The sequence below is a fragment of the Rhinatrema bivittatum genome, chromosome 4 (genome assembly GCF_901001135.1).
Source record: "Rhinatrema bivittatum chromosome 4, aRhiBiv1.1, whole genome shotgun sequence".
Classification (NCBI taxonomy): domain Eukaryota; kingdom Metazoa; phylum Chordata; class Amphibia; order Gymnophiona; family Rhinatrematidae; genus Rhinatrema; species Rhinatrema bivittatum.
In genome coordinates, this window is record NC_042618.1 from 445560774 (window position 1) to 445849131 (window position 288358).

The 288358-nt window shown below is 44.9% G+C and overlaps 1 long non-coding RNA gene across 6 annotated transcripts; it reads left to right on the forward strand.

The window, feature by feature from the left end:
* The first annotated feature begins 25857 nt into the window (after positions 1-25857).
* On the forward strand, positions 25858-241737 carry LOC115091363. Of its 6 annotated transcripts, none has more exons than XR_003856686.1 (5): positions 25858-26616; positions 129857-130059; positions 130872-131026; positions 215122-215271; positions 241289-241737. It is a non-coding gene; the product is annotated as an uncharacterized LOC115091363 (long non-coding RNA). The 6 variants fall into 6 exon arrangements; XR_003856684.1 differs by lacking the exons at positions 215122-215271; positions 241289-241737 and adding exons at positions 135918-135992; positions 147394-147654; XR_003856685.1 differs by lacking the exons at positions 215122-215271; positions 241289-241737 and adding exons at positions 135832-135992; positions 137832-138216.
* Positions 241738-288358: the final 46621 nt, after the last annotated feature.

The window sequence follows — 288358 nt, forward strand, 5'->3', positions numbered from 1 at the left end:
GTTGTAGAGAAACCTGTTCCCGAGGCTCTAGCACTGGTCTCACAGAAGCCTTCTTGGCCAGGTAAGTCCTGGGTTTTTCTACCCTCAAACTGCCAGCAAAAATGTCTGTTTTAGTTGAGCCAGAAACAGAATACTGGTTAGGAGAGCTGATAGCCTTTTCTAATTGCACAGCTGGTCCTAGAGCAGAACAACAGGGGCAGGGTTTGCCTGGAGGTAACAAACACGGGAGACAGGAGCATTTCCACCACCCTGGTTTAGGAGCCAGACAGTTTCAAACACTCCTGATAGACAGAGACATTTTTCTTGTTGCAGTTATTGCATGACCAGTGTTCCTGACCAACAAGTTCACAGGCTAGACAGTTCTGATAGCTAGGATAATTCAAAGTTTGACAGGAACTGCAGGTATAAAACTTTAAAGAAGGAGGCATCTTGAATTAGTGAAAAGTTGACTCACCGGCAGGACACAGACTTATCTCTTCCCCTGGAAAATGTGATGGCTTCGGCATACTGTTACGCTTGGGCTCCGGACAGGAGTCGTGCACACCACCCAGCAGGGTGGCTCCAGGTGGAGAGAGACAGGAAGCTCGAACAGAGTCAGGTACCAGGCTGGGTCAGGGCAGGCAGCAATAATCAGAGTCTGGGTTCAGGCTGGGTCAGGGCAGGCAGCAATAATCAGAGACTGGGTTCAGGCTGGGTCAGGGCAGGCGGCAAGTGGCAGTGTCTAGTACAGGCTGGGTCAGGGCAGGCGGCAAGTGGCAGTGTCAAGTACAGGCTGGGTCAGGGCACAGTAAGCAGGACAAGGCAGGTCAGAAGGCCCGTAGGCCACACACACATACACGGAAGGCCCGTAGGCCACACACCAATAGACGGGGCAAGGCAGGTCAGAAGGCCCGTAGGCCACACACACACACACGGAAGGCCCGTAGGCCACACACCATAGACGGGGCAAGGCAGGTCAGAAGGCCCGTAGGCCACACACACACACACGGAAGGCCCGTAGGCCACACACCATAGACGGGGCAAGGCAGGTCAGAAGGCCCGTAGGCCACACACACACACACGGAAGGCCCGTAGGCCACACACCATAGACGGGGCAAGGCAGGTCAGAAGGCCCGTAGGCCACACACACACACACTGAAGGCCCGTAGGCCAGGTATGGAAATCAAGGAAGAAGGCCCAAAGGCCACGCAAGGCAAGGATAGGCCCGAAGGCCGCACAAGGCAAGGCAAGGATAGGATAGGCCCGAAGGCCGCGCAAGGCAAGGCAAGGCAAGGATAGGCCCGAAGGCCACGCAAGGCAAGGCAAGGATAGGCCCGAAGGCCGCGCAAGGCAAGGCAAGGCAAGGATAGGCCCGAAGGCCACGCAAGGCAAGGCAAGGCAAGGATAGGCCCGAAGGCCGCGCAAGGCAAGGCAAGGCAAGGATAGGCCCGAAGGCCACGCAAGGCAAGGCAAGGATAGGCCCGAAGGCCACGCAAGGCAAGGCAAGGCAAGGATAGGCCCGAAGGCCGCGCAAGGCAGGCTAGAGCAGGGAGCCCAGGTGAGCTCGATGCCGAAGCACCGAGGCAACTGTCAGGCAGGGTTAAGAGGGCACACCCAGAGCATAGAGTGGACATAGGAGATGGACTGGGCCTGTCAGGAAAGCCAGCACTAGAGGGGCCCCTGGTGGTGAGGCGGTAGCACAGCAGCCACAGCCGTAACACCTTTATTGCTTTTAGGCAGATGCGCCCTGATAAAAATGGTAATTCTTCCTAAATTCCTTTATTGCCTACAGATGCTCCCAATCTGGGTAAAAAGTAGAGATGCCAAAATATTTCGCTCATTGATGGGTGCTTTTATATGGAATAATAGAAGGGCATGAATTAGCTTTGATGTACTGTGGTTGGAAACATTTCAAGGGGGATTGACGATACCCGATCTCCACCTATGTAATATCTCCTGCCTGTTGTGTTGTATACAGGATTGGGTCTCAAACAATAGGAAATCTGATATGGAGGGGTTGATGGCAGATTGGACTTACACATGTAGCTCTGGTAATTTACTTCACAGGCCCAGAAACAGGCTTTCCCGTGTGGAAAGAGAGCGTGGATTTGGTGGAGGAAAATGATGGGATGGGAGCACACGAGTTCTCCCTCTCTAGCCCTAACTAGCAATGCGGACTTTCCGCCTCAGCTAAGTAATTCCATTTTTCATGAACGAACACGTAAGGGTTCCTGGCAGTTTGAATCGATGGATGACCCGAGTCTTTCTGCCTTTATTCGTTTGACCAGTTGAGAGACACTTGGGATCTGTCCGGACTACACTTTTATGCCTCCTTACAGGTCAGACACTATTTCTTACAGATGACGAAAGGAAATTTAGGCCTGGTGAGAGTAACAGAGTCAGAGGAGACTTTTTTTAAAAGACGGTTCCCAGACAAAATAAAACAGCTTATCTGGTCTATGTGTGTTAAATCCTGCCTGTCCTCCACATTAACAAATTGGCAGCCCAATGGAGTGGGAAACTTAGGGGAGGAAATATCTGAGAATATCATGCTGCAAACTTTCATATTACTGCACAGATACTATCAGTCTGCTAGCATGAGGGAAATGCAATTTAAACGTCTTCATAGAGTTTATATCACCAGAGCACTTGGATTCAAAATGAATCTTTGGAAGTCAGACCTCTGTTTGAAATGTAATGCTCAGGCAGGTAACTTTGGGTGACGTTTACTGGATGCCACAAGCTGCGAGCTTTCTGGGATTCACTTTCTGCCTTTCTTGATCGCACTTTGGGTAGACTGGTGAATGGGACAGGGTCTCTGTTTTATGTAAATGTTGTTGATAGGAATCTGAAATGGCCTCAGAGAGGGAAACAGTTTATTGCTGTTGCACTTTGATAGCAAAAAAAAAGTAATCTTGACATCATGGAAAAGTGATGATCGCCCCACCCATGATCGCTGCAGAGAATTAATGGTACAGATGGAGGTAATGCAGAGGAAAAACTTACTGCATCCAAAGTCATTGGTTACCCTGCGGGGATATTTTTGTTTGGGGGAAGATGTAAACAAGGCATTTAAGAATTGTGTAATACTACTGTAACATACTGCTGTCTCCTCTTAGCAATGTCAGTAGGCTCTGTACCAGGCCAGAGCTGTTTGTTTTATGTGTGAATGAGAAGTGTGATTGGGTGGACTGAATGTTGGGGGGGGACAACGACGTTCATGACTTGGTAGGCTTGGAATATATAGAAAAAGTATGAGTTACCTTGGAATTTCGTTTGTGTTTTGTGAAAAAAAAACTTTTATAGTTATATTATTGTACAATCATTCTTATACTTTTTTGAGATGTTATAGATGTAATCCTGGGATGTTCTAATAAAGGGCCGATGCAAAGAAATCAGAGCGGAAAACGGGCGCTCAGTGTTGAGCGCCTGCTTTCCTAACGCGCTGCCGGCCACCTCTCCTGGGCCTGAGACTGAATAGTTAAACGAGGGGTCGCGCTGCCAAGGAGGCGCTAGGGAGAAATGTGCATCCCTAGCGCCTCCTTGGCACCAAGCGCCCAGGAGACATGGCTGTCAGTGGGTTAGGAAAAGGGACGCGCAATTTTACGAGCGTCTGTTTTCCTAACCTGTGCACAGCCATCTTTAAAAATGGCGCGGGCCATCCAGTGCTCCCTCCATGTGACAGGGGCCGGCAAATGGCATGGATACCCTGTCACATGGTAAGGGCAAAGGCCATCGGCGCCATTTTTATTAGTGGCAGCCGACGGCCCGAGAACGGGAGATCGCTCCCGGGACCCCCACTGGACCACCAGGTACCTGTAAAAGGTTTTTAGGGGGTTGGGAGGGTGGGGGAAGCTAAGGGATTAGTTTTAAAGGGTCGGGTGGGTTTTTTGTTTATCGGCTCGGGCGCAGCCAATAAACAAAACTGCGATCGGGCCGGACGAAAAAAAAAAACACGATGTGAATCGGAACTGGAATCAGAACCTATTCCGGTTCCGATTCACATCTCTACTAGCTGACCCTCCTATAGTGGAATAAAGAATTGACTATTATGAGAGCCTTATAAAGAGGCTCTCTCTCTCCCCCAAAAGTGAGAAATGCCTGTCTGGGCAGTTTGCAACTTGCAAAGTACAAATATTGCAGGCTGCAAAGCACTAATATAGCACACAGTCAGTAACTCTTAAATTATCATATCCACCACCCCTTTTTCTTATCACATGCATTATTCATGCGACAATTATTGCATTTTGATGAATCTAGACCTTAATGACCAATAAACTAAGCAGCAAAGATGTTTTGCAAAATGGGATATTGCATACAAAATAGTGCAAAAACGCTAACATTTCAGCATTTTGCTCTATTTTTTTTCTGCAAAGCCCCCATTTGGTGAAACAATTTTGCAGAAATGAACTTTGCAATAATAAATTTTTGCGCATAGTCTGCTAGATAGCAACAGCTCCAGAAAAGGCACACCTTAACATTTTATCCCATTTTCCAAGTTGTTACTTATTTTAAATATGCTTATCTACTCGAGGTAGCCTCTTTTTTTTTTGGCTGACCTCCAACTGTAGGGATTGAGCTATGAGCTAAGGATGGTCCATTCTTGACCTTCTGCCGAGTTTGAGAACCTGTACAGGTTAGTGTTCTGCCACCTGACCCCCATTGGTGAGTAGATTACATTACAACCAGTGCAAAACCAGGAGTACTAAACCTTGAAAAAGAAAATCAACCATGAGAGGCAACTGATCATGTAAAGTTTGTGAGTTTAACGACAACACCACCAAGCAAGTGCGGTGGAGGCTAGAGCTCTGACATGTTCACAATGACTTTCATCACCAGAAGGCGATTGAAGAAAGATGAACAATCAAGTAGGTGAATGCATTGTTAACCAGTCTAATTGCTGTCAATCAATAGAGGTGCTCAGAGATCTTTTTTAAATTTTATTTTTGCTTTTGTTGCAGGTTTTTTTTTTGTTTTTTTTTGTGAGTGCTATTTTCCAACAGCAGGCGCTGAAACGTTTTCATATGGCTCCGGCAGGGTAGGAGCAACTGGGGATCATGCCTGCTCCATTTGGCCCCAGGGATCTGGAAAGCTTAAGTGGGAGGAGGCGTGAAACTGGGTGGAATGGAAGGGAAGCCTGGGGTGGGTGCTTTTAATAAAAGGTTTTCATGGGGGTTGAATTAGCAGGGTTGGGGAGAGGAGTCCAGTTGTAAAAAAAAACCCGAAAAGAATGAAATTTTGTTTGTGTTTCTTTCATTTTGTTTTTAAAGCTAAACAAAACAACATATGAAATGTCATTTTAAGTGAAAGTATTTCCCTTACCAGTCAAGCCGAACATTCTATCCATTTTATGATCGGTTCAAGTCGATAGTAAAATATATGATTGCATGCATTGCAAACACTGGTGCAACATTTCACTTCATGCAAAAATCTGCACTAGAGCTCATCTAATCACACAAAACACATATTTCACTACTTGTACAACAGTAATGCTAAACATATTGCACCATAGCCATTATCCCTACCCACATTGTAGCATATATTTCTGACTCTAATTCCTGGTATGGCCCTAGTCTGAATATAATGCCTGCAGCCTCTATTCTGTTCAGTGAGGAGGTGTTGAAAATGATGTCGAAGAGCCAAATATCCACAGAATCAGCCTGGATATCTTTTTTTCAGCACATGAAAAAACTTAACAATAACCCAGTGCAGTTTGTCCAGGCCTTCAGCCATGCTTGTGGCTCAGGAATTTTGAAGAATGGAAGCAGATAGCCTTTGTCAATGTAATCTGCAGAATTCATGTGCTTTGGTTAGAAAATGCTAGGGATGCGCACGAACATTTTTTTTTCTCATTCGGTTTGGTTTTCCGTTTCATTTTGTTAATGTGAATGAAACAAAATAAACATAAAGGAATGAAAAACAAAACGAAAATAAGGAGCCGGTGTCCTGTCTTCCCCTGTGAAAAATCTGTACCAGCACTGCAAATAATTTAAAAATAAAATCCCTCCCCCCCACCCTCCCCAGGACCCTTCCGGGTCCAATTCAGAATGGCACTGGCTGTACAGAGGTCCCTTCCTACAAGAAGATGGTGCTGACCTCAGGACCAGCTGGCGCCAGTTTGAATAAGGACTTAGTGGACCAGGAGTAATGGGGGATCGCTCCTGTCCCCTTTGGATTTCTAAAGATCCACGGATGGGTAAATTGGGTCAGGGGATGGTGATTGGGGGTGGGAGGGAGGGTGAGGCCTAGCTGGGTGCTTTAACATTCTTTTTATGTTGCGCCAATGCTGGGTTGTTTTTTTTTTGTCAAGGGGGAGGGGCAGAGGGAGGGGACTAAGGCTGGTGGCTGTTTTGGAAAACAAAAGGCAAGTAAAACAAACACAATTATTGTTTTTCTTTGGTTTTTAAAACGATATGAAAGAAAAAGGAAATTTTGTTCCAAACGAAAGCACATCCCTAGAAAATGCTTAATGTAGAAATACATAAATAAAAATGTAGATTTAAGTTTGCTTTGACTGCTGGGTTTTGATTTTTTTATTCATGAATATATATGAATGCAATCTGCCTGGACCTCAAGATGTAATGCCCCTTAAATTCTTGAAAACAAAACAAAACTGAAGAACTATAAATATTGCCAGTACCAGTGTTTCACCAGAAAGTCAAATATCCCGGGGCTGGGAAAAGGCCACTGCAGTACTTATTACCCTCTCAAAATTTATAGTCAGTTTATTCAGTTAGTGGGGGTTTTTTTTTTTCAGTTCTGAGTTGTATTTATAGATGTAGGGAGAGACGAGACGAGACTGCTCGCTAGCCCCCTTTGTATATGAGAGAGCAGAAAATGCGGCTGGTTGTGTAGGAAGGGTTGCTTGGTTCCCAAATTCTGCATAGAAAAGAGCAAAGTGGAAGAAGAAGCGCTCTTTAGATTAATCACTAAGGTCACAGTGTCCTTATCAGGATCCAACATCCAAGAAAGAAAGCCCTATTCCTACTCTTCAGAAGGAAACAGCCGATGAGTGCAAAAGCCCTCGCTGGTTATTGTAATGGTGGCTTTCATCCAGTTAGCTGTTGGGTTCTACTTCCTGCAGCAAGTTCTTGTACCTTCGTAGTAACTTAGTAAGTGGCAGCAGAAAAAGATCAGAAAGGCCTGTCTAGTCTGCCCAACGGTGATTTTATGTGCATCTTCCCAAAGTAGACCAAACTGCCACCTGGAGCCCACCCTCAGTCTAGACTTGCCACTGCTGCTCTGTGCAGGTTACCCCCTGCCTTCCAGGAAGCACAGTGCAGCCATACAGGGCCGGCGGAACCACTAGGCAAACTAAGGCCTGAGCCTGCGGGGCGCTGACCATTAGGGGGTGCAAGCCTTGTGAGGCCGCCGACCATGAGCAGCGGCGAGGAGGAGGAGCAGAGTTTCAGCTGCTCGCAGACCAGCACAATTGGGGCTGAAATCGGGTTGGTGGCGCGACGGGGGGGGGGGGGGGGGGGGGAGTGCGGCCAGAAGTGCCCCCGGGGGGGGCAGCAGGCGCAAGGCAGAAGTTGCCTAGGGCACCTAATCCCCTTGCCATCGGTCTTGCAACCATATCACTCCTGCCCTGGGCTGAAAGTGTTAAAAGCTGGCGATACATTCAAGCCTTTCCTTTCCCTTACTATGAACTGGCAAAACATCTGACAATGCCACTGTCCTTGCCTGGTGCTTGAGCCCAGTCCCTAAAGTCTAGTTGATTTTGCAAGCAGCACAATGGTTTTTTTTTTAAGATCTAGCTGTATATTAAAGTACACTCAGTATACTAATGCTATTTAAAAGCAGTATCTACTGCACATGACTTCTCATATTTCTTTTTGTTCATGCATAGATATTTTGTAAGACTTGTTAAATGTTTACATATCCTACCCAATTAAAGTGAATCTCAAAAGAAAAACATCTTTCTTCCACCTTCTTTTCTAGATTTTAGTTTGTTTTCACTTTTCTAGCACTTTTAAAATAAATCAACATTTTAAATGTAAGATTAGATCTAAGTCCAAATTCAAATCTAGGTTTACCTTCCACAGATAATTTCAGTGGCCATGTCCTGCCATCATTGACTTTATCTAAGTCCCCCAGGGATTAGACACTCTGAGGTTGATTTTCAAAGGCTTTTCTTTGGGCAATGTTTCCAGTTACCCAGACAGAAACTGGAGATTTCAAAATGATCCCCTGCTCCCCGGCTAAACTTTGTCTGGGTAACTCATTAACCACAAAAAGCTGGGAAAAAAGAGGCGATGATGGAGGCAATCCAGGGTCTTAGTTAAATTTTAGCTAGTGAATGATGATATTTAGTGTTACCTAGCTAATGTTAGCCAGGGAAGTCTGGTCAGAAAAAATACCAGTGCTAATATTATCTGGATAACTTTATGTGGGTAGATTCACCGGAACATTTATTCAGGTAAAGGTTTCTGGGTAACTTTATCTGGGTGATTTTCCCGCTCACCGACCTACTGAATATCAACTTCCCTCTTTCCGTTTAGTTCTACACCTTGCCTTTATGGTCAAAAAAAGACTGCTCACAGCAGTTTAAAATGGATCCAAAATGAACTAAACATATTTCAATGTATCAGTATAAATAAGGCTTCTGATTTTCAGTTATAATCCAAAAAATACCAATAAGACTCCCGATGAGGAAATTTGCATTTTTCGGTTATAACTAAACAGCATGGGAAACTGACCCTCTTCTCTCCTTGTCCCTCTCCCATGACCACCAGATACCCCCTGTGATTACCATCCTCATGCAGGTAAAAGAAAACAAACCTCCCACACAATCCTGTAAAAAAATCCCATAGTACTTGATGCTACTTAAGGTGAATTTTTTAAAGAGATGCATGAACCAAAACGAGGCGGATTGTGCACATCCAGCACACGCGTGTGTGTTCGACCTGTTTTGTAAACCTCACCCACACACGCACAAGTATCAATGCACAAATATCTCGCATCAACTAAAAAAGGAGCAGAACGGGAACGGGGCCAAGAGATACATGCGTGTACAGTGACGCCAATGCGGCGCGCATCTGATTCATTTCTGCACAAATTTGCTTCTGCTGCAGATCAGGTGTAAGTCTGAATAAAACTATTTTTAGCCACATAAGAAGTGCTCGAGGGGTCTGGGTTAACTGGGAGGAATGCAGGCTAAAGAACCTAGATATAGACTGGGAAAACTGGTGGGCAGACTGGTTAAACTGGTCATTTCCTTCACGCGCGCATGTTATAAAATTCCCTCACTTGTGTGTGTAAATGACAGCAATTCCTAGCTGTGCATGAAAATGCTTAAAATTAGCACGCATATACGTGCTAAGCCCATTTTATAACGTGTGTGCATACTTGCGCGCAGGGCACACGATTTTACCATATGTAACCGCGTGACCATTTACATGTATATATGGGTGAGCGCGCATGCTTTTTAAAGTTACCATCACTGCATGTCAGTACATAAGAACATAAGACTTGCCATATGAGTCAGACCAAAGATCCATCAAGCCCAGTATCCTGTTTCCAACAGTAGCCAATCAGGGTCACGAGCACCTGGCAGGATCCCAAAGGGTAGATAGATTCCTTGTTGCTTATTCCAGGGATAAAAAGTGGATTTTTGCAACTCCCCCTTAATAATGATTTATGGAATTTTTTCTCCAGCTTTTATAATCACAGCGACACTAATAGCTTTCACCACATCCTCTGGCATTTATTCCAGAGCTTAAATACGCATGAAGTAAAAAAATAGTACCTAGTAACTTCATTGTGTGTGCCCTAGTCTTTGTACTCTTTGAAAGAGTAAACAACTGATTGTTTACTCTTTCTCTTCCATTCATTATTTTATAGACCTCAGCCATATCTCCCCCTCAGCCTTCTCTTCTCCATGCTGAAGAGTCCTAACCTCTTTAGCCTTTCTTCATAGGGGACTTGTTCTGCTCATTCTGCTATATATACATACATATATATATATATATATATATATATGCCATTTTTAAAGATGGCACCGGCCATCCAGTGCTCCCTCCATGTGACAGGGGCCGGCCAATGGCACGGATACCCTGTCACATGTTAAGGGCAAAGGCCATTGGTGCCATTTTGATTAGTGGCAGCCGACGGCCCGAGAGCGGGAGATCGCTCCCGGGACCCCCACTGGACCACCAGGTACCTGTAAAATGTTTTTGGGGGGTCGGGAGGGTGGGGGAAGCAAAGGGATTAGTTTTAAAGGGTCGGGGTGGGTTTTTTGTTTATCGGCTCGGGGGCAGCCGATAAACAAAACCGCGATCGGGCCCGATGAAAAAATCCCCACATGTGAATTGGAACCAGAATCCGAACTGATTTCGGTTCTGATTCACATCTCTAACAGGAACTATAAACTAGATTCTGATGGATGGGGGGGGGGGGGGGGTGTCTTTTCTCACCCCTATACTGCAGATGTTAAGTTAGTTCCTTTCCTAGTACTGCATCAGTACTTCATCCTGCTTTATCCCCCTTTAACACCTAACTGGTCTATGTCTCCAGAAGTACATGCAAAGACAACAGCAGGATACAGGAGCACTCAAAGTGGTATTCAAAGGGGGAAACCCCTTGAACGTCTTCTTATCCAATTGCATTCTAATCTGCCCATCTATGCAGAATAGCGTCCTCTCAACTTTATAACAAAACTACTCTACTGCTACCTTTGAGGTTCCTCGTCCCAGTCTTGTCAGTTTTCAGTCATCGCCTGTACATCACCAAAGCCCTGTAAACTTCTGCCTGGGGTTCTCCTGTCACTTCGGCACCATCTTCCAGGTAGTCAGTGCCATTTTTTAAATCCCAGGTGCCAGGGCCAGAGAGAGCGGGCTTTACCCTTCTTTTATCTGGATCAGCTCTAAAGGTTCCCAATCCCAGCATTTGTTTACAGGGATGGGGGAGACCTAGGGAGGACCCATCTGGGCCCAGTTCAGCCCAGCCAGGCAGGCCAGGGCTCCAGGTTGAATTTTATAGGGCGGGGAGGCTGGTTGGAGACCTTGAAGAGGCCTTTTTTTTTTTTTTTTCCAGTATTGCAACAAATACAAAAATACCCCAAAGGTTTTGGGTATTTTCATGGGAGGCCAATTTCCATTCATTCCATTCCGAATGATCAAAAAATGGCCTCATTTGTTTCATTTTTAGCATTCGTTTTAAATGAATCATATCCCTACTTTATATTCCATAACAATGCTACATAAGCATCTTAAATGAAGTAACTGTTCAACAGGCATGTTATCCCTCAAGACCGTAGATTAATGGGTGAATTTTAAATCGCCTGTGAGCGTAAAATATGGGGGTTATGTGTGCGGCCGGGCTTTGCGCGCACCGCGACCATTTTAGAAGGGGTCCAGTCGCGCACCTAACCCTCGTTACGTGCACAAGAGCCGGGCTGAAGAAAAGGGGCGGTCCAGGGGGAGGGGAGGGGCGGGGCTTGAGGTGCCGGCACAGTGGCCATTTGCCGCTGTGCCAGGGGATTGTGCGCTGGCAGCCTGCTGGGGTAAGTTCTGAAACAAAGAAAAAAAAAGGTAGGCGGATTTCAGGGGTCGGGGAGGACAGGGGAAGAGGGAAGGAGTACGGGCAGGGGGGTAGGGAAGTTCCTTCCCAGTCCTTAATTGGAACGGCCTGGGAGAGAACTGGGGAAGGCCGTGATGCATTGCCGCAAAACTTTTGCAGTATTCCACCCCCCCACTTGCATGCGCCGGCCCAGATTTTATAATGTGTGCGCCGGCAAGTGCATGTTATAAAGTCACGTGACCATGTGCACGCGCCTGGTAGCACGCACACATGGACGTGCGCGCGTATGTTTAAAAATCTACCCCTAAGAGCATAAAATGTGTCATGCTGGGTCTGACCAAGGGTTTATCAAGCACACCATTCTATCACTGACAGTGGCCTACCTGAGTCATTAGGAAGTACCCAGCAGATCCCAAGAGTAGATCCAGTTCCTTGTTGCTCACTGCCAGGGATAAATGATAGCTTTCCCCACGTCGACCTAGCTAATAATTTTTATGGACTTTTTCTCCAGGAGCTTGTCCAAACCTCTTTTAAACCCATTTATCCTAGATTCCTTGACCACTTCCTCCAGCAATAAATTCTCTATCACATCCCCTCTCAATTGTCTCTTCTCCAAGCTGAACATTTATAACCTAGTTAGCCTTTTGTTCATAAGGGAGCAGTTCCATCCTCTATCATTTTTGTGGCCCTTCTCTGACCATTTTCTAGTTCCACTATATCGTTCTTGGAGATGGGACGATCAGAGCTGTCCACAGTAGTCAAGATGCGGTTGCACTATAGATCTGTGCTGAGAAATGATTTGTACAGTTTTTATTCTCCATTCCTTTCTGAATAATTCCTAATATTCTATTTGCTTTTATGGCTGCTGCCTCACAGTGAGCTGAGGATTTCAACATACTGTGGACAGCAACTCCAAGGTCCTTTTCCTGGGTGGTGACTCCCAATACAGAATCCAGCATTGCATATCTGTAATTTGGATTATTTTTCCCTATGTTCATCCACCTTGCATTAACCAGTGAGCATACATATAAACATTAGAATGCTGTGAATAAAAACTCTGTACAATAGTGAGTGAGCATCTATAACAATTTGATCATTTGATCAACAAGGAGGAAATCAGATACCAGGAAGAAGACAAGTAAAACAAGTTTTTAAATGCTTTTTTTATTTGCATATTAAAAAAAATAAAAAAAAAATAAAAAAGGATTAGTCATTTGCTGGTTAAACTATAAATTCTTGACCAAAAGTAGATGAGGTGGGACTGGTAAATGATTAAAATTTACTGTGCAGCCAGAGTGATGGCCATTGCTGTAAAGGTATGATACCAGTTCCTGAAATAATTCTTTTTTCAATATTCGCAGAAGATTACAATAAGAAATGATCAATATTTTGAACAAGTTCTTTTGAGTTGATGGTTGCGTTAAACTATGCCAAAATAATAGTTTAAAGTGAGGGCACAGGAGAAAGAGTGGTAAATACACACACCACAAAATGCAATCAAATAAGTCCAAGATGTTTAGTGCATACATTTAAATAGTCTTTATTCCCTTCCCTGCTTCCTCGCGGAGCAGGAACTGCAGCCTCTCCAAAGCAAGATGTTTGCTTTTGTCTGGAGCAGGCAACCTCCCCGTGTCTCTCATTAGACACTTTATCGGCTGCGGCAGGTGGGAGGCCTCAGTTTCCCCTCCCTTATCCATTATTATGCGGCTTCTCAACTGAAATATATTGTAGATAGTCATAATTTGAGCACCCCCAAGCAATGGGTTTTGATAGAGCAGGCTTGGACAGGAGTGATCCCACTATATTGGCCGATGTCCTTTTCCTCAAGGGAACAAACGTTATTTCCCCCAAGCTTTCGTGCCACCCTTAAGGTTTGGAAACAATGGAAATCTAAATTGCTGGGACAAAAGCACTATTCGGCCCTTTCCTATATTCGATATCTCAGGGACTTTCCTCTGGGGTGAGACAACCCGGTCTATCGAAATTGGGAGGTTAGAGGCTTGGCCAATTTAGGTCAACTATGGTGTCGGGGCATGGTCTCTTTTCAAGCCCTACAAACTACTTATCATTTACCTGTCCATGATTTTTTGGCTTATGCACAGCTACATCATTTTATATTAACCAAGGGTCCCCAACAGGATCTGCAGCTCCCTCGCTCTATTTTTGAAGGCTATTGTGTCTTGGCTGGACGGGTGCAAAAGGGAATATCTAAGCTCCTTCAGATATTAATCAATCATAATGCAGGAGGAAGGCGGCCCACTTGGTCGCATGGGAAAGGGACTTAGGGACCCAATGGGGAGACGAAAAATGGGAGGAGTGTTTTAAGTCCATGGGACAGTCCTCGATGTCTGCGTCCATGATGGAAAATAGGTACAAGCTTCTTTATCGATGGCACTATACACTAGTGAGGGTGGCATCATGGTCCTCGGGTAGCTCCCCTCTTTGCTGGAGACAGTGCTCCCAAATTGGAACGTATTGGCATATGTGGTGGCAATGTCCTAGGCTACATCAATTTTGGAGCCACTGTCAAAAGTTGGCTGAAATCGTTTTGGGGGTGCTGGTTTCGCTGAAGGTGGACTACTGGCTTTTAGGGATACATTATTTGGCTTTGAATGATGAACAACAGAAATTGTTTATCTATATTACCACAGCCGCTCGTTTATTGATTGCTGCTATGTGGAAATCTTCAGAACCCCCAAGTATGACCCAACTCTATATAAAATTAAGACAGATTGGGTATATGGAGAAATGTACAGCTCTTAGGCGAGACTCCCTGTCTAAGTATTACAGGTGATGGTCGGTTCTCATGACCCATATTGCCAGGATGGAAAGGAGGGCTTGAGAAGATTTGTTTGAATGAAGATCCACTGATAAAGAGTGTCTCTCTTTTGACATGGTAATAGCAGTATCCCGAAATTTTTTTGTCTCATCTCTGAGCAACGCCATCGATTTAAATACTGGATCTTCTCTTTCAGCACTTATTTTATGGTTATTTGGACCTGGCAGTGAATTCTGCTTCAGTTATCCTGATCAGCTGCCAGGCCTTTCCCTCAAGCTTAAATCTGAGCAACATTTCTTGAGAAACAGGTCTTACTCTTATCCAGTCTGTCTGCAGCCACACATGTCCATTCTTTGCCTTCTAAATGATTATCACTGTCCTATGAACATAAAACTCATAGTAGGTATGAAAATTCTTGTTTTCTGATTGGACACAGGATAACAGCCTTAGCCACCTTCCTTTCCATCTGAATTGTCTAGAGTTAAAACTGCACCTCGTTTAAATGCTAAACTGAATACTTAATTTCTTTCTTTGTTTTTTTACAATTAAGTCTTTAAATCTTTTGCTTTTGTTACAAAGCAAACAGATCCACAGGAGGTCCATTTGAGATCAGGAATAGCTCAGCTTGACCTCAATGTCTGTGTGTGCAGGGAATGTTTATTCCCTTATATCAGGGGTGGCTAATTTCAGTCCTTGAGAGCCGTAAACAGGCCAGGTTTTCAGGATATCCACAATGAATATGCACGAGATAGATTTGCATTGCATATAGTGGAGGCCGTGCATGCAAATCTATCTCATGCAAATTCATTGTGGATATCCTGAAAACCTGGCCTGTTTGTGGCTTTTGAGGACTCCAGTTGGCCACCCTTGCCTTATATGCTAAAAGTGGACACTTGTCAGCATCACTTAAAAAACATTTTTCCTGTAAGTGTGTTGTGAATGCTTTCTCTCTTCAATAAGTCTAAAGCTGGGGGGGGGGGGGGGGGGCTGCATCCACCCTGATGCCATTAACATGGTAGCGGGGTGGACATAGCCCCTTGAGCTGGGGCTGGTGGTAGGAAGGTGAGGGAGGGGTTAGGAGGAGTAGCTAGGGAATTGGGTTTTCAAAGAAGATGGACCATTTTGTTTGGGCACTGCCCACTAGGTGCTGGAAGGCGGGAAAAAGAGTTGGCAGATAGGGGACCGTTAGCAGTGGTTTTATTCAGTCCTTCATGTGGTAGTGGCCTGAATGTTTTGTGGTTAGTTTTGATCCAGGAGGCAGTAGTTGGGTCAGCCAGTGAGGCGGCTGCAGAAGAGTTAGAAGTCAGATAGGCTTATTCGATTGGCCTTTTGAGGTGGCTCTGGTGCATTCATTTTCAGCTAGGAGCCAGGGTTTTGCCTGGGAAGTGAGGTTGGGCTGTATCTAATGCTGGAATACAACGGGGGGAGCAGTGTCGGTCATTGGTGAGTATGTCGGTGCATGGTGGTCCTTCCTCAATAATATCTACATTGACTAGGTTGGTGCAGGCAGAAGGAGGTATCATGGTGCACAGCAAAACCAGCATGGTGTCACATGTAGGCTCGAGCAGCATGTTCGCTGGAGTCAGCAGTGCATTGGCAGGATCAAGCCTCAATACATTGGGCGGTCCTGAGGTCCCAGTGGGCAGTGAGAATAGTGAGGTAGGAGCTCTTAGCGTGGCCACTACAGCAGAGCCTCAAGGGGTCAGGACAGTGTGGGCAGAGGCTCATTTTAGTGCTGTGACCAGCAGGGCCCTTCGAGAAATGAGCACAATAGGAGAGGGCAACACGGCATCAGGATAATGTGGGGGGAGCTCTTGATGAGGGAGATGGGGTGATTGTAGTGTTGGGAATACGAGATCAGAGCGAAGGAAAGGCATAGGGTAAGGGAGTTAAGGGCTTTTGGAGCAGCAGTAAATGTGAGGGGTGCTGGGGAAGTCATGGTACCCATGGTTAGAAGAGGTAGAAAGGGGGTAGTGGCATGCATGATGGTTGGTGCAGTAGGGAAAGGAGGAGTGGTTGGTTGTCTGCAGGGTCTGCTGGCAGGGGGCAGGAAGCGCTAAGCTTATTGGTATCAAATGCTGGGGCTGTACCATCTGACCAGGGAGCGAAAGGCGAAGGGCAGAACCTGGCTCAGGGGCCTGCAGTTGGTGAGGACAAGATGGAGCACTTGCACAGATTTCCAGGAGTATGGGGCATGATAGGGTTGAGAGGATCCGAGGATATTAATTCTCCAGGGTGGTATGGAAGTGGGTGGGGATCTCTCCAGGCTGGCAGGGTTACCCTGATGATGCAGTAATACACTTGTCCCCGTTAGTGGTGGTCCCAAAGAAGGAAGTGGGTAAATTTGGGTCAAGCTTGAACCTGTGGGGTCCACTGTGATTGACTTTATATCAGAAAATGGTGCTCGGTATGCAATGCTTCTTTGATGAGGCAGTAGCATTAGTTAGGAGAGCTGGGTGGGGGAGCTTTGTTGGCTAAACCAGATATCGAATTCGCGTTTCAATTATTGTCAATGCACCTAAGCAGTTTCCATTGTTGAGATTTGTTTTCTAGAACAAATACTTTGTAGATCGTTGTCTTCCCATGGGTTGTGCTATTTCTTGCGCTTATTTTGAGGCACTCAGTTCTTTTATTCATTGGGTTTGGGTGATAGGGGAGGATACCATGTTGCATTATTGGATGACTTCCTATTTATGAGTCCAACCAGGGGGAGTGCTTGTAAGGAGCTTTTGCAGGGTTTTGTGGAGGTAGCTCAGCAGCTGGGGTTTCATCTCGCCCATAGTAAGACAGGGACCACTATCAAGGCTCACATTTTTGGGCATTGGATTGGACTTTGAAGATATGGCATCCCGTCTGCTTGAGGAGAAAGTGTCCAAATTCAGGGGTTTGGTTAAATTGTTGAAGACGGCTAGGAAGGTAATGTTGAATCAGATACAATCAGTTCTGTGAATTGTGCATGCTGGGTTATTCCCATAGGGTGGGCGTTTATTCACAGTCTGTCGTCAGCAACTGTTGGAGTCAAGTTGGTGCATCATTTCATTTGGGTGACCAGAAGGATCAGGGATGAGTTGGATGTTTGGGATAGATTTTTGGAGGGGTTTAACGGTGTATTAATGCTGCAGGAGGAACAGGTGTCTAATTTTGAGACTGAACTGTATTCTGACACTGCAGGGGCAACTAGTTTTGGGCTTTTTTGGAAGGGTGCTTGGTGTGCAAATAGGTGGACAGAATTGTGGGATGTAGCAGGAGTCACCAAAAACATCAGCATCTTTAAATTGTTTCCCATTGTTGTGGCTTTGGCGCTGTGGGGCTAGGGATTGAGAGGTAGGAGGGTGGTGTTTTGGTTCGATAAAAACCGTAGAAGTGATAAACAGGCAGTCCACTAGATGCGAGCTGGTATATACACTATTACAGAAATTTGTTTTATTGTGTTTGAAATGGAATTTCACCATTTAAGCTAGGCATGCTCGGGGGTGGAGAACTTAATAGCTGAAGCCCTTTCTCGTTGCACGTGGGACACGTTCTGGCTGTTGGCTCCTCATGCAGATGAGGAGAGAGTTTTGGTCCCAGAATAACTTTGATTACTTGGCCAGAAGATGAATGAGCGATAATAAAGGCCTTTTTGGCTCCTACAATCTGGGCATCAAATGTAAAAGGAAGAGGTGCAGTTGTGGGCTTTCTGCAGGTGCTCGGTTGGATCAAAGGACTGTTCTTGGATGAGGTTATGTTGCAGTACAAACTCTGGACCAAACAGACAGGCTATTCTTTGGGTTTGATGCAGGCGCATATTGCTGGTTTCTCCTTTTTTCAGAAGGTGGCAGAGTGGGATAATCAAGCAGTCAATTTCACAGTCAAAAGGGCTCTTGGAGGTTGGGAGAGATTGCACGGTCCAGTTGCAGATAAAAGTCGGCCCACTCAGTATGTGGAGTTGGTAGTAATCCTGCAGAGATTGCCAGACATTTGTCGGTCTCATTATGAGATAATTCTTTTCTGAACAGATTTGTTTTTGCTTTTTTTCGGGGCTTTGAGGGTGGGTGAAATGGTGGCGGAGTCGTTGGCTCAGCCTGGGAGGGTTGGGGTTACTGAAAGGAAATGTCTGGGTCTCTGACGAAGCAGTGTGTTTATTTATTCACAGGTCTAAAGTTGACCAGAAGGGGAAGAGGCAGACTGTGACGTTGTTTTGGTCAAATTATGAATTGGCCTGTCCGGTGCGAAGTGCCCAGGACTTTGTGCGCCTAAGACCCATGGTGGAAGGGCATTTTTTAGTTCATGAGAATGGTTCCCCTCTGGCGTGTTTTCAGTTGTCCAGGGTTCTCACGTTGGTGATTGAGAGTCTGGGATGGAATGCAGGATTGTACAAAACACATTCATTTTGTTTCAGTGCAGCCACTAGCGCTGCTGAGCGTGGCCTGAATGTGGACAAGATTCGACAGATTGGGAGGTGGTCTTCGGGAATGTTTTTGTCACACATTTGGCAGGACATGTAGGGGAGGGGTTGGGGTTGGGGGAGTTTTAATGAATGTCATGCTTTGGCTTTCAGGAGGGCAAGGTTAAGAAAGGGCGTGCCTGGATCGTGGGCCACTCTTTTGCACACTGGGCCCATAGGCAGGGAATGTCACAATCATATGGCCAACATTTATTTTTGAATCACCTGTGTTCAAACAAGCAGTTAGACTTGAACTATAATGCAGATACTAGAGCATGAAAATGTTTCCAAACAACAGATTCTCAGCCTTCACGTTTTAATCTGACCAGACAGCTGCCTGACAAGCAAGAACAGCAGGAGCACAGAAGTGCAGTTGTTAATAAGGATCTTGTATAACTCACTTGTGGCTTCCCCAATCATCAGTAACACAACAATGAGAAACAATTATTTTTTTTTTTAAAAGCTGATGCAAGCCTTTCCTTGTAGCCTTGGAGACAATAGTCGTGGTTAGGCAAATTGAATATCATTGGGTTAAGCATAAGAATTAATGGAGGAGACAAATGTTAAGAACATAAGAACATGCCATACTGGGTCAGACCAAGGGTCCATCAAGCCCAGCATCCTGTTTCCAACAGTGGCCAATCCATACCATAAGAACCTGGCAAATACCCAAAAACTAAGTCTATTCCATGTTACTGTTGCTAGTAATAGCAGTGGCTATTTTCTAAGTCAACATAATTAATAGCAGGTAATGGTCTTCTCCTCCAAGAACTTATCCAATCCTTTTTTAAACACAGCTACACTAACTGCACTAACCACATCCTCTGGCAACAAATTCCAGAGTTTAATTGTGCGTTGAGTGAAAAAGAACTTTCTCCGATTAGTTTTAAATGTGCCACATGCTAACTTCATGGAGTGCACCCTAGTCTTTCTTTTATCCGAAAGAGTAAATAACTGATTCACATCTACCTGTTCTAGACCTCTTCAGTACATACTTTGTGAAAGTCTGAATTCCTCAGTTTCCCAGATGTAAAAGTTCAATGGCACAAGAGAGCTTTGGAAAACTACATTTTTTTTTTTGTTGTTAATGAATAACTCGATTCCAGATAAGCTTTGGTCTGAAGATGCAGAGGTAGCCTGGATCCCAGGTAGGACTTAATCCTGCCATAGGAGGTGGCAGGTTCTCCCGAAGGAATCTGGTGAAGGCAAGCTCTTCATTTATCGGCGAATGCCAAAACATTTCTTCTGGCTGTGCTCAATGAAATATTGTATGTTTTGGGTTAAGCATCTCTTGGCGCCAAAAGTTTGGCTTGTGTGGGCTTTTTCTTCTTTTTTTTAAATAGTTTATTTTTCCACGCTGTTTGTTGCTTTCCTTACCATAATGATCGAGTTTCAGGTTTGGTGACTCAAGCTGTGTTAAGCGAGAGCGTGAGTAATAGAAGCTTTCCAGTCCACAAACTGATCCTAGGGATTTGCCAACCTACTCCTTTTCCCACCCCCTAAAGGCTGGGTGAAAAAAAAAGAAAGAAACTATCAAGGGAGTTTTACTATGGCAGCAGAAGAAAGAACATGCATCTTTCAACGATAAATGAGATGATGTGTGTTTCCAACACCATTAGGGTCGATTTAAAGATTTCCTTCACGTAACTGCGTGGTGTAAAAATGTGACTGTTGTATGAAATTGGGTATCGCAGGCGGGGCTCAGGCTTCTACTGCCGTGTACAGTTTTCCAAATCTGCCACTCTCCCCCGCTCTAGCAGACAGCCTCAGACATTATGGCATATATATATATATATATATATATAAATAAACATTATTACTTAGCGATATTATTAGTACCATGTGTTCCATGACCTCTGTGATGTCCCTAGGGGATTTCTAGCTGCATAGGGTCTTCATCTTTTGCCAAATAAACAATCTGAAAATTACCATTGCTTGCAAGAGTGGTTTAGAAGATTGTTTTTTCTTTTAACTGCACCTGAATTCTTCAAACACAAATAAGAGTGACTATACTTTGATTTTATTCCATAAACAGTCTAATTAAACAGGGAATTCCTAAACTTGGCCTGACATACCAGCAACACAAACCCATGTCCTCCAGTTCTGGGCTAGCTCAGACTTGTTTTATGAGCAACAGAAACCAGTTTCACCTATTAAATTACAGTTTAAAAAAAACTCCCTCTGCCCCAGATGTTATAGTTAAATGTTACTTGTACTCTTAGTACTTCCCTGCATTCAGAAATGTTGTAACTCAGACTTGTAATAAGTATTGTCTTGGTTCTGTGAAATTTAAGTGGTTGCAAAAAAAACACAGGACATAGCAGTAACTTCCAGCAGGACAAGAATTAACATCCCCTAGGCTGGCCAGAATAAGGAAAATGCAGCAGCTGATTAAGGCCATTATTAAGATCGACTCCAGCCTCTGAAAGCCCTACTGGATTATTCTGAATTCCTCTCTGTTGTACAGTACAGGCCATGATTTTACCAAGTATTGATGATTATTGCAATTCATTGCACCTTGGTTTAACAGCTGCTGCTCTCCGGGCAATTCAGCTCTTGCAAAACTCAACAGCATGGCTTATTTCTGGCCGGAGTAAGAGATCTCATAACACTCTCTGTGCTGCCTGAGTTGCATTGGCTTCCAGTTGCCTGGCGTGTTCAGTATAAGGCTGCCCTCCTTATTCATAAGCTGACAGGGAGTGATCTTCCAGTCTGGGCAAACTCGATGCTTCACATACTTAACCCTGAGTGGGTGCTAAGGTCCTCTCACAGTGGTCCTACTCGAGATTCCCTCCGTACGGAATGCGAGGCTGACCGAGACTCAATTGAGCGCCCCTTCTCAGCTGCTGGACAAACGTTATGGAACTCTGCTTGGGGCCATGATTTTGCTTATCATTTGTGTATGGTATCGCCATCGTTATGTTTATGTGCAGATCTTATTATGTTTGGTTTTATCCTGTAAGCCGCTTAGGGCTATAATAAGGGGCATATAAGACATTTTAAATAAATAAATGTTTGACAGTAAGAAAAAACCCCCCAAAGCATGTAGAAGAAATGTTCACAGATTCTTGAATCCAAACTTTAAGAGGATAATTTTTTAAAAGCCATTTCCTTGCATAAAGCAGTGCCATGTCACGGAAACTGGCTTTTAGCAAATTTCCCGCCCTATATGCAGGTAAAAGTACGCACTCAGGTCCACTACGCACCTACCCACCCAGGGCAATGGGACGTGTTCCCGGGGGAGGGGCTTGCGATTATGCTCATACTTTTGAATTTGCAAAAGTCTGCGCTACAAATTAGCAGGTATAAATGTGCGCTGGCAGATTTTCTGGGGTAATTTTCAAAGTCTGCGCGCACTTTCCCTTTGAAAATTGGTGCAAAGTCTGTGGGTAAGAAGTACCCGCAGGCGTTCACTTATACAGCCAGTATTAAAGTTACTCCCAGAACGCCGGCACAGCTGCAGAATCTGTAGGAGCTCGTGGCTCTTTTTCAAAGTGAAGCCGCGCACCCACTTTTTGCTTTGAAAATTGCCCATGCCTACAAAGTACCAGCAGACTCTGCGCCTGCTCTTACCTCGGCACAGAAAAATTGCCTGGAAATGTAGATGTTTGTATTCCAAAGCAAACCTACGAGCACTTTTCTGTCTCGCTCCTCTCTTCAGGGACGCTGCGTGACTTTGGAAGCCCACACAGGCACTCTTAGCCCAACAGAAGGCGGATTTACGTTTACCTCATTAAATTTATTACGGACCGGGGCAAATGGCTTTTAAAAATCGTTGACACACACTGGACACCTGGGAAGCCTCCCAATTCGCGAAGGAGCTGGTTCTGAGAACGTGGCTGAAAAATCGCCACAGCTCCTCTTTCTGCCTGTGCAAGAAATGAAGGTCGGTAGCCATTGTTTTCTTTGACCTCCAGAGTATTTCTCTGCGTTCAAATGCATTCGTGCGGTGGCCGCATTTCTTCTTGCTACTCCGTTTCACCCCTGATTTCTCTTCCTTTCTGGGTGATCCTTGTGTCTCCTTCCTGCTTAGTTGATCCATGCTTCCCCCATTGCTTTTTTTATTTTTTTTATTTTTTCCTTTCGAAGCAAAGAGGGATCAATTCTGGAAGAAGACAGGCTTAAATCACCGCTTCAGCACCTGACACCGAGGTTGCCATAGTAGCAAAAGCAATGCACTACTGTAATACATTTCCAACAGAGGAACAATAGTACAGTTAATTTCCAGTAAGGCACCAAACAACAAAAGTACATCTGTGCTTTTCAGCTCACACAAACCAACCTGATTGTCGAACATAAAACTGACCACCCAGTTTGTGCTTAAAGATTGGACAAAATTTACAGGCCTACTTCGAGCCATTCCGAATGAAGGTGTAAAGTGCATTCGTTAGGAACGCACATCAGCAATGTGCATACATCTTCGGGTGGGGGGGGAGAGTGCTAATGCACCAATTATGATTCCAGGAATTCATTTCTTTTATCCACTGCTGCAGGACTGGCTGGGCAAGCAAAAAGAAGGATGGACTTAGTGGAGCCCTGGTCTTCCTTCAGCCTAATTAACTTTGTAATTATGCACGACAGTGATACCTAGGGGTGGGATTTAAGGGGAATCAAAAGGATCCAGGGTTTGTGAACTCCTGCTGAGCACTGTCCCTGTGAATGCTGGTTTAGGGGAAAGGACAGATTTACCAATAGGCAGAGGAAGCATGGGCCGGCGGGAGTCACTTGTTTTACATCAGCAGCTGTGGCGGGATGGAAAAGGGATAGACGGACGGCAGGCCACATGCCTAAGGGCAACTGGGGTATACACATCTCTTGCTGGTTATAGCGGGACGAGAGTGGGGATGAACGGGGAGGGGGGGGGGCTCCTGCTCCTGCTCCTGCTGTCTCAGCTTCAGATTTTCTCCATGCCCCATTATAAATAGCAATAACTATGATTGGTTTATCAGAATCAAGTTGAATCCGAATAAAAGGATAAAACTATTGTGCAATGGCAAACAGGTGGAAAAAGAAATCTGGGGAACTCCAGAACTACACCACAATTAAAAAAAAATAAAAAAAAACCAACTCACCAAGAAACAAAAAAATGATTATGATTTTTGTTGGTTATGAGGGGGGGGGGGGGAGAGGGTCTCAACATAGTAGCGCTTTGTGATGACAGCCCCCTCCTCCCCAAATAGGCTAGACATACTCAAAGTATTTTGTTTCTTGGTGATTGTTTGAATTGTGAGAATTCTGTAGTTCTACATACTTTTTCTTGCAGGGTAGGACGGGTTCCAGCTGTGCACCAAGCTGGGGTTTGGAGGGAGGGGAGTCAGGACAATTCCCTCCCACAAGAACATAAAAAAAACCCCCAATTATTCTTAGAGGGTAATTTTCAAAGGGGCTTCTGCAGGTAAAAAGAAACAAAACAGTGTTTTATGCGCAGAAATGGTCTTTTACAAAATTTCCCACCTGATATGCATGTTAGCGTTCAAGCGGAGTGCTAGTCAGTTAGTGGACCCTTGGGCCGGTCTGCCAGGGTAGACAGACTGGCAGGCCGGGAGGCGGAGTCTGAGGCCAGGTATGACTTCACCCGGGACCCAGAATCCCCCCGGGAGGAGCCCGTAGGGACCCAGGCCCTTGGGACTTAGTCTGCGAGGAGAAGTTCGATACTGAGCAGGGACAAGGCCAAATGTCCGTGGACAAGGTCAGGGCAGGAGTCCAAGGAGAGAGTCCAGTAGCAAGGGGGGTCTAGGCCGGCAGCTGGCAATCAAGCCGGGAACTGGGGCAAGGCGTAACTGGGGCTGACGGCCGACAGGCGGGTAGGGTGCTGAAGCAACCCCGGGTCAAGGCAGGCTGCAGGTAAGCAGGCAGAGTACTGAAGCAAACCGGGATCGAGGCAGGCGGCAGGCAGGCAGAGTGCTGAAGCAAACCGGGATCGAGGCAGGCGGCAGGCAGGCAGAGTGCTGAAGCAAACCGGGATCGAGGCAGGCGGCAGGCAGGCAGGTAGAGTGCTGAAGCAAACCGGAGTTGGAAACCAGGAAGACAAACGAGAACGTCACTGAAGCAGGTACAGGAACAGAAGGCAACTAGTATTCAGAGAACCTCGTTGAAAGGCGTTTAGTCGGAGACTGGACGCCGGTTAAATGCGGTCCGGGGCGTGACGTCAGAGAAAGGGGCCGTCCTGAACTTCCGGGTGCTGGGCGCACATAAGGGCCCTCCTCGCGCGCGCGCGAGGCAACCCGGGGGGGGCGGAGCTTCTGGCGGCCTGGACGGTGTTCTCCACGTGGCGAGGCAGTGGCCTACGGGACCGGAGCCCCGGCGCGGTCCTCCGTGGACCAGGACTAAGGTAAGCGGACCCGACCCCGAACATGGGGGAGGCGGTCGGGACCGCAACATGCATGTACATTTGTGTGCCTATGTCCACTTCACGCATAGGTTTACCCGGAATGAGTGCAAATATTCTTGGGGGGGGGGGGGGGCGCAGAGGAATTAGTATTTATGCGCATATTTTTGCATTTTCAAAAGCTCGCGTGTGAGATTTCCCTAAAAATCCCTGCGTGCGGTTTAGCGGGCGTAATTGTGTGTGGGTAGTTTTGGTGGGATCAATTCCCAAAGGGAAGTTATTCGTGTATGTGTGTGTATGCATACCCACAGACTCTTCCTTTGGAAAGTGGTGCAACTTTAAGCACGACCTGTATTTGCCACCAAAGTTATGTGGACTGTTTCAAAATGACCCCCTTTAAACGCAAAGAACAAGCATAGCCAGGAAAAGAACCCTCTCAGTGCTGACCCCCACCATAATAAAACTGAGGTGTCTTTATGGGCCTGATTTTCAAAATGACTTTATGTTCACAAAACCCTAATTTGTGTGCATAAGTTGCCCTTTGAAAATCAACTAGGGGGGCCGATGCGTGTGAACATTTTCACCTAACCAGGTTTCGGGAGTTTTTTTTACAGGCACTGGGAGCAGGCGTTCCAGAGGGTGGAGTTGGATTGGGGAATATGACTTTCATATTCTCAAAAGCATGCATATAAATCATCAATCACAAGTTGGAGCAGCTGCAATATTGAGTACGGACACGTCTGCTCAATCTCCACCAATTATGGAAAGGATTTCTGAAGCAAACCTATGAGCACTCTGAAAATCCTTGGTCAGAGCCAAGACGGCAGCAAGCTGAGAGGACGCAGCGCTTAGAGAGCTCCGATCCTGTTAGGTTCTTCAATGGCCTTTACTTTTGTTTGTACTCAAGCCTTGTTCTGAACATAAAGCAGAGTTAAAGGGGCAGCCTTTGTGACCTCCCGGGTCTTCACCTACGCAGCAGAGGGAAATCTCGGAGTTTCTTACTGCACGATTCTGAAGAGTCGCCCGGGAACAGTCACTGCGGTGAGAGGAGGATGTTTCCCTCGGCCTGGGTTCGCTGGCAAATCTTCTCCCTCCCACAGGGGAAGCGAGGGTGCTGCAAGCAAGTACCATCCAGAGCCGTGTTGGGAGCAGTAGCATCCCAGGATGGGTCCCCTTCAGTGCTGCTAGTTTGGGGCAGGAGGCGCCATTGGCACAGGCTGGATCCCTGGGGAGATCAAGTGATGTCGCTGGGGGGACACAGCTAAAGCAGGAGCTGAAGATATATCTTTTCCTCATATTTTGAGAGATTTTGGGTTCGGTAGGCATTGGTTTCCACAAGCCCTATTTCTGCAGCCCTTGTAGGGCTTTCCAACAAGGCTTTCCCGGTCAAGGTCCTCCCCACCCCCCACTATAACTTTCAATTCTGTTTGGTCTGCTTTAGTTTTTCTGAAGCAGGCTGCTTCTTAATTTGTTATTTTGACTTCTAACACATATTTGCAGAAGAAGCCCGACGAGTGAGAAGGAGCAGAGGCACTGGAACAGCGTATAACCCATGTAACAAATATTCATGCTGGGCTGGTTCAAGTGAGTACGGTGCAGGCTAGGAAAATTGAACATTTGAAACATTTTTCCAGGCATTTGAATATTTGTGTTCTGAATTTTCTTAAGCTTTGCACTAGCTCACCCTCGGAGATGTTTAGTAAATATTTGATCGATGCTCCTAAAATACCAACTAAGGCACTGCCGCCTATCAACAAAGCCTATGTTTTTTTTTTGCCATTGGGAGGGAGACAGGGGGTTCCCGAGACAGCTGGTCAACTTTTTGGAAAGGGCCTGCTGAAGAAGACGAGACTGGTAGAGGAACATTGTTGGTCACTTTTATAATCTTACAGGGCCAGGGCTCCATTTTGAGGTTGTTCTTCCGTTATAGATCAATTTCCTGTTTTGGCCAAAAGGTGTAGTTGCTTCCTGATGCTTCTAGATCACTCAGGAGTCTAGGAAATCATTTCCTATGAATGCTATAAGAAACTCTTGCTCTTGGAACATAATTTATACTCTGTTTTCCTTGGAAATGTATTTTTGATATCTCCAGGATGTTAGGAATATTGTTTTGGGCCTTCACAGTTAAGATTTCTTGGATTCTATAAAAGTAATTAAATGCTAAGGACCTGATATTGAAAGCACGTTTAGCGCTGGATAGCCAGAAAAGTAGGCATAGCTATGCTGCTGAATATCCCTTGTAACTTAGCCAAGAGAGTAATATCCGGCTAATAGGGTCATTCATCAAAATGCGTTATGGCATTAACACACGCAATAACGCGTTAACGTCATAAAGCATGCCATAATCGTTCGATTGCACAGTGTGAATGCAAATATTTGGAAGGGGAGGGATTAGGGAGGGTTTTGGTGGGATTAATGAAAATGAGGGGCATGCTATTGAATGGTTTTATGCCAGGAAATAACTACAACCTTTTTCCTGTGAGACAGAGCACCTCTGAGGAGGCCTTCACAGTATTCAGTTATTTATATGACTATAGGAGGGCCAGCTAAAAGCTCGAGGTGAGGTGTGGGTGGTGGTTGTTACGGATTTAGGGGCTAGTTTTACATGCAGAGTGAGATGTACAAACAGCACAGCACACCTCGGTGAAGATTTTAAGTCATTTGGAGTGAGGAAAGTCTCACAAAGATGACATTTCTACTATGTTATCTCGGCCTAGCTTGATGGTACCCTGTTATAGAGTCCATCAAGCTAGGGTGAGAGAACTCCCTATCATTCAGTCCTCGTTGTGTTTGATAACTTGTAATGTGGCCCCAGAAGAAAAAAATGTTTGCCCCCCTTGCTCTTTATACAAGTGCAAGAGAAGGGAGAATTTAAAATGATGAGGGACAGCCGGCTCTATTCGTTACCTTGGCTTCCAGATGACCTCTACTACCAACACTCCCAGAATGAGCCACATCCAGTGCTCAGTGCAGGCTTTTCCTGTCTTGCTCAGCCTGGGGATAAGACAGAGGCTGGAAGGGCTCAAAGGAGGAAGCTCTGGAGAGGGAAGATGAGGCAGCGCTGTGTGCACTGTTTATGCTGCACAAAACAAGGCCCGACTATCCACGCCCTGCATGCTGCCCATTAATTCCTACCCTCCAGGACTCATGCTGTGGTTAGGAAGAAGACACACGCACGATTACATGCATTCTCAGAAGAGAGCACCTATATGTTTAAGAACCACTGCCGGACCTGGTGTCTCTTATTGTTCCAAGGAGCTGAGGGCAGAATTCAGGTACTGGTCTGGATCAGAGCATCAGGCAGTGGTGACTTTTCCATAGCACACCCGAGCAGGTCTGAAGGCACACTGATTGGGAAACACTGACTTATGGTAATTTATTAGCAAATCTGTTTGGCTATTTAAATGTATGGAAGTCCCTGCTCAGGAGATAATCTGATGATATGTGCTATTATGATGCATAAACTTTGGATCTAACTTTTAGGACCTCTGTGGATCACGTAGTAAATCAGATTTTTTTTTGCATTTTGCATTTTGCTATCTCAATAATCTCATCAGTGAACATTGCAAAGATCTCTTTTGGCACAAGAGTTCAGCATCCATGCATTGTGGTTGTGCTGCTGTGTAATGGTTTTGGGACATTACGAAATGTATTCTCCGGAGACAATAATGACGGAAAGTCATCGCCGGCCCTCCAGAAAGCCTCGGGTGTCAATCTACGCAGTAAATCTGTGGAACTCTAGGAAACGTCCTAAACCCGTGTGAAGTGTGAAGCAGGTAATGCAGCCGCCTTGATGCAGCTTCGTTGTAACGCAGGCGGGCAGCAAGAACTCTTGCTTATGCCCACCTGCATGAACCAGAAGTAAAAGGCTCTTGTACCTTGCACATGTGTGGCAGTTTTTCCGGCAAAATATTTTAGCCTTTCTGGGCTGCAAAAGCAATATGTTGATCTGCGATGCAGCGTACGATATGATAGATATTGAACTAGCGGGCTGGTTGCTGAAGCATTTGCGAGTGGAGAAGGCTTTTTTTTTTTTTTCACTTTTCAGAAAGATGACTGCTTGAGTGGTATAGAGCTTGCAGTTTGCCGATGATCTAATCCATTTGTTTTCTGTGGTGTCAGACCATGTGATCTCTTTACTATGGAAGCATAGTAATGGCACCTTAGGGGACGAGAAGCAGAAATAGTTTGTTGTGTCATTTAATGAAGGAAGACTAAAAAAAGCATAATTGGAGCTTCTCAGTGTATATAAAACGTGCCTTAGCATAGCAAGTGCAGTGGAGCTGCTGTACATCTAAAAAATGCAGCATAATTTTTAAATGATTGCTGGAAATGGTTGTGATATATGTGTATATAACATCCATAAATATATCTATTTATCTAGCTAGATAGATGCAGATATAACTGGAGCCCCCACCTTTAGACTTGGAGGATTATAGTCCCTATACGAAATGATAAAATGCTGGAGATTAGAGCTTGGCCCGTTGCGTTTCCATTTCCCACTAAAGTTTCTGATTTGTTCCATGTAAACAAATTTCTGATTTGTTCCATGTAAACTGCTACACGGCAGTAGTTATTACTGTTTAACTGTGAACCGGAGTGATATGTATTGTATACAGGAACTCCCGATATATAAAATCCATAAATAAATAAATAAATAAATAAATAAATAAAATTTCAGACTCTCTGCAGTTCCCAACATGATCAGCCCAGTCCAATTTGGAGCAAGGGTCAGCAGGGCAATTTGGACTGAACATGTCCTTTTGTGCAGGGAGACAGGTGGAGAGGGAACAAAAAGGGTTAGGCGAGAAGGAAAGTGAGGAAAAGGGTAAAAAGTGACCTTGAGAAAGGGCAATGCAGAGGCATCCTAAGCATTTTGATTAAAAAAAAATAATAATAATAATAATTGTAGGAAAAGAGAGCCTAAGACAGATACTGGAGCTGGGCAAGCCAGCCACACTCTCTCTCTCACACACACACACTTTATAGTGTGCTGGGCTGGCTGCCTGCTCAGAGCAATGGTTGTCCCGATTCCAGTCCAGCTTTCAGTCTCTGAGAGCAGACAGCCCCAGCAGCTGCTTAGTGACTCAGGGTGCTGCCATCCGTCACGCAGACACAGCTAGCACGGAGGCACTCTGTGCTGGCGAGCGACGTTAGCACAAACCTTTCATTTCAGCAGTGGACTTGAACGTGCGTTGTAAAGTACAGGGGGCCTCTCCTTTGAGCGACGGCTTGTTTGGCTCAAGTGCCATTTTCAAATGGTTTAATGTCAGAGCTGCACAGTTTCGAGCAGAGGGAGTGTACACCCATATTACTTTAAAATAATGTTACAAAGGGGCCGATATTCAAAGCAATGTGGCCGCCTACCTTTGGAGCGAGGCAACGCCAAGCCCGGGCGCTAGCGGGTGTGCACTTGCCCACCTATGGGGGCAGCAGCAGACTGCAGAGCATAGGCATCGCTACAGGGTGGCAAGTGCCAGTCCCCCCCAAAATGGCTTGCTACCCCAATTATGTACATTGGATTGGGCAGGGAGGTAAACCAAACCCCTGCCCTAGCCAATCAGTGGCAATACATTTCCCTACTCCCCCCCCCACCCCAGCCGGCAGCTGGTGTCGTGTTTAAGCAAATATCGTCTCCTGCTGCCAGTGGGGGGGGGGGGGGGGGGGGTGTCAGTCTTGCAGCAGTAGGAGATGGACGTTTGATTAAACGTAACTCCTGCTGCCGCCCATGCCACGACCTGACAGGCTGTCACGGAGCCCATTCCAGTGCACTGAAGAAGAGGCCCAGGCCCTACAGGCAGCTAAAGAAGAGGCCCAGGCCCTAAGAGTGTGTGTGTGTGTGTGTGTGTGTGTGTGAGAATGTGTGTATGTGTGTGTGTATGTGTGTGTATGTGGTGTGTGTGTGTGTGTGTGTGAGATGTGTGTGTATGTGTGTGTGTGTTGTGGGGTGTGAGAGTGTTGTGTGTGTGTGTGTTGTGTGTGTGTGTGTGTTGTGTGTGTATGTGTGTGTGTGTGTGTGTGTGAGAGTGTGTGTGTGTGTGTGTGTGTGAGAGTGTGTATGTGTGTGTGTGAGAGTGTGTGTGTGTGTGTGCGTGTGAGAGCCTGGCTGAGATGCTGGTGGTGCTCTCAGTGCTTCTCTATTTCTCTTTCTGGTCATACGAGTCCTTTCTGTGTTCGCACTGCCTGCTCAGTGGAGGTTGGTGGGCCGTACAATATTTTTGTTAATATGAGTAGGCGTGCCTTGTGTTTGAAAAGGTTGGGAAACACAGATATACTTGTTGTAAGTGATATTTTTTTTTTTACTTCAGAAGGCTACTTTGAATGTTGTTGTTCTGGTCAAATCTGTTATTATAAATGAATAATTCTTAATTGTGTTTGTGGAGAGGGCCGGCAGAGGTGGGAAGGCTGTAAGGTTTACCCAGGGCACGTACTATCCTTGTACTCGCCTTGGGCTCCAGGGGACAGGGGTTAAGATTTGGGGAGGGGGGAAGGGTCAGTTTTAAAAGTTTAGATCGCTGAGGGGAGCTGGGCCAATATGTGGCAGGCCCAGGAGACAGACTGGAATGAACGGGGGAGGGGGGGCAGGGTAGCGCAATAATTGTTCACACACTGTGCAGCAAAAAGACTAGCACTGGTCCTGGGCAATTAGATGAGAGTGTTGGAAAATTTGCTGCCACTAGGCCATTAAATCTAGTCTCAGAGTTTCACTGGGCCACTAGGATTAGCCACTCAATTCGTGGGCAGTCCTGGGGGCAAGGCTGGGTCTGGGGGAAGATTTAACCTGGCGAGCTCTGAAATTTCAGTGCTGGCCAGCTAAGGGGCCCATGTATCAAAACACACTGATGCGTGTTAATGTGTGTTGTAAATGGGACCTATTCACTAGCAACATATGTTAATGCAGTTTGGTAAATAGGCCCCTCACTTAGGCAGTTATCTCTGTGCATGTTATGCTCTGTGGATTGGTGGACCCTTGGCCCGAGGCACGAGTTGCTACAGCCTGTGGGGAGGAGCCCCACAGGTCCGCGCCGTCAGGAGGCGGGATACCAGCACAGCGAGAGGCTCTTGGTGCAATGTTGGAGAGGTCCCAAGGAACTGTAGCCAACCTCCGCAGGGTGGAATGCTGTAGGAGGTTCTCTGGAAGGTCGGCCCCAAGGGGGCGCAGCTGCAGTGTGAAGGAAGAGGCTAGGGACGTAGGCCACCCACGGGGTGAGGTAGTCCAGTCCTGGTCCAGGCAGCTGATGGTGGTAGAACCCCGGAGAGCGGAGGTGTAGCCTGAGAGGAAGCTGGAGCTGACCCGAGGATCGGGACAGGAGACAAACAGGTACAAGCTGGGATCCAACCCCGAGGAGCGGGGGCAGGACTGGGTTGAGCGTCAGAGTAAGCGCAGCCCGAGGAGCGAGGAGGCCCGATGAGGGACTCACAGAACGAATCCAGAGGAGACTCAAGTACCTGGAGCCAGGGCAGGATGGAACCCAAGAGGTGCAGAGCCAGCCCGAGGAGCGGGGTAGGCCAGGGGAGCAAGTCCTCTGGTAGCGCACACTGACCCCCCCCGAGGAGCGGGTGCCAGACAGGGTCCACGGAAGGCAGCAGACGACGACTGAGGATCCGCAGGAGTTGAGTCCAAGGATGGAACTTGTTGCCAAGTCCGTTTCTTGGGGGCGACAGCAGAGCTTATAACCGGAAGGCCGATGACGTCATCACAGCGGGACCTCCCCGAGGTTCCTGCCGAAGAGGCTTCATAGGTGGGGCCTGTGATGCGCACGCGCCTAGGAGGGCCCAGCGGAACGCGGCGTTGCAGACAAGCCCGCGCAGCGAGCAGCCCCGGGGAGGGCAGGAGAGCAGTGCAGGAGGCGAGCCCTCGTGGTCGCAGCCGTTTGTGACCGACAGGCGTAACAGTGCGCAGGGATGTCGTCCTAAATCTAGCTGACTGTGTTTTAGCCGGCTTGATTTAGCTGAATTTCTATCAGAAACATAGGCGACTCGATTGCAGGTGAAAATATCCTTACATTTAGCTGGTTAGCTTACCCTTCGGTGGCATATTGAAAATGTGCTATGAATTACTCAGAATGTTTTATGCTATAGCTTCCCCTCCCCACAACCACCACCAAATTTAAAACCAACCAGTAGGACCGGAGTGAGTCAGTTGTTAGAGGGCCATCTAAGTGTAGTTCAGCATGACACTCAGCCAACCCAGTCTTCAGATTGTCTGAACCTTTAATAACTTAAGCTATAACCCCATTTTCCTCTCCAAGGAATGGGCGTACATATTATGAACCAACATAAACTTTCAGAGCTGTGAAACTGATTTCTTTTCTAGTCCCAAAAGTAACTGGGGTTACAGTCTGCTTCTCTTTATTTAGATTTACCATACATTAGGGAAAAACATGTGATGCATGCCAAGATCAGGATTTGCAAATGATAAATAAGTATCTACAAAACGCAATGTGAAAAATACCAGTCACGGTTGCATGGCAATGAAGATACCATTATCTGAAGCACAAATCAGAAAACTATCCAAAAGGTCCATTGTCTCTGAGATTTTATTTCTCATAAGCAAGAATGTACCTAATGCAGAACTCTGGAACAGTTTGAGAAGACGACTTCAACAGTCCTGGCCATTATTTTTGGACCACCTGCATTCTTGACCCTAGTGTAAGAGGCTTACTCTACATAACAGGTCAGTTGAAAACATGACTCATTAAGCCAAGTTTCCACTTAGAGATTAGACTGGCGTGAGTTAATCTGCCTGGCAATGCGACAAATGTTTGTTCTTGATCTGTGTAGCTCCAGCAGCCGTTTATTGCAGAAATGAGATGCATTCTTGAGCAACCCAACTGATTAAGTTAATCAGTAGAAGAAAACCGAGAGATAATTACTTCTGTTCTTATCAACAGCAGGTGTTCCTATGGTAGAAGCCTGGGAAAATAACAGGGTCCTACAAAATGTGAAGCAAATAATATACGATATAGCTGGGAAAATCCCTGTGGTAATGAACTTTGCTCCAAAGCCTTTGCAAGATAACATGCCCTGCAAAATTAGGAAAAGAAGTAAGAGATGGTAATGACAATGAAAGGGCACTGATAATAAGATGAGTTAAATATTCCCCAACGGTATTTTGAGATGCTGGCTAATTCAATCTTCCCATGTTGTCTGCATGCTTGTAGACTTGTTAAAAATTAATTATTTTTCTCTTGACTGCCCAGCAGCTTCCTACCTCTCAGTGCTGGCACCATGAGCCATCATTCATAGCTTTCCCTCTCTCCCCCTTAGCCTGGCTGTTGTAGCTTGGTACTTGGGGAAGGAGCACTAACGGAGGATGCCTCTGGAGCCTGCTAGAGTGCACTCTGTACTGGCCAGTAGATGTCGCAGTACACAGCCAGATTCCCGCCTTCCTCAGGGTTTGTGGATGCAACCTCGGCATTGTCCCCAGCCCTGGCCAGCTCAAGGACTGGGAGATGAGTCTAGAATCATCTGCACGAAAACGATTGTTCCAGCCCACATAGATATTGTTTTGAAAGCAAGTTCATATTAAGTGAATGGAGTGGTTCATTTCTCCTGCCTATAGGGAACATGAACTGCACAAAAAAACAAAAGCAGAGGCCCCTATTGTCAATAAAAATGACACTTGTGGTGATTTACCATAAAATTGTTAGTCACTGATTTGGCATCCAGTATTTTAACTTGCTATGAAGTGCAAACTTATTGTGCTGAAGTTCAAGTAATGGTAACACTTGTGACAGAAGCATTTACTCTACCTGTAACGGACATACCATCAGAAAGTGTACCAAAGACAACATTCATTTGAAATATTTGGCAAATCCATCAAATGTTTCTTTACATCACTTCATAAAAGTAGAAACATTTTATATATGGGTAGTATTACAACAGGCATCATTTTTAAAATCATCCATTGAAACCTAAGAATATTTATCTGTTAAATGTCTTTTAAATTCTTAAAAATGGACAGGAGTAATAGAGCTCTCTGCTTAGTTAAAGGCACTTTCTGGCCAAATGTATACATTTTTACAACTATACAGTTTGGACCTAGCTTTCACTTATCATCTGTTGCGCACCTCGTCCGGGCCTGCTCACCTCTCCAACTCTCCTGCAGGTCCCGGGTCGGCCTCTCCAGAAGCAGCCGCAAGCTCCTCCAGGCCTCGGCATCCCGCAGCGGCATCGCCGCACCTTCCTCAGCGCACCAGGCCTCACGGCGGGGCTCGGCGTCCTCCGTGCCTGCTTGCACTTCCTTGCCTTGGCAATTGAGTTGACACCGTGTATGTAGTAGTTTGCTTCCGTGTCTCATCGTTGTTCCAGCCTTGTTCCAGTCCTGTTCCAGTCCTGTTCCGGTGTCCTTCTGTTCCAGCGTCCTTCTGTTCCAGCATCCCTCTGTTCCAGTGTCCGTCTGTTCTACGTTCCCCCAGGTAGTACCTCTTAGACTGACTCTCTGGTACTGACCTCTGCCTGCTCTTGACTACGTTTGATCGCTGCCTGGATACTGACCCTGCCTGTCTACTTGACCATGCCTGACCTCTGGAACCTGACCTCTGCTTTGGCTGACTACCCTCAGACTGATCTTTGGAACTTGACCTCTGCAACTACTGACCTTGCTTCCTCAATTCTGACCTTGCACCTAGCCTTGTCATCTCAGACTCTGTTCTGGCCTTCTCTGATTCCACAGACCTCCGCCTTTGACGTTGACCGTGCACCCTTGATCCTGGTGGGCACACCATTGAACTTCCTTTCAGAGAGACCCACCTAAGTCCAAGCGGCCCGGGTCCCCAAGGGCTCCACCTGGGGGGACCGCGGGCTTCTAGTGGTGAAGCTTCAGCTAGCCTCTGTCTCCTCCAGTGCTCCGCCTCCTGGTGGCAGGAGCTTCTTGGGTCCGAGAAGGGAGCCTTCGGACACTGCTTCAGGACAAGGGCTCACCTCCAAACACAACATCATCTCTCACTCAGAACCAATAGGTTTTGATGTGAGACCTGATAAGTGAAGGCTAGATCAAATCAAAATGGCCAACATTTCACCAGGGAACTTTCATCAGCCATTTTGGAAAAATACTTGTCTGAAGGGGAAAAATATTCCTCTCCCTTCTTTCTTTCCTTTGTTTCCATTATTTCTTTATGTATTTTCAGTTTTCTTTCGGATAGGTTCAGGATACCTGGAGAGCAGCTCAAAGCTTCCTAATCTGCTCCTATTTCAAACTTCCATTCTATACCATATTTAAGCTACTGAAACGAATAAGGAAATCAAACAAAAAATGGCATTTTTGGTTCAGTTCATGTCAAATGAAATGAATCCCTGCTGGGTCCAAAAGCCCCCCAAACATTTTGGGGGTGTTTGTTTCAGCAAATAGTGCATGCTGTTAGCAAACTGTAAGCACTATTTGCTGAGAAATCATAACAAAATAAGCTCAGCTCCCGTCAACCCCTGCCACCTTCTTCCACTCCCTGCTTCTATCTTACACCTTCCATAATGATGCTAAAGGGGCAAGAGCAATCCCCAGTCACTTCTTTTCCATTGGCATCCTTCAAAAATGGCAATGGCCGGCCTGAGGCACTAGCCTGCCCTGAGACTGACACCATTGTGATGTCACACTTGAAGCTGACCTCAGAACCGGCTGGTGCCATTTTTAATGAGACACCAGTGGGGCAGGAGTAACTGGGGATCACTCCTGCTTCTTTCTTGGTGGAAGACCCCATGAAAGGAGTAAGTAGGGGCCAACGAGGTCCCAGGCTCTAGCTTATTTGTAGGTAACGTGAGAGAGTAGAAAGAGGAGCTCAGGGAGGTTATGGCTGGGATTGGCTTAGCTTAGTTGGGCAGGTCCCAGTCCCGGCTTATTGGCAGGGGTGGGCAGGGTCGGAGGACCCAGAAAGACCACGGAACTGGAGGTGGGTGCCCAGAGAGGCCTCCCTTTGGGTTTTATTTGAGGTTGGGGTTTTGTTTTTTAAATATTTATTTCAGTATGGCAAACTAACCTAACCAAAATGAAGATTAAAGCAAACTGAAAACCAATTAAAGAAAAAAATAAAATGAAAAAAATAAAATGAGATGTGTCAGGAATAGTTTGTTACTCAAGCCAGTAATTTAGTTACCTCAGCAAAGCTGAGACTCATAACCTTTGAATGCTATTAAGACATTGTGTTTGTATGATGAATGAGCTCAAATGATTCTTCACTTAAATCACTGTGATGAGTAGTGTGATAAGTAGTGACACGGCCAGGATAGACAGGGCTTTTTTGGCGTTTTGCCCCTCCCCCTTCCCAGCTCCGCCCCTTTGAAAAAGTTCACTCCCCCTGGTCTCCAAAGCCTCCCCTCCACCCCCAGACTCACCCCTTGGCCTCTGGATCCTCCAGAAGCCCTCTCCAGATATACCTGTCAATCCCTGGTGGCTAGTGTGGCCCAGAGCACCCCCTAAGCTCAGGGCTATGGGCCTTGTTAAAAAAAGAAAAGGCACCAGCCAGCCTCTTGTCTGCTTATGCCCCTTTGTCTACCTGTTTTTATTTCCAAATTGGGGGCCCTTGTTTTGTATTAGGCAAGGGATTGTCTCTGTCCGGCGTGAATGACTGAGGTGAGGGATTCTGCTAGTACGTAGGATCTCTGTGGGGATCTCCCGCAGTTTGGCTTGTTCTGGTTTTCCCAATATGAGATATATTGGTGTTCTAGGGCCCAGTGTAATTTGTGTAATGCTGCCTTTTCTATGGGGTGGTGGTTATTGCTGTGCGAGTCCTGAGGTTAATGCTGCTTATGTATGGCAGGTTTGCTACATTTTTCTGAGTGTCTTTTTGTGCAGGGCTTTGTGTGGCTTCACAATGTGTCTGTCTACTGAGGTGGCACCACAACTTTTAATATGTATATTTTTTTTTGAATGATGAGCTGTAAGGAGAAATGTTTTAGGTCCATTGTAGGGGAATTCCTGTGGATGCAACGAAACTGCTACAGAACTGGAGATACCGGGTTATTATTCAGATTCTGTCCGATCCTGTTTCACTCCCATATCCATATAGTAGAATTGGTTAAAACATGCCATCAAATAATTTTTTTCAAGTTTTTTTTTTATTGTGAATTCAAAAGAGCAACAATTGCAAATGATTAGCATTGATGCACAGAAGGTTACAATAATTTGAAAAGGGCATGAAAGAAGGAGCACTGGGGGAGTTACCTCCAATAGTTTCACAAGATGTTCGGAGAATGCTATTCAGCATCTCCACCTGTTAGTAAGTAGAACATTAAATAAGTGAGCCTCTGTTTAGTTGGGAAGAAATTAGGCTACTGATACGCTAAGATTAGGGAGAAACCTTCTGTGGCCAAGTCCAAAAGCAATCAACGTTCAAGCAGAATTTTCTGAATTATCAGGAAGACTGCTCATTCCGTAAAGTAATTTTGTTATGACTTTGACAGTTGCTTGATTTTGCTTGTAACTATTACTATCTTTAACATAAGGCATGGGGTAATCTGTACAGAGCAGCAGTTACTACCCTGAACATAAGGCATGGAGGGAACCTGCACGGAGTGGCAGTTCAGTTACTACTCTTAACAGAAACATGGGGGTAACCTGCACGGAGTGGCAGTTACTACTCTTAACAGAAACATGGGGGTAACCTGCATGGAGAGGCAGTTACTACCCTTAACAGAAACGAGGGGTAATCTGCACAGAGCAGCAGTTACTACTCTTAACAGAAACATGGGGGTAACCTGCATGGAGAGGCAGTTACTACCCTTAACAGAAACGAGGGGGTAACTTCACGGAGTGGCAGTTACTACCCTTAACAGACACATAGGGGTAACCTGCACGGAGCAGCAGTTGGTGCCATGGGAAGCTTTCTGGGCAGATGGGATGGACCATTTGATCTTTTTCTGTGTTAGGCTAACATTCCAGTCTACAGCGTAAACCACATTCAATGATTGTCCATGTACCACATTCCAGAATAGCATCTGCAATATATATAAATTCAATTCAAACCAAGGACCTGATTTACGAAGGATTTTCTCCCCCTTTTTATGTCTATGGGAAAAATATGCTTTTTAAATGGCACCCTGGGTTGTTAACAAAGGGCCCACTTTACTTAAGAAGGGTTCGCATATCTTAGGGACATTTGGATAAAAATCCCACAGTTGAAAGGTGATAAATTCCATTATAGAAACTCTCCAGAGCAATCAAAGGGGAGAAGATGTTCTGCATAAAAGATCCTTAAAAGCAGAGGGCAATACTGTGAGGATGGGCATGATGTCTGTAAATATCCATACTTTGCTTGCCCCCCCCCCCCCCATCGGCCCTTCCTCAAACGTTTCTGTCTAGAGGCACCACTGATCCACTTCCAGCTCACTTCGCCCTGCCATTGCAAGGATGGCCCTCAGACGAGAGCTCCTTTTGAGGGCCTTGCGGTTGTGATTCCTGAGTCTGGCCATTAGATGTCAGTGTTCTGCGATAACTGGGACCCTCTCCCTCTCCAGGGACTGCGAGCACCCTCTCTGCAGCCCTGGGCTGGCCTGGAATTCAAACCCAGGTCTTCTGCAAGGCTGCCACCGAGTCACCATAGGCCAACCCTGGGTTTTACAGTTTAAGATTTCCGAGTTACGAATGCCTGAACTTACTCTAGAATTCTGCCACTTTCAGCAAAGCCTGCGCAGATGCGAATAGGTATCACTTCCCACTCTCTGTGCCTAACTTGGAGTTATTTGGGTCTAAAGCCTCAACGACTAAGGGCCTTAATCAAAAAGGACTTTCCCCTCCTCTTCCCTCCATTCTGAGCCCATGGAAAAATGTTAATTGCAGCAGTCCCTAAGTGGTACTTTCCCTGCAGCCTGTTCATTAGGGCTCTTTGAGTCAGCGTACAGTACATCAATGTCATCTGAAAGGCCACAACAAACCCAGGTCCACCCCAGAAAACAAAGCCATCCACCACAGCCAAGATTTCTACGGTGCTTAACTGTCAAATCCCAGAGCAAATAAGTACATTTTACCACAGGTTCAATGACCTGCTATGGCAGAAGTGGTACGATCGTCAGCTGCCTGCAGCACTTTCACTAGAGATCTAATTTCACATCACACATTACTGATAAATGGGAACTGCAAACATAAAGAACAAATATCTCACAGATACATGAGAAAGTGGGCTTGATCTCCATGGTTTGCTGACTTTGCACTGCTTGATTCCCAGTGGTGATTATTTTATTAAAAAAAAAAAAAAAATTAAAAGGATTCTTTTACAAGTTCTTGTCCCAAGTATTCCAGGTCAGTATTTCTAAGGGGAGAAAGGAATATAAAACTGTATCAGATACCTGATGCCGGTTGTTGGAAATTAAAGCAATCTTTCTTTGTAATGAATGCTCATCTGATGAACACTTTTGCTGTGCAGTGTATAAGAACATAAGAACATAAGAAATTGCCTTGCTGGGTCAAACCAAGGGTCCATCAAGCCCAGCATCCTGTTTCCAACAGAGGCCAAACCAGGCCACAAGAACCTAGCAATTACCCAAACACTAAGAAGATCCCATGCTACTGATGCAATTAATAGCAGTGGCTATTCCCTAAGTAAACTTGATTAATAGCCGTTAATGGACTTCTCCTCCAAGAACTTATCCAAACCTTTTTTGAATCCAGCTACACTAACCACATCCTCTGGCAACAAATTCCAGAGCTTAATTGTGCGTTGAGTGAAAAATAATTTTCTCCGATTAGTCTTAAATGTGCTGCTTGCTAACTTCATGGAATGCCCCCTAGTCCTTCTATTATTCGAAAGTGTAAATAACTGATTCACATCTACTCGTTCAAGACCTCTCATGATCTTAAAGACCTCTATCATATCCCCCCTCAGCCATCTCTTCTTCAAGCTGAACAGCCCTAACCTCTTCAGCCTTTCATCATAGGAGAGCTGTTCCATTCCTTTTATCATTTTGGTTGCCCTTCTCTGTACCTTCTCCATCACAACTATATCTTTTTTGAGATGCGGCGACCAGAATTGTACACAGTATTCAAGGTGTGGTCTCTCACCATGGAGCGATATAGAGGCATTATGACATTTTCCATTTTATTAACCATTCCCTTCCTAATAATTCCTAACATTCTGTTTGCTTTTTTGACTGCGGCAGCACACTGAGCCGATGATTTTAAAGTATTATCCACTATGATGCCTAGATCTTTTTCCTGGGTGGTAGTTCCTACACCACTAAAACTAAGAAAATATATTCTCTTACTTCCTTTATGGCTCCCACCTTTTTTTCTTTTTCTTTTTAAGTTGGTTTCCTTTAATAGTTTTTTATTTCAGTTTATGAGCAGACAAATTCTAATGAGCTTGTGCTAGTTTGCAAAGCTGATGAGACCCTACCAACACTGGTCTGGGAGATCCCAGATGTGTTAGACCTGGAAAGATAAGCAAGATCTAGTCTGGTTCGTAGCTGGCTGGGAGAGTCACCAGGAAAGACCAGGCACTGTGGGCTGACAGTAATGGCACTCCTCTGCTGCATGTTGTGGTGGGGCTGCGGTCACCCAACCTTCAACACCCAGAAATGGGTAGAAAGAGGACAGGGAAAACAAATATCATCTCAGCAATCTGGCATTCTCCCTTAGCCAAGGGGGCAAGGTTACTGTCTTCCCAAATTCAGATCACTACATCTAATACTGGCCTGGTTTTGCTTTTATCTTACAGATTGGACTCAGCAAGTCAGATTTACCTCCCAGACTTCACACTGGTTCCCTCTTGGCACCGGAGTACCACAAGGATCTGCTCTTTCTGCTATCCTTTTAAATACTTATCTAAGACCCTATCTGTAAATTACAGACGGGTCTTGGAGTTAAATATAGGATATACTCTGATGACATTCGCGGGGGGGGGGGGGGGGGGGTTCCCCTATTGAATCAGATCTGAAAACCACTCTTGAGCTGGTAACCATTTATTTAAAAAAAAAAAAAAATACAGATTTGGTTATTAAGTAATAAAAAAAAAACCAAACAACTGTTGTTCAATCAGTGCTTAAAAAGGGTAAATTATCCATTAATGCTAATTATAGACAATTTCAAATCTTTCTATGTTAGCCAAACTTTTAGAAAAAAGTGTTTTGAACCAACTAATTGAATTTCTTGACAATCATGAGGTACTGCATCCCCACACAGGACAGAGACAGTGTTAATTTCAGTTTTAGATTTTTTTTTTTACAAGAACTAGATCAGGGTCATATAGTAATTGCTGTTTTTTAGGACCTGTCTTCAGCATTTGACCTGATTATTCAGAAGATCCTATTGGCCAGACTTGCATTACTTGGAGATGCTGTATTCAATTGGTTTGAATCCTATCTGCTAGAGAGAAAGCAGCAGGTTTCAATACAGGCTGGGGCTCCACAGGGCTTTGCCCTGCGTTCGTCTTTATTTAATATCTTCTTATAGCCGCATTGTCAGCTTTTGGACAGTTCCAGTATCTTTTATGAGATATACAAGCCGTTAAGCCCGTTAAAACGGGCGAGATTCCCTCAGTCAGACCAGCACGTCGGTCAGAGCCGCTCTCTTCTCCACAACTTCTTACCCTTCCCAGTTACTCACTCATATCCTCTTCCCTTTTCCTTCCATCCCCTCTCATCTTCCCTTTCCTTTCCTTCCCCTCTCACATCATCCACAGCCCCTTCCCTCTCCCTTAGCCCTCCTCCTCTCCCTCTTGTTCTCTTCTACAGGGCCGGCTGTACCCTGCTGAACCTGTGAGATGCAGAGGGCGAGGGGGCGCCACTACGGGGACCTGCCTCTCTCCGTACCTCCCTCCCTGTGTTCTGTGGCTTCTCACTGCTGTCCCTTTGCGTGCTGGTCTGTCCGTCCCTACTCCCTACCCTCTTCCCCGGCGGTGGAGGGGCAGACTCAGGCTGTTGTTGGTCGACCTCCTCGCCCCCCCTGCACCACGAAGGGCCTGGAGGCGGTGGTGGTAGTGGTGGCAGGAGCTGCAGCGGTGGCTGAGGGGGATGTCACGAGTCTTTTCACTGCTGTCCCTATGCGTGACAGCCGGCCATCCCAGCTCCCTCCCCCCTTCCCTGGCGTCGGAGGGATGGGCTCAGGCTGTTGTCGGCCCAACTTTTCACTGCTGTCCCTGTGCGAGACGGCCGGCCATCCCAGCTCCCTCCTCCCTTCCCCGGCATCAGAGGGACGGGCTCAGGCTGTTGTCGGCCAACGTGTTCTCTCACCTGCAGTAGAGAACAGCTCTGACTGACATGCTCTCTCGCCCGCGCATGTACAGCATGTCAGGCAGAGCTTTCTGTTCCACGCATGTGCAGTAGAGCTGCTCTCTAGTGCGCATTTGCGGGCCGTCAGTCAGAGCCCATTTATATTGAGATACAGATGACATACAGATGTTTTTTTCTGTATATGCTGACCCAAAGACTTCTCTTGTATGGGTTGAAAGATGTTTGTTGGATATTTGGGCCTGGCTTAGAGAAAATCTGGTCCCGGTAGCCGAGACCAGGTCCTGGTTACTGAAGCCCAGGCCTAGGCCCAAGACTGGGTCCTGGTCACTCAGCCCTAGCCTAGGGCCTAGGCCTAGAACCAAGGCCAGAACCCAGTATCCAATATCTATGCTTGGCCTAGTCCAAGACCTGACGCCAGGTCCTAGTTCCCGAGGCCTAGACCTCAGGCCCTACACCTGAGCCTGGCCGAGGCCAGATTCTGATCATGGAGGCCCAGGCCTAGGGCCAAAGATTAGGCCTGGGACCAGGCCTTGAAATATCTTCTTTGCTTGATTGATGGCAACAAATGACGTACTCTGCCCAGAGGACACATTACAGTGATGTTTCTGTGGCACCTTCCTCTGAGTCAGCTGGTGCGATTTTGTTGTTTGGCCATACAACAAAATGGTGCCATCCGCTCCGGAGGAAGGTGCAGCAGCTACATTACTGTGGTGCATCCTCCAGCTGGAGGACATAATTTTAATCCACCGGATCAAGATAAGGAGATGTTGGAAGGCCTGCTCCCGGGCCTTGACATGGGCTCCTGTAATGGGATCCAGCCTTGCCTGGTCCTTGGCAACTGAGACCTGGCCGCAGACTGGACTCCAGCATTGGGCCTAGGCCCAGGCATGGGCCTTGATGACTGGGACCTGGCTTTGGGCTAAGCCCTAGCATTGGATCTAGACATCGATCTATGCCTGGGCCTTGGCAACCGAGACCTGGCGTTGGGCTAAACCTTGGTATCAGGTCTAGTCCCAGACCCAGGCCTGAGCCATGGCAACCAGGATCCAGCCTTGGTTGGATCCCATCCTCAGACCCTGGCCTAGGCTTGGGTTAGTCCAGGCCCAGACCTTGGCCACCTGGAGTTGGCATTGGCTGGGCCCCGGCATTGGACCCAGGCTTAGGCCATGGGTATAAACCTGGGCTTTGGTTACTGGGACCCAGCCTCAGACTAGCACCCAGTCTCAGACCAGGCCCTGCTATCAGGCTTAGACCTAGGCCGAAGCTCAGGTTTCAGTGACCCAGACCTGGCTTTGGTCTGGTCCCAGTCAGACCATCATCTAGGCCTCGGGCTTAGACCTGGGCCTAGGGAACCTGAACCCAGCTTTTGGCTGGGCCCCAGCATCAGACCTAGGCCTCAGCCTAGGGACAGGAAAAGGCTGATGCCTGGTCCCATTAAAGGGCTTTTTTTTTCATGGAACAAATTTGAATAGGCACAAAATTTTTCATTCCTATTCATCCGAGGCCTTTTTTCATTTTGTACGATTCGTTTGAACCAAAAATGGCCTCATTCATTGTGTTTTTTGCATTTGTTCAAAACAAGTGCACGTTCCTACTGCTAGGAATTCTGGTAAATTTTTGGTACACAGAAAATGTTCTTAGGAGTTTATGTTGCGTTGGAGGTGGACCCTTGGCCTGTTGCAGGATTGGTAGGCCCTCCGGTCGGACCCAGAGAGTGCCTGCCACCAGGAGGTGGAGCACAGGAGGAGACAGAGGCTAGCTGGAGCTTCACCAATAGCAACCCGGGGTTCCCTCAGGTTCAGCCCTTGGTTACCCAGGCTGCCTGGTCTTAGCTGGGCCTCGCAGGGTCTCCTAGAGGGGAAGTGCAAGGGCGTGCACGGTCGATGTCCAAGCAAGAATGTCCAGAGGTCGCAGGAGGCCAGAAGAGAGTGTCCAATTGGATAGCGAGGATCAAGGCCAGAGTATCAGTCCAGAAAGGTCAGCCAAAGCAGGGGTCAGAACCTGTAGTCAATCTGGGAATAGTCAGGTCAGGCAAAGGTCAAATTCCAGGCAGCGATCAGGAGTAATCAGTGGACAGGCAGAGGTCGGTTCCAGGCAACAAATAGGAGTAGTCAGTGAACAGGCAGAGGTCGGATCCAGGCAGCAGTCAGACGAGGTCAAGAGCAAAGCAAAGGTCAATACTGTGAGATCAGTCCGAAGGAGTGGAGAGACGAAAGAACAGGAGATGATGGAACAGGAGACGCTGGAACAGGAGACACTGGAACAGGCAAATTAGAGAACACTGGAGTGTACGACCCGATTGCCAAGGCAGGGATCATGGGTTTGAGCCCTGCCTTATATATGGAACCTCGGTGATGTCATCAGCGTGCGCCTCTCGGGGTTTTCCCGCGCTAGGCTCTTTAAAGGGTTGCAGGTTGGCCGCACCCGCGCCTAGGGGCGGGGCCGAGGACGCTGAGGACAGGGAGCCCCGACAGGAGCTCCACTGTGAGGCCTGCACAAGAGATTGAGAGCAGAGGAGCCAGGGATGCCGCGAACTGGCTGCAGCTGCAGAGGAGGAGAGCCCAGAGCTCGTGGACGGAAGAGCGAGGTGAGCAGGGCCGGCCGCGGAGCGGACGTGGCTGAGACGCGCAACAGTTTAGCAACATATATCATAAAAGCAAGGCTTTTATGATATAACTTCCACCTGCTCACATTCCTGTTGTTGGATGCTGTAAAGCAAAAACATTCAGTTGTAATATTCCTTTTTACTACACATATTGTATAGTATTGTATTTTATTTCAATTCTGTTGAATAATGAAGGGAATTTTATATGTACCATTTGAATAGCAGAACCAAAAGTTACTTTCAGTTAACCTATGGCCATTTTTTTTACTGGAACTTTAACCAAGTGGTAACAAGGCCATGTCCTGCCTGTAGCAAAACCAAAAGTGCTACAGATCATGCTGGAGTTTCCCCTTAGTATAGGAAACAAGGTTACCAGCCTGTTGCTTCAGCTGTTTGCCTTGCTTTTTGGAATTTCCCTGAAACTGAATAACTGTACACCTTAAATAGATATGAAACCTCTAATTTCAGAGGGTTTGTCAACAGAAAGGCAAACAGCAGGTTGTCAGCAGACACCATGCCACCGGAGGGCAATTTGCAAAGCCATCTACGTGGGTAAATAGAGGTTTACTTGGGTTAAAATAGCCTGGCTGAAAATTTCCCCTCTTCAAAGTGTCTGAAAGTAAATGCAGGGCTCCCACATCATGCATTCTTTCTGCTGAGGGACAAAAGAGGCGTTTCTGTGGGTGTCTTTTTGTCGGGGAGATAAAAAAAAAAACAAAAACCACATTCTCAAATGTGCCTGTGCTATTTCGCCAGTGCTTGGCTGCCTGTGCAAATAACGGTAAATTTTAAAAGCTCAGCATGCACATTAATTAGGGGATGCGTGAATAAGTCGGGCTTGCGCGTGCACATCTCGAAAGCTTACAAAAAGGGGCAGGGTGTGGGCGTGATCTGGCGGGGCATGGAGTGTGAACCTGAGATGCGCGTGTAAATACTTACATGATCCCTGCCACGTAATTTTATTTCTGCTATGGATGCCGTGTAAGTTATGAAGTAAACAAAGCTAGGCAGATCTGCAGGCTTTTAAGGATTGTAGCTAACTGAGGGGGGGGGGGGGGTGTGAAGGCTATTAAACTAGGGAGGGTTTGGAGGTCCTATCTTTTAAATTGGAGAACTGGGGGCGAATTGGTAAAACTCAGAATAATGTCGGCGTGCGCCCCTTTTAAAATCCCCCGATTCATGTGGTAGAAGTGGCATTTGCACACCAGTTAAAATCTGATGCACACGTGCATGTGGCCAGGCTATTTATAACATGCACACATATACACGAGCAAGTTATAAAATAGCCGCATCCCTGGGTGCGGGCTGACGCCTGCGTGGACATGTGTGCTCATGCGCCAGTTTGAAAGTTACCATCATAGTGAGTGCAAAAAGCATGCGGGTGCTTTTAGCTTGAATCTTCTGCCCCTGCTAATTTTCTAAAGATAAATAATGTGGGCAGCTTCTCTGTGCAAAATTTGTGTAAGGTATGTTGCGGTTCTGGCTGCGAGCACCGCGGCCAGGCCCTTATCTCCGGGTTCCCGGACCTGCTCCCGCTTCCAGAGGCCTGGGTTGCGGCCTGGTTGGTGGCGTCCCCGCTGGGGCTGTGCCGCTGCAAGCCCTCCCATGGACGCCCGGCTCCTAGGCATGCGCGCGCCCCACTTGGGTGCTTTTCTAGGCCGTTTCCCGCCAGTGGTGACTTCGCCCAACTTCTGACGTCAGACGCCGCGGCCATTCAGTCTTTGCCTTGCAACGGGTTAGCTTCCTGGTTTCCTGTTGCGCTGTGCTCCGGAGTGACTCGCCTTGCTTCGTCGCTCCGTTCCTGCTACAGTACCTGCCTGGTTCCTGCTTGCTTGCTACAGGACCTGCTACAGTCCCAGTCTGCCTGCTACAGTCCCAGCCTGCCTGCTACTGTTCCTGCCTGGTTCCAGTACCCGAATCCTGCTACAGTTCCTGTCTGGTTCCAGAACCCGAACCCAGTTACAGTATTGCTACTGTCTTAGTCTGGTTCCAGTTACCTGTCCTGATCCACTACCCACCTAAGTCCCAGCGGCCGGGTCCCTACGGGCTCCTCCCGGGGGGGATTCGGCTTCCAAGGGTGAAGCCACCTAAGTCCTAGCAATTGGGCTCCTACGGGCTCCTCCCAGGGGAGCACCAGCTTCCAGGGTGAAGAGCATCTACGTCCTGCCTGAACATCTGCCTCCTGGCCTGCTATTTACTAGAGACATTGACCACCTTTCCCTGTCTCCAGCAGGTCGGCCCAAGGGTCCACTAAACAGAGACTCCCATAACAAGGTACACGCATTAAAAGAGCTTGCCTAGTCAGCAACTGTGCAGGCTATTTGAAAATTTCCCCCTGAGATGGTTAAATTTATTCCTCTCCAGCCAAAATTATTTTCAGAAATATATGTATTGTCAAAATAAGACATGACAAATATTGCAAAACGTTTTATTAAATCTGTTTTGAATAATAGCACTATAATCCATTGATAACTCTTTAGCCAGACAATATAAGAAGTCCTTGACTTAAGGTAGTTTGAATTACAATGATCCAATGTAATAACATTTTAAAATTGACACCCATGGTTCAATTTACTTTTGTTTGACTCCTACCTGCTCCTACCGCCACATTATGCCCTACACGTATCATATGCGTCTATCTCGACAACCATCTGCTCAGGACTTCTATTGCGACCGCTGCGGCAGACGTGGAAGTGGCTCATGCAAAAGACTTCTTTGCCGGCTGGTGCTTCACCGTTCCTCCTGATCTGCGGCAACCCAGCATTTCCTGCGGGCTCCGGCGCCTCCAAATTCTGTATCTGGGAGCAATTAAAACGTACTTGTATTGGCCAAATGATACATGCAGATGAGACCTTCCTTGACTTTCCTGGGCTCTGCACCTGTTATGGTATCTCGTCCAGAGACTTTTTCCAATATTTTCAAGCTCGGCATTATGTGAGATCGCTTGGTCATTCCAACATTTCGGACCCTAAATGGCAATTTTTGCGAACATGGTTTGATCCAGATAATCCGCAGAAACACTCTATTTCATATTTCTACAGACAGCTGGAAAACACTTACAAACGCTGGTCTCTGGAGGGGGTGAGACTTAAATAGCAATTGGAGCTCGCGAAACCCATATCTGTCGCAGCATTGAAGTCTGCCTTCACCACGACGAAAAGGATAACTAGCAATACGCTCCTGAGAGAGACCCGATATAAAATTATTTACAGGATGTTTATTTCTTCACACCAAGCGTACCGAGCGGGGATTGCCACTACTGACACATGTCTAAAGTGTGACACGGAGGGAGCGCATCTGGGTCATTCTTTTTGGAGTTGTCCAGTATTACAAACCTTCTGGAAGAAAGTCTTTCATTCCACAAATGAAATCTTGGGCCTTACGATACCTTTCTCCCCACTGGTGGCGTTCTTCGGGATCTTCCCTCGATCCTTCACAGGGAAAAAGGGTCACATCCTTTGGATTACAAATGTTTGTTCATTAGCCTGTAAAGTCATCCTCATGGCATGGAGGAAACCAGAGAGGCCATCCCTGACACACTGGCATTCGTCTATCATACAACTGCTAACGATGGAAACCTTGGCTTGCAGTCACTTATTGATACAGACTAGGAGGGCTATCAATGCAGTCTGGATGCCGTTTATCTTAACCTTGCCGCAAGACTCGAAAAGTCTGTTTCTTAATCGTAGAGACGTCTGAGATGTGGATGATGGTGATACTACCAGTATGGTAGTATGGTAGTATGGTGATACTACCAAAAGTTATATTTCTGACTTATTGTTATGACTTTTTATTGGGTCCCTTTCGGTGCATGGGGGCTGGGAAGGCTAGGGGTGGCCGGGGGTGGGGGGTGGGGGGGATATGTAGGGGTTCCTGAGGGAGACATGTACGTTTATAGAAGTTTACGGTTGTATGATATGTAACAGATCACATTATGTATCATATGTCACCTTTTACATGTTGTTCGCTGCTGTTCAAAAATAAAAACAGATTTACCATAAAATGTGCATATACTTTTTACACTATCATATACAACTAAATTTTGGTGAAAACAGAGTATCGGGCCTTGGTGCTGGAACTATTCCCCCATTTATAACATAGTTCTTATGGGAGGGTTCTGCCATACAACATAATGGTGCTAGGCTCAAGCTGACTGGTGGCCATTTTGAAAAATCAGAGCTGTGGGGCAGGAGCGACTGGGGATATCTCCTTCCCCTAGAAGACATATCAATGGCATAAGAACTGGATTGGAGAGGTGGAAGGAGGCTGGAGGGTCCTGAGAGCCAGAGGGGGGCTTTTATTTGAGCTGATTTGATAGGGGAAGTAGAGATTTTTCTTTCATTTTGTTTTTCTGTTTGCTTTCAGTTTATTTCATTTTGGATAAAGAAAACAAAAATAAGTAGCAAAACAAAAAAATGAAGTGAAAAACAAAATGAAACAAGTTTTTCAAGTGCCATTCCAGCATGTTGCTCCCCCTGGAGAAAGTTTTTCAGGCCCTTTTAGATATTGAAGAGATGCCTTTTAGGTCAAATAGAGGCAATATTACTGTTGTCCATAAACCAGGTAGAGACCCCACTGCTCCGGGGGCATATCATCCAATATCATTGTTGAAATATAAAATAAAACTTTGCTAAAATTATGGCAGATTGACTGGCACCTCTTTTAGAGGGCCTCATGATGGCTGAACAAGTAGACTTCGTGGAAAGGAGAATCCCAGTAATGACTGTGAGAAAGATCTTGTTGACCATTGAACAGGTGTCGAGACAGAAATTACGGTCATTACTTATTAGTTGTGATGCCAAAAAGGCCTTCGATAGGGTGGACTGGACACTTTAATTTGAATCCCTGATGTCCCGTGCCCACTATCCCCATTGCTGTTTGACTATCTTTGGATCCTTTACTGCGTAACATTATCCGTAACCCGCGTATACAGAGTATAGCAGGTGCTATGCAACAATTTAAACTTTCAGCATTTACAGATGATTCTTTACTTATGTATCAGAGCCAGAGTTCTCTATGGGGGAATTAATTGGGGGAATTTCAGCATTATGGAGAGCTAGCAGGATTCAAACTGAAATTTGATAAATCTGAAGCTCTCACAATAGGAGATTGGCAAACACATAGATGGTGGGAGAGTTCCCTCTTAAATGGGCTGACGGGCAAATAACATATTTGTGAATTCTACTACCAAGGGATTTGGAATTTAAGCACACATGTAACATACAGTGACCATTAGAAAATACTAAACATATGTTGAGAGCATGGACCCTTCTGAATCTTGCATTAATTGGTAGAGTATATTTATTTAAAATGGTAGTATTACCCAAATGGTTATATGTTTGGCATATTTCCTCTATACTTGATGTTAATTGTAAAAGAAATCTGGAAACACTTATGGAGAAGGAAAAAGCCCTGCATCTCCATTCTCCTGGGTAATTGCCAGGTTCTTGGGTAATTGCCAGGTTCTTGTGACCTGGTTTGGGTCTCTGTTGAAAACAGGATGCTGGGCTTGATGGACCCATGGTCTGACCCAGCATGGCAATTTCTTATGTTCTTACAACTTATGAAACCTTGGCATAAGAAAGGTCTGGGGTTACCTAATTTGAAACTTATAACATATTGGCAAATGTACAACATATAGAAGACTGGTTTTTCAGGACAAATTACTAATAGGGGTGGGAAGGGGGAAAATTTAATTTCACATTTTGTTTCATTTTGCGGGGCTTTTCCCCAGAAATTTCATTTCGTGTAATGTTTATTTTGTTTTAATTTAAAAAAAACCCAAAATAATCATTGAACTCCCCCAAAAACAAAAAAAAATAATGGGGGCCTCCCAGGGTCTTCCATGGCCCCCACTCATCTTACCCACCCGGAAAAATGCTGGGGCCAGGATCCACCCCAGTCCCCACTTACCCTGGGGGGATTTGCAGATGAGGTCTAGGCCCCGGCACAAGTCGGAATCTTGCATGTGACCTAGGCCAATGTCACGGTGTCTACCATGGCCTAAGCCTATGCAAGGCTGAGGCTTCGACCTGGGCCTAAGTGTCGGGGCCAGCTGGTCTCGTGGCCTTGCATAGGCCTAGGTGGTGTTAGATAGTTGCAATCTTGGCCTAGGCAAGATTGGAGTCCCAGCCTGGCCCATAGGTTGGGTCCTGGCACCTGGCCCTTGGCATAGGCCAGGTTCTAGACCCAGGCCCCATGTCACGGCTTGGCCTGGAGGCCAGATCCCGATGTTAGGCCTTTGGCCTGGACTCAGGCCAGGCCTAGAGGAGGGATCTCGACATTGGGACCTCAGCCCAGGCCCAGGCCTCATGTCAAGGCTGCCCAATTCCACCAAAATGTCATCAGAATCTCGTTTTGTTTTGAAAATCTATTTAAGAAAAAAAACGTCACCACTTGGGCCTAGGCCTAAGCCTGAAGCCTGGGCCTCGCCTAGGAATAGGCCATGACCTAACGAAAGGGCCGCGGCCTATACCTGAGTGCAACGCTAGGGTCTCGGTGTAGGCCCTGGTCCGATGATGGGGCCTAAGCCTTGACCCAAGCAAAGGCCCAAGTCTGGGAAATTTCCCTATGACCCTCCCCCCCCCCCATACTTACTAAATCCAACACTGGACCCAGACATCGTTGGTGCTGTGGTCTGGCCTTGAGGCTGGGTCCTGAAGCAACAGTTAAGAGTTTAGCTCAGGCATGGTTTTTGTTTAAAAATACCATCTTAGAAGCCTAGACCAGATGTATTTTACGCATTAGAAAAGGTGGAAGGAAGGCCAAATGACTACTGGTATGGTGAAAAGGTGAGGTGATCCAAATAAAGAAAACAGGAAACAACATAAGCACTGGCAAGTCAGATGCAAAGCATTAATAAGGAAGGCAAAGAGAAAATTTGAAAATAAGCTTGCCGTGGAAGTAAAAACTCATAATTCAATTTTTTTCAGGTCCATTGGAGGTAAAAAGCCCATGAGGGAGTCAGTTGGACCATTTGATGATTAAGGGGTAAAAGGGGCACTTAGGGATGACAAAGCCATAGCAGAGAGACTAAATGAATTATTTGCTTCAGTATTCAATGAGGAAGATGTAAGAGGTATACCCATGCCAGAAATGATATTCAAAGGTGATAATTTAGAAGAACTGAAGCAAATCTCAGTGAATCTGGAAGATATATTAGGGCAAATTGACAAACTAAAGAGTAGCAAATCACTTGGAATAGATGGTATACATCCCAGAATGCTGAAAGAACTGAGAAATGAAATTTGTAAGCTATCAGTAACATCATCTTTGGTACCTGAAGACTGGAGGGTTGCCAATGTAATGCCAATTTTTAAAAAGGGATCAAAGGGTGATTCAGGAAACTACAGACCAGTGAGTGTGAAGTCTGTGCCAGGCAAAGTGTTAGAAACTATCGTAAAGAACAAAATTGCTGAACATATAGATAGTTTAATGGGACAATACCAACATAGATTTAGCCAAGGGAAGTCTTGCCTCACAAATTTGCTACATTTTTTTGAGGGCATAAATGAACATGTGGATAAAGGTGAGCTAGTTGATATAGTGTATTTGGATTTCCAGAAAGCGTTTAACAAAGTTCCTTATGAGAGTCTTCTTAGGAAATTAAAAAAGTCAAAAGATAGGGGGCAGTATCCTATTGTGGTTTGCCAACTGGTTAAAAGATAGAAAACTGAGAGTAGGCTAAATGGTAAATTTTCCCAATGGAGAAAGGTGAATAGTGGAATGCCTCAAAGATCTTTTCTGGGACCAAAGTTCTTTAATATATTTATAAATGACCTGGAAATGGGAGCAACAAGTGAGATGATTGAATTTGCCGATGTTAGGTTCGGTGTGTCTTTGAACGAGAAGTGGGCCCTGGGTTGTGGAGAGTGGAGACTCAGCCCACAGGGAGGAGCCCTGTTGGCCCTTACCACAACAGGCAAGGTCTCAGCAGTAAAGGCAACAGAGGAATAACTTTATTATACAGCTAATGGTGATCCGAGGAGCGGATCAATGGAGTCAGTCCAGATAGTAGTCCGCAGTGCAGAGTGGTCCGGTGAATACCTTCTCTAGGCATAGCTTGTGCTGGAAATTCCGGTAGTGGTCCACAGCGCGGGGTAAGCCAGAAGCTGATGGCATTCACAAGACAAAGGGGATCCAGTAGTGGCCTGCAAGCGGGGTAACCCAAGAATCCGTGCCACAAAGGTAGTAGAGCAGGTTCTGTACTCACACCGGTACTGTAGACGTAGATGGAAGATCAGGCACTGAGGAGGTCCAGTTGAGAAACAACGAGGGTTGTTCAGGAATGATGCAGGACTCACTGGAATGAGAGAGAGAGAATGGCTCTCTGAGGAGCGGATAGCCCTGATTGCGGTAAGGCCCCCGAGGAGCGGGTACCTAGGACACTCAGAGAGCCAAAGTCCCAGCGTTGCTGAAATAGAAGGAAGGAATCCTTGCTAACTCGTATAGCAAAAGGTCAGCTGAGTTTAAGTATGGTAGGCGGGTGACATCATGCGGTGGGGACGCCCCCGAGATTCCTACCATGACATGGTTAAGAAGAGGGCAGGTACACGCGCGCGCGTGCCTTAGGTGAACCCAGATGTAAGATGGCTGCCAGGAGTGCCCATGCCGTCCTGAGCACGCCATGAGGGTTGGAGTGTGGAAGCGGAGGCCGCCATTCTCCCCAGACTCGGAGTTGCATATAGAAAGGAGGTGAGCAGCAAAGGTCACAGCTGCCTGTGACTGACGGGTGTAACAGTGCCCCCCTTCTTAGGGCCCCTCCCAGGGGGTTTCGACTTCCTAGGATGAGCAAGATGGAAGTGATGTAGTATCTCTTTGTCTAGTATGTTGGCAGCTGGTTCCCAGCTGTTTTCCTCTGGTCCCTATCCTTCCCAAGAAATGAGGTACTCCCAGTGCTTTTCTCTTTTATGGACCTCCAGTATGTCATCCACCTTGTACACGGGTTGTGAATCAGGAGTCTTCTGAGAGAACTCCGAAAGGATAAATGGTTTCAGGAGTGAAATGTGGAAGGCGTTGTATATTTCATTGAGGGTGGCAACCTCAAGCTGTAAGTCAAAGGTCCCAAACGTCGGAGGACAGTGAAGGGTCCAATGTATTGCGGAGCAAATCGAACTGAAGGTAGCTTGAGCCGGATATATTTGGTTCTGAGCCATACCTTATCTCCTGGCTTAAACTGGGGAGCCACTTGATGATGAGCATCATAGAATCTTTTAGCCCATTGCTCAGCCTTCTGTAGAAGCTCCTTGGTCTGAGTCCAGAGATGATGAATCTTGTCAGCAGTAGCTTGAGCAGCAGGCGATGTACCAGTCAATGGTATGGGAAGTGGTGGAAGCGGCTGACGGCCATACACAATTTGAAATGGCATGGATCCTGTGGCAGATGCCGGATGCAAATTCAAGGCAAACTCAGCCCAGGGTATAAGTTCTGCCCAATCATTCTGCCTAGAGTTGACATAGGCGCGGATGAACTGCTTAAGGGTTCTGTTCATTCTCTCCGTTTGTCCATTAGATTGGGAATGATATGCAGAAGTCAAATCCAAAGAGATATCAAATTTTCGACACAGTGCCCTCCAGAACTTGGTGGAGAACTGGACACCTCTGTCTGATACGATGTGTTTTGGCATCCCATGTAAATGAAAAATATGCCACACAAATAGTTTGAATAGTTCTGAGGAAGATGGCAGTCCCGGAAGAGCAACGAAGTGCACCATTTTCGAGAACTGGTCCACGGTAACCCATATCGTATTGTTCCCACCAGAAGGAGGTAGATCGACCACAAAGTCGGTTCCTATGTGTGTCAAAGTTTCATCAGGAATGGGCAAAGTTTGGAGCAGACCCCAAGGACAACCAGCTGGAGGCTTTTGCCTGGTGCAAGAGGTGCAGGATTCCATGTACACTTGCATGTCTTTTCTCATAGACGGCCACCAATAAAATCGCTGTAGGGTAGCAAGGGTATGGGCTTGTCATGGGTGGCCTGCTAACTTAGAGTCATGGGCCCAATTCAGCAGCTTCTTCCTTAGAGACAGTGGAACCACCATTTTGCCTGTGGGAACTGAATGGGTAGCGGCCATCATTATCTTCTCAGGGTCAATGATGTGACGTGGTTCGTCTGGAACATCATCAGGCATACAGGATCAGGAAAGAGCATCTGCCCGAACATTCTTCTCAGCGGGGGATATTTGAGTAGAAAGTTGAACCTGTTAAAGAACAGAGACCATCTGGCTTGACGATGATTAAGTTTCTGAGCATAGCAAAGATATTTCAGGTGCTTGTGGTCAGTGAACATAGTTATCTGATGCTGGGCACCTTCTAACCAGGGATGCTACTGTTATGAGCACAACCTCCAGCAGCTGTTACGAACCGAGGGCTTGGAGGCCTTCGGCTATTGTTACGGGCGTGGAGGTGCAGTCATCTCTAAAGCAGGTGATGTGAGCCCTTGGGCCACAGCATAACTCAGGGAGGAGCCCCAAGACACACCGCGGGAGGTGAGCTGGTGTGAGCACGGGTAACGAAGAGCAGAACAAGGCTGAACCGGAGACAAGGATACAAGGTCTAACCTTCTACCAGACCTGCACGCCCAGGATGACCAATAACGCAATGTTGATCGATGAACAGTCTTCCGACCATTCCAAACCCTTTCGGACCTGCCGCTGGGTACGGCAAGAGGTGGCAGGCTGGACAGAGGATGAGGGCAGACGGAGTCCTTAGAACACAGAAGACTTAGACGAGGACTGAAGCGAGGACACTGTAAACGAGGACTGAAGCGAGGACACTGTAGACAAAGGCAAGGATCAAGGCACTGTAGACAAAGTGAAGGAGGTCAAAGCACTGGGTCAAGACTGCAACGCAGCGCGCCCTACACAGTCCACCCATGGGACTGGTCGCGGACCACGCTGGGCTCATAGCAGACTCTAGGAGAGATAATGGAAGCTGATACCGGAACATGATGAAGATACTGAAGAGGCCTGCACCGGGGCGTGCCCTACACAGTCCCCCGCGGGACTGATCGTGGACCACGCTGGCGCGGAGCAGGGTCGAACAGAGTCTTGACATGGATGGACGTGAATTGCAATAGGCTCTGAAGACCGGGACAAAACTGAAGCAGGATTCGATTCTCAAGGATTAACAACGGACTGAAGCAGAAGTCTTCCGGAGGGTTGCAGTGCGGAGATGAGGATGGCCTATATACTGTGAGGCGCCATACACAGCCCACCCGTGAGACTGGTCACAGACCACGACAACGGCACACCAGGAAAGTGGACATCAAGGAACCAAGGCATGGAAGCAGAGGCAAAGACAAAGGCATCAGGAAGGACATCGAACATCAGAAGGAACAAACGAAGAACATCAGGAACATGAAGACACTTGAAGACACAGACGAAGGACATCAGGAACCTGGAGACATTTGGAGGCCCAAACGAAGGACATCAGGAACATGAAGACGACTGAAGACCTGGACGAAGGACATCAGGAACATGAAGATGACTGAAAACCAGGACGAGGAACATCAGGAACATGAAGACGAATGAAGACCTGGACGAGGAACATCAGGAACATGAAGATGAAGCCGTCAAAGCAGAAGGAGACCACGGAGGACCTGGACCGGTCAGAAGACACAGACAACTGTGGAACCCGACCCGAAGGCCAGGAGTGACTGAAGAGGAACCCCTTTTATAGGGCTAAAGCAGGAAGACGTCATCAGGTGGGGCCCGGGGCATATCCAGCCGCGGGCCCTTTAAATGCAGAGAAGAGGCACACGCGGGCACCTAAGAGGGAGCAGGAAGAAACAGGAAGCACCATGGACAGTGGCGCCCAGCCGCACGAAGGAGAAACAGAGCAGGGAGAGGCAGGCAGGCTTCAGGACGGCCTCCTGCCGTCCGACAAGGACCCCAGCGATGACGTTGTGGCTCCCTGCCGCAGAGGCAGGCCGGCGGCAACTCCAGACTACACAAGGGGCTGAAGGGCATCGGAAGCAGTGGCCCTAGGCTGCGAAGAGCAGAAAAGTTTGCGGCTTCCCTGTCGCAAGAAGAGCTGGCTTGTGCGGCCTCCAGGCCGCATGAAGATGACGGCAGCAGCGGCCCTGCCGCGGAGGTCCCGGCATTATGAAAGATGAGAGGCCTGCTCGCGGAGAGTAGCTCCGCGGGCAGGAATCCTAACAGCTACTCTTCAATCGCAAGCTTAATGGCAAGCAGTTCCTTATCGCCAATGCCGTAATTTATCTCTGCTGGTGAGAAGCGCCTTGAGAAGAATGAGCAGGGATGGAGAATGAGAATATTGCTGTCCTGGCTAAGTACGGCCCCGACGCCGACATCTGAGGCATCTTCCTCGACAATGAATGGATTGTGAGGATCAGGGTAGCGTAAGCAGGGTTTCTGAAGGAAAGCCTTTTTGAGCACTTGGAATGCAGAGATGGCTTCTGGAGACCATTGTGAAGGGTTAGACCCTTTTTTCATCATAGCGGTGAGGGGAGCAGTCAAGGTTGAGTAGTCCTTGATAAAAGTGCGATAATAATTTGTAAAGCCAAGGAAGCAGCGTAGAGCCTTGATGCCAGTGGGTTGAGTCCAATCTTGTATGCTTCGTGACTTCTGGGGATCCATCTGAAAACCTTTACTGGACACGATGTACCCAAGGAATTGAACAGACTCTTGATGGAAGGCACACTTCTCGAGCTTGGCGTACAAGCGGTTATCCTGAGTCCGCTGTAAGACAGTAATAACATCAGTTTGGTGGGTTCGCACATCACGGGAAAAGATGAGGATGTCATCTAGTTAAATGACCACACTCTGATACAGTAGGTCACGTAAAATGTCGTTCATCATATTTTGAAATATGGCCGGGGCATTGCAGAGACCAAAAGGCATTACCAAATATTCGAAGTGGCCATCGCGAGTATTAAAGGCTGTTTTCCACTCATCCCCATGTTGGATACGAATGAGATTGTAGGCGCCTTTTAGATCCAATTTTATGAAAATCTTTGCCCCCAGGAGCCGATCAAATGGATCTGAAATTAACGGTATGGGGTACCAGTCTTTGATGGTAATCTCGTTCAGACCTCTGTAGTCAATGCAAAGGCGAAGGGATCCATCCTTCTTGCCTACAAAAAAGAATCCGGCTCCTACCGGAGATTTGCAGGGTCGGATAAACCCTTTCTGCAGTTTCTCTTGGATATAAGCCGACATGGCCTCAGTTTCAGATAAGGAGAGTGGATAAACTCTTCCTCTGGGTGGCATCTGTTATGGCAGTCAGGGCCCCATTGCAATAGTTCCATAGATGACCAATTAAATTGTGGAGAATGATCTTGTAGCCAGGGGATGCCAAGCACAATGGGGTGTTTGGCCTTTTCAGAACGTGATGGGCTCTGTATGCAAGGAACCCGTTCGGAGGCAAATAGGCTGTGTGGTGATCATAACCTCTCCAGGCAAGGGCTCACCATGGATGGACGAGAGGAGCATCGGTGTGGGCATTGGCTCAGTAGGAAGTCGTAGGTGTTCTACTAATCTTTTGAGAATAAAGTTCCCACCTGCTTCCGAGTCGACCAAGGCTTGAGTGACGAATTCAAGAGGCCCAGAGATGATGGAGACAGGAAGAATCAGTGGAGGAGAAGGAGCAGTTAGACCTAGGAAGAGTCCTCCAGCGGATCCTAGGTCTGCGTGTTTCCTGGATAGATAGGGCAGGTTTGAATTGCATGACCGGTCTTCCCGCAATACATGCACAGGTCCATCTTTTTACAAAAGTGCCTTTCCTTGGCGGTCAGATGACTGCGGCCTAATTGCATAGGTTCATCTTCCTCTTCAGGGCTAGGTTCAACCTGGACTGAAGTGAGCGGTAAATTCCGTGAACGGGTGCTACTGGATACATGCTTCTTCAGAGGTTTAACCTTGGCCGAGCATTCACATATACGGTGGTCAATTCACCCAGCAAGATCCATCAATGAGCTTAAGGTATCAGGTAACTCCCGAGTGGCAAGCTCATCTTTAATGCCGGAGTTGAGTCCTCATAGAAATATAGCTCATAGGCAACCTGATTCCCAAAGGAGTTCAGAAGAGAAGGTCATGAATTCAATCACTTAGTCCGGGAGTGGTTTAGTTCCCTGTTGTAGATCCAGGAGTGCTGAACCGGCAATGGACTGGTGAGCGGGGTCATCAAAAACTGACTTAAAGAGAGCCAGAAACCCAGGCAAGTCATTTAGGATTGGATCATTGCGTTCCCACAAGGGTTAAGCCCAGGCCAGGGCTTTCCCATCCAACAGGGACAAAATGTAGGTAACCTTAGTAGTAGCAGTAGGAAAGTAAGCTGGTTGAAAAGCGAAGTGCATACAGGATTGATTGAGGAAGCACCTACACAACAGGGAGTCTCCTGTGAAACGCGTGGGGGCTGGTAGAGGAACTGTAGTTCGCTCGGTAGCCACTGGGGGTGATGCCTTCTCACTGGAAGTAGAAGAATCCTTCAGTCTGGAATTCAGCTGATTAAAGGCGGTAGCCAAAGTGTCGAGAGATCTCTGTTGCTCGGTGATCCATTGGGCCAGGCCAGGAATGGCCTGCAAGGCTGAGAGCTGAGCCGGGTCCATGGAGTTAGCAATCTGTTATGTTCGGTGTGTCTTTGAACGAGAAGTGGGCCCTTGGGTTGTGGAGAGTGGAGACTCCACCCACAGGGAGGAGCCCTGTGGGCCCTTACCACAACAGGCAAGGCTCAGCAGTAAAGGACAACAGAGGAATAACTTTATTATACAGCTGATGGTGATCCAAGGCAAGGAGTGGATCAATGGAGTCAGTCCAGATAGTAGACCACAGTGCAGAGTGGTCTGGTGAATACCTTCTCTAGGCGTAGCTTGTGCTGGCAATTCCGGTAGTGGTCCGTAGCATGGGGTAAGCTGGAAGCTGATGGCGTGCACAAGACAGAGGGGATCCAGCAGTGGCCCACAAGTGGGGTAACCCGAGAATCCATGCCACAAAGGTAGTAGAGCAGGTTCTGTACTCACACCAGTACTGTAGACAGACATAGATGGAAGATCAGGCACCGAGGAGGTCCAGTTGAGGAACAATGAGGGTCATTCAGGAACAATGCAGGACTCACTGAAATGAGAGAGAGAGAGAGAAATGGCTCCCCGAGGAGCGGATAGCCCTGAGTGCGGCAAGTCCCCCGAGGAGTGGGTACCTAGGACACTCAGAGAGACGAAGTCCCAGCATGGCGGAAATAGCAGGAAGGAATCCTAGCTAACTCATATAGCAAGAGGTCAGCTGAGTTTAAATATGGTAGGCGGGTGATGTCATGTGGTGGGGATGCCCCCGAGGTTCCCACCATGATGTGGTTAAGAAGAGGACAGGCACAAGTGCACTGTGCCTTAGGTGATCCTGGATGTAGGATGGCTGCCAGGAGTGCCCACGCCATCCCGAGCACGCCTTGAGGGTCGGAGTGTGGAAGCGGAGGCCACCATTCTCCCCAGACTCAGAGCTGCATATAGAAAGGAGGTGAGCAGCAAAGGTCGCAGCCACCTGTGACTGACGGGCGCAACAGCCGATGACACAAAATTATTCAAAATTGTTAATCACAAGAGGATTCTGAGAAATTTCAAGAGGACATTGCAAAACTGGGAGACTGGGCATGCAAATGGCAAAAGAAATTAAATGTGGACAAGTGCAAAGTGATGCACTTAGGGAAGAGTTACCCAAATTATGGCTATGCAAATGCACTGGGATACCATTGAGGAAAATGATCTAGATGTCATCATTGATGATACATTGAAATCTTCTGCTTAGTGTGCAGCAGCAGCCAAGAAAGCAAATAGAATGCTAGCAATTATTAGGAAGAGAGTGGAGAGTAAAACAGGGAATACTATAATGCCTCTGAATCGCTCCATGGCGCAACCTCAACTTGAGCATTGTGTGCAGTTCTGATCACCACATCTTAAGAAAGATATAGCAGAATTAGATAAGGTACAGAGAAGGGTGACTAAAATGATAAAGGAGATAGAATTATTCCCTTTTGAAGAAAGGCTTAAGAAGTTAGGACTCTTCTGCTTTGAGAAGAGATGGCTGAGGGGAGATATGATAGAGGTATGTAAAATAATGAGTGGAATGGAAGTACAAAGATCAAGGGACACGCAATGAAGTTACTAAGTAATACATTTAAAACAAATAGAAAATATTTTTTTATTCAACACATAATTAAGCTCTGGAATTCATTGCCAGAGGATGTGATGAAAGCTATTAGGGTATCTGTGATTAAAAAAGTTTTGGACAAGTTCCTAGAGGAAAAGTCCATTAACTATTATTAAGGTAGAGTTGCTGAAATCCACTGCTTATTCTTGGGATAACCAGCTTGGAATTTATCTACCCCTTGGGATCCTGCCAGGTACTTGTGACTTGGATTGGCCACTGCTAGAAACAGGATACCGAGCTTGATGGACCTTTGTTCTGACCCAGTATAGCAAGTCTTATGTTCTTATATAGATTTTCTCTTTGAATCAAGGCTATTTACTAGTTATGGAACAGATGTCTTGTAAGTCAATCAATCCCAGAAAGAAGAAAGTAAACTTGAATATATGGCTTCCCTATATTTCAAAACGCCTACACAAAACTCATAGTCAAATTCTGAATTACTTAAGAACATAAGAAATTGCCATGCTGGGTCAGACCAAGGGTCCATCAAGCCCAGCATCCTGTTTCCAACAGAGGCCAGAACCAGGCCACAAGAACTTGGCAATTTCCCAAACACTAAGAAGAACCCATGCTACTGATGCAATTAATAGCAGTGGCTATTCCCTAAGTATAATTGATTAATAGCCATTAATGGACTTCTCCTCCAAGAACTTATCCAAACCTTTTTGAACCCAGCTACACTAACTGCACTAACCACATCCTCTGGCAACAAATTCCAGAGCTTTATTGTGCGTTGAGTGAAAAAGAATTTTCTCTGATTAGTCTTAAATGTGCTACTTGCTAACTTCATGGAATGCCCCCTAGTCCTTCTATTATTCCAAAGTTGGGGAAACTGTATATTGGCTTTATTTACTGATCTTTGACTGTGGAAGCTAACCTTCTTGGCAAGAGTATATAATACATGCTATGGGGGACGAGAGGAGACTGGGAAATTGAGGCTGGGTTCAAGGGGGGATTTTAGGGATTTGGACAGTTCTGTATGTTGCGCTTGGAGTTGGACCCTTGTCCTGGAGCAGTGGATAATGGCTCCCTGGTAGGGACCAGGAAGCACCTGCCCCCAGGGGTGAGCACAGGAGGAGACAGAGGCTAGGATGAGCTTCACCACTGGAAGCCTGCAGTCTCCCCGGGTAGAGCCCGTAGGGACCCGGGCCACTTGGACGTAGGTAGATCTCGCAGGGTCTCCTGGAGAGGTAGTAGAGAGGCGTGCCCATGGACTGCAAGGGAGCGCAGTTGGACTCGAGACTGTAGGTCTGATGGAGCAAGGAAGACCAGAACAGCGTAGGCAATGACAAGGCAAGGGACAGAGCCAGAATCAGGAGACGTGGTCAATGGCAGCCGAGGTCAGAATCCGAGGATCAATCCGAGGAGTAGCCAATGAGGCAGGGATCAGGTTCCAGAGGTCAGATGAGGTCACAAGGCAGGCAGAGATCAGGATCCAGGCAGCGGACAGAATGGTCAAGGAGCAGGCTGAGGTCAGTACCAGAGAGACAGTCTGAGGGTACTACCTGGGGAGACAGGGCAGACAGACAGTGGAACAGAAGGACGCTAGACAAGGCTGGAACAATAGGATGCTGGAACAGTAGGACGCTGGAACAAGACTGGAACAAGACTGAACGCGGAGGCAAACTAGTACACATGCAGTGCCGACCCGATTGCCAAGGCAAGGAAATGCAGGCAGGGACTTCCTTATATTGAATGTTCAATCAGGGCGCACCGCGGAGCTAGGACCCGCCCCTGGCCCTACAAGAGGCTGGGCGGTCCGCGCGCGCACGCGTAGGGGCGTGGCCAACGCCACTGGAGACACTGAACTCTGGCGAGAGGCCTGGTGCACAGTGGAAGGCTCGGCGACCGCTGCCGTGGGACGCTGAGGCCTGGAGGAGCTCGCGGCTGCCGCTGGGGAGGCCAACCCATGACCTGCAGAGGAGCTAGCAAGGTGAGCAGGCCCGTGCGTGGGCCGGGCATGGATGGGGCGCGTAACACTGTATTTGTATTTGTTATCCACACATGTTCAATTTGAGGTTGATAACTACTTTTTGCATGGGTTGAATGATATTAATGGAAAATTAATAAAACAATATTTTTTTTTCAGGTGCACCCCTCATTATTTAATTTCATTTAAAATTCTGATTCACAGTTTTCTTGCGCCCCAGATGCTCCCGAAACTTAGAATCCCTGCTTCTTTTTATTTCCTCTAGAGAAATAGGCCAGTTCATTTCAAGTGAAATCACAAGTTCAGTGTGCATTGTGATGTAATCACGTATTTTGAAAGATATCCCGCTATTGGTTGACATTGAGTATTTTGACGGTTGCCCAGCCATTGGTTAGTAGTCATAACCATGTGACAGTTTCTATACTAACGAAGGAAACCAGACATCATGAATTGTTCACACATCTTATTTTCTGCAGACTTCCAATATCAGTACAAATAATTGTTATCAGTACACTTGGTTGGTCATAAGAATGGATTAGCAAAGAGAAATCATCACCAGCATGACCGCAGCTAGTAATGAAGAAAAATGTAGTTAATAATGTAGAGAAATTCTGCTTGTAATGAAGAGAAATGATAGAGAATCCAGTATAAGTAGCCTGACTATTATTTTTCAAAAATAACCAACTGTAGATAATTCTTTTTTCTCATTTATTTTGCCCTTGAATCACATTGAAAAATCTTTCCCATTAAATAATAAGTTACAAATCGGAGCTAATGAAGATTTATTAACTGTGTTGGCAGCTAACTAATAGTTCTTCAATAATCTCTGATAAAACAAAATATTACAATACAAACATTTAATAAAAGCAGCACTAGTAGGTCAGGGACACATTTTTTGCTGTTGTTCTTCATTACTTTATTTGGCAAATAGTTTGACCTTGTGTTCGACAACTAAAAAGGCAGTTTAGAGACCAGATGTATAGCATGCAAAATATGGAGTGGTTGCACTTAGTCAAGATATGTATGTGTGAAGCAAAGTCAGTCAAAGCAGACTACAACTAACAATTTTCCAAGAATGCATGTAAGATTGGTATTTCTCTGCAGAAAGGATGTTGAATTCATGGAACGGTCTTCCCACTGAAAGAAAAACAGACAAAAACAGTAGCATGGGGATACGTTATGCAATAGTTTGCACTAAAACCAAAACTGCACTAAAAAAATACATGAGTACATGCGTGCAATTGTCGTCTCCTAATTACTTGTTTGTTTTACATCCATTCTGCACCTGATCCACACCACATTTTTATTGCATTTCAGGGGACACAGAAGAATCATAAAAGGGTCTGCAAGAGTCATAGAAGGGATGTGTTTTGGGAGAATCCAAATATTGCACAAATACACACGTGCAATTATGCCACCTAATAATTTTTGGGTTGTGCGTCTGATCCACACCAAATTTTCAGGGGATATTACGAAGGCTAGGGGAGTCAGACATGGTGTATTTCTTTTCAAGACCTAAATAGGTGCAGGCACACAAGTGTGCACACATTCAGGGAAGGGGGCTCCATTCATTTTGTGTAGAACTTCTAGTTAACATCCAGCTGATAACTGACTGAAGTCATGAGTATTACATACCGTATGTCAAATATTTTTCTATTTGGCTTTTCATCTGGTGTTCATCTTGTTCTGGCTCCTGTGCATTCTGAGCATGACCTTTTTTTTAAAGAAGATAATGCTTAATCTGATTGCAGTACCAAACAGAGTAGAAATGCCCTTATAAATGCCTTCCTTTTAAACTATCAGCCATAGCTGTTTTATAGTCTGACTTTATAATTATTAGGGATGTGCAGCCCCAAAATTTTCAGTTTGTTTTGGTTTTTGTTTTTGGAGTTTGGGGTTTTTTTAAAATTATTTTTCTTTGTTAATTTTTTTTTTTTTTAGTTCGGTTTATTTGCTAAACAAAAAAAAAAATAAAACAAAACCCCTGAAACAATGAAAAAACCCTGAAATAAATAAAAAAGCTAAATTGATTTAAAAAAAAGAAAAATGAGCCTTCAGCAGCCCTGGCTGTGTCTTCCTGGGCCCTAAAATTGCCCAGGCCTAGGGCTAGGCCCCAACACTGGGAAGACCCATCCTGGGCTGCCAAAGGACTGTTTGTTTTTTATTTTTAATGCCATAAATATGAAAATACCCCAAAATGTTCTGATATTTTTATAGGGAGCTATTTTCAGTTTGTTCCATTCGGAATGAACCAAAACTGGCCTCATTCATCGTATGTTTTTGGCATTTGTTAAAAATGAATGCACATCTCTAAGAATGATAGCTTTAAGGGTCTCAGCCTGCGGGATCTGATTCAGTCTTTTCTGTAGCTTGTTTTCTCTGCTGCATAAATCCCCTCTCCACCAGTAGAATAAAGGTATGAATTGTGTCCATTGTAAAATATAAACATAACTGAAGGGCATAATCATAATTTCTCTCTGCTCCTTTGAGCTTACAGCTCACTCAGAACCAGTTTTATAGGCCTCAGCGCCATGAGCATTCCTTTGCAGCTTTCCAGGTATTTTCTATTTTGTATCCCTTCTTATCTCGCCCAGCCTTCATAGTGATATTACTCAGTTGTGAGGCATGGTCAGTGGCTGATATAGAAGTCTGGCTCACATGTGCTGTTAGCTAGTTAGTAGGTATTACTGTTGGGTGACTTTCTCCCTCTTGGAGCCTACTAATGCTGACTGTGCAACATCTCCAGCCATAACTAACTGGAGAAACAAAAACCGTGCTCAGAATCAGGCCTGGCATGACCGGGTGTACACACTGTACATTTGCACAGGGTGGCATACCTGGGGGGGGGGGGCGGTGGCAGCAGGAAAGGCCGTGGGGCTGCTGGCAGATCTCAACTCACCAACAACTGAAAACGAAAAACGTTCACAGAGAAGCAGGCTGTTAGTTGAGCTCAACCTGCCAGTGGCCAAAAATGAGGAAAGGCCATGGCAGTTTCCCCTTTTAGCTGCACGCGTGCGCTCACAGCTTTCTGGTTCCCGCCCTGCCCTCCTTCACAGAAAGGTTGGTAGGGCAGAAGGAGTAGCCCGCAGGACCATGGTAGAGCTCATCCCACCACGGCCTGAACTTAAGGGAGAAGGAGGCTGGCGGGGCAATAAAATCCCAGATCTGCAGGCCCTAATGGTGGAGGCAGACTTGGACGTTGTTGCTGTTAAGGAGTCGTGGTTCACGTAATCTCATGATTGGGATATGGCAATACTGGGCTATAACTTGTTAAGAAAGGACAGAGAGGATAGGAAAGGGGGAGGAGTGGCTCTTTATATCAGAAACAATATTCAAGCATCTGAGCTGCAAGGAAGATGGGGCAATGAAGAAGCACTATGGGCCAACCTAAAAAAAGATGGGGCATCCGTTTTTATTGGAGTGGTTTACAGGCCTCCAAACCAAAAGGAAAAGCTTGACAAAGATCTGGTTGAAGACATCCAAAAGATGGGGAAGAAGGGAGAAGTGGTGATCGTTGGAGACTTTAATTTGCCAGATGTAGACTGGAGAATCCCATCTGCAGAATCTAACAATAGTAGAGAAATAGTGGATGCCCTGCAAGGAGCTTTGTTCAAACAAATGGTAATGGAACCCACAAGAGAGGGAGCTATACTAGATTTAGTGCTCACTAATGGAGATAATGTCTCTATGTCCAGGTGGGCGCCCATCTCAGCACCAGTGATCATCAAACGGTATGGTTTAATATCACAAAAAGGATACGGAGAAGAAGCACACAGACCCAAGTTTTGCAGTTTAAAAACATAGACTTTGATGAAATGGGGAAATACCTGGAGGAAGAACTAGTAGGCTTGGAGAACGAGAGAGAAGTGGAGCAACAGTGGACCAAACTTAAAGGAACACTTACCAAGGCAACTAATCTATATGTTAGAAAAGTAAAGAAAAGCAAAAGAAGAATGAAACCTATCTGGTTCTCAAAGGAGGTGGCTGACAAAATAAAGGCTAAAAGAACAGAGTTCAAGAAATATAAAAGATCCCAAAGGGAAGAACACAAAGAAGAATATCTGGTGGAACTGAAGGAGACAAAGAAAATAATCAAGACAGCAAAAAGTCAAGCGGAAAAAAGGATTGCCAAAGAGGTAAAGAGAGGTGACAAAACATTTTTCAGATACATCAGTGAAAGGAGAAAAGTTCAAAGTAGTATAGTGAAATTGAAAGGTAAAAAGGATCAATGTGTGGAGAAAGACGAAGAAATGGCAGAAATATTAAATGAATACTTCAGTTCTGTGATCACTAAAGAGGACCCCGGAGAAGGACCATTGCTAGTTAACAAGAAATTGGAGGGAAATGATGAAACTCCATTTACAGTAGAGAATGTTTGGGAAGAACTGGAGAAACTGAAAGTGGACAAAGCCATGGGGGACTGATGAAGTTCATCCCAGGATACTGATGGAGCTCAGAGATGTGCTGGCAGGTCCGCTGTGTGACCTGTTCAATAAATCCCTAGAAACGGGAGTGGTGCCGAGTGATTGGAGAAGAGCGGCGGTGGTCCCGCTTCACAAGAGTGGGAACAGAGAAGAGGTTGGTAACTACAGACCAGTTAGCCTCACCTCGGTGGTGTGAAAAGTAATGGAGTCACTGTTGAAAGAAAAAAAGAATAGTGAACTATCTACAGTTGGGAGAATTGCTGGACCAGAGGCAGCATGGATTCACCAGGGGAAGATCCTGTCAGACAAATCTGATTGACTTTTTTGACTGGGTAACCAAGGAATTGGATCAAGGAAAAGCGTTTGATGTCATCTACTTAGACTTCAGCAAAGCTTTTGACATGGTCCCTCACAGGAGACTGGTGAATAAAATGAGAAACTTAGGAATGAGTGCCAAGGTGGTGGCCTGGATTACAAACTGGTTGACAGACAGAAGACAATGTGTAGTGGTGAATGGAACTTACTCTGAAGAGAGAGCTGTGTTGAGCGGAGTGCCGCAGGGATGGTGTTGGGACCGGTCCTGTTCAATATCTATGTGAGCGACATTGCGGATGGGATAGAAGGTAAGGCTTGTCTTTTTGCAGATGACACTAAGATCTGCAACAGCGTGGACACGCCAGAAGGAGTGGAGAGAATGAGACGGGATTTAAGGAAGCTGGAAGAGTGGTTGAAGATATGGCAGCTGAGATTCAATGCCAAGAAGTGCAGAGTCATGCATATGGGGTGTGGAAATCCGAAAGAACTGTATTTGATGGGGGGAGAAGGGCTGATGTGCACGAAACAGGAGAGAGACCTGGGGGTGATAGTGTCTAATGATCTGAAGTCGGCGAAACAATGTGACAAGGCGATAGCTAAAGCCAGAAGAATGCTGGGCTGCATAGAGAGAGGAATATTGAGTAAGAAAAGGCATGTGATTATCCCCTTGTACAGGTCCTTGACGAGGCCTCACCTGGAGTACTGTGTTCAGTTCTGGAGACCGTTTCTCTGAAGGGACAGAGACAGGATGGAGGCGGTACAGAGAAGGGCGACCAAAAAGGTGGAGGGTCTTCATCAAATGACTTATGAGGGGAGATTGAAGAATCTAAATATGTACACCCTGGAGGAAAGGAGGAGCAGAGGTGATATGATCCAGACTTTCAGATACTTGAAAGGTTTTAATGATCCAAAGACAACAACAAACCTTTTCCGTTGCAAAAAAAATCAGCAGAACCAGGGGTCACGATTTAAAACTCCAGGGAGGAAGACTCAGAACCAATGTCAGGAAGTAATTCTTCACGGAGAGAGTGGTGGATACCTGGAATGCTCTTCCGGAGGAAGTGGTGAAGACCAAAACTGTGAAGGATTTCAAAAACACTGTGGATCCATAAAGTATAGAGGATGTGAATGAAGTGAAGAGGCATGGGGGCGGCTTGTGGGAATGACGGCTACTACCTGGAGATTAATATCCTAATTAAATAAACATACACACGGTTAACGCGACTCCAACATTGCTCTATGCTTCAACGGCAAGAGGAAATGGAAAAAAAAAAGGATTTGCCTCTACAAAAAAGCATGGGAGTAGCTTGCTTGATACATCGGTTACTACTCCAAACCAACAGGCTGATACAGTAAGGATGCGGTAGAAAGAGTGCGGCAGTGCCGGGTGCACCCGTGTTTGCTGCACGCACAGTTCGGATGACATACCGCTCGATACAGTATTTAAATGGCATGCAAATGCAAGCCTCATCCAAAGCGCGTCCAAGAAGCGTCCATGAAGCGCAATCCATTTTACTGTATAGGCGCTATACAACGCCTATACAGTATCCTGGGTGCGCTGGTACCTGTCATTTCAAATGACATTTGAAATGACAGGTACCAGGAAGTGGATACAGGAGAAGGGCTGCCTGACCCCCTCACTCCCCGGGACAAAACCAAAGTGAATCGAGCAAACTTTCCCCCAGCCCCCGCTCACCTGCCCTGGCTGCGTCCATGGGTGCCGGTCTCCAGAGCAGCCCCAGTCCTTTCTCCCCTCCTCCCGGGGGCAGCGGGCGGCGAGAGTGGTTTCAGCAGCCTGGAGCGGATCGGGCGCTCCCCATGGCTCCCAGGATTCCTATTCGCTAAAAGGTAATGAGCGCACGCCGTGACCTCGGACGTCGCACGCCGTGACCTGAGCGCCCGGCTGGACGTCCGAGGTCACGGCGTGCGCTCATTACCTTTTAGTGAATAGGAATCCTGGGAGCCATGGGGAGCGCCCGATCCGCTCCAGGCTGCTGAATCCGCTCTCGCCGCCGGCTGTCCCCGGGAAGAGGGGAGAGAGGACTGGGGCTGCTCCAGAGCTGTCAGTGTGGGAGATCGGCACCCATGAACGCGGCCAGGGCAGGTGAGCGGGGGCTGGGGGAAAGTTTGCCTGTGAAATTTCATCTCGGCTTGCCTGACGCTCCACACTTACGCAGGGGTAAGGGTAGGCAGTAAATTAGCAGGTTAAACATGTGGCAAAACTGCAGGTTAAAAAAGTGATAATCGGGGCGCACGTTACTGTATGGGAGGGAATAGCTAATCCGATCGTTTACCTATCATATACATGCCGCGGGCGGAAAGGGTTACCCGTTGATTTAAAGAAGCAGTAAGGATGGGTTAAAAGGGATAGTGAATCACGGGTTGGACTTACGCGGCCAAATTGCGGGTACAAAGCGGGATAGAATCGGGGTAATCGCGGTCGCGCTTTACTGTATCGGCCTGGAAATTAGCCTGATACTTCACTTTCAATGATATCCAGCATAGTTCTCTGCTTCAACGGCAGGGGGAATGATGACAAGATCTCTGCTTCAACAGCAGGGGGGAATGATGTAAAGATGATTTATATTCGGACAACAGCCAACAAGGACTGAGTTGCACAGGCTGGATAAACATGCATGGGAGTAGCTTGCTATGATGGCGGTTACTACCCCTAAACAATTAGCTAGATAGATACGTCACTTAGATGCAGCTCCAGCACTGCTAACTACATCGATGGCAGGGGAGGAAGGGATGGCGGGGTGGAAGGGAAATAGAACAAAAAGTCACTTACAAGGGACAAAGGAAACAGATAAATATGGGAAACAAAAAAAGTGAAAGCTTGCTGGGCAGACTGGATGGGCCGTTTGGTCTTCTTCTGCCATCATTTCTATGTTTCTATATGTTTCTATGTTTCTATGTTCCATGCAATGATTGAGCCATCCTACCATGGCCTGGAGAAAGGAAGCCGTGTGTGTGTGTGTGTGTGTGTGTGTGTGTGAGAACCTGTGTGCATGTGTCTGAGTGAGAGCTTGAGTGTGTGGCTTTGTCAGAGCTTGTGTTCATGTGTATGTGAGTGTGTTTGTGTGAGAGTTTGTGTGTGTCTGTCAGAGCTTGTGTGTATATGAGTCTGTCTGAGTGAGGGCTTGACTATCTGTGTCAGAGCTTGTGTTCATGTGTCTGTGTCAGAGTTTGTGTGCATGTATATGTTTCTGTGTGAGAGTTTGAGCGTGTATATGTGTCAGAGCTAGTGCTCATGTGTATATGTCTGTGTCTATGTGAGAGCTTTCTGTGTCTGTCATAGTCATGCTCAAACACACATCAGGGTGGATTTTCATAGCCCTGCGTGCATGCTCTCACACATACTAACTCTGTCTCATACACATGCACAAGAACATAAGAAATTGCCATGCTGGGTCAGACCAAGGGTCCATCAAGCCCAGCATCCTGTTTCCAACAGAGGCCAAAACCAGGCCACAAGAACCTGGCAAGTACCCAAGGACTAAAAAGATCCCATGCTACTGATGCCAGTAATAGCAAAGGCCATTCCCTAAGTCAACTTGATTAACAGAAGTTAATGGACTTCTCCTCCAAGAACTTATCCAAACCTTGTTTAAACCCAACTACACTAATTGTAATAACCCACATCCTCTGCCAACAAATTCCAGAGCTTAATTGTGTGTTGAGTGAAAAATATTTTTCTCTGATTAGTCTTAAATGTGCTACTTGCTAACTTCATGGAGTGCCCCCTAGCACTTCTATTATCTGAAAGTGTAAATAACCAGTTCACATCTACTCGTTCAAGACCTCTCATTATTTTAAAGACCTCTATCATATCTTTCCTCAGCTGTCTCTTCTCCAAGCTGAACAACCCTAACCTCTTCAGCCTTTCCTCATAGGGGAGCTGTTCTATCCCCTTTATCATTTTGGTCGCCCTTCTCTGTACCTTCTCCATCACAGCGACCAGAATTGTACACAGTATTCAAGGTGCGGTCTCACCGTGGAGCGATACAGAGGCCTTATGACATTATGACATTTCTGTTTTGTTAACCATTCCCTTCCTAATAATTCCTAACATTCTGTTTGCTTTTTTGACTGCTGCAGCACACTGAGATGACGATTTCAAAGTATTAGCCCCTATGATGCCTAGATCTTTATCCTGGGTGGTAGCTCACTTTCTCTCTTCCTCATACACATGCAGGCTTTCATACACATATATGCAAGCTCACATTCTCTCTCTCTCTCTCTTACATATGAAGGCTTTCTCTCTCTTATACATGCAGGCTCCCTGTCATATACACACACAGACACTCACACACACATGCAGGCTAGCTCTCTCTCTCTCTCTCTCTCTCTCGCATATACAAATGCAGACTTGCACACAAACATGCAGGCCTTGCTCTCTGTCACACACATATGCAGGCTCTCTATCTCTTCCTCTTACCAGTGAAGAAACCAGAACTGATTTTTTTTTGGTGGGCTCAAGATTAACATGGGTGGGCAGTACTAGTTGTACTCTTGCTGATAAATAATGCCTTAGAGTTCACCTGACAATGGATTTCTAAGTAGTCTGCAACAGCTGTTAGGCATCATGAGTGAACTTAAAAATTTTTTAACTCACTTATTTCAAGCACTTACCAACAGTAAAAAAAAAACCCCTTCTTATTAACATATATTAACTTATTTTATATTTATTGCAGTGTATAAATACACAGGTAGAATATCATGTAAAAAGCAAACAAAGAACATATAGCAGAAACATCAGATCCAATCATTTAATAAAACACTTATCTATCTATTCTTTCATGAATTCTCTCCAGAAAGGCAAAAATCATCATAACTACAATAAAACAGCAATAAACTTAAGAATAGGGGCAGAACAGAATTTATTTATTTATTTATTTATTTATGTATTTTTAGCTTTTATATACCGATCTTCTTGCATTGGATACAAATTAGAATTAGGATGGGTCACATTACAACCAAGCATGCAACCCCCCCCCCCCAAAAAAAAACAAAACAAAAAAACCCCCCTGGAATCTTTTTATTCATTCATTCATTCATTCATTCATTTATTTATTTATTTATAGTTTATTCCATCAGTAGAACAATAACATTGTATATAATACAGCTTGTATATAATGCAGCATCATATCACATTGTATACTTTTAACAATGCATTGATAGATAACCAAGAACATATATCACATCTCCTAAGCCCCCCCCCCCCACCCCCCCAGAATAATGCATGTTTCAGCTTGTATCAAACCTGTGCATCTTTAGCATTGTGTTCCATTGGTCTTTATATCAAGTATGTGTCATTTAACCCATTGTGTGTTAAATGTATCTGTTTTTGTAGCAAGTTGGTTTTGAGTCTTTGTATCAAGCTTGTCACACTTATCTATCACATATTAGACTGAGCATTGGTTCTAGCAATTGTATCCCTAGATTCATCAAAATGGTATAATTTTCGTATGGATAATGCCCACAATAAGAAAAAGGGGGTATGGCTAGGATAATTTTAGAATTACTGCACTACCTTATTGTGATGTGTGTTAAAGTTTGAGAGAGAGAGACTCCATATCAGGCCTTCATAGTAGTCAACTATTTATATCACTATAGGAGGGCCAGCAAGTAACTAGGGTTACTAGTGTAGGGTTTGGGGGCCAGTTTGACATGCAGAGTGAGACGTACAATCAACACAGCAGACCTCAGTGAAGACCTGATGTCATTTGGAGTGAGGAAAGTCACACAAAGATGAGATTTCTACAGTGTTCTCCCATTCACATAAGCAAGCTCTCACTCATACGCATTTAGGGTATACTGGTATAGTTTATGATGTCTATTAGTTAATGTATTTTGAGAGCAGCTCATTTATTTTATGTTTAATGATAAAAATTATTAATAAAGATGAAGTTTTAATTTGGTAACTTTGCACATTTATTTTGTACATTAGTGCTTTCCTTTCCCTTGGGGATTTAGTTCTCCTATAGTGAGTGAACAGTTTATACATACATTTACATTGCCTATGTTCTTATATTTTCTTATATATATATTCAAATTCTGGGGTTAACTCAGCAAAACAAACTCCCTCCACTGCCAAATATTTTGTGAAGTAGCACAAACACCTACACCTTAAAAAAAAAAAAAAAGATATCTAGAATGTTGCCATACCATGCAATCACAGCAGTAATTCTCAGGATTCAAACAGCAGCAACCTTATCTAGGAAAAGGCAGCAATACACATAGTGTACCAACCTTGGAACACTAAAATACCAACTATTGGCCAATCGGAACAATCTGTTCTGCTACAAATCTCTACAGTGAAACTACACCTTAGTCACATACAAGTAGAACACAGAATAACCCTTTCCTAATACAAAAATAAGGGACTACAAATTAGAAACAGAAATGTGTAGACAAAACCAAAATAGAAAGCCTAAGAAACCAAAATGAACAGTGGAACTTTAAAGAAAGAGAAAAATCCAAAAAATATAATAATTCACATTCCCAAAGATGGCTTATTACAATTGCTAAAAACTCAACATTTTTTTTTACCTTTGTTGTCTGATCTTATTTTTCTTATCAGTTGGTCCCGGTCTCTTTTATCCACTTTCGCCTTGTTGGTCTTCTAATTGCTTTATCATGGTCTCTCTTCTCTTTCTGATTCTTCACTCGTCTATCTTTCTTCCCTTTCTCCCTCCCCTGCACACACATTACCTCTCTCTTACAAGCTGTCTCATACATACACATACACACAAACTCTTACTCACACATGATCTCACACACACACACAAGCTCTCACTCTGTCATGCTCTCCCACACATATAAGCTTGCACTCTAAAGTTCTCCCATTCACATAAGCAAGCTCTCACTCATACGCTCTCTTACACACACAAGCTCTCACATGATCTCCCGTACACACACGCAAGCTCTCAGTCTCACATTTTTTCCCATACACATGCAAACTCTCACTTTCACATGCTTTCCTATGCACACACGCAAGCTCTTACTCTCACATGCTTTCCCATACACACACACACAAACTCACTCTCTCATGCTCTCCCACACAAATATGCTTGTACTTTCACAAGTTCTCCCTTATATACAGGCAAGCTCTCACTCTCTAATGGTCTCCCACACACAAGCTCCCAATGCTTTCCCACAGATACACACAAGCTCTCACATGCTCTCCCCCAGCCACAAGCTGTCACATGCTCTCCTCACATACACACAAGCTCTCACATGCTCTCCCTCCCCCCCCCCCCCCACATACACACAAGCTCTTACACATTTCCTGGCCTTCCAGATGATTTCTCATTTAATTCACTTCGGTTGCGCTGTGCATGGCAACCCTGTGGCCTCCTGCCAGCTTCAGCCATTGGCAGTTTGGCCTCCCCTGGCAACCCTGCAAGCTGCTGCCATCTTCATCCACAGGTGGTTTGGCCTCTGCTGGCAGCCCTGCGAGCTCCTGCCATCTTCAGCCGCCAGCAGGTTGGGACTCCACCGGTGGCCCTGTGAGCTCCTGCCATCTTCAGCTGCTGGCAGGTTGGACTCCACCGAGTGGCAGCACAGCCTGCTCCTTCTTTCGCCATCGGATCTGGAGGGAATCAACTAGTGCCCTATTGACTGGCGCCCCAGGTGATTACCTGATTGGCCTGCTCCTGCTCACATGCACTCTGCAGTTTACAGGCAGAGCAGACTTGAAAATCCAATTTCGGGTTTTTCAGTAAGAATTCTGGACAGTTGGCAATACTATGGTAAGAGCAGGCAGTGTGAGGCGAACGTCACAGTGGTGTTCTGAGAGAGGCATTTTTTCCTACCTCAAAATTCTGCTGCCTGAAGCAATTGCCTCACCTTGCCTCATTATAGAACCGCCCCTGTATGTATGTATGTATGTATATGTATATGTGTGTGTGTGTGTGTGTGTGAAGGTAAAGTTTGTGTGGCCCTACCTCTCTAATCCACAACAATCTTAAGGTGACTGGAAGTCAAAAGATTCCAGGAATGGAGACAGGAGATTTTTTAATCCTTATTAGTTTTGAAATATTGAATTGTGTCTTTTGGAAATATTAGAACATATTTTAATTATTTGATTTTTTTTATTCATCAGATGTTTTGAAAATGTGTATTGTGTTTGGGAAATTTTGGATATTCAATGTATTAACTGATTTGAAATATTTATTCTTTTTATGACTATGATTTTACTATTATGACTGATGTTTTATATTTCTTGATTTTATTTTTTAATGTTTTATGAAGAATAATAATGTTTGTGTTTTTCCATTGTTGCTCTGCTTTTTGAGGCTGGCTTGTAGAGGGTTCCAGTTCAGTTCTTCTCAGATTGCTTCTATTTATACTTTCTGGTTTCTTTATTCTGTTTTTGGTCAGGGTCTGTCTGTGTTTTCCCTGTGTCACCAAGGTGAGGTATTCTGCTACCATATAATTTATCTGTAGTGATCTATAGCAGTCTGATTTGTTCTGTTTTCCTAATAGGAAGTGTATTGATGTTCTAGGGCCTGATGTAATATGTGCAGTGTTAGCTTTTCATAGATAAGGTTGTTACTGTTTGAGTGCTGACAGTTAGGATTGTTTTGGTATATTGTAATGGTAATTCCATTTATTCATGGTTTTCTGAGGGCCAAGCCCACACCCAGCACACATTATAAACAATGTAATTCCATAGGAGCTCCAAGAGTCTTTTTTGCAGGATTTTCTGATTGGTACTACAGCAGTGCATGTAAATATAGTTGGATAGATATTCAAAAGCCATTTAGCCGGATAATGGGAAAGTTATCCATCTACATGGCTTAGCCACATATTTAAAAGGCTTATCCAGCTGGGTAAATCAGAGGCATTCCTGGGGCAGGAGGTAGGGGATCTGGGGAGGAGTAGAGTTAGCTGGCTAACTCTAGACGCGCCATAGGGGATACCACATATCCGGCTAACTCTAACTTATCCGTGAATACTTTTGCTTCAGAAGACTGCTTTTGAATGCTCTTATTTCATGTAAAATCTGTTATAAATGCATAATTGAATTGTGTGTGTGCGTCTGTGTGTGTGAGTGAGTGAGTGCAAGGCTATAAGGTTTGCTTAGGGTACCTAATACCCTTCCCTTGACCATGGGTTCCGTTTGGGGGTGACAGATTTTAAAAATACAGATTGCTGGAGGGAGCCAGGCTTTTCCTGATGTGTGCGGGACAGAGACTGAACGCCTACTCTTAATCCGCCCTCCCAGTCCCATTCCCCCCTTACCCCTCTTCTAATCCACTCTACCACCCTCCCAGTTTCATTCTACCCCCCTCCACCCCTTCCTCACCCCCCTTACCTCCCCTTCCTCACCCCCCCTACCTCCCCTCTCTCTCTATCATAGCCCCCCCTTTTTCCCCTTCTCATCACCTTGTATATAGAATGTACATAATTTCTGCTTCTTGTAAATAAACCACCTTCATTCCCTCCTCTGTTCCCTGTATACCCATAAAGTTCCAAGTTACTTCCCTGCCCCTTCCCTTCCCTCCCACCCCAGTTATAATATCAGTTACAATGTAAAACCCTGTTGGCTGAATTTGCTGTTGTCTGGAAACCGATGTGATGTCTCGTTCGAATGTCGGTATAGAAAAATGTTAAATAAATAAATAAATAAATAAATAAATAAATAAATGATGCGGGGGGGGGGGGGGTTGGGGGGAGGGGCAGCACAGTAATTGTTCACGCAGGGCAGTAAAAAAGCTAGCCCTGGCCCTGTTCAGAATTCAAACCTTGTTCCCAGCTGCTGCTGGGCCATCATGGTGGCTTCTGCTTCTCCTGCTCCTTCGTTGAGGTGTTTTCTTATTTCACAGTTTGTTCTCTTCCTTTGGCAAAAGAAAGTTTGGGCTTGCCTGTACAATTTCACTCATGGCCCCAGCAAATTCTAAAATTATCCATGCTACTAACAAAAGAACGATATTAACTTTAAATGTATGGAAATCAAGCTATGCCGTTGGTCACGGGAGTGGTGGTCAGCCCTTCATGATTTGGGCGTCTGAAACAAGAGGGATGGTTTTGCAAGCTGCCTTCTTATTCGCTTGACACAGTTGCCACCCCCGACTTCACTTTATTCATTACGGCCCGAAACGAACAAGTTAACGTTTGTTAAAGCACATAAGCTGCTTTGTTTGTGCAGCGCAATGCATTCTGGGAACCTTGGCAGCTGTAAATCACATGTGGATGAGAGAATTTGGGAAATTTTTCTTTTTTTTGCATTTGCTCACATTCATACTCTCCTCTTTATCATTGGCCCTGAAGCTGGGAAATCAAAGTTAAGTTAGCCTTAGTTAATAAGGAGAGGCTTTGACGTGCCATAGTGCGGGACCCAAATCCATTTTTCTCCAAGTGTGCAAACAAATATTTTCCCTTAATACTTAAACTTCTTTCCTGGAATTCGGCATGCTTAACATTCAGTATGTTGACTGCTTAGCCTCATGGCACATTCTTTCCTCGGCACCGCTGTGTTGAGGAATGTGAGAATCCGTTTTCAGGTGTTATTTTTTTACCACATCGTTTACCTTTTAGTGGAAAATGAACCTTTATAACCTTTGAAGAGTCATACTCAAGGGCAACCTGAGTGCGGAGGCCTAAATGTATGAGGCAAGTGAATGGAAGTGCCCAACCATGCTGTGTTTCTGCTCCTGAGTTTCAAATTACTGCTAATTGCTGAGTGCCCAATCTATAGTCTATGCTATACGCCTGTAAAAGAGTTCTTTGTAATTAAAAAAAAAAAAAAAAAAAAGAGGTATAAATGCATTCTGGACCAGAATCAGAGAGGATTTCATGGTTCAGTGAATCCTAAATTCCATATTTCTTACATGAAGTGTGGAAGAGGAGATGTGTGGATTTTATCCCAAATTGTAAGATAATGGGCCTATGACTACTTTGGGTTTGCCTCATTTTGTATCTAAGGGAAGAATGCTTAGTACATAAGCCTCATAATTGCTGTCAATGTACTAAGTGGAAAAAACTTTGCAAAAATGGCCTTGCATGCAAAAATAGGAAATAATGCCCATTATTTGCGTTAGTGTGCACTGTGGTAATGTGGGCAATAGCAGCTTTGGAAACAGCCAGGAGGAATAAGGAGGCAGCCTCTGGCTCTTTCCTTTATGTGAAATGTATTTACAGTAAAAGAAAGGTCAAACAAAGAATGCAGCTCGCCTTAAGTTCAGGTAGCACACAGACATCAAACATATCAGGTCTTTGCATTGACTGAGTTCCTGCCTACTCCCCAGGGCCTGACTTACTCTTCTAAGCCCTGAGTTCTTATACTCTGATGAGGAGGATCTCCTCCCTTCATCCAGGATTCCTTGTGGATCTGGATTTTAAGGAGGACTGGGAGAGACAGCTGTACTTGGTCCCTTAAGGTAGTCTAAGGAAGTTTCCTATAGATTCCCTCACATGCACTATTTGCTGTTTTAGCACATGAAGCCAGCTTTGTGAAAGTTTTTTCCTTTGCAAAGCATAAAATTTAACACGTAGCTATCTGTATTCAAATGAAAGCTAATAGCATCTCATTAAGCACTTCATTAACTGTTAACACATAGGTAATCTACATGGAAAATATGTTTTGCGGGGCCAAATTTTGCAAAATAAATAATTACATCTGCATGAAGTATAATTTAATTAATTTTAATTTAATTCTTTTTTCTTAAAAATTTCCTGGCAGAATTTTGCATGCAGGTTTTCTACTGAGCCTATATGCATAGGGAGTCTAACTTTTAAACCTGTCCATGTTACAGTATTTATATGCATGAGTGGACATGCAGAGGTTAATACTATTCAGTTCTGCTGCAAAAGTATGCATGTGCTGTATGTTTCAGTTTGAAAGAATATTTCAAATGGAGGAAAACGGATAATATCTCTGCTTATTTTATAAACATATGAACATATATTTTAGGCGCATAAAAATATGTAACATGTGCATGTAATAACCCCAATGTATACGCGGAGGCCGGTATTCGGGATGTGCAACGAATGAGGCCATTTATGGTTCTTTCCAAATAGAGCAAATATATATTTATTTATTTATTTGTTTGTTTTTCTATACCGATGTTCATCGGACATATCTCACTGGTTTACAGAGCAGCAGAGGAGTCTATTGGCGTAGACTTCTTGTTTTACATTAGTACATTTTGACATTTAGGATTGGACTTCAATACATTTTACATTGAACTTTGTAACATTTTGCATTGAACATTATAACATATTGCATTGAACGTGAAAGCATATTACATTGAACTTTATAACATTATGTAGTGAGACTTTATGACATTAAGCATTGAAACTTTGTAGTGCATGTAGCAGTTAGTCAGTGGGGAGTTATTCTAGAGGTATGGAAGAACATTTACGAATTCGCATCGGGAGTGGTAAGGGGTTTGGGTTTTTGGGGTTGATCCTAATGTGTGGTTATGCAGATCTGATGTGGGTGATGGGGGGGGGGGAGGTGAAAGGGGGGAGCTAGTGTTCATGTGTTGGGTGGTGGGTGGTAGTGGGGTATGCTTTTTTGAAGAGTCATGTTTTGAGGGGTTTTTTTTGAATGATTGGGTTGTGGGGTTAAGCCTGAGTTGAAGAGGGAGGCTGTTCTAGAGTGCTGGACCTGCCACTGTTAGGGATCGTTCCCTTGTTGAGTTTAAGTGGGCCATTTTTGGTGATGGTGTAGGGATGAGTCCCGTGATAGTGGATAGGAGTGTTCTCTGGGTGGACTGGAAGTGAAGGGCTGGGCTTAGCCAGTCGAAATTTTCAGTGTAGACTGCTTTGTGTATGTTAGACCTTTATATTGAATTCTTTGTGCTTTGGGTAGCCAGTATATAGAAGATGAAGAGTCTTAAGTTATTGTTTGCACAATATAAAAATATCCCAGGTAATATAAGACACCTCTTCAAAGGATTAATGACCTGAAAAAGAAATGTGCATAATCTGTGATTTGAAATGATGACATTGTATTCCAAAGATAGGAGCCTTCCTACTGAAGAGCATAAATGTTAGAACAATGGTTCCGAACCTTGTTGTATTAGCCCCACAGCCGGTTGGGTTTTCATGATTTTGGACAATGAATATGCACGAGATATATTTGCCTACATTAGAGACTCACTATATGCAAATTTATCTCTTGCACATTCATTGTGCATGTCCCGAAAACCTGACTGGTTGTGGGGTCCCCAGGACTAATTTTCAAACTATTGCAATAGAAACTTTGCTATCTTTCCTTTGCTCTAATCCATTCCTTTTACCAAGCAGTAGGAGCTCTCTACATATTTCTCACTCTTGAGTCAAAAAGTGTTGGTGACTATAAAATAACACACAATAATTAACAACAACAAAAAATCAGAGTCACTTTTGATCCAGGGATTTTGATGGACCATAACCCAAAGAGGATTGGGAGGAATGAGTTGACAAACATTAGATCCGCATTTCATAAGCACGAATTAGATCATTTTCACTTACAGCTCATTCTACACTACCACAAGAATAACTATTGCCAGCCTATTGCAGCCTCTTGGCCATTCTTAACGTGCAAAGTTTGATCCCTCCCATCAAAGTTGAGCTGTTACCAGCAAGGATGGTTGAGCTGAGTGGTGCTCTGCTGTCTTTGAAGGCAACGGGGACAGAGAAACTTAAGAAAGCAAATAGGCAGGCAGGAATGTAAGGAAAAGAAAATACTTCCAGCCTCATGCTCTCGCACAAACACAGTGTGTCAGCCTATAGTGAGGGTGCCCCAAATCAGCATGAGCACCAGGGAAATGATTTCATTTTTATGGCCGCCATTCTGGCGGGGGCTTGCTGCCTGCTATGGGGGTCATGCAGAAGGGAGCCAGCCACAGCAATACAATCATCCCTCTGGGCCAAATGCGCGGCGTACCTACACATACATTACCAGTGAAGCAGCGAGCAAGAGAGAGGGCAGAGGGAGCCCGGGGCACAAGAGGCACTGAACTGGCATCTCGTTCCCAAACACAAATCTATTCTAGGATCCAGGACACCTTTTGTGAACGAGCGGCAGCAATGCACTTAAGAGGGCAGAAAAAGGGGAACGGAAATATTTAACTTTAAAGTTGTACATGGGCAGCAGTAAGACCATAAGGAAGACTGTAATGTAAGTGAGGGATGCGCTGTTATTTTAAAACAACATAAAAACGCCAGTGACATATTCAGTTTTGTTTTCTTTATTTAAAATGTATAGACCGCCTAGCAACATTTCTAAGCGGTTTCCACATAAACTTTCATACGTCTCTACATGCATCAAGAACTGGGTATAAAATGTTAAGACATCAACATAGCATAAATAAAACATGAAAACAAAAACCAGAAAACTGCTAAAACCTCCTCTGCTGGGAAGAGTGCAAGAAACACCATCTGCAAGGTACAGCACTCAGCAGATCAAAGCTGATGGCCACTTTTACAATTTGAGCTTAAAGGCTTGCTGGAATAAAAGTGACTTTACCATCTTCCTAAAAACATCCTTTAAGCCTTGTCGCAGAGCATTCCATAAAAGTGGTCCTTGTACCCAAAAAAAAAAAACCGCTCGCAGGATTCATCTGGCCTCATTAGTTTGAATGGTGGAACGTTCCTATCCGAAACGGCACAAAAAAACAAACAAAAAATACTGTTTGTGTCATTAGTCCTCTTAGAACATGCTAGAACGTTTTAGTGCATGCTGTTTGCAAAGTACACACAGCGAAAATAGAATGTGTGCTATAAAAATATAGCAAGTGCTAAAACTGAACAAAAACACAGATTGGAAAATGAAACAAAATGAATGAAATAAGTGGAAAACGAAATGAAAAATAAACCGAAACATTTTTTTTTTTTAACATGCACATCTCTACCACTGTCCCTGGCCTACCGTCCAACCCATGCCTACCAGGGGTTCTTTCTTGCATCACTATAGTAAAAGAATGCATGTATTTTCCACATGTTGTTACTGCCACCAATTTCCAGCAGCGAGTCTGCTTTTAGCATGGATCCTTATCCTGCTTTTATTTTTGTTCCCTGAAGGGGATTCATGTGGACCTGGCATGAGATGGAGGATTGCTTCTGGCACTGATAACGCTGTTGCTGTCGGGAGGATTAGCGCTGTCAGAAAGATTGGCAGCACAGGACCCCACCAGAGTGTCCGCAGTTCCCAGCTCACGCTCGTTACCCTTCTCTTAGGAATTTCGGCTTTGTTTTGGGCTCTGTCATCTGAGGAAGAATCCGGAGTAGGCCTGAAAACGGGCGCCTTTGAGCATTTGATGGTTCTTTGAGGATGTTAGCCTTATCCAGCTACCTGATTAGTTTTTATTCAGCTAACTGCAGTTAAGTAGGCTTACATGGCACTCCCAAGTTACTGAACAAATCCACAAAGGGAAATAAAACCTGAGTACAGTTCTTAGTAATCATCACTAGTATTGACAGAAAATACATAATGTTCTTTAATATATGTTAGGGAGACAGGACATGAGTTGATGATTTGATTAAAATCAGATTGAAAGACCTACTTCATAACAACATGATCACAATAATCACATCCCCCCCCCCCCGCCCCCACACTGTTATCTTTTGTCAGTGTATATGTGAATGCGTTTGTACATGCAGGTAACGAGGGGTGTAGGGAGTTTGCATTTTCATTTTTATATCTTTTTTGTTGTTGCCTCCTCTCCTATTGAAAAAACAAACAAACCCAACACAAACACACGGGCGCTGCCCAGTTTTTAAAATAAAGTCCCCTTGGGCCGGCCTTCATCTCCCCACCTCCAACCCACCCCACATCTGCCTTACCCGTTCCGTGGGTCGTAAAAAATTCAAATAGGGCAGGACCGATCTCCTGGTGCCTTGTCCTTATTCACAACTGCGTCGAGAGGCTCTGAGCTGGCACCATTTAAAAAAACAAAAAACAAAAACCTGAGCCGGTGAGGCAGGAGCACCTGGGGGTCACTCCTGGCCCATTCGGATTTCTAAAGACTCAGGGACGGGGGAAGATGGATCTGAGGTGGATGGTGGGAAGGCTACAGATAGATCCAGTAGCGGTGATGCCAGCACTCTTTTTATTTAGCCGGGAGCGGGGGTGGGGGGCTGATGGCTGTTTTGGAAAATAAAATGAAAAAAAAATGAACAAACTTTTCACTTATTTTCCTTTCACCTCATTTTCAAAATGAAGTGAAAGGAAAGCATAACCCCGGAAGTGTGTGCGGTATGTCTGTGCATAGGCCCGGTGTGACTGGGTGTGCATACCGTGCATTTGCTTGAGGAGCACACCCGGGGGCAACAGGAGCCAAACCCAATGCTGGCTGAAGAGGAAGAGAGGCAGTGTTCAACCTGACAGCAGCCGAAAATAAGGAAATACCACGCGCTCACAGTGTTTATTTTATTTATATTTTTTTATTTAAAGATTTTTTTATATACCGCGGCACGTGTGGCACATCACCTCGGTTTACAAGCAACATTAATTCAGCAAAGGGCTTTACAATAAAACTTATTAACCAGTGGCATTAAACAAGAGGTAATTTTCACCAATAACTAGGAAAATAAATAATAAACGTTAAGAGGGTAATAATGTTGTCTACGATAGCAAATAACAATGGAGAAGAGATAAGAAGAGGAGCCAACGATTAGTATGAGACGATAAATACCAAGGAGGGAGTGTTCCCTGTAATCTGAGGCGTGAGCACCTGGGCACAACGTTTCCCCGTGGGCACGCACAGCTTCAGCTCCAAATCCCTCCGCCACAAGAGCAGGAAGGCCAGTGGGTCGTGGTGGAGCTCATACCACCATGACCCAAAGAGAAGAGGAGCCCACGGGGCTGTGATGGAGCTCATCCCACCAGGCCAAAGAGAACAGAAGGCCATGTATGTGTGGGTCTGTATGAGAGATTATGTATGTATCTGTGTGTGAGCCTGTGTGTGTCTGTGTAAAAACTTGTGTCTGTGCGAGAACCTATGTGCTTGTGTGTGCAAGTGTGTGTCTGCGTGAGGCCTGGGTGTGTGCTTGTGTCTGCGAGAGAGCCTGTGTGCAAGTATGTGTGTGTATCTGTGAGAGAGCCTGTGTGTTGTCTGTGTGAGAACTTGTATGTATGTGTATATATGTATATGTGATACATAGGCTCTCACAGGCATGCACACACACACCCACACACGTTATGTGTCTCTGAGGGAGAGAGAGCCTGTGTATGTGTGAGAGAGAGGGAGTATGTGTGATAGCATAGGCATATCTATGAGACAGGGAGTGTGTGAGAGAATCAATGTGTTATAGTGTGTGTGTGTGAGAGAGAGAAGATAAAGCTTGTGCAGCCTTACCTCCCCAAATCCATGACAGCCTCATGGTGACTGGAAATCAAAAGATCCCAGGTATGGAGAGCAGGAGATATTTTAATCCTTATTCGTTTTAATTATTGGGTGTAATTTGATGTTTTTTGCTGTTTTGAAATATTTAATTGTATTTTTGGGACATATTAGAACATTTTTTTAATTATTGGATTTTTAAAAATATTTTATTGGTGTTTGGGAAATTTTGGATATTCTATTCATTAACTGGTTTGAAATATTTATTCTTTTTGTGAATATGATTTTACCATTATGATGTTTTATATTTCTTCATGTTATTATTTGTTTTATGAAGAATGGTAATGTTTCCATTGTTGCTCTGCATATAGATGCTGGCTTGTTTTGGGTTCCAGTTCAGTTCTTCTTAGCATGTGACCTAAGTGAACTATTTTGCCGGCATGTACTTTCTGTGTAGGGATCTATAGCAGCCTGGCTTATTCTCTTTTCCTAATAGGAGGTGCCTTGGATTTCTAGGGCGTGGTGTAATATTTTCAGTGTTGTCTTTCCATAGAGAAGGTTATTACTGTTTGAATGCTGGCAGTTAGGATTGTTTTGGTATGGGAGGTTTACTATATTGTAATAATAATAATGTTTATTCATGGTTTTCTGAGGTACTATTACAAATTCCTTTTTGCAGAGTTTTCTGGTTGGCACCACAGTAGTACATCTACCTTATAAATGGCCTGTGACCGACGGCCCGCAAATGCGCAGTAGAGACCAGCTCTACCGCGCATGTGCGGGCGAGCACGTCGCTCTGAGGCAGCTTCAGAAAGAAAAAAAATGGCGGCGTCCAGTGGCAGCAGCGGGCGGCGGCGGCGGTACCGGCAGCGGGCGGCGACGGCGGTAGCGAGCGGCGGCGGTAGCGACGGCGGTAGCGGCGATGGCGGTAGCGAGCGGCGGCGGTAGCGGCGACAGCGGGCGGTAGCGAGGGAGGGAGAAGAGAGAGAGAGGGAGGGACGGACTGAGTGGGAGGGAGGGACGGAGAGAGAGAGTGGGAGGGAGTGACTGAGTGAGAGGGAGGGACTGAGTGGGAGGGAGGGATTGAGTGAGGGGGAGGGACTGAGTGAGAGGGAGGGAGTGGGACTGAGTGAGAGGGAGAGGGGGGACTGAGGGAGGGAGTGGGACTGGGAGAGAGAGGGAGGGAGTGGGACTGAGGGAGAGTGAGTGGGACTGAGTGAGTGAGAGGGAGGGGGGAGGGAGTGACTGAGTGGGAGGGAGGGATTGAGTGAGGGGGAGGGACTGAGGGAGGGAGTGGGACTAAGTGGGAGGGAGGGAGTGGGACTGAGGGAGAGGAGGGAGGGAGTGGGACTGAGGGAGAGGACGGAGGGAGTGGGGACTGAGTGAGAGTGAGTGGGACTGAGTGAGTGAGAGGGAGGGAGAGAGGGGGGAGGGAGTGAGTGAGACTGAGTGGGAGGGAGGGACTGAGTGATAGGAGAGGGTGGGTGAGGGAGGGGGTGGTGAAGAGTGAGGGGAGAGAGAAAGAGGGGGAGGTGAGAGACAGAGGGATGTAGCCCGTTTTAACGGGCTTAACGGCTTGTGTAAATATAATACGCATGTTGTGATATTTTGCCTCAGAAGTCTGTACTTTTGATTGAATGTTCTTTTTCCTGTAAAATTTGTTATCAGTTCATAATTAACTTTTGTGTGGCTGTAGAGGGTAAGGGTGTGTGGTATGTGTGTCTGTGTGTGTGAGGGGGGTGGTATGTGTGCAAGGCTGTAAGGTTTCCCTAGGTATGTAATACCCTTTTGACCATGGGTTCTGTTGGGGGGTAGGTGGGTATCAGTTTTTAAAAATAAGAGATTGCTGGAGGGAACCGGGCTTAATGTTTGATGGGCCTGGGATAGAGACTGAACGAATCAGGGGAGATGCAGGAGGGTAGAGCAGTCATTGTTTGCCCAGGGCAGCAAAAAAAGCTATCCCCAGCCCTGCCTGAGTATTTGTGTACTTGGAAGAGGAGGTATTCTGTCCCTAGTGGAGTCTCTTTCTAATCTGATGAGGATGACCTTATGCTGGCTGAGTCATTCACAAGGCATTTCCTGCTTAATATTCAAGTATGAAAACAAGGTTGATTTAAAAAAATAATAAATCTGGACATGTAGGGTCATATTCAGAAAGGACTCACCCCCCACCCCCCACCCCCCTCCAATCCCTCCCCACAACTTTATTGTAAAAGGCCCATAGTCTCCTGACTAGGAGGGGAGAGAGATGGTGACCGCAAAAGAAACGCAGAACTCAGTTTATAAACGTCGAGGGAGCATGGGAGGGAAAGTAGTAAAACGGATAGAAAACGGTGACATCTGTCAATCGGGGAGCAAGGCAGTACTCCCCGACGGCTCCGCAGTAACCGGTGACTCATCCCTGATTGCACAACGGCCTGGAAATATTGTAAAATGCCCCCGAGTGGTTTCACAACAGCAGTGACGTCTCGGCAGTTATTTTTCCACTGTAGCTGACCAAAGCCGGCTCAGCTTGTATTTTTAAATAATTACAAGTGTTTGGTGGAAGGGTCTTTTTTAAACGTATTATTCTCATTTACATTTTGGTAACTGGCCGTGCAGTTCGCCTTTGTTTTTCAGAGGGGGGGGGGGGGGCGGCAGCATTCTTTGTGAAAGGTGGTTTTTTTTGTCTGGATATAAGGCCGTGTTTATCCGGGTAGAAACGTCGGAGAATGTGCCCGTTCCCCAGATCACGTTTGTCTGTCTTTGGCGGATCTGCTCGTTCAGCCTGGGCGAGGCCTCGCCTGAGATCCGGGACCGCACGCGCCGGGAATTGATCATTGCAGGGGGGGGGCAGGGAGTTCACGAAAGAGCAGCCCGAGCTGGAAAGGAAACCGATTCTTTACAGTTCATCTGCGGAACCGAGAGGGGGAAACCCCCCCCCCCCCAAACAACATTCCTGTTCACCCTGGAAACCGGGGGCCGTGACCTTAGATAAGGACAGCGCTGGCCCTTGAAAAAAAAAAAAAATCAGGCAGACAGAAGAGAGAGGCCGTCGCCTGCCTGTGGGGAATCCCCTGGTTAGCCGCGGCCTGGCGTGTGATTCCCCCGCTGGCTCAGTATCATTTCAGGCTGTTTGTTATACTAAGGATTGCTTCGGCTACATGGAGCGCTATTTGAACCCCAGCGGCGTAGGTTAAACCTGATCATGGCTAAATTTATTATTAAATAAAAGGAACACATTTCTTGTCGTTTTTTTACACGATAAAAGATTATAAAGTTCTTAAACAGTCTGCATCAGATTTAATTGAGACAATATTTTAAAGAATAAACTGCAGCTACCCTCTGCTTTTTTTTTTTTTTGCAACATTCGTGAATGCGAAGCCCTCTGACAGTGAAGGTTACAGACGCGCATGGACACACATTTCCTTTTGTGTATTGTCATGTTTTTGTCATTGTTTGTGTCATTTTCAGCTCTCTGATTATGTAAAAAAAAGAAAAAGTTGGATCTAGAGACCCTCCCCCCACCTGCTATTTAACAAAAATGGTGTTAGGCCTGGGGGCTGTCCTCCAGATCCCACCTCCTGCCTCTCTCTCACCCATTACTCCCCCCCCCCCCAATAATGTGTGGAACAAAGAGTGGCTCCAGGCCACCAGCTAGACCCTCAGTCCCAAACCCCACTCCACAAAATTCCCTCTGCCAAGCACCAGCAGGATTGACCTAATAGCACTATGCTTATTACGCAGGAAAATATGAAGGAATTTAAAAGGATTCTTAAAACCTGATTGTTCCACAGGGCCTCTAACGATTATATCCAGGACCAGTAATTTCAAAAAAGTGGAGCAGGACAATCAATTTAATAATTGCTTATATTCCTTTTATATATGTTTTAACTCAATTTTTTTTATTAATATGATCATTTTATACCTTTCTATGTCTCTTGTGAGAGGTTTTACTTTTTGTTATGATTTATTGTTATTGTTCTACATGATTATTTTATACCTTTCTTTGGCTTTCTTCTGAGAGGTTTCTAGTATTATAATTAGTTACTTTGTAAACCGTTGTGATGGAATTTTTCTAAATGATGGTATATAAAACCTTACAAATAAATAAATAAAATAAATAAAATAAAGATTGCTAGTGTAGCAGTAATAGAATAGCATTGCTCTGAAAAAAACATCCTAGGCAGGAGGGGGCCAGACAAAGATTAGTTGGTAGGGGTAGACCTAGATCAAAAGGGAAGTTAAAAAAGAAATGACAGAAACTACATAAAGTTACTGATATGTGATTTAAGGCATTTCAGATGCATAATGACAGAAATGACATCACAAATATCATTGACATTTTCATGTCATTTGCAAAGAAAAGCACATCCCTATCGAACCTGGCCGTTCCTCACCCCTTCTCCATAAAGATGACTGGTGCACCATCACTGAGAACCTTCCTGTTAGAATAAAGGCCATCAATTTAAAATTAGGGTTAAAGTTTGATTAAATCTGCAATTTAAAGTGGTGAAACAAACTCCCCTTGCTTGCCCCCTGCCCTTAACTCACCCCAACCCCAGAGGACACACTGGGCAGGAGCGATCTCCAGTCACTCCTGTTCCCTCCAGTGCTGCCCTCTGAAATGGCCCCAGCTTTTGGTGGGGATGTTACAAGATGGCACCAGCGGGGCAGGAGCGACTGGGGATCCTTCTTGACAAATTTGAACCCTGGGAATGGGGGAATTTAAGGGTGGGGGTCCTTGTAAGATGCTCCCATCTCAGTAATGAATCCGCCCCTGAGATGTGCAGATATGTTCCGCTTAAGAGTGGAGGAAAGGCTCCCCTGATGCAGACAAACGTCAAAGCGTGGACTGGTTTTGAGTTCTATCGGTGCTTAACATTTGTAGGAATTTCTCATGGCCACGAGAGTGTCCAGCCACTGGAAAGCACATGTGCGTTAAGAATTGAAATATACTGTATGAATTGAATCACGTAGAGAAGGAGTATTTGATCATTTATTTTTAATAAATCAGAATTCAGAAAAAAGAGTCTATAATTGAATGCAAAATTATCAATATGTCAAACACAGCTTTCACTTTATCTCATTCATTTAATGAGGCTTATATGCTATATAAGGACCATCACACAATAAGCAAAATGCATCAAATTTCCGCCTTACAATTGATTCAATATATAATCACAGGTCCCAAACTAACACTTCACAACATTTTTCAAGAATTTTTTTTGGATTGCATTTAAGCCTTTTTCTTAATATATATATATATATATATATATATATATATATATATATATATATATTTAAGAATAGATCATTTCCCTTTGAGATGTTCAGCCCGACATGATGTCACATTTTCAAGTGCCGGGAGAGAAGCCTTGAGGCAGACACTGCACTAAACTGGAGAATCGGAAGAGCAAAAGTCTCCTAGGACAATGTACTGACTGAGTACAACCTGACAGGAAGGAGGAAATCCAATCATAAACAGTTCCCTGGAAACCCAAATAAGACAACTTTTCCCTTAACAGCTGATGGTTGATTGGAAAAAATGCTACAGAGAAATCCAAAAGAATGGCCACCATCTTTAATTCTCAAAAGATCATCCATCAGCCTCATCTAGAGAATCCCTGGCCCGTGCTCTGCCCTGAAGCCCTGCTGGCAGGGGTCCAGGGCAGCTGCTTACTGAAGACCCTGTGCCTGAGTCAGCAGTGCCCTCTCCCATCACGTTAGTTAGGAAAGGGGCATTTGAAATCGGTCAGGATGTGCATTCATTTGAAATGAAATGGGAAATTTTAACAAAACTTTCCTTTTTATTTTTGTTTAATTTCGTTTTTAAAACAAAATGAATAAAAACAAACAAAACGTCATTCATTTTTGTTTTGTTTTTTAAAAAAAAATTAGGCCGTTACTGTTGCAACCCCTGCCCTCCACTCCCGGGCCTTCCCCCGGTCTTCCCCCACCCCCCCTGCCCCACCTCCATACACACCCTGGATCTTCTTATTCTCATGTTGCAAATTTCCTGATGGTGCAGGAGCGATCCCTGGTCACTCCTGCCCCACAGCTGCTGCTATGTCCAAAAGGCAGCAGTAAGACTGAGACAGGCGCCGTTGTAAATCCCGAGCTTGCAACAGCAGGCGCAGCCCCACCACCATCCTTAGAATGTGATACAGGACAAACTGGAAAACCTCCAACTCCATCGGGAGCTTCCTGAGCCAATAGTTCAGCTCTAGTATTAAGCACCTTATTTGTGGGAGGAGAAAAAAAAAAAGCTCAAAACCTTTCAGAGTTCTCACTAGATGGCATTCTACCATCCCTTTCAGCTGGTTTAATCCTACTATTGAAATAATTATTTTTCTGTGCCTTAGCAATCTCCTGGGAACACAACAGGCCTCTGTGCTGCTGCTGGATCAGTCTGTCAGGCTCCCTGTCACTCCAAGTCTCCCACCTGTTGCTTCTAAGCTGGACAGTGTCTGGATGTCATCCGCTTTGAAAGGCGGAATGCGAATCAAATAATTAAATAAAATAAACCGTGCATCAGTGAAGCAAGGAAACTTTCCATTTCCTAACTGGCACATACACCTTTCTGCTGGTTAAAAGCTCCGCCGCACTGTGCACCTCCCCCTTTCAATAGTGGACCAGGAAGACAAACCTGAGACTCTTTACCTCTTCAACAGGAAGATTAAAACATTCCATGAAATTCCTAACTGACATTTGATTATATTCATGAACTCTTCTACCAGCCACTTGAAAACCAGAAGGAATTGATGAAGTTATAAGGAAGAAACGCAACAGCAAACGATCAGACCAGGATAAAGTTGCTGATACCTTGACTGGGATGCTGAGTTGCTGCTGATTCCACCCCTCCCCCTGCCTCCATCATCACAGCCAAATGTAAAGCCACAGGCCGTTGCCAGGGCAGATCACTGCCAAAAGGCATTTCATAGGGGATTGCTCCTTTGTGAGCTCCTTCAGGAGTGACTGGGGGAGATCAGGATTTTTGTTAATTTATTTCAGAATGTTGGATGGGTTGATAGGGAGGGAAATATTTTTCTTTTTTATTAATCATCATTGATTGGATTGGAGATAAGACTTTGTCCAGCCTTAGAGAGAGATGGAGTTTTGCCTCTAAAATTATCAATGTGCTATTGCATTTTTTTATGTATTTGTATTTTTACTGATGTATTTTATTGTGATGTATTTGGTTTTTTAGATGGTAACTTTTAAATAGGCGCGTGCGCATTTGTCGGTGCGTGCCCAGGGAGGCAGCCATTTTATAACATCCGTGACTATATGTGTGCATGTAATAAAATAGCCTGACTGCGTGCACATGTGCACACAATTTTTAGTGGACGCATGCCTTTGCACGTGAATGCCGCTCTACCGCAGAAGTGGGGGATTTTAATAGACACGGTCCGACGCCATTACCAGTTTTCTCAGTTCATTCCTAGTTTGCCCAGGTAAGGGATAGGACTTCCAAACCCCTCTAGTTTAATAGCCTCCCTTCTGCCATGTTAGCCCCAACCCTTAAGACCCAGCTCATTATGGGGCGGATTTTAAGAGCCCTGCTCGCGTAAATCCGCCCGGATTTACGTGAGCAGGGCCCTGCGCGCCGGTGCGCCTATTTTACATAGGCCTATCGGCGCGCGCAGAGCCCCGGGACTCGCGTAAGTCCCGGGGTTCTCCGAGGGGGGCGTGTCGGGGGTGTGTCGGGGCGGTCCCGGTCATCGCGGCGTTTTCGGGGCGTGTCGGCAGCGTTGTGGGGGCGGGTATGGGGGTGTGACTACGGCCCGGGGCGGTCCGGGGGCGTGGCCGCACCCTCCGTACCCGCCCCCAGGTCGCAGCCCCGCGCGCAGGAGGCCCGCTGACACACGGGGATTTACGCCTCCCTCTGGGAGGCGTAAATCCCCGGAGAAAGGTAAGGGGGGGGGTGTAGACAGGGCCGGGCGGGTGGGTTAGGTAGAGGAAGGGAGGGGAAGGTGAGGGGAGGGCGTTAGAGGATTCCCTCCAAGGCCGCTCCGATTTCGGAGCGGCCTTGGAGGGAACGGGGGTAGGCTGCGCGGCTCGGCGCGCGCCGGCTATACAAAATCAATAGCCTTGCGCGCGCCGATCCAGGTTTTTAGCTGATACGCGCGGCTCCGTGCGTATCTACTAAAATCCAGCGTACTTTTGTTTGCGCCTGGAGCGCAAACAAAAGTAGGCCTATTCGCGGAGTCTGAAAATCCGCCCCTATGTATTTATCTTTATTTTATTACTTACATGTCCTCCATAGCAGACGTAAAGCCCCGTCTTGCACCTATGCGCTTACATATTTACACGCAAATTTGAAGTTGAAATCCAGGAATGCCCATTCCCCGCCCCTTTTTTGGAACTTTTTATTTGTACTCGCAGCGGAAGATACGTGTGTGATGGGCAGCTTTTAAAATCTGCCCAGCACGCACCAGCCCAACATATTCATGTATCTCCCGGTTTTTGTGCATGCCGGCCTTCTAAAATTCACCTTTTATTGTACTATTTGTGTTTTGTAAACCACTGTGGCTTAATAGTGTTTAATGAAGGTGGTATATAAGTATGATATAACATAACATAATTTGAGGCCCATTACCGAGGCACTTCAAATGGACAAAAAAGGACATCTAAGGTCTGCCCTTCCACATGGGTAGGGTGGCTGAATAGCTCGGTGAAGCCAAGAGTAACCATGACACTTCTAACAATTTGGATATCACCTTCTCCCATTGCCAATTAAAATCATCTAAAATAATTGAAAATTGGACTCTAGAGCACACAGAAAATAATTTCAAATTGAGATTTTATAGAATTGAGTTGATTAGAAGGATCTTGATATACAAATGGCAATTTTTCAAAAGTCTCTCAAATCAAAACCACAGACTCTCATTCCCTAATGATTGCTCCTGGTGCCTTCCCTCTCCCTGTTTTGCATGTGTTCTAGGGGTGGGAGCCTTGAAAACATTTGTGCCTGTTTTGTTTTCATTCCTGGGTGGGCCATTTCAGGTCCACTCCGGATAGTTGTTTTATATTTCGGTGCACCGTTTCAATTTAAAAAAAATAAAATATAAGAGCCCCCCTCACCAGCAGACCTCCCCCCCCTTCTCCCAACCTCCCCCCCCCCCAGCACTCTCAATAAATATCCAGTGGTCTATTGGAGGGCCCAGGAGCATTTTCCCGCTCCTGGGATGGCGGCTGCCCTCAATCAAAATGGTGCCGACTGCCCTTTGCCCCTATCATTTGACAGGGGTTGCCCAATGGCACCAGAGGTATGGGCAGGACATGGGTGTTTCAGGACTTATGCATGACCTTATGAAATTGTGCATACAAATATGCACAGCCAGGCTGTTTTATACCATGCACACATAAATGCACGTATGTATGTGCATATGTTTTAAAATGGACGCGTCTCTGGATGCAAGCCGGCATATGCGTGCACGTGTGCGCCTATACACCAGTATTAAAGTTACCGTCATTATGCACAAAATATCAGGGCCTTTTTCCTAAAAAAAAACAGCAGTTGGCATTTGCTGAACATGTACTTTCATTTACTACGAAGTACATAAGTTATTGCATGTTTACAGCATTTCTGCACAGTAACACAAAAATTTGGATTTACTGTGAAATTTCAGGGATTTTCCCTCTGTTTTACGAGTCCACCGACATGAGACAAAATAGACAATTTCATTTCAGTTGTCTATCTCATTAAAATTGACTGCCCATCCTTAATGTGTTCCGTGCAATTAGGTGAGCGACTGACAATTGTCCCATATGTTTTTTTTTTTCATTCTTTCAACTAAGCCACTGTGTTTAACTGAAGTTGTTATTCAAAGGAATTTGACTTGCTTGTAGTGAGAATGAGTTACATTTTATGAAGAGAAATTTCATGCTGAAATGCTTGTAGAGTCTTTGAATTTTAGACTTTTATTTTCTTATTTTCTTGTTTCTGGGATGCTTATTTGTTTCTTTTCATGGCTGTATGTGATATCTTCCCTCTTGAATAAAGTAGTATGACTGTCCACAGCTTGTTTGTTGACCTTTATTTCTGCATAGTTAAATGAACTATCATGGCAACCACATGACTAGTTTATGGGATAAATCCTCTTGTATCCTGTTTTTACAGTCAGAAAGAGTGAACTCTTTTACAGGTGTTGCCCAGAATGAGCAGAATAAGGAAGGCAGCATTTGATCTTTGCTCCCCGTGAAAAGTGTGGATGATCACAATGACTGTTTCATAAAATCAGTTACTTTATAGATGACACCCGAGAGAATCAATACACATTTACAGCCCGTGGAAAGAGGACCAGGATATTCACCAAAGGAGTTCTGAAGACATTAAATAACAGCATTTTATATATAATAACCGCAAAAGACGAACACTATTTCGGTTTCTCGTCATAAAGTTTAGGGTATTCAAGTCAACACAGCATTGGAGACCACAAAGAGAAATGGATATAACTCAGCCCCCCCCTTAGCATGTTTTAAGCATGTTTTAAATCTATATTAGATTTTAATGCCATATTTACTAAAGGGCCTTAAGCACTTACTGCTGCTGGTAAAGTGCCATACGGACATTTATTTGTTTATTCATTCAATTTGATATAACTCCTAATATGAAAAGTTCTAGGCGTTCTGGGAGTAGGCTCGCTGGGGAGCTCGAGGGAGGAAGCTGAACCCGGAGTTCCCCTAGAGCTGCAAACATTTCTCTTGCCCCGGAAGAACGGAGTTGCTCAGCCAATCCGGCTGAAGCTAGATCCTTGGGCCGACCCCGGGAGGCAGCGTCGCCGGAAAGGAGCGACGCGGCAGGACCCCGGGGGAACGGGATGTGAAATCATCCGGAGAGTCCATTATCAGCGAGGGACAAGCTGAACAGGTTCGGCAGCAGGAAGAATAGGTAATCGACATCCACCCATTAGATCTGGTGAAGCCCGCACAGATTAATGTAGAAGCTATTTGGGATGCGCTATCTTCCCTAAATATTAATATTGCCTCACAATTGAAACCGGCAGTTAAATTGTTAACTGGTCTGGAGAGCGGTGTGAACACTAGAGAATCACAGATTAAAAAGAATATGGAAGATAGTGAAAACCTGAAAAAAAGAAGTTTCCTCTTTGAAGGATGTGCAGTGTTCAGTTGTGAAAGAAAACTTAAGCATAAAATATAAATTAGAGGCAATTGGAAACTCGGGCGAAGAATATACAATTTATTAATTTTCCTAAGGACTCTTTAATTTCACCAAAAGAAATGAGGAAATATCTGCTAGAAATTCTTAAAATACCAGAGCAAACTTTTCCACTAGTGTCAAAAATTTACTATCTTCCGCCTGTCAAGAAGGGGACTGAGGAACAGCGTGGAGGTCAGGATTTCACTTTGCTAGATTCAAAATTGGATGTTACAAATATCAATGAGACATCACAGAAGGAAACGGTTTCACCAGCCACACTTAGGGGCCGATTTAAAATTTAACGCACGCGGGGTACATTTGTGCGCCCTACCCGGCGTGCGCAAATGTACACCCGATTTTATAACATGCGCGCGCTGCCACGAGCATGTTATAAAATCCGAGGTCGGCACGCGCAAGGAGATGCACACTTGTGCACCTTGCGTGCGCCGAGCCCAAGGGGAGCCCCGATGGCTTTCCCCATTCCCTCCGAGGCCGCTCCAAAATCGGAGCGGCCTCGGAGGGAACTTTTTTTCGGCTCCCCCTCCCTTCCCCTATCTAACCCTCCCCCCAGCCCTAACTAAATGCCTCCCCTACCTTTGTTGCAGAAGTTACGCCTGCCCGAGGCAGGCGTAACTTGCATGCGCCGGCCGGCTGCCGGCACGCCATCCCCCGGCACAGGCCACTGTGCCGGAGGACTCAGGACCGCCCCTGGACCACCAGCACGCTATGTCCCGGGGCTTGCACACAGCACTGAGCCTATGCAAAATAGGCTCGGCGCTCGCAGCGGTAGGTTTTCGGGGGTTAAGCGCGTAACCCTTTGAAAATCTACCCCTTATTGTTTCCTTTCTTTTAGAAAGTGACAAAGAATGGATACTTAAAAGATTCTTTAGGAACCTTGATGAAAATTTTCTTGGACTGAACTTGCATGCGTTTCCTGACTTAGCTCAAGTAACACAAAAAAGAGGAAACAATTCTTGATCTTAAAACCACAGATTGTAGAAGTGGAGGCAGCTTTTTTCCTCAAGTTTCCATGCAAATGCATATTAAAATATCAAAGTGCCTCATATGTTTTCTATACCCCTTCACAGCTTTCCTCTTTTGTTAGTGAAAACTATGTGCCTGTAGCTAGCTCTTCTCCCAGTACCTAAACATGTATGGTCCCTTTAGGACACCGTTCGTATTGAGAGTACCTCGTTATACCAGCTTTTTCCATAATGTTTAAAATACAATTTTCCTTGGGTTGTGGTAATGGATCCCCATTGAGGACTAATACATATTTGGTAAATGAATGTTTGTTACCTCAATTTATGCTTATAGACGTATTACTGAATGCCATTTATGTTTTTCATTCAAGTATGTAATTAATTCTTGAATATGTAATGGAAATGAATAAACAAAGAATTTAAAAAAAGAAAAGTTGTAGGCGGTGTGCAATAGTGATTGCCAGCAGGAATGCGTGCGTTTCTGCCCCGGGGAAATGCATGCCCCTCCCCCACCCTTCATTCTTTGTAAAGGGCTGGTGGCAGGCTGAAATTAAACCCCCCAACCCCCGAGTAATTTGTGTTAATCCATTTAAATATTAATACGCTAATTAATATACATTTGACTAAGACAGCTCATTAATATTTTGTTCACCCTAAAGTGGTTTTTTTTTTTTTTTGTGTTATCGATAATACGGATTAAAATGGATTCCATGCACCTTAGGTGCCAGATTTAGCATTTAACACACGGTAACATTTCTTAGTTGTTATGATTCTGAGAGGTGGACCCCTCATCCGAGGTGGAGTTGGCACCACCTGTGGGGGAAGCCCCCGCAGGTCCCCACCGTAGGTAGGCGAGGCCAGGATGAAGCAGAGACCCCAGGTACCGGAGCCGGCTGGACTTACGTGGGGTCTGGGATTGAAGAGGAGACGGCGTTGGATGAATGCCAGAAGCGGATCCAAGGATGTGCGAGAAGGCAGAGGTGTAGTGGCAGCTGGAGGCCGGGACAGGCCTCAGTGCTCGAAGGTGGAGTACCAGGCTAGGGTCGGGGCAGGCAGCAGTCCAGGTGGACGAGATTCCAGGCGTAGGTCAGGACAGGCGACATTTCGGGTAGTCAAGATGTCCAAGCGTAGGTCAGGTTCCGAAACATCACAAGTGAAGCGCAGAAGATATCCTCCGTGGAGAAACTGAATATCAAGGTCTGTGAGCGAGACCTTGCCTTAAATAGGAAAAGGACAGGTGGGGTCAGCAGTAGGGGCCGCGGCAACTTCCTGCCGCGGTCCCTTTAAATCAGGCAGGAAGACGCACGCGCAGGCCCAGAGATGCTGAGCGGGGGAGGGGCCCGCGCTGGGAGCTGCGAGCGCGTCGGAGGAGCGCGGATGGAGGCCTATCCGAGCGGTGGTAGGACCTGCCGCGAAGAGGAGCCCCGGAAGAAGTTGGCCGCAGCGGCCCGCATGCCTGAGCCTGGAGGAGTGGCACTGCGGCGGGAAGTGGCGGCTGCTGGTTGCGGGAGGCCATGGCCAGCGGCCATAACATTAGTAAATAATCCCCTTAAAGAATGCAGTAAGTGCTGAGCTTGAAGTCATTTAGTGCAGCAGAGCTGACAATCTCTTTAGAGAAAGCAAAATAATTTTCTTTTGCACAAGACAGGGGAATGAAAAGATTCCAGTCGATTAACACAGAGGGCTGGAAAGTCCCTTGAGGGTGATTTCCATGTACAGGAGTAAAGTTTTTCAGTCATAACAAAGTTAATAGAATAGGCGTGCCTTCTCAGGACAATATCTTCCTGACCTGAAGTGTTTATAATCTAGATTGTAAGCCCTCTGGGGATAGGGAAATACCTACAGTACCCGAATGTAAACCGGTGTGATATCTCAGATCGAATGTCGGTATATAAAAAATTTAAAAATAAATAAATACTCAAATAAATGTATTATGTATCTGTTCAGTGAATTTTGCATGAATTCTAATTTTATTATACTGTATAATAGAAAGTCAGAATCCACTTGCATTACATTTCCTTCAAGCTTTGGAGTTTCTTCGGGAATTCCAGTTAGCTAAAATGAAATTAAAGAAAGAATAGCAGGACTATTTATTTTAGTTCTCTGGACTGGTGGGGACCATAGATGAAAGAAAAGTATACCATTGATAAATCTTATGTTAGTGGCAGCAAAACAGGTTATCGTGAGGGACTGGAATAATTCCACCAAATCCTCTCATGAGGGTTATGGGACATTTAATGCTTTAGAACAATATTGGAAAATTACCCTTATGTGGCTGAAGTTTCTAACCCGGGGGCAATAACTGGGGATGCGGTCATCAGTGGGCAGACAACTCCTTTGGCACATAAGAATAATGTGGCATAGTTTTGTTTCTTTAAAAAAAACCTCTTCCACATTTCTGTAGGGGTAAATTGTAACTTTATTGTGCATTGTCACCTGTCAAGATTTACATATGAGTTTCTATATTTCAGATTTAATAAAGGTTGTTTAAACTAAAAAAAACCCCCAAAACTCTATGCATGTATTGTCCTTCCCCCAGCCTATTCCCACTCCTGGGATGGCCCATTTTCTCTGTGGGTAAAGCTAGACAGGCATATTACCCACTCCAATTTTCACCCTGCGGATCTAGCCAGCTAGATTCCTTAGAAGATTGCCCTCTGAGTCTCCGTAAATCAGGAATTGACTGTCACATCTGAAGAAGGGGATTTGGAATGATAAAAAGTTTATGCACTACAATATCTTTGGAGTATTGCTATGTTCGCCCAATAGAAGTCATCAGAATAATGAAAGACGAATGAAAATGTAAATCAAAAAAGTGGCTGGAAATCCACAACTGCAAACATCCATCTAAAAATAGAGAGGGCAGGCTCTCATAACATCTGTTTTTTTTTAAAGAAACCAAATGTCTGATCATATCCTCACGGAAAAGAAGAAAAGAGAAGTAAAAAGGGAACAAACGTACGTTAACTCCCCCATAGTTACATGTTTTTTCTTTTTCTTTATTTTGTTCTCTTCTTTGGGTTAATGATTAGAAATTTGGAGGTCAATATTCAAAAGCCATTTAGATGGAAAACCTAACAGTTATCCATCTAAATGGCATAGCCGGCTATAGTCAGACCTGCTCCGGCTAGAATTTAGCAGGATAAAAAAAGGAGTGTTTAGTTATGCGGTGTAAAGTGTGGCCAGATAGATAACATGCTACATAACTTCATATCTTTAAAAGATATGCGGCTAAATAATGTTATCCTCAAATAAAATTTAATTTCAGAATCTCCTTCCTCCTCCATCTAAATCTTACTCTTCTAACTCCCCCCTGCCCCCATACACGCAGACACCACTTTTAAAACATTAAATTCGTGCTGGCATTAAATCCATTCCGATTACTACATAAATATAGGATCTGGTCACCTCCCCACCCAGCACAAGGGTGAATTGAGCCACCTGCCCCCACCCCCCCAATACCCCATCCCCTGGCCCCTCCCCTTCTCTCCCATAACCTTTTTTTTATGCGAGCCGGGAGCGAGGGATCCTCTGCCCCCTCGCTCCCGGCACCTCCTGCGCTGCTGCTGGAAACGTAAACTTCAACATTAGCTTATGCTTCCAGCCCTGCCTCAATCAGAGCAGCGCTGGAGGTGCCGGGAACGGGGCAGAAAGTCCCCACTATGTGGCTCGTGTTGAAAATAAGGATTACTTGCAAATGCTTCACATACATGTGTATATGTTCATTTTTCGGCACGTAACTTTTTGAAAATTCACCCCAAGTATGTGCATACTTTACCATATTGACTCATTTAGATGATATTAACATCTCCCATTAGCATGCACACATACTCAGGCAATGTCAATCACACTTTAGTAAATTGGCTTCATAGTAAGAAAGAGAGGGTGTGGCCTCAGATTAAGAGTGACCTAGCAGTCAGAGCATTGGGCCATGATAGGGGAGTGCTTGGACCTCTTCTCTGCCACTCAGGCACGTGACTTCATCTCCTTACCCTCTGGGATCCCACTGGAAGCAAAACATCTTACCTTTCAATGTGGATTGATTGCTAACAAAACAAATATTGCAATCTCACGCTAAAAAAAGTGCACCAGAAGGTAATATACCGAAGTTCTGAAGATTTTATTTGGAAAACGTAATATGCTAAGGGCCGGATTTTAAAAAGGCATAAATCCGCTGTGCCGGGGATCACGCGCCAGCGCAACTTGCACCTGCCCAGAGGTAGGCGCAAAAGGTAACATAAAGGTCAGGGGGGTTAGGGAAAGGGGTGGGAAGATCAGGCTAGGGGGAAGGGAACGGGGGAAAGCAGCGCGGCTCGGTGTGCGAAAGGTGCATAATTGTTCACCCCCTTGCACGCACCGACCCAGGATTTTATAATATCTGCGCGCCTGTGCACGCATGTTATAAAATCAGGCGTACATGGGCATGCTCCGGGTAGCGAGCGCACATGTAGGCTGCGTGTGCTTCTTTTAATGTTACGAGCGCGCGCAGGCACGGTCGTCTCGGGCGGGTGGTGAGCCCTTGGGCCACGGCAGGACCCCAGGAGGAGCCCAAGGCCACACCGTGGGAGGTGAGCTGAGCAGGCATGGTGAGCCAGGCAGGCAGGAACAGAAACAGGGAGTCCGGCCCTCAGCCGGACCTGCATGCCCATGGTAGCCAACACGGGGAAGTTGACTAGTGAACGGTCCTCCGACTGTTCCCGGCCCTTTCGGACCCGCCGCAGGGAACGGCAATGGGCAGCAGGCCGGACAGAGGCGAGGGCAGACAGAGTCCTTAAACTGAAGACATCAGACGGGGCAGAAGCAGGCTGAAGCAAGACGGAGACATCAGGGCAAGGGCTGAAGCGAGACACAGGAAAGGCCCAGGCGAGCAGGAACTCCGATGGTGGGATACTCACATCCGAAGCCCCCTCGGCTGGCAGAAGCTCAAGAGCCCGTGGGACGAATCCCTCCTGTTGGCCACACCAGGGCCCAACAGGACAGAAGGCTCAGGAACCAGGTCAAGGCAGAGACAGGTAGACATCCAGACAAGGGCTGAAGCAGACACTGAAGACAAGGCTGGACGGGAACATTGCACTGTCCATCAGGGCGCCCTACTCAGCCCACCCGTGGGACTGAGTCGCGGACCACCCTGTCCCAGACACGCCCTACACAGCCCTGGGAGGCTGGTCGCGGACCACGCTGAGAAGGAGGGTGCAGGGAAACTCCAGGCAAACAGGAACTCCGATGCTGGGATACTCACATCCGAAGTCCTTACGGCTGGCAGGCACAGGAACAAACATCAGGCAGGGATCCATCAAAGCATAAGTGATCACAGAAGACCTGGATCAGCAAGGATACAGACAACTGTAGGACCTGATCCGCAGGCAAAGACACAGTGAACAGAAAGTCCTTAAATACTGGAGGTAGAAGGCAACTCCCTAGGAGGAGCTTGCCAGGACCGCCCATCGCTGGTCCTATAACTAGGGTAGAGAGCTGCGGGCCAGCCCCTAGGGAAGGGCGTCGCCCAACAGGAAGTCCAAACACTGAGGCTGCAAGCCACCGGCATGCCTCAGGAGCAGCTAGGCCTCTCAGGCCCTGGAGCAAGTCCTGGATGATGCGCAGGCGAGGCCCTGGCTTCAGAGCGGCCTCTGGAGGAAGGTAAGAGACCTCCTGCAGCGCAGCAGCAGGGGGGATCGCAACATTTAAAATCTACCCCTAAGTGATTCTTCCAGCTATCGATAATGAAGCTGAAAATAATTTTTACACCTAAAAGTACATGATGGTGTCCCATGAAATTCATTTAAGTACATTCAGTATTTAAAAGGTGCCTGTACCTTGGTTACTGGAAATTACAAACACACTGAAATGTGTTCCTGCTTATTATAGCACTTCCGTGTACCAAACACTGACCCTCTTTTGGTAGTGAGCGTTAAACTCAGCTGTTAGATGACAGACACCTGCTCTTTCCGGAGTGCTCTTTCTCAGTGATAAGAAGTGGAAAGCTTTCTGAAAGCGTGTCTATTTTTGGTCACACTAACACTTGCTGCCAGTTGCTCTGCATTCTTAGATTAGCAGGTAAGTAGGTGCAGGATGTTTCCAGTAAACCCCAAATGCCATGAGGTTTTGCTCCAGTGAAGCACAAAAAAAAAAATGTAACCTATGTGTGCGTGGGAACTGTGGGCGCTTTGAGACTGCTTCTGCATTATGCTGCTTAAAGGGATAGAACAATATTTAATAACTGTAAAATATAATGTCAAAATAATCCAGGATTCTCATGAAATGAAGGATATCACCAGGCCAAATAAAAATGGATTTTTACTTTTATGGCATCATGGAGGTTGTTCATGGCTTTACACAGTCATTCCAAGGCTAATTAATGTGCTACTCCTTGAGATAATACCATGAAGCACTGTTGCTTGCAATGCTCTTAGCCATGTTTCTACTCTGAATGAATTGCCGTAAAATGCTTGCCTCCTAGGACCTGTTTATAAAGATTCCATAATGGAACAAGCAAGTAATGACTTTGCTGGTGTAACGAATGACATTCAATGATAACAACGGCTTCATTTGCATAACATCGTAACTGAGCATCCATAGTCTTCAGTTAAAATTATACCTCATTCCTACTCTTTTTTTCTACTTGGATTGTATGATAGGGGTGTGCATAGAAAAAAAAATGTTGTTTTTATGTTTCATTTCCTTTGGTTTTTGTTCTTTTTATTTTCAAATTTGTGACATTTTTGGATTTTAGCACACGCTAAATCCATTTCATGTGCGATGAATTACTGGTGCATGTGCTAAAATCTTCAAACAACACAAAACAAAAAGCTTTTATTTTATTCATTTGGAAATGACACAAAATGACACAACATATGTCGGTGTTTTCAAATGAATGCACATCCCTATTGTATGCTGCTGCTAAATCATTATTTTTGTGGGTTTTTTTTTTTTTAGCAGAAAACCCTCTAAATCCCCTATGAATCTTTGGGATTAGTCATCTTATTAAGAGGAAGAGAAATTAGCTCATACTCATTGGACCTCATTGGGACATGCTGACTTCATATACACAGTACAAACCAATCATATCTCATTCCTTGTGAAATAACTTTTGAGTGCTGTTCTGAACATGGTGGATCAAAGGGATACAGGAGAACAAAAAGTCATCAGCTTAAAGAAATTCATAAACAATGAACTGAGCAATCAAAGATTCCATTGACATCGGATGAATAGTGCTACTTCTTGTGCATGTTTTTGAAATAGTGTACGATGCATGGAGGGCACTGATAATGACCCTTCACAAATTACTTGGGCTGCCCATACTTGCTGACGTCAACTTTCCCCTAAGGAGCAAAGCCTTTACTGAGAATAGTCACATCATATACATTCAGATTAACATAATTTTATCTAAATGTAATGATAAAATAATATCTAAAATGTTATAACTCTGTGAACAGTTAAAATTATAATCAATTTACATTATATAGAGGTTAACTCCAATTTCTGAATTGCATGTGGAAGCTGTTGTATGCTGAGAACTGGTGCATTATTGCAATCACATCCATTGTGCTGCACTTCATTGTCCAATTCAAATCTTTGGAGTGTGCTGTCCAGGAGACCAGGGTATCTAAAAGCGCATGGTCTATACGTGTTTTCTAACGCCTGAAGCTTCTCACAATTCTTTCCCTCAAAATAACTCAGAGGTGGTTACAGATTTCAGGTTCTGCTATTAACATCTGTAAATGATTTATGGGTTGCTACAACAGCATTGTCTGCCTACAGCTATGAGGGCATCTGCAATCAGTCCCGGCCATCATACACACGGGACACTCTTCAGCCTTTTTTTGCCTCTGTTACAGATATCTTACTCAGCCATTATATGTAAGGTGATTGTGGCTGGTCAGAAATTTTTTTTGAGGCAAAATTTTCATTTTGGTTGATTTATTCATTTCATAGGCCACCTTCATTCCTTTCATTAGTTTCAAATGGAAAAAAAAAATATTTGTTTCATTTCTCTTCTCATTTCTCATCAATGGGGGAAGCAATGCAGCCTATTTTTGAACTTCAAAACTGGGGTTTTCTAATCAATAATAATGAAGCCTGTCAGTAGATAACATTAGAAAGGAGAAGATAATGCCAGGGCAGCATGACTGTGGCAAAGTGGCACAAACAATGGCATAAATAGCTACTCACAGTGGCAACAACACCCTAAGGTGTAAAGTCTGGGGTATGGCAGCAAGAAAGAATATCACAAAGACCTCCAAGGAGTCTGGGGTATGGCAGCTAGGCTGAGTGGCAGCAAGACCCCCAAGGTATAGAGTATGGCAGATAAGGTTGAGTAGCATTAAGATACCCAAAGCAGCAAGGAAGAATGGCAGCAAGATCCCAAGTACAGCAACAGAAGTAGGGCAGCTAAGCAGGGTGGCAGCAGCACCACTAAGGTACAGTATTAGCAGCAAGGCAGATGGTATTGCCACTTTCCTTTGATGCCAGTACTAGCGAGTGCTGCTTATGCAAGTGATGCTGCATGCTAGCCCCAGTATCTTCCCTCACTGGTGGCCTTACTACAGTGAATACATTGAGCAAAATGCTGATCCTCCCTCACTTTAAAGTGATTCCAAACCAGGGATGTCTTACATGATCTCTCCTCTGCATTCTGGGGGATACTGCTGGCACTGGAATTGTAGTTCTGGGAGGACCATGAAGAAAAAGACCAGGGGTGTCATTCATGCCTTCTACCTGCACTGTCTGCTTTTCCTGGGGGTTACTCTTAACACTGTCAGAGTATAATCTATCTCCCCCATTATCTCACTAGAGGCTAAGATTCTACTGACTAAATGTCCTAAATTTTCTTCAGCTATTAACTCTTCAATTTCTGATTCAGGGATCCCCAGACAAGATTCTTCTTCAGAATCAGTTGTTGGAAATAGTGCCTCCATTGCCTCAGAAACAATAACTATAGAATAGCGAAATTCTAGTTTTGCATTTCTGCTGCTTCTGTACATGCCCCTGCCCTACTAATTTATATCAACAAAAGAGTCCTCACCCATTCACAGAATATAATTTCAAAAATACAATTTATTCATGAAAACACATAAAATAGATCCTGTCTAGACAATAATTCCTAAACTAACACACTCATCCATCCATACCACAAACATATCACAATTCCCATCAACCCCTTATATAAAAACGTCAATTATATCACATAAAATTCCCAGCACCAATGTGCAACACTGATTATTAATATACTTTCACATATATCTTGCAATCTTTTGCTCATTTAATTTAAATAACATTTCATAATATATCAAAATAATGCTGCAACAAAAACTCTGTGTGTATTGGAACTAGATATTCTCACGTTCCCGCATTACACACTATACTTTTCTTATCAAACTGGTGACAACGTCCATTGGACCTGCCCGACAAGGAGTCCTTGTTTCGCCCGCTTCATCCGGGCTTCATCAGGGATATTTTCGTCACTGTCAGCTCAAATTTGACCTGTATTAAATACATATATTCATCGTAATAACAATCCACCAATTCTTACCCCTAAAATCCACTTGCTCACCCAAAAAATATATATATATAGAAAGGATCTACCTGTGCAAAAACGCTTGTAAATTCACTCCTGGTTAAGATGTGCAACATCCGTTGCCGGATTACAGAGCTTTATATATCATTCAAATCTTCAAGTATATAAGAAAACCATTTCTCAATCCAACCTGCTTCCGCTAATTTATATCAACAAAAGAGTCCTCACCCATTCACAGAATATAATTTCAAAAATACAATTTATTCATGAAAACACATAAAATAGATCCTGTCTAGACAATAATTCCTAAACTAACACACTCATCCATCCATACCACAAACATATCACAATTCCCATCAACCCCTTATATAAAAACGTCAATTATATCACATAAAATTCCCAGCACCAATGTGCAACACTGATTATTAATATACTTTCACATATATCTTGCAATCTTTTGCTCATTTAATTTAAATAACATTTCATAATATATCAAAATAATGCTGCAACAAAAACTCTGTGTGTATTGGAACTAGATATTCTCACGTTCCCGCATTACACACTATACTTTTCTTATCAAACTGGTGACAACGTCCATTGGACCTGCCCTAAGGTACAATACACTGAGGGTAATTTTTATATTAAGGTACTCTTCTACCAAGTAATTTATATCAACAAAAGAGTCCTCACCCATTCACAGAATATAATTTCAAAAATACAATTTATTCATGAAAACACATAAAATAGATCCTGTCTAGACAATAATTCCTAAACTAACACACTCATCCATCCATACCACAAACATATCACAATTCCCATCAACCCCTTATATAAAAACGTCAATTATATCACATAAAATTCCCAGCACCAATGTGCAACACTGATTATTAATATACTTTCACATATATCTTGCAATCTTTTGCTCATTTAATTTAAATAACATTTCATAATATATCAAAATAATGCTGCAACAAAAACTCTGTGTGTATTGGAACTAGATATTCTCACGTTCCCGCATTACACACTATACTTTTCTTATCAAACTGGTGACAACGTCCATTGGACCTGCCCTGGAATTAGCGGAAGCAGGTTGGATTGAGAAATGGTTTTCTTATATACTTGAAGATTTGAATGATATATAAAGCTCTGTAATCCGGCAACGGATGTTGCACATCTTAACCAGGAGTGAATTTACAAGCGTTTTTGCACAGGTAGATCCTTTCTATATATATATATTTTTTGGGTGAGCAAGTGGATTTTAGGGGTAAGAATTGGTGGATTGTTATTACGATGAATATATGTATTTAATACAGGTCAAATTTGAGCTGACAGTGACGAAAATATCCCTGATGAAGCCCGGATGAAGCGGGCGAAACAAGGACTCCTTGTCGGGCAGGTCCAATGGACGTTGTCACCAGTTTGATAAGAAAAGTATAGTGTGTAATGCGGGAACGTGAGAATATCTAGTTCCAATACACACAGAGTTTTTGTTGCAGCATTATTTTGATATATTATGAAATGTTATTTAAATTAAATGAGCAAAAGATTGCAAGATATATGTGAAAGTATATTAATAATCAGTGTTGCACATTGGTGCTGGGAATTTTATGTGATATAATTGACGTTTTTATATAAGGGGTTGATGGGAATTGTGATATGTTTGTGGTATGGATGGATGAGTGTGTTAGTTTAGGAATTATTGTCTAGACAGGATCTATTTTATGTGTTTTCATGAATAAATTGTATTTTTGAAATTATATTCTGTGAATGGGTGAGGACTCTTTTGTTGATATAAATTACTTGGTAGAAGAGTACCTTAATATAAAAATTACCCTCAGTGTATTGTACCTGCCCTACTAATGCCAGCCTCAGATGGCTCTCTTGTCATTTGCTCCTGTTCCAAAACAAGAGGGAGAGGAACAGGCACTGGTGGCACATGCTCTCCAAATTTTAATTTCTTCTGGCTTGACCTGGCTTCCATTGCTGGGCATTCTGTGGCTAAAAAACGTGTCTTTTAAATTTAGGGGCAGGACTCCCTTTTCTCTTGCTACTACCAATACTGTTTGTTGTACTTATGACAGCTTGGGCTGACTCTGCAGCAACACCCAATCCTATACTCATGCCCCTGCCATTCTTACCTCTGCTCTTTCTTCACAGTGGCATGATGGAATTTAAAGCGCCTACTCTGCGTTTTGATGTCACAAAAGAATTTATTGATACTATACCACCATTCACAGTACCACTCTAGTATGTGAAAAAATGTCTGCTTCACACACACACACACACACACACACACACACACACACACACACAGACACATATAAAGTGTATGTGTGTTCACTGCTGACTGACTTCTTTTGCACACATAAAACAACTGTTAGAAAAAGAACCAAGAAGGCTGTCAAAGTTCTTCTTCTCTTCAATCTGCCTCCAGATAAGCTCCCTGCATTGTTGTGTCAGCCTAGAAAATTCACTGGCACTGCTTCAATCACTGCTCCACTTATAACCTATATTCAGTGAACACAGAAAACAGTGCCATTGCCTCTTTGTTTCTGCCACAGTGAGTGAGAGACCACCGACTGCTATTTTATTTATTAAATTCAATATTTCTACACTGCCTACCAAAATGTCTAGGTGGTTTACAACAAAATACTTCTCTAAATTAATAAAATAAATATTCAATAAAACAAATATACATAAACAACATTCTAATACCAGTATTACAAAATTATCAGGAAGGCTGCTCATCCTGTAGAAGTGTTGCTAGCAGTAATTTTATTTTCAGTAGAGAAGATCAGAAAAAGTCCTTTACCAGTGCCAAAGCCTACTTTTTTGACAATTATTATTTTTTAACTCTGAAAGAGCTTTTGCAAGGAGATCCTTCTTTGCAAACTGCCAGAGAACAAATAGAGAATTTCTTGAACATGCTCAGACCTTTCAGTGGGAGGACACTTGATCTAGATATCAGCTACAGGCTGGTTAAAAATATATTTCATTGTGGTTTGTCCTCCATCTGTGTCCTTACCAACTAGTCCTACCTCAGCTCTCAGGAGGCTATGATGTCACATAGGCAAGAGCTGGTTGCTATAGTTACCAGTTAGATCCTACATCTGTGGCTTGTTTGCTCAGCACAGCCATAACTTGAATAGGCCATAGACTTGAATGGGAAACAAACAAATGAGATGACATTTTTTGTTTAAATTCATAGACACCCTCCATTTGTTTCGGGAATCCACAGATGAAACAAAAATGGACTCATTTGTTTCATTTTACCCATTTGTTTCAAAATGAATGCACATCCCTAGAATGTCTTTTTCTTGCTTCTTGTGGAGCGATACTCAGCTTGGCTTGATGACAGCATTGAAGATGTCTTTGCTATACTCTGTTTCAGCATACAGGACATCTGAGTTCAGTAGTGACTTTGAACACATCCTGCTTTTGGCTTGCTGAGTCTACAGTATATCCAACATAGATGTGTCACTCTCAGTCTAAGTCACCACTTTCATGTGGTTCCTCTTTGACAATGGTACCTTCCACTGCTGCTTTGGCCTTTTCAGCCTGTGGAAATAAGTTGCCTCAGCACAGCTGCTACTGTTTAGGAAATCGACCTGCCAAATGACTCAGTTTTAGGAGTGAAACTTTTGCCAGTTCTGCTATTTCAACACCCATTCTGATGCTATTAAATGCAATTGTGTTCAAATATTTTACATTGCACATGCTAAAATTCAGAAGGAAAATGGAAGGAAGAAATATTGTATTTGAACTGTGTGCTGCAGAGTGTTTATAGATATAAATTACTCTTGGGGAAATTCTGTGCTACTCCGCAATGCAGAATTTGTGCAGAATTCCCACCTTGAGCATATTCTATCTTGTACTGCACAGAATTTGGCTCCGAGTGAATATCTCCGCATACAGGAACAGCATCTGGCACCATGAGCCTGCCGGAAGAGGGAGGGGGGCCTCCAAAGTTCAGGACACTGCAAACTGGAAGATGCTGCCAGAGCACAGGGCAGGCTCAAGGCAGTGTGGCAGCTGAAAGAGACCAAGATCCGCAAGCTTGCCAGAAGACCTCTCTGAGGAGCAAACGCAGCACATTCCAGGAGAGCTCGTGAAGAGGGAGCCACTCAGGGCAGCTCAGTGATCCTGCAGTCTGTCTGGTAGATGAGCTGGGCAGAATACGCAGGAGGAGGAAGGCACATGCCAAAGCACCTCCACAAGAACCACCTTGCTTCCTCCTATTTCTGCTGGCAGCCTGCTCTTGGAGGATCATCTGACTGGACAAGCAAACCTTTTTTGGACCTAACGCCAATCTTCAGTCTTCTTACTCCTCCTAACAATTGCCACCCCCTTGATCCCACATCTTCTACTCTACGAGTCTCCCAGGGCCTAATGAAAGGGCAGGCCTAATGGGCACCTGGTGGGGACACTGGGGGTTTGCAGCTGTGGAATTGGCAGCCGCTGCCTGGGCTCTGTGCTGCAGGCCTGATGGGGCTCTGGGTCTTTCTGTCCATGCTGGAGAGGGTGGAAGGGCTGCGGTTCATGGGGGAACAGTGCTGGCATGTGCTGGTAGTCCCTAGTTGTTCTGGTGCGGGAGATGGAGTCAAGCTCGGTGTCAGCTCTCAGGTGGAAGGGTGGCAGCAGCTACTGCTGTCAGATGAGCCAAGCGGTAACTGTCACTGAGGGTGAGTGGTGCCAGAGTGGCACTGGGCTGAAGTCCTTCTGTTGCCAGGGCATAGGAGGATGAGTGTGTCTCCCCCCTCAGGGCGCTATTTTGGTGTGCTCACATTTCTCAGTCTGGCCATGCCCTCTCCTACTCCCCTCCCCATCCTCCTATAAATTATTTATTTATTTATTTATTTATTTATTTATTTGTTTGTTTGTTTATTTATTTAACTCTTTTCTATACCGACATTCATGATACAAATCATATCATATCTGTTCACAAGGAACAGGGGGGTTGTAACAATAATATTGAAGAGGAAGAAAAGTTACAATAAAACAAGGTTATGTGAACTTGGAAACAGAAATGTTCCGGAGACAGAGGAATAACTTTGTAAACTTAACAAGGCTATACTGGAAGTGCATTGGGTCAGAAATAAGGCACTCTAAATATATATATATATAACTTATATAAATCATGAAACTGGCTAACAATGTGGGGCTGTGACAGTACTGGGGGGAGGATTAGCAGGGGGTGAAGGGAGACTTTCTAGGATCAAGGAGTTAGGAGGAGGGAAGGGGAAGGGGTAGGGAGAGGGAAGGGAAAGGGCTATGGGAAGGCTTGTTGGAACAGCCAGGTCTTGAGTTTTTTCCTAAAGGTCACCAGGCAGGGTTCCTGTCTGAGGTCTGGAGGCATGGTATTCCAGATGGCTGGCCCCGCTGTTGAGAAGGCTCGTTCTCTGGTGGATGTACGAGTGGTGGATTTGGTGGTGGGGGCATGCAGGGTTCCTTTATAAGCCTCTCTTATAGGTCTTGTAGAAGTGTGCAGTCTTAGCGGGATATGAAGGTCGAGTGAGTGCTGATTGTGTATAGACTTGTGAATAATGGTGAGGGATTTATGTAGGATTCTGAAGCTTATTGGGAGCCAACGTAGATTCCTGAGGATGGGTGTGATGTGATCTCCTCGATTGGTGTTTGTCAGAATTCTGGCGGCAGCATTCTGGAGCATCTGAAGGGGTTTGGTGGTAGAGGCGGGGAGACCCAATAGGAGGGCGTTGTAGTAGTCTATCTTGGAAAATAGAGGGGCCTGAAGAACCGTCCTGAAGTCATGGAAATGGAGGAGTGGTTTAAGTCTTTTTAGAATTTGTAATTTGTAGAAACAGTCCTTGGTTGTATTGTTGATGAATTTCTTTAAGTTCAGGCGGTTATCTAGTATCACTCCGAGGTCTCTTACTTGGGTGACCATGATGGTGGAAGGGGTCGGTAGTGAAAATTCAATGTGATCAGGGGAGATGAGGAGAAGTTCGGTCTTGGCTGAGTTGAGGATTAGATTTAGGCTGGTGAGGAGGAGGTTAATAGAGTGGAAGCAGCTTTCCCAGAACTTGAGTGTTTTGGGTAGGGATTCTGTTATAGGGATCAGAATCTGCACATCATCGGCATATATTAAATGCTTTAGTTTTAGGTTAGATAGCAGCTGGCAGAGAGGCAACAGGTAGATATTAAAGAGAGTGGGAGAAAGTGAAGAGCCTTGAGGTACTCCTAGGGGTGATTTGATGCTGGAGGATTCTTTGTTGTTTATTTTGACTTTATAGTGTCTATTGCTGAGGAATGACTCAAACCATCTGAGGACAGTTCCAGAAATACCAATGTCTGATAGACGATTTAGTAGGATAGAGTGATTCACTGTATCGAACGCGGCAGAGATGTCAAGAAGTATTAGTAAGAAGGAGTGTCCTTTGTCTAGGCCCATAATAAGGTAATCTGTGAGTGAGATAAGGAGGGATTTGGTATTTAGAGATTTGCGGAAACTGTATTGAGTTGGATAGAGAATGTTATGATTGTCTAGGTAGAGAGTTGGGAATTGACCAGTCTCTCCATGAGTTTGGCAATAATAGGCAGATTGGAGATTGGACGGAAGTTGGTAGGATCTCTGGGGTCTAGGTTCGGTTTCTTCAGTAGAGGTTTCAGGGTAGCGAGTTTTAGTGCGTCTGGGACGATTCCTTGCGATAAGGAACAGTTTATAATATCCGCCAAAGGCTTGGAGATAGTGTCCGGAATAGATATAAGTAGTTTTGTCGGGATATGGTCGGAAGGGTGGATGGAGGGTTTCAATTTCTTTAGGATGGACTCGATCTCTAGGGAGGACGTAAGTTTGAAGGAGTCGAGGTTGGCTCCAGCATAAAATGAGGTGGTGAATGGAAGGGGAGATAACGTGGTGTTGGGGGAGAGGTTGGCTCCAGTGTAAGATGAGGTCATGAATGGAAGGGGAGATAACATGGTGTTGGGGGAAAGAAGTGTTAAGAGGTTGGAGATTTTTTTTCTGAAAGAAGGATGTGAGTTCATTGACCTTAGTTTGGGCTTGGTTGTCAGGGATGGCCGGGGCAGATAGTTTCGTGAGTTCTGAAACGTATGAAAAAAGAGCCTTGGCATCGAATTGGAGGTCATGGATTCTGCGGGCATAGAAGTCTCTTTTTGTTCGTAAGATGGAATTCCTGTAGCAGTGGAGGGAGGATTTGTAAGCGGTCAGAGTATTGGGGCATGGGGCCTTGCACCATTTGCATTCCTTGTGTCTAAGATCTTGTTTTAGTTTCTGTAGTTCAGGGGTGAACCAAGGTTGTTTTTTCTTAAGGGCTGGGTTGATTTCTTTCACCGATGGGGGGCATAATTTGTTGGCTATTGCTTCGGTGATATTATACCAGGAGGATAGGGCTGAGTTGGGGGTAGTGATATCTAGCTTATGAAGTTCTTTGGTGAGATGATCGCTGAGGTCATCTAAGGAGCAAGGTTTCCTGAAGTGAATAGAGGTTTGGGGGAGGGGGGTTGGACTTTCTTTCACCGTGAGGGTGGTGGATATCAGCGAGTGGTCTGACCAGGGGACTGGGGTGCAGTCAGGAGAAATAGTGTGCATGAGGCCAGAGTTTATGAAGATAAGATCTAGTGTATGGCCAGCTTTATGGATAGGCTTGTTAATGATTTGTTTAAAACCCATGGCCCTGAGGGAGGTGAGGAAGGCTTTGCAGTTGGAGGAGGGCGGTGTTGAATCAACATAGAGGTTAAAATCCCCCATGATCGTTGCTGGGGAGTCCGTGTTTATGTATTTGGCAATGGCTTCTATGAGGGGGGGAAGCATCTGTGTCTAGTAGGCCAGGGGGAGCGTAGATAAGCATGATTTGAAGCTGATTGGATTTGAAGAGGCCTATTTCTAGTTTTGAGGCAGTTTTAACAGACTGGAGAGTTAGTCTAAGCTCTTTTCTGGCGGCTAGAAGAAGGCCACCACCACTTTTTTTTTTGTCTAGGCAGTGAAAAAATATCATATAGATGTATTGGTAAATGGTAATTGGTTTAGCTGGGCTATGTCTGTGTGTTGAGCCAAATTTCCGTGATAGCGCAGATGTCTGGCTTTGAGTCTAGTAAATAATCATTGAGGATGTGGGTTTTCTTTGTGAGGGACTGTGCATTGAAGAGTGTTAGAGTGAATAGTGTGAGTCCCAGTAGTTGAGTAAAAGAAGACGTCATGATGGGGATGAGAGTTCTTATTGAGGGGGTCTGGGAATGTGTAGGTGATTTTTTTGGGGTTAAGATAAAGGTGTTTTAAGATGGGGATCGTGTAGGATTGCATCTTGCCGCTCGTGTTGTGGAATCTGTGTGGGGAGAGTGGGGTGGTTTTGTACCTCCAACGTTGAGGGCAGCGGATGTGGGCAGCTTAAGAGGCTGTGGAGGGAGAGAGGACAGGAGAGGCTAGTCACAGGAGCAGAGCCTAGGGAGGTGTACAGAGCTGTACTTCTCTTGCAGTGCTGTTTTTGTTGTGACCGTATTCGGGGTCGGGGGTGTAAGAGGTAGCTAGGGGAAAGACAGTGGAATACGGTGAAAGACACAGGCAGAGAGCTTCAAGGAGAGGGTCCAAGGAGAAGTGGCAGCAGAGAGGGGCGAGGGGGATAAATTACCACAATCTCAGGCTCGCACGAAGGGGCGCACAAAGGGGCAAGCTCCTTGGTCGCGCTCCTTAGGCACTCGATGCCTATGTGAGACTGAGAGATTTAAATGCAGATCCTGTAGCTTGTCTGACGTGTTCCAGCGGGGGAGGGGTTAGCAGCCTCATGATGGAGGGGAGGAGCAGTCCCGATCGGAGGGCTGAGCGCAGGGGAGCTCAATCCAGGCCCTGAGCCCCGGCTTGGAGAGCAGTGGAAGCAGTCAGAAACAGAAGGTACCTGTGTGAGAGGGAGAGATTTAAATGCAGATCCTGTAGCTTGTCTGACATGTTCCAGCAGGGGAGGGGTTAGCAGCCTTGTGGTGGAGGGGAGGAGCGGTCCCGATCGGAGGGCTGAGCACAGGGGAGCTCAATCCAGGCCCTGAGCCCTGGCTTGGAGAGCAGTGGAAGCAGTCAGAGGAAGCAGCAGTGGAAGCAGCAGTCTTTTCTTCCCCTCTTCCAGGTCCTTGCTGATGCCACCTTGCTCGTTCTTCTTCCTAATTCTCCTTCCTGAACCCTTTCTCTATTCACCCCATTCTTAATCCCCATTTATAGCTTATTGTAATCCTCCTCTGTTGCATGAAATAGAAAAATGATGGCAAAAAAAAGACCATCTGGCCCATCTAGTCTTGCTCATGCACATCAATTATTCAGCTCCCTCAGAGATCCTCCGTGCATGTCCTGTGTTTTCTTGAATTCAGATGTGGTCCTTATCTCCACCACCTCCACTGGGAGGCTGTTTCATGCATCTGCCACATTCTCTATAAAGAAATATTTCCTTAAATTACTCCTTCCTTTCACCCTCATCCTATGATCTTTTGTTCGAGTCTCCTTTCCTGTGAAAGAGTCTTGCTTCTTGAATACTGATACGAGTGATCGTGTACTGTGAAGAATTCTTACAGTGACCCAGGCTGGCCTCGAGGCTTGAGAAGCAGAGCAGAAATCAGGATGACAACTGATGTGAATAAAGAAGCCCTGAAGAAGCAGGTACTTTCCCCTGCTAGCCACAAGCCCAGGTTTGTTTGGCAACTCATTGCTGGCATTGGCACAGCTCCAGGCAGAACCCAATGGGGCAAGATTCTTGTGCTGCCATATGCGGCTCACCCAAAACTGCCACTGCCCTGTGGCCTCCAGCCAGGAGCAAAACTGTGCCATGAGTCTGGAGTAGCAGCCTAATGTTTAGAGCAATGGGCTGAGAACCAGGAAAGCCACATTTCAAATACACCTTCCCCGACCGAAACTCCTTGTGACCTTGGGTAAATCACATCAACCTCTATTAACATCAGGTACAAACTTAGGACCTGATTTACTAATGCTTTTCTACCATTCTAAGGTCTGTATTCATTAGGACGCCTGGCGGACAAGTAATCCGGCTAGGCTTAGCTGGATAACATGTCCTGTATATCTGGGTAAGTAGCACTTGTGCTGGGAAAAAGAAAACCAGACTTAACGGGGCCTAGGGCCCGATCCTTATTTTCCCCATCTAATCTTTAAATATCCCCCAGCCCCATCTTTAACTCCTTGGCAGCTGTCTTGCCCCCCACCCCGGGCATCCATGTCCATTACCGCAGATATTCCAGAATGGCTGGAATATCTTCTATTTCTAACTCTAGACTGGCAAGCATAGCTTTTATAAAGTTAAATTCCAAACTACTCCTTTTAGACTGTGGAGATGAGAGATGATTCTTTTGACCTCTCATCAGCCTTCACCACTGTCAACCTCAAGGTCTTCATCACTCGATTAATTGAGATGGGCAAGTGCTGTAACGTCTTGAAATAGTTCTGCTTCTTTCAGCTCTGGGGGCCTTAACACAAGGACTAGAAGCCTTCATTGTGAGATCCCTCCAGCTTGGTATGATCCCCGATACTTTTTAATATATCAGCACCACTAGGACAAATTATTGAGGAAGATAGCTTAAGCTGTAAGATTTATGCCAATAAGCTATGCTTTTCACTTGGCACTGATAGGGGTTGTACATCTGTTTTAAAATGAAATGAAAAGCAATGACCCAAGCATTTGTGTTTCATTTCATTTGATAACAAAATGAACCCCCCTCCCCCCACCCCACGATAATGTTTTTGTTGCTTTTAGTTTGAGAAAGTCAATTAAAAAATAACAGACGCTAAATTCCACCCCAGCCTTCCCCTAATCCCACTGCCCTGCCCCCCCCCCCCACCCAGAAAAACACTTACCTCTTCTGGGGTGGGGGAGGGGGGTGTTCTGATGTAGAAAGAGGCAGGAGCAATCCCCAGTTAAAAAAATGGTGCTGGTTTCGGGGATCTGTGGCTGGTACCATTTTGATGTGCGCTGTATGAAAAAGAAGCAAACAAAAAGCTCGGAACAAAATTATAATCCTATCCTTCACAAAACTGTATTATAATCCTGTCCTTCACAAAGCTGTATTATAATCATATCCTTCACAAAACTATACTTCACTGTATACTTCACTGTAGTTTTATAATGCCTCAATGTAAAGATAGTATGATCTGTAATCACGCTATCTCACTAAATATCATGTAAACCGATGTAATACCCTCGGGTGAATATCGGTATATAAAAGCAAACAAATAAATAAATTAAATTAAACAAGCAAATTTTTTGGGTTGCACACCCCTATTATTTAAAGTAGACAGTCTTGGAAGGCTTGGTTTGTTATTACTGCCTTTGATTATTAATTTCAGAAAAATGTTATTATGAACATTGTTCTGTACCTGGTTAACTATAATAATAGATCACTATTAAATTATGTTTATTACTTTGTATTATATTATATTTTAATTAATTATTGTATGTAATACTATGCAATACTTAATATTTACTTTTTATGTAACATTGTTTAGGTATTGTAAACTGACTGACTCTTTAAGCACTGGAGTAAGTGGTCTACAAGTTGATACACTGAACTGAATTATAAATAGCTTGTATAAAGAAATAAGAAAACAGAAAAATAACTTACAGAACCAGCTGAAATATTGGATTCTTTTGCCGTTTTGTTTTGCAATTTTCAAAGGTTTCCTGCCCTAAATGTTGTGGTCATGAACCCTTGGGCTGGCCGAGACGGTAGATGTAATACTGTGGGAACTCGTAGGGAGAGTCCCAGCCAGGAGGCGGTGCTGATGTGACTCTGGAGAAGACTTCACCACTGGAAGCCCGAGGTCCCTCCAGGAGGAGACCGTAGGAACCCGGGCCTCTTGGACTTAGGTGGGAACCTATGCGACCAAGGATCCGGGCAGAGTCCGGAGAGTGGACGAAGAGGACGGCTGGACCCAGGGGCTGGAAGAGTCTTCACCCTTGGAAGCCCGCGGCTCCCCCGGGAGGAGCCCGTGAGAGCCCAAGCCGCTGGGACTTAGGAGAATCTTCTGGGCCAGCAGGTACCGGATACATGAGGGTGGAAGAAGCTGAAGTCGGAGTCCAGGAGCGAAGCCGGGTCAGAAGCCAGGAGTCAGAGGTCCAAACCGAAGCCAGGGGCGAAAGCTGAAGACAGAGTCATGGGATGGAGCCGGATCGGAAGCCAGAGGTCAGAAGTCAAATCCAAAACCAGGAGCAGAAGCTGAAGACGTAGTCAGAAGATGAAGCCAGGTCCAAAGCCAAAAGTAGACGACAAACCAAAGCCAGGGGCGAAAGCTGAAGACGTAGTCAGGAAACGGAGCCAGGTCAGAAGACAGCAGAGATGATCCAGAGACAAACGCAGCAACTAGAGACTCAGAGGAATTGAGAAAACCTCGTTGCAAGGCGAGGTACAGCTGCAGCTGCCGGGTTTAAATAACCCGGCAGCATCTGACATCATCAGGGGGGGCTGTGCGAGGTTTCCCGCGTTGGCCCCTTTAAATCTGAAGGCCCCGGCATCCGTGCATGCCTAGGGGACGGGGCCAGCCACGGCTCAGCGAAGGCGTCTCCCACACAGCGAGAACGCCGTGGAGGATTGCGTCTCGGGCCTGGGAGGCCGAAGAGGAGGCATTCCCGTGGCCGGACCGGGCCGCACGGTCAGTGTAGGTCCCAGGGCATGGCCTGGGACCGCAACAGTATCCCCCGCACGCCCCCTTCCTGGAGGCCTGGGTTTACCTGTATGACCCAGATGAAACTGGCGGAGAAGACCCTTGTCCAAGACGTTGATGGCTGGCTCCCTGGAATTCTCCTTCGGGCCGTACTCCTCCCAGGAGAGAGGTATTCCCACCGGCAACGGTGGAACCAAACGTCCAGGACATCTTTTACCATATAGGTGACGTCGGCTTCGGCTTCAGTGGTGGTAGGTTCCGGAGGTTTGGCGTGGAATGTGGAGAGTACCACCGGCTTAAGCAGAGACACGTGGAACACGTTGTGGATCCTCAGGGTGGGCGGCAGTCATAACCGATAGGAGACTGCCCCTACTCGCTCCATTTCTGTGAACGGGCCAATGTACCTGGGGGCCAGACGCATCGAGGGAGTCCATAAGTGGATGTTCCTGGTACTCAACCAAACTCTTTGCCCCGGAAGGAAGGTCGGAGCAGGCCGTCTTGATCTATCTGTGTATCTTTTAGCCTTGGCTGCCGTCAGATGGAGTTTCTCCTAGGTGGAACTCCAGAGGTTGCACAACTGTCGCGCCGTAAGTTGAACTTCAGGGGACGGTACCGTCAAAAGCAGTGGTAGCGGAGGCCTTGGGGTCTTTCTGTAGACTAACTGGAACGGGGACTGGTTGGTCGCAGAGTGCTTATGGCGGTTATAGGAGAACTCCACCCACGGTAGCAAGGTGACCCAATCATCCTGGAGATCCCCCACGAAGGACTGGAGGAACGTCTTTAAGGTCCTATTAGTGCGCTCAGCTTGCCCGTTGCCCTGGTGGTGGAAGGCTGTAGTTAAGTCGAGTTGCACACCAAACTTCCTGCAAAGGGCCTTCCAATATTTTGCAGTAAACTGTGGACCATGGTCAAAGGCTGTGTGCAAAGGGAGTCCATGTAGCTGGAAGATATGTTGCGTAAAGAGGGTAGCTAATTCTAGCGCCGAAGGCAGTTTAGCAAGAAGCATGAAGTGAGCCATCTTCGAGAAATGGTCGACCATGACCCAGATCACGATCTTCCCATCTGAAACCGGCAAATCGATCACAAAATTGGTGGAAAGATAGGTCCAGGGCTTGGTAGGAATGGGCAATGGCTGAAGAAGCCCCCAGGGGCATCCGTGCAAAGGTTTCTGCCGGGCACAGGTAGGACACAACTGAACGTAGAGTCGGACATCCCTCTTGAGCTGCGGCCACCACTCAAACTCCGACAGAAGTTCCAGGGTCCTGTCTGTTCCTGGATGTCTGGCGGTCAAGGAGTCGTGGGTCCATGCCAATACTCTCCTGCGGGAACGAGAGGGCACCACAGTTTTTCCCGCGGGGACCACCTCAGATGTTGCCAGAAGAACTTTGGCCGGGTCCAGAATGTACTGAGGTGGGTTGGTGACATCCTCTGTCTCCGTTATGCAGGAGAGGGCATCCGCTCGAATATTATTGGATGCCGGTCAGTAACGGAGAGAGAAATTAAAGCGGCTGAAGAAGAGTGACCAGCGCGCCTACTGTGGGTTAAGGCGCTGGGTCGACACAAATACTCTAAGTTCTTATGGTCTGTGTAAACGATTACTGGGTGTTGGGCCCCTTCCAACCACTGGGTCCATTCCTCGAATGCAAGTTTGATGGCCAGTAGCTCCTTATCCCCTATGCCATAGTTCCTCTCGGCGGGGGAGAACTTGCGTGAGTAGTAGGAACATGGCAGGGGTTTGCCTCCATTGGACAACTGGCTCAGAACAGCCCCAACAGCTACGTCGAGGCGTCGACCTCCCTGATCAACTGGCATTGAGGTCAGGGTGGCGGAGGCAGGTATCTTGGAGGAACATCTTCTTTAAGTCCTGGAAGGCTCATAGGGTCATCGGCGGCCAGTTTTTAGCACCTGCACCCTTTCTGGTAAGGACTGTCAGCGGAGCCACCATCTGGGAATAATGGGGAATAAATTGCTGGTAAAAGTTGGTGAATCCCAGTAACCGTTGGAGTGCCTTCACTCCCAGTGGTTGCGGCCAATCCTTGATTGCAGCGACCTTCTCCGGGTCCATAAGGAAGCCTGTGGAGGATACGATGTACCCAAGGAAGGGTAGCGACCCCTGCTCGAAGAGACACTTCTCAAACTTTGCATAAAGTTGGTTATCTCGGAGTTTCTGTAGCACCTGGTGGACATCGTAGCGATGTGTCTCTAAGTCCTTGGAATAAATGAGCACATCGTCAAGGTAAACAATTACCGAGGTATGTAACATCTCCCTCAGGACCTCATTCATGAGGTTCTGAAATACTGCTAGGGCACTGCAGAGGCCGAAGGGCATGACTAGGTATTCATAGTGGCCATCCCTTGTGTTAAAAGCGGTCTTCCATTTATCTCCTGGCCGAATTCTTACAAGATTATACACCCCATGGAGGTCCAACTTAGTGAACACCTTGGCCCCTGGAGCCTGTCCAGAAGTTCCGGGATCAAGGGCAAGGGATACCGATCTCGCCGGGTAATGCTGTTCAGGCCACGGTACTCTATGCAGGGTCGGAGGGACCCGTCCTTCTTCGCTACTAAGAAGAACCCTGCTCCAGCCGGGGACTTGGATGGTCGAATGAACCCCCGGTCCAGGTTTTCCCAGATGTATGCAGACATAGCCTGTGTCTCAGGAAGGGACAACGGGTATACCCATCCTCGTGGTGGCATGGTACCCGGGAGCAAGTTGATCGCACAGTCAAAGGGGCGGTGCTCCGAGAGGATCTCAGCTTTTTCCTTAGAAAGACATCACAGTAGTCCTGGTAGAGGGGTGGCAGTGTCAAGGAAGTCATCAGCAGAGGTACTGGTGGCCGTGGGACAGCGGCCAAACAGGAGTCGAAACACGAGGGACCCCAGGACACCACCTGGAGGGTATCCCACGAGATTACAGGCGAGTGCTTCTGCAGCCAAGGTAGCCCCAGGATGACCGGATGCATGGACTTTTCTGGGATGAGGAACGAAATCTCCTCCTGATGCAGAATTCCAGTGCTTAGAGTGAGAGGCTTGGTACACGTAGTGATGGTCCCTGGAAGAAGTCTCTCCTGAATAGAAGACACATGGAGAGAGGGTTGTTGGGGTTGAACCCCAATCTGGAGTTGCTGGACCAAGTCTTTGAGGATGACGTTCCCCCCGGTTCCGGAGTCGATCAGGGCTAGCGTATCGAACTTTCCTTCGGGGAGGAGTAAGGTCACCGGAATGGTGCACGGGGAGGCAGAAGTGGTGTGACCTAGAGTTAGCTCCCCGACTGTCCCAAGTTCCGAGCGTTTCCCAGACGCTCGTTACAGCGGGCAAGAAAATGGCCCTTGCTGCCTCAATATAGGCACAGGCCCAAGGACCGATGTCTCCTCCTTTCCTCCTGAGAGATAGGCCCACGGCCTACCTGCATGGGTTCGGTGTCTTGAGCCCCCGGAGAGGCAGAGGGAGAGTGCCCGCTTCGGGAAGGCGTGGTTCCGGAGCTCCCGGGTCTGGGAGCAGGCCTCCTCTCTCGGAACCGGTGTTGGATATGGCGGTCTACGCGGCCTGCTAGGTCAATGAGATCCTTCAAGTCATCTGGGAGATCTCTGGCCACCAACTCATCCTGAAGTCTTGGGGAGAGACTTTCCAAAAAGATGCCGTGCAGGCTATCACTTCCCCAGTTCAATTCAGCAGCAAGAGTCTTGACGCAGCTGGAGCAGTTCAGATGCGGAAGTAGGTCTGCGGGAGGACTCATCGAAGACCCGCCGAAAGGCGGTGACGAACTGTACCAGATTGGCTAGGCGGGAGTCCTGACGCTCCCACAGAGTGGAGACTCACACCAAGGTTCTCCCGTCCAACAGTGAGATAATATAGCTCGTCTTGACGCGGTCCGTCGGGAACTGGTAGCAGATTGAATCAAATATAGCACTGGTTCAGGAAACCTCGGCAAAGCTTCCCGTCCCCTGAAAACCGCGAGGGTACTGGCATCTATATGGGTGCCGCTGGTCCGGTGTTGCTCTCAGCTCTAGGTAGCAGGGAACTGGAAGCAGGGCGCCGCCAGTGCGGTCAGCTAGTCCATGCATTGTTGCCATCAGGGAGTCGAGGCAAGTTTGCTGCTGTTGCAGCCTCTGTGCGATCCCTGGGATGGCTTTCAAGCCTGCAAGATCCACTGGGTCCATGGCCTTGAAAACTGTTGTGGTCGAGGACCCTTGGGCCGGCCGAGACGGTAGATGTAATACTGTGGGAACCTGCAGGGAGAGTCCCAGCCGGGAGGCGGCGCTGAAGCAACTCTGGAGAAGACTTCACCACTGGAAGGCCGAGGTTCCCCCAGGAGGAGTCCATAGGAACCCAGGCCTCTTGGACTTAGGTGGGACCCTATGCGACCAAGGATCCAGGCAGAGTCCGGAGAGGTGGATGAAGAGGACGGCTGGACCCAGGGGCTGGAAGAGTCTTCACCCTCGGAAGCCCGCGGCTCCCCGGGAGGAGTCCATGAGAGCCCGAGCCGCTGGGACTTAGGAGAATCTTCTAGGCCAGTAGGTACTGGATACCTGAGGGTGGAAGAAGCCGAAGTCGGAGTCCAGGAGCGAAGCCGGGTCAGAAGCCAGGAGTCGAAAGCTGAAGACAGAGTCGTGGGATGGAGCCGGGTTGGAAGCCAGAGGTCAGAAGTCAAATCCAAAACCAGGAGCGGAAGCTGAAGACGTAGTCAGAAGACGAAGCCAGGTCCAAAGCCAGAAGTAGACAACAAACCAAAGCCAGGGGCGGAAGCTGAAGACGTAGTCAGGAAACGGAGCCAGGTCAGAAGCCAGAAGACAGCAGAGATGATTCAGAGACCAACGCAGCAACTAGAGACTTAGAGGAACTGAGCAAACCTCGTTGCAAGGCGAGGTACAGCTGCAGCTGCCGGGTTTAAATAACCCGGCAGCGTCTGACGTCATCGGGGGGGCTGTGCGAGGTTTCCCGCGTTGGCCCCTTTAAATCTGAAGGCCCTGGCACGCGCGCGCGTGCCTAGGGGGCGGGGCAAGCCGCGGCTCAGCGACGGCGTCTCCCTCGCAGGGAGAACGCTGTGGAGGATTGCGTCGTGGGCCTGGGAGGCCGAAGAGGAGGCGTTCCCGCGGCTGGACCGGGCCACGCAGTGAGTGTAGGTCCCGGGGCATGGCCTGGGACTGCAGTACTCAAAACAACACAAGTAAACACTTGTGAGCCTCAGTTCTTTTGTCTGAATAATTCTGTTTACTCTCGTACACTGTAGCCCTTTTTTGAAGTTTCCTAATGAGATGGGCATTGGGTAATTGCTTTTGAGGGCTCTGGTATATCATGGAGGTTTGGAAAATAGCAGTACATACATTTATCCTTTCTGCTAAATAGTTATACATATTTTCTTTCTAATACAGCATATAAAAAGGTTTAAGTGACAGATTCCTAAACATGGAAGCTAAAAATGGGATTGAAATCAAGCTTATTAAATTTGGCATAAGTGAGTTAGATCAATATCAGTTATAAACTTATATACTTATGTGTGCCAAACTTGACTTGTTATGTTCCAGCCATCTCAGCTGACTGGTATAACATTTGCCAAATGCACTGTGGAGCAGTGACACAGGGTACCGCTTACTAGTGCACAGTTAAATATTCCAAATACAATAGACTCATAAAATAGCAGCAAATGCATACAACAGTGTGTAAGGTTTTCCATGCACGACTGAATAAATGGCGGGGGAGGGGGCTGGCTTTGCAAAAGTACAGAAAGTCTAAAATGTCTTGCACACATGGACAGGCTCTATCTTTGTAAAGTGTTGTGCAACATTACGGGGTAGATTATTTTCTGCAATATTGCACAATGCAGGGATCAGTTAGAACATTTTTTTTTCTGACGTCAAAACAAGCAGCTCCGTGACTGCACTCAGCTTTCAGCCAAGCATACTTTATTTTCATTTATCAAATGTATTTTTGTACTGAGTGTTGTATGTAGAGCTTTGCAAAGTGTTTACAAGAGTGCCCTTCTTATTGAACTCAGCTGGGAGTTTCAATTACATTCTCCTCCTATTTCAGGTTGGCATGAATTTGAAACTCAAAATGGAACGCATTTCAAGCTCATTTTTGTGAAAATTAAATGAGAGCTACGCTCAAGGTGGACTGCTGAGGTGAAAGTTTAAAGCTAAAGTAAAGAGATCCTTGTTATAATAATATAGGCAGCCAGGACATCACTCGCTCACATCTGCCCTTTTACACTTTAAATAACATGCAGACAGCAGTTTGGGTTTAACAGGGCCGCAGCTTTAATAAAACACCAGGGAGGCCCGAGCCCCGCAATTAACATTCAGCAATTAACATTTGGCAAACTCCCATAACCATCAGCCCCCCCCAGCAAGACGGTCAGCATCAGCCACCCGGCTCGTCGTTCCAGGCCTTACACCGAGTTCAGACTCCCGCCACTAACCAGCAAGGAGCCCATACCCAACAACTGCACCCAGTTGTCAACAAATACAATATGTAACAGGAATGAAGCTTAACACATAACACATAGGAACTGTAGTGGCTCGGGCCATCCGCCTCAACAACCCCCCACCTGCTGTGACAAATGATCCCCCCATTACAACAGCAACAGAGAAGGGCGGGTGGGAGGGAAGCGACCAAACCAGCTGCTGCGACCCCAGTGAGTGCCTGAGCTGGCATCGCACAGCCCGAGGAAACCCCTCCTACCCTCGCTGACCTCATACCAGCTGGCCAATCACAGCCAGCCAGCACTACTCAAACGCCTGAAGCTGCCAATCCCAGGCCTTACTGCCCGGGATCTGTCAGCTCCAGCTCCTCTCCACTCCCCCCCCCCCCCCCCCCCATCCCCTCCCATCTTCTAACCGCTCTCCCTGTCCTTTAGGTGACCCTCTGCCTGACCCCCTGGGACAACTCCCCCCCCCCCCCCCCCCTCGCGAATCGCCGAAATCCCGGACCTGCTCCCTGAGTGTGCCTGGCACCACATTACTTTGGCTGACCGGACACTAGGTCCGGTCGACCTCCCAAAAACATTCATACTAGAGGAATGGACTTAAGATCTGTACCCCCTGGAACTGACGCAGGCGCTGTGTTAGATAATAATCCAGCACGTTATCTTAACTATACAAAGAGAAATGATGATAAATCTTGCCACGTTTTTATTCAGAGCGTTATTTTATATCTTTAGAACTAATGAACCGCAAGGGAAGTTAACCATAAAACCACGGCTTGGATGTAGGAAGAGGTGAACTTCATCAAAATAAGTTCATCAAACAGTTCACTGACCGAGACAAAAATATGAAGGTTTGACAAATCTTTCTGAAAGAAATCTGAAACATACTTTCTTTGGGTTCTTGAAAATTTCCAAGTGAATTGTGAATCCGGGTTGGATTTTTTTTCACGGGCCTTTAGAATTTACCTGAAATCTCCCAGCAGAGGCAGTGAAAATCCAGAACTTCAGTCAAGCTCATAGCATTGAAACCTGCCTGGGTTGAGTTTGAGTTATTTGACTGCCTCTGTTTATGTAGTAGTGTGGAAAATGAAAATAGAATTCCATCAGATTCGACTGATTGCCTTATGCAATGAACTGCTTGGATGTTATTCAGAGTAACAAGGCTTAAGTTCAGGTTTTTGTGCAAGCAGCGAACGGGAAGCTTCCACAGGAAGAACAAGAAAAAAAAGAGTGTTTGTTTTAAAAGTTGTAAGGAAAACAGAGTTAGTTCTTGGTGGTCCTCCCCTCTTTGCTTCTTACTGTGGGGGGCTTCCTGCACCGAGCTCGGGGGCAGGCAAGGTCTGCATTCCCTCTGTATCTCTGGATAGGTTTTAACGTTGTTAAATAGGGATATGCAGGCCAAAGACATTTGTTTTAGTTTGTGTTTTCATTTTGGGAGGAGAGGGAATTCGTTTTTTGGTTTGTTTAATGGTTTTTTTTTGGTTCAGTTTGTTTCCCAAACTCAAATAAGCATTAAAAAAAAAAAAAAAAAAGGAGAGGTGAACCTGGCTTTCCCCAAACCTTTCAACTATTTTCCTGCCCCCTAAAGAAAGCTATAGGGCCCGAGCCTATCCGGCTGGGCTGAGCTGAGCCAGGCTGAGGCCTCCTAGGGCACCTCCGACTTCCCTGCCAACCTCTCCAGCAAACTTTGCCAGGGCTGGGGACCTCCCCGGATCCAACTTATACCTTCTGTGGGGGTCAATGGTAAGCAAAGAGGTGGGACCAATGCCTATTTGCTTCTGACCCTCTGCAAGTTCTTTTAAAAATGGCACCTGCGGCCCTAAAGACAGCACCAAAGTGTCATCCCCAGCTGCTGGTGCCATTTTTAAAAGGACTTGCAGAGGGGCAAGAGTGAACATGCAAGACTGCTTTCGGTTCAGATGTGCCGTTCGTTTCACATGAATGCACAGCCCTGTTGTTAAATGTTATCTGTCTGAGCTGGAAGAGTAGGCTGCACCATTGCCTCTTCTCCAATATTTTATGTTGCAGATGAATCCTGTAGTCTTGAAATAAAGTTGTGATCTTATCAATTAGCATTTCCTGCCTTCTTAGGGCCTAAGTAGCCATGGGTCAGCAGGCAACAGCAGTAGGTTGGCTTCAATTATATGAGAAAAACAGTATGTGAATCAACTAATTAAAAATTATCAAGCTGGAAAAACTAAGAACAGAAGCACAGATGCTGTTGGCAGAAAAGGCCCATTTGGTTCACCTGGTCTGCCCATTTGTACCTGCTTTTTGAGCAGTCACAGGTCTTTCTTGATTTGCAGTCTTTTTTTTCCTTCCACCACTAAGGTTCCTTTGGAAGCATTTTGCAAACAGCCTGCATAGTTGTAATGTATGTGGGAGCTAGCGTATGGTGTGCATACGTTTTGATGCTTGTTAAAGAGAAAGCATCCAGGTAATTCTCTTTCACAAGACGGCGCATAAAGTACACTCACAGGCAGCCGAGAGCAGAGGGCAGGAAGAGTGCATGACTGTGAAAATATCATACATGCATACTATCTTCCTCCACTCGACCTAACCACTCCTCTGTGAATGCCTCCTCAAGGTCTGGCCAAATGTACAACTGCTATAGAAACAGAGGAGGAGAAGAAGAAGAATAGAATAGATTTTTTTAAAAATCTGAATTTTAAAAAATATGATCCCAAGATTTTTATTTCCTAATGTAATTGGCTAGCTTCAAATGCGCCAAATATGGCTGCAAACACAGCTCAATAAATATTTACCTTGTTAATAACTTAAATGAATACTAACGTCATGGTAAAGTTATCAGATGCCAAAGTTCAATCAAAGGTAAGGGGACTCCAGTACCGAAGGTTTAGGCCAGTTTTGCTCCAGGGTGAAAAATTGCGTTAGTTTTGCAGAAGTGTCCCAGCCTTGGAAAAATAATTGCAGTTTTTGTACTGGAGCAAAGCTGATGCAAACCTGTAATAAATGATCCCTGAAGTGCTTTCTCCAACACGGACATGTTTCTAGCCATCGGCTCAACATGAATGGAAAAAGACTTTGAACGTAACACTAATTTCTTCTTTGCTTCTTCCGTCACCATAGGGTCATTTTGTTCTCCTGATTGATTGATTGATTATTTGGACTCAGCAGTTTCCTCGTGCTCTTTGGGTTTCTGGCTCGGTTGGAGCCAGCCTCTGTTGAATGTGTGGCACCATGAAACTTCACTGGCAAGCACCTGGAGGGTTTTACCCATTTTCTTTTTATGTTTTGCAGTGACAATCTTGGCTGGGATCCAGAGGCTGCTGCGGCTTTCTCCAGTTCGGAACCTCCTACATGTGGACCCTATGTCTGGCCACTAGGAGTTGCCATTATGTGAGAGCTGGAACTCCTTCTCTGTTTTATGTTCCACAGTTTTATTGCATCTTCCTAATCAGTTCTGTTAAGAAGATAAGAAAAGCAGCCATCATACACCCAAGGTAAATAAGCTGCTTCCCCTGTTGTTTTCTCTCGTGTTGACTCAGTTTGTCTGGGGCGAACTCTATTGCATGAACAAATTGTGGTGAGCCAGGGAGAGGGGAGGGGTAGCGGGGGTAGAGGAGGCTGTCTTCTCTGGGGAAAGGGCTTAGTTCAGGGCTTATCCGACTTTTGTGCAGACTGTATTATGACTGTTCAACAATGTATGGTTAAAATAAAAAACTTGAATAAAGATATGGTTAAAAAAAGAAAGCAGCCATCATGGGCTGGACAGTAGCCACGTAGAACACTTATGCCCTTTGGCAAAAGCAGTCTGGCTCAGGGAAGCAGGTTGGAGCATAGCTGCTAGGACTCTAAATATGCAAACTACAAGTCTTTGTTTAGTTATCAAATTCTTTTGCTGTTTGAGCACTCAGTAAAGTCCCTAATCTGCAGCTGATTCTAGTGGGGTATATTTTTCTTTTCATTCAAGCTTAGTCTCTGGAGCCATGTGTTCCAAGCATGCTCACTGTTTCCGCTCACACTTGTCAGTGTTGCATACCCTCTTTGTAGTGTACTCATACCAGAACCAGCTGTGTGGCTAGCCAGAAGCGCAGCAAGTCAACCCTACGCTTTCAAGAACCTTTAAAAAAAAATGTTCAGGGGGATTTCTAAAACGACTTTTCTTTTTGGTGCACTATAAATAAAAGTGGCCTGTAATCAGTGGAATGTGGAGGCGTGCAATATATTTTACACAGGAATCAGTCCACATAGGACTAAGACGAGCATTTCCAGAACTGAGCTAACTACCTTATTCTTTATTTTTATTTTCCAGCATGAGAGAAAGTACCATAGAATGAATAGCTCAAGAGGTTTTCCTGTTTACTTGGCTCAGGAATTTTGCAGAACGAGGCTGCAGTGTACAAAAGCCAGCCAGAGCAGTAGGGTATATTAGGTACGGTGCAGATGACCATTTTGGAACTGATGCAGGTATCTTCTACTTATAACCATTGTACAAGCCCTCGTTTATCTTTCCCTCAAGTAAATTTGTAGAAATAAAGGACAGCAAACAAGTTGTAACTTGTAGGTGATGCTTTTCTTGGAGTAACTCAATATATCTGTGACTAGCTTTTGTGAGATAAGCTTCCTTCATCAGGTCAGTAAAGAAAGAGCGCAGGTACACTGGGGTAGATTTTCAAAGGGTTGCACGCATAAGATACACACGCAACCCCCAAAAACCTCCCCCTGCCTCCCCCTGCATGCGCCGAGCCTATCTTGCACAGGCTCAGCAGCGCGTGCAAGCCCCAGGACTTACGCGTGTCCCGGGGCTTGAAAGAAATGGGCGTTCCGGGGGCAGGGCCGTGGGCAGGGCACTGTTCCGGGGGCAGGACCGAGGCCTCCGGAACAGCCACCGGGCCGGGGGATGGAGAGCCAGCACGCGCTAGTTATGCCTGCCCGGAGACAGGCGTAACTTCTCCAACAAAGGTCAGGGGGGGTTTAGTTAGGGCTGGGGGGCGGGTAAGATAGGGGAAGGGAGGGGAAGGTGCGGGGGGGGGGGGGGGCCGGAAGGAAAGTTCCCTCCGAGGAAGGCTGCTCGGCGCGCGCAAGTTGCACAATTGTGCACCCCCTTGTGCACGCCGACCCTGGATTTTATAGCATGCGCGCGGCTGCACGCGCATGTTATAAAATCGGGCATAGATTTGTTCGCGCCGGGTTGTGCAAACAAATCTACGCCCGCGCGCATGTTATAAAATCTGGCCCATAGTGAGTTGGTCCAATGGAAAAGTTGAACCAGGAGAATGGCAGTTTTGTTCCAGTGGGAAAAAGTTTCAGGGTTTCCCCAGATCCACTGGGAAAGTTCATCAAAACATCCCCAGCAAACCCAGGGAAAAGTGAAGCAGATTTGCTGCAGGCTTGATGTGGACTCATGGGAATCTGCATTCGATCTGCTCACCGCGGATCCTGTAATTCAGGCAAATCTACTCAAACTCTGATGCAAACAACACAATATGAGAAATATTTATTAGGATTTTTTAAAATGCTTGCTGCTGAACTAATTCAAGGAAGCCACAAGCTTCTTGTGGATTCGTCAAATTAACTTGTTATCTTTTATTTAAGTTTGAACAGCTAAAGATAGAAGGAAATTCCTTATGTATACACCCCAGGGTTCTGAAAGAAGTAAAAAATGAAATTTCAGAACTATTTCAATTAATTTGTAACCTATCATTAAAATCATCCGTTGTATCTGAAGACTGGAAGATGGCCAATGTGACTCCGATATTTAAAAAGGGTTCCAGTGGTGATCCAGGAAACTATAGACCCAGTGACCCTGACTTCAGTGCTGGAAAAATCGTGGAAACTGTAATAAAGAATAAGATCACCAAACATTTAGATAGACATGGTTTAATGGGACACAGTCAGCATGGCTTTACCCAAGGGAAGTCTTGCTTCACAAATCTACATTTATTTGAAGGGGTGAATAAACATGTGGATAAAGGTGAACCAGTAGATGTGGTGTATTTGGTTTTCAGAAGGTGTTCAACAAAATCCCGCATGAGAGGCTTCTAAGAAAACTAAAAAGTCATGGGATAAAAGGTGATGTCCTTTTGTGCTGCTTAAAAGACAGGAAACAGAGAGTGGTCTGTTTCCACTTGTCTGTTTTCCCAGTGGAAAAAAGTAAACACAATGGAGAGCCTCAGGGATCAGTACTTGGACCAGTGCTTTTTAATAAATTTATAAATAATCTGGTAAGGAGTATGATGAAAGAGGTGATCAAATTTGCAGATGACACAAAATTATGCAGAGTGGTTAAATCTCAAGTGGATTGTGATAAATTGCAGGAGGATCTTGCGAGACTGGAAGATTGGGCTTCCAAATGGCAGATGAAATTTAATGTGGACAAGTGCAAGGTGATGCATCGAGGGAAAAATAACCCTTGCTGTCATTACACAATAGTAGGTTCTATCTTAGGAGTTACCACCCCGGAAAGAGATCTAGGCGTCATAGTGGATATTCTGGATAATACATTGAAATTGTCAGTCCAGTGTACTGTGGCGATCAAAAAAGCAAACAGAATGATAGGAATTATTAAGAAGGGAATGGCAAATAAAACAATAGATGTCATAATGCATCTGTATCGCTCCATGATGAGACCGCATCTTGAATATTGTGTGCAATTCTGGTCGCCGCATTTGGAGGAAGTGCAGAGAAGGGCAACCAAAATCATAAAGGAGATGGAATGGCTCCCCTATGAGGAAAGGCTAAAGAAGTTAGGACTGTTCAGTTTGGAGAAGAGATGACTGAGGGGGGGGGGGGGGGGGGGGATATGATAGAAGTCTACAAAATCTTGAAAGGACTTGAACAAGTAAATGTAAATCGGTTATTTACTTTCTCAGATAATAAAAGGACTAGGGGCACTCCATGAAGTTAGCAAGTAGCTCATTTAAAAGAAATCGAAGAAACTTCTTTTTCACTCACAGCTAAATTTTAAATCCCCTGTGCACGGGGAAAATGGGGGTTATGCGCACGGCCAGGCCTTGCACACTCCATGCGCATATTCAAAGGGGCCCGGCCACGCGCGTAACTCCCGTTAGGCGCAGAAGTGCTGGGCCCAAGAAAAGGGGTGGAGCTGGAGGCGGCTGGTACAGCGGGTCAGGAGCTGGTGTAAGTTTCAGAAATAAAGAATATAAAAAAAGGTAGGCCCTGAAAAGGGGTTGGTGAAGAGAGTGGAAGAGGGAGGGAGGGTAGGTAGGAAGGTAGGAAAGTTCCCTCCCAGTCCGCTCCTTAATTGGAGCGGACTGGGAGGGAACTGGGGGAGGCCCGATCACATCGCCACACGTAAACCGGGCAAATCTACCCCCCTGTGTGCGCCGGCCTGGATTTTATAACATGCGAGCACGTATTTTCTTAAAATTTACCCCTCAGTGCATTGTTAAGCTCTGGAATTCATTGCCAGAGGATGTGGTTACAGCAGTTAGTGTAACTGGGTTTAAAAAAGGTTTGGATAAGTTCCTAGAGGAAAAATCCATAAACTTCTATTATTAATCAGAAAGGAATAGTAGCCTGGGATCTATTTAATGTTTGGGTACTTGCCAGGTATTTGTGACATGGATTGGCCACTGTTGGAAACAGGATGCTGGGCTTGATGGACCCTTGGTCTGACCCAGTATGGCTTTTTATGTTCTTATGTAGCCCCTGCTACTATTTTTGCCCCTATTTTTCCAGCTTAGGAGTTTTGCATTTTTGGGGTCCTCTCCTTGCCTGTGCCCCATCTTTTTGTGGAATGGTCTCAGAGATATAAATGGTCCTCATTGAGGGACTGTCCTTGTCTTTTCTCTGGTACAGCAGATTGATCAAGGTCCTTCTGCTCTCCTGGTGAATTGACTTGGGAGAGACAGTGAAAGAAGAGGAATGTTTGATAGGAACTGAGAAGATTTTGGAGAAGTGAAGAGTTTGATTATTGTTTGCTGTGGACCAATTCCTGGTAGCAGGGCAAACCCCCATCTCTGGATGAACTGAATCTTGCTGTTCTTCCTTCTTTACGCCCATTTAATAGCAAAGGAGAAGACCTGGGATCTGTGACTGTGAAAAGAGTTTTTGGCAACAGCTATGGGTGGAGCAACAAGGGATCTTTTTTTGTGGGTTTTCCCCAGTTTTATGATTGTTAATGAAGACAACCATCCCACTCTCTATGGGGAAGGGATAGTGGGGACTAGTTCAGTTGGAGGAAGGCAGAGAATGGCTGGAAGATACACCATGGATAAAGCAGCCACTGCATTCCTTATAATGATATTTATTTTGTTATTCATGATTTTTGCCATACTGTCTTGGATTATCTTATTTAAGTTAAAGTAAAGCTTATCTCATTTAAACACCAGCATTGGTTTCCATCCTTTATTTCAAGGGTGCATCATCCTTCCACGTAGATCAGCCACTGTAAGGGCCCACTGGCCCGTAAGAGTGAGCACTGGACTGTTTGTTGTCCCACTTCTGCACCAGGGAACCCTGGAGGTGTAGCCCTCTTCCCTGCCAGAGGAGCCCTGCCACCCCAATGGCTGTGTTTTATTTTTTTTTCCTTTATGAGACAAAGATAGGCCCTGGGGGTTTTGTAGCACCCTGGATTCAGGCCCTCAGCAAACTGGGGTCCAGCTACACAATATGAACCAGAAAATTCCATAGTATATGCAGTATAATAAATATTGCATTTATGCTTTCAGCTTGATTGAGGAAACTACAATATTTTCTGGGCAATTTCTAAGGCTCTGAATTCCTCTGGCACTTAAAATCCTCATGCATCAAAGTCAAAGAAAAATGTTTCAGAGAGGTTTGCATACGATTACATATCGCCGTGTTCAATAAATTGCTTCTTTTATAAATCTGAATTGTAGTCCATCTTAAGGGTTAAAGACAGGTGGGGAATCAAATAAAGAAAAGAAATAAATGCAGATAAGTTTAATTTTTCTTTGCATGTATTTTTTTCACATGCAGTTCTGAGATATTTTACAACATGCACTTCTGCCAGGCCATATAGATACACAATGTTCAAAACTGAAAACAGAATTGAAAAAAAAGGATTATGTGGGTGGCTGCAACGAAAGGGAACAAGTGGGAGTATGCTGGCAGGCTGAGTTACTCTGTACATGTGAGAACGTAGCTGCAGTTTATAGCAATAAAACACTTGTAGATATAATGTATTAATCCTCCAGAGGATCTGTGCAACAATGTTTGTATATAGAATGCTTCATATACAAAAACATTTCATTAAGAGGTCTGTGACAAGTTTGCTTATTTCATAGGTCTCTCTTTTTTTTTCATGGCAATATCACTGGTCTCATTGTCAATTGCCTCTGAACATTACAAGATGCAGTAATCTGATTTTCAGGTGCCACCAGCCATGACTTCAGGTTGGGAGGGTGAATCTATGAAGAGTTTATATCAAGAGGTCAGAAAGAAAAAGGTAGGGTCAATTAACTGTGCTTATATTTCAAAGGAAAGGAAGGGTAAAAGGGGGTGAGAAAAATATAAAGGTTTTAATTATATACGAATAGATATTTAAAGGCAAGCCGGCTAAGTAAATGATAGCGTCATTCATCAAAATGCGTTATGGCGACAACGCACACGATGACACGTTAACACCATAACACATATGATAATCATGTTACCTATTGGTGTGAATGCAAATTTTTTGAAGGGGCGGGATTGGGGAAGGGTTTGGGTGGGATTAATTAAAATGAGGGGCAATATCGCACTGTGCAATAGCATAACGCATGCTATCACACAGTTTTAATGCCGGAAATAACTACACCTTTTTTTCCTGGTGAGAAGCTGTGCAATATGCCCAAAACGGTTTGATAGTACCCTGTTAGAGAGTCTATCAAGCTAGGGCGAGAGAGCATTGTAGAAATCTCAACTTTGTGAGACTTTCCTCACGCCAAATGACGTAAAATCTTCACTGAAGTGTACTGTGCTGTTCGTACGTCTCACTCTGCATGTAAAACTGGCCCCTTAACCCTAAACCACTACCAACTTTGAGCTTTTAGCTGGCCCTCCTATAAAGATATAAATAGTTGAGTACTAAGATGGCCTTATAAATAGTAGAGATGTGAATCGTGTGATCGATCGTCTTAACGATCGATTTCGGCTGGGGGGGGGAGGGAATCGGATCGTCGTGGTTTTGTTTTTTTAAATATCGTGAAAATCGTAAATCGGGGGAGGGCGGGAAAACCGGCACACTAAAACATCCCTAAAACCCACCCCAACCCTTTAAAATAAATCCCCCACCCTCCCGAACCCCCCCAAAATGCCTTAAATTACCTGGGGTCCAGAGGGGGGGGTCCCGGTGTGATCTTTTACTCTCGGGCCTCCAGTGCGTTGTAGAAATGGCCCCGACGTCAGGAGCGTAGGAGATTGCTCCCGGACCCCCGCTGGACCCCCAGGGACTTTTGGCCAGCTTGGGGGGGCCTCCTGACACCCACAAGACTTGCCAAAAATCCAGCGGGGGTCCGGGAGCGACCTCCTGCACTCGAATCGTTTTGCTGTACAAAAAGTCCCTGGGGGTCCAGCGGGGGTCCGGGAGCGATCTCCTACGCTCCTGACGTCGGGGGACAAAAAACAAAATGGCGCCGGCACCATTTCTACAACGCACCGGAGGCCCGAGAGTAAAAGATCACACCGGGACCCTCCCCACTGGACCACAGGTAATTTAAGGCATTTTGGGGGGGGGGGGGGGGGGTTCGGGAGGGTGGGGGATTTATTTTAAAGGGTCGGGGTGGGTTTTAGGGTTGTTTTAGTGTGCCGGTTTTCCCGCCCTCCCCCTTCCCCTCCCCCCGATTTACGATTTTTGATGATAAATCGGGGGAATTCCTATTAAATATCGCCTCTAATGATTTTTGACGATTTAAAATATATTGGACGATATTTTAAATCGTCAAAAAACGATTCACATCCCTAATAAATAGTCTCTCTCTCTTCCTCTCTTTCTCTATTTAAAATAGAAGTATTTCAGGATGCAAAAACTTTACTGCACCCTGTAATACTACCTATGCAAACACACCCCTTTTTCTTACCAAGGGTGTTATCCATGCATTAGCTGGATAGAACTTATCCAGCTAAGTTACAAGGATATTCAGCTGCTCCACTGAGTTTTTTTCTAATTTCTTCATTTTATCTACCTTTTAAAAGCTAAATGCTATTGCAGTAGTTTTTCTTAATGTTCTCCCTTCAGTGAAAATGTTTAAATGTGTTTGTTATGATCTCTGTCGTCAAATGGCCCCACCTCTGTTACTTCTTTCAGCAGATCCTGAATTGCAGTGAGGATTAAATATAGAGTATTTCCCCCTTTCATGACTTCCAGGACTCCATGAAGCAGTCATTTATAGCATCTAGAAACTGTACTTCACTAGCATGCCTCGATGAGACATTTACCTAATCAATAATGGGAGTAATTGAAATCTTGCATTATTATTGTGTTGCCTAACTTGTTAGCTTTCCTAATTTCTGTGAGCATTTCACTGTCTTTATCTTCATCAAGGTTAAGTGGATGATAATATACCCCTACTGCTGTACTCTTCCTGATTACACATGGAACTTCTCTCTATAAAGATTTTACAGTGAATTTTATCTCCTGCAGGAATCTTATCCTTTTTTATTGTAACAGATAGGGCCTAGTATTGAAAGCAGGTTCAGCGCTATTTAGCCAGATAAGTGGGACTTATGCAGCTAAGTAGCAGTTGCTGAATCTGTACCTATGTTCAGTGGCTGCTGCTTAGCCATATATGCCCCTTATACAGCTAAAAGTATACACAAAAAGTAGGCATGTACTGGGCAGATTGGGGGCAGAGCGAATTAGCCATATAACTTATACAGCTAATTACTGATATTCAGAGTTAGCCGCATAAGTTTACATCTAAGTTTAGATGCCCATTGAGCAGATCTAAACTTAGCCAGATAGACTTATCTGGTGAAGTGTGCACATATACGCGTCTATTCAGCAGCTTTGTCGTTCTGCTGAATATACATCATAATTTAGCCGGATTAGTTCTAACCGATTAAATTACTTACATGGCCAGCTTTGAATATCTACCCCATAGTGCCATCCCTCTACCAATTTGACCTGGCCTATCAATTTGATATAATTTGTACCTGGGTATCACAGTGTCCCATTGGTTATCACAGAGGTGATGACCCTCCAGCCCTTGAGACAATGACAGCTACTGAAAGTTGCAGAGACATTCAGTCCAGTGGGTAAGAGGTAAAAAAAAATCACGTATTTTATTCAGTCCTAAAAAAAAACAAGAGGGTGATAGAAAGCCATAATGCAAAACTAACATAGAAACATAGAAATGGCAACAGAAAATGACCTTAATGGTCCATCCAATCTGCCCAGCAAGCCTCCCATGGTAGTATCCATTGCACCATGCAGGTTACCCCATATATATCTTAAGGGTGGCAATTGCTGCTCTGTGCAGTTATCCCTGAGCCTTCTGATAACCCTCAGAAATTTACTGCTAGCAACATTTTTACTGGGTGATGAGCCTTTTTGAAAATTCAAGCTGTGCTGTTTCACGTGCTTTGCTTATGGACTTGCCCGTAGAAGCAGTCCTGTGTTATTTTCCCCCATGTCCTGCACATCAGTTCCCCAGATCGCAAAAGTTGGGGGCCCTCATTGATTGCTGTCTGAATCCAATTCCCCCTTTCCCCTTTCCTGCTTTTAACTCAACAGGCCCAGCACTCAAAATGTTAAAGGGGGTATCAGACAAGAGTGGGAAGTAGCTGCTAAAGCTTCCTCCTAAAGTTAATTGCATTTTTTGAGAGATTTTCTTCAAATCACATGTAAAAACAAGAAAGACTACGGGCAACACTGGTTCCTCGTAGACGATGAATGAGAGGCTCAACATTGACCAGTTTTGGTGCTGTCGGCGCAGCAGTGCCTGCCTCAGAGGAGAGTACAAATGAAGGCTACGCATCTGATATACAGGGCTTGATATTGCACTCTCCCCTGAAGCAGAGACTGCTGTGTTGGTGACGCCAAAACATTGGTCAATATTGGGACTCTCAGACTGCTTATACTTGCCATTTGAAGAACATTTTGAAAAATACAGTGAACCTTAGGGGTAAGTGATTCCTGTGGTTTTAAATAAGCTTTTGCAGCTATTTCCCACTCTTGTCTGATACACAAAATGTTACATTTTAAAGATGTATCCTGGCCTTTTCTGTTACTTTTGCATGCTGGTTTTCTGGCACCCTTCTTTCCTATTTCGTTTTCTATAGGGCCGTTTTTTTTTTTTTTTGAGATTTTTGCTCCTCTTTTTTTTTTTTTTAAAGCACCATGCATTTGTTTCAGAAGACCTTTATCCCAATAGAAATGTTAAGAGCACATCAGACCCAAAGATAGGGAAGCAATGCATATCTCAGTGTGGGACTGCTTAAACGTGCCCTTTTAGATTATTAATGAAAATATTACCAGGAACAGTTATTAAAACTACAGTGCTGTGGGGGACGTCCTAAAGATTCCTCACCCAGGCAGGGAAGCAGGATGACTGCATCTAGACTGAATCATCATTCTGAGTAGTGCTCCCTCACACAAGCTGCTAGAAGAAACCATGGATTGGCTTTTTTTTTTTCTCTTCCCTTTTCTGCTCTCAAGACACTGAAATGCAAATGAAGTACAAGGGACATTTTCTTGCTTTTTATACAGGCAATCTGGTTGGGAAGCAGAACCAAAACCTCCTGCATGCGGTTTTTTTTTTTTTACTGATCCACCCCCCTGTGCATGCTGAACTTGAAAACACATTTTGGGAAGTCTCATGACCTCAGACATAAACAGCAGTGTGCAGGGGATGTGTTTGACTGTTATCAGGGATGGGTGGAGCCTGTTCTGGCCAGCCCCATTGCATGCAGGGACTTTGCAGTTCCAATTCCCTATAGGCAAGTGAAAGTAAAAGTGAATGAACTGACACCATGTGGTGACCATAATGAAGCAGTTAAAAGACAGAATCGCTTCTCCATTACCCTTCTCAGTGTTAAAAAATCAACAGAACTCCTGGCAAGAAATGGGAAAAGACTGCAATGAAGACACTCTGGTTTTCAAGGGTTGGGTTTTTTTTTTTTTTTTTTTTTTAAATTAACATTTTGCCCAGAAGCTTCCTCCTGCTCCTTAGTCTTTTCGGTTTCCAACTCATTCTAATCTGCTCCAGCTAGTATTATGACACCATAAACCTGCATTCACAGCTGTCCAGGGGTCTTCTCCAGTTTTCTCCTTCCTTCTCCTCCCTTTGTAGCCCAGCTGTGGCAGCATCAGTCCTCAGTGGAGGATCACAGACTGTGGATTCCTTTGGAATCCGATGCATGTGCATCCGAAAACCTGTCCGTGGGTTACCCTTCCCCAGGTGTACTGAACACTATCTCTGCAATCTCTCCTGTCCCTGCCCACCTCATAAGCTGATCTCAGGTTTAGGAATGGAACCAAGCTTTCCTGCATGATAATATTTGGCGTATCCAGCACGCTATTGGCCTAGTGCTTTGAGTGGGTAATTTTCAAAGGGGCTCCTGAAGGAAAAGGACTGGGGTCTTTCCAGAAATGGACCTTTGGTATGCCGCGCAACCAATATGCACACAAAATTAGGTGCTTACAGAGCTTTTTGTGAATACTTTTGCATGCCTAGGGAAGAGGTGTTGCAGGGGTTAGAGTCTAGCTGGGGTTGGGACTTATGCACATACCTTTATATTTTACAAACTCGGCTCGATACAGTAAGGCCGCGGTAAAAACAGTGCGGCAGTGTCAGGCGCACCCTTCCTCCCCGCACGCACAGTTCTCTTCACTAACTCCCCGATACTCTCCTCTAATCGCATGCAAATGCATGCCGCGGCTGTGAAGCGTTAGGGAAGGGTTATGCCCGCGCAACCCATTTTACTGTATAGGCGCTGTAACAGCGCCTATACAGTAACCTGGGTGCGCTGGTACCTGTCATTTCAAATGACATTTGAAATGACAGGTACCAGCGCACCCAGTTACTGTATAGGCGCTGTAACAGCGCCTATACAGTAACCTGGGTGCGCTGGTGCCTGTCATTTCAAATGACATTTGAAATGACAGGCACCAGGAAGTGTAAAAAGTGTTAAAAACAAAAAACCTGTGTGTTATATAAAAAAATAAAACAATTTTAAATACCTGTCGGAGGGCCGTGGGTCCAGGCGGCCGGTGGGCGGCGGGCAGCCATCAGCGGCATCCGGTAGTCCCTTCTCCCTTCCTCCCTCCCTCCCCTGCCTGGATGAGCGCCAAAATCGCACAGGCGGGTCGGCAGCGGGGGGGGGGCGGCAGCGGGTGGGCGGCAGCAGGATCCGGGAGAGGCGGGTAGGCAGCAGCGGGGTCCGGGGGGGAAGCGGCAGCGGGGTCCGGGGGGGCAGCGGCAGCAGGATCCAGGGGTGGCAGCGAGATCCGGGGAGCGAGTAGCAGCAGCGTGTTCGATCGGGCAGGCAGGTAGGTGTCCGGGGGGGCAGCGGCAGCAGGATCCAGGGGTGGCAGCAAGATCCGGGGAGCGAGTAGCGGCAGCGTGTTCGATCGGGCAGGCAGGTAGGTGGCAAAATAAAGATGGCCGCCTGCACGGGAAAATCGTGCAATTGGCCGCTGAAGAAGTGACGTCACACCCCGTGACGCCAAACGTCGTGACGTCACGTCTTCAGCGGCCAATTGCACGATTTTCCCGTGCAGGCGGCCATCTTTATTTTGCCACCTACCTGCCTGCCCGATCGAACACGCTGCCACTACTCGCTCCCCGGATCTCGCTGCCACCCCTGGATCCTGCTGCCGCTGCCCCCCCGGACCCCGCTGCTGCTGCCCCCCCGGACCCCGCTGCTGCCTACCCGCCGCTCCCGGATCCTGCTGCCGCCCCCCCCGCTGCCGACCCGCCCGTGCGATTTTGGCGCTCATCCAGGCAGGGGAGGGAGGGAGGAAGGGAGAAGGGACTACCGGTTGCCGCTGATGGCTGCCCGCCGCCCACCGGCCGCCTGGACCCACGGCCCTCCGACAGGTATGTAAAATTGTTTTATTTCTTTATATAACACACAGGTTTTTTGTTTTTAACACTTTTGACACTTTTTACACTTACCATAGCAGGCCCGAGCCTTGCTACTTTTTCGTTTGTTTTTTTTTTGCTTCGGGAGGAGGGGACCGGACGGGGCTGCAGGAGACCGGACGGGACCAGGGCGGGTAAGCAATGTTTTTACACTACACTACACTACACTAACTCCTACTAGGGGGAGGCGGTAAACTAGCAGGTTAAGGCCGCGGCAGAACAGCGGGTTACGGAGGAGATAATATCAGCGCCCGTTACAGTATCGCAGGGGAATAGCTAATTCCTTCATTATACAGCTTTTTCGTTCATTTACATGCTGGGTGCGGAAAGGGTTTAGGAAAGGGTTTAGGAAGCGCTAAGGACGCGTGAAACTGGAGACTGTATAGCTGGATGGCCTTACTCGTCTGTATTGTGCGCTCCCAGCACGTTACAGACCGGAAATCTTTAACTCAACGTTACTGTATCGACCTGATACAGGAAGTGTAGAGAACCCTGTGGGTTCATACCAAGAGGAATAGTCCATTCTTAGAGGGGAAACAGAGATAGCATTAGTGTGGTTTTAGCTCCCCCATGTGGCGGCCTGAAATGACGAGGTCTTAGAGGACAACCTTCAAACAACTGCATGTGGTGGCATATACTCATGTAGGTGGCCGCACTCATATTTTCGGTAGAATTTTACAATATGATATGTGCGCATTTTATAAAATATACTTAATCCTACCACAGCATGCGAACATAGGCAATGCATTGAAACAACATATATCAATGGCTTGAACGCGCGTACTGTACCTACTTATTTAAATTATAATTTATGCGTGAAAGTAAACTAGGACTTACTCGCGCAAGTCCCAATTTACACGCGCAAGTCGGCCAATCTTAAACATGCGCGCATCTAGGAAATCGACCAGTTTGCCACCTAGTCCACCAGTTTGCCCAGTCCGGACTAGGAGACCCTCCTAGTCCTTCAGCCTGAACTCCACCCAGGCCTGCCACCCAGTCAGTACTACACAATGAACAGGCGTAGAAATACGCGAGGAAGTTGGAAAATGTAGGCGTTTAAAAGTGTCTTTTAAAATAGCAACTTACGCGCGTAACTGTTAGCCCCACCCTGGAATGCCCTTAGACCGCCCCTTTTGTACAAGCATACCTGAGCGTGTGAAAGTAAACATACGCGCGTATTTTCCACGCTTGTAAAATATAGAAACGCGGGCAGGGGCTACCTACGCGCATGTATGCTACATTTCATGGGAGAAATATTTTGAAAATTTGCCTTTTACGGTAAATAAGCCCCAGTCACCATTTTAAGTGGTGGAACTTTTAGTTATCCCTCCTAGGGGCCGCACTGCCTCCTTTGCTACCCTTGTATGGTTTTATTATTCTTGGGCGAGGACCCTTCCTCTGGCTTGCCTTCCCCTTTTCCCTAAGGGTTTTCATTGTGCCAAATGCCTGAGTACCCCAGGGCCCGGGGACTCAGTTCCTTACCCTCTTTAGGAAGCGATGGTGCTCACAGAGAGAAGGACAACCCGTGTTCTTGTGGAGAAGGAAGTCTCGCTCTTTCCCAGGGAGAAGGAGCACTAGGAGCTGGAAGACGATGAGTGACACCCATCTCATCGAGATAACAGAGGAAGAGAGGAGCATGGAGTTACCATTCAGGAGCAGGAAACAGAGACACGAGAATAATGCTCCAAAGCAGGGCTAAAGGTCTGGATACGGGGGCTTCACCTAAACTGGAATATTTTTCCTATGCACCAGCTATTGGGAGGAAGCTCACCAGCTACCCCAGTGATTGGACGGAAATAGGATTAAAGAAATAATTGACTTTACCATCAGAATAAACTTATTGGAGGTGTAAGGTCACCAGTTTATTGAAGATCTGAAGTGTAAAGATGGATTTGTAAATGGCAAGAGCTGTAAAGAATCCTTCATCAATTTCATTCTCAATCAGTAAAAGTTAAGTTGGAAACCAGTACAGCTTGCAGCCTGCTTAGCACTGCTGTTTGCAACAATGTGATTATTAGTGCTGTTTATAAGAGACGTTAATGTCTGGTAAAGACTTAAACAACGCACAGGGCCTACAAGATAATTTTTCCCCCTGACAGGGAATTCTGGATTTTCAGATTGGCTTAACGTCAATAGAAAAGAAATAACAGCTGAAGCCCTCTTTGTTATAAAATTAACCCTTTATAGTGTAATTTTAACTGTAGAGGAATATAATTGACTCGTTAATTTTACTAGCTCACACATTATTTCAAAATCACTGAATCTCTGTCATGCCTTTTGTAATCCATGAGTATTGAAATCATATCTGAATTTTTTTTTAATAAAATGCAGTTTGTAAACTACTATAATCTTGTAAATGTTGTTTACATGTTATTAATAATCAAAAGCTTCAAGACTTAACATAAGATTAAAATATGTGATTCTAACCCATATACAACCGAGTACCATCATCTGGAAGGGGTTGAGATTGATCCTCCTTCCCTATCATGGATATTTCTGGATAATGGTACTCACTTCCATACTGGTGATCAGCTCAGCCCAGCCTGTGAGCGGAGCCAGCAGCCCAGTGCTTCTCTAACCCACTCTTCCAATCTCAGATCAGCTCTCTGAACTGTGCAGTGCTCCATAGGTTGAAATATCTGAGGCTGTGACCTGCACAGGAGGGAGAGGCACTGGCAGCAGTAGGAGCAGTTTAGAGAAATGCTGGCCATGTCAGGTCAAGCTGGGGCGGGGAGGATTCCTTTGGGATGCAGAGGGAGAAGGGGATGGAGGTGATAGAGAGCAAAATTGGGGAACACATCAACTGTGCTGTCTGCTCCTGAGGACCCCCAGACATGAGAGAATTTTTTCGGATAATAAGAGTTTCTGGATAATTGACCTCCACATAAAAGGTGTTGAACTAGTGGAGACCAAGATGGCCGCCGATATGTGAGGACGTGCAGGTCGCAGCTCCGGACTACTGATTTTCTTCAAGCCAAGCCAAGATCTTTTTCTTATTTGGAGCTTTTTCCAATGCCGCATACTAAGAGGAAGGCTCGGGTGAGAGATATTTCCTCTACACCGGAGTCTGCGAGGCAAATAAAGATAGATGAAGTTTTCACGAAAACGCCATTAAACCCGGAAGTGATCATCGCTGGGGCAGGCATGGAGCAGCTGCCGAGCCCCCTGACGTTTGAGACCTCTTTAAGCCCGGGATGTCCAACTATATCTGACCCACCAAAGATTTCATCTCCTGCGCATATTTTTGGGAAATCCGTGTTGGTAACTAGCGGTATCCAGAGAGGAGAGGAGGATTCCCCCTCGGTGAACCCAATTGGAGAGGGTTCCAGGAACCGTGAAATTTCGGCTCAACAACGCCCGGAAAATCAGAAGAAAAGTGGCGAAGACCTTCTGGAGGTAGGAATCGCAATGAGTAGTCTTGCTCCTCTTAATTCCCCCTCTGTTTTAGCACCTTCGTTAGAGGAAATTAAAAATATCTTGATGGTAATGCAGAAAACGATGAACACACTGACATTAACTGTTAAGGAAGCCATGAATAAAACATCTGAACTAGAAGGAACATTGACAGAGATTGAAAAAAGAACATCAAACTTGGAAGGGAAAGTGGGAAGAATAGAAGAGATACAGTTGAATTTAATAAAATCGGAGAAACTGTTTGTGAGCAAGATGGAGTTTCAAGAAAATCAAACTAAAAGAACCAATTTGCATTTTTTGAATTTCCCAAAAACCAAGTTACAATCTCCTATGGACCTTCTGAAAAGTTATTTCGTGAATATCTTAAAATACCCCATAGAAAAAATTCCTGTTATAAATGCTGCCTACTATCAAGTTCAGCACCCTAATAGGGGTGAAAATATTAACCAACAGCAAGAAAGGCAAGGGGAAGAGACTTTGGATTTAACGGACTTCCTTGAGAAATCTTTTGAAATGGACATTACCTTAAGAGCTACATTATTGGTACAGTTTTCCTTAAAAATTGATAGAGATGAGGTACTAAAACAGTACTTCAGATTTCAAAAATTGAAGTTTTTTGGTCAACCGATTAGTATATTTCCAGATATAGCGAGGGTGACGCAGATAAAACGAAAGAAATTCTTAGTTATGCGTAGTGAGGTGGTAGAAAGAGGAGCTCGTTTTGTGCTGCGATTTCCATGTCGCTGTTTATTATATTGCGGGGATGTAAAATACATATTTACAGACCCAGAACAATTGCGCAGCTATTTAGATTCCTCAAAGTGATCCTAGTGTGAACCCAAAAGGTAGTTGGAAATTAAAGAGAATTGGCTTTAGTTCATAGAATATATCATATCATTTTGGAATATATGAGAAAGTTTCTTTATTACTGCTCTGTTCACCCTTGGTCTCCCATATTTCCTTTTAAGCTAATGTTTCAATTTATGTCTAAACTAAATGCATGGTTTAGGCTTTAAATGATATTCTTGGAAATGTATTTTCTTGCATTGGAAAAGACATAATATTGGAAATTTCTTCTAATTATGTAAAAATTAATAAAGTTTAAATTAAAAAAAAAAAAAAAGGTGTTGAACTGTGTTAAAGCAATTATAGCACAAGCAAACTCCAGAGTTTGAATGAAAATTTCCCTTATCTCTGTAATTAATCTGTTTTGGTAACTACAGTAATATCAAGATCTATATAATCAGATTCTCATTTTATGTCCTTTTGACCTGATAGTAAAGAACTGGCACCATACATGATTTATTCATAGCCATTAAATTAGCCTCCAATTTTTCCAAATACTTTCTTAACTGTCTGCATTTGACCTAGGCATTGCAGGAGATACCCAGCAATGGCAGTGGACGCACGTCAAAATCGCCTGTCCAACCGGGTGTTAAACAGTGCACTCGGCCGAACGCACTTTACTGTATGGGCTCGTCTGAAACTTAAAGGAAATGCAACCTAGAACCAGCTGGTGCAACATGTATGTATCACTGAAACCTGTGACAAACAGCTTCTTCCTTAGAGAATGGCAATGTAAATGTGTAAAAAAAAAAAAAAATCCCCAGCAGCATGCCACTAAAAATGAAACACGAAATGTATATTTCCCATGAGTATTTATGGAAATTTCTTGAAACCAAATTTTAATTTGTTATTTGACAATACGTTCTGATGCAACCGAGTGCACAAAGCGAGGGGGCAGAATCACTGAGCCAACCAGTGAATCCCAGGACAGCCAGAAACCTTGCACGGGCTGTTAATGACACCATAATCTCCTTTTTTTTTCTTCCCTCGAAATCTTCTGCCCTGTTATTTATTCAAGATGTCCCTCTGCCTGCACAAACCTGAGAATATCTTTCCATACCAAGAGAAATGCCTCAGTAATGCTCATGTTACAACATAAAGAGCTATAAAACATCTGTTGGAAGCAAAGCAGCAGTTTTAAACTGAGATAGTAGCAGAGAAGAAGATATGCTGAATGCTGTATTAATTACCTTTACATTTCTAGGCAGGGAAGCTGTGTAATGGAACACGTTCCAACAGGGAAAGCAAATACACTTTTCAAGAAGGACTTACAGGCAATGCTTAGGCATAAACAAGCCTTTTAACTTTTGTCTTAAAACATGCAATTCAGTCTGTTTGTCGCGCTATGTGATTTTGTGTGAAATCTCTCTCCAGGTGGTAAATGAAGTGCTAAATAAAAAATAAAACAAGCAGTTTCTCCAGGACTGACTTCATTTCAGTCTGAAAGAATAGGCTGCTTCTTTCTGCCTAGTGATAATTACATTGGGAAATCTTAAAACACATTAAGGACGTGGGAACTGTGTAATGTAGGAGACAGCGCATGAGTATAACTAAATTAAAATATACAGGGAAGGAAGAAAACAAGTAAATAACAAGAGTTATTTTAACTGTTTTATTCTTCATTTTAGATGTTTCTATATATGAAAAATAACTATTATTGCATTTAGTGTGCTGCAGTTTCTACAATGTTTTATAGTTTGCGGTTCACCTTGGGGCTTTGCGTGTATTTGTGAGGGCCATCAAATCTGCTAAATGAATAATTAAACATGTGGATACTTTTGAAAGTCATAGACTGAGAACACAAAAAGAAGGAAGGATGCACTCTCTACCTAGCTGCTATCAAGCTAGGGCAATAGTACAACGTACAGTTATCATCTTTGTGTACCTTTCCTCATTCCAAATCACATCAAATGTTCACTGATGTGTACTGTGCTGCTCGTACATCTGCCTGTGCATGTAAAACTGGCCCCAAAACCTAGCCCACCACCAAAACCTCACCCCGAGTTACCAGTTGACTCTCCTACAGTGGTATAAATAGATGACAAGTATGGGTGCCACCTCAGAGACACTCTCTCTCTCTTTCCATCTCTACCTCTAACTCCATCACCATCTCCTCTTCTCTCCTCTGCTGCTAGTTTAGGAATATCACACAGCTTAACACTATGAAAAAGGTGTAGTTATTTCTGGCATTAAAAGATGCATTACACAATGACATGCTACATTTAACACCCCTCATTTTCATAAACCCTACCCAAACTCCTCCCTTTTGACAACATTTTCAAAATTTGTGTATGCATCTCATGATGCGAAAAATAACGCATGCATTATGGCATTGCTGCCAGGGCCGGAGGAACCACTAGGCGAGCTAGCCCTGTGCCTAGGGCGCCGAGACTTAGGGGGCGCCGCTGCCACTCGCGGCCGCTTCAGGTGGCAGAATTTTGAAAGGGCAAAAAGTGCCCCTTCAAAATTCTGCCCAGCCCCCACCTCACCCCGCCTCACCCTGCTTCCCCCCCCCTCCATCGTACCAACCTCCTGACGCCCCCCTGGTGGTCCAGTGGAGGGCCCGGGAGCGATCTGCCGCTCTTGGGGCCTCAGCTGCCACTAACCAAAATGGCGCCGGTGGCCTTTAGCCCCTATCATGTGACAGGGGCCAACCAATGCCACCGGTAGCCCCTGTCACATGGTAGGGGCTGAAGGTCACCGGCGCCATTTTGGTTAGTGGCAGCCGACGACCCGGGAGCGGCAGATCGCTCCCGGGCTCCCCGCTGGACCAGGTGTTTTGTGAGGTTTTTTTTGGGGTGGAGGGGGAGGGTGGGAGGATGGGGGAGTGGCGGCATGTGGTTCCTGCCCCTAGAGTTGGGGCTGTGACTGGGGGCGGGCTGGTGGCAGCACAACGGGGGGGGGGGGGGGGCACAAGGCTGAAGGTGCCTAGAGTGCCGAATCCCCTTTGCACCGGCCCTGATTGCTGCGAGCGTTAGGGCCCTAACACCAGTGATAATGCCCTAACGCATTTTGATGAATGACCCGGTTAGTCAGCTAACATTAATATTCATCATCTGCCTAAATTTTCCAGATAACTCTAGGAGTGCCTCAGAACAGCATATTAACCCAGATAAAGTAATCTTTAACCGACTTTATTCAGAATACAGCAGGTTAAGCATATTATAAAAACAAAATATGATTCTGGACCTGTAGGCCTGATAACCCAGCCCTCCAGCCTCCAAAAAAACCTTTATAATATGTGCGGGCATGGTACCCAGTCTACTCCAAAATTAAAATAAAAAGATGCAATCCATAGTGACCGAAGGTTTGCAACCCTCCACAATATTTAAATACAAGGAGCCGAGCGCCTTCCTACCCCAACTTCCCCTCTGCACTCACCTGCATTCTATACCCTCCCCTAACAATCCACCGGGACCCCTCCTCCAAACTCCCAAACCCAAGCCAGGAGCTGGTACACACTTGTAGTGTGCCTGGTTGCTTCCAGACATGTTATAGACAATGAAGCAGATTATTTCCTAAAATTTCTGGCTCTTAATCAGGGTAAGATTGCCCACCCTTTTCCTGGCTAAAAGTTCACAAAAGGATCAAAAGGGTTCATTCCTTTATCCATGGAAAAAAGTGGATGAGTCCAGGGGTGGGATTAGATTGGGGAAGGTAATAACACGCATCGTTCTGCATTTTCCAAACTGCATGCATTATTCTGAAGGGAGAAAAAACATACCAGCAGAGAAAGCAGGTGCAAATCTCTGTGGACACTTTCTCCCAGGGTCATTTTCCAAAAGGAAATTTATGCTTGTAGTTTCCATTTGAGAACTGGTGCAAAGTTGTCGGGTAAAAGGAACCATGAACTTTACAACTACCCACAGGCCTTTGGAAATTCCTGTCCCAACCCCCTCCCCCCTAAAGTTCCAGTACAACCCATGAATAATCTCAGAGTGTGGGGCTGAGGAAGAGGAAGTAAAAACTCAGCCAATTCACTGGTATTTCCCTCCTTGTTGAAGCGGTTCCACAGTATTTTGGGGCACTGATCCTCTCCTCGAATCTGGAAAGTCTGTAGCATTTCAGCAACAGGTGAAGAGATGGAAGCAGAGAAAGCCATGTGCTCTCAACACCATTCCTCCACTTCAGAAAGGTCTCAGCACTCCACCAGCCGCACTGTTCTGCTTGCAGAAACGCTGAAACGACCGTAGATCTGCAGAATGATATCTGGTGCATCAATATCAAGTTTTCCCGTAGAAGGCCTTGTTGCATTGTGCAAAACATGAGCTAGACAGTTGAGAGCAGCAATGTCTTTTTGGGCATTTTTTAGTTTTTGGTAAACCCTGTGAGGTCCGTATTCAAAAGATGTATGCAGGTAAAATTGGTTTTTATCAGTACAAATCTGTTCTAAATATAGCTCTTCTCTGTCCAGATAACTTTGTCCGCAGAACGCTTTTGTGTAGACAAGGTTATCTGCACAAAAAGGAGTGGGGCTGGAGGTGTGGTGAGGCGTGAGCCAATATATTTAAGTGGATAGGAGCATATTGAGTGTGATTCGGGTAAATTTGTGCGGACAAGTCTGTGTGCACAAAATACAGGTCTGAAGTTACCTGGTTAACTTTACCCAGATATTCAGCAGAAAACTTAGCTGGGGAAGTCCCACTGAATATCTGGATAAAGTTATCCATATAACCGTGTCTGGATAATTTACCTGCTTGCTGACTTTTTTTTAATATGGATCTCCTGCTGCAGAGCTGGTGGAAGAGAACTCCCTAATAGCTCTGCAATGGAAAAAGATCTTGCAGAGGGTTTCTGTTAAATGAAACGTTTTCACCGAGGGCACACAAAGAATATGTTGGCCAGCTGAGTGGGACATATTTTTCCAAAGTCGACCTCAGATACTCAGGGCTATTCCCATGGTAAGGATCTTAAGTTTAACTCTCCATAGCCAACAAATTTCAAACAACGCGGGAGTAATGTGCTGCTGGGACTGGAGGCCCTACCAGAACAGAATTACAGTAATCCAATGTTGTCATAATCAAGGCTTGAGCCACGGTGCACACAATCATTCAGGGACAGATGATGCTTTAAGCGCCCTAACCATTTTTAGTTTGCAAAAGACCATACGTGCTACTGCTTTAACGTAAGGTTTCATTGAGAGCTTAGCATCATTGAGTCCTTTAGTATCATTTTCAGACTTTTGAGTGGTGGGGGAATAAAGATTCTCCCACTTTAAACAGGTTTGAAAGATCAGGCGTACGGCTAACCCCTAGAGCTTCTGTCTTTCTCAGATTTAATGCTAGGTTATTTTTCTCCATCTAAACAGTTGTAGCTTTCCGACAGTTTGCCACAATTGTTGCTAATGCGTCAGTGCTATTTGATTTCAATAGGAGAAATAAAGGATTATCATCAGTATAAATTATATAACCTATTCCAAAGAAAGCTAATCATTTTCTAGTTGGTTGAAGATAGAATTTAAAAAGCACAGCGGTCAACATAGATCACTGTGGAACCCCTGAGTGGATAGGTTTCTGGGTAGAATACTTATCACCTACTTTTACCTGCTGGTGGCAGTCAGATAAAAAGAATTGAAACAAATTCTTAACTAATGTACCAACGCTTAGAGATTACAAATTAGGGGTATGCACAGGAAAGAAAGTTATATAGTTTTTTATGCTATTTTGTTTATGCATATTTTGCTATTTTATGTATATATATGCTATTTTCCAAAACCAAAAACAAGAAAAACATAAACAGGGGCCTGCACATCCATATTGCTCAATCAATTTCCCTAAAAAAATGAGATTGGGAATCAGGTGAAAATTGCTAGGATCCAAAGGATCAAGAGATGTTTTCTTTAACACTGGGCAAATTCAAGCTCTTTTCAATGTCATAGGTAAACAGCCTTCAGTAAAGGAGGCATTAAATTAATTATCTTAACCAGTATAGCAATCAAAAGTCCCTTGATGACTTTGATTATACTAGTGAAACAGAGACCAAATGCATGGTAAGAATTCTTCCTGGCAGAAAGACGTAGCTACTTGAATCTCATCCACAAGCTGAAGATTGTCCCACACCATTGCATTTGTATGAGGTTCTACCACTAATGAGTTTTGTCAACTGGCTCAAATGCATCACATACACCTGAGTTTTAACATGGGAAAAATGGATCATATCTTCACAGGCGGTGCTACCCTCTGAGTCTCTGATGCAGTACTAGCTTTCAGGTCAATTTTAAAACTGTCGCACATCAAAAATGACCACATAACATGCGTATGTGGGCCGCATGCAAGCAACGTGGATTTTAAAAAGACACAAAATATGTGCGAATATATCTATGTGTGCATAAGGAATAAGGGGGGGGGGGGGCAGGAACGGGGTGCGTGCAGGCTGCGCAAAATCGGCAGCCTGCACGCACCAAGCTGCGCAGCCTGCCTCTGTTCCCTCCACCCCCTGCACCTTTCCCTCCCTTCCCCTACCTAACCCCCCCCCCCCAGCCTTATCTAAACCCCCCCACCTTTGTTTGAAAAGTTACGCCTGCCCGAGGCAGGCGTAACTCACACGTGCCGGTGGGCTGCTGGCGCGCTGTCACCCGACCCAGGGGCTGGTCTGGAGGCCTCAGCCACGCCCCCAGAATGCCCCCGGGCCGGCACCACACCTCCGACACCCCCCGGAATGCCCCCGAATGTCACACCGCCCCCGACACGCCCCGACACGCCCCCCTAGCAAAGCCCTGGGACTTACGCCTGTCCCAGGGATTGTGCGCGCTGCCAAGCCTAATCAACATAGGCTCGGCGTGCGCAGGGGAAGCTTGGGACAGGTTTTCGGGGGGGGGGGGGGGTACGTGCGTATCTTATGCGCGTACCCCTTTGAAAATCTGCCCCTGAGTGAAAAAGAATTTTCACTCAGTAACTTGAATAACCTCTTAAAAATTGGAGTGTACTTATGTGTGGTTGGTGCATTTTTAAACATATGCATGTAAGTGCACACACGATTAAAAATTCCAGCGTATCCTCGCTCACGCACTAATATATGCGTGTATGGGTGCATGCACGCTCATTTTAAAATCAATCTCAAAAACTCTGATCTCAGGCCTCCCTGAGGAACTGATTCCCTACTCAAAGAACTGACAAGTGCCAGAGACCTCCCTGTCCCCACTTACTCCTTCTGTCGAGTGGGATTATCCAGAAAGGGGCAGGAGCGATGCCCATAGCTCTTGCTCCTATGGAGTCCTTTATAAAGTTTTGCTGGCCACATGAAAGATGGCACCAAAGTGATGTCACTTTGGCACCTGTCTGAGGTGTGGCTGGATCCAATATGTTGCACCGCCAGACCTGCTACTCTAGTAGCATTGCAAGTACAACATCATGGTGTCAGTCACACCTGAGACACACGCTGAAGTGGCGTCACTTTGGCACTGTCTTCTAGGTGGCCAGTGCCATTTTTTAAAGTATGGAGTAGGGGCAAGAGCTATGCAAATTGCTTCGGGGTAGTCCCCATCCTCAGCACTGATTGATTCTTCAGGGAGGGTTTGAGGGGCCTGGGGCGGCTCTGGCTGGGTATGGCTCAGCCCAGCTAGACTGTAGAGATGTGAATCTTGTGATCGATCGTCTTAACGATCAATTTTGGCTGGGGGGGGGAGGGAATCGGATCGTCGCGGTTTTGTTTTTTTTTAAATTGTGTAAATCGTAAATCGGGGGAGGGCTGGAAAACCGGCACACTAAAACAACCCTAAAACCCACCCCGACCCTTTAAAATAAATCCCCCATCCTCCCGAACCCCCCCCAAATGTCTTAAATTACCTGGGGTCCAGTGGGGGGTCCTGATGTGATCTTCCACTCTCGGGCCACGGGTGCGTTAATAGAAATGGCGCCGGCGCTACCTTTGCCCTGTCATATGACAGGGCAAAGGTAGCGCCGGCGCCATTTTGGTTCCTGTTCCCCGACGTCACGAGCGCAGGAGATCGCTCCCGGACCCCCGCTGGACCCCCAGGGACTTTTGGCCAGCTTGGGGGGGGGGCCTCCTGACCCCCACAAGACTTGCCAAAAGTCCAGCGGGGGTCCGGGAGCGACCTCCTGCACTCGAATCTTATTGCCGTATTGCAAAATGGCGCCGGCCATACGGCCATACAGCTGGCGCCATTTTGCAATACGGCAATATGGCCATACGGCCCGCACCATTTTGTAGCCGGCGCTACCTTTGCCCTGTCATATGACAGGGCAAAGGTAGCGCCGGCGCCATTTCTATTAACGCACCCGTGGCCTGAGAGTGGAAGATCACACCGGGACCCCCCCACTGGACCCCAGGTAATTTAAGACATTTTGGGGGGGGGGTTCGGGAGGGTGGGGGATTTATTTTAAAGGGTCGGGGTGGGTTTTAGGGTTGTTTTAGTGTGCCGGTTTTCCCGCCCTCCCCCTTCCCCCGATTTACGATTTTTGACGATAAATCAGGGGAATTCCTATTGTATATCGCCTCTAACGATTTTTGATGATTTAAAATATATCGGACGATATTTTAAATCGTCAAAAAACGATTCACATCCGACTGAGCTTTTACCAGCAGGAAGGGTGATGGAGTGGCACTGGTATGCCCTGCTGGGCTCATCTTGGGCCCTGAATCTTTGTTAAGGGGCAGGAGTGGCTGGAAGGTTTTGGGGAGATCCATCTTGATTTCTTTTTTTGTTTTATTTATTTATTTATTTATTTTTGGTTTTTTATATACCGGAAGTTCCTGTATACAATACATATCACTCCGGTTCACAGGTAACAGAGATAACTATCGCCGGGATGGCGATTTACATGGAACATATCAAACGATTAATCTATTATAGAGTAAAAAATACAAACAAGATCAACTTAGAACACATAAATAAAGCAAATGAGCTTTACATTATTGTTGTAATAACAGGAAGGTTGTTGTTTTGGGGGTTTTGATTTTTTTTTCAGTTCAAGAAATGAATTGAACCATAAAAAACTTTAAATGAACCAAAAAAGTAAAAAAAACCCCAACCAAACAACAAACCTCGAAATGAAATAAAAAAATAAAATGAAATTGCTGGGCCTGCACATTCCTATTTATTTTTCAGCATTTCCCACGGCTGATTCAGCGGCACCTGGATCTTTTTCACGAAGTAGGCTTTTTTAGTCATATCTTTTGATTTCCTATAAACATGTAAAGAGGACTTATGTTGTGTTTTGTCAACCAATGACTGAGTGTTCCTCTGTTTATGTTCAGCCTTTCGCAGAGCTTTTTTCAGATTTGATATGACTGCTGAATACCAGGGAATCTATTTTTCACATAGTATCATAGTAACATAATAAATAGATAAATAGATAAATACAGATAAAGACCAAAATGATCTTTTTTCACCAGAAGTCCTTTTGCAAAAAAGCTCCCACATTTAGGGAATAAGAAAGAATTTGATTTCATGACTCAACCAAGACTCATTAGCAAAATTCAAGCTCCTGGCCAGTTGTGACCAGTAAACTTCAAATTTTTTTGTATCGATTAAATTATACTTATGCCACATATATTACCTCTTACCTCCACGGGGCTCCAGCGGTGAAATAGGCCTGCGCGATCGGCGCTGAAGCCCGTCGGGGTAAGGCCTCCTGTTCCGCTCTCCCCGACCGGGCTCCCTCGCCGATCGCCGGCCTGTCTTTCCAGCACTCGCCCACCTGAAAGGCCGCGATTCTCCACCTCCAGCCGGCCGCGATCGGAGCCACGATTCGGCGTGTCTACCCGGCCTCGACCCGGACCACGAGCCCTCGCATCCAGTAGGCCCCGAGCCGAGCCGCGAGCCTTCGCCCCGAACCGCCCACGAAAAACGTCGCGGCGGTGACGTCAGAGGCGCGACCGGCGGGCTATTTAAATCGCTGCTCTCTTCAACCTCCTCCTCTTACCTCCACGGGGCTCCAGCGGTGAACTAGGCCTGCGCGATCGGTGCTGAAGCCCGTCGGGGTAAGGCCTCCTGTTCCGCTCTCCCCGACCGGGCTCCCTCGCCGATCACCGGCCTGTCTTTCCAGCACTCGCCCACCTGAAAGGCCGCGATTCTCCACCTCCAGCCGGCCGCGATCGGAGCCACGATTCGGCGCGTCTACCCGGCCTCGACCCGGACCACGAGCCCTCGCATCCAGTAGGCCCCGAGCCGAGCCGCGAGCCTTCGCCCCGAACCGCCCACGAAAAACGTCGCGGCGGTGACGTCAGAGGCGCGACCGGCGGGCTATTTAAACCACCACTCTCCTTGGCGTCGCGCGCCGGGCGTCGCGCGCACGAAGGAGCGCGACAAAGGGGCCTGCCCCTTTGTTTTGCCCCTTCGTGTTGACCCTCGCCTCCCTGAGCTACACCACACCTATACCGCACTAGAACTCATTCAGCATCCATCCAGATAACGACCTTCCAGCCCGCATCCACCAATCCACCATCCAGTGCCCATCCAACACCCTCTCAGCAAACATTCAGCAAGCAACCATCCTGCATCCAACTCAGTGGGAGGTATTGATGAACTGGAAGGGAACTCAGGTTGAACAAACAAGAGGGTCTTCATGACCTAGAGAAGAACTGGGCAAACTGATGAAGTAATTGCTTATGTCCCATTGAAATGTGCAGCTGTGAGGCTGGCAACTATAGCCACCAACCATTTCCTGAATGAAGAAGCTGCCAAGCTGGTCCTGAGCAAACACTCACCTAATCTTCGTCCAGCAGCCACTCATCCACCCTTCATCCAGCAGCCACTCATCCATCCGTCATCCAGCAGCTACTCATCCACCCTTCATCCAGCAGCCACTCATCCATCCGTCATCCAGCAGACACACTTCCGGATTTCAAACAAGGATCACAACCCCGACTCCCAATAAGGACACAACCCATCACACAAGCACCTCATCATGCACCCTATCCCTATACCTACAATACCTTACACTCCCAAACTCACATCTAACAAACCCAGGATTCTAGGTCTCCGACAACAGAGATTGATTCCAATTATGATCTCCCCCATATCTCAAATGCTAGGATTAACACTATTCACGCTCACTCTATTTAACGCCCAATCTATCACCAAAAAACTCCACCTCCTCAACGACCACCTGACAGACAACAGCCCGGATATCTGCGCCATTACGGAAACATGGCTCAAACCCACAGACACAGTTCTTTTAAACCAACTCCCCAATCACCTCTACGACTTTCATTCAATCCCCAGAATCAAAAAAAGGGGTGGAGGGATCCTGCTAGCCACAAAAAAGGGCCTCGGACTCGCACTTCAACTATCTACTACTATAAACAACACTGAAATTGCCTTTTTCAAATCGGACCATCTACAAATAGCCCTAGTCTACTCACCACCAGGAACCTTAGCCACAGACCCCTCACCTTTAATAGAATTCACAACAAAACATTTCAAGCAGGACAAACCAGCTATATTGATGGGAGATTTTAACATACAAGTAAACAGCGCTCGTCCAACCAATAACTGCGACATACTTATCACAGCACTCAATCACCTTGGCTTCAATCAAATTGTCAAAGACCCCACGCACAAAGCGGGACACACCCTAGACTTAATATTTCTCAACAACGGCATAACTTTCAATAATAACCCTAAATGCGTCCCTGTCCCATGGTCTGACCACCACCTCATCTCTGCTGAACTTCATATCAAAGATCAGCCTCGTCCCATCTACCCAACTACCACTATACGATACAGGAAACCCTGCTCCATAGACAGTCTCAATAATCTGCTCTCTAAAGAACTTGACAGACTGGAACTCACAGACGCATCCTCAGCAATCAATTCCTGGCTCAAGATTACAAACGAGGTCGCAGACCTATCCTGCCCCTCCATCTCCAAATCCTTGAAATCACCCCAAACCAACAGACATCCATGGTACACTCCAACACTCAAAATCCTTAAACAAGAACTTCGGAAAAAAGAAAACAGTTGGCGCAAGTCCCCTTCCATCATCACAACCCTAAACTACAAATCCCACCTCAACTCATACAGACTAGCCATCCTCAAGGCCAAAAAAGACTTCTTTGCAAAAAAAATCCACAATTTCGCATTTGACTCCAAAGCCTTATTCTCATTTGTATCATCTCTAACTAAACCCTCTCCACCTATCATCCCAGACGAACAAGCAGCCAACAAAGCTTTGGAACTAGCAATCTACTTTGATAAAAAGATCACCAATCTCCTTAAGCCAATCTCCACCCAACAGCCAACACCAACACCCCTCAGCACCACACAACATAATAAAGGATACAGCCTATCATCGTTCGAGACCCCATCATCACTGGAAATTGAAACCATCCTCAACAAGCTTAAACCCTCATCGCATCCACTGGATACCATACCCTCCAACCTTCTACTATCAACTCCTAACACTATATCCAAAGCACTAGCAGATATCATCAACTGCTCTTTAACTCAAGGAAAGGTCCCAGATCAACTCAAAATAGCCATTCTGAAACCCTTATTAAAAAAACCTAACCTTTCCACGGCTGACCCCGCAAACTTCCGCCCCATCGCCAACCTTCCCCTTATCTCAAGAGTGATGGAAAGATTCGTCAACAAGCAACTGTCTGAATACCTAGAGGAGAACAATATACTCTCCCCTTTCCAGTTCGGCTTTAGGAAATCGCAAAACACAGAAGCCCTACTGGCATCGTTATCTGACACCGTACTCCTCAATCTTGAAAAAAACCAACCATACCTTCTCGCTCTTCTCGACCTATCTGCCGCATTCGACACAGTCAATCATGCCATCCTTCTCGAGCGGCTATCCGATATAGGAATTCAAGGAGAGGCTCATAGCTGGTTTCAATCGTTTCTGGAGAATAGATTCTATAAAGTCAAGATCAACAACGAAGAATCACCTCCCATTAAATCAATCCGAGGAGTACCATAAGGATCATCTCTCTCCCCTACCCTTTTTAATATCTACCTGCTCCCACTCTGCCACCTACTCTCCAACCTTAAGCTAAAGCATTATATTTTCGCTGATGACATTCAGATACTCCTCCCCATCACAGAATCACTACAAAAAACATGGGCACATTGGAACAATTGCTTACAATCCATCAACACTCTGTTATCCAGCCTGAACCTCATACTCAACTCAAATAAAACAGAAATCCTCATCATCTCACCTGACGAAAAAAAACCATACTCTCATCAACTCCCAAAGCGCATCTCAATTCGCAAAATCATCCATTAACCACTCCCCTTCCGTCAGAGACTTAGGGGTGCATCTCGACAATCAATTCAACCTTAAATCCTTCGTCTCCAATACAACAAAAGAATGTTATTTTAAACTTCAAGTACTCAAAAATCTGAAACCTCTCCTCCACTTCAGTGACTTCCGTCTAGTAGTGCAGTCTATAATTCTATCCAAATTAGACTACTGCAACTCGCTCCTGTTAGGTCTACTGATCACAGCTACAAAACCCTTACAGATGGTGCAGAACGCTGCCGCGAGGTTACTCACCAACACAAATAAAAGAGCCCACATAACACCTATTCTCTACAGTCTGCACTGGCTACCCATAAAAGCCAGAATCACATTCAAGACATTATCAATGATCCACAAGGATATTACGGGCACCGCACACCTAAACCTAAACTCGCAACTCCGACCTCACACATCACAAAGACCTATCAGATTCAACTACAAAGGTTCCTTATACGCTCCCCCGATCAAAACTTCACGATCTAAACGAGCACTTTCCTCAGCTGGGCCCACCCTCTGGAACTCATTACCACCGGATCTACGCCAAGAAACCTGTCATATAACTTTTAAGAAAAATTTAAAAACGTGGCTCTTCCGGCAAGCATTTCCAGAATCGCAGGAACACTCTGACACGGGCCAAAGAGCAAAAGAGTAAAATTAGTTCACTACAAGTTCCATGACCACACCTCAAGTTCCACGACCGCCCACACCTCTTCAAGGCCCGATTACACCTCATCTGGACAACCCACTTACAACCCACTTGTAGTGAAAGCCACCTCATCTGGACAACCCACTTACAACACACCTGTAGGGAAAGCCTCCCGCATGGATGCACTAATTCTTTAGTTCATGCATTACTGATATCTAAACTCATAAACATTGGTCACTGTTCAGCTCATCATTTATTTTTAGTTATCTCCACTGTTTTTTTTAGTTATCTCCACTGTTCAGCTCATCATTTATTTTTAGTTATCTCCACATGAATCCATGTTATTTGACAGCCCACCTGTTTGATTGTTCCACTTGTGGATGCATTAATTCTTTAGCCCATGCATTACTCATAACCAGGCACATAAACATTGGTCCCTGATACCTGTATATCCCAAATTAACACATCATTTATTCTTAGTTATTCTCTACATGTTTCACGTATCATAACGAGTTACTGTTGTCTTTACATATATATTTTATACTATTCTATTTATTATTTATTTTATTTCAAGTTAGTTATTTACACCATTATCTATTTTATTACATGTTATTTACTATATAGATTCTCGTCATTTGATGAGTCACTGTTGTTTATTTAATATTTATTCTCATGTTCTGAAACTCCGTTTATTGTAACGCCTCACCGCGATTGTTTTGTTTTATGTAAACCGACCTGATTTGATATTTGTATCGAGAACGTCGGTATATAAAAATGCTAAATAAATAAATATATTGTGGTAGAAAATATGACTCTTTGAAAACCCCAGCACCAGATTTAAAACAGATCTACAGATGGTCTGACCATAGTACTGAGGTGAAAGAGAGATCACTAAGAAAGGTGGAAGGAAGGTCAAAGAATTGCCAGCCTGGCTAAAAAATGAGGTGAAATAGGCTATTTTAGCCAAAAGATCTTCATTCAAAATTTAGAAGAAGGATCCATCAGAAGAAAATAGGATAAAGCATAAGCATTGGCATGCTAAATGTAAGACATTGAATAGACAGGCTAAGAGAGAATTTGAAAAGAAGTTGGCCGTAGAGGCAAAATCTCATAATAAAAACTTAAAAAAATATTTATTTATTTATTTAAGAACTTTTCTATACGTATCCGAAGCAGAAAACCTGTGAGGGAGTCAGTTGGATCGAGGGGTTAAAGGGGCACTTAGGGGAAGATAAGGCCATCATGGAAAGATTAAACACGTTTTTTGCTTCACTGTTGGGGAGATACCTGTTCCAGAGATGATTTTCAAGGGGGATGATTCAGATGAACTGAAACAAATCATGGTGAATCTGGAAGATGTGGTAGGCCAGATTGACAAACTGAAGAGTAGTAAATCACCTGGACTGGATAATATTCATATTTACTCCAGTGTTCTGAAAGAACTAAAAAAATGAAATTTCAGATCTATTTCAATTAATTTGTAACCTATCATTAAAATCATCTGTTGTACTTGAAGACTGTAAGGTGGCCAATGTAATCCTGATATATAAAAAGAGATCCAGAGATGATCCGAGAAACTATAGACCAGTGAGCCTGACTTCAGTGCTGGAAAAAATCGTGGAAACTGTTATAAGGAATAAAATCACAAAGCATTTAAACATGGTTTAATGCAGGGGTCAGGAACCTATGGCTCGGGAGCCAGATATGGCTCTTTTGATGGCTGCATCTGGCTCGCAGACAAATCTTTAATAAAAAAGTAAAAATCTAACAAAATCCCCCACCCTCCTGATGCCCCCCAAGACCTCCAAAATTAATTTACTACAACCCCCACCCTCCTGACCCCCCCCCCCAAGACCTGCCAAAAGTCCCTGGTGTCCAGCGGGAGTCCAGGAGCGGTCCGGGAGCGATCTCCTGGACTTGGGCTGGCGGCTGCCAGTAGTCAAAATGGCGCCGATGGCCCTTTGCCCTCACTATGTCACTAGGGTCGACCAATGGCGGTGGTAGCCCCTGTGACATAGTAAGGGCAAAGGGCCGTTGACGCCATTTTGATTACTGGCAGCCGACGGCCCTTTGCCCTTACTATGTCACAGGGGCTACCGCCGCCATTGGTCGACCCCAGTGACATAGTGAGGGCAAAGGGCCGTCGGCGCCATTTTGACTACAGGCAGCCGACAGCCCAAGTCCAGGAGATCGCTCCTGGACCCCCGCTGGACCACCAGGGACTTTTGGCAGGTCTTGGGGGGGTCAGGAGGGTGGGGGTTGTAGTAAATTAATTTTGGAGGTCTTGGGGGGCGTCAGGAGGGTGGGGGGTTGTAGTAAATTAATTTTGGAGGTATTGGGGGGGGGGGGGTCAGGAGGGTGGGGGTTTTTGTTAGATTTTTACTTTTTATTAAAGAATTGCCAGCCTGGCTAAAAAATGAGGTGAAATAGGCTATTTTAGCCAAAAGATCTTCATTCAAAATTTAGAAGAAGGATCCATCAGAAGAAAATAGGATAAAGCATAAGCATTGGCATGCTAAATGTAAGACATTGAATAGACAGGCTAAGAGAGAATTTGAAAAGAAGTTGGCCGTAGAGGCAAAATCTCATAATAAAAACTTAAAAAATATTTATTTATTTATTTAAGAACTTTTCTATATGTATCCGAAGCAGAAAACCTGTGAGGGAGTCAGTTGGATCGAGGGGTTAAAGGGGCACTTAGGGGAAGATAAGGCCATCATGGAAAGATTAAACACGTTTTTTGCTTCACTGTTGGGGAGATACCTGTTCCAGAGATGATTTTCAAGGGGGATGATTCAGATGAACTGAAACAAATCATGGTGAATCTGGAAGATGTGGTAGGCCAGACTGACAAACTGAAGAGTAGTAAATCACCTGGACTGGATAGTATTCATATTTACTCCAGTGTTCTGAAAGAACTAAAAAAATGAAATTTCAGATCTATTTCAATTAATTAAATTATCATTAATATATCATTAAAATCATCTGTTGTACTTGAAGACTGTAAGGTGGCCAATGTAATCCTGATATATAAAAAGAGATCCAGAGATGATCCAAGAAACTATAGACCAGTGAGCCTGACTTCAGTGCTGGAAAAAATTGTGGAAACTGTTATAAGGAATAAAATCACAAAGCATTTAAACATGGTTTAATGGATCACAGCCAGCATGGATTTACCCAAGGGAAGTCTTGCCTCACAAATCTCCTACGTTTTTTGAAGGTTTAAATAAACATGTGGACAAAGTCTAACACTTATTTATTTATTTTATTTATTTGTAAGTTTTTATATACCGAAGTATTGGTGTTGGCCTTCACTCCGGTTTACATTTATAACAACAATATACAATGAAATCAGAGGAGCGACTAAAACATTGATTAACATTAGCAACTTCGGGATAACAATAGAATAATACTTAATAATAATAGCCATAATAATCATAATGATAACTGTTAATCTTTGTCCAGGTATGCGGTCCAGAGATAAAAATGGTGGTGGGGGAGCTTAGTGAGAGAGGAGGGGGGTTAAGGTGATGGGAAAGGGGAGGAGATGGGATAGTGTTGGACTGGTGGATTTTGACCTTTGGTAGGTTAGCCTATCCCTTTGGTAGGTTAGCCTATCCCTTCCTTGTATGCTTATTTGAAAAGCCACATTTTGAGTAGTTTTTTGAAAATTTTGTTATTGCTTTGAAGTCGTAGAGTGGCTGGTAGTGTATTCCAAAGATGGGGTCCAGCAATTGAGAATGCTCTTTTTCTGATTGTGGTAAGTTTGGCTATGGTGACTGATGGGATCTCTAGGCGTGCTTTGTTAGTTGATCTAGTGTTGCGTTGAGTGTGGTGAATTTGGATGAGGGAGCTGAGGCAGTCGTGATCATTCTGATGAATGGAGTTGTGGTTGATTGATAGTGTTTTGTACTCTATTCTTTTTTCTATGGGGAGCCAGTGTAGATCTTTTAAGACAGGAGAGATGTGATCTGTTCTTTTGTGTTCACTGAGAGTTCGAGCGGTGGCATTTTGTAGTATTTGTAGGAGATGTTAGGTTGATTTGGGGAGTCCTATCATGAGAGAGTTGCAGTAGTCGATGCGTGAGAAAATTAAGGATTGAAGGATGGTTCTGAAGTCTGATTGGTTTAGTAATGGTTTGAGGTGTTTGAGGATTGCTAGCTTGTGGAAACCTTCTTTTATTTTCATGGAGATGTGTTTTTTAAGGTTGAGCTGAGGGTCCATTCAGATTCCCAGATCTTTAATGTATTCTTTTAGCTTGATGGGGTTGTTGTCAATGACGATGGAGTCATTCTGGTGATCTCCAGAGTTGTTTCTTTCTAACAGCATACATTCAGTTTTGTCTGTATTGATGCATAGTTTCAGTTGATTTAGTAGGAGTTTGATTTTGTTGATGGTCGTGGCTGCGATTTTCAGTGCGTTATCTATGGTGTTTGTTACTGGGAAGATTAGCTGTATGTTGTCGGCGTACAGGAAGTAAGTGATGCTGAGACTTGATAGGAGTTGGCAAAGAGGTCATAGGTAAATGTTGAAGAGGATTGCCGATAGGGAGGAGCCTTGCGGGACTCTGGTTTGGAATGGGATGGCTTCAGAGTTGTGGTTGTTGAAGTTTACCTTGTAAGTTCTGTTTTGGAGGAAAGATGTGAACCAGTCTAGAGTTTTCCCTGTTAGACCGATTTCAGATAATCTGGAGATTAGGCTTTTGTGTTCGACTGTGTCGAATGCGGCCGATAGATCGAGCAAGATGAGGATGTATTGTTGGCCGTTGTCGAATCCTCTTAGGATGGTATTTGATAGATTGATGAGTAGGGTTTAGTGCTGTGATTTTTTCTGAAGCCGTGTTGGGTGGGGTATAAGATGTTGTTTGCATCTAGATGATCGTTCAATTGTTTCAGAGCAGCCTTTTTGGTTAGCTTGGCGAGGAAAGAAAGGTTTGAAATAGGGTTGGTAGTTACTTAGGTCGTTAGGGTCAAGGTTCTTTTTTTTAAAGATGGGTTTTATTGTGGCAATTTTTAGTTTATCCGGTAGTTCTCCTTCTTCTAACGATTTGTTTATTATTGCCGTGATGGTAGGCATGATGGTTTGGGAGATTTCTTTTAGTGAGCGTGTTGATATGGTGTCAAGTTCATGATGGGCTGGGTTTAATGATTTGATTAGTTTCTCGATTTCAGTAGTTGATATTAGGGATGTGAATCGTGTCCTCGATCGTCTTAACGATCGATTTCGGCTGGGAGGGGGAGGGAATCGTATTGTTGCCGTTTGGGGGGGTAAAATATCGTGAAAAATCGTGAAAAATCGTTGAAAAATCGAAAAAATCGAAAAAACCGGCACATTAAAACCCCCTAAAACCCACCCCCGACCCTTTAAATTAAATCCCCCCCCAAATAACTTAAATAACCTGCGGGTCCAGCGGCGGTCCGGAACGGCAGCGGTCCGGAACGGGCTCCTGCTCCTGCATCTTGTCGTCTTCGGCCGGCGCCATTTTCCAAAATGGCGCCGAAAAATGGCGGCGGCCATAGACGAAAAAGATTGGACGGCAGGAGGTCCTTCCGGACCCCCGCTGGACTTTTGGCAAGTCTCGTGGGGGTCAGGAGGCCCCCCACAAGCTGGCCAAAAGTTCCTGGAGGTCCAGCGGGGGTCAGGGAGCGATTTCCCGCCGCGAATCGTTTTCGTACGGAAAATGGCGCCGGCCATACGCGTATGGCTGGCGCCATTTTCCGTACGGAAAATGGCGCCGGCAGGAGATCGACTGCAGGAGGTCGTTCAGCGAGGCGCCGGAACCCTCGCTGAACGACCTCCTGCAGTCGATCTCCTGCCGGCGCCATTTTCCGTACGAAAACGATTCGCGGCGGGAAATCGCTCCCTGACCCCCGCTGGACCTCCAGGAACTTTTGGCCAGCTTGTGGGGGGCCTCCTGACCCCCACGAGACTTGCCAAAAGTCCAGCGGGGGTCCGGAAGGACCTCCTGCCGTCCAATCTTTTTCGTCTATGGCTGCCGCCATTTTTCGGCGCCATTTTGGAAAATGGCGCCGGCCGAAGACGACAAGATGCAGGAGCAGGAGCCCGTTCCGGACCGCTGCCGTTCCGGACCGCCGCTGGACCCGCAGGTTATTTAAGTTATTTGGGGGGAGTTCGGGAGGGTGGGGGATTTAATTTAAAGGGTCGGGGGTGGGTTTTAGGGGGTTTTAGTGTGCCGGCTCACGATTCTAATGATTTATAACGATAAATCATTAGAATCTGTATTGTATTGTGTTCCATAACGGTTTAAGACGATATTAAAATTATCGGACGATAATTTTAATCGTCCTAAAACGATTCACATCCCTAGTTGATATTGGTTCAAAGTTGGCCCAAGGCGTGATGTCTTTGTGATTCAGGTGCGAGTTGTTGCTTGTGGTCTTGATAATTTTTTCAGATATTTTGTTGATTTTGTTTTTGAAGAAGATTGCGAGATCTTGGCTCAGGTTTTTGCTTGGGAGAGTGTTGTTGTTGTTCGCTGCAATTAGGTTGTTTACTATGTTGAAGAGGGATTTTGGGTTGTTTGTGGAGTTTAGGATTTTTTTATTGTAGTATTCTTTCTTTGATTTGTTTATCAGACTTTTGAAGTGGGCAAGGTGAGTATGATATCTTTCGAGAGTTAGTGGACATTTGTTTTTTCTCCAGTCTTTTTCTTTCCGTCTAAGGGAGGATTTGGTCTCTTGTAGAAGTGAATTGAACCACGGGTTGCAATTTTGTCTTTTTGATTTGATTAGTTTCGTTCTTTCTGGGTTTATGGAGTTGGCCGTTTCAGTTGTGATTTGGTGCCAGGATTGGGTGGCATTGTTTATATTGGAGAGGTCTATGTTCAATAGTTGTTTCTCCAGTTTGTGTTGGAGTAGGTTTGGTGTAAAAGGTGGTCTGTACTTGAATGAGCGTGTATTGTTGGCTTCATTCTTGTTAATAGTGTTGGTGTGGGTCTTGCACTGTAGGAGAAAGTGGTCCGACCATGGGACTTGAGAGTAGGATATGGTTGAATTTGAAAAGAAATTGTCATTTGTGAAAATCAGGTCCAGGGTGTGCCCAGCTTTGTGTGTTGGATTGTTAACAAGTTGAGTGAATTGGAGGGTGGTTAGCATGTCCATCAGGGTTTGGCATGGTTGGGGAAGTGGGGTGACATCGGCGTGGAGGTTAAAGTCTCCTAGGATGATCGTGGGGTTTTTGTTGTTGATGTTTGATATGAGGAATTCTTTGTCCAGCTGTTTGGGGGGGCAGTAGACTAGGCATATCTGGAGGTTGTCCGAGTCGAAGAGGGCTAACTCGAATTGCTGGGGGAGTGAGTGGGGGATTTGTTTCATGTTGAAGTGTTTTTTGATTATTAGTAATAATCCACCTCCGTTTCGGGATATGCTCAGGATTGAGAATAGGTCATTTGTGTTAGTTATTTGGTTTTATCACGTGATCGGTGTTTTTGAACCAAGTTTCAGTCACTGCGATGAAGTCTGGGTTTTCTTCCTGAAGGATGTCGGAGATAAGTATGATCTGAGCTTGAGATAGGGTTGCTGGATTAGTTGATCTCGGTTTGCGTGAGGTTCTGTGAGATGGAGTGTAACATGAGAGGCTTCTAAGAAAATTAAAAAGTCATGGGATGGGAGGCGATGTCCTTTTGTGGATTGCAAGATGGTTAAAAGACAGGAAACAGAAAGGAGGATTAAATGGTCTGTTTTCACAGTGAAAAAAGGTAAACAGTGGAATGCCTCAGGGATCTGTACTTGGACCAGTGCTTTTTAGTAAATTTATAAATGATCTTGAAAGGGGTTCAGCAAGTGAGGTGATCAAATTTGCAGATGACACAAAATTATGCAGAGTAGTTAAATCTCAAGTGGGTTGTGATAATTGCCTGAAGACCTTGTGAGACTGGTAGATTGGGCTTCCAAATGGCAGATGACATTTAATGTGGACAAGTGCAATATGATGCATATAGGAAAAAATAACCCTTGCTGTAGTTACAAAGTGTTAGGTTTTATTTAGGAGTTACCACCCAGGAAAGACATCTAGGCGTCATAGTGAATAATACATTGAAATCGTCGGCTCAGTGTGCTGTGGCGATCAAAAAAGCAAACAGAATGTTAGGAATTATTAGGAAGGGAATGGTTAATAAAACGGAAAATGTCATAAAGCTTCTGAATTGCTCCATGGTGAGACCGCACCTTGAGTACTGTGTGCAATTCTGGTCGCCGCATCTCAAATAAAATATAATTGCAGTGGAGAAAGTGCAGAGAAGGGCAACAAAAATGATAAGGGGCATGGAACAACTGCCCTATGAGGAAAGGCTAAGGAAGTTAGGGCTGTTCAGTTTGGAGAAGAGATGACTGAGGTGGGGATATGATAGAGGTCTACAAAATCATGAAAGGGCTTGATCAGGTTAATGTAAATTGGTTATTTACTCTCTCAGAGAATAGAAGGACCGGGGGTACACTATGAAGTTAGGAAATAGTTCATTTAAAACAAATCAAAGAAAATTATTTTTCATTCAGCGCATAGTTAAGCTCTGGAATTCATTGCCAGAGGATGTGGTTACAGCATTAGTGTAACTGGGTTTAAAAAAGGTTTGGATAAGCTGTTAGAGGAAAATTCATAAACTGCTATTAATTAATAGGCAATAGTAGCTTGAGATTTATTTAATGTTTGGGTACTTGCCAGATACTTGTTACTTGGATTGGCCACTGGAAACAGGATGCTGGATTGACCACTTGGAAACAGGATGCTGGTCTTGATGGACCCTTGGTCTAACTCAGTATGGCATATCTTATATTCTTATATTCTTAACGTTTTCCTGAAAGGAGGGTGCCAGGCAGTGGAAGATTAAGTCAAGGATATGAAGTGTCTCATGAGTGGGCAAGCTGACCAACTGTGAAAAACTAGTAATTGACATAGCTAATAGAAATTCATCTACTAGCAATTGCCTGAGATCAACAATTTGCATGCCTCTCCTAATAAATCTGCAAATATCTCTACCATATCCATGGGGTCTGCACCAGGCAATCTTGGAGGATGGTACACAAGGCAAAGACTGAAATGTTTAGCATAAAGCAATAAAGATTCCACAGCCTGGCAGAAAATCTATTTGGGCACAAATTCAAGCCAGATTACTAGTAACAATAACCAACACCCCTCCCCCTTTCTTCCCTACTCTTGTTAGTACTCATAAATTAAACTCCATGGACATAGTTGATCAAAATAACTGATGCTATTACCAGCAATCCAGATTCCATAATGCATAAAATATCTAGAGTATTATCTGCAAGAATATCAAAACTAGTTGGGCTCTTTTTTTCTAACTGACCCAGCATTAATCAGGGCCAAAGGCAGATCTTCCTGAACAATAGTCTGAGTAAGATCCCAATGAAAATACTGCCTAAATGGCAATCTAGGCAAGACCTGAAGCCCTTGATAGTGGGGGTTCTAGCTTAGCAAACATTTCTTTTTCCATATCTTCCATTCCCAAGGTCTCTGAGATAAAGTATTTATCTGTTGGATAAAATGACACAGAATTAAACAGTGAAAAAAAGAAATTACAATTAAAATAACTAAATATAAAAGGCAAGCATAAAACAGTGCCTTCAGCATCAATGCCAGTTCTTCACACTACTGACCCAGCTGTGTGCTTACAGTTCCAAATAACAATATTAAAGCAACTCACACATTCCAAAATCTATGCATCCTAACTCTCAGAACATCAGGTGCTTCTTTAGCACTGGGAAATACTCATGCAATTATATTTTACTCCCTCAGGGTGCAACAAAGGCCTGTGCCACAGGCAACTCTGGCAACCCCAGTCACTTCACTCTGTCAGGTGGATGATGTCACTGGGGGTGGAGCCAGATTCTTAGAGTTCACCAGTCAGCCTGGGAATGGTGTAGGTTGCAAGCTAAATCTGGTGCGGAAAGTAAAGACTAACTGGCTGTCACTCTGGCTTACGCACTTCTCTGGGCAGGCAGTTGCAGAGAATAAAGGAGAACAATGCTTCTGGCAGCCCCAGATGCTTCTTCACTCCAACAGGAGGATGATATCACTGGGTGGGTGGAGCTCATGGGCCAGCTTGGGAACAGTGCAGGCTGCAGGCAGAATCTGCACTGGTCTTGACTTGAATTTGCTTCTCTAGGAAGAGTTGGTTTCCAGATGGATGAAACCTCACGTTAGGCAGAAGAAGCACAGAGGAACAGCGGTTGTCTTGAAGGTTCAACCCAAGCCCCACACCTAGTGGCTAGGCACTTCTGAAGCCTTAGGGTTGTTATATATTTGTTCTTGTACAGTGGATGCCTCTTTTGTCTCATTGCACCAGTTACACTTTTTAAAGTATTTTACAGCGTACACTGGAAACATTGTTTGACGTCAATCCCTGTGTGGTGTATATAACTGAAATGGTGCTAAAATGTATTTGTGCTGTCACTTTAAGAAATTCAAATGACTAATATGTTCAAGATTGTTGCCTGTAGTATTTCTTGCTCACTGTTGATTGCTTGAATATGTTAATAGCCTCATATAGTGTTCCTGCAGTTCCCATTGCATCTTGCAAAAATTTGGAAGAAAGCGAGGAAGATGCAATGAAGATCTAATACCCTCCACCCTCAAAATAAAAAAAAAATAGCTGTACTGTGGATTACAGTAAAATATACGTTTTATTTTTTCTGTATTTATTTAACAATTTCTATAAACCACTTCTGTGGGATTACATCCTTGAACTAGATGTGGGTGAGTTTATCTTGTGGTCAGATACTTGACAATTGGCTTGCTCAGTTGACCCTGTTGATCTTGAACTATCTTCCAAAAGTTAGTTGGTTTGTGGAACACCTTCCTTTTAAGGCTGTTAGAGACATCAAAATCATGTCTGTGTTGCAAATCATATATTTTGTTGTAGCCTAGTAGCAATTCAAGCTGAAATGCAGAAGCTTACCCAATAACAGAAATATATGCTTAAGTGGAAAGCCTTGTCTATCTCTTCTTTCTAGTAGAGAGTAGTCAGATTACCACACAAAACTGGTATTTTAGTCCAAGTCCTGCTGTTTAAGAATGCAATAAAATGAAGCTGAGTCCTTTATGGTATTCAGGAAAATCCATGTCAATTCCTCTGATAGAATCACTCCATCTACATCCTACCATATTCCTCATGAATTGCTCTCTTATTCATCTGTCTTACTGAAATGTGTGCTTCTTTATGAAGCTTTATGGAGGAGTGTGATTTAAACAATTAACTCACGCTGTTACTGTTTTCTCTGTTTAGCTTAAACAATGTGTACCATTGCAATAAACGTTGATGCTTTTTATTTTAGTCTATAGCCTTTGTTGACAGGTGGGAATATTTAGCAAAAAGAAGCATTAGTTAACCACAAAGGTTAAGCAAATACAGATCAACCAGGGCAAGCCTGTGCACATCTAAATAGTTATAGGGATAAAATATGCAGCCTGGTATTTGATGGCTGGTGGGAAATAAAGATAGCATGAGCTAACATTTGATAAGAAAAGTGAGTCTTTTTTCGGGCTAGGTAGACTGAGTTCTGGTTTTACCAATGGTGTCTCTAGATAGAAGTAACTGTGTGTGTGTGTGTGTGTGTGTGTGGAAAGGGAGGTGAGCCAAAATGACATTTTCACACTAAGGTCCACCCACCCCTCCCCTCCCCCATCAACCTGCCTTTCTGCCTTTAAATTAACTATACAAGACAATAAGAAAAAGTATCAAGGGCCTTTTGTGAAACTTAAAAAAACCCCTGGCCAGTTTCAACCATCCAGGGTACAAATAAAATTATTTGATAACCTTATTCAGCCAATTCTTCTATATGGGTATTGGAGTAAGTCTGAAGTCTGTACAGGAAAGGACAAAATCTCAATATAAATCTTGCACTTCCAGTTATGTAACACCCTCCATATCAGGGGCGGTTCTATCATGAGGCAGCTGCTTCAGGCGGCAGAATTCTGAGGTGGCAAAGAAATACCTCCCCCTCCCCCGCCCTGAATAGAACACCCCTGTAGCATCTGCCTCAGTGCCTCACATGAGCCAATTAGCATGCACATACCAAACATTTAAAAACAATAAAAGCGGAAAGGTGTGCAGTGAGTGCAGCATCTCATGTCACCACTGCACGCAGGCTCACCAGTTTCTTCTGCCTTGTGCTGTAGACCTACGCTGAGCAAGGGGCCAGGCTGAAGCAAAGTGCTGACTGGTCCCCTTTGCTGGTTCCACCTTGCTTGCTCAAGTTGCTGCATTGCTTGATGCTGGTGCTGTGCCCTTTCTGTGATATCCTGTCCCCACAGGATATCACAGAAAAAAAAAAAAGGAAAGCACTATTCTTTTTAAAAAATTGCAGCGCCAGTGGCATTTCATTGCTCAGCTTCAGTTGAGCCCTGTCCGTCCCTTCTGTTGCTCAGCATCTTGGCTGGGAAATTGAGCTGATTGCTGATGGAGTGTTAGGGTTAGAGGCAGAGCTGCGAGGGTGCAACTATGAGAGAGTAGAGGCCACAGCATCTTTGTAAGGCAGCCAACAGGGACCAGAAGAGGCAGCCAGAGAGGGAAGCAGAGCAGGAGACCTGGTGCAAGCAGCCAGGCATTGAATAGGCTGCTGCAAGCCCAACTTAGCAGCACTAAGGTGAGCCACTGTCAAACTCCCACTGGAGCCTCTGAATTTGGCCAAATGCAATCTGACTCCTCCCTGCTTCTGGAGAGAGAGAGAGAGAGAGAGAGAGAGAGAGAGAGAGAGTAACAGTGATTGAAGTATGAGAAGAGAGAGAGACTGGTCTGGGGGCAGGGGGGTGACACACAGTGACTGAAGAGAGAGAGAGACTAGTCTGGGGGCAGGGGAGACAGTGAATGACAAGAGAGAGAGGTAGACTGGTCTCGGGATGGGAGTGACAGTGACTGGAGAGAGAGAGAGAGAGTCTGGTCTGGGGAGAGGGGATGACAGTGGGTGGGAGAGAATGGTCTGGGCGAGTGATAGTGACTGGAGGGAGAGAGAGAGAGAGTTTGGTCTGGGGAGAGGAGATGACACTGGTGAGAAAGAGAAGGGTCTGGGGAGAGGCAGTGATAATGACAGAGCTAGCGAGAGACTGGTCTGGGGAGGGTGGTGATATGACTGGAAAGACAGAGAGACTGGTCTGGGATCACAGTGACTTGAGAGCTAGAGACTGCTAAGGAGTGAGGGGATGACAGTGACTGGTGAGAGAGAGCCTGGTCTGGGGGGGGGGGGGGAGTGAGAAAGAGACACTGGTCTGGGAGAGTGACAATGACAGAAATAAGAGAGAGTGAAGAGAGGAGATTGGTTTGGCCAGAACCGTAACAGTACCTCCCCTCTTACGCCCCCTCTTAGCCGGTCCGGGTTTACTTGGGTGGTCCAGATGGAACTGCCGTAATAAGTCCTTGTCAAGGATGTTACGGCCTGGTTCCCAAGAATTATCCTCGGGTCCGCAACCCTCCCAGGCAAGCAAGTACTCCCAGCATCGTTGATGGAACCGGACATCCAAGATCTCACGTACTTCATACGTAACATCATCCGGTACTGAAGGATCCGATGGCTCAGGAGCCCGGGAGTGGTATCTGGATAAAACAAGAGGCTTCAGCAATGACACATGGAACACGTTATGTATGCGCATGGAGGAGGGTAGGCGTAGTCGGTAAGAGACTGCTCCCATTCGTTCGGTGACTCGAAAAGGCCCACAGAATCTCGGAGCTAGTCTTCGAGATGGGATTCGTAGCTGTAGATTTTTAGTACTAAGCCAGATGCGGTCTCCAGGAAGGAAAATAGGCGCTGGCTGACGATGCCTATCCGCCCATTTCTTGGCGGACTGGGCGGCTTTACGGAGCTTTCCCTGGATAGAAGTCCATAAGGAAAGAAGCTGGCAGGCTGAAAGTTGCACTGCCGGGAGTGCACTAGGTTCAGGCGAAGGCAAGGGAGGTAGAAGTTGCTTCCCATAGACAACGAGGAAAGGTGAACTTCCAGTAGCAGCATGCGTGTGATTATTATATGAGAACTCCGCCCACGGGAGTAACTTGGCCCAATTATCTTGTCATTCATTCACGTACGACCGGAGAAAAGTCTTTAAGGTTCGGTTAGTCCGTTCCATTTGCCCATTAGTCTGGGGATGGAACACAGACGAAAGACTAAGTTGCACAATTTCAATGAACGGCAACGTTGCCTCTCTTCAGCAGAGAGTGGGGCCCGTCCCAGCTGCATGGGTTTGCAGGTGGGAGCGTCTGGACGAGAAGTCTTAGGAGAAGACGCAGATCTCGCTGACACAGAAGCAGAACTGTGGCGAGAGGAGTGCTGCTCCTTGGCCCATTGTTGTAGGTGGCGGTCAATGCAGGCAGCCATCTTTATTAAAGCGTTGAGGTCCTCTGGCAGATCTCGGGCAGCAATCTCATCTTTTATGCGTCCGGAGAGGCCCTCCAAAAAGATGGCCTTAAGACTATCATCATGCCAACCTACTTCTTGGGCTAAAGTCCGGAATTCCATAGCATAATCTGCCAAGGAGCGAGCCCCCTGATGGAGTTGCAGCAGATCCGATGTAGCCGTAGCTACTCGGGCGGGCTCATCAAAGGCCTGTCAGAAGTTCGAGATGAACTGTTGTAAGTTCATTAGCAAGGGATCATTGTTTTCCCAAAGGGGAGAAGCCCATATTAAGGCTTTCCCATCAAGCAGGGACAGGATATACGCCACTTTCACCGCATCTGAGGGGAACTGCTGAGGCAACAGGGAGAACCGTATAAAACATTGGTTCAGAAAGCCGCGGCAGGTCCTTGAATCACCAGTGTAACGAGAGGGTGCCGGCAGCTGAGTCACCGAAGAGTCTTGACCCTTGGGTACTGGTTCTGAGGCAGACGAGGCCCTGGCATCCAATCGGGCAGTTAATTCCCCTACCGAACCAGTAAGGACCTCGAGGTACTGTTGTTGATACTGCAGCTGCTGGCCCAACCCTGGCAGGTCCAAGGGGACAAGCGCATCCGCCGAGTCTATGGCCTTGCAATCTGTTATGGAGTCTCAATTTAGTGGACCCTTGGGCCAACCTGCAGGAGACTGGGATAGGTGTTCAATGTCTCTAGTATGTGGCAGGCCGGGAGGCAGATGTTCAGGCAGGATGTAGAGGTGCTCTTCACCCTGAAAGCTGGTGCTTCCCCGGGAGGAGCCTGTAGGAGCCCAGCCGCTGGGTCTTAGGTGGGTTGATGATCAGGACTGAGAACTGGAACCAGGCAGGAACTGTAGCAGGGCTCGGGTACTGGAACCAAGCAGGCAGGAACTGTAGCAAGACTCGGGTACTGGAACCAGACAGGAACTGTAGCAAGACTCGGGTACTGGAACCAGGCAGGAACTGTAGCAGGCAAGCAGGAACCAAGCAGGTACTGTAGCCGGCAAGCAGGAACGGAGCGAGTACCAAGGCAACTCACGCTGGGGCACGAAGCAACAGGGAACCAGGAGGTAAACCTATAGTTTGTAATTTTGTTAACTTATTGCTTGATTACTCGATCTCCCATTTCTGTTATAGTTTAATTCTGTCCTATCTTCCAACATCCATGTTTTTACTCTCCCTGTTTTAATGTAACTTCTCATTTCTACTTATACGTTAATTGGTTTCCCCATGTTCTAATGTAAACCGGTACGATAAGACCTGGTCTTGAGTGTCGGTATAGTAAAAGAAGTTAAATAAATAAATAAATAAATAAATAAACCTGTTGCAAGGCAAAGACTGAGTGTCCGCGGCCGGCTTATCAAGGCCGCGGCGTCTGATGTCAGGAAGTGGGCAGAGTCACCATTGGCAGGAAACGGCCTAGAAAAGCACCCAAGTGGGTGCGCGCGTGCCTAGAAGCAGGGCATCCATAGAAACACAGAAACATAGAAATGACGGCAGAAGAAGACCAACCGGTCCATCCAGTCTGCCCAGCAAGCCTTACACTTATTTTTTCTCATACTTAACTGTTTCTCTTGGCTCTTAGTAACCTTATGTTCTAATTCCCTTTTCACCCCCACTATTAATGTAGAGAGCAGTGATGGAGCTGCTTCCCAGTGAAATATTAAGTTTGATTAGTTGGGTAAGCGGCAGCATAGCTCTCTGCCATGAAGCAGAGGGCAATGCTGGAAATGTGTGAAGTATCAGTTTTTCTTTTCCCCTGTCATTGAAGCAGGGAGTCATGCCGGACATGCACCGAAAGTGAAGCATGCCTTGAAAGTCACATTAACTATCATCAAATATTGAAAAGCCTAATAATTGGTAATACCTATAGCCCATGAACCCATCCCTGTTTTTTTTTTGTTTTTTTTTAATTGGGAGATGGATGCCCTTCATCCTTCTACTCTGTGAAGGTGGACACCTACCACCGGCCACTGGCATCCCGCTCCGTTAATGCCTCTGTGGCTACTGCCGCTCCATGCAGTGTTTTACTACCTGCTCTTTATATGCGTCCTCTAGAACTGATGGATCCCATCCCTGGTTTTTTTTTATTATTTATTTAATTGGGAAATGACAGCCCTCCATCCTTCCGCTCCGTGAAGGTGGACACCTACCACTGGCCACTGGCATCCCGCTCCGTGAATGCCTCTGTGGCTACTGCCGCTCTGTGCAGTATTTTACTACCTGTTCTTTATATGGACACCTACCACTGGCCACTGGCATCCCGTTCCGTGAATGCCTCTGTGGCTACTGCCGCTCCGTGCAGTATTTTACTACCTGCTCTTTATATGTGTCCTCTAGACCTGATGGATCCCATCCCTGTTTTGTTTTTTGTTTTTTTTTATTTAATTGGGAGATGACAGCCCTACATCCTTCCGCTCCATGAAGGTGGACACCTACCACTGGCCACTGGCATCCCGCTCCGTGAATGCCTCTGTGGCTACTGCCGCTCCGTGCAGTGTTTTGCTACCTGCTCTTTTATACGTGTCCTCTGGACCTGATGGATCCACAATGTTTATCCCATGCCCCTTTGAAGTGCTTCACAGTTTTGGACTTCACCACTTCCTCCGGAAGGGCATTCCAGGCATCCACCACTCTCTCCATGAAGAAATTCTTCCTGACATTGGTTCTTAGTCTTCCTCCTTGGAGCCTCAGCTCGTGACCTCTGGTTCTGCTGATTTTTTTCTGTTGGAAAAGGTTTGTCGTTGTCTTTGGATCGTTAAAGTTTTTCAAGTATCTGAAAGTTTGAATCATATCACCCCTGCTCCTCCTTTCCTCCAGGGTGTACATATTTAGATTCTTCAATCTCTCCTCGTATGTCAACCGATGAAGACCCTCCACCTTCCTGGTCGCCCTTCTCTGTACCGCTTCCAACTTGTCCTTGTCTCTTTGTAGATACGGTCTCCAGAATTGAACACAGTACTCCAGGTGAGGCCTCACCAAGGACCTGTACAAGGGGATTATCACTTCCCTTTTCTTACTCGATATTCCTCTCTCTATGCATCCCAGCATTCTTCTGGCTTTTGCAATCGCCTTGTCGCATTGTTTCACCGACTTCATATCATTAGACACTATCACCCCAAGGTCTCTCTCCTGCTCCGTGCACATCAGCCTTTCCCCCCCCCCATCGAATACAGTTCATTTGGATTTCCACTCCCCAAATGCATGACTTTGCACTTCTTGGCATTGAATTTCAGCTGCCATATCTTCGACCACTCTTCCAGCTTCCTTAAATCCCGTCTCATTCTCTCCACTCCTTCCGGCGTGTCCACTCTGTTGCAGATCTTAGTGTCGTCCGCAAAAAGACAAACCTTACCTTCTATCCCGTCCGCAATGTCGCTCACAAAGATATTGAACAGGACCGGTCCCAACACCGATCCTTGCGGTACACCACTTAAAACCGCTCTCTCTTCAGAGAAAGTTCCATTTACCATCACGCATTGTCTTCTGTCTGTCAACCAGTTTGCAATCCAGGTCACCACTTCGGCACTCACTCCCAAGCTTTTTGTTTTATTCACCAGTCTCCTGTGCGGAACCGTATCAAAAGCTTTGCTGAAATCCAAGTAGATGACATCTAGCGCTCTTCCTTGATCCAATTCCTTGGTTACCCAGTCGAAAAAGTCAATCAGATTTGTCTGACAGGATCTTCCCCTGGTGAATCCATGCTGCCTCTGGTCCATCAATTCTCCGGACTGTAGATAGTTCACCATGGGAGGCTTCCCGGCGGTGCGGCCCCCGCGGGGACGCCACCAAACAGGCCGCAAACCAGGCCTCCAGAAGCGGGAACAGGTCCAGGAGCACGGAGGTAAGGGTCTGGTCATGGCGCTCGCGGCCAGAACTGTAACAGTATGTTTCTTGTTTATATTGTTTGATACTTTATGAAGAATGGTAATGTTGTGCTGCATACATCATCTGGCTTGTTGCGGTTTCCAGTTCAGGTTTTGTCTGTGTTACGTAGGCAGCCTCGAAAGGCCTTGCATTCTGTTACATACGGGGGGTGTTTTAGTGTGCCCTTGGGCCTCAGCCCGACCCCAGATGGATCCAGGGCCGAACCGAGGGTTGACGGCGTGCTCCAGCATGGCTGACGGTCTTACCCTCTGTCAGGCCTGCAAGCTCCCAAGGCCAACAACATGATGATGTTGGAATGTGAATGGTCTTCCGACCATTCTGAGCCCTTTCAGACCTGCCGCTTAGATTGGCATGGAGCAGCAGGCCTTGCCTGAGGATAAGGGCAGACAGGCCTTGACATGAAGACATGTCACCGAGGTCAATGCTACGGCATCGTAGACAAAGACATGACACCAAGGCTGATGCAGATGGCATCAGAGACGAGGGCTGGATCAAGACATGACACCAAGGTAGTTGAGGACATGACACCAAGGCTGATGCGAAGACATCATGGACCAATGGTTGATGCGACGGCATCCCGGACCAGGGTCGATGCGACGACATCAGGAACAAGACGAAGTGAAGACATGACACCAAGACTGATGGAACGGCATCCAAGACGAGATGAGGAACTTGACGAAGTCCAGACGAGACGAGAGCTGGGAAGGTGAACATTGGCACTGTCTCTCAGGGCGCCCTACTCAGCCCACCTTCACGGGCGGAGCCAATGGGCTGGTCGCAGACCACCCTGTCCCACTGTGTGCCCTACACAGCCTGAGGAGGCAGGTCACAGACCACACTGAGAACGGGACGAGCACAGGGAAGAATCCAGTCGAGGTGGGACTCCGACGACGGAGCCAGATGTCATCTGTAGCTCCACAAAGGCTGGCAGGTCATGAAGCTCAGGAGTGCAGGGACCGAAGTCCACTGCCGGCATCTCCCAAGATGAAGAAGCGTCACCTGGAGATCCTCGTCCGGCAGAACGGAAGGCTCAAGAGAACTGAAGAGAACACCAAGAAGGGCAGGACACCAGGAGGCGAAACACCAGGAGACGAAACACCAGGAGACCTGGACGAGGACCTCAGGCACGAAGACTTGACTTGACTTGACATGACATGAAGACAAAATGAAGAGGAGCTCCACGAAGAAGACCTGATGGAGCTCTGGCAGGCAGGAGCCTCCAAAGTGAAGTAACTCCAATGCAAGGCAAGACTGAAGTGACGGAGCAGCCCTTTTATAGGGTTGGAGCAGGAAGTCCAATCATAGGTGGGGCCAGCACAATTCCTGTGTCTGGTCCTTTAAATTCAGAAGAGAAGCGCGCGCCGGCGCCTAAGGGAAGTAGCAGGAACTGTGCAGGACCGTGGACAGTGGTCCTGCACGACTTCGTGCGTATCAGCAGGGCTGGGCCTGAGAAGCAGGCCCGATGACGGCAGCAGCTCCAGCCGCTGCAGGAAGCCCCGGGGCGGCTCCAGCCGCTAATCCAGGCCAGGGCTTGTGGCCTCCGTGCCGCGAAGATGTAGCAGATGTCGGCGGTGGCTTTGGCCGCAGAGAGGGCAGGCAACAGTCCACAGCTCCTGCCGCATGAAGGGAGGAACAGATGGAGGTCCTCCGGGCCGCAGCAGGAAGGCAAGTCCGTGGCTTCGGCCGCGCTGAAGGCCCGACTCTGGCGGCACCAGCCGCGTCGGGCAGAAGAAAGCAGCATGGGGTAAGGTAAGCAGGGCCTGCTTGCGGGGGTTAGCTCCGCAGGCAGGGTTCATAACAGTCTGCACATTTCTATTTTTGCATTATGGTCTCTTTATTCTGTATTTGTTTCCATGCTTGTGGTATATTTTGTGTAATTTAACTATTCTGCATAATTGTAAGTTATCTGTTACATGTAAGGGCACCGCCCAATGTAAGTTATCTGTTACATGTAAGGGCACCGCCCAAAAGTTTTTGTTTATTGTGAACCGATGCGATGTGCGAACGGATATCGATATAAAAGAGATGTTAAATAAATAAATAACATAAATAAATAAATAATTTGTGAGGTGTTAAATATCATCTGAATATGATCTTGCATCTATTTTCTAAATTTGTTGATTCAGTGCTGTCAATCAATTTACAAAATAGTTTTACTGGGGGGTGTCTAGAACTGGCTAGTGTTTTCCTTGTAATGTCTTATAGCCAAGTTACCAGATACAAGTAATGTCAGGCCAATGTATGCATAGTCAAGGCATGTGCGTTATTTCTTGATTATTTAGACAAACTTTGAAATTTGTGTTGGGGACTTTTTGACTCAGTTTTGCCGGTGAAGAGTGATCCAGGGATACACAATTGGTAGAACATGAAAAAATGTCTTTATTATGTAGCTGCAGAATTTCTATATCTAAAGAATACATATTTCTGTATTTCTAAGGCCAACACTGGAGTGGTGAGGAAGGGGACTGGAGAGAGTGCAGAGGTCAGGGAGAGAAAGTGTGACCATTGCTACCAATCCATGTCAATCTGGGGGGGTTTCCTTTTTTCCCTCTCCCCATCTGACTTCTTTACCCTTTGCCCCCCTGAGGAGCAGGGATCAGTTCTGAGGGGGGGGGGGGGGCTCTTGTTCCTTGCCTCAGGCAGCAGGCTGCCTTGAGCCACCCCTGCTCCACATCCACAGAAATTCCTATAACAATGGACCTACAACTCACCATACAAAATAATACATATTCAAATTCTGGTTTCACCTCATCAACACAAATACAGTTCCGCCACCAGATACAGTGTGAAGTAACACAAAACCGCAAAATAAATAAATAATTAAAATAAAAATCAGTACCTATATAGCAAACTTTTCATAATAGCACTAATTCCATGGATTCAAAAAGTAACAACTCTACCTTTTGAAAAGGCAACATTGTAAATATTACACTGGGCCCTAGAACACCAATACACCTCCTATTGCAGAACTATAACACACTCAACAATATGTAGCAAACCTGCCATACCAAAGCAGCTCTGACACCAAGAACTCAAAAACTCAAACTGGCCTATGAAATGGCAGCAATGTAAACACTGCAGTGTTTCCTAGAACAGTAATACACCTCCTATTGGGACATTTATTTACTTATTTATTTATTTATTTATTTATTAAAGGCTTTTATATACCGACTTTCTTGATACAATGCAGAATGGAAAACAGAACAAGCTGGTCTGCTACAGATCCCAAATTGCCAAACAGGAGCACTACTGCACGCACTAAATCGCAGCAATCAACAGGGGAATAAGTGTGGACATTGAATTTTTCTGCACATTCCCCTGTTGATTGCTGCTACAGATCCCTACACAGGAACTACACATTACTAGAATCCTTCACCTAACTCACACATGTAGAACATGGACAGACCTTCATCTAATACAGAATAAGGGACCATAAGAAATACCCCAAAAACAAACAGACCAAAACTGACATGGAAACCACAAGAAGCCAGAGCCGGTGAGCAGTGTAGCCCTGGAAAAAGAGAAACAGAAATGCATTTTCTCTTGTACTTTGCAAGATACAAAACTAGAAGAAATGCACATTACCCAATATTCCAATTTATAAAAATTGAAATAAAATCTTTTCTATCTTTGTGGTCTGGGTAGCTTTTCCATAATTGGGTTGGTCCAGTCTCTTTTTTCCACTTCCTTGCTAGATTTCCTAATCATTTTTAATTTCTTCTCTCTCCTCCTGTTGTTTTCCCTTCCTGCTCTACATCTCTCTCTCTCTCTGATATTGATCTTTCCCTTTTATCTTGTTCTTCATTTCCATCTACTCATAGCTAGATTTTGTCCTATTCTCCCCTTCTCTCAACCTCCAGTCCCTAATCTCTCTCTTTCATCTCCCTACCAGCTTTCCATCTCCCATTCTCCCTCTGTCTCTCCTTCCCCAGCCTCCTATTCCCCCTCTGTGTGTCACCCACTCTCGAGTCCCCCACTTTCACCTTCTTTATTAATCCCCTCCCCGGCACTTACCTACCTTCCTAACCCACCCCATCTCCTTTATTGTAATTCATTCCCTCCTTTTCTTCTTTCTTTTACCTCCATAGCCAACTTCCCGTTCCTTCCCTTTCCCTTGCTTCCTGAGTGCTGTTCCCACACTCACACCCCTTTCACAGACCTGTCTCTTTCCACTGCCTCTCAACCCCTTCCAGGGCCCTCTAGGTCCTTCACACCATCTCTTCATCCATCCCATCCTCCCTCCAGATACTCCTACCCTCTTCTCACCTTCACCCTCCAGATTCTCTCCCCTCCATCACCCTTGCTTCTCACCCTCACTTCCCACCCTCTAGATGGTCTCTTCTCCTCAAAGCCTCTACCCCTTCTTACTCCCTCCTTTCTGAGCTTTCCTACTTTTCTCACTCCCTTTTCTTAGTTGCTTCCCTCCCTCCAGAAGCTTTCCCTTTTTCCCTCACTACCTCAGCTCTTCCCTCCCATCTCATCCCCTTCTCTCACCATCTCAGCTCTGTACAAAATTTAGAGGTGTATTAAAAATTAAGCACAAATATGTCATTTGTTTTTATGTAGAGTAGAATCCCACATTCAATAAATCATACAGATAGCCAGCAGAGTGTGGAGCCAATAAAGGTCCTTGCAAATGTCTATTTGTTTTTATGTTACACTTACAGATTGCTGTCCTCAAACAAAGTTACTCTCAAAGCAGTCTACAGAATAATACAATAGATAATCTGGTATATCACATAATATACTGCATCAATAAAATACAAAAACAAATCAAAAAATGCAAAATATTAACAAAATATAAATACATCAGAAATACGTGCATAACTCAAACCAATCCCACTCTCATTAGGGAACGACAAATTACTAGTTCAGCTGCTCAAACAATTAATATAACTAAAACAATCAGCAAAAGAACCCACCTAAACATACCCTCATGCCATCCACAAGGCCACCCAAAATCCTCAAATAGCCACCAAAAACCCTAATCCCCAGGTAGATCTTGAAGAAGCTCCAATAGTGGTGATGCCCTTAGGTTTCTCCCTTCACGAGTGACCAGCTCCCACTGCAGGGTTTGCCTATGTGACTCTTCCAGATAATGTCCACAGGGATAAATCAGGACCAGCAGCCAAGAAGATGGAACATCAGCAAGCCTAGGCAGGGCTTGGTCCCAGGTGCAGCAGCAGATAGCTCTGTCAGCCCCACAGGATCTCAGCTGGGAGAGTGTCTTCTCTTTCTATAGTGGGGATCACCTAAATGGATCCCCCTGACGATGGTAGTAGGAAACAGAGAGTAGGATTAAATGGTCAGTTTTCTCAGTGGAAATGTGTAAACAGTGGAGAGCCTCAGGGATCTGTACTTGGAATGGTGTTTTTCAATATATTTATAAATGATCTGAAAAGGAATACGATGAGTGAGGTTATCAAATTTGCAGATGATACAAAATTATGCAGAATAGTTAAATCACAAGCGGATTGTGATACATTGCAGGAGGACCTTGCAAGACTGGAAAATTGGGCATCTAAATGGCAGATGAAATTTAATGTGGACAAGTGTAAGGTGTTGCATATAGGGAAAAATAACCCATGCTGTAGTTACATGATGTTAGGTTCCATAACCTAAATCGAATAACCGACAACCGAATCATCGAATTCACCAAACCATGCTCCAGTGAAGATATCGCCGAACTGTTACCGGAGGCACTAAAAACAATCGACCTGAATGACGCCAACACCACCACAAACTCCTGGATATCTATCAATGCTGACATAGCCAATACATTATGTCCCACGATAAAAAAAGAAATCAAACAATCTACAAAGCAAAAAGCCCCATGGTACACCCCAGAACTGAAAACCTCAAAGCGAACACTGAGACAAACTGAAAAACAGTGGAGACGAACCCCCACCTCAAACCTGAAAGACAAATACAGAACGCTACTACACAACTATACAACAGATCTCAACACAGCAAAGCGCATTTTCTACACGTCAAGAATTCATGATTACCAATTTAACCCGAGGACCCTCTTCGCCTATGTCAAAGACTTAACCAACCCCATCCAAAATGACACAACGCCTAACTCCAGCAACATCTCCAGCGAAAAACTAGCACAATTCTTCAAGGACAAAGTCGACATCATTGCCAAGATTCCCCAAACCCACAACGACCCAACTGCCATCCCCCCTCCCATCCACATATGGTCACAATTCGCACCCATTGCTTCTACAGAAATTGAACCCATCATCAAAAAAAACAACTCTGCATCCCACGCCTTAGACCCCATCCCCATCAAAACCCTTAAACTCATCAGAGAGATCATTGTCAAACCAATAACTTACATCATCAACTTATCCCTCGAACAAGGAATTTTCCCAGAAAAACTCAAAAACGCCATCATCAAACCAATCATCAAAAAACCTCAACTCGACAAATCAGACCCAGCAAACTACAGACCAGTCTCTAACCTCCCATTCTTAGCAAAAATCATAGAAAAAACAGTCAACAATCAACTTACAGACCACCTTGAAACCCATAATGTTCTTCAGCCAGCACAACATGGTTTCAGAAAATTCCTCAGCACTGAAACCCTCCTCCTCTCTCTCACTGATACCATCCTCAGAGGCCGTGACAAAGGCAAATCTTTCCTCCTGATACTCCTCGACATATCAGCCGCCTTCGACACCATCAATCACAGAACACTCCTCACCAGACTTAAAGAAATTGGTCTTCAAGACACCACAATCAAAAGGTTCAAATCCTACCTCTCAAACAGATCCTACATCATCAAGACAAACTCATCTGAATCCTCTCAAGTCCCCCTCACACATGGGGTCCCACAAGGTTCTTCCCTATCCTCAACCCTCTTTAACATTTACCTCCTCCCACTATGCAAATACCTTTCAGATGCAAACCTCACCTACTTCGTCTATGCAGATGACATACAAATACTACTCCCCATAAACAAGTCCATTTAACTCATCATGGAAAAATGGAACAACCTCAGCTCAAATCTATCCCAATTACTATCCCAATTATCACTATGCCTCAACCAAGCCAAAACAGAAATCCTTCACATCCACGATGACCATCCCTCTTCTCCCCTCAAGTGCACCCCCTCCAACCACCCAGGAAACACAATCAACCTGGGAATGCCACAGATCTCACAAATCTCACTCACTCCATCCACAAGAAACCTAGGCGTAACAATCGACAGCCAACTCAACTTCAAACGACACATCTCCAATACAATTAAGGATGGATTCTTCAAACTTCAAACCATGAAAAAACTCAAACCCCTTCTCCAAGCGCACGACTTCCGAACAGTCCTTCAATCAATTATCCTCTCAAAACTCGACTACTGCAACTCCCTTCTCATCGGCCTGCCAGAAATCCACATCAAACCCCTCCAAGTTCTACAAAATGCCGCCGCCAGAATCATCACTAACAACAAAAAATCCTCCCACATCACACCTACCCTCAAAGAACTCCACTGGCTACCCATCACACAAAGAATCCATTATAAAACACTCACCCTCATGCACAAAAAAATACACAACAACAAAATGAACTGGCTAAACAACGCAATACATTCACACCCCACACAAAGAACTCTCAGATCCACCAACACTGGCCTCCTAGCCGTCCCCAATCTCAAATCTGCACACCTCAACGCAACCCGCAAACGAGCCATAACAATAGCGGGACCTACCCTATGGAACACCCTCCCCACCTGTCTCAGAAATGAACCTTCATTGCAAGTCTTCAAAAAACACCTCAAAACATGGCTGTTTTTAAAAGCCTTTCCACCTGACCCTTAACCTGCCCAAACGCAACACACCACACCCCCTACACAGTCTTCTCGCCCCCCATGCATCCCTCCCTGACACTACCTCCTCCCACCCTACCGTTCCCCCTCCCTCCCCTCACCCCCTCCTACCTTTATTCCTAAATTATTCTTATCAACAAGTCCTTAATCCTAAATTATTTTTATCAACAAGTCATTCATGTACATATGTTATATTCTATAACCTATTGTTATATCCTATAACCTATTGTTCCATGTACTACTGTCATAATATGTTATAATTGTTTTTTTTGGTTACCATGTTATAATGTAAAATAGGGCTGATATCGCCCTATTCTCTTGGTTATCTGGAAACCGATGTGATATCTCGATTGAATGTCGGTATATAAAAGAAATAAATAAATAAAAATAAATATTAGGAGCTACCGCCCGGAAAGAGAACTAGGCATCGTAGTGGTTAATACATTGAAATTGTCAGCTCAGTGTGCTGCAGCAGTCAAAAAAGCAAACAGAATGTTAGGAATTATTAGGAAGGGAATGGTGAATAAAACATAAAATGTCATAATGCCTCTGTATCGCTCCATGGTGAGACTGCACCTTGAGTACTGTGTACAGTTCTGGTTACCGTGTCTCAAAAAAGATATAATTGGAGAACGTACAGAGAAGGGTGACCAAAATGATAAAGGGGATGGAACAGCTCCCCTATGAGGAAAGGCTAAATAGGTTAGGGCTGTTCAGCTTGGAGAAGAAACGACTGAGGCGGGGATATGATAGAAGTCTTTAAAATCATGAGAGGTCTTGAACGAATAGATGTGAATTGGTTATTTACACTTTCGAATAATAGAAGGACTAGGGGGCACTCCATGAAGTTAGCAAGTAGCACATTTAAAACTAATTGGAGAAAATTCTTTTTCACTCAATGCACAATTAAGCTCTGGAATTTGTTGCCAGAGGATGTGGTTAGTGCAGTTAGTGTAGCTAGGTTTAAAAAAGGATTGAATAGGTTCTTGGAGAAGTCCATTAACGGCTATTAATCAAGCTGACTTAGGGAATGGCCACTGCTATTACTGGCATCAATAGCATGGGATCTTCTTAGTGTTGGGAACTTGCCAGGTTCTTGTAGCCTGGTTTGGCCTCTGTTGGAAACAGGATGCTGGGCTTGAAAGACCTTTGGTCTGACCCAGTATGACAATTTCTTATGTTCTTAAGGAGTTGAGGTCAGCACCAGGGGCAGAGCTAACAGTCAAGCAGATAGCACATCAGGAAGCTGGGGCATAGCTCATTCCCAGGGCTAAGCAGGATGTGCCTCCTTTGGTCTCCACAGGAGCAGATTATGGAAGAGTCTTGTGCTTCTGATTTTCCATAAAAATGATCTCATCAATCAGAATGTTTAATTCTTCTCTCCTTTTTTTGGTTCCTTGCTATCCTAGATACTTGTCCTCTGCTAATCTATCATCTGCCAGTTTGCACACCTCCTCCTCCCTCCTTCTGAGATTTTCACATTCACTAGTCATGATGTATCACAAGATATTTAACTGTTTCCCAGAAAATAATTATTGAATATTATGAATCTCACAGGCAAGATAACCATGTGGTAACTTGCATTGGCTTAAATTATCAGTAGATATGTTCTGGTAAGTACTTGAGGACTTGTAAAAAGCATGCTGCCTTCTGCACTGATTCTATAACATTTTGAAAGATTTCAATGACTATCCAATTCACTTTTTAATAAGTTTGGGCGATTGTTTCTCTTAATAAAGTCAATACAATATGAAAACCGATTGGCAATCAATGCATAATATAGCTCAGTATTTTCTGACCTAGAAAAGAGTTTATTCATTTTTAGCCTGTCTAAACTCCAGTCATTTCCATGGAAACTATGACTTCTTATTTCAATGAAACGCAGGAACTGAATTATTTGCCAGCCACTCGAGGTTCCTGCTGAGAACATCTGGCATCAAGAAGTCAAGGAATATGTAAAGCTCTATACAAAAGGCAAATTAGAATATCAATCAAGTAGTGCTGTATTATTAAATACAACTACCCTCTCTTTCTAGGGTTTTTGAGATTGAAACAAACATAGCAAACCTTGATTCTAATGGACTTTAGCATAACTCTTAGGGTTGGTGAGACAGACCAAAGTCACTTTTAACAAGGCACAGAACTACAATTTCTATAATGTTCATTATGCCAAAATGCATAACTGAAAAGATTGGACCAACCTAACACCGTGCTAAATTCCCATGTTGTGAAAGTTTGAAATTTATGGTTAAAGCCAAGAAAATAAAGATCAATGTACTAAAGATTATAAGGTGGTATCTTTATATTGGACTAACGTAATACATTTCTTGACTAGCTTTTGCGAGCTGATACTCCCTTCCTCATGCCCAAAGAGAATGAGCAGCTTAGAGTAAAAGCTAAAAACTAAATCAGAATAAATATGACAAACCCCTTAACCATCTCTATAAAGGAAATTACAAATCTAAAAAACACATGTGTGAAAATCTCTCAAAATTGCTAAATGCAAAATGGATTTTCAGCATGATGCACACATTCATTCTTTATGACTTTCCAGTCTGAGATATGGCCTCAAGAAACCCAGGAAAGTGTTGGGTTCACTCTTCCTCAATCCAGTCATTACAGTACAGCATATTGCATAGGTCTCCATTAAATGGAGCTTCGCTTTGCTTAAGAGGGGCGTCATCTCTCAGCATCTTCAAGTCAATTAATAAAATAAGTGTGCTGAAAGAGAAAGGCTGAAGAGAGGCTTCTCGGAATCAAGTTTCACTAGGTTTGACACGTGAACCAACCTTTATGTGCGGGTTGATATCTCAGAGTGGGTGCAAGCACAGCAGATGACCTTCTAAGAAGGGGTAATGAAAGCTCGTCTTCTTTTAATTCTACAAGACACATTATTTCTCACTACAACTGGCAAAAATGTGTTTGTACTCATGTATGAAGGTAATTGCCACTTTAGTTGACTGGAATTTGTAGAAATATAGGGCAACCACCAAGCTAGATATCTTTTTATTGGGTTAATGTAATACATTTCTGACCAGATTTCGAGAGTTATGTTCCCTTCAGCAAGGTTATTAGGTGCCCTTGGTGAACCTTCAGCCTTAACGCCCCCCTCTACCTCCCCATTACATGGGCAACCTGAGGGGCCATCATTACTATGTTACTATATTATATGAAACAACAGTGGCTTAATACAGCGTTCTCCTCTCCACCCCGAACCCCCTCTCTTCCCCAACCCCAAACCCAGCATCTTCTTTCCAAGCCCCCTCAATCCTAGCAGCCCCCATCTTCCCCCTCCCCAGCCTGAGCAGCCCCCATTTCTCTTTCCCATCTCCCCTGTAGCCTTCTGACTTTTCCATTCCCCCCAAGCCCAGCAACTCCCTCTCTCTTCCTCTCCCCAGCTCCAGCAGTCCCTCTATTTATCTTCCTCCCTCTCAGTTTCGGCAGCCTTCTCTCTCTCTTCCCCCCTCCCAGGCTTAGCAACTCATCTCACCCCCACTCCCACAATGCTAGCAATCCTTCTTTCCCACTCACCCCCTCAGTCCTAGCAGCCTTCTCTCTCTCTCTCTCTCTCTATTTTACTTCTAGCCCCATCCACATATTCCACTCTCTTTTTCTCTCCCTGCTAGCCGCATCTTCCTTACTGGCTACACAGCACGGGAGATTCTGGGAATTATTTCCTCACTTTCTCCTGCTCTCCTGATTCTGGTTTAATGCCTGCATCTCTATACCTCCTGGACAGGAACTGTTGCATTCGGCAGCTCACGGGCTCCTTCCAAGAGCCGCCACACTTACCCCGACTGCTGGACCCAAACTGCCCTTCTATGATGCTGGACTGCCCTTCCTAAACATGGCAGGAAACCGCACCACGATGCATCAGGACGCCGCTCTCTTCGAGTGCGGCAGGATGCTGCCGATATGGCTGGGCCTTGCTCCTCATAGGGCCGCACGCTGACCTCACCTAATTTAAAGGGCCAGTAGTGGGAAGACTCAGGAGGTGCCCTCTAATGACATCACTCCTCAGCCGTGTATAAGGCCCTTGCAGACATCTCTCTAGTACCTCGGCAATAGGCTGACTACCCTTTTAGCGGCAAGTTGCCTCAGCATGTTCCTGGTCTTCGTTCCTGTGCTTCTGGTCTTCGTCTGGTCAGTTCCTGGTCCTCATTCCTGAGTTCCTTTGTCTTTATCTTCATGGTCAATCTTTGGTTCTTCAGTGTCTTCTCCTCCACCTGTGCTGTTCTTTGTTTCCTGTCCTGCCTACCCTCAGACTCTTGCTCTGACTTTGGCTTTCCTGACATCGATTCTGTTTGAATTCCGCCTGCCACTGACCACTGCCTGACTCTGACCAACCTGAATGCCATCTGCCCTGACTGCTGCCTGTCTCAGACTCCACCTGTACTCAGCCTATCCTGAATCCTGATTTGTGTTTCGACTACTAATCTTTTATCAATTCCCACAATAAAATCAGCACATCTCAGCCAGATCCGAGAAAGAGCACTATCCATCGCAGGCTCAAAGATGTGGAACTCTTTACCAACTCAATTAAGGACACAGCGAGAAAAAAGCAAATTTAAAGCAGAACTGAAAACATGGTTATTCAATGCAGCATACAGTGAAAATTAAGTGCAGGCCGCTTTTTATTAATTCGCAAGCAAGGCTACAATGTATATAGTTTTATTGCTTTTACTATATAGTTCTTATTGGTCTTATAGTTTTTATTCACATTTTATATTTTAACAGCTATGAGTTTGTAATTTCCTTCTTTTAGAATTTAGCTGTTTTATCTTTTATGATTGAATTGTAATTTCCTTACTGTTTATGTATTTGTATTGTAAACCGCTGTGAAGGCTTGCTGAGACAACAGTATATAAAAGATAATAAACCTTAAACCTTAATCCTCACCATCAGAAGCCCACGCCTAAGTCCTACTGGCCCTGGCAACCAAGGGCTCAACCTAAGAGGAATGAGGATTGGTATAGGTGAAGCTTCAGTTGGGCTTCTGTCACTGCCAGCTCAGCCACCAATGGTGGGGACCTGCAGAGTTCCTCCATGCATGTTGCACCAACTCCACCTTGGCACAAGGGTCCATGCACACAACAGGGACTTCCATTTCAGGCACTTGCGCCACAATATAACATCACACCAGGGCAAGGAGAGACACTGGCTGGTGTCCTTGAGCCTCTCTCCCTACCACATTTCTTGTTTCAATCCAACAGCATCTTTCTTGGGTGACAGAGCAGAACTAGAGTTAACATGGAGAACAACCTGAACCTTTTCTATAATTTTTTCCCAGCCATCTTTTCTTGCTCCTTTTGGGAATCCAGCTCAATAGGTACCAGCCCCCTATTGAGCTATGGCATAGCGAGCATCAATTTGCCAGCTCATTGTTTTAGATCCATCTCAAGAAATCTTCTAGATGTTCGATGAATTAGACAGATCTCGGGAATGCCTCTTTTGTGTTGAGGGGTCTAGAAAAACCTTAAAAAACTTTAAATTTGTATATATTGTTCTCAGTAGTGTACTAAGGAAAGATGGCACTGGGGGCGGAAGGACCGAGAAGGGCAGAGGCAGCGTTAGTAACAATCATGTGTTTACAATACTTTCTGTGGTTTCCAGTTTAAGAATTCATCTTCCGCTGGTTCCCTGCTTGAGGCAAATTGGGCTATAATATTTTTGACTATCTGTCATAACGCGTACTGAAAAAACAAAGCATCGTGTACGGCCAATTAGCGCCCCACCCTTGGTTCACCAGTGACTGTTTTTATTTGTGACTGTTTTTATATATGTTTTACTGTGAACCACCTAGAAGAGTTGATAGGGTGGGTGAGAAATGCTGAAAAAAATTTCTGTGAATTTTCCACCCTTCCTCTCCCCCTCCCCCACCCACCACACCCACCTTCCATCTAAGCCCGGCCATTGCAGTGATGGTACACATGCACCCTGATTCCAACCCCTAATCTTCGCTGTGGTGCAATGGCTGAGACTCATTTCCAACCGGGGGGGGGGGGGGGGCTGTAAATGCTACCTCTTCTGCATCCCCCACCTTGACTAGCCCAAGTAGCAGCATTTGGGTTCAGATCTCCCACATGGGATTGAATAGCATGACCATTGAGTCACAGGACCGGCCCACAGCTTTTACTAAAAATCCGTAATGTTCAGGGTCTGATCTTGCTTGAAAAATCTAGGCTGCTTTTTAGGGAACTGTAGAAATGTACGTTCTAATGTAAAATGAATTAATCATTCCATTTAATATTTTAAGTAATATGCTAAAATTGTGTACTTAACTTTTAATTGTGAGAAGTACATTTATTATTATTATTATTATTATTATTATTAATAAACACTTATAATTAATATTATTGAATAATGAATAATTATGTTTAAGGTTGTTTTGAGTATTTTTCCAAATTGGTAAAAAAATTCCCTCCTAAAGACTGCTGTACACTTCACTTTTCTTCTAACCAGCAAAACCTGAAAATATCCAAAACTTTCATGTTAAAGCTGTTTGTGTGGAGAAAACCTCTGAAAGTGAATAGCTGACCGTGTGTGATTTTGTTTTTGCTCAGTGTTCTGTTATTATGCCTCGTATATTAATTTCTGCTCTGGGAAGTATTGATTTGACATATTTAGGGTCAGGCGAACAGTGAACGTCATCTTTTCTTCATTAATTTCAAACTAATCTGCTGATATTTCATGATTTGCTGGGACATTCATTAAGCAGAGACACCTGCTGTTTAAGAGGGAAAACTGACCTTGAATTTGAGTTTCAAAAATAGAAACATAGAAACATGACAGCAGAAAAAGACCATATGGCCTGTCTAGTCTGCCCATCCAATGTGTATGCTTATTTTTGTTTGACCTAGTGGTTTAAAAAAAAACTTTTCTGTTAATAAAAATGTAATCAGTAGTCTAAAGTCCATCAAATGAGATTTGTGTAGTGGGCAATTAAAAAGCTTTTCTCCTCACAAGATACCAGTACCAGTAATTTTGTATTTGTTTTGTTTATTTGTCTTGTAGGTCACAGTCTTTCATTTGATTCATTTTAAATGAAAAAAACATTAGTAGTTTTATTCATTCATTTGTTTCCCATTATAGTTAATGGAGGAAGCAATGCAGCCTATTTTATGCTCCCAAATTGGCTTTTTATAATCATTTCTAATAGAGATGTGAATCGGAACCGGAATCGGTTCGGATTCCGGTTCGGATTCACATGTGGGTTTTTTTTCATCGGGCCCGATCACGGTTTTGTTTATCGGCTGTGCCCGAGCCGATAAACAAAAAACCCACCCCGATCCTTTAAAACTAATCCCTTTGCTTCCTGCACCCTCCCGACCCCCCCAAAAACATTTTACAGGTACCTGGTGGTCCAGTGGTGGTCCTGGGAGCGATCTCCCGCTCTCGGGCGTCGGCTGCCACTAATCAAAATGGCGCCAATGGCCTTTGCCCTTACCATGTATCCGTGCCATTGGCCGGCCCCTGTCACATGGAGGGAGCACTGGATGGCCGGCGCCATCTTTAAAAATGGCGCGGGTTTAGGGGTTATTTTTGTGTGCCGTTTTCCCTGCCCTCCCCCAAAATGATAAGAGAACCCCCACGATCAATATCGTGGGGTTTTCCTATCGTTTCGGGGGAGCCCCCGATTTCTGACGATTTTGAAAATATCGACGATATTTTCAATCGTCCGAAGCCCGATTCCCATCCCTAATTTCTAATGAATCTAATGGGTAGACATCATCAGAAGGGTGAACGCACACCAACACATCAAGTCTATGTCAATGTGGCACCAAAAGAGGCATGAATAGGCCAAGGACCCATAATGGGACGAGATGGAACCAGCAGTGGCAGAAAACAAATTCTCCCAGGCAACATGACAGCAACAAAGCAGCAGCAAAAGGGGCCAGAACATCCCAAGGCTCCAAAACTGGGGCAAAAGACACCAATAATATTGGCATGAACCTAGCAAGACTTCATGAGAGGGGCAAAGCAGCACCATGTGTGACATGAACAACTTAAGACACCGTGAAGGGGGAAACAAACCATCAAAAGAAGCAGGAAAACACCCAAGGCAATGAAAGAGGGTCAAAGCAACATAAAGAGTGGCATGAAGATCCCAAAGCATCAAGAGAGGTGCAAAGCGAACACCCACAATGAGAAGAACACCACAAGGCTTCCAAATGAGGGGCAAGGGGCACCAACCAAATTGGTACAAAGCCCTAGGCAGAGAGAAGCCAGAGGAAATCCCTGGAGGAGGCCTGATGTCATTTCCACATGGCATCATTAGACGAAGGAGCCGGCTGTTCAGGGTTGGGGCTGATCTTCCTCTTTTCTATGTATAACCTGATTCTCAGCCTTGTCCCGATAATCTGCCTCCTCCACCTCCTCACCGGAGGCTAAGATTCTAATGACTAGAGGCACCAAATGCTCTTTAGCCACTAGGTGTATAATATCCTGAGATTCAGGGAATCCAAGACATGAGTCTTCTTTTAAATCAGTGTTTGTAACTACTTGTCTCCAATACCCCTGAGAAGCAGTAATAATGGAAGAGCATGGACCTGGTTTTGAGTGCTGAACTTCTGCTGCCTCTGCCTTTTCTTGTGGTATAATCAATTGGATGCTAAATACTGGATGAAATGAATGTTCATCAGAACTGTAAGGGAAGGGAGTTTGAAGACAAAGTTTAAGCGAGCATGAAGCCATTAAACATAACTGGGAAAGGCCTGTGCAAGGCATCAGATTGCCGGGGCAAGACAAGAGTCAGCAAGCAGCATAAGGGAAGTGGATTTGGTAAGAAGCTTGAAGCCAACTGGAGCAGAGGAGGGAGCCCCCTGGTGACTTGGCGCTGCAGCAGCAGCAGGGGGCACTGGCAATTAAAATAAACAATGGAGGAGCAGAGCAATACAGCAAGAAGAATGGCAGCAAGGCCTCAAGATGTACTGCAAAGGTTGATGCAAGAGGAAGAACGGCATCAAAAGCCCAAGGCACCAAGAGGGGGCAAAGCAGTACCAGGAGTAGCACAAAGGCCTGAGCTTCCACAAGTGGTGCAGAAAGTGTGCAAAGCATTGGATGACCAGGGCAAGATCAAAAGCAGTGGGCTGCACACCTGGAAGCCAGGGTTCAAATCCTGCTGCCACTTCTTGTGACCTTGGGGAAGTCACTTCACCTTCCATTATCTCAGGTACAAACTTACCAGGTCATTCATAAAGCTGCATTACAGTAACTTGGCAAGCTAAATGGGATCTAGTATGTGATAAATAAGTGATATTTATTGCAACATGTGTTAGTATTTAAATATGATAATGAGTATGCAAAATCAGTAAAAGTATGCAAATGAAGGACTCCTACTGCACTTTGCAGTATAACATCGCAAGGTAAAGCCAGATTTAGTGTGGGAAATAGCAACACCTTTTTAATTTGTAGTAGGGTGGCAAAAAACTTTTTATTGCGCCATAGCGGCCGTTATCGCAGGATAGCGGAAATTATCGCCACAGCCCTGGTGAGCCACTAAAACACCTTGTCTTACCTGCCCTGTCTTCCTAAAGCTACAATGTTAGGTGGAATTGTACTAGTAGTGGGATACTGGCTGCTTCAGGCTGCTCAACAACAACAACAACAACAACAACAACAGGCAAGGGAGGTTCAAACGCATCCTAGGGAAGAGCCTGCACTGGAGTCAAAGCTGCAAGCCCCACCCGTGGAGCGTACTGGCCCACGCCAGGGCTTGCCACACAGGAGGGCATGCAGGAGGTACAGGAAGCGCATCTTTCATCCCTGCACCACATTGCTTGGGGATGCCAGAGGACCACGTGGTAATGAGGTGTCGCTTGAGCTCTCAGGTTATCATGGAATTATATCAAGAACTCAGAGGGGATCTGGATCCGGTCACAGAAAGGTCCCATGCTAATCCAGGCCTCACCAAACTATTGTATGCCCTGCAGTTTATGGCATCTGGTTCCTTCCAAACAACAGCTGGGATCATCAGAGGAATGTCCCAAACGTCTTTTTCACACTGTCTGGGCCAGGTCATAACAGCTGTACATAGCCACATTAATCATTACATAAGGTTCACTCATGAAAGGCAGGATTTTCTGGACTTGAAGAGAGGGTTTTATGCCATTGCAAACTTTCCAAATGTTCTTGGCGTTATTGACTGCACTCACGTAACCATCATCACACCCTGTGGCAGAAAGGAGATCTACCACAACAGAAAGCTCTTTCACTCTATCAATGTACAAGTGGTCTGTGATGCTCAACTGCACATTCTTGATGTGGTCACCAGATACTTGGGCAATCTGGCCTGTTTGAACAATTTGAAGATAGCCTGTTCAGTGACAGTTGGCTCATAGGTAAGAATGGTGCTTCTTTCTATCATACCTCATCCGCTATGTGTTTACAGAAAATGGCACTGACACGGGGGGCTGCCAGGGATGTGACTGCATCAGTTACATGACAAGTGGCTTACACAGTTAGGGCAACAAGCCATCATCCCAGGGCCCAGGTTTCTCTCTCCATGTTTTGGAGGCTTGCTAATGTTATGCAGCAATACAAAGGTCAGTGTGTGACCAAGCACTACAGACTTTCAACTTGTCAACTTAAAACAAGTGGCAGTTCAAATCCTCTCTCATAGAGCTGTTGAAATGTCACTTGTCTACCCAAACCTTTTTGGGTGCACAGTGCAGGACCTCCCAGGACAGGTGTGCCCTGTTAGTGCTCTGTCGGCTGTTAGCTAACGGTGCCCATATCGGTAACCTATCTGCAGTGCTTCTGCTCTTACAGCCATGATGTCAACCACAGTTTGCTTTCACATCACAGAGGTACAGGGGTTCAGTGGAAGCTGTGGGATGTGCCATTTGGCCCAATCCTATTCAGTGTGTCATGTCTGACAAATGTATCTCTAGAGGACATACTGCAGAACATCCAGGGACATGGCAATCATACCACAAGGCTGATGTCTTTCTGCAATGACATGTAGGAGGTGAAATGTACAGCTTCAGTGTTATAGGAGCGCTAGAATCGGGTAGAGATTGCTTGCTTGTGAATAATATATATACATTTTGTATGTACCCCAGATGCATTTTTCCATTCATCAAGATATGACACACCAAAGCAAAGTGCTATAGTGTACAAATAGTGTTACAGTAAAAGGCAGCATTGACTTAAGGTTTGGAAATAGCTTTTTATGGCTCAAGTCAAGCTAAAGCTTAGCTTCTAATGTCTTATATCATGCTGTGGGTTGGCAGCAAGATAACAAAGTCACGAGGGTATTACTGATGCATCCGTTCTCTCCTTGGTGCAGGAGATTCGGGATATGGGTGCAGGACCTGGCTTCTCACACCCATCACTAATCTGAATACGCCAGAGGCCTTCTGTTCTACCCACTGTGTCATTGAATGCACCTTTATATTTCTCAAAAGTAGATTTTGCTGTTTGGATAAAATGGGGGGAGCTTTAATCTATGCCCCACTCAGAGTAGCAGAGATAGTGCTCGTCTGCTGTGTATTTCATAATCTGGTTCTACGTTATGGCATCCCATTAGACGTTGTTCCAGATCTATCTTAGGGTCCCTTATGTCCACCAGCAGAAGCTGGGGAGACCACACGGACTAGCAGCCAGCTTCATCAAAGTGTTATACAATGCTACTTTGCTGATAATCATCATCTAGTCTTTCTACTTGCATGGAAGAGAGCTCAGCAGAGTGGTTCTAGCTGGTCATATCAGTATCTTTCTTTTACTTACCAGTCCCCTATTTTGTCCAAACAGCAAAATCTACTTTTGAGAAATATAAAGGTGCATTCAATGACACAGTGGGTAGAACAGAAGGCCTCGTTGTACCTCTTTTCTGGCGTATTCAGATTAGTGATGGGTGTGAGAAGCCAGGTCCTGCACCAAGGAGAGAACAGATGCATCAGTCATACCCTCATGACTTTGTTATCTTGCTGCCAACCCACAGCATGATATTAGACACTAGTGTATCAGAACACTTTGACCTAGTTAGGCAACATCCTGATCCCAGAGCAATAGGTGCAATTGACAGTAGTAGACAAATAAACCTAACAACAAAGAGATATGACTGTCCTAATGTATTCATATTGATTGTCAGTCAAAAAGAGTCACGTCTTACCAAAGCATTTGTATATTTATTTATTTATTTATTTATTTGTTTGTTTGTTTGCTTTTATATATCAGTGTTCGATCTGAAATATCACATCGGTTTACAGTGCAATTGGGGTTCTAAGAAGACAAAGGCTACTTATTTTACATTGTATAGGACTGCCAACACAGTGTGCATAGCTTGGCATAGCTTGCACCTTCTTGTTAGCCTTGGCTATGCCTTTGACCCTGTCCTAGCCCTCACATGTTGGCAAGATAGTTTATAGTAATGATGGAACTCCAGCAGGGCCTATGACATGGAGCCAAGTGCTTTATAAGTTAAATATTTCACAAATAGCTCAGCTGCTTAAAGGCGCAGCCTGAATCTACAAGTTGATAGCTATAATCATCAATCTCTCACTCTACATATTACAGCCAGATTCCCTAGCTGACATCAGTGTGCATCTGAATATATCCACATGTACGTCAGATGCATAGTCTCACATAGGCCAGGAAAGACACAGGTGTTAGCACTGCCTCATCTGTTTTGAGGCAATGCTGACATCGGAGTGCTCACATAGCAGAGCCTTTTGGAAAGCACATATCCAATAGTGTGGCTATTCCAAACTTCTCAGTCATTGCAAGCTAGCATATCTCATAGGGGTTGCTCATGACCATGCACAGCTGGACCCTGCTACATCTACATAAGCAAACAGTCAACTCTCATGTACACATGGTGAGGGCCCTGGCCCTTGGTCTGTTATGTTAGTTGCACAGAGAGGCTATCAAAGGATGCTGATCTGACTATCTGAAGGTTGGATTGGGAGTAGGTTGATGTCATGCCATCACATGATGTAGAAGGTCATCTTTGAAATGAATAGGTCATAGTTTATTTATTGATGAGAATAATAACACAAACATGTGACAGAACTAGGGATGTGTATCGGGTGCCCAATCGTTTGCGCTTTCAGGTTTGTATGGCCATGGGAAAATCTCGTTTTCCTGCGGATCGGCATTTTTTTTTAGTAAAAAATCATTTTTCGGCTTAGTGCGCGCTAACGGGAGTTAGCGCATGCTAACTCCTGTTGGTGTGCGGTAACTCTCGTTAGCGCGCGCTAACAAAAATAACAAAAAGTAACAAAAAATAACAAAAATAAACATTTTTTTGTTAGCGCGCGCGCTAACGGGAGTTAGCGTGTGTTAACCCGAAAAACGATTTTCACGAAAATTTGGGGGGAAAAGTGTTTGTTTCTTGTTTCAACCGATATATAATGAATTAAGAAATATCGTACGATATTTCAATTTGTTATAAAAACGATTCACATCCCTAGACAGAACTAATGGTTAACCTTATTGAATCCAAGGCAAAGCTGTATTAGAAGTTAGTATCCTACCCTGACATTTAAAAGGTAGTAATTGGGAAATATTGAGATGTCTGGGCACAGCAAGGTCCTTTGCCTGTTCAGCTCAGGGCTAGTATTATTGTCTTGCTTTATGTAGGTACATAGAAAATCTGCAGAGTAGTTTGTTCTGATTGACAATATCAGTTACAGTCCTTATCCTATATGTGGCCACTCTTAAAGTACATAGGCTGAAGACTCCAGGGCAGACATGCTATCAGAATGGTCATTGTCCAAGAAGAGGTGCTACCTTTCAGGTCTTTTCAGGATTGAGGCCCTTGCTTGTCCGCATGGCTGCCATGACTTGTGGACAACATAGCAGAGTTGGGTCTCCTGTGGTGGTTGTCTATGTTGTACTTGGATAGAGAGACAAAGGCAGGTGTGCTAAAAGACTCTCAAACAACAGCTCTATGTATAGCATTAAGGCAAGAGTAGGTGTTGTCAGCTGATGATCTCATGAGCCAACAACAAGTCTCTTTCTGAAGCCTGCCACTGTGCAAATTGTATAGCCAAACTGCTCCCAGAGGTATCCTGTGGTAAGCATGATGTCTTCTGCACGTTTGGTGTTGTTTTGTAGAAAGATGTGCCTTTTTGGGAACCTGAGGTCTGGAGGTGCCCATGTCTTTAACAAAGAAGAATCAGTGAGCAGAAATGCTTCCAACAGATGACTGTCAGGCTGCCTGGTGTAGACAATATTGTGTAGGTACTAATGACTGAGATGACCTCATTAGCAGGTAGGGACAAGCTTGGCATATACATCATTGATGGTTGATGATGATCAGGCCAGGAACAGCAAATTTGGGCCTGGGTAGGTTAGCAAAGTGTTGGAGGTAGTTTGTAAACAGCAATGTCCTAACAGATGTGTGTGTGTGTGTGTGTCTGTCTGTGTGTGTCTGGGTGAGTGATATGCTGTGTTAGCCTCTGTCTATATCTGTGACTGGGGGTGATATAGGGCTCGTAGTTTTCTTCCTTACCACACCAGTGCATACACCAGAGTATGCACTGTGTGCGTACTAGGGATGTGAATCGGGCTTCGGATGATTGAAAATATCGGACGATATTTTCAAAAGCGTCAGAAATTGGGGGCGCCCGATAAGAGAACCCCACGATTTTGTTCCTGGGGTTCTCTTATCGTTTTGGGGGAGGGTGGGAAAAACGGCACACCAAAACAATCCCTAAACCCACCCCGACCCTATAAAACTATTCCCTTAGCTTCCCGAACCCCCCCAAAAATTTTTACAAGTACCTGGTGGTCCAGTGGGGGTCCCAGGAGCCATCTCCCACTCTCGGGCCGTCGGCTGCCACTAATCAAAATGGCACCGATGGCCCTTTGCCCTTACCATGTGACAGGGTATCCGTGCCATTGGCTGGCCCCTGTCACATGGTAGGAGCACTGGATGGTCCGCGCCATTTTTAAAGATGGTGCCGGCCATCCATTACTACTACCATGTGACAGGGCCTGGCCAATGGCACGGATACCCTGTCACATGGTAAGGGCAAAGGGCCATCGGCGCCATTTTTATTAGTGGCAGCCGACGGCCCAGAGAGCGGGAGATCACTCTCGGGACTTCCACTGGACCAACAGGTACTTGTAAAAAGTTTTGGGGGGGTTTGGGAGGGTGGGGAAAGCTAAGGGAACAGTTATAAAGGGTCAGGTGGGTTTTTTGTTTATCGGCTCGGGCGCAGCCGATAAACAAAACTGCAATCGGGCTGCACAAAAAAAAATTAACGATGTGAATCAGAACCGGAATCGGAACTGATTCCGGTTCCGATTCACATCTCTAGTGTGTACCCAGTTTGCCTACATAGTCTTTAGCCACAAGCAATCCTGTGCTTCCACTTTTTAGGATGGATGCTACAGGTATGGGGAGAAAATGGCCTCACGCATTGCCATCTAACATTCCACCTTGGCCTGACACTGTTTATTCATACAGCTGAGATGGGACTGAGAACATTGGCAGCGTCAGAGCTCAGATATCCAGTGCCACTTTACTGGATGAGTTGATATCTGCCTGTAGTTGGCACTATGCAGCCCCATCTTGACAACTCCCACAAAGTAGCTTGGCCACTGTGTCACACAGGCAGAATCATACATACATACTTATGAGGCAAAGTGGCAGCTGAGTGGGAAATGTATTGGTCTGGGAGGTTATCAATGGCCTTACAGCTATGCTGCAGAGAAAAGAGGGATTCATGAGGTGCAGAGGACTCTGCTAACATTGTCATTCTACCACCTGAGTGCCCATCAGTAAAGACTTATTTATTTGGACTTTTATTTGGAGCCCAAAATCCACAGTGGCTCCAGCGTGGATTTTGGGCCCAATTCTGCACACAAACTTGGAAAGAAGAAGCACCACTCCCCAGGGGTAAAGAGAAATGTGCATCCCAGTCACCCTTAGCACTCCGGGTCCTGCAAAAGATAATCTTCCCCCCTCCAATAGAAAAAGGATCCAAGCCCTGGGGGGAAAGAGACTGTAAGAGAGCTATAGCTTGAGGTTCCCGCCCCAGAGAGACTTCGAATCTTTTACGGCCCCACCGGAGCACAGCTCACTCATGAAGGTGGGGTTTCAAATGTATAAGTCTTAGTTTCTAGTTCTACAAAAACGTGTTTCCTGCAATTCAGCAAAAGAGTTTTCAGATTACATCGGAACTTTATAGGAATAAGACTCCTACGCCCGCCTTTTTTTTTTTTGTTAACTATGTAGTAGCTCTACCAGTAGCAACAGAAAACCATATTATGTAGGTATAATGAATAATATTAGGGCTGCTTCCAGGCATGTGTCACCTGCACAGAGAGGAGACACACCGCTGCTTAACTTGTGACTTAAGATACGTTGCAATACAATGGAATAAGCACAAAAGCATCCTTATAATTCTGTTGCAATCCTTTGTAGGCGCCCAGACTGTAATTAGTTTGTCTAAATATAATGTATGCATAATAGCAGAAACATTATCATCTGCGATCTAAAAAAAACCCCTTTTTATTACCAGTTGTCTACTGAAAAAAAAAAAGAATCCTTTGTAAGCTTGGGCACATATGTCCAGTTAGAATTGCTTTGAAAGGAGTTCCTTTCTAAAGGTCATGCACCTCCAAATCTTTCAAAATAGAACCTATTGTAAGAGCAGACAATGAAGGGAACCAGACAGGATCACAAGATGTTCTGAAAAGCAAAAACAAGGGTGGAACAGCTACATTACTGTCGACAAGCTTGCAAGTCCCCCGCTTTCCTAAAAAAGCTTTGGAAGCACATCCTATTGCTGTGGCAGTGACTTCATGATTTCCATGGTGGTGCTCACCTTTATTTGCCCTTTCACCGTTCCTCACTCCAGGACAGGTTGGATAGTGACAGCATGGGCTCTGAGAGGATGCCCTTGCTGTTCCAGTGGCACTGGCCATCCCTCCTCCTCCTTCTCTAAGGAGGGGGTAGACAGATGGACGGGGAGAGCAGTGTTCCTCTCAGCGCCCACAGCTCCAGGAGGTTGGATGAAGGCATATGAATCAAAGGGATGGGCACCAGGGAAGGAGGTTAAGGAAGGCATGGATCATAAGTTGGAAGAGGGCCGGGGAAGGCGAAGTTCCATGGCTGCTCTGCACTACCAACATTTTTCTATAGGTGCATGAATCCAGAGCAACCACAAAATTAGCACGTTAAAGAGAACATAAAAATGAAAGTAAGTATTAGTGTATCACAGTAAAATGTAGTTGTGCCATTTTGAATGCTGGCAGCCGACAGCCCGAGTGCAGGAGATCGCTCCAGGACCCCCGCTGGACCACCAGGGACTTTTGGCAAGTCTTGGGGGGGGGGGGGGGGGTCAGGAGGGTGGGGGTTTATTCGTTAGTGATACGTTGTATTCGTGGGGGTTTCGTGACCCCCCATGAATACAACGAATATGGCATATACGTTGCGGATTGCCAATACATTGCAAACAAATGCACACCCCTAAAGGACATATTGGCCCACTCAGTCTCAGCTGCCCAGTTGCTTCTACCCTACTGTGACATGGTAGATCCTTTACCACCACACTTTGCATCTCTCCCAAGCATTCATGAATTCTGTTTACTACCACTTCTGTCAGCAGGCAATTCAAGATAACCTCTCATCTCTCAGTAAAGAATTATTTCTTTACATTTATTTTGAGCCTGTCTCGTCCCAAGTTCATATCAAGACCCCTTAGCCTTTGAGTTTCTTATTCTGTACAAATTGCTACCATTCTATAAATTATGGATACCTGCCATATATTTCTATCATATTCCCCTTTCCCTTCTTTTTTCTAGAGCAGGGGTCCTCAGGACACACCAGGCCAGTCCGAGTTTCAGGATATCCACAATTAATATGCATGAGATAGATTTGCATATAATGGAGACAGTGCATACAAGTCTATCTCCTATATGTTCATTGTGGATATCCTGAAAACCTGACTGGCTAGATTGCCTCAAAGACTGGGTTGAGAACCACTGCTCTAGAAAGCATACTGTAGAACATGCTAAAGGAAAAAATACCAGAGGCCTCAAAATGAATTAAGGCTCTGAAGAAAGAAGAAGAAGCTATGGTGAACTATGGCCTAGTTCTGCAAAGCAACATATGAACTATGGCCTAGTTTTGCAAAGCAAAACACACATTAGCAGAATCCAGGTGAAACGTCAACAAGTGAAGTCACAGGATGAGCATAAGATAAGAAGATGACAGGTCTGAGAAAGGGTATCTGTGAAGATAACAGATCTGAAAAAGGGTATCTGTGAAGAAAGTTTGTACATATGAAGTAAGATAAGATCAAACAGGAACAAAGAGCAGCTGTATTTGCAGCAAGGTTAACTGAAATCTTGTGGTTTGGAGTAAATAGTAGTTATCAATTAGCTTATTGAAAATGTATATAAAAAGAGCTTGCAAAAAGAAAAAATTAAGCAAATGTTCCAGACCATAGATGTGCTATGTACATTGTTGTAAGTATACCTTTGCTTCCTGCGTATACCATTGCTTATACTCAGTATAATAAATATATTATTGTGTGATTTAAGACTTGGTCAGAGTTGTTTAGTTGCAAACAATCAGAGTTGTTATTACAAACAATTGGTGGAGAATGCGGGCATTCGTCACATGTTTGTGGAAGCAGCTCTGATTATTTCTTGGGAAGAGTAGAAGATTTATGTTCTCCTGGTGTGATCCCCTAGGGCCCAGCTTGATCAACTGGTCCAGGAGTGATCGGTAATTAAAGCCAGGAGTCCTGTGTAAATCGTGGTGATAGTTTTGAGAAAAGGCGCCTGAGGTTTTAACGCTGCAGCAATTGTTGTTTTTCTTGTATTTACTGTGTGGGTTGATATTAGCGTGTATATATTTTGTGTTCTTATTTTGTTTTGGTTACTATATACAGTTATATGTGCGTAGACTAAGTAAACGACAGTTTAAAATGGTTAACACACACCCAACCCCTAAAAGGGTCCCAGAAGGACAATTAGGAAAGCCTAACACGGTACGTACATTATATGTTAACAGTGATGATACATGTACGGCTGTCCAGCATGTAATTAATTTATTTCCATTTGAAAAAGACCTTATTAAGAAAACAAATGACAAATGGGGTAAATACTCTGCTAAAGATTCCTTTCTTTCCTGGCCCATGGAAGGATCTTTGAAACTTAGTCATTTATTGCCATTGTTAACATTCCTACAAGATAATAAAAAGAAAAATAGTCTAGAGAAACATCTGCATGTGTGGAATTTATTTTCAGTGACAGGTGACTTATATACAGCTGATAAAGAAATAAAAAAGAAAAATAAGGTTATAGGTGAGATAGGATCAAAATCCCTAAATCCGCCCCCATATGTGACTACATGTCCCCTGCTGGAAGACAGTGATCACGAAATTTTAATGCCTATACCAGCAGGCTATGGTCCGTTGAAAGGTCCTGTACAAAAGCCTAAACCCTTATATCCGGACTTAGAACAAGCAGCTAAATTTGAACGGGAAGCTGCTGAGCTTTTCCCTGGAACAGATAACTTTAAAATTAAGGGATTAGTGCACCTGACACCTGCCGATGGCAAGGACTGTCAGCAATTACGGGTTAATGTGTTATCAGAAACCCCACAGAGTCGGTCAACAGAAACGGCTCAAGGGTCATCCTTGACACCAGAGATGATTAAAGAAAGGATTAAAACGAATGAGGAAGGTTCATATGGGGCTCCATGGTGGACCACTGTTAAGACAGAATTAGGCAATGCAAATATAAACACTCCTTGCCACCCGGAAGGGCCAGTAACTGAAGCACAGCTTTCAGAAATAAGGGAATTAGTCAACAAATATTGCAAGGAGTCAGAAGATTTGGAATTTATCCAAAAAGGTCTAGACATATGGTTAAAATGTATACAAGATTTAAACTCGCCACCTTCTAAGGGAGTAAGAAACAAGAAAGATAATGTGGAATTGAAAGAATTTCCTATCTTCCTAAGAGATAATGGGCAACAGCCACCCATTGCAGCCTATAAACCATATACGCCAGTTGATATTAGTACAATTATACAAAAATTGCCTAGTATACATAAAGGAGCAAGGCTCTGGCTCGAGGCAATAGATACTAATACGGCCGGAACACATTTAGCCATAGGGGATTTTAAGGCGCTATGTGCAGCTTGCGGCATTAGTTTACCACAACTCTCAGCAGTAAGCGCACGTCCAAGGCTTATCACCCATATTGCCGATGGAATTCCTTTCCAAGGACAGGATAGGATAGATTTGGTAAATGCTTTAAATGTCCTGTATCCTACCAGCATAGATTTTACAGCCATCACTGCAGCTAAATGGGATGGCTTAACTGATTTTGCAATGCACTTGACAAAATGTATGGACATGTATAAGGCACAAACTGGGCAGGATGCTGATATACAGCCAAACATCCCTGTATTTTTACATTTATTCTATGCTACTTTGCCTGCAAATATGCAGACTAATTTGAATAATGTTGTGGCACTTTCAACAAAAACATGGCCAGAGGTGAGAAACACTTTAATGCATTTCGCCTCAGTGCATTGCAAAATGATAAGAACTTCTAATAAAGAGCAACAGAAAATGGCTAGCAAATTAATGACATTACAGATAGCGGACTTAGAAGAGAAAAAGAATATGAAAACACAAAGAAATCAGGATACAGTAAACCTACAAGGCAGTGATATACAGGATTGTTATGTGATACAGGGTCCTCCGCGTACCCCGTATGAAGGAATATATCAGGGAGCATATCCCTCCTATATCCCCCGAGGTCGAGGGATGAGAAGGGGAAGGGGAGGAAGAGGTTTTGCACAAGGGATAATGAATAGACCGTCCCCTGATAGAAGAGCTCATGTGCAGTGCTGGAATTGCCAGTCATTTGGACACTATGCAACTGAATGCAGGCGATCAGGAGTCCCTGATCAACAAACATTACAGACACCGCCGCCGCTTAACCAAACATTGCAGACATCGCCGTTATCAGCACCAGCTCAGTTACAGGCTGGCCAACAGCCCTCACAATTCCCTGTGTGGGACCAAGGTAATTATTGACAGACTGCAGGGAATAGAGGAATGATCCAGGGAGATACTGTGTTTTTACAGAATTCAGAGCCGTTTATTCAATTATTAGTAGGTCCTCAGCAGGTTCCAATGCAATTTTTGATTGATACAGGCGCTACATCATCTGTTATTTGTGTTAAACCAAGCGCTGTAAAAAGATCCATTGAAACAAACACCACTATTGGCTTTGATGGCAAGCCCAGTAAAAAACATTTAACTGAATTAACCCCAGTAGTAATTAACACTACACAAGGTAAAAGAGAAGCTTCAGTTAAATTCTTAATTGCTGAACATTGCCCTGTAAATTTACTAGGACGAGACCTACTTACTCAATTTGGATTAACTCTCACCTTTAAAATCCCAGCATCTAAGAGCCTCCTTTCCTTACTCACTTCAATAGGAAGTGAGGAGGAGAATGAAATCCCGGATGAATGGCAATGGGATCAACTACCTTTAGATTTGTGGAGCACTGAAGAGTCTCCTTATGGTAGGGCAAAAACAGCTCCAGCTTATCGAATTAAAACAGTACCATTTGAGCTGGGACCAAATGTGAGTCCTTATCCAGTAAAAGAAAAATTAATGGAACCTACTATGAAACATATTGCTAGATTGTTAAAACATGGTATTATTGAAGAATCACAGTCACCCTATAATACTCCTTTGTTCCCTGTGCCAAAAGGAGAAAATGATGTCAGAATTGTTCATGATTTACGTGCATTGAATGATATAGTGATTCCACAATATCCAGTATGTGCTAATCCTCTGACATTATTACAAACACAGCCCATATATAAGTTCAACTCTGTCATTGATTTATCTAATGCATTCTTTGCAATTCCTTTACATACTGCTTCTCGTGATTTAACATCTTTTGTATTAGGCACAAAAGCTTATCGGTGGGCACGGATGCCCCAAGGCTTTACAGATAGCCCGACTGTATTTTCAAAACAATTAAACAAGGATCTAGAGCAGTTCAGAAGTGTTTTACCTAAATCAGTATCTTTATTTACATATGTTGATGACATATTGCTTTCTGCTGAAACTAAAATAGAATGTTGTGAATGGACATTTAAATTATTACAAAGGCTTGGTGAGGCAGGATATAAATGTAATCAACAGAAATGTGTATTAGCTAAGACTCAAGTAAATTTTCTAGGTCAAATAATATCCTCAGCTACTAAACACATAACAAAGGACCTATTGTTAGAATTACAGAAACAGGAGTTTCCCCAGAATTTAAAGCAATTACGAGGTTTATTGGGAACTTTTAATTACTGTCGACAATGGATACCAAGTTATTCAGCGCGCATTTCTCCTCTACTGAGGCATTTACAGGTACCGGCTGGTACTGGGTCTTATGCGCAAATAAAATTGACTGAAGATGACGAAATGGTAATACAAGATGTATTACAGACTTTACTACAGGCTGAACCCTTAGGTACTGTAGACCCCAGGCTGAAAGTGCATATATGGGTCCGAGACATGGGAAACACATGGGCTGCTTTTGTAAATCAAGAAGATACACCGAAACAAGCAGTGGCATTTCTATCTGGATCCTATAGTCCAGTGGAAATGGCTCTACCTGAAATTCCAAAGTTATTAACTGCTATTGTCGCCGCTATTGGTAAATGGCGAGCTATGATGCCATATAGCTCGTTAATTTTACACTGTGCTCATTCAATACATCATTTGCTAACGACTAGTCAGGCTGCATTGACAGCAACCAGATTTGGTAAATATCAAACAATATTGACTGGCCAAGATATAGTAACAGCACCTCTCACGAAAGCTCAGAATAAGTTACTAGATTGTTTTTTTCCTAGTAATGTACAGAGACAAATTGAAAGAAAAGACATCCCGGACCTTTTACTGACCCAGTTTGATCCCCTTGACAAGGGACTAATATGGTTTACAGATGGGGCACAGAAAGACCAGCAAGCAGCGTTTGCAGCATTAAGTGTTACACCCAGTTTAGATATTATTACCAAAATACAGTATCAAACAGGGAAAGGTGTAACAGCACAAGAAGCTGAACTCCTTGCTGTAATAGCAGCTTTGAAATCTTCAGGAATAAAAGAGCACTGCACGATCTATACTGATAGTTCATATGTAGTTAGTTCTCTACAATACCATTTATTGAAATGGAAAAGAAGGGGAATGATTACTGCCACGGGTCAGCCCTTACAACATATCAACAACTGGAAACAAATACTGAATTTATTATCGAAAAGGGAAGGGGTTGGTTCTAAAACTGCTATAGTATGGACGCCAGCACATACTGGACATATGAGTTTTGAGGCACAAGGAAATGACCTAGCAGATAAAGCTGCTACAGAAGTGCTTACCGTGAAACTAATGACTATGCAAACACGGTTTAGCTCAGAATTAATGCATACTCCATATCCCATGCCACTTGACATACTCCATGAACAACCTAGTGGTGAGGAATTACAGAAATGGGTGACAATTGGATGTTATAAAAAAGGGAAAGAATGGCTCCACCCTAATGGAAAAAAATGTCTGACAACATCAGAAGTGTTGCGATACTTCTTGGCATGGCATGCAACCATGCATCTGTCTGCCACTGCACTATTAGCAGGCATACAAAGTAACCATTGGAACCAGAATCTTTATGCTCTAGCTGTACAGATAATTCATAACTGTTTAGTCTGTTCTACTCATATAGCTCGTCGAGGCCCAGCTGTGAGTCCTGGGAACTTGCCTATCCCCCAGGGACCAGGTTTGGAATGGCACATTGATTACACTGATATGATTGAAGCAGTTAAAGGAAAACGGTATGTATTGGTATGGGTGGATAGCTTTTCACATTGGATAGAAGCTTTCCCATGTACAAAAGAAACAGCTCATGTAGTTATTGATACCTTTTTACATAGAATTTTACCAGCCCATGGATGTCCGATCAAAATTGTATCTGATAATGGGACACACTTTAATAATCAAATTATGAATGAATTACAAGAGATCTGTAATATTATCCATCGACGTGTGTCAGTCTATAAGCCAACCTCGAATGGTTTGGTAGAACGATATAACGGAATATTAAAAACCAAATTGAGGGTATTGCTAGCAGCATTAAATAAAAACAAAACAAACAAATTATATACCTGGTTGGATGTATTACCATTGGCCTTAATGAATATACGGAATACGCCAGGTACAATCCATGAGATTACTCCATTTCAATTACAGACAGGACGGATTATGAATCCGGTGAGAATAAGACAAACTGATACTCAAGTAGAGTATTGGAAAAAAGTTCAGCCCCTAGTAGCCATGGCAGCAGATCTAATACAGACTGAATCGAAAAAGGTTCCTAAACAATCTTTTTGCGCTTCCTTTTCAGTAGGTGATCAAGTACTACGAAAGAATTACACCCACAAGACTTGGAAGGATCCGATATACGTTGGACCTTTCACTATCACAGACCTCAGCCATACTGCTGCTAAACTATCTGAACATTCCACTTGGGTACATTTGTCGGATATACGGACATTTAATCCGATACTATAATTGGACTGTTGCATTATCTTTTCTCTCTGAAGTAGACTGACGACTGCAGGAAAAGAAAATGTTATGTTTACTAACCTGTTTATATGTACTAACGTATACATGGCCACTTGTTACTTCTTTCCCTCTCCAACAGGCCCCTGTTTCAGGATTAACAAATTTGTGGGTACAGACAATACAAGAATTAGTAAAGGCTCTTCCAGCAGATATTACGGATTGTATTGTCTGCACTCCACATCAAAAAGCCCATTCACATGTCCCAGCCATTTCCTTTCCAGTTCCATTACACCATATTTTAGGATTTAAAGATAATGGACCACACAATATGACCATAGATCCATTAGCAGGACAAACATGGACACAATATTTGGGTAATGCCAAACCTCCCCCACTTACAGCTGATTTACCAAAAAATGGTTTTCTTTGCCTTAGTAATGTTACTTCCCCGAACCCTATTCCTTGCAACTATACTTACTCCACATACAATACAACATGGATTATTCGTAAGGGAACCATCTTACCCAGCACCCCTTTCACTGACATTGTAATAAGCTGTAATTGCACATTTTCACATATTACTGCATCTCCTCCACCAGGTTGCCTCCCATGTATAGCAAATCTGTCCAAGATTGTACATGTAGCCACCGACACCCAATACATACGCACTTTCAATTCTACATACACTGTCTGTCCACGTCTGTGTGACCTCTTCAACATAGCAGACAATAACTGTTCATCTGAAAATGACTTATCTTTGGTTCCTTGTAGTGTATTAGGAAAATATAAATCTCCTTTTGTTTATGGCCCTTATGACAATAGCAATGATACCGTAATACAAAACTTTGCAAATCTTTATGTTGGACATTATTGGTTGTGTGATGGAATAGTTTTCCTCAAACTCCCTACATACTATGAATTTTGTGTGTTAGTTACATTTAACTATTTTTCTCGAATTATTCCATTAAATCACCCTATGCATACCCGCTCCCGAAGGAGTATTCCCTCAGCTGTCCCTGAAGATCAAGCAATCCAACTCTCATTGGATTATATTAACTCCACCTACCCTTTAACTAAAACTAGATTAGATGCATTAAGCTATACCTCATGGTTACCATTTGCCCAACCTGCAGTTGCAGCTGAATTGGGAATGGCCATTCGGCGACTACAATCTGTTCTCCATGTAGTCACGCATGAATTAGAAATCGCCCTTAAAGCCCTTCAAGACACGGTAGATGAATTAACTACTGTTTCTACATATAATCGACATGGTCTGGACTATATATTGGCTGCCCAAGGCGGATTGTGTACAGTACTTAATAGCTCTGAATGTTGTACAGTAGTGGTTAATCGCTCTCATATAGTTTACAACGCAATGCAAAAGATACAAGAACTGGCTAGACTTCAAGTTAGCGATTTTGAGGGAGGAATCTCAGTAACTTGGTGGGATTCCATAACCTCCTGGTTTACTAACTTATCTAGTCATTTGAAGGGGATAGTAGGAGTTTTTCTTGGATTACTAGTTTTAGGTATAATGTTATGTTTTTGTATTCCATGTATTTGTTCAGTATTACAATATTGTCGACCAAAGATGCCAACACCAAAACCAGTAACCAATATGATAGCGTATAGCAATATAAACTTGAGAACTACTAGAATGGTCCAAACCACAATCAGTACAGATGATAGCTGGGAAACGGAAAGTGAGAGCAGTTAAAAAAGGGAGGTCCTAGGGAGGTGTCCACAGATACAAAGAAGAAAACCCTAGTCTCTATGCTGTTCCCCTGTGTGAAGAATGAAGACACCTAATGTGAGCCAGAGTCAATCTGGCTCAAGGGAGGATTGTAGAACATGCTAAAGGAAAAAATACCAGAGGCCTCAAAATGAATTAAGGCTCTGAAGAAAGAAGAAGAAGCTATGGTGAACTATGGCCTAGTTCTGCAAAGCAACATATGAACTATGGCCTAGTTTTGCAAAGCAAAACACACATTAGCAGAATCCAGGTGAAACGTCAACAAGTGAAGTCACAGGATGAGCATAAGATAAGAAGATGACAGGTCTGAGAAAGGGTATCTGTGAAGATAACAGATCTGAAAAAGGGTATCTGTGAAGAAAGTTTGTACATATGAAGTAAGATAAGATCAAACAGGAACAAAGAGCAGCTGTATTTGCAGCAAGGTTAACTGAAATCTTGTGGTTTGGAGTAAATAGTAGTTATCAATTAGCTTATTGAAAATGTATATAAAAAGAGCTTGCAAAAAGAAAAAATTAAGCAAATGTTCCAGACCATAGATGTGCTATGTACATTGTTGTAAGTATACCTTTGCTTCCTGCGTATACCATTGCTTATACTCAGTATAATAAATATATTATTGTGTGATTTAAGACTTGGTCAGAGTTGTTTAGTTGCAAACAATCAGAGTTGTTATTACAAACAATACTTTGAGCTTCTTTATGGTAAATATTTGTAAATCCAAAGGACAGGTTTGTTGCAATCACATATATACAGATGATACAACAGCCAGAAAGTGAATGTTTCAAATAAGCATTACATGCCTTCACAGTATGTACTTAGCAAAATGTTTTCAACAGTGGGTGCCCCCACACGGAACCGTGTTTCACATGGGCTGCATTGGGAGGGGCAGCTTACAAGTAAACAGGAATCCATATAAGGGAAATTGCTGAATAGGAATTCTAGGAAAAAACCAAAAACATAAAAATGAATGTGTATGTGTATAATTGCACTCATTGTTTTGCTTCTCTTTTATAACAACAAAGGTTTCCCTTTGGGTTTGATCAATTTTGTGTAAACTCTCTTGCCGCTATAATCGCATCTTTGTTCCAGCCCTCTTAGTCTTTAACGATACATTATTTATGCGGCTTGTTTTTTTTCTTAGTGCCTTTGACACTTACAGTTTTACCAGCTCCTTATATGGTTTATTTTGATTCTTTCCTGCCAAACCTGCAGCCTTGAGCTGCTGCCTTTTATGCATGGGTTTCATTCGCAATAGCTTCCCTTTATCACATTTGGTCATCTCTGTAACAACATCTTTTTTTATCACAGTAATTGCATCAAGCTTTGCTTTTCGATATAATTCCCCTATGTTTCTTCTTCCTGTTATTTTCGCTCATCCCTCCGCTCTTTGGTTTTTATTTAGTCTCGTGCGCCTGTCTCACGGTCATTTGTAATGTTACATTTACCTCATTCTCTTCACTGGCTGATCTGTGCTTTGTACAAACACAATTTTTGCTTGTGATAAACTAGCTTGCACTCTTACCTCTGCCTTTGATATTCACAGTCTTTTTCATTGAGACCCCCTTCATCTACTCTGCTTTATGAGCCTTCTTTTTGCCATGTTAAGCATTTTCTCTTTCATTTTAGTTAAGCAACCAGCTCCTTCGTGTTAATCTTCTCATTCCTCTTTTCCTTTTTGTGTTTAGGGTGATTTCAGACTGTCTAACTCTCAGTAGCTAGTTTTACACATATTATTCCGGGTACAAATGGTAGGTATGCTATTGCTTTCCGGTTTTCTCCTGTCTAAATCATAACCTGGAAAGCCTTGGCATGCTTTGCTCTAATTTGGTCTATATTATTTGCTTCCTATAGCCCTCTGTTGGAATGTCTTGATGTACATAGCTTTACCACTATCACTTTCTACCTCGGGGTATGCATTGAATGTTTCCTCTGCTATTTGCCATGCTTGGATGGTCTATTGTTCATACACATTCATTGCTATGTTTTTGTTTGTTTCCTAGAATTCCTATTCAGCAATTTCCTTATATGGATTCCTGTTTACTTGTAAGCTGTGTAAGCTGTCCCTCCCGATGCAGCCCACGTGAAACACGGTTCCGTGTCGGGGGACCCACCGTTGACTAAATTTTGCTATGTACATACTCTGAAGGCAAGTAATGCTTATTTGAAACATTCACTTTGTAGCTGTTGTACCATCTGTATATATATGTGATTGCCACACACCTGTCCCTTGGATATTGAGTTTAGTGTGCTTGCTCATTGTTCCACAATTTTTGTGTGGCTAAATATTTGTAAATGACATAAGTGTGGCAACCCTTTGGGATCTAAAAATCCCTGGTTCTAAGGCTTTGAGCTAGGAGTAAGAGTTTGACAGTAGAGGGAGGAGCGCACCATTCTTAGAACTGCATCTCCACTGAGGCTGCTGGAGTGGTCAGCCCTCCCCCTTCCTGTAAAAAACAGGTGGCATCTTAGATCTTGTGTGGCAGTGGCATATTCTATTGAGGAGTTTAGAAGCAGAAAGAGCTTTTTTTATTGTTTATATTTAGAGACCTTCATTTTTGTTCTTTTATTTCTTAAATTTTTCCCAGGAATTTATCAGGGTTTATTACTACAAGAACCAAAACAGGAAAGAATCAGTGGAAAAATGTGACTCATTTTTCTGGGTTAATATCTGAGTTTATTTTGATGGACAAAAGCCAGTACAATAAAAGGATATTAAGCAGGTTCTCCCACTCCCCCACCCAGCAGCATCCCTATCTCTACCCCATCCCCTGCCCAGCATGTGACTTTCTCTTCCCAAACTCTCTCGATCCCTCAGACTCTCTCTTTTCTGGATCTCAGATGGGCGGGATCTCCTGGGGAAAGAAAGCTCGCACTGCTCCAAAGCGGGAAGGAAGCGACTGCCAAAAGCTCTTCCTCCTGGATCTCAAAACTGAAGTCCTTTCCCTTCAAAGGAATTTACCACCAGAGCTCCTCCTTGAGGATATGGAAGGGCAGGTCTTCTCAGACCGGGGCAGCCCCAGACCCAGGGTTCCCCGTGCCCTGAGCCCAGATGGTACCCAGAGTCTCACAAGGCTCCTATCAAGGAAAAGTGTTGAAACCCGAAAAAACAACCCAGAGGGAAGTCCCAACCAGCCAGAGAGTGCACTGGAAGGAATGCCCTCCCGACCCTAATCAGAATCCCCAGGCGGGATGTGCCTGACTCCTTTGATTGGGCTTGAAAAAAACAACACAGGAAATCTCCCTCCTATCCGCTAGCAAACCATTAGGGACTGCCCACAGTCTCTCTGGAGAGAGCTGCTTAAAAAACCCTTCCCAGGGGGACGGCCATTCCAGCACCCTCAAAGGGTGGAGCTGCATTTGGATGGTAACTTCCCCCATCTATTAACCTAACCCGTACTATCGGACTAAGTAGTCACCCAGGGCTTATTGGTAACAGAACCAGGTGTCTGTTACACACTAATAATTCACTTCCTCTACTTCAGAAACATACAGACCATGCAGCCCCTTCTGGAATGGATCATCAAGTCTGCTGTAGGGCGCACAAACACTGTCATTTAGGCTTAAGCCAACCCCATCATTTTGGGCTTCCATTATCCTGTCTGAGAAGAAGAATGCAAATTTTATTTTCTTTTCCTCCTGTAAGGGGACCCCAGGATTTGCCCCTTACTAGCAATGGTTGCCCTTGGTTGGTATAACCATTGTGACCTCAACAAGTCATCCTGCCAGCAGTGTGAGTCAGAGGTCTCCATCCAGTCTCCATCCAGACTGACCCTATGTGAGAGGTCAGTGGCACTGTAGGGTATAGGGGGGGAGGGAATGTGAGTGTTAACAAAACTCCTGTGCCCATGCGACATAGAGGGAGTTGAGACTCAGCCTTACAACAGGGCTGAAGGAGTAAGTGTGACTACTTTCAGAAGGCACTTGGTGGGCCTTATCCCTCCACAAGAAAGGTCTGAGGAGGAGAGATGGTTATTGTTAAGGGAAAGGGGGCAAGGACCCAAGGGAGAGGTTGGCCAGGTCTGCTAAGAGGAAGGATTCGGGGAGTGGGGGGGGGGGGGGGGGTTAGAAATTCTGGGAGTCCAGAGAGTACTGAAGGAAAAGGTGTTCCTGAGAAAGTTGAGCCTGAAGAGCCCCTTAAAAGAGATTGAATTTTTATTCTTCTGTCCTGAAATATTTATTTTCCTTATTAACATGGTTTTTACATTGTTGCACTGTATTCGGTTCATTTTTTTCCTGCACATTTTTATTTATACTTTATGGTCTCTTTTTTTTATTCTGTATTTGGTGAGAGACTGTCTGTGTTCTGCACATGTGACCAAGGTGAGGTATTCTGCTAGCTTGTAGTTTCTGTGTAGGGATCTATAGCAGCCTGGCTTGTTCTGTTTTCCTAATAGGAGGTGTATTGGTATTTTAGGACCTGGTGTAATATTTGCAGCATTACTTTTTCATAGGTAAGATTGTTATTGTTTGAGTGCTGGCAGTTATTGCTGATTTGAGTATAGGAGGTTTACTATATTGTAATTGTTCACTCATGGCTTTCCGAGGGCCACGTGTTAATGCATTTAACTGTTTTAATGTATAGTTTCTCAGTTGTTTTCTTACTGTTTTATGTACAACGCAATTGCGGATTTTCGTTCTATGTACACCGACGTGATATCTCTGATGAGCGGCGGTATATAAAAACCATGAAATAAATAAATAAATAAATAAATAAATAAATAAATAAATAATACCATATGGGGATTTTTGCAGGGTTTTCTGGTTGGCGCAGTGCATGTAAAAATATACAGGTTGCTGTAAGTGATATTTTACCTTTGAAGACTCTGCTCTGAATGTTCTTTTAAATGTAAAATCTGTTATTATAAATGCATAATTTTTAAGTGTGTGTGAGTGTGTAGAGGGCTGGGATGGGGGGAGGGGGCTTTAAAGTTCTCCTAAGGCATCTAATACCCTTGCACAGGCCATGGGTTCCAAAGGAGAGGGGGTAGACATGGGTAGGGAGGAATATCAGATTTTAAAGTTTAGATTACTGGAGGGAGATGAATACATTGCAGGACATGGAAGTGGCGGGGGAGGGGGGGGGGGCAGCACAGTAATCATTTGCACAAGGCAGCAAAAAAAGCCAGCACCAGCCCTGTCTCTGTAGTAACAGTCTAAGCCAGAAGGCTGAGCAAGTGGAGCCTGGGCCTAGGAGTTCCAGAAGCTGTTCCCAGGATTCTCAGGGGCCGCTAAACGGACACGTCAGGCTGTGCACTGCTGGAGGTTCTGGCAAGTATGGGAACCCTGTAGGAAGAACGCAAAGACTTTGGATTCAGGAGCCAAAAAGATTGGGTTTCATGGTGTACTCCCCTCTTGGTTTGGGGGTCGCCTGACTGGAGGATCACAGCCACAGATTCTCTCACTTATTCAAAACACATCAGAAGGCAGCCCTGGGAGCCAGGATTCACCAGCAGGGAAGATGTATGTACCTCTGGGGCCCTTGGCACAGGCACTCGCTTTCATTTCAATCTCAATCATTGGTCAGCTTTTACTTACATGAAAGAGCAGTCCTTCCAATGAAATCAGCCCCCCAAAACACAGAAATTACTTACTTAAGAAACAAAATTCATGCAAGTATAGCAAAAATCAGAAATGGAATCAGGAAAATCATAATCACAAAAGCCATGGTGCATGGTCTGATAGATCCTCTACCCTCCAAAAAACCCTCCCCAAGAAGGATGAGAAAATTTTCTTCTTCCTCTAGTATGTGTTAAAAGGGAACAATAATCCAAAAATCCCTCTCTCATCAGATGCTACAAAGCCTCTTTCAAAAACAGCAACTTCCAACCACTGTTGACTGGTCATGGGCAGGCAACCAGCAACCTCCAGCTCTTCCAACAAGGGGGAAAACTGGTCCTTGTGTCAGGAACTAGTCAAAGCTGTAGAAGAACTCCAAACTCTCAAAAACTCTCTCGATGGGACTCCTTCATGAGCAGAGACCCACCAAAGCTTCCTCTCATGAAAAATCTCCTATTCTGCAAGGGAATCTCACTGGGGACCTCCAGTAGCTACTTCAACTCCTCTTTCAATCAACTGGAGGAGACAGACCCTTTGCACATGCCCCATCCACGTTTTATATGGTAGAAATAACCAATCCCAAAAAGCTGGAGGATTAGCTATGACAAGGGGAGGATCCCAGTATGCGAGCTACCAAAAAGAGGTCACACGGAAAATACATCCTGATTCCCAGCAGTCACTTTTCACTGGCCCTCCTGACCAATCCAGGACCTTGGAGATGTGGTTTTCGGATCTGTGGTTGAAGCCTGGAACCTTCCCAGTTTTGCCAGGCTTGCCTAATGTTTGGAATACCAGTCTTCCTCCTTGGTGCTGCTTCCGGTTCATGTTTCACCGGTGACCAATCCTGACATTATCCCCATCTCAAAGAGTGACAGCAGGAGGACCCAAAAGAGTAGTCTGTGCAGGTGACTGCAAGTTTAGGGTATTCTTGAATGGATAATTCTAGATCTGGCTCATATGAGTTCACAAGTGTAAGCATTCAAAACAATCTGAAACAGGGGTCACCTAAATTCTAATAACTATGGAGGCCAGAAACTTGTGAGGTACTCCTCGCTGGAGCTTGTACAGACTTGGGGTTGAAATAATGACTTGACAACTAGTTTTCTTTTTCCCATCCTTGTCTAGCATTGTCAAAAGCTTAATATACCATGTCTTTGTAGGTTTCTTGTACATAAACTCTTACCGTTTCCCTATATGGGATATCCATTTTGCACATTTCTCTAATTATTTCTGTTTAGTAGTGCTATCTGTACCTTCAACCAATCTTTTAAGACCCTCATCCAGGATGTACCTAAGATAAGCTAACATCACACTCTAATGCTGTACTATTTTGGCTAGCAGTTGCATGGTATTTTGGATTGCTCATTTTTGCTGTTGTTTTTCAGTCTTCCTTGATTGATACAAGTGCCTCATCCAGCTTCATTTTGTAGCCCTCTGAAGATGAACAATAATCAGTTTTATTTTGTTCTTCAATTGTATAGATTTTTGTCTTTTTATTTATCCTATTGTTCTTGGACTGTCATCAGCTCTGTTTTAATGATCTCAGATCTCTTTGTTCTCATCTAGTCTTCGAGGGTTACCTGGGTGAACAGATCCACATGCCACCAAGAACCAGGCACACTTCAAATTGGGGTGGTGAAGCACAGACAAGGCAAAGTTTTGTTGGTGCTTAGGTCATGGCTTTCGCTGCCTGAGTTCCACCTGGATGCCTTTTGGGGTTTATGGCTATTCAATGCCGTGGAGCCCCACAGTACAGACATAGATTCCAACATCACTAATGCTTGTCTTCCCCAGCTGACAGGATTAGGACAGGACCACCTGCAGAGATTTGGCAGATGAAGAACCTATGGCCTTGCGGATGAGGTCCATGAATTCAGGTCAAGTTAGGAAAGTTAGGCCTGAATTTTTTATCTTCTCTGTGAGGACTTGATGGTCAGTTTTTGCCTCCCACCAGCAGAGGGTCCCCTGGACTATCTGTTTAGTCCTCCCAGCTCTATAAGCTCACACTTCCTGCTAGTGGGTTTTGTCTATACAATTATATATATTCCAGGCTTCGAGTCTGTATTTTGCCAGATCTTGGACTTACGGTTTGTCCTGTATTGGTGCTACTTTGTGGTTCTGTTTGGTCCTAGATTGCTTTGTGTATGCAGTGTTCCTGTTCAATCATAATTTGCTTCAAATATCCACTCCTCCTGCAGTGGTCCTCTATAGCTTCTGTGGGCATCTTCATGTTTTCAGGCTTTCCTGCAATGGTCCTGTCCTGCTTCAGTGGACATTTTTATGTCTTCAGATTTGGGTTCTACTTTGCTTTAGCATATACCTTGTGTTTCCTGTTTTTTTGTTGTCCAAGTCCTGCCACCCACCAGCAGCAGAGTGCTCCACCCAAGGAAATGATGCCTGTTTCTGCTCTTATTAGAACCCATCATTCACCTTGTTCATGTACCACCTGCTCTTGGCTTTTGGTAAAAAAATCTTCAGAGGGATAGCCATGTTAATCTGGTGAGGCAAAAATGCTAAGAGATAGGTGGCATCTTATAGACTAACCACACATTCTTGGTTTTTGGATCACATTTCTGGCTGACTACAGAGTCATATTCTTAAGTGGAGCTCACTTTTATGGGAGCACCTGCTAGTTTCCTCCTCCCAGCTCATTTAGAACCAGACCTGGGATCCAGCACCATCAACTTTCCTTTTGAACTACCTGGGGACATTTGTCCCTACTATGGATTCCCTCCCAACTTACCTAGCCTAGTCATCACAGCCACAGTCCTTGGCTGGGGGCCATACACCAAGGCTACTTTCACAACCCTACAATCATGAATCTTAAATAGAGTCACTAGGAATCATCATTGTTCAATGATTGGTCCTCCCTCCCCCCAGGGGCTATGAATGTTATCTCCCCAACATCTACAGGCCCTGCCAGCTGAAGACCTAATCCGGGAATCTAACTGAGGTCTTCCATATGGCAATGCAAAGCACTACAAATGAACCACCTCCACACCTGTAGTGCAGAACGAGGTGCATGTTAATTCTAATACAAAGATCCATTAATTCATGTAAATCCACTTGGGGCTCCACATGATTCAATTTCTCTTAATGTAATCCCTCAATCACATGTGGAACTGATACCATTGAGTGAACTCATTCCATGTAATATTGGCTACTAATTTACTGAAGAGAGCCATGTACTTGGTAATAGTACCAAACCCTTGTCTTAACTAATATAGGGCATCTCTGTACAAACCTGGTAGAGGTCACTAAATACGCATGCAAGAAACCTACGGAAGGCATTCCAGTCGATCAAGAAAGGGCTGTCCTGCTTCAGCAGGGGAAAAGTACAGTTTAGAGCATCTCCAGTGAACAGGATGATTACAAGCTTCATATGGGCATTATTGCTGGGGTAGGCCTGAGGGTGTATTAAGAAACGGAGGCAATGAAACTATCCCATAGTTCCATAAACTATTCTGGAACTGGTAACGTGAAATCCTGAAAGACTGGAGAAGAAGCAGGGGGCAGTTAAGAGTCACCTATTGCTGCAGGGTTTGAGTCTCCATGTCCATTCCTGCCAACTGACACCACAGGGCTTCCAGCATTTGTGAAAAACCCCAGTAACCACCTATGGTACTACATATCACTAGAGGGGGGCTTGTACATTTCCACAGTTGTGCTAGAAGATCCAGCAAAAGGGTAATTCTACAAGTAAGGAGGCAAGGTCTATGAATAGAGGATGAAACAAAGATTGTGGCTTTTGGAGGGGGCAGACATGCTAAGGCACATTTCGTCTTTTGGGGTTTTTTAAAATTTGGGACCTGGAGGTTTCCTCCTGCTCCCTTGGGTTTACAGCTCAATTTGAGCCGCTCTCTGGCTTTGGCACCATGAGCCTTCGTTCACAACTAGCCGGGGATTTCCTCCCTTGTTTGACATCCTCTCCCAACTCACTTAGCCCAGTCATGGCAGCAAACGTCCTTGGCCTGGGCCCACACTACTGCAGCTCCCTTGTCTTCCTTCCTTTTCCTTTTCGCATTCCATAAATGTTTGTGGCAATTGCTCTGCCTTCTGTTTTCATTTTCTTTTTCATTTGCTTCTCCTCCGTACCTGAGTTTTCATGCCGTTCGGAATCTGTCCCAACCCAGCTCACTGCCGTTTATGACTGGGAGTTTCCCTGATTAGGTTCCCCACCTATCTCCCTGTATAACCCAATAATTACAGTAGCAAACCTTGTTTGGGGGAGGGGGGAAGTTAGGGATCATACGTCCTGGCTCCCAGCAGAACCTTGTACATATCGGGATCGATTTTAAAAGGAGCCCAAATGGCGCAAATGGCGCGCACATGTTATAAAATCCGATGGTCACGCACACATGTGCGCCAGATTTTAAAAGCCGCGCACGCAAGTGCGGGAGGCCCGCAACTCGCACACGCGCGGGGGGGGGGGGGGGATTTTACAAAGCAACGCGCAGCGACGCAGTCGGGCCTCCCCCATATCCCTCCCAGTCTGCTCTAATTAAGGCGAGGATTGGGAGGGAACTTTCCTACACCTAACTCTATCCTTCCTCCCTCTTTCCCCTCTCCTCCCTGTCCCCTAAACCTACCTTAACCATCCCTAATATTTTTATTTTCATACTTACTGCTCCTCCAGAGAGGAAGTAATCTGTGCATGCTGGCCGGCTGCCGGAGAGCACTTCCCCAGGACAGCGGCTAATGGCGACCCCCGGGCCGCTCCTTTTCCCTCGGCTGGCACTTCTGTGCACACCAGGGTTTACGCACATGAACTGGCCTGTTGTAAAATGCACGCAGTGAGCGCAAGGTCCGAAATTTACACGCTTAGCCCTTTTAAAATCCGGGATCTTATGCACCTTCTGTCGAGGCAATAGACTTTACTGTTTCTTCTACCTTCTTCAGGTTTGGGAACCCAACCCTTTGCAGCGATGACAAACAAATTAGGTTACAGTTTTTCCCCCGTTTCACCTCTGAGTCTGGCCAGGCTACACTGACACAGCCCATTTGTTTCTACCATGCAAAAAAACTGCCAAGTAGCAAACGCTTGCAGAATTGGTTTCCCTCAGCATTTTATTTCCATCACAGATGGTGGGACTGTTGCCAAGGTTAGCTTTCCATGCAGCTCTAACTGTGAGATGTGTCCTCTTTATTCCCAGCTAATTTGTTTTTGCCCAAATTAATTTTTAAGAATGACCTTGGCCCTACTAATTGCATCGAAAGATAAATTTGAATCCGTGCTCAAATCTGTTAATTCCCTAAACCATGAGATCTTGGGGGGAGGCAATCAGATGCAATTTGGGACTATTTTGATACTGGGCTTACTTCCAGAAGTTCAGAAGAATCAGTGGCTGGCGGTACAGGACAGAGACTACTTAAGTTTTTGGTTTTTTTTTAAATGTTGCCTTACCAATAAAATATCTATTTGTTGCAGGACGAATGTTAGTATTTGCCGTGTATAATTTTGAAATACTTGAGAGTTTACTTATAGGTCACCGTTTAAGCATCATGAAAATACAAACATAATCCACTGGATCTGAAAGCGCTATTTTTTCAATACAGTCTTTCACCTAAGGTCACGTTTAGGTGCTCTCAAGGTTCAGAGTTCATGTCTTCCTTCAGTTATTTATTTTAGGTTTTATCTTACTTGGAGTGGTACAAATTTAGCACACCTATGCCGCTGTCCTGTTTTCACGTGCATTAATTAAGCCTGTGACTTTTCTCGCTGTGTACACTACTCCTGTGAAAAACGTTATTGTCCCCCTGCCTAGGATGAATAAGTCTACATCTGTTTGAGCCAGCGAGTCTGCCAAGAGGACCTCTTGGTGTTGCCGCCTTCCTGTAATATGTCAAGGTCAAGGAAGGTTAGAGTTATGAACAGAACTGCTCGCTGTTTCTGGAATCAGGTCCTCTCTGAGCCTCCCGCAAGTGTTCGGCTAACCTGGTTTCCTGTTTCTCTTGAGAAAACAAACTTTCCCCATCAGGAGTTCACAACTAAGGAATTTGGGCATATATATGATATAGACATTTTACATCGTAATTCACTGGGCAACCTACAGAATATTTTCATTTGGAATGAAAAATAAAATCTCTTAAACATGTCTGGTTCTTGCTGCTCTCGGCCCTTCCAAATTTTTTACTTCTGTCAACATTTCCTGGGAAAAGAATCTCATTTGAAGCTGATAGCAGCTCAAACGTTTTTTTCAATAAAAATGGAAAGTAATAAATTAATCTTATAAAATTCACTTGAGTTGAGCTCATTTACAGGAATTTTTGACAAACTTGGGGCCTTTCTAATTTGCTCAAGAAAGTTTATTGCAAATGCTCAATAGCTGCATCTAAAAAAGCATTATGGTATTTTTTTTAAAAATTGAATATTTAACTTCTGCACAATTGTGTACTTTGATGTACACTTTGAAGTGCCGAAAAGCGGAATATAAAAATCTAAATAAATAAATAAATAAATTGGGAGTAAGTTGATTTTTTTTTCTGGCAAGATTTGGGTTAATTATTTTTATAAAGGGTGAATGGAAGTTAGGTGTCTAAAATCTGCAGTCAAATGGCTGCTGAACTTAGGAGAACTAGCGCTGCATTACTGGGACAAGTTCAGATTTATAAGCTGCACAGTGTAATCTGAGCATGGACTCCAGTCCATTACCGTGTGCTAATCCTGAAATGCTGCAGTGTCAGGCGAACTAAGAGACAGCGCTTCAGTTGTACGAACTAAGTGGCAGCACTACCATCCTGTGGATTTAAAGAGTTGTTTACAAGCTCATGTCCAGGCTTTCTATCTGGAGTCTCAACTAAGTGCCAGCTTATTAACTTCGTTTGCTTTACTTCTAGCCAGGAGATTTTTATTTGCAAATACTTACGTACCTGGGCATGCACCCGGGTTCAGTGGCGCTAAAAATATAAACCTGGGATTTATGGACACTTAACTAGCCCCGGGCCGATGAGTAATAAACATACAGGCACTCTCTCCATTCATAAGACATAATAAGACACCGCAGTTAATGGTGCAGTCTATATGCCTAATTATATGAGGTCCTTTTGAGAAAAGCGATTATAAACAAGAATACTTGCACTGCATTGTCATTCTGGGTAAAATTTTGATTTTTGACCTTAGGGGGTTGGCATGGAAAGAGTCACCCAGCTAAAATCAGGTAAATCTCTGCTTTTTAAAATACAGCCCCTTTATTCAGCCAAATGTATGTGGGTGAAATCATTAGCCACTCAGAAAGGAGTCCGGGTCAGGACATTCCGTGAGGGAGATTTTAAAATTTAGCTGAGAAGAGTGATATTTGGTGCTACCTGGTTCATTGGTGCAGACAAGTCAGACTATGTGAATCGCCTAAAGCTGATTGCGCAAATTTGGCGCAGCCCTTTTAGCCAGACAAGCAGCGCTGAATAGCCGTGCTGTGGCCTTTAAACATTGACCCCCTAGATGCCTGACAACGCAATTGTGTTTCTAGGTATCTTTGGGCCTGATTCACTAAGGCTTTCTTTTCCCATTCTGTCTCTAAAGGAGAAAAGTATAAAAAATAAGACCTTAGACATCTAATGTTAGGTAGCCTCATAGAGTAAGACTTTCAGACTGGCATGCGGGTGCTCTTTGGTGCATGTGTGCCGGCGCCCACCCAGATACGGGGCCATTTTATAACTTGTGTGCGTATATGCGCGCATGTTATAAAATAGCCTAACTGTGCGCACTTTTGTGCATATTTCCTGCTTCTACCGCGTAAGTCCTGGAATTTTAAAAGGGGCGCACGTCCACGCCATTGCCAGTTTCACCAGTTTGTCCACTGCTTCACCCAGTTAACAACTGGGTCCTTCAAACCCCCCTGGTTTGATAGCCTGCCCTCCCCCAGGTACCTTAGACCCTTTAGATCCCTGAGAAATGGCTTTGTGTATTTTTTTAACGTACACCTCATCCCGAACAGAAGTAAACTTACGCGCCACTGAACCTGGGTGCGTGCCCGGGTGCGTAAGTATTTACGCACACATCTCTTGGCCATGGCCCAAAACGCCCATGTCCCGCTGGGACCACGTCCCGCCCCTTTTTGAAAACCTTTGAGATGTGCACGCGGTGGGAGACTCGCGTGCATCTGGGCAACTTTTAAAATTTGGTGGTTGCTCACGAGCCCGACTGGTGCACGTGTCCCCTAATTGATGCACGCACTGGACTTTAAAAGTCCACCTCCTAAGTAAGGCGTCCAGATATTTTCAAAACATTGGTGTAACACCAGTTTTGCACACCAAGTATGAAAACAGTTTGGGGCCTGATTTTCAAAAGGATTTACGCAGAAAAAAACAAGTTTCTTTGCATTAATCGCCGTTAGAAAATCAATTTTACATGCAAGCATTCTGGGGAGCACGTTTGGGGTGGAGAAATGATTTATGCACAAAAGTTTGATTTTCGAAAGTCCACATATTGATCCACATGAACAAAATCGTGCCTGCTCTCGATCAGGTTGAACTTTGCATGCGTATGCCGCACCAGGCTCCTAGCATACCCGGGAATTTTGGAAGCAGATTTATGCATACAAATACACTTTGAAAATTCAAGCTGTCTGTGAGGAAAATCACCCCCTCTAAAAGCAATATTCAAAAGCCTTGGACCTGGCTAAATGTGCTGTCTAAAAATTGCTTGAGCTGTACGCAGATAAAAGTACACATAGATTTCACCAATACATGTCCTTTTACCCATGGGAAGAGTAGGTGGGATCAGAGGAGGGGGCTAGGTCAGGGGAAGTGTGGTTTTACAATTTTCAAAGCTACATGGATTGTTTAGCAGGGGGAAAAGTATTTCTGGCCAGGGTTGGGGATGCTGTGGAGGTGGTGCTCACTGCCCATGAGCGGAGATAGTCTCAGTCATTGCTCAATGGCGACACCTCATGGTCATCCTCAGGATCCACATTACCAGGTTCCAGAGGGAGCTGCGGTCTGTGGCCTCTGGCCAAGGACTGATATTGCTGCCACGGCTGAGCTAAAGTGAGCTTGGAGGAATCTAAATTAAGTGGGTGGAGAAGAGACAAATTCCTTATTTGGAGAAGTTAAGTCAGCTAGAGCTGCAGAAGGCATCTTGGAAAAAGAGACAGGTTAGCCCTAAGCCAGGAGAGTGAAAGTAAGAAAGACCTAGGCTCCTGGGAGTGTTAGTTCTGGGAAATCATAGCCTTGAGCCAGTCTGGAAGCAGGGACTGACAATAAGGAGAAGTGCTAGTAGTATAGTAAATGTTGCTGAATCATAATGAAGCCAATTAAAGGCTTACAAAAAGGAAGCAGAAGCTCTCTAGCAGGCAAACTCTGGGCAGAAGGCTACAGAGAGAGGCAGAAGCCAGAGTGGATGTAGTCTGGATAAGCCTAGGGCTATCACATACACGAAAAATATCCATATACGCAGACCGGGTGCATCTGCTACTATGACAGGCTACAACAGGGGACGAGCGGGCTGCTCTGTGAGTCCTAAGTCATCATGTATAGGAGACACCTGTTGTAAAATGTGTGAGAGACTTTCAGTGGCAGGGAATAAAATTGTCGCTGTTTTGATGAAGCAGACACCGGGGGAATATAAACAAAGGTTTTTGCTGTAACTGCCTGGTTCTGTGGTGTTTCCAGGGATCTGGCACTGATCCAGGATGGGGTGCAAGTGGTGTCCGGTCACGATGCGTTATGTCGGAATTACCAACTTTGTATTCAAGTTCTGTTTTGTCAAGTTTGAAAGAAGCCCGAAGAGAAGACTCTGGGAAACACAGAGATTTAAGGAAACATTAAAAACATAAAGAAACTTTACTTGCGTAGAATACATCCCAAATGCAGCAGTAACATTGTATAATTCTGGTCATGCTGTCTTTCCAAATACAAACACATGCCTGATTCTTTGAGAAGCAAATCCTGCTTGACTGCCATTGGTTATAGAGTGGTGACATCGCCTCCCTGTGGCCAAACACTTGTCAACTCAAAAAGATAAGGATTTTCCTCTAGATCTATAAATTACTCCAAATGTTTCACAGAGACAGCCTGCACATATTGCAGTAATTATCACCAGGGGCAATAACTATGCTGGCAGTGGACAGGATAGGAAATACTACCATACCTGGACTGTTATCTGTTATCCTGTATATGATTAGCTTCAATAAAGCAATACAATATAAGTAGTATTGTTGCTGTTCATCAATAGCTATTTTTAGGATAGTCAACCTTTCTGAAAAGACAAAAGAAAATAGTTTAGTAAGCATTGGTTTGAGTCTACATTTTAAAATTTTGGTTTATTTGTTTAAAATATTTTTAACCTGCTGTATCCACGGTTCTAGGAGGTTAACAAATAAGATACATAACAGATAAAACATAAAATCTAATCAAAATAGACAAAATAACAAATATAAATTAAAAACATATAAAATATGACCTCAATGAGTGGTAATAATAATAGCTGCAATTAAAATATATTTATAAACCACCTTTCAGGATTAATCAATCCATCCAAAGTAGTGTACACAGGCAAGGAAAATGCATCAGTCATAACTCATGGACCAAACACATTAAAACGCCATAAAGTACAGCCCATACCACACTAGGCATAATACATCCCATTTAAACTTAGGTTGCTCTTAAATTGCAACAAACAGCATTTAGTAACAATAATAGATAACTAGAATAATGCTTTTATTCAATCTCTTGCAGTATTATACCAGACTGGTAAGCAAACAACAATTTGTTGTGGATATTTTACTATTTCTCCTAAAATAGGGACTAGCCATGACCTTTAAAGAAGTTACCCTTTAAACAAGTTTTAACTTCTCCAGGACTTTATTTTTGTGATAATTCCAGTAAAGCTGCATAATGTTGGGCAATTCATTAAGCAGAATCTCACCCCATGCATCTTGGGCATTAGAACAGAAGTTGATCTCTAGCCTGCGAAATTCTGAGATGGGACACTGGGGAATATTCACCTCACCTCTCTTCCCCCAAAATCTGGGCCAAATATCTATTCTGAAGCAGATCAAGATATTCAGCTGTTTATGTAACAACAGGAATTTTGCAAAACTGAAGCCTGCACATATAATGGTAGTGCAGGCAGACTGGGAAGCATTTCGTTTACTCTGAAAAATGAAAAGAAAAAAATAGCATTCCCTCAAAAGAGGGCCACAACATGTCAGATTTCTGGAAAAAATGTGTATCTTTGATATCTCCTGTGGATCCAACATACCATGATTTCATATTCATTATTCACTTTGTCCTAGGGAGAATATAGCAGGAAAGTCAGCGTCCCTGAGATGGAAAATGGATTTACTCTCATAACCAGAAGTATGAAGGCAGAAAGAATGCGATAGCACAGGCCGACCTAAGAGATAGCTGGGCATCTGGAATAGTCCATGGTGTTACTGGAGCTCTTAAAGAGGGCAGTTAACTCACAGACTCCTCTAGGAAGTTAAAAAAACAAAAAAAGAGTCCCCAAGAGGGCTTTGCCTCCCAACTCAGGATTTTTCACAATTTATTTTTTTAACAGGGGCTTAAAGGCACAGAGATCTAAACATAGAAACATAGAAATGATGGAAGAAAAGGGCCAAATGCTCCATCCAGTCTGCCCAGCAAGCTTATAATAGTATCTGCTGCACCATGCAGGATATATCCCCATGCTTATCAGTTTCCCAAACCGTAAAAGTCAGAACCCTCATTGGTTGCTGTCTGAATCCCATTCCTCTTTTCTCCTGCCATTACAGCAGAGAGCATTAATGGAGTTGCATTAACAGTATGTAGGCTTATTGGTTAAGGGTAGTAACTGCCACACCAGCAAGTTATCCCATGCACTCTTTTCTTCATTTCCATCCTCTAATTTTAGGGATCCACAGTGTTTATCCCATGCTCCTTTGAATTTTTTCACTGTTTGAATCTTCACCACCTCCTCTGGAAGGGCATTCCAGGCATCCACCACCTTCTCCGTGAAGAAATATTTCCTGATGTTTATTCTGAGTCGTTCTCCCTGAAGTTTTGTTTCATGACCCCTAGTTCTACTGACTTCTTTCCAATGGAAAAGGTTTCATGATTGTTCATTCTTAAAACCTTTCAGGTATCTGAAAGTCTGTATCATATTTCCCTTGCACCTCCTCTCTTCCAGGGTATACATATTCAGATCCTTCAGCCTCTCCTCATAGGTCTTCTGATACAGATCCCACACCATTTATCCCCCTTCACATACAGACTCCAGAACTGAACACAGTTATCCAAATGAGGCCTCACCAAGGAATTGTACAAGGGCATTATCACCTCTTTCTTCTTACTGGTTATTCCTCTCTGAGGGGCGGATTTTAAAACAATACGCACGCCGGTACTTTTGTTCGCGCCACTGGCGTGAACAAAAGTACACCAGATTTTATAAGATACGCGCGTAGCCGCGCGTATCTTATAAAATCCGGGGTCGGCGCGCGCAAGGGGGTGCACATTTGTGCAACCTGTGCGTGCCAAGCCCAGCGCGGCCTGCCTGTTCCCTCTGAGGCCGCTCCGATTTCGGAGCGGCCTCGGAGGGAACTTTTCTTCCCCCTCCCCCCACCTTCCTCTCCCTTCCCCTACCTAACCCACCCCCCGGCCCTATCTAACCCCCCACTTACCTTTGTCGGCAAAGTTACGCCTGCTGAAAGCAGGCGTAACTTTGCGCGCGTCGCCGGCAGCCCCGCTCCGTCCTCCGGTCCCGGGGGCGTGGTCCGGAGGCCTCAACCACGCCCCCGGGCCGGCACCATGCCCCCGGGCCTGCCCCCGAAACGCCGCGGCACGCCCCCGAAACGCCGCGTTGTTTCGGGAACGCCCCTGTACACACCCCCTCCCTCCCCGTTTCAAAAGCACCGGGACTTACGCGCGTCCCGGGGCTTTATGCGCGCCGGCAGCCTATGCAAAATAGGCACGCCAGCGCGTGAGGGCCCTGCGCGCGTAAATCCTGCCGGATTTATGCGCGCAGGGGTTTTAAAATCCGCCCCTCTATGTAGCCCAGCATTCTTCTGGCTTTAGGTATCGCCTTATCACATTGTTTTGCCATTTTCAGATCTCCAGATACTATTACCCCAAGATCTCTCTCCTGGTCCGTGCACATCAGTCTTACATCCCCCAACTCATACAGTTCTTTTGGATTAACGCACCCCAGATGCATGACTCTGCATTTCTTGGCATTGAATCCCAGCTGCCAAATTTTCGACCACTCTTCAAGCTTTCTTAAATCACTTTTCCTTCCCTCTACTCCTTTAGGCATGTCCACTCTATTGTAGATCTTAGTATCATCCACAAACAGACAAAGATATTGTCATTCACAAAGATATTGAATAGAACCAGTCCCTATACCAATCCCTGTGGCACTCCACTTAACATGGCTCTTTCTTCAGAGTAGGTTCCATTTACCATTACACTCCATCTCTTATCAGTCAACCAGTCTGTAATCCATGCCGCCACCTTAGTGCTGCTTCCCAAGCGTCTCATTTTATTCACAAACCTCCTATGTAGGACTGTATCAAAAGCTTTGTTGAAATCCAAGTAAATCACATCTAGCGCTCTTCTTCAATCCAGTTCTCTAGTCACCCAATCCAAAAAAATCAATCAGATTTGTCTAACAGGATCTTCCTCTGGTGAATCCATGCTGCCTTGGGTCCAGCAACCCACTAGATTGTAGGTAGTTCACTATCCTTTCTTTCAGCAGAGTCTCCATTAATTTTCCTATCACCGAGGTGAGGCTAACCTGCCTGTAGTTTCCAGGCTCCTCTCTGCTACCATTCTTGTGAAGCAGGACCACCACCGCTCTTCTCTAATCCCACAGCACCACTCCCATTTCCAGGGATCTATTGAACAGGTCCTGCAGCAAATCTGCCAGCACATCTCAAGCTTGGCTTAGTCCAGTACATCATAGCTTTCCATAAATAATTTCTGCCTGGGCCATTGGCTATTATTACCACTACGATAGGCTTTCAATCATTTCTCTAACTTTTCAAAGCCCTTTCTTTATTATTTCTGCTTTGCTAGCATTTGTTTCGAGCTTCCCGGGAGCTCTGCGTTTCAAAGAGAGGCTTTCCGAACCAACACCAATTATAGCAGCTAATCAAGCAACCTGATCATTCCTGAAAATTCTAGTCAGGCTTGCAATATCTGGAAAACTTTTTTAAAGATATTTCACTGTAAATGTTTCAGTTGGAATTCGACTTTTATAAATTCTTAATTCATACAGCCTACCAGTTTGTCAGCTTTTATGGCTGAATTTAAATAGTTGCAGTTTAAAGTGATCACGGCTTAGTTTTGATAAAAATATGGTTGATCGTGCAGCATATTGACCCCCAGGGAGGAAGCCAGGAAGGAATGAAGGGAAGAGGATTGACGTTCTCAGAGTTGAGGACTGGAGGATGCTATTATCCCCCTTGCAAACATGGATGTTGACTCTGTTTTTTATTATAAAACTAAAAAACCCTAAAAAGCAAACAAAATTGTCTTTTTAAAAATATGGGGGGGGCGTGGATTTATTATATTAGCCACATCTGTAGCGACTGGGTCAATGTACTAATGCAACTTTTGTGCGTGACAACATAAGTTGCCCTTTATCGCTGAGTCAACTGTTTCTTGTTTTTCTGTTTTCCACAGACTTACAGATAAATGCCAACTAGCACAGGAGTGATGGGGCAATACCATGGAATGAAAATTTCATAATCCAAGTACAGGGCTTAGTTCCAAATTTCAGCAGTGCGTGTAATTTAGACTGTAGGCCTTCCATAATAAATTGAAAAGTTCAGCATTGATCTGCAATATTGTTTAAAACAAAGTTGTTTGCTCCGGTTAACTAATGGTAGCATTTCAAACACGTATAAAGGAAGAATAATATTCAACCTGGGAGCAGTCATCTTCAAAAAATGCCACATATCACGTCACACAACAGTGGCTTCTGATTGGCTAATGCAGCATGTTTGTTGTTCATTATATCATAGCTAAATATGAGTCAATGAGGTGCATGATGACATTGGTGGCTAGTGCTAATATGATTGCTTCCAGGGGCATATTATGGCATTTGTAAGAAAACAACTGAAAGTAATTTAAAGATATTGACTTAATTTAAAATGTGTAATTGATACTGGTTGATTTATTACTGGCTAGTTGTAGCTTTAAAATGTTATACAGTATACATATACGGGCTGCACGTAAAAAAAATCAGGGGTTACGTGCGTGGCTGTGCCCTGCACGCGCTGTGCGCATTTTCCAAAGGGCCACGCGCATAACTCCCAATATGCGCCGAAGTGCCAGGCCTCAAGAAAGGGGTGTGCCGGAGGGGGTGGGATCTGGGAGGGGAGGGGTGGGGCAGGGACGGGCTGGGACAGTGTCATGAGTCGCTGCCCTGGGGAAGCGCATGCTGGCAGCTTGCCGGTGCGTGTAGTCTACTGCTGCTCCGAAGCAGCAGTAAGGTAACTAACAAAAAAAATCTAATAGCTAGGAAGGGATTAAGAGTCAGGGAGGAGAGGAAGGGGAAAAGGTAGGAAGGTTAATTGGAGTGGACTGGGAGGGAACTGGGGAAGCCCTACTCGAATCGCCGCACGATGCTTTTTAAAATCCCACCCTCAAGCGCGGATGTTAAATCTGGCGAGCAGCTACGTGTTTATGTTATAAAATCGGCATGTCCTTTTAAAATCAACCCATGGAGCCTAACTTTCAAGCCTATCCTTGGTACAGCATTTACGTGTGTAAGTCGGTGCACAGACATTATGCTAGTATAATACCCGCATGTCCAATTACCTTGTAGGGGCATTCCTGGGTCTGGAATCGAGCTGGCGGGAACCCTTCTAGAGTGGACTCCATCGGTCCTTGTGTGCTTGATGGCTCCTTCTGGAAAAGAAAGTGTTAGTAGGAGAAATTTTCACCCCAGAAAAACCTGAAAAACAAATGGGACTGTAAACAGGGCTTGCAGTATTTACAAAAGTGTACAAGTTTTATTAGACTCTATGCATTTCTAGATGATATCTACTTGTAGGTATTAGTTACAGACTTTAGAACTAAATACATTTCTACAAGATATCAACCAGAATAGTTAGCTACTACAGGGTGTTAGCCTCACAAAATAACTCCATATATAAAAAAAAATAATCTCTGGCGTTCCCTTTCATCCAATTTTTTTCTCCCGCCCCCTTTCCTTTCCACTGCACCCAAAGTCTCACCCATGTGAAGAAATGCAGCGGGGTACTGCTGGTCATAAGGGGGTGACCTCCTGTGCTCCACTTCCACTCTATTGATGGGTCCACACCCTCCTGGAGGAGCTGACTCCACCTCCCAATCAGCCATTTGCTTAAGTCCAACATAAAGGGACCATCACTTCTCAACTATAAGGCTGAGACCCAGGCAGGATTACAGAATGAACATTTTTACTTTTCAGAAAATTTATTCCAAAATCAATTTACAATTAACAAAAGGAAAAGGTTCACATATTCAGCCTCAATATTCTTTCTAAGGACCCGTAACTAAGACCTTTAACAAAATTGCACTCATCTTCCAAGCATATTATTTGCACTGCAAACTCTGTGTCCTGTAACCATTCCAAACGCTCTGTCCTAATCCGGCCACAATTACCTACAAGTGAGAGCTCTTCTATACTGCCCAGTCTTCCTTGTTTTTCACCTCTGAAAACCAGGTACCTAAGGGTTTTGATCCCCCTTGACATTCAGGGTGATGATCTCTTTGATAAAACTGTCTGTCAATATATTTCCAATTCAAATCCCTCTTTTAATCAACGTTCCGTAATTTAGGCCTTTGCCAATATTGTTTGTTTGTGAAGTGATATTTAGCAAATTCATCAGCACTAATCAGGGGATTATCATATGCAAATCCCCTAAGCTGAAACTCTGACTCAAACCTCTTCAATAATTGATTAATGACCTTCACAGTAGAGGTCTGATAAGCTTTTCAGTCTTGCTCTGACTTTCCCAGGCTGCTGGCTCAAGTTACATTGCCTCTTCCTGCTGGGGTTCATTTCAATGCAGCAGGCTCTTCCTCCTCCCCCAGGAAGCAGGGTGGTAGGAGATGCACAGTTTACATAACACCAGGTATTTCTGCTCCAAAAGTACACACACATATGTTTTAGTAGGCGGGAATATTTCCAATCAAATTAAATGCATACTTTACCTGTTTTATAAACATGCATATGTATACTTTAGGCACATGAAAAATTATAACATATCATGTATGCATAATCCCAATTTATACATGGACGCAGGTGTTTTACAGTATGCGTGTATACTGTTTTGGAAATACTTACTTGTGCACATACTTGAAACCGACAGTTTGCTGAAACCTCCCTCAGTTCATCCAGTCCTTCCTCCAGTTCATCCAGACTGTCTAGCACTTCACCTTGAATTGCTACCAGTTCACCTAGAGCTGCCACCCAAACAACTGCAGACAACAGACAGGTCCGATTTCACTTGCACAAGTCAATTAGTAGGGTGTAAAAGTGTACCAATAATTTCAGTAATGTATGCATGTATATCTCTTACAAAACGGCAACTACTGCGCATCATTCTGAACCCCACCCTAGAATGCTCCTAGCCTGCCTTTTTCTATCCCCAGTTAAATGTCCATGCAAAATTGAAAATAAATGCATACTCTCGACGTTTATAAAATAGCATATACATGCCATTTACACAGGTAAATGCTATTTTTACACACCAAACCTCTATGAAAATTCACTCCATAGTTTATATATCAATAAAAAAGAATACCTTTGCCAGGATCCCCTTAGAATCCCTGATATGTAATGTGGTTAGGACACTGAACACAAAAGTTATTATGGGGGGTGGGAGGTGGTGGAATGGAGGGAAAATGGAAAGACATAAACATGGAGATCTCATAAGCATCCTTCCCTTCGGAAAGTAGGCTAAAAACGAAACACAATGAAACATAAACAAGTCAGATATCAATTCAGTCAGCTAACTTCTGGGAATTAAACATTTGTTTTCAGAAGCATATACAGTATAACCAAGGGAATTTAGAAAGAATACCTTTCTCTTTTCCTGTTTCTGAATTTACTGGCAAAAGCTGAGCCAGTGCAGAGAATCAGGAATTCAAAGAGTTTAGGATTTTTGTGTATTAGTTCTGAGGTCTTTTCTGGGATCTTGGCTGAGCTGTATGACTTTGGTTAGATAATTATAAGTTTTCTAGAGAAGCCTGTTGGTTTTTCAAGGTAAACAGCTTTTACTTCTGCAAAGTCTAACAATAGAAATGCAGGCTCACTCTACTCTCATGGTCAAGCAGATGGTTCGGGCCTTCCCAGTTCTCTTTGTTTCTCTCTCTGTCATTTACACAGTTTCTATGGCGTTATTCAGAAACTACAACTTCTGCATTTTCTGCATCCAAACTTCTGAAATAAGATTAAAAAAAATCCCTGAACTTACCAACATTGTCAGATGTTAACAACATTGTCAGATTTATCAAAAGGGCAAAGGAGCATGGTGGTTTTATAAATCAGTGTAGTGACAGTGCCACTGCTGATCATTAGGGATGTGCATTCGTAGTTCCATTTGTTTGGCAATATGCGTGTATCTCACGAAAAGAAGGTAAACACCAAAACTGCTGATATGCGCACATGTAGGTGGCCACCTACATGCAGGCATACCATCAGTTTTGCGCGCCTACCTTCCATTCGTGAGATACGCACACACCGCCGAAATGAATTAAATAAACAGACCAACGAATGCACATCCCTACTGATTACTGTCTTCTTTACAAAGCTAAACGGACATCAGGATCCAATCAGATCTTTCCTGCTTAAAAACAAATTAATGCAAGGATGAGTGAAGAAACAAGGAATAAAGCGAAGGCAGGATAGTTGATTGTCCATAACACACAGGACATTAAGAGTGTAGTTAGCCTTGGAAGCTATTTCTATGCCCAAATATGAGACATTACTAAATGACGCAACACTCTTTGTGGCCCTTAGTCTCAGGGGAATAATTGTCAGATCTAAGTTAGCCAAATAATTATCCAGATAAGGCTGAATAATTACCAGTTAGCCAGATAAGTTATATGGCTAAGTAGCACCACCCCGATCCATCCATTGCCCACCCACAAATTGACTGGCTAAGAGATAGCCAAATAATAGGGTCATTTATCAAAATGCTATAAGGCCTTTTCGCATGCATTAAGCACCTTTAATGCATGTGATAGCACCATAGCGTATGGTGCGATGCAAATCTGAAAAAGAGGAGGAGTTAGGGGCAGGCTTTGTTGTTTTGTGAAGCCCTTTTGCACAGCTTTAATGCTGATTTTAGCTACACCTTTTCTGGTAGGGGGGAAAGAAAGAAAGAGAGAGAGAGAGAGAGACTAGCCATGATGGCCCAACACTAGATAGGTATTTATATCTCTATGGGAGGCCCACCTAGTAACTCGAGGTGAGGTTTAGGTATTAGTGTAGGGGTTAGGGGCACTTTGACATTCAAAGTGAGATGTACAAACAGAACAGTGCTCTCTTGTGAAGATTTGATGACCTTCAGAGTGAGGAAACTCACCCAAAGATGAGATTTGTGCAATGTTCTCTCAATCTAGCTTGATGGACTCTCTACCTGGGTAACATCAAGCTAGGTTGAGAGAACATTGCACAAATCTCATCTTTCAGTGAGTTTCCTCACTCCGAGGATCATCAAATCTTCACAAGAGAGCACTGTTCTGTTCGTACATCTCACTTTGAATGTCAAAGTGGCCCCTAACCCCTACACTAATACCTAAACCTCACCTCGAGTTACTAGGTGGGCCTCCCATAGAGATATAAATACCTATCTAATATTGGGGCATTATGGCTAGATGTTCTTGCTTGCTTTCTTTCTCTCTCCTCAGTGGCTCTAAACTTCCTATTTCCATAAAACACACCCCTTTTTTTATCGCATGCAATATTTAGTGCATTTTGATAAATCCAGGCCTAAGTGACTTATCCAGTTATTTAGCAGCTGCTGAATATAATCATATATTTAGCAGCCCACTAGGTAGCCAGATAAGTCCTACTCAATAGCCAGATAAGTCCTACTTATCTGGCTATTGAGCACTAAACTGCTTTGAATATCATGCCCTTCATAATTAGGTTAAGTGGTGCCACTGCTCACTGCACAATTTTTCACTCTTTAGGACCCTAGTGATCACTTGTATATATTTTGGACAAAGAAGCAAGTAGTTTCAGAGGTTACTAGAACACCAAGTAATGGTATCAAACGGAGTGAGGATTCAGTGCCTGGGTTAATTTCAACATTGTTGCATGCAAGGAAATCAGCTGCCTCACTTCTGGTGATACTAATTCACCTAGGAGGCAATTAAGTGACTGCTTGACTATTAGAATGAAGAAAGACATAATTAAGCTAAGATCTATTTTTGGAAAAAAACGAGCATTGTCTGGCTCAATATCATCCCTGGAAGAATATGAAGGAATCAGATGAAGAGAGAGAACATAAACAAAAGAAGGACAAGAATAAATCTGGGAGATTAGTTAATTCATCAGCACCACTCTATATCGCTCCATGGTGAGACCACACCTTGAATACTGTGTACAATTCTGGTCGCCGCATCTCAAAAAAGATATAGTTGCGATGGAGAAGGTACAGAGAAGGGCAACCAAAATGATAAAGGGGATGGAACAGCTTCCCTATGAAGAAAGGCTGAAGAGGTTAGGGCTGTTCAGCTTGGAGAAGAGACGGCTGAGGGGGGATATGATAGAGGTCTTTAAGATCATGAGAGGTCTTGAACGAGTAGATGTGACTCAGTTATTTTCACTTTCGAATAATAGAAGGACTAGGGGGCATTCCATGAAGTTAGCAAGTAGCACATTTAAGACTAATCGGAGAAAATTCTTTTTCATTCAATGCACAATAAAGCTCTGGAATTTGTTGCCAGAGGATGTGGTTAGTGCAGTTAGTGTAGCTGGGTTCAAAAAAGGTTTGGATAAGTTCTTGGAGGAGAAGTCCATTAATGGCTATTAATCAATTATACTTAGGGAATAGCCACTGCTATTAATTGCATCAGTAGCACGGGATCTTCTTAGTGTTTGGGTAATTGCCAGGTTCTTGTGGCCTGGTTTTGGCCTCTGTTGGAAACAGGATACTGGGCTTGATGGACCCTTGGTTTGACCCAGCATGGTAATTTCTTATGTTCTTATTTTCTTATTGCTATAAAGCAAATATTGATACAGAACTGTGCAGATTTGTGTAGACCTGATGGAGGCCATTTATATGATATAGTTATGGACATATTTCTGAATGACTTTCAGGAAGCAGCGGAGGCAGTGGCTAAGGAAATGAGGTCCAGCTATTGGGCAGTGAGCAAGGACTAATGAGGGAGTTGCTGTCTTGGCTTGTGGTGGGATTGCTTGGGCACTCCAGGTAAGGAGAGGGACATGCATTGGGTAACCGGCATAGTGACCAGCAGGCCCATCTACCTCAAGTGGTACTGCAGAGATGGTCCTAGACTGCCAGCGCAAACCCCTGCTGCATGCTGCTGAAGGTTTAGTTGAGGCTCCAAATTGTCCCCATGGGCAAATTGACCAGGCAGGCTCTACCATTCTTCCCCACAATCTACCCCCTCTACCGGTGACTTAAACAATGGGTAATCCCACCCTGCTATGGCATCTTCCAGAGGTAGGCAAAAGGGGCTAGGAAGGAAAATAAAAGGTTAAATGGATTTTGATACCTGTTCAAGAAACAGATCTAAGGAATAATCAAAACATATTTATTTTCCTCTTTCCAACAGGTTGGTCCGACAGTATTATATGCAAGTCATATCAGGATAACTAGTATTTTTACAGTTGAGTATCAATAAAGACTTCTATTTCTTTACTATACAATATTATACAATTATATCTCAGTTACCCTGAGTCTTCTCTGTGTTTTTTAAAGTGTCAGTGTCTAATAATGTGTGGGGTAAGTAGGTAAGCTCATGCTTTCCTCTGGCGGTAGAACGTCCACGTAGGCTGTTGCTAGCGTTGGGCCAGCTGTGTGATGTTGCTCCCATGTTCCTCCATGGATCTCTTGACTTTCACTAGGTACTTACTAAACTGATGTAATAATAATAATAAAAAGAAACCTCTCTATTCTACCAGTCTTCAAGCGTGCAGGGGGTAGTACTTGCCTCTGACTCTCTCTCTATGCAGCCTTGGGGTCGCTAGAGATCCAGCTATCAAAAGAAAAAAAATTTCAGGATCCCCATCTAAACTCAAAAGAAAGGGTAACTTGCATGCTCGTTACACATTCACATTTGCAGGGCATTTGCTTGCTATATCTAAACCTCCACACTCTTTCTGGCTGAGCTCACTTCTTCCCATCTCAACTTTTCAGGTTCCACTCCTTCTTCTGTGTTTAGCTTCAGCAGGCAGCCTTTGTCTCTCCAGCCACCTGTTCTAGCCTTCAGCCCCCTATAGCAGACATTCAGCAGATGCACTCCCATAGTCTCATCAAGTCCTCATTCAGGCATGTCCCTCTGCTCTATCCACAGCAGCTCTCGCAATCAACTGCTCTGCTCTGGGCACTTTCTCTGTGGGCACTCACTCTGGCCAGGATCTCTGCTTCCCTGCAGCTCTCTAGGCAGTCTTCCTCTCTTCCACTGTCTGAACTGAATTCTCTCTCTCTTTCTCCCCCACTCCAGGCACCCTGGCTGGATTCTCTTCACCCTGGTTCCCTGCAGCACTCAGAGGCAGAAGGCTCACTCTCTCCACTTCTATGCTATTTCCCTTTCATCCCTGCTGGGCTTGGGTTCCCTCCGCACCATCTCGCCGGGTCAGGCAGTCTCCTACAGCATCTTTGCTCAAGCAACTCCTGGTGATTCTCTTCCCTGCAGAGCTCTGGACACCTCTGCTGCCTCTCTGTGGACTGTTGTGTGTTGAGTTCTTCTTGAAGCTCCTGTTGAGTGACTGACACCTGGAATGCCCCCGACTTATGTGGCTAAATTCTAACTACATAATTTATCCATTTATGACTTTCAGTATTGCTGTTTAGCCATTTAGACAGATAACTTTTTAGTTATCCATCTAAATTGCTTTTGAATGTCAAGCTCATAATTTTCAAAGTGGACATAGAGTGCTTCAGGGATCTGTACTTGGACAAGTGTTTTTTCATATATTTATAAATGAGCTAGAAAAGGGAAAGAAGAGTGAGGCGATCAAATTTGCAATGATACAACATTATTCAGAGTAGTTAAATCTCAAGCGGATTGTGATAATTGCAGGAGGACCTTGTGAGACTGGAAGATTGGGCATCCAAACAGCAGATGAAATTTAATGTGGACAAGTGCAAGGTGATGCATAAAGGGAAAAGTAACCCAAACTATAATTATACGATGTTAGGTTCTATTTTAGGAGCTACCACCCAGGAAAGAGATCTAGGCGTCATAGCGGATAATACATTGAAATTGTTGGCTCAGTGTGCTGCGGCAGTCAAAGAAACAAACAATCAGGTCAATACAGTAAAGTGCGGCCGCGGTTTCCCTGTTACTAACCCACCTTTTACTCACAATTTGGCTGCGTTAGCCCAACCCGCGATCCACTATCCCCTTTAACCCATTCTTACCGCCTCTTTAAATCAACAAGTAACCCTTTCCGCCCGCGGCATGTATATGAGATGTAAACGATTGGATTAGCTATTCCCCCCCCCATTCAGTAACGCGCGCCCCCGACTTTCGCCTTTTTAACCTGCAGTTTAGCCCCGAGTTTAACTTGCTAACTTACCGCCTACCCTTACCCCTGCGTTAGAGGCAGGGGTAAGGGTAGGCAGCAAACTTTCCCCCAGCCCTCGCTCACCTGCCCTGGCCGGTGAGCGAAAAAGGGCAGCCCAGTCCTCTCTACCCTCCTCCCGAAGCAACGAAAGCGAAAAAGGAGGCAAGGCGCAGGGCAAAAGTTAAAACAAAAGTGAATAAAGAGTAATAAAAGTAAACTTACTGGCAGGAGCCGGCGGGCGCGCGTTCATCGAGGGAGGCAGGAGCCGGCGGGCGCACGTTCATTGAGCCGGAGGGAGCTGGCGGCGAAAGTTTTCGTTGCGTACGCAATACGTATTCGTGGGGGGTCAATTCCGTTCAATGCGAACGTATGGCGAATTCAATAAGTTGTCGATCTGTAAATACGTTACTACTAAATTAACTACAACCCCCCACCCTCCTGACCCCCCCCCCAAGACTTACCAAAACTCCCTGGTGGTCCAGCGGGGAGTCAGGAAGCCATCCCTGCACTCGTTTGTGGTTTCCTCACAGCGCCGATAGCCTGTGTCACAGGGGCTGCCGGTGTCATTGGTCAGCCCCTGTCACATGGTCACCGGCGCCATCTTGTGCTCCTACCACGTGACAGGTCATGTGGCAGGAGGTCGCTCCGGGACCCTCGTTGGACCCAACTGGAACTTTTGGCCAGCTTGGGGGGGGGCCTCCTGACCCCCACAAGACTTGCCAAAAGTCCAGCGGGGGTCCGGGAGCGACCTCCTTTCACGCCGTCCGTCCGATCCTAATACTCAAAATGGCGCCGATCGCCGCCATTTTGAGACTCAAAATTGCCGTCCCGCCAATACTCAAAATGGCGCCGATCGCCGGTGATCGGCACCATTTTGAGTATTGGCGGGATGGCGATTTTAAATGTTTATTTAGGAGGCCGAATACAGCGGATATCTGTTGAATACGTGGGGAGTCGCGATGCGTTTCCCCTCCCCACGTATTTTTCAGATTGCAAAAAATAAGTTGTGGATTACAAATACGTGGAAAACGGATGCACACCCCTAAAAGAGGCTAGTGCTGTTTAGTTTGGAGAAAAGGCAGCTGAGGGGATATGATAGAGGTCTATAGAATCATAAGAGGACTAGAATGGGTAAATGTGAATTGATTATTTAATCTTTCAGATAAGGACTAGGGGGTACTCCATGAAGTTAGCAAGTAGCACATTTAATACAAATTGTAGAAAATCCTTTTTCACACATGTACAATTAAGCTCTGGAATTCATTGCTGGAGGATGTGGTTAAGACAGTTAGCATAGAAGAGTTTCAAAAAGGTTTGGATGAGTTCCTGGAGGAGAAGTCCATAAACTGCTATTAGTCAAGCTGACTTAGGGAATAGCCTCTGGTTACATAGAAACATAGAAATGACAGCAGAAAAAGACCAATTGACCCATCTAGTCTGCCCAGCAAGCTCCCACAATTATTTTCCCATACTTATCTGTTTGATCAACCACCAAGTACAGGGCCCTTGTTGGTAACTTTGTTTTAAATTTCCTGCCATCCCCTGCCATTGATGCAGAGAACAATGTTGGAGTTGCATCAAAGGTGAGCATAAGGCTTAATGGTTGAGGCTTATTATCAGTATTAATAATTTGGGATCTATTTAATGTTTGGGTACTTGCCCTTACTTGTAACCTGGCTTGGCCACTGTTGGAAACAGGATGCTGGGCTTGATGGACCTTTGATCTGACCTAGTATGGCAATTTCTTATGTTCTTATATCCACTTTCAAAATCGGTGTAACTTGTTTATGTTTTTGCATCTAATTTACAAAGATCATTATAAAATTGCTCCCAAAATGACATGAACTGTGTTGAATCAATGAGGATGAACCACAAGAGTGGAATCCTGACCGATGTAAAACACGTATGAGTGAGGACACGAAAGGGGAAAAATTATATATTTGTTCTGTTTTTTTCATTTCAGAGAAGCGTTGTGGTTTATTTGGGTTTCGGTTTGCTTAATGTTTATTTTGGTTTGGTTCGTTTACTGAATTGAAATAAATATTAAATGAAAATACATAAGCAATGGTCTCTGCCCCTCCCCCCCTCACCGCCACTCGCCCGGACGACACTCACCTCTTCTGACAGTGTAGAAAAGGACAGGGGCCCTAAGGCTGGTGACATTTTGTTTTACGGCTGCATGTGGTATGGCCATAAAAAAAATGTCACTGGCTTCAGGGCTGTCCACAGGGCAGGAGTGAGCGTGGACCGCTTCTTCCCGTGTGGTCCAGGGAGTGGCGCGAGATTTGGGGGGGGGGGGGGGGAGGAGGTTTCACGTCTCTTTTTTTAAATTGATTTTCTCAATTGAAAGTGAATGAAAATAATTTTTTTTTTTTACATTTTTGTTTCACTTAAAAAAGAAAAATGAAAGACAAGTATTTCTTTGTGTCTTTTCTTGTGTTTAAAACAAATGTATATCCCTATATCTGAAACCACCTTAAGGTACCAGACACAGCTATCTGGCCCAGTCCTCCTTAAGGATGAGCCCCACAAGGGATTCTGGGTGAAGGGAGGCTCCCCTCACCATAATATAAGGAGTCAGGGCCCAGAAAGGTTAGAGAGGCCCCGGGGAGCAGGCAGGAACCCAGTGTAAGCGAACACCTGCGATGTTTCATGTTTGAGTGCCACCAGAACTGCAAGGTGAGCTGCATTATTTTCTGTTTTGCTTTTCACTGTAAATAAAATTGTACGTAAGGGAACAGCCAGAGTCTGCCTCCTTTATCCCCTGGCTATTTCCTAAGCCATGACCGCCCAAGTTACCACGTTCATGTCATGAGCAGTGATAATTATAGTAGGAGATTCAGTCTCACTCCCTCAGCCCTCTCTCCACTTCCAACTCCCTCTCCATCCACTGAGTCACCAGCAGCCTTGCTCCCTCCATCCCCTCTCCTCTCCCCCATCTTGTCTTCAGCAGTTTCACGTCCTCTATCCCCTCTCCCCAACATACAAAAGACAGTTGGAACTAATATGGCATTAGGCCTTTTGCATGCATTGGGTGTGGGCTTGGCCCTCAGAAACCCATGAATAAACAATTACAATATAGCAAACCTCCCTTACCAAAACAGCTCTAACTGTCAGCACTGAAACAGTAACAACCCTACCTATTAAAAGACAACACTGCAAATATTACATCAGGACCTAAAATACCAATATGCCACCTATTAGGTGAACAGAACAAGCAAGGCTGCCTAAAAATTCCTGCAAAATAATACATTCCTGTACCTAAAAATATTGTACACAAGCTTTTAAAACTACATAGGCTCCTTCTGATGATGTCAGATTAGAGACATTCACATCTAAAGAAAGGTCGCATACTGTCTCAATAGCTCATGTACAACGCTTTGGGATAACAGTCCAATAAAAACTATCACAGCCTGCCAAGAATACACTTTATCCCATGAGACAAATCTTTCTGATCAAAACAACACTAACTCCCAGGACTCAAATAGCAACCACCCTACCCGGGAAAGAGCAGCATTGCTAATATTACATTAATTAAATAAATATTTAAAAACAGCAGTCATATCAAAAAACATTTAACAATTAAAACTAATAGGGTAAAAAAAGAATCCACTGTGCTTCATACCTGGGAACGTTTTGATTTCTAGTCACCCTGGAGATTGTCCTGGATTAGTTGCTCTAATACACATATTCATTCTCTTTCACATATATTCACTCATATACAAAGGCACTCGCTTACACTCAGTGGCTCTCTCTTCTTCACACACATACACACAAAGGCACGCTCACACACTCAGTGGCTCTCTCTCCCTCTTATACACAAAGAGGCACTCTCACACTCAATTTCTCTCTCTCTCTCTCCCCCCCCCACACACACATACATACACACACTCAGTGGCTCTCTCTCCCTCACTGTAATGGGGGTTTTGTCTAATTGCTGGCCACACATAGCCAACCTCAGTTAGTAAAAGAACTGTCAGGTAAAAGAAAGGCCGCAGAGATGGAAGATGTCTGTGACATCTGCTGCAAATGCTGCGATGATTAGAGAGTCCTCTCTATCAGTCTCTGGGAACTATGGCTATTATTGCTTGTAAGGGCTATGCAGATGTTTATACTCAAAAGTGCTTATGCATGACCCTGTGAGAAGTGTTAGTCAAGGTCAGACAAGAAACAGGGAGTAATAGGGTACAGAAGCAAATACCAAATCGTACCAAGGTTTGAGAAGCAGATGTGCTTAACTAATAACAATGGGAGTCTCACTTCTAATTCAAGCAATGTTAGGAGAGTTCTTTAAAAACTAAGCAAAGGTTCAAGAATCTCAGCATCATTGTTACTTGTCAGACTTCCAGATGGATTCCTTGGGCTCATTTCAATTTTTATTAGGAACGTAAGATTTGCTATCTTTATATGTATCTTTTAAAACTTTTCTAGTAGTTGTATTGTTTGTTTGCAATCAACTCTCTAGTGCTTGCTGTTATTTATCTTTTTGCTTAGCAAGAACTCAAATAAACTTACCATCAATCCCTGGATCCTGGTGTACTGACTCAGTGTATGTGTGCATGTTTGTTTGTGTATTGAAGAAGCTCCAAGGTATAGAAGCCCCTCGGTATCTCCCTCTTTCCTGAGAATTAGCCCCGAGGGAGGCTATGCGAGTACAGGCAGAGCCCCTCTGTCTATTCTGTGTGTGCGGACTAAACCCAGAATACACACACACACACACACACACACACACACACACACACACACACACACACGCACTCTTTCATACTCCGTGGCTTTCTCTCCCTCACACATAGGCACTTTCTCATACTCAGTTGCTCTCTGTCCTTCACACATACACACATGCTCTCACATTCAGTGGTTCACTCGCTCTCACACACATTCATGCACTCAGGCTCAGGGCCTCTTCTTTTCTTCTCTGCCTCTTTGTCATTCTGCATGGTCGTGGGTCCTCTCTTCTTTGGCCACCGCGTTATGAGCGCTAAGGCGGCCTGCCAGGGCCTGTCTTCAGCTGCCAATGGGATGGGCTCCTCTGGTGGCCTCCAGGTTTTGGGGTCTCTCGGCCGCCACAGGATAGGCTCCGCGGCAGCCTGCCAGATCACGAGATCTCTTGGTGGCGTGGGCAGCAGTAGGAGTCACACTAATGCAACGTCATCTCCTGCTATCCCGGGGCCGTTCTCGCGATAAGGGCTGCGAGATTGACCCTGTGGCAACAGGAGAATACGTTCACTTAAACTTGGCTCCTGCTGAATTGGCTCAGGCAGGGGTTTGGTTTATCCTTGCCAGACTCAAACAAAAGAAATCGCAAAAAAAAAAAAAAAAAGAGAGAGAGAGGAAATGAATTAGGGCTGAGGATTCAGAAAAGGTCCTGATTGCATGCCACTGGCCATGATTATTATGATACATGTTAAATTATGCAAATCCATAAGTAAAGCTGGAGCTATTTGTTTCTCCCAGCTGCTGCTCCTAATATTTTTGACACACAGTAAATATGTGTAACATCAGAAAAGCTAGAGCCCATCTCACTTTTAACTTTTCCTAGTCTAATCTTTTCTCACTATTTTTGCAATGTTTTCAGCTCTCAGAGCTATGCAATTACCCTCTCCCACAACTCACAGACAAGAAAGCTGTAATATCCAGATTCTTTCTTTCCATGCAAATGACTGCTTGGATGGGCAGGTTAAAACAATGCTTGACTTTGATTGGTCCTACTTCCTTGCCTCTTCTCTGTTCCTTTCTGCCCCAGCTCCAGACAGTCTAACGTCAAGTGACATCATTGTTTGCTACCTGCCTTGAAGAGAAAACCCTCCTGCAGGTTTTTTTTGTCCAATAGTCTTTAAAAGGAAATGAAAACAAATGCAAATGAAACTTTTTATTGATTTTTAGGGCACTGGTGATTCGTTATTTTCAACAAACCCAAACACATTTTGCCTGATTCAGTTTTGAATTTCTAATTTGTTTTAACCAAATGCACATCCCTTGTAGTTTCTCTTTGAAAATTGGATAAAAGTACATAAGTATCTATGTACTATGCCACTAGGCAGTTCCATGGAAATTGCCCACACTGTGTTCACTCACAGGTATGTTTAATTTAATTTAATTTAAGATTTATCAATTGTCTTTTCAGTCACTTTGCTTGAGGCAATGTATAACAATAAATAAACAGACACTAACTTGCATTAAAAACAACAGCATGTCGGTACATGGTTATTCATCCTACCTTTTTTTAGGGGATAACAATACTGCAAAGTATTATATAACAATGCATTGCTGATACTGTGTACATAAGAAACAAGAGGAAATATGTCAGACTGAGTTGCTTTTTCTACTGTGCAAACTCATATAATCTCAGTTTCCCATGTTAAATGTAGTAGTTTATATGCCTGATAATTGAAAGACCATAGATTCTATTTTGGATCCTATTGAGTCAACATATCAAATTCTTGTAGATAGGGGAATATAATCATCTGAACCTTATGTTAAGTTCTTATTTTATTTGTTTAAAGGAACATAAATGATAGTATATTCTCTTTGGTGTGTTTCAACGGCAAATTGTCCGCTTTTAGGAACATTAGCTAGGGGCAAGTTTGTTGGAAGCTGAAACGGTCGCAAAGTTGATGTTAAAGATGATGGAGTATATTACTTATATTCTTTCTTTTATACAGAAGACAGACTCAGCAGCCAGGAGAGAGCTACTCACACAGTAATGAATGCAGCTCTTGCCATGAAATAGAATCCCAAGAGGAAGTTGAAATCCAGATATTTAGTTTGAACTACTATGTCAAAAGTAAAATGTATGCTCGAATGTTATGGAACTGTTGAATTTAGAGTAAATAGAAACATAGTTCATTTTTGCCAAAGAACATCCTTGGGACCAGATCAATGTGTTCTTAGAAGCAGAATTACCTCTTTGGAAGGAACATGCTCAGTGCCTCTGAAAAACTGTTTCCAAGTGGTTGCTAAGTAGAATTCACTGCATGGCCTATCTTCAGAGATGCATGCTTTTTCTGGACAAGTTCTCAGACTGGATGGGTTTGTGAGATGCAAATCAGTGTTTCTCAGGTTCCAGTTAGATATATTTACCTTTTGCTCATGCTGTGGTGCCTAATTACCTTTTTTGTGAATTGTACCTCATTCATCTATGTATGTGATCTTTGAATGGGCTGAATGTTATTCATCCAAAATACCCCATAGTATAGCTCAGTGGTTCCCAGCTTGGTACTCAATGCCCATCCCACCAGCTTGGTTTACAGGATATTTATTTATTTATTTATTTTTAGTTTTTCTATACCGATTTTCCTGCATAAAATGCATATCAAACCGGTTTACAATAAAACTGAATAAGCAGGAAGTAAAATTCCTTAGTCTAATACATTTAAACATCTGTAACGAAATACTTTTTTTTTAAACAGTGTAAAACATTAATAAAGATTAGATTGTTAACCAAAACATATACATACAGTTATGATATAAGGAGCACAAAGGTTAGCACGAAGGGGATACATTGTGGCTATCCCAAAATCTAGTCAGCTAAACAAGTCTCAAGGACCAGATTGGGAAGCACTCATATAGGTCACATTACTAGTGTCTATAGCCCTCTATACTGGCTATTGGATTAAGTTTGGGGACTTGTATGTTCATTTACTCCAGGATTCAAAGATATCAAAAACTGCCTTTAATATGGAGCAATATCCTACAAGCAGTCAGGCTTCCATGGCTGGCAACTGAACTGTATCCTTAACAGTGTAGACCAGAGGTTTCCAAATCTGTCCTGAGGTACCCCCAGCCAGTCAGGTTTTCAGGATATCTACAATTAATCTGCATGAGATAAAATTTGCAGGCTGTGAAGGCAGTGCATGCAAATTTAACTCATGCATATTCATTGTGGATATCCTGAAAACCCGACTGGCTAGGGGTCTTCCAGGACAGGTTTGGGAACCACTGGTGTAGACCAAAAGAACTGGGCAGACTGGATGGACCAATTGTTCTGTATCTGTCATCATCTACTATACAGAAAAGTGCATGCACTTATATTGGACACATGGTAACAGACTCCAAAAGAGGAGGAATTAGCACAAGTTTGAAATTTGTGAGCAATAGCACCAATCATCAAGGCTTCAACCCTGGCTACTATCAATTTGCACATCTTTGGTATACATTTATAATTCAATCATCTTTAAAAAAAATCTATCTATAGTGGAGAATATAATAGCTTTCTTCAAGCTTAGATCACAAATGGCTGGCCAGCATGCAGGCTGAATCACTTAAAGAGTTGCCTTGGGAAATTTGAATATCAATAGGTGAACAGTTTGTTGGTGGGTGTGATTGTGCAGGGAAGAGCGTGAGAGTGAGGATAGGGGCTGGGAGAAAATCACATTTTTAAAAGTAGCTGGGTTGCAGTCCTATGGAATGGAACTAAAATCACAAAAAAGGGTTATTCTGTTACTGTACCAGATTATACCCTTTCATCATCAAACACAATGAGGCCGATGGAATACCAAACACAAAAAACATGCGCCTACCTGGGCGTATGTTTTTCCAATGCGTGCATATCCCCCTTTCCTGGGTGCCTGATGCAGTACGCAAATGAGCTGTTGGGCTAAAAAAGACACGCTAGGGATAAATTGTGCGTCCCTAGCATGTCCAAGGCATCAAGTGCCCAGGAGATGTGATTGTGTGCCGGTTAGGAAAACAGACGCTCAGTTAACTAGCAAGGGTTTGTTTCCATAACCTATGCACAGCCATGGGTTAGGAAATGAACACTCGTAAACTGAGCGTCCGTTTTCCTAACCCGACTGCTGTCAAGATTTTTTTTTTCATGCTGCTTCCTGTGGTTCCTCCTACTTAGTATCGGGATAATACTAAGTAGGAGGAACCACAGAAAAGCAGTATTTTGGGCTATTTTTGTGGCAGCTTGGAGTGTGTGAAGACTTAACAGCTTCAGGCTGTCTCTTTCCATAATATACAAAACCATCCATCAACACTCCCCACTCGACTTACAGATCCCATTCCAAATTTATAACTCCTCCAGACCAACAAGAGACGCACTCAGAGGATCTCTTCAAGTGCCCCCAGCCAAGACTACCAGACACATTACCTTGAGAGATCGGGCCTTTTCAACAGCCGGCCCCCTTCTATGGAACTCCATCCCACCGGACCTTAGACAGGAGCCCAGCCTCCCAACCTTTAGGAAGAGACTTAAGACCTGGCTGTTTAAAAAAGCCTTCCCGGACACCGATTAATTCTATTCAACCAGATCTACCACTTCCACATGTAAAAATGTTATTACTAATGTAAGTACCTCTATCTAATGTTATCCTCTCCCTTCTCTTCTCTTCTCCCAGTTCTATTACCTTGTTATTTGTAACTGCTTCCTTCCACACTAATAGGTTATTGAATTGTTCACTGTACACCCCTGTTATATGTAAACCGGCATGATGTGTTTGCAACACGAATGCCGGTATATAAAAATTTTAAATAAATAAATAAATAAATAAAGTTTTGCATGTTAAAACATGCGTGTCAGGCACATCGTGGCTTTTTTGCATCGGGGGTAATAGCTAATAGCCTCATCTACATGAACTATCTACAATCCAGTGGGTTGCTCAACCAGAGGCAGCATAGATTCACCAGGGGAAGGTCCTGTCAGGCAAATCTGATTGATTTTTTTGATTGGGTGACTAGAAAATTGAATCAGGGAAGGATGCTGGATGTGATTTACTTCGATTTTAGTAAAGCTTTTGATATGGTCCCACATAGGAGACTCGTGAACAAAATGAGAAGATTGGGAGTGGGTGCCAGGGTAGCAGTGTGAATTACAAACTGGTTGACTGACAGGAGACAGTGTGTAATGTTAAATGGAACCTACTCTGAAGAAAGAACGGTGTTAAGTGGAGTGCCACAGGGATCGGTTTTGGGACCGGTTCTGTTCAATATCGTTTGTGAGCAACCTGGCAGAAGGGATAGAAGGGAAAGTTTGTCTATTTGTGGATGATACTAAGATCTGCAACGGAGTGGATACACCTGAAGGAGTAGAAAGAATGAAAGATGATCCAAGAAAGCTTGAAGAGTGGTCGAAGGTTTGGCAGCTGAGATTCAATGCCAAGAAATGCAGAGTCATGCATCTGGGTTGTGGCAATCCAAAAGAGCTGTATGTGATGGGTGGTGAAAGACTAATGTACATGGACTGGGAGAAGGACCTTGATGTGGTAGTGTCTGATGATCTGAAGGCGGTGAAGCAATGTGACGAGGTGATAGTTAAAGACAGAAGAATGCTAGGCTGCATAGAGCGAGTGTTGCGTCCGTCAGTCTCAGATGGCTTCGACCTCTGTGCCTCACCTTTCTCTCTGCTCTCCACGCTAGCCTTGGAAAGATGGCTACTGCTGCGTCTGCATGCTGCTCTCTCCGGCATCCCCGGAACGACAATGGCAAGGCTATCCGCCATGTTTCTCCTGAGGGCCTCCTAGGGTGTGTATGCGCATGCCACCCACATCTTTATCCATGTCATGGTGGGAACCTTGGGGGCATCCCCCTCGAGTGACATCATGCCATCTGAGTATTTAGCCTGCCCTTCATTTGCTAACAAATCGAGTTAGCAAGGATTGGATATGCCTTTGGTCTAAGCTACTCTGCTGCTTCCTTGCTGCCGCTGGAAGCTCTCTCTGCCCTTCGGGGTATTTCTCTAACCTGGGTACCCGCTCCTCGGGGACCCTTCGCTTTCTTTCAGGTGCCTATCTGGGATACCAGGTACTCGCTCCTTGAGGGCCTGCTCTCCCTGCCTCAGTGCCTGTAATCCAACTACTTCTGCCTCCGGGGATCTCCATCTATACAGCTACCAACTTAGTGAGTAATCTGACCTTTGCCAGTCTGTCTCATCTACAGCTCAGCACTGGGAACCTGCATCCGGAACTCCCTGTACTATCGTGTGCTGCTACATCTACCATTGTGAGACGGGTCTCCTCTGCCGAGGGCCCCTGGACTGCTACTACTGGATCACCTCACTACTGCCACCTCTGGTGGTATCATTCAGCCGTATAATAAAAGACAAATCTCTGTGTTTGCGTGTCTCGAGTCTAGCCTAGTACTGTGGTTCCTCACGGGGCTCCTCCCCATGGGAGTGGCCATCACCACAGTACTCAAGAATCCACTCCAACACCTCAAAACCATAACAGCGAGGAATAACCAGTAAGAAAAAAGAGGTGATAATGCCCTTGTACAGATCCTTGGTGAGGCCTCATCTGGAATACTGGTTCAGTACTGGTGCCTGTATCTCAAAAAGGATAAAGACAGGATAGAAGCAGTCCAAAGAAGAGTGCCCAAAATGGTGAAGGGTCAGCATTGGAAGACTTGTGAGGAGAGACTGAAGGCTCTGAATATGTATACCCTGGAAGAGAGGAGGTGCAGGGGAGATATGATACAGACCTTCAGATACCTGGAAGGTTTTAATGATGCACAATCATCAAACCTTTTCCGTTGGAAAGAAATCAATAGAACTAGGGGTCATAAAATGAAACTCCAGGGAGGACGACTCAGAAGCAATGTCAGGAAATATTTCTTCATGGAGAGGGTGGTGATTGCCTGGAATGCCCTTCCGGAGGAGGTACTGAAGACAAAAACAGTTAAGGGTTCAAAGGGGGATGGGATAAACACTGTGGATCCCTAAAGGCTAGAGGATGGCAATAAAGATAAGAGTGCATAGGGGTAACTGGGGCTAACTTGCTGGTGTGGCAGTTACTACCCTTAACAAATAACTCTTGATACTGTTAATGCAAATCCATCATTGCTCTCCGCTTCAACGGCAGTGGGGAAAAGGGGAATTGGATTCACACAGCAGCCAAAAAGGGCCCCGACTTTTACAGCTTGAGGAACAAATAAACATGGGGGTAACTTGTTGATGCGTTACTACCCTTAATCACTAAGCCTGATACTTTTGATGCAGCTCCATCATTGCTCTCTGCTTCCATGGCAAGGGTTAATGGCAATTAGATTCAAACAGCATCCGGGGGCCCTGACTTTTATGGTCTGGGAAACTGATAAGCACGAGGGTAACCTGCACACTGCAGCAGATACTGGCATAAGCTTGCTGGGCAGACTGGGTGGACCATTTGATCCTTTTCTGCCGTCATTTCTATGTTTCTATGTTTCTATTTACATGTAATGAGCGCTATTACCTTTGCCCTGATATGGATGCACGTTTTGGATGTGCTAATCCCATTATTACATGGGGAGTTACAACCATGGGGTTGTGCATCCAACCCCACTGTAAGCTGTGAGCTAGGCTGAGCATACTGTATTGCATTGGCCTGAGTATATTTCCTCCTTAATCTATGTGCTACTTAGCCATGGCCCAGCGTGGTTACCAGTTTCAACTAGACTGTCCAGACTAAAATTTCTGTTCAGTTTTTCTAAGCCTCTTCATGTTTATGTGCATTATTTGTTTGGGTTTTAAGTAAATCCTCTCAGACTGTTTTGCCAATTAGCTTGAAATCTCACTGCTGGCTGAATCCTGTTTGCCTAACTCAGTAAGAACAAGATGAGCAGAACATTTTCTCCTTACTGGGCCCTAGATAAATTGTTGAATAAACCTCAGGTAGTGGCAACTGAGTAGTGGACAAGCCAGATAAAATTGTAGGAAATAACTGACTGGCGATTCATCATCTGGAAAAAGTTGATCCATAAGGCCCTGCGTAAGCTGCAGTTTTATGGAAATTGCAGCTCCCAAAATATTAAGCCTCTAGTGAAATTTAAATAGTGCAATAATTGGACAGCAGTTATATGGTGAGTGAATATTCAGCTCACACAATACTTTTCCAGACTAGTGAGCCCACTCCAAAAATAGGAATCTAAGCTGAGTCAGCGTTGGCTCACATTTTGGCACCTTGAATTAGACTTCTTCTAATCAATAGTGAAAGTGAAGTTATTTGTGACCTGGAAGATTTGAACTGCTCCAGAACCTACCATGTATAGATCGCTCAGATCCATACTATCTTGCCTGTTTCTAGACTGAGCCTCATATTTGAAAGCCGTATTTCGCTACATGAGCTTATAAAGCTTTGGCAGTCATTCAGGATTGCATCATGATGCAAAAGACAATTTCACCAAAAGGCTCTATATACATACTGAGACAGCTGTAGCAAGTGTGAGGCTCTCTCATGTGTCAATTCAGATCACTTTTTTAAAAATTGAAATCAATTTTGAACCCGATCGCAATATTGATACAGACACTTTGATCCGTTTTTGTGCTGATGTAAACTTCTCTCCTATTGGTAGGGGTCACAAAAATAACTCCACGTCTCAGCTGTGTGTTTAAGGACAGACACATGTAATGCACCCACACAACTAAAGGGTCTCTCAATAAGTGATAAAATAAAACCCATCTTATGTAGCTACAGCAAGTATTGCCTATAAAATCAGGGCATGCACAGTTACATGGCACATTAGGATTCTTATACTCTAGGCAAATGGCATTATAGTAAAAAAAAGAAAGATTTTTGTTAATATTGAAAAGTGAGGAAAATTAGGTTGCAAGATATAAAAGAAAAATTACTAGCCCTACTCTGTATCTCAGTTCAGTTCATTTGCAAAATACTTCAAACCCCCACCTAAATTCTGGCCAGAATAATAACATAAGTTCTCAGGTCTCATGTGAGTTCTGTTTTCCTTTTCTTTAGATAAGCTGCTCCACTGTATGCTTGATGAAGCTGATGCAGATGCTTGAGATCCTGTGCTCAGTTAGCTGTAGGGTGCACTTGCTTCAGGAGATTGGAAGTCCCGGTTCTCACAAAAAACAAATATATAAATTCCCTCTACTTTGTATAAAAACATGACAAATCTCCTGACTTTCCCTGCAACTAAGTCATCCTGATACTGAATGTATTCAGATAATATTCTAAATACTGTCCTTCTGGCTATAAATGAAACAAAAGGTCAGAAAATACTTGAAACTTACACTATTTTCCCTCACTATAAAATAACAAACCACTGTTTTCTTTGTAGTGCTATATAATTACTATTCTACAGACTATGGCTATGAGGAACCGGGTACCGATGGTCGGCCCCTGTGACATAGTGAGGGCAAAGGCGATCGGCGCCATTTTGAATACTGGCAGCAGATCGCCTTTGCCCGCACTATGTCACAGAGGCCGACCATCGGTACCCGTGACATAGTGAGGGCAAAGGCGATCAGTGCCATTTACTCAAAATGACGGCGATAGCCTTTGCCCATACTATGTCACAGGGGCTACCGGTGCCCTGTCACATGGTAGGAGCACAAGATGGCGCCAATGGCCATGTGACAGGGGCTGACCAATGGCACCGATAGCCCCTGTGACAAAGGCTATCGGCGCCATGATGAAACCGGTACTGAGGGTGTGAGTGCAGGGGATGGCTCCCGGACCCCCCGCTGGACCACCAGGGAGTTTTGGTAAGTCTTGGGGGGCTTAGGAGGGTGGGGGCTTGTAGTTAATTTAAATTTTAGCTGGGAAACGAATAGAAATCGCCGTATTAACGCATCGGGGCGCCATACGGCCAAATGCAACGTATCTGCTCCCCGACGAATCCGAATCACAAATGCAACGTATGGTGTCCCTCTGCACATCCCTAGTGGTTAGAAGGGTGACGTGAGGGGTAGGATACAAGTCACAATAGCAAGGAAGAGCATTGGAGTATAATTTTTGCTAGAGAGGGAGGAGTAGGATTGTAGCTAGGTCACAGAGGTAGAGGGGGGAAGGGAGAATCCAGTAAAAAGGCCCAAGAGGCAGAGGAAGGAGGAGATAAGGAGCAGACAGAAGAGGGAGTAATGGATGGGAAAAGAACAATGAATGAGATGATAGGGGAGCAGGGAGGTACAATGGCATAATTTATTTAATTTATTTATTTATTTAAAATATTTATGTCTCATCATCTAAAACTTTGAGCAGCTCACAACAAAACATACATATTAATTACAACTTACAATAAATATAAAATATAAACGATAAAGTAAAATATCACAATAATAAAATAAAACAAAAATAACAAGTTTATAATAAAACACTTACTTGTGCCATCACTGCTATGATAAAATTATTAAAAGAATGCCAATTCAAATAAATGAGTTTTCAGCTGCTTTTTAAAAGACTTGGTACATTCCTGCTTGCATAAGGTTTAAAGATAGCTTATTCCACATCTCAGCTCTGGCAACAGATAGTAGTTTATCCTGAGAATCTGCAAGCCATATCATTTTATGGTTAGGGATATCTACTAGACACTGACCTTCAAATCTCAAATTTCTGACAGGGCAGTGAATTTTTAACAAGGTATTCAAGCAGGGAGGAGCATCATATCTTAAAGCATTGTGAATTAAAGCCAAGACCTTGTATTGCACTCTATAGTCAATTGGTAACCAATGTAATGTCTTTAAAATGGGTAAAATGTTATCAAACCTTGAAGTACCAGTTAAAATCCTTGCAGCTGAGTTCTGGATCATCTGCAATGATCATAAGGTATATTTTGGCAGTCCTAAGAAAAAGGAATTGCAGTAATCCAGATTTGGAAAAAGCAATGTCTGTACTACCATATGAAAACTTAAAAAGTCAAGATAGGATTTTAATCTTCATAACATCCTTAGCTTCCAGTAGGAGGTTTTTATAAGTGACTTAATATGCAATGTAAACGATAATTTAGGATCAGTCAGTACTCCAAGGTTTCATACTACCTCAATGATGGGGATTTGTACACCTTGAAAACAAAGGGGTCAGTTTTAAAATGTATGCGCGCATGTCCATGTGCCTTCAGTTCCCGGCGCGTGCATACGGACGCGCCGATTTTATAATATGCATGCGTTGCCATGCGCATGTTATAAAATACAAAACATACGCACACATGTGTGCCCGATTTTATAATCAGTGCACGCATATGCAGGCGGGTGCCCCACTAGCGTGCACGGGGGGTGGTGGAATTTTTCAAGAACACACTGCTACACGATCGGCTGTTTTCCCAGTTCCCTCCCCACCTACCTAACCTTCCTCCCTTTTCCCCTCTCCACCCTGACCCCTAACTCCTATCTAGCCTCCCCAATTTTTTTTAATACTTATTGCTGGTGCGCGCTTCTCCGGGACAGGGCCTAATGGTCAGCCCTCGCCCCACCCATACCTGCCCAGACCCTGCCCCCGGCCTGCCCCTTTCATTGTTCCAGCACTTCTGTGCGAATCGGGGGTTATGCGCGTGGCCGGGCCCTTTCTAAAATGCGCTCGGCACGCATGGGGCCCAGCCACACGTGTAACCCCCGGTATTTGCGTGCGCCGGCTTTGAAAATTTGGGTGAAAATGTATTAGGAAAACCTGAATCCGAAGGCCTATTCAAATGAATGAGTTCTGTTTTTCCCCCATTGATTGACAACCATGCTGATATAGAAGTGAGATAAATATCGAGTAGGCTCAAAGTACTTTTCACATCACTCTGACAAGAAATCAAAAACTGAATATCATCAGCATAAAGATAATAGTGGAGACCAAGACCAGATAGAAGTTTACAGAGTGGTCTTAGATATATGTTAAACAAGGTTGAAGAAAGAGATGACCCTTATGGAACTCCAGTCCAGCAACACAAGAGCAGGTGGTATCTTCCCTATTCTATCAAAGCACTATCCATGCAGACGTGTACCTAGAGTATTTGGCACCTGGGGCAGATACTTCTTTGGCACGCCCCCTAATATATAATTTTAAAATTACCTAAACTTCTATAAAATATTTTGAAACAGCAGGCACATCAAATAACACCCAATAATTACAACTAGTAAGGATTTTAAAAAATCTCCCACTCTCCGTATCTGTCATCCAAAGATTGTTTAGGCTGGGGGCATGCATACACACAAACCATATGCTCCCTCTGTCTCATACACACATACATGCTTGATGAGAGACAGAGGGTGCATGTGTGTGTGTGAGAAAGACACACACTTCCTCTTTCTCTCTCTCTCTCACGTACACATGCAGACAAAAACTGTACTGGAAAATACAAGCCAGATTCTGTATGCAGTGCAACAATGAAAAAAAAGAAAAAATCTATTCCTCAAAACAATACAATCAAGAAATATAAATGAATCAGAATAATAAAACCATACTAAAAATATATACATTTCAAAACAGCTGTTGAATAGAATAATATTCAATAATTAGAAGCTCCTGAACAAATTTTTAAAAATGTTCTAAACATTGATAAAATATTACAAAACAGCAGACATCAAATAACACCCAGTAATTAAAACGAATAAGGATTTTAAAAATCCCCCACTCTCCATACCTGTCACCCTGAGATTGTTGTAAACTGGGGGTACACACTCACACATGGAGACACAAAATATGCTCCCTCTCTCTCACACACATACACATTTGTTGAAAGACAAAGGGAGCTTGAGTGTGTGTGAGTGTGAAAGAGAGAGACACACATTTCCTCTGTATCTCTCACACACGATTCCTGTCTCACCTAGGTACACACCCACATGCTTCCTCTCTCTCACTCCCACCCCCACTTACAGGCACCCTCTCATACATATACACAGGCACCCTCTCACACATATGCATCCATAGGCACCCTCTCATATATATATATATATATACACAGGCGTGCACACACACTCACTCTTCTATTTACTCACCATCTCATACACATACAAGCATCCTCTCATACATACACACCTACATACACCCACATATGTTCTCACACAGACACACATGTGCCCCCACAAACAGGCTCTCACTCAATCAGGGCATGGCAGGATGAGCTCCATCATGGCCCAAGGGCCTCCTGCTATCTTCGTGCTGTACAGCCCACCGATCTTCCTGTTTGGGGGTGGGGGGGTGGGGGGAGGGAGCGAGCGGAAGCTGTGCATGGCAGTCGCCGAAGCCTAACCAGCTGGCGGCCTCTGCTGCTGCCGCTGGCCTCCTGTTATCTTCGGGCCGTATGGCTCACCGATCTTCCTGCTTGGGGGAGAGGGAGTGGAAGCTGTGTGTGGGTGGGCATATGTGCGCACAGCTTCCACTCCCTCTCCCCCAAGCAAGATCATCGGTGGGCCGTACAGCAGCAGGCAGCAGGAGAGGCCGCAGGCCACCAGCTGGTTAGGCCCCGCCGGCAGCCTGCAGCCTCTCCTGCTGCCACCAGCCTGCCACCTCCCCGGGTGTGCCACTCCCGGCCTGTCCTCTTCAGCTGGCAGGGCTTGGTCTCCCCGCCGACCCGCTGCTGCTGGCTGGAACGCTTCCTCTTCCCTGGTGACGACAAGAGGTTGATTGGTCGCACAGTCGCTGGCACCCCCCCTCTTTGTCATCATCTGGGGTGGACCCACACTTAGCACGCCTCTGACTCCATGTACTGCCACCTATACAGTTTTGCATTGTTCAAGTCCCAGACATGTGTCCTACAATTCATATCCTTCTTTGTAATCTGCCTTGTGCCTTTCCTAGGAAAAGACGGAATATCATATGGAAAAAGATGAATAAAAAACAATTACATGAGAGCTGGATGAAGCAGGCCCGAGCATCGGTGGCTCTGAGGCAAAGGCATGTTTGCAGATACTCAACAAGGTCTTGGAATGCATTCTAGAGAATTAAAACTCCCTGTATAGTTTGTTTTTGGCCTGGCGGTTTCTGCCTGCTTCTTTTAAGGGTTTCCAATTTAAATAGCCATTTACCTATATAAATTATGTCGTGGACTGCATATTTTTTTTCCTTTTTCTTTTGGCAAGCGACTGTATAATATAGAACAAAAACACAGGGCTACTATAAAATGACCCTGAATGAATATTACTCTGATCTGTGAGAAAACAAATATTACACTGCCATCTTGTGGCCTGCATTAACACTTATTGCATTGCATAATGCATTTCCAAATAGCTTCCTATGAGCACAAAATAAAAAGATTAAATGTATAAGATTCATCTGTACAAGTGTTATTCCATGGTTCACTGCATATTTTGTATTGTTGGCTGATTCTGAATAAGAAAAAATGTTTTAGACCCCCCCCCAAAAAAAAAAAAAAGATTAAAAATTATGCAAAGTGAATTATTTCATTCAAATGCCTAGAGTTTTTTATACTGTTGTTTTAAAAATATTTTGCTAAGAAGAGATAAAAATGTTTGCGTGTGTACAAGAAAGACAGCGGAGGAGATGGGATCAGCTGAAAGGGGGCCCATTGTCACTGGTAAAGAGGGAGAATGATGGGGTGAGAACATCAGTAGGAGCGCCCTTTAGCGAACAGAAAAATAGAGATGGATGGATTTATTTTTGGATGGCAATGATCACTCCACAAAAAAACAGGTGCTTTATCCGAGGAGCTTCATCCGAGACTGGATTTTTGCAATCTGAAAAGATAAGGATGAAAATACCTCATCTCCCGATAATGAGACAGTTAGTGTCAGTAGTGCTAACCAGTAGTGCTGCTCATTTGCTCAATATTTTCTGAAAAAATATTGGATGTATGTCCCTCCATGTCCCTCACTTTTGCAGTGGCTAGGCCTGTCCATTCCATCAGCGTCATTCCAATAGTGGGAGGGTGCATGGGAAAAATTCTCATTTCATTTTATATATTTCACTTTTCATATTTAGATTTGACTTAATTTCCATTGTTTTAGGACATGCAGGGATGGTAATTTTAAAACGTGTGCGTGTGCGCCCTTACAAACAGAATATGCACTGAAATTTTATACCCTGCGCGCATGTTATAAAACAGGGTCGGTGCGTTTATGTGTGCTCCCTATTTCAAGTGGGCACTGTAGGAATGGAAACCCTAAGTTTCACTACCGTCCATACAGTAAAATGCATTCTGACTTCACAAAACGACACTGGCCTGTTTTTCAGAGAGATACAGAGAGGATGAATTTCTGACAGATTGCAGTTCCTGATTGCTTACGCGCTTTGAAGCAGGCACTGTTTACCTAGGCCTCTTTGAAAGAAAGAAGTCTGGTCTCAGCAAACATACAGGCCGATACAGTAAAGCGCAGCCGCGGTTGCGCAGTTTTTAACCCGCTTTGGACGCAGGTTTTGGGCACATAAGACGGACGCACGATTCAGTATCGGCTTTTACGCGTCCTTAGCGCTTGCCGAAAAAGACGCGTATCCATTTCCGCCCGCCGCGTGTATATGATATGTTAATGATCGGATTAGCTATTCCCCCCGATACAGTAACGCGCGCCCAAATTATCTCTTTTTTAACCAGCTTATTTACCGTGTCTTTAACCTCTATATTTACCGCCTACCCTGACCCTGGCGTTAGTGTGGTGTTCAGTCAGCTTCGGACCGGACAGCTTCATGGACAACATGCATATATTGGCTCTGGTGATCTTTTTCATTCGGTTGAGAAACAGAATGAGAAATGCTCGGCAAGCGAATTCTACGAGGCAGATTGGAGAGGCCAATAGGGGAGCCAACAGGGGAACCCAGCAGCAAGGAGAACCCAGCCAACCGGAGAACCCAGCAGCAAGACCGAAGGAGGTATGTGTTCAACGGTACCATCCATCTCTGGGCATCTCTGAGGCTCCGGGGGTCCAGCGGAGACATGGACGCCTCTACGGACACCGGAGAGATGGGAGCCAGGCGCTCAAGGCAGCGGCCATGGACGTTGGAAGGCAGCGTTCCTGACTGTTTCCGGGCATCCATGCTTGGAGGCCCCGATCTTCACAGACACCCGGATGTCCTTGCACGTCCATGCTCGGATGCCCCGAGCTTGGACATCCGACCGGGCGCCCAAGGCAGCCATGGATGTTGTAAGGCAGCGGGGCCTCCCCTCTGATCATGGACGCCCGGAAAGAAGCGGGAACGTCCATGAACGGAAGCCACGACCTTGGACGTCCGGCCGGGCGCTCAAGGCAGCGGCCATGGATGTTTGGAAGGCAGCGTTCCCGTCTCTTTCCGGGCATCCATGCTCGGAGGCCCCGATCTTCACAGACGCCCGGACGTCCTTGTACGTCCTTAAGCGCCTGGACATGGAAGGTTGGGGGTGGCCTCCGATCAAGGACGTCCGGATGCTCAGGGCAGCAGCCCCGGTGTCCATGCAGGGTCTGTAGAAAAGAACCATTCACTTACCTGCTGGAATGACATTTGAAATGACATTTGAAATGACAGGTATGGCACCAGTGCACCCTGGATACTGTATAGGCGCTGTATACCGCTCTATACAGTAAAATGGATTGCGAACACCTACTGCTTCATAGGCATGCTTTTGATGCTCCTTTGCCGCTGCTTGGATTTGCGTCTAATTTGAATACTGAATCGAGCGGCTTGGGAACTAAAATGTGCGCGCATCAAATGCTCGGGCGCCCGGCTCTGCCGCACTTTTTTTACGCGTCAGTACTGTATCGGCCTGATAGATAGGAGCTAAGACAATGCCAGCTCTGTGTGTGCCTAAGGGGAGACAGACCTGAAGCCTTCAAGAAAGCTCAGAAGCGCCTGGCAACACATCCTCCAATCCCGAGGGGAGCCCTTATCAAATTCAAGTCAACTCTCTGATCAGCTCTCTTGGGTGCAGAAGGTGATGGCCCTTCTTGGTGGTCAAGCTGGGGGGGGGGGTGTCAAGCAGTCTAAGTGAAGAAGGTGAACCAATCAGACCTCGACTCGTGTTCCTGTTTTTCATATGTAAGAAGCCTCTGAAATTGCTTATCCTAACTCTTAAAATCAGCTTGGGAAAGGGGCTCGGGGCTTGGCTAAGAAGATTCCATCCACATCATCAAGACAACATCTGAGTCATTGCTCTCTGATCCACCTTGCAGCTAAGCTGACCCACTAGATCCAGCGTCCTGGAGCACTGCATGTGAGAGCGTCTCAAGCTCAGCTATTTTAACCAGAGTTGAACTTGCCTGGTTCTTCTCAAGGAACCAGGGAAATCTTCTACCCTTCATCCAGGTGCAGAGAACCACAGCCTGCTTCACAGTGACAGACACAGAGTTCAGGACCTCCAGCTTCTCTCACAGCTCAGAGACCAAGATTAGATTCCTGGGTCTTGTCTGGGGTTTAGTAAGTTTATAAAAAAATAAGCAAGTTCCAGCTAGAGTGATGTGTTGTACTTCTGCCCATACCTGCCAAGCTAATCACCGTAAGTGCATTCTGTGCTAAGAATTTATTATAAATTTCTAAGATCGGTATGTTGTTAATGTTTTCTCTGGTAACCTAATGATTGCAATAAAAGTCTCTATTCTGAGTCAAATGGGTGTGAATTCCTGGGCTTATCGGGTCTCGTACAAACATGAAAGAAGTGGTAATTTTCTGTATCATTGTCAGTCCCCATGGAGGGGGGTGGGGTGTGGAGTGGGCAGTATCCAGACTACAGCTTACACTTATAAATCCTTACAGTGCACACACAGCAGGGAAATATCGGCTTTTAGATGTGCAAGTGAGGACATTTTATAACGTGCGCACATCCAGGAAATCACCAGTTTCATCAGTTCACCACCGGGGGTTATTTGATGTCTGCTGTTTTGAAATATTTTATCAGTGTTTAGAATATTTTTAAAAATGTGTTCAGGAGCTTCTAATTATTGAATATTATTCTATTCATCAGCTGTTTTGAAATGTATATTTTTTTAGCATGGTTTTACTATTCTGATTCATTTATATTTCTTGATTGTATAGTTTTGAGGAATACAGATTTTCTGATTTTCTCTTGTTGCACTGCATACAGAATCTGGCTTGTTGGCTCCTTACTCTGCACCCCCCCACCCCCACACACACACACCCCCAGTTGAGTGGGACTTCCTCAAGCAATTCATATAAGGCTAGAAATGCTTTCATTCAGACTTACACCTCATCTGTAGCAGAAGTAACTTTGTGCTAAAATGTACCTGGATGTGCGTCCATGCTGTAGCTGCATACGCACATATCTCTTGGCTCTGCCTCTGGGATGCCCATGCCCCACCCACATTCCATCCCTTTTTTCTCTAATGCAAGATATACGTTCATTAGTGCTTGGGCACGTATGTGGCAGGATGATAAAATCGGGCAGACAAGCGCATGAGCTACTTGCATGTGTGTTGTGTCCTGCGACTGCAGGCGGCCGCGAACCCCTAACTCACCCGCGGTGGCGGGCCTGCCACGGTAGTGTCGAGGAAGCCGGGGAAGTCAGGCCCATCTCACCCTTACACTGGCGTGGGCCTCTGTGGTGGCTGCTGGCAGGGGAAGCACCCTGCTTTCCCCTCACAGCGTCGGGCTGCCCTTCCTCTGCGGCCAGGATCCAAGATGGCCACCATAGGTGCGAGGCCGCACCTCCTCACTGAATTTAAAGGGGCCTCGTCCTTTAAATTGACTTCACCTGTGCCTGATGGGTCAGGCACAGGGAAGTATATAAAGAGGCTCTCCACAGTCATTCCTTGACTTGGCAACGTTCCATGTAGTCAGGTCTGCTTGCTTCGGTGAGTTCTTGTACTTTGGATCCTTGCTCCTTGGTTCCTGTCTCGTCCTTGGTTCCTGTCTTGTCTTGGTTCCTGACTTTGGACAGGCAAGTGTCGATCCCTTGGTGTGTGACCTCGGACTGGTAAGCGACGACCCTCTGGCACTTGACCTCGGACTTCTTCTGGACCCTCGTCTCCAAGGGCCCACCTAAGTCCCAGCGGCCCGGGTCCCTAAGGGCTCCTCCCGGGGGGACCGCGGGCTTCCAGGGGTGAAGTTCCAGTTAGCCCTTGCACCGTTCTCTTGACGCCTTGACCTCTCAAAGGTCCACCTAAGTCCCAGTGGCCCGGGTCCCTACGGGCTCCTCCCGGGGGGACCGCGGGCTTCCAGTGGCAAAGACACAGTTCCTCTCCTTGACGTCACGACTCTTCATCTGCCTCCACAGTCGCCTCAGTCTCCAGTGCCGAGGGTCAGCTGGTCGCATCTTCTGTTCAGCCTCGCCACCCGATGGGAGAGCCTACAGATCCACCTCCTAAGGTATTCCATCCTCCCGTTGGTCCAAGGGTTCACAAGCCTGAGCATAACAATTTGCATCTCCCAGTTTTGGTATGGGCATCCCCTTGAGAATTCACCTTTCAATTATTTTAATGTGCTCTAAACTGACAAAAACAAAGCAAATTTTCAGTTCTTTTGTGTTGTCTCAGATGGGAAACCATACAAAATGAACCAAATGTTGCTGTTTCCTGGTCATTTTAAAGTGTTTTTGAATGTATGAGGTTTTTTTTTAAAATATTTGGGGGGGGGGGGGGGGGGGGTGGAACCTGCTTTTTGCACCTTTGGTGGAAGAATGGGCTATCAAGTTTAAAACAATAAAAGATAAATTAAATTGCAGCACATCCCTATCCAACAATCTGCACATAAAGCTTTCCACTTCCCCTATAATATTGCACCACAGTGGTCCCTACTCTAATATTGCTTCTTTTCCCTTCCTCCCAGTGCCAGGATCTTCCTTGCCTTTTTGACTTGCTTTAATTATTCACCATATGACTGTATTGACTTTTCAGGTTTTATCTTGCGCTATGCTGTATCAGTCTTCCGTGATATTTGCAAATGGAACAGCAATACCATTTAGAATTCTAAAGAGCCCAATTCTGAATGCTGGCCAAGGGATTTCACATTAAGAATGAACAGAACAAATTAATGGTAAGCCTTAGCCACCACTAAAATACCCAATGCTTCCTGAAAATCATCACCTGAGTAAGTAGAATAAAAATAAAGGTGTTTTTGCATTTAGGCAAATTCAGCTGAAAACTGCAATACTGAACAATAAGCCAAACGTTTCCTTTAAACACAAGTTTTAAAACTCTGCTTTTCTGAAAAGGCATGAACCACCAACACTTGTCTTTCCTATTGGTTCAGAATATGTAAGAATTAGAATTCAAGCAAATGGGCTGGTCCAGGGGCTGAATGGAAGTGGGGGGAGATTGGGTTTGATTCCCAGGCCAGGCTTCACCGCCCAGGGCTAGCCAAGGTTGGGGATGCTGCAGCAGCAGCCTTTACAGTCCCTGGAATGAGAGAGTTTCAGTTTATTGCTTTTGATTTATTACTTGCCTTTCTACCAATCTGATCAAGGTGAAATACAACAGAAGCAAAGTCAGTTTAAAAAAATACAGTACAATTTAATACCACAGTCAATAAACAAAATAGAAAAATAATGAAAACTTCTGACATTTATTAAAATGATTAAATTGCAATCTACTAAAATTAATCATAACAGGCAAAAAGAAGAGAAAAGGACAAGCAATAAAAACCATAAATACAATATCCAAAATTAAAGAAACAGTCTCCTAAAAACATCCAGTCATCATTCTAAAAGATAATTCCAGTCATTGCATAACAGTAACACCTAGAGGCTAGACAAGGTCCCTGTTAGTTAAGTTCCAAACAGGAACCGGAAGGTTCATCTGCATACTGCTCTCAGCATCCCCCGGGAGAGGAGTCCAGAGGTCACCGCGAGTGATCCAGGGATTGACTTCCACAGCCCCAGCTTCCAGAAGCCCTGCGCCTTTGCAGTAGAGGAGGACCGGAAGCGCATGCTGCCCTTCAATTAACTGAGTGAAGATTAATTTAATGGTGGTTAAAGAGGATTGGTAAGTATAGCTTTCAGAAATTTTTGGACTTATAATAGTTTGGTGTAAGATGAAATTGAAGGATTCTATTCTATTCTATTCTATTCTATTCTATTATATTGTGTGTGTCTGAGGTAATAAGCAAGGCAGAGATAGTTAATTCTAGTGTCTGTCTTTCCCACCCACTCAACCCTTGATTTTTAGGCACGACACACTTTCTCATTGAAAATCAATCAGGATCTTATCTAAATCATACTACTGTACCAACCCTTATTGAAAGTTTAATCATCCCCTTGTAGGACACTAGCTGATTAATTAGTAAATTATCCTGTAAATTTATAGTACTCTCATTCCAGCTCCCTTAGTATCCTAAACTTAACTAGGAACTCAATAAAACTAAGATGAAGGCAACAGTCCAGCAGCAAGAGGGAGGCTTTCCAGTCTTTTGCATTGAGTGTCACATGTATGATTTTTTACCCACCGGTGAGAGATTGTATGTGTGCACTCGGGAACGAGTCCGATCTCTGGAGGCTAGAGTAGCAAACTTGGAGGAGCTGAAGCAGACAGAGAGGTACATTGATGAGACCTTCAGGGACATAGTAGCCAAGTCCCAAATCCAGTCTGGCAGCCCCAGTGCTGCCTTGGATCAGAAGGGTCTCCCAGTAGGAGAACATACCCTGGTGTAGCAGGAAGTGATCTTGAGCAAGGACCTGCTCTCCAGGTGATGTACTGTCCTCTCGCACTGAGGACAAGTCTCCCAGGGCTACTGCCCAGGAGGGAAGGGTTAGGCCAGTTATCATAGTTGGTGATTCAATTATTAGAAATGTAGATAGCAGGGTGGCTGGTGGACGTAAAGACTGCCTGGTAATTTGCCTGCCAGGTGCGAAGGTGGCAGACCTCATGCATCAACTAGATAGGATTATAGACAGTGCTGGGGAGGAGCCGGCTGCTGTGGTACATGTGGGCACCAACAACATAGGAAAATGTGGGAGAGAGGTTCTGGAAGCCAAATTTAGGATTTTAGGTAGGAAGTTGAAATCCAGAACCTCCAGGGTGGCATTCTTTGAAATGCTTCCTGTTCCACGTGCAGGTCCCCAGAGGCAGGCAGAGCTCCAGAGTTTCAATGCGTGGATGAGACGATGGTGTAGGGAAGAGGGATTCAGTTTTGTAAGGAACTGGGGAAACGTTTGGGGAAGGGGGAGACTTTTCCGAAAGGATGGGCTCCACCTTTACCAGAGTGGAAACAAGCTGCTGGCACTAACTTTCAAAAAGGAGATAGAGCAGCTTTTAAAGGGGGGAACAAGGGGGAAAGCCGACAGTCACTCAGCAGTGCATGGTTCAGAGAAATGTATCCTTGAAGGATACTAATGAAACAGGAGAGTTAGGGCATCCCAACAGAGAGGTTCCATTAAAAGCATACATAGTCCATGTGCCTATATGTAAAAAAATCACCGAAGCTAAGGATTTTCAAATTATCCCTAACAACTGAAAAGCAGGTTGTTAATACAAACAAAAAACACACTTTGAAATGTCTATATGCCAATGCTGTTGCGGTTCTGGCCGCAAGCGCTGCTACCAGACCCTTACCTCCATGTTCCTGGACTTGTTCCCGCTTTCGTTGCCCTAGTTCCTGGCCTGTTCGGCGGCGTCCCTGCGAGGGCTGCGTCTTCCATGGATGCCCTGTCTCTTGTCACGTGCGCGCGCCACTTGGGCGCTTTTCTAGGCCATTTCCCGCCAGTGGTGACTCCGCCCAATTCCTGACGTCAGACGCCACGGCCTTGATAAGCCGGCTGCGGCCACCCAGTCTTTGCCTTGCAACGGGCTTATCTACCAGATCCCTGTTGCGCTGTGCCCTGGAGCGACCTGCCTCGCTATTGCTCCGTTCCTGCTTGCCTGCTACAGTACCTGCTTGGTTCCTACTTGCCTGCTACAGTACCTGCCTGGTCCCAGTACCCGAGCCTTGCTACAGTTCCTGCCTGGTTCCATTACCCGAGACTTGCTACAGTTCCTGCCTGGTTCCAGTACCCGAGTCTTGCTACAGTTCCTGCCTGGTTCCAGAACCCGAGCCCTGTTACAGTACTGACCTACAGTCTTCATCTGGTTCCATTCCCCACTCCTGATCCACTACCGCCTAAGTCCCAGAGGCCGGGCCCCTACGGGATCCTCCCGGGGGGGGGGCTTCGGCTTCCAAGGGTGAAGCCACCTAAGTCCCAGCGGTTAGGCTCCTATGGGCTCCTCCCGAGGGAGTACCAGCTTCCAGGGTGAAGAGAACCTCTACGTCCAGCCTGAACATCTGCCTCTCGGCCTGCCATATACTAGAGACAGTGACCATCTTTTCCCAGTCTCCTGCAGGTCGGCCCAAGGGTCCACTAAACTGAGACTCCCATAACAGATTACAAGGCCATGGACTCAACGGATGCGCCTGTCCCCTTGGACCTGCCTGGGTTGGCCCAGCAGCTGCAGTATCAAAAACAGTACCTCAAGGTCCTTACTGGTTCGGTAGGGGAGTTATCAGCCCGATTGGATGACAGGGCCTTGTCTGCCCCAGAACCAGCCCCCAAGGGTCAAGACTCTTCAGTGACTCAGCTGCCGGCATCCTCTCGCTACGCTGGAGATTCAAGGACCTGCCGCGGCTTTCTGAACCAGTGTTTTGTACGGTTCTGTCTGTTGCCTTGGCAGTTCCCCTCAGATGCGGTGAAAGTGGCGTATATCCTGTCCCTGCTTGATGGGAAAGCCTTAATATGGGCTTCTCCCCTTTGGGAGAACAATGATCCTTCGCTAACGAACTTACAACAGTTCATTTCGAACTTTCGTCAGGCCTTTGATGAGCCCGCCCGAGTAGCCACGGCTACGTCTGATCTGCTGCACTCCGACAGGGGGCTCGCTCCTTGGCAGATTATGCTATGGAGTTTCGGACTTTAGCCCAAGAAGTAGGTTGGCAGGATGGTAGTCTTAAGGCCATCTTCTTGGAGGGTCTTTCCGGATGCATAAAGGATGAGATTGCTGCTCGAGAGCTGCCGGAGGACCTCAATGCCTTGATAGAGATGGCTGCTCGCATTGATCGCCGCCTACAACAATGGGCCAAGGAGCAGCGCTCCTCTTGCCATAGTCCTGGCCGTTGGCCAGCGAGACCTGTATCTTCTCCCAAGAGCTCTTGTCCAGATGCTCCCACCTGCGAACCTATGCAGCTGGGACGGGCCCCACTTTCTGCTGAAGAAAGGCAATGTCACCGTTCGTTGAAGTTGTGTTTATATTGTGTTTAAAGATGGCGCCGGCCATCCAGTGCTCATCAGCCCCTATTATACTATACTCTATAATAGGGGCTGATGAGTAAAGATGGCCAGCGCCATCTTTAAAGATGGCGCCGGCCATCCAATGCTCCTACCATGTGATAGGGGCCGGCCAATGGCACGGATACCCTGTCACATGGTAAGGGCAAAGGGGCATCAGCGCCATTTTTTTTTAGAACAGTTGATGCCTGGAAACGGGAAATCTCTTCCTGAGGCCCCCCTGGATCTCTCCTCTCCCCGAGGCTCCCCTGGATCTCTCCCCGAGGCCCCCCCGGACCACCAGGTAATTTTAAAAGGTTTGGGGGGTCGGGGGGGGGGGGGGGGTCGATTTAAAGGGTCGGGTGGGTTTCGGTTTTTTTTAGCGGCGCGGGCCTCCCTAAAAAAAAAATTAGCGATGTGAATTGGAATTGGAAACGATTCCAATTCACAAAACTTAACGATCATATTTCCCCCCCCCCCCCAGCCGAATCTGATCGTTAAGATGATCTGGCACATGATTCACATCTCAAAAGAGTACAGTGATAGGAGTATACTAGTGTCCACCTGGACAAAATGGTCAGACAGATGATGAAATACTAAGAGAAATCAGGGAAGCTAACCAATTTGGCAGTGTAATAATAATGGGAGATTTCAATTACCCCAATATTGACTGAGTAAATGTAATATCAGGACTTTCTAGAGACATAGTGGGGCAGATTTTTAAACCAGCTCGCTCGAGAAGCGGCCTCGGAGGGAACTTTTCTTCCGCTGCCCCCCACCTTCCCCTCACCTTCCCCTCCCTTCCCCTATCTAACCCACTCCCCAGCCCTACCTAAATCCTCCCTACCTTGTTTTACTTATTTACGCCTGCCTCTGGCAGGTGTATCTTGTGCACGCTGGCTGGCTGCCGGTGCGCCATCCCCTGGCACGGCCGCTGTGGCGGAGGCCTCGGTTCTGCCCCCGGATCAGCTCCATGCCCCCACCCCTGCCCCCTTCCCGCCCCTTTTTCAAAGCCCCGGGACATACGGGTGTCCCGGGGCTTGCGCGCGCCGCCGAGCCTCTGCAAAAGAGGCTAGGCGTGCGCAGGAACAGGTTTTCGGGATTACGTGCAGAACCCTTTGAAAATATGCCCCAAAATTCCTAGATGTAATAAATGACTGCTTCATGGAGCAATTGGTTCAGGAACCAACAAGAGAGGGAGCTATTTTAGATTTAATTATTAGTGGAGCACAGGATTTGGTGAGAGAGGTAACGGTGGAGGGGCCACTTGGCAACAGTGATCATAACATGATCAAATTTAAACTAATAACTGGACAATAAGTAAATCTGCAGCTCTAACACTAAACTTTCAAACAGGAAACTTTGATAAAATGAGGAAAATAGTTAGAAAAAAACTGAAAGGTGCAGCTGCAAAGCTTAAAAGTGTTCAACAGGCATGGACATTGTTTAAAAATACAATCCTAGAGGCGCAGTCCATATTTATTCCACACATTAAGAAAGGTGGAAGGAAGGCAAAACGATTACCGTCATGGTTAAAAGGTGAGGTGAAAGAGGCTATTTTAGCCAAAAAAACATCCTTCAAAAACTGGAAGAAGGATCCAACTGAAGAAAATAGGATAAAACATAAGCATTGTCAAGTTAAGTGTAAAACATTGATAAGACAGGCGAAAAGAGAATTTGAAATGAAGTTGGCCATAGAGGCAAAAACTTATAATAAAAACTTTAAAAAATATATCCAAAGCAAGAAACCTGTGAGGGAGTCGGTTGGACCATTAGATGACAGAGGGGTTAAAGGGGCTCTTAGGGAAGATAAGGCCATTGCAGAAAGATTAAATTAATTCTTTGCTTCCGTGTTTACTAATGAGGATGTTGGGGAGATACCAGTTCCGGAGATGGTTTTCAGAGGTCAGACGAACTGAACGAAATCACTGTGAACCTGGAAGACGTAGTAGGCCAGATTGACAAACTAAAGAGTAGCAAATCACCTGGACTGGATGGTATGCATCCTAGGGTACTGAAGAATCTAAAAAATGAAATTTCTGATCTGTTAGTTAAAATTTGTAACCTATCATTAAAATCATCCATTGTACCTGAAGACTGGAGGGTGGCCAATGTAACCCCAATATTTAAACAAGGCTCCAGGGGGTGATCCGTCGCCCCTGTGACATAGTGAGGGCAAAGGCGTTCGGCGCCATTTTGAATACTGGCAAAGGCTATGGAGTGCAGGAGGTCGCTCCCGGACCCCCGCAGGACTTTTGGCAAGTCTTGTGGGGGTCAGGAGGGTCCCCCAAGACTTGCCAAATGGCCCTGGTGGTCCAGGGGCTACCAGTGCCATTGGTCAGCCCCTGTCACATGGTAGGAGCACAAGATAGCGCCGATGGCCATGTGACAGGGGCTGACCAATGGCACTGGTAGCCCCTGTGATATAGTAGGTCAAAGGCTATCGGTGCCATTTTGAAACCAGCAGTCGAGGGTGTGAGTGCAGGGGATGACTCCCGGACCCCTCGCTGGACCACCAGGGAGTTTTGGTAAGTCTTGGGGGGGGTCAGGAGGGTGGGGGGTTTGTTTAAATTGGGTCCTTTAGGTGGCCAAATTATTCGTCGAGATTCGTTGTATTCATGGGGAATCGCGATACGTTTCGCTTTCCCACGAATACAACAAATAAGGCCCTATACGTTGCGGATTCCTAATTCGTAGGGAACGAATGCACACCTCTATAATCTAACAGCTTGTTGGATCTGTTCTTACATACCAGCTTCTGCTTCTTTTTTTATGGCAACTTCTATGTTTCAAGCAGTGCCAGCAAATCTCACAGGTGGGTCAAAACAAGGACAAGAACCAAATGCAGTAACTCCACCTGCATCAATGACATTGATTAATTTTGCACGCAGGACAAGTTCAGCTGAATGGTGTCTTCGAGCCCTCCCTGTAGGACAAGGACCTGATTATGTTCATGAAAAGAACTACCCTATGTGTGAAAATACTTTTCTACTCTTTACTGATGGAAGTTACAAACTTCAAAAGGAATGGGAATTTGAAGAAACTTGTGTTATGTTTAATGAGAAGCATTCTGAATATTGGCCAGCAGATGTGAACTATAATGATTCAAATGATAATGGTTTGCACGTTTATCTGGATATGTGAAAGATGATGAAATTATGGGAAATGTCATAACTTCAATTTATGCTCAACCAGTATATTTGTTTATTTGACATCCACACAAGCTGTTAAAGCATATAAATATACAGATAATTTTTGTATTACTTTGGGTTACACCAATCCACATTTTTCTGCTTTTAAACTCCAAAATCTTACTCTTCTTCATGACACAACAGCACAAGCATCATTAATCAAATATCACTCAAACCATAGAGTAAAGAGATCAAATTGGGAAGCTATTTTAGCATTTTTCATGCTCAATGTTGGGGTTGTAACTATTAATATAGAATTAAATAACAAAAGAGAAAATATGAGATTAATACTGATAGGACTGAACAAAATAAATATATTGACATAAGGGAGATCAGGAAACATGGGAATGAAAGAAATGAAGAGGATTAGTGTTCCAATTCTGGTATGCCAATATTTGGGTTAATTGAGCCTTACGCTCAAAGTGGAATATGGCTGTCCTAAGACATAGAGACCTTAGAAAAGGGAGGAACTGTGGAATTTAGAGTAGAAAACCTTTTTGGGGGTTTTGAGGCCTCAATATGCTAGGTCAGCTATATTGAGAAACAGTGGAACATTTAGATTTCACATTTTATTCTGCAGAGCTAGTTGTTTTCTGTTCTCTAAGTTGTTATTTTAGAAAAAAGGTTTATTTATAGCGAGGCTTTAGACAGTAGCCATAACAAAGGGCTAGCAGTGCCTCTATTGCAAAAAGTATTTGCGACTGACACCTAGCATGATATGGTTGATGAAACCTAGAATGGATGAAAAAGGGGTGTTGCTAAAGTATTTGGACATAGTTACATGAGGCAATAAGTGATTGGACTAACTGTATGGTAACCAAAAGAATGATACATTGACTGGTTATATGTTCTGCTAACGAAGAATTAGAAGATATTAGCCCCAGGCTAATTTATACAGGTTCAGATTGGATGAATAAAGCAACTGTGCCATAGCCATGTAGAATTTTATTTCTAATGAAGACAATAAAAAATGAAGTGTTGCATTTTTTTGAATAGAATAACTGGAAAATGAGTAATGGAAACGACAGTTGCTCGTTGGAGATGTTTAAACCTACCAGGTCCCAGCTGTGATTAGGCTGAGAGGTCTTTTTTTTTTGTTTGGATCGTAAATTCGACACCGCCGAATATGGACCCTTAAACATCCTATCAGAGAAACCCCCTCTATCCTTCCCTTCTCTGTCTACAGATTCTCATGAAGAATGCTACATTACTGACCTTTACGTGTCACTAGACTAGAGCCACATAAAATATTATTCAGTATCAGAAGCTAAAATATTTGACAGCGGTAAGGACACTGAATCCTCATTACAATGCATCTTTGTGTATTAAGATTGCTCCTTGGCTCACAGACCTCTCGATTTGCTGTCAGTCCATCCCTTGCAATAATGGTGTCTTGCATGGCTCTTTTTCTCTCCTTCTTCTCCCTCTGCTTCTCCTGTGTACCATACACTTCTTCCCTGTCAGTTTTTCACCACGGTGGGCTGTGAACAGGGATCAGAAAGAGTGATAATGTATTGTATGCCACAAAACACTTTGCAAACATTTCTCTGCAGATTACATGCCATCCTCAGGAATCAGGCTCTCAGCTTAACTTTATTTGAGCTTTTTCGTAAGCCTAAATTTGACCTCCATCTCAGACCTGCTCAGTTTCTTGACAAACATATCAATTTGTTTTCCTCTTGGGTGTTGCTGAATGAGCCTGGACTGTGAAGACTCTGCTGGGTTCTCTCTGCATCTGATGTACCATTGAGATGGTGGCCAGGAGAATGCAGCCTGAGAGGAGAGCGTATCCTTCCTTTTTGGGGGGAAGGATACCTGGTCACCATCTCAATGGTGGCCAGGAGAGCGCAGCCTGACCTTTGTAGTCCGCACCAATTATGCAAAAGGGATACGCATTCATTTTAAACAAAATAGACAATGGCAACAAAACTGTCTATTTCGTCTTGTTTTGGGAGCACCATGAAACAAAAGAAAAAATGATGAAATTTTGTCAAAATTGGGATTTTGTATTAGTGCACACTAATGGCCTTAGTGTGTGCTAACTGAATGTTAGTGTGCACTAACTATAGTTAGTGCACACTAAATGAAAATGTTACTGGTATTTTAAAAAGCGACAATTGGAGGAGCAGGTGAATTTTAAAAGCCCGACGTGTGCCAAAATTGGGAGATTTGTTGGGCTGGCGCGTGCCAAACAGATTTTGAAAGCCGCCCAAGTACGTGCGTATTGCCTGCTGTGCACACATATGAAAACGTCTAACAAAAAGGGCATGGGTGTCCCTGGATTTCACATTGAAATGTGTGCATAAATACTTACATGCACAGCTGCACACTGGGGGTCCCCTGCCATGTAACTTTACTTCTGCTATGGATGGTGTGTAAGTCATAAAACAAGAAAACACTAAACAGAATAGCGGAGTTTTAAGGGTCAAGGCTAACAGGGGGGGGAGGGGGGGAGAAGAAGGGCTATTAAACTAGGGGGGTCTGGAAGTCCTATTCCTTAACTGTGCAAACTGGGAACGAACTGGGAAAACTGGTAATGCCATCGGTCGGTTTATCTTTTAAACTCCCCCACTTACACAGTAGAAACAGGATTTGTGCACTCAAGTGCGTGCTCATTTAAAATTGTGTGCACATGCATGCCCAGTCAGGCTGTTTTATAACATGAACACATAAACGCGTGTATGTTATAAAATGGCTGTGTCCCTGGGCGCGAGCTGACGAATACATGGACATGTGCGCCCGCGTGCCTGTTTAAAAGTTACCGTCCCTGTGCACACTAACTATAGCTAGTGCATGCTAACATCCAGTTTTCCAACCTATGTGCCACAGCACAATAGTGTGCCATGGCTGAAGTGTAGGTGTTACAAAAACACAGAAAACGAGCCAAAAATGATCCTGCTATGCCACTGTCAAACCATTAAGGAAATAAAATTAAAAATATATATAAAAAAAGAATTAATGATTTACACGATGGTGAAGTGAGTGGAAATTTTTTTGAAGATACCTAGCGGATTCCTTTTGTATTGTTAGCATGAAGTGTAGGTGTGCCATGGTTGCATTCTCCTTTACTCTTTCCCTCCTGGCCTGTTTGATTTCCTCCCACCAGCAGGGTGTTGTGTTTGTGGCATCGTGTGGACCCTTAGGCACAGTGGAGATAACTCCTCCCCACAGGGAGGGGCCCCGTGGGGAACCACAGCGATAGGCTGAAGAGAGCAGACTCTTGTAGGTGGAAAGCTTTATTGTACTGTTGTAGATAGATGGTATGAAGCAGGAAGGAAAGGCACTGAAGTCTGGCAAGGTGACAATACGTTCAGATGTAGAAGTCTCACCCAGATGTTCAAGGTGGATAGCGGCCTGCAGTGCGGGAAAGCCAAACCTGGTGGGTGGAGTCGGAGAACCGGATCATAGAGGTACTCACAGGAACGTAGTGCGGACGTCTTCCTGGCAATGGAGATGGTGGAACCAAAGGTCCGTGGTGCAGGATACACTAGACTGATAGGTGTTGCGTACATCAGTGCTAGACGGCTTTGCCCCGTTTGCCTCACCTTGTTCACGGCTCCTCCCGTATCCTTAGGGAAAATGGCTGCTGCCGCATCTACAAGCCGACCTCTCCGGTGTCCCCGGAATGGCTATGGTGCTGCCTCCCGCCATGCTTCTCCCAAGAGCCTACTAGGGTGCGCGCGCATGCCACCCACGTCTTTATTCCAGCAATGGCGTGAACCTCGGGGGCGTTCCCCTCTACTGACGTCACGCCATCTGGGTATATAGCCTGTACTATGTTGCTAGCTCATTGAGTTAGCAAGGACTTGGTCTCGGCCGGTCTAAGCTACTCTGCCGCTTCCATGCTGCCGCTGGAAGCTCTCCCTCTGCCCTTTGGGGTAATTGCTAACCTGGGTACCCGCTCCTTGGGAGCCCTCTGCTTTATTTCAGGTGCCTTACAGGGATCAGGTTCTCGCTCCTCGAGGGCCTGCTTCCCTGCCTTGGTGCCTGTACCTTCTTCTTCAACCTGGTGGAATTGCATTCCTACAGCAACCATCTAGTGAGTAATCTAACTCTCAGTCTATCTCATCCACAGAACTGCCTTACTGGGAAACCTACACCGGAATTTCCCTATACCAACGGGGTGAGAAGGGTTCCCTCTGCTGAGGGTCCTGAGACTGCTACATCTAGACTACCTCACTATTGCCACCTCTGGTGGTACACTTCAAGCTGTATAATAAAGAACTAACTCTGTGTTTGTGCATCCTGCGTTAAGCCCAGTATTGTGGCGCCTGAAGGGGCTCCTTCCCGTGGATGTGGTCATCTTCCACAGTACCCAAGAATCCACCCAAACACCACTTAACCATAGCAGATTGCTAACTCCATGGATTCTGCTCAGCTCACCGCACTGCAGTCCATTCCCTGCCTGGCCCAGCGAATCTCCGAATAGCAGAGTGCGCTGGAGAGTTTGACTACTGCATTCAACTTGCTGCACACACAGATGAATTTACCCACCACAGGTAAAAAGAAGCTACACCGCCAGAAGTGACGGTCAAGACTATTGTACCTCTATCTGCTCCTACACGCTTCTTGGGGGAAGTTTGGAGATGCAGAGGTTTCTTAATCAGTGTTGCATGCACTTTTCCCTACAACCTAGCCATTTCCCCACAGCTTATGCCAAGACCACCTATATCCTGTCTTATCTGGATGGAAGAGTGTTGACTTGGGCCTCTTCACTGTGGGAGCGGGAGGATCCTATTCTACATGACACTGAAGGATTCCTCGAGCTGTTCAAATCATTTTTTGATGACCCTGCCCGATATACCATTGCAAGATCCTCCTTGGTTCACCTAAAGCAAGGTAATAAACCTTTGGCTGACTTCGTTATCGAATTCAAGACACTGGCATCTGAATTACACTGGGAACCTAAATGCCTGAGGACCCTCTTCTTTGAAGGACTGAACTCTCATCTGAAAGACGAGCTCGCTGCTCATGAAATGCCTGAGACCTTGGCTGAACTAGTGAAATTGGCAACAAGGATTGATTGCCGACTTTGTGACAGGGTTCAGGAGACCAAGACTCCCAGAAGACCCTTTCAGGGTGAAACTCGAGTTAAGTCCACACCCAGGCCTGTTCCCCTGGTACCAGTTGCTGGCGAAGAAGAACCAATGCAATTATCCCACAGCCATCTGACAGCTAAAGAGAGAAGAACACGGAAGAAACTGGGGCTGTGTATGTACTGTGGGCAAGCTGGCCATGCTGTTCAGACATGCCCTATATGTCCGGGAAACTGGCAGACCTAAGTCCTGCGGGATGACTCTTCTTAGGTCTTACTGCCCCCTCTCCTCCACTCTCTTTTCCTGTATCCTTGATTTGCGGACCCTTAGAGTATCAGACTCTTGCCCTACTGGACTCAGGGGCAGGAGGTAATTTCATTCTTCAATGATTAGTAGAGCACTTGCAGATTCCCACTACCATTATGTAGTCTCCACTACTCTTATCTTCAATTCATGGAGAGCCCTTGATGGGTGAAGTAATCCAGCTCACCGAACCAGTATGTCTGAGGACTGGTGCTCTCCATTATGAAACTATCTCCTTCTTTGTTTTAAAGAAGGCCATGCACCCTATAGTACTGGGGCTACCGTGGCTGCAGCAGCATATGCCTCAATTCAATTGGGCTACTCTGGAGCTTTCTCGATGGGGCCCAGACTGTCATGGTAAATGCCTGATGGAGGTCACTCCTATACCCTGCATGCCAACTACCCCAGTGATGCCAGGGTTGCCGCCTCAATATGCATCGTTCCAAGATGTTTTTTCTAAAGAAGCTGCAGAAGTACTACCGCCTCACAGATCCTATAACTGTGCTATTAATCTGAAGCCGAACACTGAACCACCCAAGGGATGGGTGTACCCTCTCTCCGTGGTAGAGAATAAAGCCATGTCCGAATATATTCAGGAAAACCTTCAAAAAGGCTTCATAAGACCCTCCAAGTCTCCTGCTGGTGCAGGCTTCTTCTTTGTGGGGAAGAAGGACGGGAACACTATGTCCGTGTATAGATTACAGATGTCTCAACGAGATAACTGTGAAAGATCGTTACCTGCTACCTCTCATCTCAGAGCTATTTGACAGACTACAAGGAGCCAAGATCTTCTCCAAGCTTGACCTTAAAGGAGCCTACAACTTACTTCGCATTCGCTCAGGCGATGAATGGAAGACGGCCTTCAACACCCGGGATGGTCACTTTGAATATTTAGTGATACCCTTTGGCCTGTGCAACGCCCCGGCTCTCTTCCAAAATTTAATGTACTACATCTTCAGGGTTCTCCTCTACAAATGTGTCATCATTTAATTAAATAACATCTTGATATTCTCACAGGACATGACCACTCATCTGAAAGATGTCAAAAGAGTGCTGCAAAGGCTCCGTGAGAATCATCTATAAGCTAAGTTGTCTAAGTGCGAATTCCACAAAGAATCAGTGCCTTTCTTGGGCTATATTGTTTCCATCCAAGGCTTCCAGATGGATCCACAGAAGCTGGAGAGTATAAAGAATTGGGCTCAATCCACTGGTCTGAAGGCTCTCAGACGATTCTTAGGTTTCACCTACTATTACAGGACTTTCATCAAGAACTACTCCTCACTCACTGTTCCACTTACAGCGATGACGAAAAAAGGTGCCAATGTTGCTAATTGGTCTACGGAGACAATATCTGCATTCCAGAAACTAAAAGACACCTTCTCGAGCAAGCCGTGTCTCCGACACCCAGATCCCACTAAGCCTTTCATCGTGGAGGTCGATGCCTCGGATAGTCGGCATAGGGGCCATGCTAAGTCAGGCCGGTGATTCCAAGGACTTACATCCATGCTCATTCTTCTCTCTTCGCTTCTCTCCAGCAGAGAAAAATTACGGAATAGGAGATAAAGAGCTCCTGGATATAAAGATGGCATTCGAGGAGTGGCGCTCTTGGCTGAAGGAGCGCAACATCAAGTCACTGTCTTTACAGACCATAAGAATTTGGAGTACCTCCGCCACGCACAGTGCCTAAACCACAGGGAAGCAAGATGGTCTCTGTTTTTTAACAGATTCGACTTTGTGCTGAAATACCGCCCTGGAGATAAAAACATCAGAGCAGATGCCTTATCTCGCTCATTCCTCTCTGAGGATATCCCAGAGGAACCGTAACACATCATTGACTCGAAAAGAGTTATTTTAGCCACTACTCACTCAGTACCTGCAGGTAAAACCATTGTACCCAAGAACCTCAGAAAAAGGCTGTAAGCATGGGCTCATGACTCTAAACTGGCTGGACACCTTGGTCAATACAGAACTCTGTCTAAACTGCAAAAGTTTTATTGGTGGCCCACCACGAAGGAAGACACATTCTCCTACATTGCTTCCTGCACAAATTGTGCCAGACAGAAGACACCACCGGTCGTCCTTGGGGTCTACTCCAACCCTTACCAGTACCAGATGAGCCATGGACACACATCACTACAGACTTTGTGGTGGACTTACCACTCTAAGGGGGAAACAACACGATTTGGGTAACTGTAGATTGGTTCTCAAAGATGGCTCACTTCATGGCTCTCCCTGGTTTACCCACAGCTATGAAGCTTGCTAAGCTCTTCATCATGCACATCTTCTGCCTACACGGCAAGCCTAAGCACATAGTCTCTGATCGCGGAGTCCAATTCACAGCTAAATTCTGGAAGGCATTGTGCAAGAAGTTTGTCATTTCTCTCAACTTCACCTCAGCATACCATCCTCAATCTAACGGACAATCTCCGTGAGGAGTTAGCAATCTGACATGATCCTCTATGCTGGTGGGAGGAGCAATCAGATAGGGGTGTCAATCTGATGTATTCTGTAGGCGGACTTAGCAATCTGTTGTTATAGACTGCCGGAGATAGTAGTAAGTGGATCCTTGGGCCGGTGGCAGATGACCACGCCCCCAGGGGAAGATCCTGAGAGGGACCACCGGCTAGGTTTAGAATACGAAGACAGACACACACTAGTTCTTTTACTAAACAGGTCTTGAAACCACCAGAGGTGGCAATAGTGAGCTGAAGTGCCCGGTAGGGCTGTAGTCCCTCAGATACTATAATAGCGATCCCTGGATGGCTGAGCTGTTGAGAAATTGTAGACAGTGAGTAGGCAGGGTATGCAGAGTTCATGAACAGAACTAGATGACAACACTCACAAATTGGTCTCAGGGAGGTCAGGAGCTGGAAAGGATAGGCCCTCGAGGAGCGAGTACCTGGTTCCAGGGAAAGCTCTGAGAGAGCGATGGTAACTCACAATGATGTAAATAATGATGATTTCCAGGCAGACGAAAATCAGCAGATAGTCAGGAACGAGGGCCCTCGAGGAGCGAGTACCAGTTCCTGTCTGTAACCTGAAAGGCAAAGAGAGAGAGTGAGGCCCCTGAGGAGTGGGTACACTATCTCTGGTAAGTCCGAGGAGGCAGAGTAGCTTAGACAGGTAACCCAATCTGAACCTTAGCCCAAACCTTTGCTAATTCAACTAGTAGCGATATCAGGGACCTTTAAATATCGGAAGTGGATGACATTATCTCAGGGGGATGCCCCTGAGGTTCGCGCCCTTACTAGTACTTCACTCGGAGCGTGTGCGCGCCCTAGGCTTCAGGCAACATGGCGGATCTGCAGCTTTGAGCCGGCCCGGGGACACCGGAGAGAGACGCCGCGGCAGCCAGCCATCCTTCAACCCTGGAGGGAGTCGCCACAGAGGTAAAGAGGGCGGAGTGAAGACGTCGGGCAGCGACAGTCGCAACATGGACAAATAGAGAGGATGAACAGGACACTCAAGCAGTTCATTTGTGCCTACGCGTACACTCGCCAGAATGATTGGGCAGAACTCTTGCCCTGGGCTGAATTCGCCATCAACTCTCATCCAGCAACATCCACTGGATCAACACCATTCGAAGTGGTTTACGGACGACTGCCATTGCCACCCATAACTTTATTCCAGCAATGGCGCAAACCTCGGGGGCGTTCCCCTCTAATGACATCATGCCATCTGGGTATATAGCCTGTACTATGTTGCTAGCTCATTGAGTTAGCAAGGACTTGGTCTTGGCCGGTCTAAGCTACTCTGCTGCTTCCGTGCTGCCGCTGGAAGCTCTCCCTCTGCCCTTTGGGGTAATTGCTAACCTGGGTACCCGCTCCTCGGGGGCCCTCTGCTTTATTTCAGGTGCCTTACAGGGATCAGTTACTCGCTCCTCAAGGGCCTGCTCTCCTTGCCTCGGTGCCTGTACCTTATTCTTCAACCTGCTGGAATCGCATACCTACAGCAACCATCTAGTGAGTAATCTAACTCTCAGTCTATCTCATCCATAGTACTGCCTTACTGGGAAACCTACACCGGAATTCCCCTATACTAACAGGGTGAGAAGGGTTCCCTCTGCTGAGGGTCCTGAGACTGCTACATCCAGACTACCTCACTACTGTCACCTCTGGTGGTACACTTCAAGCTGTATAATAAAGAACTAACTCTGTGTTTGTACGTCCTGCGTTTAGCCCAGTACTTTGGCGCCTCACGGGGCTCCTCCCCGTGGGTGTGGTCATCTGCCACAGTACCTGAGAATCCACCCAAACACCGCTTAACCATAACAATAGGCACTCAAAGATTGAGTACCTGATAGCACAGAATCCTGAAAGAAATAGAGAGAGACCCCCGAGGAGCTGTTGTCTAGTTAGTAGAGACCCCGATGGGTTGGTGGAAGTGAGAGGCTCCCGAGGATCGGGTGCCTACAGCTTTGTTGGAGTAAGAATCCCCAGAGGGTAGCGAGCAGCTTAGAGCAGTCAGAGTAGCTTAAACCGAAGTCCTTGCTAACTCAAAGAAGGTAGCGTAGTGGAGGCTTAAATACCTGGAGGTATTGACATCATGCGGTGGGGACTCCCACGAGGTTCTCACCATGACGTGTACTTAATTGTAGGCAATGTGCGCGGGCGTGCCCTAGGGAAAGAGCATGGTGAAGTGGGACACCCATGCTGAGTTGAAGATGCCAAGGTTTTCGGCACTCGGCACTGGAGGCAGCCATTTTGCCCAAGGAGGAGGAAAAGGGTAGAAAAGAGGTAAAGCAGAGTGGTCGCAGCCATCTGCGACCGACGGACGCAACACAGGAGTCATCAGAGAGCAGCCCTTTTTGGCAGCTGCTCCTGCTTCCCTTTTGATGGCTCTTCATAAGAACATAAGAACATAAGAAAATGCCATACTGGGTCAGACCAAGGGTCCATCAAGCCCAGCATCCTGTTTCCAACAGTGGCCAATCCATGCCATAAGAACCTTGCAAGTACCCAAAAACTAAGTCTATTCCATGTTACCATTGCTAAGGGCAGTGGCTATTCTCTAAGTGAACTTAATAGCAGGTAATGGACTTCTCCTCTAAGAACCTATCCAATCCTTTTTTAAACACAGCTATACTAACTGCACTAACCACACCCTCTGGCAACAAATTCCAGAGTTTAATTGTGCGTTGAGTAAAAAAGAACTTTCTCCGATTAGTTTTAAATGTGCCCCATGCTAACTTCATGGAGTGCCCCCTAGTCTTTCTATTATCCGAAAGAGTAAATAACAGATTCACATCTACCCGTTCTAGACCTCTCATGATTTTAAACACCTCTATCATATCCCCCCTCAGTTGTCTCTTCTCCAAGCTGAAAAGTCCTAACCTCTTTAGTCTTTCCTCATAGGGGAGCTGTTCCCATTCCCCTTATCATTTTGGTAGCCCTTCTCTGTACCTTCTCCATTGTAACTGAAACTGGCCTGCTGGCCCCATGCAATTCAGATTACAGAGGTAAGCTGGCAAAGGAGGAAGAAGCAGCACTCGGCAAGCCTGCTTCCAGACTTTGGCTGTCAAGGATTGGGGATTCAGTGGGAAAAGGGACAGATGAATGTGCCACAGGGTGTGGGAGGAGAGGGAAGGGAAGCCGGGGTTGGGAGAGAAGGGTGGAGGGAGAGGGATGATGATGATGATTCAGGGAGTTGGGGAGTTGGAAGGAAAGGTGGAGGGAGAGGAAAGGTGATAATGATGCAGGAGTAAGGTTGAGGGAAGGTGATGCCAATGGGTGGAGAGAATGGGAAGAGAAGGTGATGCCAGGGGATGGGGGAGACAGAAGATTGATGATGATGTTAGTGGGGTAGAGGAGTGGAGGAAGAAGGAAGGTGATGATGCCAGGGGGTAAGGGAGAGGGAAGATGGTGATGCTGGAAGTGAGGGAGTGGGCAAGTGATGCCAGGAGGTGAAGAGAAGGTGATTGGTATGCAGAGTGGAGGGAGAGGAACGAGAAAGCGTTGACGCCAAGGGAAGGTGTGAGAGAGGGAAATTGTTGATGCCAGGGGAATAGGGAGAGGGGTGGAGGAAGAGGGAAGGAGATGATACCAAGGGATAGAGAAGGAGGGTGGAGGCAGCGGGAAGGAAATGTCAGGGGGAGGGGGGAGAGGGAAGGTGATGATGTGAGGGGATAGGGAAGAGGTGGTGGAAGGTGGTGATGATGCCTGGGGATGGGGGAGAGGGAGGGAGGGAGGGAGAGAGAAAGTGATGGTAATGCAAGGGTGGGGAAGAGGTGGTGGGAGAGGGAACTTGATGATGATGGGGGTGATGGGAGAGAGAAGGTGATGATGATGATGCCAGGGATGAGGAAGTGGAGAGAGAAGGTGATGTTGATGCCAGGAAGTGAAGGAGAGGGAAGGTGATGATAATATGAGGGAGGGAGAAGAGATGATGGTAGAGGGAAGTGATGATGATGGTGATGCCAGGGGCATGGGGGGATAGGGAAGGGAAGAAGATGATGATGCCAGGGGATAGACATGATTATGATGCTGAGGGAAGAGGAAAGGGAGAAGGTGATGATGCCAAGGAGTAGGGGAAGAGGGAAGAGAAGAGAAAGTGATGATGGGAAGTGGGTGGTGTGCCACACAAAGTGACCCTTGTGCCAGGTGTGTCCTGAAATAGGAAAGCTTGGGACGAAGTGGTGTACAATATTCTTATAACCTGCTTGTTCTCTTTTACATACTATTGTAGGAAGATGCAAAAGAAAAGGGAACAAGAAAGTTATAATATATTTTATACCTGTGAGTTTACATTTAAATAAGGAATCCTTCTTTATTCTTTTTATCATTTCAGAAAACTGAGAATGTAAGAGAGAGAAGCATATTGTTTAATAAGGTGAATTTTGCATGTTAACTATAACCTTGAAATCTTTAAAAAAAAACAAAAAAAACCCACAAGGAGTTAGTTTATGATTTTATCATTGTTTGCTAGCCAGTCAGTTCTCATAACTGAAAATTTAAAAAAACAAAACAAAAGCAGAAAGGCTAGAAACATTGCTCTTGTGGTAGAAATTTGGCATCCTGGGATGTGACCAGAGTTTGCCCAGCATTAGCACACGTTAAACCCAAGCCTCAGAACGCCTCCCTTTCTAATGTGCTTTCCCCATTAATTGCTGCCAATACAGAGAGTAAATTAAAAGTTGACAGATTAAGCCATCTGCCTTCAATGCTTGGAGACCTGAATCTGCAAGTCATGAGGCTCCAGAACTGACTTCTCTGCTTAAAAAGCATTGCAACTATAACAGTGTTTGGCTTTTAAAAGCATCACTCCGAGGACCCCAGGGGTGAGAGGAATCTCATATATTATCAGCAGGATAGTGCTCCACTCCTATAATTGCTTATTTCCCATAGTAAGACAAATTGCAATCTGTTATATTCTGAAACCTGATGCTCATCTTTCTCTCGCATGGTATTTCGTTTGCAAGACAGATTTGCCTCAGCAGCAGCTGTGCGGGATAACACAGGATGACCTGAAGTAGGATTAGATCACCCTAATCTAAACCTAATGTTCTATTTCTATCTTTTTTTGAGCAGATAATATAACATTCCATCTATGTACTCTAATCAGATCGGATGCAGCAAGGGACCTCATGTCTGGGAAAAATATCCAGTGGCAGCCAAATCTGCTTGCGGAGGGGCTGACCCACCATCTTACGCAGTGGCAGGATTATGGGCCTTATTTTCTAAGGCTATTAGCGCAAGCCTGCGATAGCTAGCAAAGGTAGCGCACGCCTGCGCTACCTACATCGGGGCGGAGTCGGCCCCGGAAGAGAAGGAGTCAGGGCATCACCGGGGCCAACTTTGCGGGGACGGCGTGGACAGCGAAAAGGTAAGGGCCTTTTCGCTGCCTATTTCGCGCCCAATAACTACACCTTCTATGGTGTAGTTATTTGGCACGATGCCGGCAGCGATCGCACCGCGGAGGTGTGATCGCTGCCGGCTAGCGCAGGACCGCCCCCTCCGTTTCGGCCCCCCGACCCTCATTACCGCATTTTTCTAAAGTACCGCAGGCCTGCGATACTTTAGAAAATGAGGCCCTATGTGCTGCCATGCAGAGGATCTGGGTTCAATACCCAGATCAGAGCTCTGTTCCCTGGGTTGGGTGGGGTTGGACCTAGGGCTGGGGATGCTGTTCAGGCAGCAATCACAGCTCCTGGGTGGGGTCATAGATGTACGTCCATATTCATATGTTTAGTCAAGTGGTGAGGTCCATCCATATTCCATTCAAACAGTCCAGTTAAGTTTGTAATTTGGTCAGACAAACCGGGGGATTCGAACTTCCCCATCACACCGACCGTTGCAGATTTATCTGGGTAAGTGGTTAACTCGATAAAACTAACTGGGATAAATTGAAGGCAATCCAGGAGGCATTCCCGGTTGGGGTTAACTTACCTGGATATCTTTTCCAGGTAATGCCGACATATGAATAAATATATATTATTATTATTATTATTATTATTTATGAACTTTTAATATACCGAATATTCGTAGGACACATCATACCGGTTTATTAGCTACCTTGCCCCATCATACCGGTTTATTAGCTACCTTGCCCCATTTTTCCAACATCTGTATGACTAAGACTTGATATTTCTCCTCTTTTCTTGCAGAATATAGAACATTTGCCTACCACCTTAGGAGGTAGTTTTCAAAGGAGCTACACGTGTAAATGTAACATACTATCGTAGCAATTTTCAAAATGCACTTATGCGAGTAAATCCTATGGGCAATTCGAT